The sequence below is a fragment of the Oryctolagus cuniculus genome, chromosome 1 (assembly GCF_051225735.1).
Source record: "Oryctolagus cuniculus isolate XC-2025 breed Fujian yellow rabbit chromosome 1, ASM5122573v1, whole genome shotgun sequence".
Classification (NCBI taxonomy): domain Eukaryota; kingdom Metazoa; phylum Chordata; class Mammalia; order Lagomorpha; family Leporidae; genus Oryctolagus; species Oryctolagus cuniculus.
The window spans coordinates 111,018,427-111,253,810 of NC_142867.1; the positions used below are offsets into that span (position 1 = coordinate 111,018,427).

Consider the following 235,384-nt stretch of genomic DNA (forward strand, 5'->3'; position numbering starts at 1 on the left):
CCCTTTGCAAGATTTTAGTTTCAGTCTAAGGGCAACGAGAATTGCTGAGCCGCTGAAGTTCAAGGGGGCAGGGAGAACAGACCTCGGGCTCACTCTGGGCATTCTAGATCTGAGACACCCGCGTGAATCCAGTAAGTACGAGCTGAAGTTCAAGGAGGGCAGTAAGTTCCTCACGGGAGAGACCCACAAGAGGCATGCAGGGGGCCCCCCCAGGAGGCTCGTGGAACAGAACAGTGTGACACGCTCAGCCTCTTGCCAGGCGATGACTCAGTTCCCTCATCTGTACCCCCTGGCCTGCAGGTGGTTATGAGGATTCAAATGTGCGGCCAGGCATACGGCCTGGCAGTCCTGGCGATCACAGCCCAGGTTAGGGTACCCGAGTTCAAGCCCTGGGGCTGACTCTCGGCTCCAGCTTCCTGCTAATGCACACCTGGAAGGCAGCAGGTAGTAGTTCAAGGATGCGGGTTCCTGCCTGGGTCTGGCCCAGTCCTGGGTGCTGGGTGGGCATTTCAGGAGTGGAACCAGTGGGGGAATATCTCTTCTCTTCTTTCTTTCTCTCTTTCTCTCTCTCTCTCATATATATATAAATAAGAGGGCTGAGTGTCAGTTACACACTTCGATTGGCGGCTGGCACACAGCAGGTGCTGTAGCAGCCATTGGCTCATAGTGTGACTGTGTTGGCCCAGGTGACAGACAGCAGCAGTGTTGAGTGATGGCGGTGAGCTCATCCCCACGGAGGGGCCGTGGAGTTCAAAGGTTTACTGAAGAAGCAAAGCCTGGGGAGAAGTGAGCAGGAGAGCCTGGGGAGAAGTGGGCAGGAGGTGAGTTGACTGGGGAGAGCGGGCAGCACAGGAAACAAAGACATCGCAGACCATGGCAGGGTTGGGTTTAAGCAGCTGCCGGGATGGCGGCTCCATGTATGGGACAGAACAGACCACGGGCTCACTCTGGGCATTCTAGATCTGAGACACCCGTGTGAATCCAGTAAGTACGAGCTGACCAGGGCAGAACCAAGGACATGAACTTGCTCCTCGCCTTCTGCAATGGAAACATCTAATGATTTGATTTGAATTAGATATGGAATAATAATATTTACAGTCATTCAAAGTCTAAGGAATTGATCCTGCAGATAGAACAAACACATGCAAAATTCCATTTGTACTATTGCTTGTGGAAGCTTTGTTTGCAATGGTATAGTTAATAAATTACCTAAATAGCATTTATAGGGGACTGGTTAAATATAATATAGCTATAAAATGGGATATTACACACCTGATCAAAGAAAAGGTCAACTTTATGTTGTCCTATTACAGCGTGACCCACAAGGTTATTGTTCCTTGAAGAAATCAGGTGCACAACAAAACTACAGCCGCCTGTACCTGTGTGCTCCAAGTCTGAGACAGGACCAGGGGCAGGCACTTGGCCTCGTGGCAAAGATGCCCCTGGCCCATGTCAGAGCTCCTAGCTTTGGCTCCTCATCCTGCCTCCAGCTTCCTGCTAACACAGAACCTTGGAGGCAGCAGGGATGGCTCAAGTAATCATACATGAGAGAATTGCATTGAACTTAAATGAACTTTAGCCTCATTCCAGGTCATTGTATCAGCAGATAGCAACTCTCTATCTCTTTCTCTCTGACTTTCAAATAAATGGTTTTTTTTTTAAAGAAAGAACAGGGGCCAGTGTTGTAGCATAGCAGGTAACACCACTGCCTGCAGTGCCGGTATCCATATGGGCACTGGTTCAAGTCCCGGCTGCTCCACTTCCAATCCAACTCCCTGCTAATGGCTTAGGAAAAACAGCAGAAAATGGCCCAAGTGTTTGGGCCCCTGGTGCCCATGTTGGGGTCCCATATGAAGCTCCTGGCTCTGACTTTGGCCTGGCCCAGCCCTGGCTGTTACAGCCACCTGGGGAGTGAACCAATGAATGGAAGATCTCTCCTCCTCTCTCACTGTAACTCTGACTTCCACAATAAATTATATTTTTTAAAAAAAAATCTATTACTATTGTATTCATGGGATATTTTGGGAAAAATACACAATTGCTAACAATTGCAGTGATGGCTGGTGCATAAGAGCTGATTAAAAATTTACTTTTTTGTCTGTGTTCTTTAGTGCCAAACCACATGCATCTATTATGATAGTTTAAGAATATAATTTTAAAAGAAAAAAATGTCGGCACTGTGCAATATGGGCATCAGTTTGAGTACTGGCTGCTCCTCTTCTGATCCAGCTCTCTGTTATGGCCTAGGACAGCAGTGGAAGTTGGCCCAAGTGCTTGAGCCCCTGCACCCACGTGGGAGACCCAGAAGAAGCTCCTGGCTCCTGGCTTCAGATCGGCGCAGCTCTGGTCGGTGTGGTCACTTGGGGAGTGAACCAGCAGATGGAGGACCTCTTTCTCTGTCTCTCCCTCTCTCTGTCTGTAATTCAACCTCTCAGATAAATAAGAGACTGGAGAGAGGATACCAGCTAGCTGGCTACGGAACTACCCCACGTAAGAAAGAAGGCGAGGACCAAGTCTAGGAGTGTGTCATGAGGACGGAGGGGCACAGCTGAATCCAAGGGGCATTTTTCAGACAAAATCCACGACTTGGATGAGTAACTGGATACGTGGGCGAGGACGAGATGGGGCGGCGCCCAGATTTGGGCTGAGAAAGAGTTCCTGCTCAGGATCACACGCCCCAGCTCTGCCACTCCCCCCAACCCCTCCTGGGAGGCTTGAACAAGAGAGATCCGTCGGCTGGAGCCGCGGAAGGGGGTGTCCGGGGCTGAGGGTGTACTCGGGTGAGCAGACAGCTCCAAGTCCCCTGCCCACCCCCACCCCCACCCCCACGCATGCCATCTCATGGACCCCTGGACCACTCCCCGTGCTCTCCCAGGGTAGCTGAAACTCACATGCTTTCCCACACCAATCCTGCACTTTAGAAGCAAGAATACCTAGTAGCATGCTCTTCCTTTCTTTCCTGCCAGCAAACAGCAGAAAGCCTTTATCACGGACAAAATATTTCCCACTTTTTCCTGTTTCCCATCCGAGGGTTGACTCTCCCTGCTCCGGAACAGCCTGGCCCAGAGCAGCTACAGGATGCTGCATTTGCATCCTGAAACGGTATTGGCTGAAGCCAGGGGCAAGGGGCGTGGGGTGCTTGGCAGCCTCTTCCAAAGGAGTTGGGGCTTTTATGAGGCTGTAAATCAGAAGGCAGCAGCTTGCTTACAAAGCAGTTTTTGCAGGAGCCGAGTCCTGGCTCTGGAAAGTTGAGGCGGCGGTGGCTTCAGACAACTGTGGGAGCTCTGCCTGTAATTTTTCCATAAAAAAAAATTTTTAAAAACAACCCTGCTCACATTCCACAAAGATGAGCCTTGCTTATTCTGAGGCCCAGTTGACCCTGCCAGAAAACTGTGAATTCATCCCTCCCCTGCTGGAGAGGCTAAGTCAGGCCCTCGACGGACTCCTCCACTTCTCAGGCAGCCTCACCAGCCCTCCCAGGCCCGGTGCAGATTGAAAACAGCTGAGCTCCGCCAAGCCCAAGCCCTGAGCTTGAGGCCGACAGTCCAGGCAGCTGCACAGTCTGTGCCCCCAGCTGTCTCTGCCAGGTGCAACCGCCCAGCAGACAGGTGGAGGAAGATCCAGTCCTGGCCTTCCCAGAGGCCTCTTTGCCCCCTCCCAGCCACAGCCCAGCCAGCCGGCCTGCAGCCCCTCAAGTTCCAAGCTTCGTCTGTGCTGGCCCCTCCAGCGTGTGCTCGCTCACTGCTCAGACCACGACTCCATTCGTCACAGCTGTGGTTTTCTGCATTCTGGTGCTCTGGACGTGGGTGGCCACCCCTCCCAGGGTCAGCTGGTCCCTATGGATCCTAACCAGTCCCGCCACCTGGGCATTCAGCGCTTGCACTCCAACCACCTCCCTCCTTGTGTCCTGGGGACGGCCCCTGGGCCAGGCCTGCTGAAATGATTCGAATTAACTACTCCAAGGCCTGCACTGCCTCCCTCAGAAACCTCAATAAAGGCCTACAGTTTTTGGGCCAGCACTGTGGCGTAGCAGGTAAAGCAGCTGCCTGCAGTGCTGGCATCCCATGTGGGCACTAGTTCAAGTCCTGGCTGCTCCACATCTGATCCAGCTCCCTGCTAATGGGCCTGGGAAGGCAGTAGAAGATGGCCCAAGTGCTTGGGTCCCTGCACCCACGTGGGAGTCCCAGATGAAGTTCCTGGCTCCTGGTCTCAGCCTGGCCCAGCTCTGGCCATTGCAGCCATTTGGGGAGTAAATAGAAGATCGATCTCTTTCTCTCTCTCTCTCTCTCTCTGCCTCTCCCTTTCAGTAACTCTGCCTTTCAAATAAATAAATAAATACATCTAAAAAGAAAAAAAAAGAAAGGAGGCCCACAGTTTCTCCCTTCCCCCGTGTCTCCTGACCCACCGATGCTTCCCAGCGGAGTCCCAGGTGTGGAAGCCCCCTCCTCTTGGGATCTGTGAGAACAACAAAATGTCTCTTTAATAGCATTTTGCCACTTAGGTTGGCCTTGCCAGAGCAAAAAAAAAAAAAATACATTTGTGATAAATAATAACCTGTTGTGACTATATATTATGGTTTATACTAATAATGTATAACAAATAATACCTAAATAGGGAGCGTTCAGCCCAGCATTGAGGACGCCATGGCCCTGGCTTCGGTTCCCAGCAGCAGTTCCTGGCTCCAGCTTCCTGCTGACACAGACCCTGGGGGGCAGCAGTGATGGCTCCAGCATCTGGGTTCCAACCGCCCACGGAGGAGACCTGGACCGAGTTGCTGGCTCCTGCCTCTTGGTTCCAGCCCCAGCTCCAGCCCAGCCCTGGCTGTTGAGGGCATTTAGGGAGTAAACCAGAGGATGAGAGCTCTCCCACTCTTGCTCTGTATTTCTGACCCTCAAAGAAATAAAAGATAATTTTCAGATGGTAATAAAATGACACTAAGTAATGCTGAAACAGTGGCCTCAGTCTTCAGCTCCCACCCCCTTGTGGCCAAATCCAAGGAATGCACTTCATTATTTTTATTTTTAGGGATGTATTTACTGGAAAGGCAGAGTAACGAGAGAGGGGGAGTCTGCCCCGTGACCACACGTGTGCACTAGGTGTGTGCTGGACTCCTGCCCTGTGCCCCTAGGTTGCTCTGCGTGTGCTCCCGCGTCTCCTCCCAATCCCACCTCCTTCTTGCCAACCCACCCTAACTGCAAGCCTCAACATCCTTCCCCTGGCTCTTCCACAGCCACCCCCCCAGCTGCACAGCAGCAAGTCTGAAGCCTCAACCTGATCAACCCAATCTTTCACGACCTGGCTCCCTCTTCCCCAGCAGCCTCTTGGCCCTCACTCCTCCCACTCCGAAAGCTGGGGTGCAGCTCCCCAGCCTTGGCTTCCGTGGCTCCCCTTCCAGAACACAGCCTAACCCTAACCCACCTTCCAACTCCCTCCTTTTTGCTTTATGGGCAGCACTTGCAACAGCTGATTGTTCTTGCGTTTGTCCAGAAAATTTGAGAATCAACCTTGTGCCAGGCCCTGGGGCCCCCAGAGACACAGCTGTGAATGGCAGTGCCATGAACCTAGCTTCAGGGAAGTGGTGGTCGCACCACCCTCCTCCCGCTCCTGGGCTGTGAACATACTGCAGAAGCAACAAGCCACTTGGGCAGAAGAGGCTCTGTGTGGCCCTCTGGCCACCCTATGCTGCCCCTGAGCCGTCTTTCCAAAGAACACAGCATGTCCCTGTTTCACCTCCCACCTGCAAACCCTTTGTGACTCTCCATTACCCAAATGCAAACAGACAAGGGCTTCCCTGACAGGCTCATCCGCACCCTCCGCATTCACCAACAACCCAAACTGGCTGCACTCCCAGCGCCACTCGGCTTTGTGCCGGTGCCTTTGCTCAGGCTGCCTCTTCACTTCAAATCCCCTTGCTCCTCCTGGCCTGGGTTCGTAGTCATCCATTCCTGGCAACAAGCCACCTCAACCAGCACTTCCGCGGCTCAGCCGTTTGCCCAGGGCCCAGTGGAGACACCCGCCTTGGCTCCACACGGGTTGGCTGGGCTCTCTCCCACCTCTGTGGTCAGCTGATGAGCAGGCAGGGAACTGGGTGATCCTGGAAGGGCTCTCTAAGTGTCTGGCGATCTGGTGGGGCCATCAGCTAGAGCACGTGAATTCAGGTGAGGCTAGCTCAGGCTGACACACAGGGCAGCTCTCCCCTGGCAGCATGTTCCCACTGGCCCAAACCATCTATAGCCACGTCTGTGGTCAGCATGGATGACGCACAACCCACCGGGGCCACAAACACAGCAACGCACCCCAGTCCACCCTCCACTCCCAAACGGGGATGATGCGCCCACCACTCGCCAAGCACCCCAAGTGTCATCCAATCATGACATCAGGCTCCAAGTCCGTGATCTCACAGTGTGCAGCAGGCCTGGATGCGGCCAAGGATCCTGATGTACAACTCCTCCTGATTCAGAGACCTGTGAACTAAGGCAACCAGACATCTGTGCCCACGCACCTCCGTGCCCAGAGGAGAAACAGGAGGCCGCCAGAAACCACTGGTACAAAGCAACTCTGAAGCCCAGCCAGGCAGAAGCCATCGGGACCCTACTCCCCAGGTGGGGCCCTTACCCCACCAGGGCGCAGTCTGTGCTCTTTGGTTTAGCCTCTGAGCTCTGGCTCTGCCCTCTGCTAGGTCCCCTTCTCCCATATGGGCTCCTTGCTAATGGACTGGGAAAAGCAGCAGAAGACGGCCCAAGTGTTTGGGCCCCTGCCACCCACATGGGCACCCGGATGAAGCTCCTGGCTCCTGGCTAAGGCCTGGCTCAGCCGTAGCCATTGTGGCCATCTGGGTAGTGAACCACTGGATGTAAGAGATCGCTGTCTCCCCCCACTCTAAACTCTCAAATACATAAATCTTTAAAAAAAAACAAAAAAGAAAAGAAACTGGGACACGAGGTTGTCGCTCCCCCTCTTCGTGGAGGAACGACACAGGACCCTGCGCTGTTCTTTTGTCTGCTCGGCCCTTCCCGGGTTTGCTGCTGGTTCTTCCCGGGTTGGCTACCGTCCCTTCCACCTCCGTGGAAGGGCGGTTCCCCCTAGCCACTTTCCCCACTTCCGCAGGAGAGTGGCACACCGCTGGCCGGCTCTCTCGGGGGCTGCACAGGTGTTCCTTCAGATAGATGTTCCCCCTAGATGTTCCTGGTGCATGTTGTCTCTCTCCTCCTTTATAGTCCTCTTCTGCCAATCCCAACTCTGCTACCCACACGCCGAGTACGCTGCTCTCCTCCAATCAGGAGCAGGTCCTGCAGCTTGTCAAGTTGGTGAGAGGCAGCTGGGTAGAAGCTATTTTCTCCTCTCCCAGCGCCATATTGTGGGAGAGCAGATGCATAGAATAAGTCTTAATTCCAGTAACTTAGTCTAGTCCGAGTTGCTCCCCACAGAGGTGTCTTTTCATTTTGAACTGTTTGAGTCTCATCCCAAACGGAGGCATTTGCCAATACAAGACCATGCAAAACCTTATGGGTTTTCTGTGAATATTACTGTGGTCCACTTCATTCACCAAAGCCACATACATAACTAATTTCAAGAAGACTTGGGGCCAGCGTTGTAACATAGCAGGTTAAGCTGCCACGTGCAGTGCCAGCATCCCCTACAGGCCCTGGATCAAGTCCCAGCTGTTCCACTTCCAATCCAGCTCTCTGCTAATGTGCCTGGGAGATCAGCAGAAGGTCCAAGTACTTGGGTCCCTGTGCCCATGTGAAGCTCCTGGCTCCTGGCTTCAGCCTGGCCCAGCCCTGGCTGTTGTGGCCACTGGGAAATGAACCAGCAGATGAAAGATCTTGCTTGCTCTCTCTCTCTCCCTCCCTCTCTCCCTCTCTGTAATTCTGCCTTTCAAATAAATATTTTAGAAGAAGGAGAATACTTTGGCCATGACACAATGCCCTTAATATTCATAGAAACCCTTTTTGTTTGGCTGAGAAAGGCTAATAGACACTCTTAACTCTTGCTGGGATAGGGGCCGGAGTTTAGTCTTCAGTCAACACACCACTTAAGACACCAGCATCTCGCAGCAGGGCACCTGGTTCTGACACCAAGTTCTGGCTCCTGCCTCCAGCTTCCTGCTCATACAGACCCTGGGAGGCAGTGGTGACAGCTCAAGTGGTTGGTTCCTGCTGCCCACATGGAAAACTTGGGTTGAGTCTCCCAGCCCCTGGCTTCAGTCTCTGCCAAGCTCAGCCTTGTGGGCATCTGGGGGTGAACCAGCAGCTGAGACAACACTTTCTTTCTTTCTCTCTCTCTCTCTCCTTAATAAATGTTTCCAGATTCTCTCTCTTTTTAAGATTTATTTCTTTATTTGAAAGGCAGAGTGACAGAGAGAGAGGGAGAATGACAGGGGGGACACCAATTGGTTCACTCCCCAAACAGCCATAACTGCCAGTTCTGGGCCAGGCTGAAGCCAGGAGTCAGGAACTCCATCCTTGTCTCCCACATGTGTGTCAGGGCCCCAAGCACTCGAGCCATCTTGCGCTGCCTTCCAGGCACATTGGCAGGGAGCTGGATTGGAAGCAGATCATCCAGGACTCGAACAGGCACTGCAACATACAACGTTAGCATTGAAAGTGCACCACATTCTCTTGGTTAATCAAAACCAACAAACAAAAAAACCTTCCTGGAGTCTTCGCAAGGTTCGGCAACCATACCCCTTTAATTTCATCTTCACCTGTAGGCCAGCTCTTACTGTAAGAACTTGCTGCCTGCCACCAAGACTGAAAGTGAGAACGACCTTTCTCTTCCAACCCAACAAACTGGCCAGGCCCTTGTTTAGCTCCTTTCTCTCCTATAGTACTTTACCACGACAGCTAAAAGCACCCAGTGTTACTGTCAGCATTCTGTCTCTAGATCCCGCTAACCAAATCCACAAACTCATTCGGCGCTGTCTTTGTGGGCTTCAAGTTGCTCAAACAGAATGCCAGGGCTGCGTCAGTCACAAAAAGAGGCTTATTTACCCCACAGTCTTGGAGGCTGCAACTCCAAGTCCAGGTGGTCCCGTTTGGGCAGCCTCTGTTGACCTTCTGTCCACAACGTGAGTGGCAGACGGTATCACATGATGGGAGCAGGTGCAATAGAGATTGCCCAGCAAGAGCTGGAAGCAAGAAAGAGCAAGCTGAGAAAGCCAGCTTGCCATCAGAACCCATTCGTGTGGTAACTAATCCAGTCCCACGAAACCCAACCCACTCTATTAATCCATTCATGAGGGTGCAGTCCCCATGGCCTAACTGCCTTCCACTAGGCCCCACTCTTAAAGGTCCCATCCCCTCTCAGTACTGGTTCGCTGGGGACCAAGCTGCCAGCACATGAACCTTGGAGGAACTATACCCATACCATAGCAGGTGCATTTCCTATCATCTAAGTTACCACAGGCAATGTTTTCCCACTTGTTCCACCAGTCCATAATACGAGTCACCCCTGTTCCAGTCGCCAGCAAGTTTCCTTACTTAAGACTGTTGGAGCCACGCACAGCAGCCTTGGGGCAGTCTGACTTCCTCACGCCGGCTCCAGAGACCACCTTCTGGCAAAGAAGGGAGGAGCTATTCGCCCTTCCAAGGCTACCTGCAGAGGTCTCAGCATCACTCCTGCCACACTTCCTTGGCTGAATCCATCACCAGACCACTGAGCTTTAAGGAGACAGGATGTAGACTGCACTTCCTGAAGAAGGAAGTCAATGAACTTGTGTCGCGGTTTTACAAGTGACACAGCAGGCTCGGCCAGTGGCTCGCTTCTTCCCGCCGTGGCGGCAGCGGGGATGACACGCACTTCCAAGGTGGCAGGTCCACTGAAGGTATGGAAGGAGATGATACACAGCCATGGGTCCCAGGGCACGTGACTCACTGGAGGCCAGCCATTAACAACATGCTACCCAGGGGCAACTGCCATGCCTGCTTATGGTCTCCATGCACACCTCACTCCTCCAAGAAGCCGTCTCAGGTCCCTTTCCTCTCTCCCCCACCGGAACAAGCCTCTGAGCGTAGAGGTTGTGTTCCGTTGGTCTTTGTATTCCTAGGTCCAGCTCTGGGTCTGGAATGGTGTTGGAGCCAACCACGCCTCTTCATTATCTGAGAAGTAACCACTCAGGAATCGAGCTTCAGAAATGACTGTTGAAGATTCAGTGATATCTCCAATGATTCTTTCTCCTCTCAACCTCTGCCCTGCGTTCTGAGAAGTAATCTTTACTGTGTATTTGTCACAGTCTCCAAGCAAACATGCCACTCTGCAGGGGAGCTGACCTCACTCAGGGATTTGGTCTCATCTGGAGATTGGGAGAGGCAGCAGATTAGAAGGCAGGGGCTCCGGGGCTTTCTAAATTCACTGATTAGTCATCTTTCCAAAGAAGTCAGAATTCACAGAACGTCACCAGCTTTCTTTTTGTCAAACACAGACACAAAGACATACATGCACACAAACCACCTACCACTACCATTTCAGAGAAGTGGAAAGATAAACCTTAGAATGGAAATATTAGAAGTACAGGTATAGGAGCCAGTGTTGTGGCATAGCAGGTTCAGCCACCACTTGCAACACTGACATCCCATACCACAGTGTCAGTTCAAGTGCCAGCAGCTCTGCTTCAGATCCAGCTCCCTACTAACGCACCTGAGAAGGCAGTGGAGGGTGGCCCGAGCCCTTGGGCCCCTGCCACTTATGTGGGAGATCCAGATGGAATTCCTGGCTCCTGGCTTCAGCCTGGCCGAGCAAGCATTTCAGGAGTTAAGCAGCAAAGAGCTCGTTCTCTCTCTCTCTCTCTCGCTCGCTCACTTACTTGCTCTTGCTTTTGCTCTGCCTTTCAAATAACCAAATAAATAACCCTCAAAAAAAGTGCAGGTGTTGTCTCAATGAGTCCAAGAGTAGGCCTCACTATTATGTGCTGCCTTGACATCTGATAGAAGTAAGCGGAGCTGCAAGTCCCCAGGCTGCCTCACGAGATCCCTGTGTGAGAGGACCAGCCACAGCTGCTACTCACTCCTGGGAGGCGGGCCTCAGTTCCTGCCAGCCCACAGATTTGTTCACCTAGCCCATCGCACCATCCCTGGGAAACAGTGGCACCTGCCTCCTACGGCTCCCAGTTGTCTGCATCCCAATTCATGGCATGTGGCACTTCCTTTTGGGCTCAAGTACCTGTGACCAAGAGACTGCTGCCAGTCTCACCTGTGCAGGGTTGGGTGCCCTGTGTCCAGCCAGCCCCATAACCCCAGGGGCCAGGAAGCTCTCCCTCCTCAACAGGTGCATCCCAACAAGGAGGCAACCTGACAGCTATGCCCTGAGGACCCCACACTATCCTGGCTCATCTTCTTTCACCGTGAACCAGCGAAGGTCTGAGGACCCACCCTGGGAGCCCTGGAGAGCCCTGTGCAAGGAGTCAGGAGACCCAAGATGCAGCCAATCCTGGCTGTGCTCCCAAGCATTTGTTAGTGATAGAACAAATCACCACCCTTCTTGGGCTTTGGGTCCCAGCTATAAAATGAAGCAGCATGGGGCCGGCGCTGTGGCACAGCAGGTTAAAGCCCTGGCCTGAAGCACCGGCATCCCATATGGGCGCCGGTTCTAGTCCCGGCTGCTCCACTTCCAATCCAGCTCTCTGCTATGGCCTGGGAAAGCAGTAGAGGATGGCCCAAGTCCTTGGGCCCCTGCACCTACATGGGAGACCTGGAGGAAGCTCCTGGCTCCTGGCTTCGGATTGGCACAGTTCCGGCCATTGCGGCCATCTGGGGAGTGAACCAGTGGATGGAAGACCTGTCTCTATCTCTCTCTGTAACTCTGCCTTTCAAATAAATAAATAAATAAATATTTTAAAAATATAATAATGCAGCAGCTCATGCCACCTCTGTGGTTCTATAAAGAAAATCTGATGAAATCAACAAACATAAAGAGTGAATGGCTGGCAGTGCCAGACCACCCTAAAGAACCATGGGTTTAGCCCCCACATGTCTCCAGCTGGGGCAACAGAGAATGATGGGAGAAGAGAGGTCTAGGGGACTGAAAAGGCCAGCCCCGGTCTGCCAGGAAACCCTGCCTCGGCTCCACTCCTTCCCACTCTCATCACTCCCATCCAGTCCATTAGTGAATGGGGCTTTTAAATCGCCTCCTGGTCACTGCCCTGTGTCCCACGCAAGGCCACAGGTCATCTCATCGGAGGCTTGAGTTTCGCCTTCCTGGAGACCTAGCCTTCATAGAAACACAACTGCTACAACCTCTAGCGTCCACACTCCCCTCCCCATCCTGAAGGCACAGTGCCTGGGGACTGAGAAAGTAGGCCAGGTCCTTGTAACCTAATGGAAACAGCACAGCTCAGTCTTCAGAAACACGGGGCCGCACAGTGAGAAATGAGGCATCCAGAGCCTTGGCAAGCTGTGGCCCCGGCACTGTCTGCACAAACAGGCTTCTAGGTAGTCCCATCTCCGGTCAACCATCTCTGGCCCCAGCTGTGCTCCATGGGGGGGGGGGGGGGGGGTAGGCCCAGCCCCAAAGCAAAGCAATCGTGTGTTCTGATAGGAAATTTCCCTGAGAACCTGACAGAGATTAAGCAGGAAGGAACACCCCGCCCCGGTGATGGAGGGAAGGCCACTGGCCTGGAATGCACAGGAAGCGGAACAGGAAGGAGACGGGGGTGGAGGGCAGCAGCCAGGGGCCCTGAACAGTTACCCTGGGAACAGTGAGCACCGGGTCTGCTCATCTACCAGGAGAGATGGTCTCACCAGGTCAGCGTGTTCTGTCACCCCCAGACCCCGGGCAGCCTGGACAAAGCACACAGCTCCAGGCCTCGATTAAGGCGGTCCTAGGTGGAAACGGGCATTGGCGAGTCTCACAAGTGGCCCAGGAGCGGCCATGGTTTGCCAACGTGCCTCACCTCTTTTGCCCTGACCATTCATCCACATACTGGGTCCAGCGAGGACGCTCCATCGCTCTGAGCACGGGAAGACCACCTGACCCCACTACAGACAGGGAAAGGGAAAGGGAACTCCCACCGCAAGCCCAGGGACGGCCTCCGGCACTGCCATCACAGTACAGAAACCGCACCCGAGGCGCACAGCGGACCTCCGGCCAAACAGGAGCGGGCCATGGCCGGGAGGGCGGGCCGGCACACAGGGGGTCCCAAGCAGCATTCACAGAGACCAAAGGACGCAAATCCACAAAAAAACTTTATTCAAAACAATGTATCACACCTGCAGGGTGAGGGCGTGGCACCGCCTGGCGACCATCAAGCTGACGGCATAGAAGGGCAGAGTGTGTGTGTATGTTTGTGTGCATGTGTGCCTGTCTTGTGTATGTGTGTGTTTGTGTATGCCTGTGTGTTTGTGTATGTATGTATGTGTGTGTTTGTGTATTGTGTGTATATGTGTTTGTGTGTATATGTGTTTGTGTATCTGTGTGTGTCTGTGCGTGTTTGTGTATGTGTGTGTATGTGTGTGGTTGTGTTTCTGTGTGTTTCTGTTTTTGTGTATGTGTGTGTGTCTGTGTGTGTGTATGTCTCCGTGTGTCTCTGTTTGTGTCTTGTGTGTTTGTGTCTTGTGTGTGTTTCTGTATTGAGTCTGTGTGTGTTTGTGTATTGTGTGTGTTTCTGTATTGAGTCTGTGTGTTTGTTTATGTGTGTATGTGTGTGTATATGTTTCTGTGTGTGTTTCTGTGTTCGTGCGTGTGTTTGTATATTATGTGTTTGTGTCTGTATTTGTGTATGTGTGTATGTGTCTGTGTTTCTGTGTGTGTTTGTATGTGTGTACTTGTGTGTATTGTGTGTATGTGTGTGTTTCTGTGTGTTCATGTATGTGTGTGTGTCTGTGTGTTTGTGTATGTATGTGTTTGTGTATGTGTGTGTGGTTGTATGTGTTTCTGTGTTTGTGTATGTGTGTGCTTGTGTATGCGTGTGGTTGTAGTTGTGTTGGTGTGTTTCTGTGTTTGTGTCTGTGTGTGTACATGTCTGTTTCTGTGTGTGTGTTTGTGTGTGGTTGTGTTTGTGTATGTGTGTGTGCTTGTGTATGTGTGTTTCTGTTTTGTGTGTGTGGTTGTGTTTGTGTGTGTGTGGTTGTGTTTGTGTGTGTTTCTGTGTGTTTGTGTATGTGTTTGTGAATTGTGTTTGTGTGTATGTGTGTGTTTCTATGTGTGTGTCTGTGTGTGTGGTTGTGTTTATGTGTGTCTGTGTGTTTCTGTGTTTGTGTATTGTTTGTGTATGTGTCTGTGTTTGTGTATTGTGTGTATGTGTGTTTGTGTATGTTTGCATCTGTGTGTGTTTCTGTGTTTGTGTATGTGTGTGCTTGTGTATGTGTGGTTGTAGTTGTGTTGGTGTGTTTCTGTGTTTGTGTCTGTGTATGTACGTGTCTGTTTCTGTGTGTGTGTTTATGTCTGTGTGTGGTTGTGTTTGTGTATGTGTGTGTGCTTGTGTATGTGTGTTTCTGTTTTGTGTGTGTGGTTGTGTTTGTGTGTTTCTGTGTGTGTCTGTGTGTTTCTGTGTTTGTGTATGTGTTTGTGAATTGTGTTTGTGTGTATGTGTGTGTTTCTATGTATGTGTCTGTGTGTGTGTGGTTGTGTGTGTCTGTGTGTTTCTGTGTTTGTGTATTGTTTGTGTATGTGTGTGTTTGTGTATTGTGTATGTGTGTTTATGTTTGCATCTGTGTGTGTGTGTGTGTCTGTGTGTGTCTGTGTGTATATATGTGTGTGGCTGCGGTTGTTTGTGTGTTTCTGTGTGTCTGTGTATGTCTGTGTGTTTGTGTCTGTGTGTATATGTGTGTACATGTGTTTCTGTGTTTGTGTATGTGTATGTCTGTGTTTGTGTGTATATATTTGTGTATGTGTATATGTGTGTGTATTTGTGTGTGTCTGTGTGTGTTTCTATGTGTGTGTGGTTGTGGTTTGGTTGTGTGTTTCTGTATGTCTGTGTGTGTTTGTGTATTGTGTGTGTATATGTGTGTTTATTTGTGTGTGGTTATATTTGTGTTTGTGTATGTGTGTGTCTGTTTCTGTTTGTGTGTATGTGTCTGTGTGTATATGTGTGTGTCTCTGTGTGTGTGTATTTGTGTGTATGTCTGTGTGTGTATGTGTATGTGGTTGTATCTGTATGTTTCTGTGTGTGTCTGCTTCTGTGTTTGTGTATGTGTCTGTATATGTGTGTGTATGTCTCTGTGTGTGTGTTTGTGTATTTGTGTGTATGTGTGTGGTTGTGTTTGTGTGTGTCTGTGTGTTTCTGTGTATGTGTGTGGTTGTGTTTGTGTGTGTTTCTGTGTGTGCATGTGTCTGTGTATGTGTCTGTGTGGTAGTGTTTGTGTGTTTCTGTGTATGTGTGTGTTTGTGTGTGTGTGTTTCTGTGTATTTGTGTGTGTGTTTGTGTGTGTATGTGTATGTTTGTATACTGTGTGTATGTGTGTGGTTGTATTTGTGTGCTTCTGTGTGTGTATGTGTGTATTTGTGTGTGTATGTTGTTTCTGTTTGTGTCTGTGTGTCTGTGTGTCTGTATCTCTGTGTATGTGTGTGTATGTGTCCGTGTGTGTGTCTTGTGTTTGTGTATGTGTCTGTATCTGTGTGTGTGTGTCTGTGTGTCTGTGTATCTCTGTGTGTGTCTATGTCTGTGTGTTTGTGTGTGTATGTATCTGTGTGTATCTCTGTGTGTATGTGTGTGTCTGTGTCTATGTGTCTGTGTCTGTGTGTCTGTGTATATGTGTGTGTCTGTGCCTGTGTATGTGTTTGTGTCTGTGTATCTCTGTATCTCTGTGTTTGTGTGTCTATGTGTTTGTGTGTATGTATCTGTGTGTATCTTTGTGTGTATGTGTGTCTGTGTATGTATCTGTGTATATGTCTGTGTATGTGTCTCTGTGTGTGTATGTGTGTGTGTCTGTGCCTCTGTGTGTGTGTCTGTGTATGTGTCTGTGTGTATCTCTGTGTGTGTGTGTCTGTGTGTGTATATATGTGTGGTTGTGGTTGTGTGTGTGTCTGTGTATCTCTGTGTCTATGTGTGTTTGTGTGAGTCTGTGTATATGTGTGTCTGTGTCTTATATGTGTGTGTGTGTATCTCTGTGTGTCAGTGTATGTCTCTGTGTGTCCATGTGTGTGTATGTGTATGTGTGTGTGTGGTTGTGTGTGTATATGTGTGTTTGTGTGTTTCTGTGTGTGTATGTGTCTCTGTGTATATGTGTGTCTGTGTGTATGTGTCTGTGTGTGTCGCTGTGTGTCTGTGTGTATGTGTCTGTGTCTCTGTGTACGTCTGTGTGTGTCTGTGTGTGCGCACGCAGGATCAGAAGCCGGCACTCAGCCTATCCCTCTCGGGTGCGTGGTCTCAGCGATCCCGTGTCCCGCAGGCAGCACAGGGGCGCGGCTCCTGCAGTCGGGTCTGCAGCCCCCACGCACCAGCCCCAGGGCAGCCTTTGCCAGTGGGGCACGGCCCAGCGGGTTGTGGGCTCCGAGGCCTCCGAGGTGCCGCCGGGCTTAGTCTTAGTGGACGGCGACAGTCCTGACCTTGCCTTTAGGCCAAACGGTGCTCACGAGAGCCACAAGCACCTGGGCGGGAGGCGCCAGCCTGGGAGCTAAGGCGTGGGGGTGCCCCGAGCAGAGAGCACCCACATCCCAGGGCAGCGAGGCCTACGGGAAAGGAGGAGGGGAGCGCAGCGCCTGTCCTGCTTGCAGAGGGCTGCACCAATACGGAAAACACCCCACCGCTGCCTTTGGAGAAAGACTGGAACATTCCAGCGCCGAAACCGGCAGCAGGAGGAGCCTCCATCCTGCCCTCCTGACCCTTGGGGCTTCCCACAGACTCGGGACGACTCGGTCAGAAGAAAGGGGAACAGCCTAAGGAGGGGCACTCGCTGGGGCCTCGGGGAGGCGGCCGCACCCCGATCCCGGGGTCCGTCCAGGCTGAGGTCCCCTGGAGCGGCCGCCCACCCACCACTCGCCCACACCAATAGGGGACCGCCTCCTCCACCCTTCCCCAGCCACCCCACCCCAGACTTCCCCGGACAGCCTCTGATTGGCTGCCCCCCAATCCTCTCCACCCACTTCTCCCCCACCCGCGGTGAAAACTGCGGGCGCCGCGAACGGTGCAGCAGCTGGAGGCGGCGGCACATCCGAGGCGGCTGCAGCAGCGCAGGACCGGAGCCCAGGTAGGAGCGGGAGCCAGCCAGGACGGGACCCTGGGCTCAGGGAGAGCTGCCAGGCGCCCCTGCAAGCCCCCGCGATCTGAGGCCTCAGGAGCCTCCCGAGGGCACCCCAAGGAGGAACGCTGCAGGGCCGGGGGAGGGACCTGTTTCCCAGGCAAGGGCGAGAGCGCGAGGTTCTGCGGGGACCCGGCTGCGCCGCACCCCGACTTCCATCCTCCGGCGGGGTCTGGGGGGCGGTTGTCCGGTGGAGCGCGAGGAGGGCTCCAAGGGCAGCCTTTGGTTCTCCCCCACACAGACGGCCCCACACCCGATGGCAAGGGGGGAGGGGAGCGCCATGCGGGCGGGAGGACGGAGGGTGGCCAGCTGCGGGAAGCCTCTACCCCGCGACCTGGCGGTGGCTGGGTGCGGGGCACTCGAGGAAAGGAAACCGCAGTGCCGCGGGCGGGGACTGGGTGGAAGGCGAGCAGACGGGGGAGGGGCAAACTCAAAAAGGTTGGTGGGGGAGGGGACCTCGGATGGAAAATTGGATAGGAAATCACGGGGCTCCCGCGCAGGGCCGGGGACGAGGGGAGCGCGGAGCTCCGCTGGCGCTGAACCGCGGGAACCCAGCGCGGAGGGAACGGGTGCAGAATGCGCCTCCCAACCGCGTCCCACCCTCCCCCTGCGCGCTCTTCATCCCCCTCCAGCCCTGGCCTCCTTTCTTTCCTTTCCAAATCTGGCCGCTGCTCCCCCTACCCTTCCGAGATGCCAGGCCTGCACCCCTCAAGACTAGCCCAGGGTCCTCGCATCAAACCGGTTGCTGATTCCCCTTGGTTCGCAGCAGCGCTTCCGCATAGTTTGGAGGACCCCGCCCAAGCGTTGAGCGCCAGGGACCCTGGACTTCGCGAGTGCCGCGCCCTGCGCCCGGGACCAGTACCTCCTGGACCGGCCCCGCGCGCACTCTCAGGCGCATGCTGCTGCTATGGCCTCTCCTGGGCGCACAGGCTAGGCTCTCAGCTCCGTGATGGCAATTCAGTCTGGGTTGCAAAAAAAGAAAAAAAAAAAAGGCGCGGCGGGGCAAGGTGGGGAAGGGGACTGGAAACTGCAGCCTGGCAATCCCAGAGAGCTGGGCATGGGGAGGCGAGGCGTCTTTAGCTCCTTTGCAATCAGAGGGCTCTGTCCCTTGTCCTCGTGCACGCTGGACAGCCCCCTCACTGAACGCCAAGTGCAGGCCTACCTGGGAGGGCCGCACCCATCCCTGACATCAGCTCCAGCCAGTGACATATTGGCGGATGCATCTGCTGAGCAGCCCTTCCCCCTGCGCCATTTTTCTTAGCCCCCAGGACAACGTGGACTTCTAGGCTCCAGAGCGCCTCATTCATTCCTTCAGTAAACATCTCCTGAGCATCTGTTATATTTCAGGAGCTGCTCTGGGCATTTGGAGGTTTTCTTCTGCAGGAGAAATAGAAAGTCCATGAAGGGGAAGTTCCGTGGCCATGGGCAGAGCTTTGGTTCTGAAAGACCCCGTTGCTCACCACTGTGGGCCGCTGAACTGTACGCTCACGAATGGCTAAGTGGGCAGATGTTGCATGCAGTCTACCAGAATTAAAATCTTTAAAAACTATCCAGCCCCTGTGCTCACTGGTCTCACAACCCCGCAGGCGGGGAGAATGTGAGAGAGAAAGCCAGGTACAGTCAGCCAGCTGGGAGGGAGCGCTCCCTGCTCAGACAGGGACACAGGGGTACACTTCACTGCAGAGCACGCTTCCCCGCTTCCCCGTGCCAGGGCCAGGGCCAGAAACAACTGGGGAGGAGAGGGCAGATGGACAGAAGCGCTTAGGCGTCCAGTGCGGCCGTTAGAGCATGCTCCCAATGAGCCCCCCTGAGCCTTCTCCCTGCTCATTCTTCCCACACGCAGATCCAGGGCGGAGCTCTTGGCACCATGAACCCCGCCATTGGCATCGCACTGCTGCTGACAGGTACCGGGCAAGGGGCCGGGCTGGCCTCCCCCTCTCAGCCTCAGAAAGCGGGGGACGGAGGGAGGGGGGCTTCGCACATCCCAGGTGGACTGATCAACCCAGCTGACCCGACCACCTGCCCGCCCCAGGAGGTTCAGGAAAGGCCGCTGGCTGAGCCCTGCCCATCCTAGTGAATTGGAACCTGCAAAAGGGAGCCAGGAGCCCAAGCTCTCCTGCCGTTGCCACTCGCTGCTGATGGGTCCCAAGGCTTCAGCAGACCGGGGAGGAAGGCTGGAGTCCACAGGGGGAGTTGGACTGGCCCCTGGGGACTCCCGGGGTCACACAGGATGCCTCTGCAGCCAGGCCCACCTCTGTCCATCGCGTGGGAGGGCGGGCCCCTGCCCCCAAGGCTCTCCCCCAATGGGGCGGGGACGCCGCTGGTGGCAGTCTTGCAGGTGTCCCGAGGGCAGAAGGTGACCAGCCTGACGGCCTGCCTGGTGGACCAGAGCCTGCGCCTGGACTGCCGGCATGAGAACACCACGAGCGTGCCCATCCAGCACGAGTTCAGCCTGACCCGCGAGAAGAAGAAGCACGTGCTGCATGGCACGTGGGGCGTGCCCGAGTACACGTACCGCGCCCGCACCAACTTCACCAGCAGGTACAACATCAAGGTCCTCTACCTGGCCAACTTCACCACCAAGGACGAGGGCACCTACACCTGCGAACTGCGCATCTCCGGCCAGCCAACCCAGAGCTCCCACCAGAACGTCTCTGTGCTCAGAGGTGAGGCGAGCCCCCGACAAGGCCAAGCGGGCAGGCGGCGCCCTTGGCTGGGCCTCGCCAGCTCTCAGCAGTTGCCGGGTCCCCTGGGGAGTCCTTGACCTCTGCGACTGGAGGGAGGGGCTGCCTCCCCAGTCCTCCCTGCCTGGGAAACTGAGACGACACAGGCCGTCTCTCGCCTGCAGTCTTGTGCTGCAGTTCAGCAGGGTCCTCCTAAGCCGCCACGTGTTCAGGGGCTCCCACCATGGCCAGGTTGGTCCTGGCTGCAGCTCAGACATGCCAGTGCCTGCCTCCCAGAGGGAGTCCTAGTCCCTTCCCTCACCACGTTCTCTCTCCACAGACAAGCTGGTCAAGTGCGAGGGCATCAACCTGCTGGCTCAGAACACCTCGTGGCTGCTGCTGCTGCTGCTCTCACTGTCCCTGCTCCAGGCCACGGATTTCATTTCCCTGTGACTGGTTGGGCCCGTGGAGGATCCAGGAAGCCTGGAGGCCCAGTGCAGAGATCCTGCTTCTCTGAGGCTGCTGACCCCCAACCCCAACCCCTCGCACAGCTGTGGGAGAAGCGGGGACCCCGCCCCTTATAAGGAACCCCAGTGCTGCATGCCATCTTCCATGCCCGCACTCCGCCTCTTCACCCTGTCCGCACGCTGCCAGAGGTCTCGTCGTCCTCTTTTTCCCAAAGCTGCTTCTGTCTGATTTGCTTAGGGCTTATCCTTGTGTCCTGCGGGTGTTTATGACAAGGGAAGCCAGGACGGGGAACTGAAAGCCAGGACGGGGAACTGATGAAAAGCGAGGGTGGGGGAGGGGCAGTGGATAGAGGGGGCCCACCAGGAGCAGAGAAGTCTGGGAGAGACCTGGATGAGGAGGGGAAGGGGCGAGCCTGGCCCAGCACAGCCCTGCTCTGGCCAAGGCACCACCTCAGCAGCCAGGAGAGCACTTCAAGACCCAGATGCAAGGGCACCGCCACGCATGTGTGGCCCGGCACGCATCTCCAGGAATGATCTCAGCTGGAAAAAAAATGACTGGCCCTTGCCACTCCACAAGTCCCCCAGGGACCTGGGGCCAGGGACTCCACTTGCCAAGATGCAGACTTGGCCAGAGGACGGGGTCCGAGGGTCCATCGTCACCCCTGCCCAAGGCGGCTAGAAGCGGGAGCCTGCGTCCCTCACTGCGTGGGCCAGCCCTGTCAGGGTGGCAGAGGACGGCAAGCCTCCTCCCTGGCTGCCCCAAGCTCCCAAGAACTTCCAGAACCCTGACCCGGAGCTGCCAAGTCAGGCAGGTGACATCCCAGAGCCTCAGGGAGTGTGACCCAAGTCTCCGGGAAATGTGGGGGAGGGGTCTGCCTTCCTTGCCCATCAGTGCCAGCCCTTGCTGCCCGGGACCTGAGCCTCTCAAGACAGCCCCCTGCCCTTTGCAGAGACCTGTGGGGGGCCTGAGGTGGGCCATGGAGTGAGACCCTCCCGGGGAGATGGTGGCTCCCCCAGCCCCCCACCCCTGCCCTGTGGTCCTGCCTGTCCTGTCCCGTGTGTAGTGCCATCACAGCTTGTGACATCTCACTGAGGAAGAAGAAAACTGCACAATAAAATCAAGTCTGTCCTCGGGCTCTTCTCTGCTTGGCTCCTCTGTGCTCACCCCAGGCTCACCTCCCACCTTAGCCAGGGCTCTCCACCCCCGTCCCCGCCCATGACAGCAGCACCAGCTCTCGGGACACACACAGGGCTGCACACTGTGCTTCTGTGCAGGATGACTCAAACCTGACATATCTGCCCCAGTCAGTGAGCGCTCCCTTCTGCTGACTCACCTGGCTGGGACAACACACTCACCTGCCCGCGTGGGGGCCGCACTGCACGGCCTTGGCTCCGGGGGCTCTGGAACGCGCACGCAGCTGTGCGTGGACAGGTGCGGAGGTGTGGGGCCGGTTTTTCTCAGCCCGGACTGTTCCACGCTGTGCTCCCGTGCTGAGCAGAGGGTGCCGGCAGGGGGCAGCCACGGATTCTTAAATGCAAGAGCAACAGCTTTCCAAGGAAGGCACTGGCGTGAGTAATGTCTCCAGGGGAGGAGAGAGGGGGCGCTGAGCCCCATCCCTGGCTCCCTCCCACAAAACCACTGTGTGAAAGGAGCATTAGCCCCCCCCCCAAGTCCCTCCCAAGGTAGGTACCCCCCCCCCACGTGCTTTCACCAAGGACTTGCAGGAGGCGGCACCTGCGCAGTTTCCTTCAAGGCCAAGATCTAAGTTCCTGCCAGGGGCTCCCATTCTTCTGGCCACCACCCAGTGCAGCCTCTGCTTTGCAGTGGCCCCCTCTGGTGACGATGCCCAAAGAAGGCCAGGGAAGCCCAGGAGGAAGGGAGCTGCAGGGAGCAGCTGGGGCGGGGGGCGGGGGGGGGCATTGAGACCCCGCCTCGCCTTGTGTGCCCTGTAATCAGAGCTGCAAGCGCCGTGCCAAGGAAAGGGATCTTGGCGAGAAGAGACTCTGTGATGGAACGGGGCTCAAGTGCCAGGAACGAGGGCCCCACCCTCGGGCAGCTGCTCAGGGGCAGGCATTTTTATTTTTTAAGGGAATACTATTTAATAATAATAAAAAGAATTTGCCACTGATACATGTTACAGCATGGATGAACTTCAATAATATTGTCCATGAGAGAAGTCAGACACACAGAAAAACACACAGTGCATGAATCCATTTACGTAAATGTCCAAGAAAGGCAAATCTGTAGAGGTAGGAATAAGATTAGTGGTTGTCCGGGGAGGGTGAGGACAGAAAGGGATTTTTTTAACTGTTTATCTGAAAGGCAGCAACAAAGACCTCCCATCCACTGCCTTATTCGCCCATATCCCTGCAATAGCTGGGGCTGGGCTAGGCCAAAGCCAGGAGTCAGAAGCCAGGAACTCACACAGGGACCCAACTACCTGAGCCATCAGGTGCTGCGTCCCAGGGTGCCCACTGGCAGGAGCTGGAATCGAGAACACAGCCGGGACTTGAACCCAGGTGCGTGGGTATGGGATGTCGCTCTTCCAAGTAGTGTCTTAAAGAGGCAGGCACTTGGGATGCCTACATCCCGTATCAGACAGAGTGCCTGGTTCCAGTCCCAGCCACTCCGCCTGTGATCCCGGTTCCCCCTCAGGGGACATTCTTAAAGGCAGCAGATGATGGCTCAGGTACACAGGTCCCTGCCCCCACGTGGGAGACTCCTAGCTTTGGCCTGGCCCACAAGCGTTTGGTGAGTGAACCAGCATATAGGAAACCTCTCTCTCCCTCTCTCTCTTTCTCTGCCTTTCAAATAAAATGAAAATAAGTAAATTTTTTCAAAGGTTGAAGCTCCGAGATCCTTCAGGAAGTTACTGGTGGAAGCTCGCTGTAGGGCTCCCGCTGAGGCCGGTGTGCACTCCGGGCACCTGCAGAAGCCACGCCCAGGTGCTGGGGTGGTGGCCTTGCCCTCTAGAGCCAAGCGCAGGACTGAGGCCCCGGGTAGGGAGGGGCAGCTGAGGGCCATGGCCATGGCTGCAGAAAGGCAGGAAAGGAGGGAGGGGAGCAGGCTCTCAGGCCTCCCGCGTGAGCCTGCTGACCAGGAAGGACCATGCAGGGCCAGGGCTGTCGCATGCTTTCAGCGGCACGCCCTGACGGCCATCAGCCCCACTCCAGTCTTGGGGAGGCTGGACATCTGTGGTGACTTGGGTATTTATGGGAGCCCGGGGCCAGCGCGGGCTCCTCTGCACACATGTGCCCCAGACTGCACCCCACCCACCTCCTGGGCCTCCTCACTGCTCTCCCAAGTCCGCCTTCAGCCATCTGTGCCCCTAACTTAGGGCACCAACTCCTTCCTCAGAAGGCCCTCCCTGTGCCCCATTTCTGGATCGCAGTGGTGGTGTCCACGCAGGAGGTCATGGCAGGGTCACCTAGGACCAGGGACACCTAGTGGCAGCAGGCAGAGGGCTCTCCAGGAGGGGGTATGGCACCTGCACTAACACGTGCCGGCCTCCTCACCTCCCCAGCGCCATGGCCCTCTCTTCCCTGAACCTGCAGCTCGTGTGCTGAGAAGGACACGTGTGTGAAAGAAGCCAAGCGGCCAGCGCCACGGCTCACTAGGCTAATCCTCCGCCTTGCGGCGCCGGCACACCGGGTTCTAGTCCCGGTCGGGGCGCCGGATTCTGTCCCGGTTGCCCCTCTTCCAGGCCAGCTCTCTGCTGTGGCCAGGGAGTGCAGTGGAGGATGGCCCAAGTGCTTGGGCCCTGCACCCAAGGGAGACCAGGAGAAGCACCTGGCTCCTGCCTTTGGATCAGTGCGGTGCACCGGCCGTGGTGGCCATTGGAGGGTGAACCAACAGCAAAAGAAGATCTTTCTCTCTGTCTCTCTCTCACTGTCCACTCTGCCTGTCAAAAAAAAAAAGAAAAAAGAAAAAAGAAAGAAGCCAAGCGTCATTCCCTCATCGTCCCATGAGCAAACCTGGGGCCTGAGTCCTGCAGAGTCCTGGCAAAGCGGGCTGGTCGACACCTCTGCCCGATCCAGGAGGGCTATGGGAAAGGGGGCAAGGCCTGCTCACTCCTTGGACACTTCCTGTTGGAACCGGCTGCTATTCTTGGAAGCCCAAATGACACAGAGGGCTGGGCACAGGCACCCTAGTCAACAGCACCAGTTAAGTGTCGGCCAACAGCCTCCACCAACTGCCAGTCATGGGAGGGAGCCATGTTGGATGTCCAAGGTCCCAGCACGGAGAGTGACCCTCAAGTGAGAGCTTTGCAGCGGGGCCCAGCCAAGCACAGACACATGAGACACGTGGTTCCTTGGAGGGGCTCGTTGTACAGCCGTGGGTAACGGGAACTGCGACTCCGACACAAGCAGCTCAGCGGAGCAGGCGTAAGGAACGCCAGATCGGAGTGAGCGAATGGGAAAGTGGAGATTTCAGCAAGTGTGGCTGCAGCTGGCATGGGAGCTTTTGGGCTCTTTTTTAAGATGCCAATACCTGGCTGGCATTGTGTCATAGCTGCCACCTGTTCAAGTCCTGGCTGCTGCACTTCTGATCCAGCTCCCTGATAATGTGCCTGCCTGGGAAAGCAGCGGAAAACAGTCTGAGTATTTGTACCCCTGCCACCTACGTGGGAGACCTGGATGAAGCTCCTAGCTCCTGGCTTCTGCCAGGCCCAGCCCACTCCAGGACATCACAGCCATTTGGGGAATGAACCAGTAGATGGGAGATCTCTATATATATATATAAACTTTAAAAAAAAAAAAAAAAAGATGTGGATGGCAATGAATCCTGGAGACAGGGAAAGACAAATGAAGAAGAGGGAGAAGCAGATGAAGCATAAGAATTACAGGAGGGCCAGTGCTGTGGTGTAGCAGGTAAAGTCACACTGCCTGCAGCTCTGGCATCCAATATGGGTACTGGTTCGAGTCCCAGCTGCTCCACTTCCAATCCAGCTGTCTGCTATGGCCTGGGAAAGCAGTGGAGGATGGCCCAAGTCCTTGGGCCCTGCACCCGCATGGAAGACTTGGAGGAGGCTCCTGGCTCCTGGCTTTGGATTGGTGCAACTCCAGCCGTTGCGGCCAATTGGGGGGTGAACCAGCAGATGGCAGACCTCTCTCTCTCTGCCTCTGCCTCTCTGTAACTCTTTCAAATAAATAAATCTTTTTTAAAAAATTGACTCTTAGTTCTATTTAAAAAAAAAAAAGTTGCAGGAAGGCGAGCAGGGAGGATGAGAGTTACGGAGCCAAGGTGGGTGTGAGCAGAGGTTGTGACCCCTGTGACCCCGGAGGCTCCAGGCTTCGCACAGCGGTGGCCTCTGTTTTCTAAAGGAAGCACAAGTGCAAGGGCAGGTCTGCAAAAGGGAAACCCCAGAGACAGATAAGGGAGCGAGAGTGACAGCCGGATTCCCGAGAGGCACACCCCGCCCCCGCTCGTCCCTGGAACTTGGGAGCAGGCTGGGCTCCGAGACTGCCCGGGCAGGCCAGATCTCATCACACAAGGTTTTAAAGGCAGAGAGCTCTCCCTGGGGAGCAGCAGAAGCGTGAGCACAGAGGGTGTGAAGCACAGGTGAATGGCTACAGAAAAGGCACACAGAGCCCCCAGGAGGGGGCAGGCCCCCGCGGGCAGCCAGCAAGGAGGCAGGGGCCTCACCCCCACAGCTGTGAGCACCACATTCTACCTACACCCTGAGCAAGCTTGGAAGAGGGTCACTGTCCTGAGCCTCCAGACAGGCGCCCAGCCCTGCCGACACCTGGACGGCCGGGTGAGACCCTGACCACAGAACCAGCTGGGCCCACCAGGAGTTGTGACTACACGCTGTGAGATAATAAATGGGTGTTGTTTAAAAAAATTTTTTTTTAATCTTTTTATTTAAAAGGCAGCATCACAGAGAGACAGAGACAGAGAGAGATCTTTCATCCATGTTTGTTCATTCCCCAAATGGCTGCAGCAGCTAGGGTTGGGCCAGGCTGAAGCCAGGTGCCTGGAGCTCCACCATGGTCTCCCACGTGGGTGCAGGGGCCCAAGCACTTGGGCCATCTTCCCCTGCTTTCCCAGATGCATTAGCAGGGAGCTGGACCTGAAGTGGAGCAGCCGGGACTCGAACCAGCGCTGGTACTGGAGGCTGGCATCACAGGCAGTGGCTTACCCTGCTGAGTGATGTTTTAAACCACTGATTTCCTGGACATTTGCTGTGCAGCAATCGAAAATTCATACATGGGCCAGCGCCATGGCTCACTAGGCTAATCCTCCGCCTGTAGCGCTGGTACCCCGGGTTCTAGTCCTGGCTGGGGCGCTGGATTCTGTCCTGGTTGCTCCTCTTCCAGTCCAGCTCTCTGCTGTGACCCGGGGAGGCAGTGGAGGATGGCCCAGGTCCCTGAGCCCTGCACTCATGTGGGCAACCAGGAGGAAGCACCTGGCTCCTGGCTTCGGATTGGCACAGCGCGCTGGCCATAGCAGCCATCTGGGGGGGGGGGGGTGAACCAACGGAAGGAAGACCTTTCTCTCTCTATCTCTCTCTCTCTGTCTAATTCTGCCTGTCAAAAAAAGAAAGAAAGAAAGAGAGAGAGAGAAAGAGAGAGAGAAAGGAAAGGAAAGGAAAGGAAAGGAAAGGAAAGGAAAGGAAAGGAAAGGAAAGGAAAGGAAAGGAAAGGAAAGGAAAGGAAAGGAAAGGAAAGGAAAGGAAAGGAAAGGAAAGGAAAAGAAAAGAAAGGAAAATTCATACAGTGGGGACTAATCGTAGTAGGGAAATTACAGCAACACCAGGTGGCGCAGTGTGTCCCTCTGGGGTCTGTGGTCATGAGCAGAAAGGGGGCTCAATGCATCCACCTCCCCATCACTCACCTGAGTGGGTGGATGAGGTGGCGTAGGCAGGGGGAGGAGGAGGGTCAGGGTCAGGTGTTTCCAGGCAAGAGCATTGGTGGGAAGGAGGGGCAGAGGAACCGGGCAAGTTGGCAAAGGAGAGAAAATAGCAACAGCAAGCTCAGGCAAGGACAAGGAGACGTGAGTAGGTGGGCAATGGCACACAGGGAGGAAGTGGCTGACGGCCTGAGGGCTGCCAAGGGGAGTCCACATGGCTGCTGGCTCACTGAGAATGAGGCAGAGAATACAGAGAAAGACAAGGGCCAGAGCTGGCTGTGAAGGGGCGCGAGCAAGCACCTGGAGCCAGCGGCCCGAGGAAGGGGCAGCAGCACAGTCAGACCAGGAGCAGGGCTTACAGAAGGGAGGGAGGAGGGAGGACAGCGTGTCCCCCGAGATGCATTCAAGCCCTGATCCCCACCGCCTGTCAGTGCGGCTGACGGGGAAACAGGGTCTCTGAGGGCACTGTGGCCGGCCTGCAGCACTGGTGGCCCATGCGGGAGCCCGTTGGAGTCCCGGCTGCTCCACTTCCCAGCCAGCTCCCTGCTAATGTGCCTGGGAAAGCAGCGGAGGATGGCCCAGGTCCTTGGGCCCCTGACCCACATGGGAGACTCGGAGGAAGCTCCTGGCTCCTGGCTTCAGCCTGGCCGTGGCCATTTGGGGAGTGAACCAGAGGATGGAAGATTCTCTCTCTCTCTCTCTCTCTCTCTCTCTCTCTCTCTCTCTTTCTGCAACTGCTTCAAATAAACAAATAAATAAATAGAGATGAGGTCACCCTGGGCTAGTGTCCTCGTGAACAAAGAGGCCTGGGGCTCGGGGACATGGTGGAGAGGAAGGCCTGTGGCTGTGACAAGCTGGAGAGGCAGGAGGGACCCTCCCTTGCCCTGCAGACCTCCGGGCGAGCGTGGCCCAGCCCACACCTTGACTTTGGGTCTCGGGAACTGTGGACACTAAATCTCTGTCATTTGGAGTCACCCGTGTGACTCGAGTGACAGTCAGTGTGACTGATTTGTCACAGCAGTCCTAGCAAACTAACCCCCTTGCCCACCCCGAGGTGAGGGGCAGCTGATGTACTCACCGCACAGAGCAGCAATCATTGTCGCCACCGTCACAGAGCACCTGGGCCATCTTCCGCTGCTTTCCCAGGCCATTAGCAGGGAGCTGGACCAGAAGAGGAGCAGCCGGGACTGGAACCGGCGTCCACATGGGATGCTGGCACTAGACAGCGGCTTAACCTGCTGTGCCGCAGCACCGGCCCCAGATCTGTGACTTTTGAAACTTTGGTAAGGAGAAGAAGGAGAACCATCACGTTCTTGTCCGTTACTCGAGGGGAGACTTCAGTCCCTCCCGTGGCTGGCGGATTCTGGGCTTTGAGAAAATCAGTACCAGGGCCCTTTCATGTCCTCTGCGTAAAACAAGTCTGCGTGCACCCTTGACTGGAGAGGAATGCGGAGTATGGGGGAATGGGAACTGTGCTTTAGGCTTCCTGCCTTTTGAAGGCAAAGGAGAGGCTGGACTGAAGGGGCTGGACTTTGCACTGTCCACACACTGACGCAGGCTGGAGAGCCCGGGGCGGAAGGGTCTTGGACTAGCTGTATGGGGCACTTCGCTCAAGGCGCTGGACAGCTCTGAAGGCTCAGCAGGTGGGCTAGGCTGGGAGGCTGCCTGTGAGGCTCTCTCCTGTTCTGCCTCCCCCTCCCCGGAGGACAGCCTCTCCGACTGAGCTGGATAGTTCCGCCTTCTTAGGGCGGGGCTTGCCCACCCTCCACCTCCATCCTGTCCTGCTCCTGCACACAGCAGCTCTGGGACCACGGCGACAGTGATTTCTGCTCTGTTCGGTGAGTACAGCAGCTGCCCCTCACCTCGGGGTTAGTTTGCTAGGACTGCTGTGACAAATCAGTCACACTGACTCTCACTCGAGTCACATGGGAGCCCCGGAAGAAGCTCCTGGCTCCTGGCTTTGGCCTGGCCCAGCCCCAGCCATTGTGGTCATTTGTGGAGTGAACCAGCAGCTGGAAGATCTCTCGATATCTCTGTCTTTCTCTCTCCTCTCTTTCTCTGTAACTCTTTCAAATACATGAATAAATCTATTAAATAAAAAAGTCACAGATCTAATCTGAAGCCAGTTTCCCCAAAGCTGGCTCGAAGGCCACAGTGGGGGCAGTGAAGACAAGGGCAACTGGACATCCTGGAACAATGAAGGCACCGGATGCCTGGATGAAGAATCTGACACCAAGGGAGCTGTCACAAACCGCATCCCCACAAAGCGCACTCCCACAGCTGTGGGGGATGTGGTTACTAGATATTAAGAGGTGGGACTTTTTTTTTTTTTTTTTTTTTTTAAGATTCACCTATTCGTTTGAAAAGCAGAGCTGGGCTGGCACTGTGGCGCTGCAGGTTAAGCTGCCTCTGCAGTACCGGCATCCCATAAGGGTGCAGCTTTGTGTCCCGGCTGCTCCACTTCTGGATCCAGCTCCCTGCTAATGCACCTGGGAAAGCAGCAGAGGATGGCCCAAGTGGGTCCCTGCACCCACATGAGAGATCCGGAAGAAGCTCTGGCTCCTGGTTTCAGCCTGGATCATCCCTGCTGCTGCAGCCAAGTGGGGAGTAAAACAGCACATAGAAGACCTCTGTCTCTGCCTGTGTGTGTGTGTGTGTGTGTGTCCCCACCTCCCTCTCTAATTTTGCCTTTAAAAAAAAAAAAAGAAAGAAAGAAAGAAAGAAAAGCAGAACTACAGAGAGAGAAAGAGAGAGGGAAGGATCTTCCATCTGCCTGTTCATTCTCCAGATGGCTGCAACAGCCAGGAGTGAGCCACACCAAACCCAGGAGCCAGGAAGTCCATCTGGATCTCCCACATGGGTGGCAGGGGCCAAAGCCCTTGAGTCATCTTCTGCTGCTTTCCCAAGTGCAATAGCAGGGAGCTGGATAGAAACTGGAACATCTGAGACTCCAGCTGGCCCCCACTGTGGGGCGCCAGTGTCGCAGGCGGGGATTAGCCTGCAATGACAATGCTGGGGCCAGGTGTGGGAACTGTAAGAGGTAACTGGGGCTCTGTTCTTCGAATGGATTAATCTATCCATGTGGTTAACATATAAGTGGGCTAGTGGGTTATCTTGAGTGTGGGTTTGCTATAAAAGCCACATTGGCTAGACTTTCAAGCCTTCCCTGTCTATCACTAGGTGACATATGATGTCCTGCTCTGCCCCAGGAGCCAAGTAGCAAGAAGGTCATCACCAGATGGGGTCCCCTGGCCTTGGAGAAGAACTGGGAGGCAAGAGAAACCCCTTTTCTTGGGGCTGGTGTTGTGGTGCAGTGAGTTAAACCCCACCTGCAACGCTGGCATCGAAGCACTAGTTCAAGTCCCAGATGCTGCACTTCTCATCCCGATCCCCGCTAAAGCTCCTGGGAATGCAACAGAAGATGGCCTGGGTACTTGGGCCCCTGCCACCCATGCAGGAGGGCCAGATGGGATTCCCAGCCATTGTGGCCATTTAGGTAGTGAACCAATGGATAGAAGATGTATATGTGTGTGTCTGTAAACTCTGCCTTTCAAATACATAAATTTTTTTAAATGAAGAATAAGGGCAAAACATAAATACCTTAAAAAGGATGAGGGCAGTCAGAGAAGCTAGAAACTGCCAAATTTCTGGCCAGGAATTGGGTGGATGGTGGTGCCATTCACAAGTATAGGGAATACAAGACAAGCAGGCAGACTGGGAGGAAAAAGGTGAGTTAAATGTTCGATGTGTTGGGGTTGAGATGCAGATGGAACGCCTAAGGAGGCAGCTGGTGTGTGAAAATACAGATGCTGTCACCATCAGGCCATGGATCATGTTCCGCTGCTTTCCCAGGCATGTTAGCAGGGAGCTGGATCAGAAGTGGAACAGCAGGGACTCAAACCCCACCCACATGGGATGTTGGTGCTGCAGGCCAGGATCTTAATCCACTGAAACCTGCTGTAAGCTTTTTAAGCATATTAACATGTTGAATCCTCAAGCCTAAGAGGTAGGTACTACTGCTATCACCATTTAAAATATATATATATCTATATATATTTATATATGAATGTGTCAGCTTTCCATTACCTTAACTAAAGCACCTGAGAGAAGCTACTCGGGAAGGAGGGTTTATTTTGGTTGATGGTTGGGGAGGTTCCCAGGCTAAGGTCAGGTGGCCCACTGATCCAGCTTCTGATGGAGGCTGGCACTGACAGAGCAAGTGTAAAGGGACAACCACACGGTGAGGCAGGAAGCACCCCTGGCTTGAACAACCAACCCTCACAAGAGAGCTACCTTCTGAGGGCACACCCCCAGTGACCCAACCACTTCCTGCCAGGCCCGCCTCTCAGAAGCCATGGTTAAATCAGGTCTCCACCTTAACCCGTCAACCATGAACAGAAGACCTAGAGTACCCACCCACAGCACGGGCCTTGGGAGGACAATAAAACTGTTACCCAAACCCTAGCAATGACGAAACCAATGTATCATTTCATGTCTCACAGCTAGAAAACCAGGCCAATCAGGAGTTATCCCATGGACTCCTCAGCCTGCACACGAACAGCCCCCTGCCACAGCTGCACTAGAAATGAAGAGGACCAAGGAGGGACTTCCAGGGCGGGGAGGTGAGGAAGAAAACTGGAGAAGCCACGTGTTGCAAGCCCCACGGTGGGGACAGAGTGGCAGGAGGGCCCGATGAGAACAATCAGGCTTTCAGAAAGCCAAGGAACTGACTCCGTATAAAGAGTGACTGTCAGATTTGGTGCCAGAAGACTCAGGAATGACCGCATCAGAAGTCCAAGAGGGGCCAGTGCTGTGGCACAGCAGGTTAAAACCCCCGGTCTGCAGCGCCAGCGTCCCATATGGGCGCCAGTTCAAGTCCCAGCTTCTCCTCTTCTGATCTAGCTCTCTGCTGTGGCCTGGAAAAACAGTAGAAGATGGCCCAAGTGCTTGGGCCCCTGCACCCACGTGGGAGACCCAGAAAAAGCTCCTGGCTCCTGTTTTTGGAGCAGCTCAGCTCCAGCCGTTGCTGCCATTTGGGGACTGAACCACAGATGGAAGATCTCTCTCTCTGTCTCTACCTCTCTCTATAACTTTTTCAAATAAATAAAATAAATCTTTAAAAAAAAAAAGAAGAAGAAGAAGAAGAAGTCCAAGAGAGAAGGCAAGTCGCGGGTGTCGCAGACTCACGGTGGGAAGCACGGTACATGCAGCCGTGCCAGGAAAACTGCACCAAGAGGAAGTGGAGCCCACTCCAGAGACTTCCACGCCTTGAAGAGAAGAATGTGGAACCTAGTAACATCAGTGGGAAAGTCAACAGGAAACTCAAGTTTTCAAGACACGAGGGTTCTCCCAAAAGTTCCTGGGAAATGAAAACAGAATTTAAGTTGATTCTGGTGCAAGAAAATTTTGAAACACATAGTACAAACGGGTCTATGAGGAATGCATATTAGGAAACAACTCCGCATGATTTTCAAATAACTTTCTGCAGCACCCCTGCACAGGACCCTGAACCCACGCTGGTGATTCCGCATGCAACGGGAGACGTGCTAAAGGCACACACTCAGGGTCCTGCTTTGCAGCCACACCGCGCCCCCGTGCACGGCACTTCTCAACATCACCCCAGACCAGCGGCTGCAGCATCGTCCAGGAAACTGGTCAGAAACCAAATTCTAGGCCCACACCCAGTGAATCAGAACCTGGGGGTGGGGGAGGGCTTTCCCAGGCTCTCTAAGTGACTCTCGCACCCAAGTTTGAGAACCACTGTTTAGCTATTTTCTCACCCCTCCTGGATCTTCAAATTTCCAGCACTTCCTCCCGCAACCTCCCTCTGCCTCGTAATCACTGAGAGGACAGAGGCCACCCAGAGAGAAAACTCTCCGCTTGCTTAGGCCACAGCGCCCATCTTCCCAAGTCTGCCCCTGGCTGCAGAGCTTTCCCTCTTTCTGCTCTGGGTGAGCCTCTCATGCCCCTAACAGAAGCTGGCCCCTCTGCTTTCTGCATCTGATCCCCTCTCTCTCTCCTACCCCGGGCCACACTCTGCCACTCTCCTCACTCCCTCCCACATCATCAGTTTTGGTCTCTAATGGCTCTTTCCAATCAGCACACAATATACTGCGATTTTTCTCACTTAAAATTTTTTTCTTGGGGACTGGTGCTGTGTAAATCCACCACCTGCAGTGCCGCCATCCCATACGGGCACCAGTTCTAGTCCTGGCTGCTCCACTTCCAATTCAGCTCTCTGCTGTGGCCTGGGAAAGCAGTGGAAGATGGCCCAAGTCCTTGGGCCCCTGCACCCACATGGAAGACCTGGAAGAAGTGCCCGACTCCTGGATTTAGAGTGGCTCAGCTCCAGTTGTTGCAGCCATTTGGGGAGTGAACCAGCAGATGGAAGATCTCTCTCTCTCTCTCTCTCTCTGTGTGTGTGTGTGTGTGTGTAATTCTGCCTTTCAAATAAATAAATATTTAAAAATTATTTCTCGGAACAGGCATTAAATCACAGTGGTCCAAGTTCTGCTTAGACTGCCTGCCTCCCCATATTGGAGTACCTGAGATTGAGTCTCAGTTCCACTTCTAATTCCTTGGTAGGAAGAAGGCTTCCTGCAATATGCACCCTGGGAGGATGCAGATGGGTAACTGGCTTCCTGCCGCCCACACAGGAGATCTGGATTGAGTTCCAGGCTCCGGGCTTCAACCTGACCCAGCCCGGGACTGGCCGGTGCTGACATTTTGGGATTGAGCCAGTGATGGAAGATCCATCTCTCTCTCTCCCCTCTCTGTTTTTGTGCCTTTCAAGTAAAATGAAAAGATAGTGATCTTTTTTTAAAAAAAGAATTTTTTTTTGACAGGCAGAGTGGACAGTGAGAGAGAGAGACAGAGAGAAAGGTCCTCCCTTGCCGTTGGTTCACCCTCCAATGGCCGCCGCGGCCGGCGCACCGCGCTGATCCGATGGCAGGAGCCAGGTGCTTCTCCTGGTCTCCCATGGGGTGCAGGGCCCAAGCACTTGGGCCATCCTCCACTGCACTCCCTGGCCACAGCAGAGAGCTGGCCTGGAAGAGGGGCAACTGGGACAGAATCCGGCGCCCCAACCAGGACCAGAACCCGGTGTGCCAGTGCCTCAAGGCGGAGGATTAGCCTAGTGAGCCGTGGTGCCGGCCAAAAAGAATTTTTAAAGAAGATTTTAAATTTGAAAGGCAGAGTTACAGAGAGAGAGGGAGAAAAAGAGAGAGAGAGAGAGAGAGAGAGATCTTCCATCTGCTGCTTCACTCCCCAAATGGCTGCAATGGCCAGGGATAGGCCAGGTTAAAGCCAGGAGCCAGGAGCTTCTTCCCGGATGCAGGGGCCCAGGTACTTGGGCCTTCTTCCACTGCTTTCCCAGGCTCATTAGCGTGGAGCTGGATCCGAAGTGGAGCAGCTGGGATGTGAACTGCAACCCCTATAGGATGCTGGTGCTGTAGGTAGTGGCTTAACCCCCTATGCCACAACACAGACCCCAAAAGAAATTCTTAAGTTTAAAAAAAAAAAATTGCTCTCCTCACTTCTTTTTTTAGCTCCCTCTCATTTCCTCTGCTCTTTTTTTTTTTAATATTTATTAATTGACTTATTTGAAAGCTAAACTCAGAGATCTTGTATCTGTTGGTTCACTCCCCAAATGGCCGCAACAGCCAGGTCTGCACCAGGTCTGCACCAGAAGCCAGAAACTAGGAACTCCATCCTGGTCTCCCATATGGGCAGCAAGGACCCAAGCACTTGGGCCATCATCCCCTGCCTAGCCAAGCGCATTAGCAGGGAGCGGGAATGAGAGCAGAGTGGGTGGGACTTGAGCTGGCGCACTGCTGTGGGATGGCAGCATCGTCAGCAGCAGTAAACCCCCACCGCACCACAATACCAGCCCCTCCTCTGCTTCTCTTGCAAGATTCCTCCAGAGCTCTCCGAACGAGTTCCTTTTCGCTTGGATTCATCCACAATCAGACTTTTATTACTGTTCTGAGAGGAGGAGCATGGTGGGGGCAAGAGGCGCGGAGTCACCACACAGACCCCGGGAGTCGGGTGAAAGCAGGCCAGAAGGGAGCAGCCCACAGACTCGTTTATTTTAGTTCCTACAGCTGCTTATATAGCCAAGGCAGCCAATCCAGTCAAGGAGCAGTTTATGCCCTAACCAATCACAGCCTGTTGCCAGGCAGTTTCCAAAGCCATCCAATCACAACCTGATGTCTGTCAGGCTCTGTTGTCGTGCGGTTTCCAAAACCATCCAATCACGGCCTGTTGCCAGGCAGTTTCTGTTGTAAGTGGCCATCTTGGCATGACCTTCTCACCTTCTCATTCCACCACATTCATGACCTTCTCATTCCACCACATTTACCCCTTTTCATTTATTTTTTGAGCAACAGGAGGCATAATTCTTGGCCATACCATTGTTGACCTCGTTTCCATGTGGTCTCTGTACGCAGCTGTGCCTGTCTTAGATTGTCCCCCAGGGGATCTTACCCATCATTGACTAACCAGCGCTCAAAACAGGAGACCACAGGAGTGCTTGCTCAGATGTGGGTAGGAATGAGGAACAGTGGTAATCAGGAATGGCATGACCACACACAGGCTGTTGGCCATTTGAGTGGCTGACCAGAGCTAGTGGGGTATAAAGCAGTAATGGATGTGGCTATGGGCAGTTTCTCGGGGTAGGATGATAGGGCAGGTGCGTCTGCTAACATGACAACACATTACCATCACCATTACTCCATCAAAAGAAAATCTGTCCTTGTCAGACTCACCACCAGCCTTCTAAGCCCACCTTCACAGTGTTGCTTCACCTACGGGCAGCACTGGGCATGGACCTCTGCCCCCTGCCTGCTGGGCTTCCTCCCCTTCGCTCCAGGACAGCACCGCCTCCCGGGGTGCTTTGCCCCCCGACGCTGGCCAGTCCTGAGTCTCTCCGATGGTTCCATTTCATTTCTACACAGCGCCATGGTTCAGTCTTTGCTCGTCGGATCTGCTCTTACTCCTTGGTCAGCTCTTCTAATCCCACGGTTTTGAATAATATCCATATGTTGATGACTCATCACATCCCAGACACACCAGACACCCAAACATTCAACTCTCTCACCACTGGGATGCCCAGTGAACGCCTCAGTTTATTATCCCTCCCCACCCCCATCAGACCTGATGCCCATCTCTCACCAGGCACTTGCAATGACCTCCCCAGTGCTCCCTGCTTCTACCCAGTCTCTCTTCAGGTCCTTTCTCCAAAGGGATTCTCAGACCCACACCCTCCTCTGCTCAAAATCTCCCAAGGTCATCGGCATGGCCTCAGGGAGCCCTGCAAGCTGTATCTCTTTAACTTCAGCTCCCGTTCTGCCTTATCGTCACTGACCTGCTCTTCCTCAAAAGGGGCCTGGAGTTCCCAGCTCAGAACTCTGGCACGCATGTCCCCGGCCTAGAACATTCTTTCCCGTCCGTATGTACAGGGTCCCTCCTCCTTGTCTCTCTGGAAGGCACCTTTGACCACACCCCTTACCTCCCTCCCTGCTTGATCTGCATCCTCCTCGGCTCCTAGTGCCACCCACCACGCCATATCCGGCACTCACCTGGCTGCTGTCCCTCTGCCGCTACCGCAGTACAAGTTCCTCCAGGCCAGGGGTGGGCCTGCTCTCTTCACTGCCACATCCCGGGTTCCTGGAAGTGTGCCTCGCACATTCCAAACCTAGCTGGAAAATGAATGATGAAATGAGGGCCTTGCAGAAACACAGAGGGCTGACATCCAGGGGGGATAGGCCTTGAAGAAGAGGAACATCTTCAGGGCCGGCGCTGTGGCGTAGCAGGTAAAGCTGCCGCCTGCAGTGCCGGCATCCCATGTGGGTGCCAGTCCTAGCTGTTCCACTTCCGATCCAGCTCTCTGCTAATGGTCTGGGAAAGCAGCAGAGGATGGTCCAAGTGCACCTGTATGGGAGACCCAGCTCCTGGCTCCTAGCTTTGGATTGGCCCAGCTCCAGCCATTGTGGCCATATGGGGAATGAACTAGCAGACAGAAGACCTCTCTCTCTCTCTCTCTGCCTCTGCCTCTCTGTAGCTCTGCCTTTCAAATACATACATACATACATAAAAAAGCATAGGTGCACATGGATACTTGTGTTTTTAAAAAATGGGGGGGGGGGGCATCTTCTTCACAGCTCCTGGCGCAGAGGGAAGAATGAATTCAGGTATGTTTGCAGGTAGAAACTTAGGTCTCCACATCCTGTTTGCACCTAGTTTCTCCAGGAAACAGAGGAGGAGGAGGGTTTGAGGGGTGTGCAGATGGGTGAAGTCACCTGCTATGGAGAAGGTACTCATTGTTGGTCCCAGTGAGGTTGAAAATCTGATCTTGCCCTGGCACCAGTCCACTTGGTCCTCACAAGCACGTGGAGAGGGGAGGCAGGTCAAAAGTGCAAGTGCTTGGGCCGGAGTTGTGGTGCAGCAGGTTAGGCCACAGCCTGCAAAGCTGGCATCCTGTACAGACACAGGTTCATGTCCCAGCTGCTCCACTTCCAATCCAGCTCCCTGCTAGTGGCCTGGGAAAAACAGCATTAGAGGGCCCAACTGCTTGGGCCCCTGCACCCAGGTGGGGGACCCAGAAGAAGCTCCTGGCCTCAGCCTGGCCCAGCCACAGCCGCTGTGACCATTTGGGGAGTGAGCCAGCAGATGGAAGATCTCTCTTGCCTCTCTCCGTAACTCTGACTTAAAAATAAAACAATTTTTAAAAAAATTCAAGTTCTTCGATGACGAAGGAGAATTCCTTCCATAGTCTCTGTTTATGCAATCGGGTAGTCATCAATACTCACCAATCCATGGAAGTAAACGGAGCAGGGAGCTCCTATAGGAGCAGGCCAAAGGAGTGGAGGCCTAGGCTGAGGACTTCCCCCAGCCCTGTGGAAAGGGGCAGTGACATTCAGCGGTTCCTAAAAACTGAAAGTGGATCCGCCCGGGGCTCAAGTTCCCAGGCTCCCTCCGCCCCCGGCCCCTCCGCTTTCCCAGTACCTTCCAGCTGCCCCGCCGCGTCGCGTCCACCCCACTTCTGTCCTTGCTCCACCCACTGCAAACTGGCGTGCTTTCCTTCCACGTGGTACTCTGTGTACGTCGGTTGCCCGGGAGACCCTGGCCGGGCGGGGAGGGGATGACGTCACAATAGAGACGAGCCAATCGCCGTGAGACGCGGGGCGTGGCTCTGCCAGCCTGGGTGCAATGAGGTGGCTGCCCGCTGGGTGGCGCCGATTTCCCGGGGAGGTCCTTCCAGGGCCCCCGGCGGAGGTGGGGGAGAGGCGGGCAGGAGCCGAGGCCAGGGAGCCCTCTGCGTCAGCTGCTGCTCACTGCACCGCGCCTGTACCAGCCGGGACTCACCCGCAGCTCCATGCTTGTGCCGGGTTCGACTCGTCCATCCTCCGAGAAGAGGCAGGTACGTGTCACCTGTCGGAGATCGGGAACAGGGGGTGCGGAGGTCAGTTGCCGGTTTCAGGTTCCGAAGGTGAGAGGTCAGCGTCAGCCTGGGCACCAGAAATGTAGGGCGAGGGCCAGCTGAGCGGGGGAGCTCCAGCGGCGGGCGCCCGCGTGCGAGGGGGGCTGCCAGCTGGCAGCCCGTGGTGCCAGGAAGAGCCATCTGTGTACGGATCGGTGTGTTCCGAGAAGCGCAGCTCCCGCGGGCCGGGGGCCTGAGCCTCACCGCCTGGACGCCGACGGCCCCCTCCCCACGCGTGCGCGCAGCTCGCCAAGCTCGCGACGGCTGTCTGTGGTCAGTTTGCCAGAAGCGGGGGAGGGGGGTGTTGGGGGAGGGTAGCAGTTACGCGGAATGGGAGAATTTCCACCAATCCCAAATCAGAAAGAGGCATCTTTGAAATCCTCACCAATCCCAACCCAGACGCCGGCACGCGGTGCTCCGGGGCACGCAACTTCTAGTCTGGAGCCCAGGGAAGCCAGCCCAGGACGACCCATTCTAGCTCCCCGCGGAGGAGTGGGCGCTCCACCTCCCAGGCCCGCTGCTTTCGGAGCGGGACCAAGATGGAGCTGGAGGCAAGGGCTGCTGCCCTCGCCTCGCGCGTCAGGGGCGCGAGAACAGCCCCGGGGAAGCGCGGCTGCCCCCTCCCCTTTGATGCCGCACACACGTGCCAGGCTGCAGTTGGAATGAGGACCGGAATGACAGCCCGGGCGCGGGCGGCCTGGGAAGTGCATCAGCAGGTCGAGGGCTGAGTCAGTAGCCCGTGCTGAGACGGGGCGGAGGCACAGCCTGGGGAACTCGCCGCGCTCTGGGACAGCCAGCGAGAAACTACCCGGGAGCAGACAGGTGCACCAAGAACTCTCCTCCTCCGTCCTGCGACCCTGTGCGGCCCGGCCCCGAGGCCCTGGAATCCTGAGCTCTGGAACAGGTAGAGTGGGAGCCCCCAGCAGGGTCAGGCACGGGGGGAAGGGTCCCAGATGGGCTGACTCCCCCCACTCCCCGTGTTGGAGAGGACATTTAGAAAGATGCTCTTCCCACTGATGGGCCAGGCACCTGTTCAGAGCCCTGTGGCACTCTGGTGTTGGAGAGGGTGCCCACGTCCCCTTCCCAGGAAGATTCGCGGGGTGAGGCGCTGCTCTAGTACAGCCGCTAAGCTACAGGAACCAAGGCAAGTGTTCGGTTTAACCGTCATGGGTTGGAGTCTTCTATAGGCCAGGAAATGTCACAAAGATTAATCCATGCTCACAACTGTGAGATGTACCCCTATTATTATTATTTTCTTTTATTATTATTCCTCCTGTATAAGCTAACAAGGAGCCCAGGCCCAGCGAGCACAGTGATTGCTCACTGTCTCAGATCCAGTGGGAAGGAGCTAGAATGCAAGCCCAGGCCGAGGCGTCCATGCTGAAAGCGTATGGAGCCGAAGCCTGGGTGCTGGCCACTGTGCCCCGAGACCCACTCCTTCTCCCAGTTAAAGGAGCTGGGCTGGCCCCGAGGCCTCTCCCCTCTTTGCCCCTGTGGTGGACAGATCCAGAGCCTCTGCCTTTGCCCCCACCCCTCTGCCCTCTTTCCTGTCCTGTTTCCTCCTGACACCCACTTCCCCACCCCTCCATCCCCCCTTCCACACGCGCCCCTCCCCAGAGGCCCAGCGGCTCTCTTAGGCTGGCACTGGCCAGGTGGGGCAGTGGCGGAGGGTGGGCCTGCTACTGTCCCTTTAATTCTCTCGGGGCTTGGAATCCAAGTGAGTTGCTGCCGTCTCAGGGAGGTCAGATAAGATACTATATATATCAGCCGGAACCCGAGCCCCGGATTACCCAGCCTCCTGGCTCGGGCTCTCCGCCTCCACTGGGTTCCCTGCCCTGCCCGGGAAGGAGAAGCCCCCAGGCTCCGCCAGCTCCCCCAGCACAGGTCAGTCGTGTGCCTCTGGTGATTGCGTTTCTGTCCTCCAGGCGTCCAGGGGTCTGGGGTAGCCTGTGGTTCGAGGCTGCCCACCCGGCCTGTGGGAGCCATGGGTGGGAGCTGAGGATTGAGGAAAGAGGGATCCCTGGAGGACAGAGTGGGAGATGGAGACGCTCCCTGGGGAGGGTCTGGGCAGATCACGCCTGAAGAGGGAATATATGGGCACCAGCGCTGCCTGCAGGTCCCGTTCTTTGCCACCTCTTGGAAGTAGAGGGATGCCCACCCCCTCCCAACCCCAAATCAAGACGCACCCTAGAAGGCAGTGCTCTGAGCCCTCCCACTTCTTCTCCACCAGTCAGGAGTCTCCCCCTAATCTCCAATCTCTATCACCCCTCCCCCATCCCTGAGCCCCTGCACAGCCCCCTAGAGACCAGAGGGACCCAGATTCCCCTGGATGGCCCCTTGCTGAGGCAGGGGCCCGGCGGTGCTAGCACAAGACAGACAGAGCTGCCACGAACAGGCAGGCGGGGAGGGGGCAGGTGGCCACCCCAGGGCAGGAGTGGAGCAGGCAGAGTTCCCGAACTGTGGGCCCCGCCCCCACCCTCTACCCACATCCTCCACTCCTGCCAGGGTTGACACTTGTGCCCTGACTTTAGCAGGCGGCCAGCGCAGCGAGGGGTACGGGTCAGAGAGTGTCAGCTAGGGGCCCCCTCTCACCTCCCCCCTGCCCTTCAGGGGTCAGCGCATTCTGATGCTGTTAGCAAGCAGCTTTGGGAAGCTCTGAGGTCACCCCTGCGGAGGTGACACTGACTGGGACTCCCCGCTCACCTGCCCTGGGCACCCGGGTAGCAGGAAGGCACCTTTCACCGTATGCCGGTGTGCTCTGAAACAGCTCAGGGCTCTCGGCCTAGGCAGTGGCAGGGCAGCCGCCGGGCTGTCACCCCAAGAGCCAAAGCAGATCTGTGCAAAGAGGGGCCATGAGGGTTGCTGGGATGTGGGGCGTCGGGGCTCCCCTGCCCTCCGGGCCAGGAGTGCCTGGGATTCTTGGGGAGTGAGTCCCTCCCCTAGCAGGGCAGGTTAGGGAGCCCTGCACGTGAACTACAGGAAATGACAGGGACTGATGCAAGGAGCCGGGGTTCGTTTTAACCCCTGACTCACCTTGCACGGGGACCTTGGGCAGCGGGTAGGAGGCTGCGGGCATGTTCCTAGCCAGGCCTGGGACGCAGAGCCCCGAGCTAGGGTAGACGCCTCCTGGACCATCTTGCGGCCCATCAGTGTCGCTCAGGGGCTCAGGTTGCGCCCAGCTTCGCTTTCACTCACCTGCAGTGGAAAATCCAGGGGGGCCACTCCTGCCAGAGGCTGCACCCCCGAGACTGTGGCTGGACCAAGAACAGCCAGGTGCTGGGGGGAGAGACGTCTTCCCCAGCCCCAGACCCACAGCTACCCAGGCCTGCCCCAGCCCAGGGAGAGTCCACGCGAAGGCTGAAGCAGGGGCCTGGCTCCAGGGTGGCCGTAGTGGACGGAGGGGACAGAGCACAGGCCCCAGCTGGGCTCAGGTGACTCTAGGAAATCTGACTCACTTCCAGGAACGCTGATTTCCCCGTCTGTGAAATGGGACTCCTTGGAGCTTAGGGGCCGCCTAGGGCTGCAGGGAGGATGCGGGTCAGCACACACGGAGTCCCCAGGCTCAGCGCCCCGTCAAGCCCCCGGAACCTCAGCAATAGTAGTACAGATGCCGAAAGTATATCTGAGAGTTTCAGCATCGACGCTTCATTTAGAATTTGAGCCGTGAAGAGATTTTTTTTTATTTCAATTTACTTTCAAGAACTCTTCCAATGATATTTGGTCCGCGTGCAGCATTTTGTCTAAACAAATCCCAGCTCAAGCCAGCAGTGGCTCAGGGAGCCCCAGGTCTGGGCGTGCTTAGCATGTGGGACACGCATTGCGGACTGGGTGGGTGTCGGTGTCGCTGGTGAAACCGGACGCTGCCTGTGAAGTCGGCAGCCGCTGGGTCCCTGGTCCTCAGGTGTGCAGCGCCCGCCAGGAAGCTGAGTGTCTCCATGCGCAGGGATGCTGCCCCACCTCCCAATGGGGGTCGGGGGGACCGAGCAAGGCAGCACTGGGGGCCACCTGATGGAGAAGGGGGGGGCGGGGCGCCTCTGTGAGGAGGGCCTGGAGGGGCAGCGTGGCAGGTGTTGGTCCCTGTTGCCCAAGGTGGCAAGGCAGCGGGCCCGTGAGGAGGCACCCGGAGCCGCATGCCTGTACTTGCCGGCTCTGGGTAAACAGTGAAAGGAACTGGGCAGCAGGGGCCCCACGCCGGGCAGGGAGGGGGATACGGGATGCCAGCCAATCGCCTTGCCTCCCACTGCCCCATGAAAGGGCCATTCAGTCCAGGCCGTTCCTGTGGCAACAGGGAGACTCGCGGCCATGTGAGCGGCCATCCTGTCCCTGCGTCCCGCAGCAGGCCCCTGCTCTCCCGCCCACGGCGCACTCTGCAGCCTCTGGGGTAGTGGCGCCAGGTAATGTCCAGGGGCGTTCCCCTCTCTTCCCTCTCCCCCACCCCCTCCCCGGCTGTCTTCTCACCTGGACAGTGCTGGGACCTCTCTCAAGAGGAAAACTGGGGACAGGGGGCGGTGCTTACACCCTGACAGGGACTGGAAGGCACTGTCAGAGCCCAGAGGCATGGCAGGGCTCCCAGGGCTGCTGGGTGGGGGGCGTCTGGCAGATGGATCGGGAGCTGTGGGAGCCCTCCTGGGATCCTGTGGGCTAGAAGGCGTGGCCCCGCCTCCTGTCCCCTGCACCTTGTTAGGCCCTAGCACTTGTGCGTCATCAGCAGGGCCAGGAGAGGCCTGGGGCTTGGGGCACTGCCAGCACAACACCAGTTCCCTGGGAGCCTTAGTGTGTGGGAGGAGCCATGAGCTCATACCCTGGTGGGGGAAGGGGCAGTGTCTGATTGGCTGCCCGCTGTCCCAGAGCCCAGCTCTGGAGGCCTGGAGTCTCTTTGACTTTGCATTATTGATGGAGTTCTCCAAAGTGAAACAGAGCAGGACAGGTCCCTGCCCCCACTCCGTGCCCGCGTGCGTCCCCCTCCCCTCCACACCGTGGTTTCTCTCTAGGTCAGCATGAGGTCGTCTCCCAGTTATCTTGGCGTGAAGGCTGTGCTGGAGGTGGGAGCACAGTGGACAAGGGGGTGTACCCGAAGACGGGTGGTGGGGGTGGGGAGGCGTTAGATGGACCAGGCCTTTCCGATGCCAGCCTAGAGAGGTGTGTGGCAAGGACAAGGGTCTCTGTTCTGCAGCCTGTATGGAAGCCGCCACCTGCTCATCTCACGCCCCTGCACCTATCCCAAGCCTTGCGTGTGGACTGGGTTTCTGCTAGGCTCTTGGTATTTGGGACTTGGCTCTCCCTCTCCCTCTGCCTGAATGGGCTGGGCAGCTGGCCTAGAGCACGCTGTGTGCTGCCCGAGCCAGTGTCAGCTCAACGGCTCGGGGTCTGCCCACTGCCCACTTCTCGCAGGCTGGGGGCTGCAGGGGAGGCCCGGTGCCCCGGGCCGAGGTCGGAGGCTGGCCAGCCCTGACATTATTATAATCTACAAAGGGAGGAGCCATGCTGCCTGGCGGGGCCCGGGCCAGAGGCAGAACCGGTCATTGTGACGTGCTTCCACGTGTTATTATCTCCTTTATCCCTCAGAGCAGCCATGTGAGGCAGGGACCATGCGGGGATGATTATACTCATTCACAGGTGAGGAAATTGGGGCTCCAGGAAGCTAAATGAACAGTGCAGCATCGCCCAGCCAGGCCGTCCCAGGGCAAGTCAAAATCAGCCCCTGAGCACTCTTACTCTGACCGTCCCGGATGGCTCTGCTGCTGCCCCCTCCCCAGGGAGCCCCGCAAGAGCCCCATGAGCCTGGAGGAAGGGGGCCTCATGCTACCTGTCCCTCTCTCCAGGGCACGTTTGGCCCTGCAGCTCCACAGGAGAGGAAGCCTGCCTGATTGGGTGGTGGGCCCTGGGGGTCCCCAGCCGAGCCTCCATCTGCTGGGGATGCTGAGGGCTGTGCAGAAGAGCTCCCTGGGCCGGATTCGGAAAGACCTGGATTCTAATTCTGACTCTGCCAGCTTGCGACCTTGGGCAAGTCAGCGTCATTTTTCCCACCTGTATAGCAGAGAGGTTAAAATGTACGGTCATTTAGCACTCGGCAACTTCTGTCTTCCTTCCAAGGACCCCCCCACCCCAGCTGCAAGGACAGTTCAGGGAGACTGGCAGTGCCACCTGCAGTGCAGGATTTGGGCCTCTAGGGGGTGCCTTTTGCACAAGTCAAGCCTGGGCAGGGGCAATCTGGGAGGCCACATGGCCCTGACTCCACTTGGAACAGAAGGCTAAGCTCTGTGAAGAGGGTGGGTTCTGACCACCTGGGTGTCCCCCACTGTGGGACCACAGGGCTCTGGACTGGGGTGTGGAGGCCGGGTTCCAGCCCCCTCGGCCTCCCCTGCCTGCCAGTCCTCCCTCGAGCCTCTTCTTCACCAAGGGTCTGCATGGCTGCTCTCCGGTCCTTGCCGCGGACAGTCTGACACTAAAAGGGTGCCTGCTTGCCACCTGAGTCAGAAAAGAGGGTGCCATCTCAGCTGGCGACATGTCCAGGGGGTCAGGGATGGGGTCTGGTCTGGAAGCCACACGTAGCTCAGAGGACTGTGGAGGTGGGCAGTCCCTGCGTGCCTGTCCGGGTCTTCGAGGGGGGCACGCGGAATAGCCAATATGCACTAAACCCGCTTCCCCGGGAGGCGTGTAAGAGCCAGCTGGTCTCTTGGGACGGCACAGGCGCATGGCAGGTGCGCGCCCATTCCCCGGGGGGCAGCTGGGAAGCCTCTTGTGTTGAGCTCTAAGGCTGCGGGCCCAGCAGGTGCCATGGGGAGCTGACCCCTGCTTCCCTTGTCTTTCAGCCCATGAGGCTCCCAGTCCCCACTGAGCGCCGCCCTGAAGGATGTCCCAGCTCTCCTCCACCCTGAAGCGCTACACAGAATCGACCCGCTACACAGATGCCCCTTACGGCAAACCGGGCTATGGCACCTACACCCCATCCTCCTATGGGGCCAACCTGGCCACCTCCTTCCTGGAGAAGGAAAAGCTCGGCTTCAAGCCGAGCCCCTCCACCAGCTTCCTCACCCGTCCTGGGATCTACGGCCCCTCCTCCATCCTGGATTTTGACAGGGGCCGCCCCCTGCTGAGACCCGACATCATTCGGGGTAGTAAGCGGGCAGAGAGCCAGAACCGGGGCACCGAGCGGCCTTTAGGCAGTGGGCTCAGCGGCGGCAGTGGATGCTCGTATGGAGTAACCAGCAGTTCCCTCAGCTACCTGCCCATGAATGCCTGTGACCAGGGGCTGACCCTGGCCCAGAAGAAGTCGAACAGCCAATCAGACCTGGCCCGGGATTTCTCCAGCCTCCGGACCTCAGACAGCTACCGGATCGACCCTGGGAACCTGGGCCGCAGCCCCATGCTGGCCCGCACGCGCAAGGAGCTCTGTGCCCTGCAGGGGCTCTACCAGGCAGCCAGCCGCCCCGAGTACCTGGTGGACTATCTGGAGAACTACGGTCGCAAGGGCAGCGCACCCCAGGTGCTCACCCAGGCCCCTCCCTCACGAGGCGTCCCCGAAGTCCTCAGTCCCACCTACCGACCCAGTGGCCGCTACACACTGTGGGAAAAGAGCAAGGGCCAGGCCCCGGGGTCCAGCCGCTCCAGCTCCCCAGGGCGAGACACCATGGTAAGTGCACCCTGGGGACCCAGGGACAGGTTGGGAGACAGCCAGCCAGTGGTGGAGAAGAGCTGGGTTGGGGGCAGGACTGCCATCCTGACTGGTGTGGATGGCAGTGGCGCCTGGTGGAGGCGAAGGCAGAGAAGTCATACTGGCACGCGTACTGCATCCGTGCTCAGCGCCAAGGGGAGGGCCTTTCCCAGCGTTCGCGGGCGGTCAGCAGTGCTCATGGAACTGTCAGCTGCCCCCATCTCTCTCTCTCTCCCCTCTCTCTCTCTCTCTCTCTCTCTCACACACACACACACACACACGCTGCCGTTCTCACCCTCTCCTTTTCCACCCAATTCCTGTTTCCTGCAGACGCTGCCCCATCCTGGGCTGAATGCTGGGGTCCCAAGACCACCAGTGCTCCTTGTGGCAAGAGGAGCTTCCCCGTCCTGGTTGCCTCCCTCCCCCTGCTCAGGCCCTGCATCTGAGTATAAGATATCAGGGGAAGCGGGAGTCTCCGCCCACCCACATTGGTGGGTTCAGGACCAGGGTGTCTGGACAGCAGTTCAGAGAAAATAGCAGAGAACGTTTTGTCTGGGGCCCGAGACAACCCAACCCCTCGGCTGGAGAGAGGGCAGTGGCTCTGCTGGGTAGGGACCAAAGGCTGGCCTGGCCTCTCGGACATCTGACCCCTCTCTTGGGTCACTGACCACATTCCACCCTCTGTGTTTGTGGTGTGCCCGTTGGGAGCATGCTCTCAGAGGGTGGGAGAGAAATCCTATGTGGAGATTCCTCACCATGTGCCTGGCACCGCAAGGGGCTTAGCTGGCCTCTGACTGCATGGGCGGATGGGTGGGTGGACAGGTGGACGTGTGGATGGACGAATGGAAGGACAGACAGCAAGCACAGGTGCAGGAGGATTGGGTGTTATGTCTCCTCCATTGCCCCTTCCCTAGTCCAGGGATATGAGGCTTGTTGGAAAGAACAGCTATGCCACCCCCAAGAAATACTGCCTGGAGGACTTAGCCGGGCAAATACAGCAAGGGTCCAGGACTAGGGTCGGGCGTTGGGTTACTGGCCGTGACTCTTGTCTTAATTAAAGGGCTGGAGAAGACACCTTTGATAACTACTTAGTGAGTCTTGGCCTGGCTAGGCCATCTGTGAAGTGCCATGAGACACGAAGCTGGTGCACCCCAGAGCAGTGAGACCCCGATGGGGCAGGGCTGGCTGCACTGAGAGCCAGCATAGAAAGGAGCTGGAGAACAGACGTGACCCACCTGGGCTGGTCTGGGAAGGAGCACGTTTTCTCACAGGGCTGTGTGCCGTGCTTGGGAGATGTTGTTCAGAATGGCTCTTGCGGGAGGAGCTGGGGTCCGGGAAGCTCCGTGGGGCTCCCTCCCTTTGCTCAGAGACCCAAAGCTGGGTCTGCAGCCTGCCTGCATCAGAATCACCTGCTGGGCTTGTGGGCTGGCCCAGGGCTCTGTTGGGATGGGGCTTGGGCACCTGCCCTTCGCACCAAATCCTCAGAGGACCTCTCTCTACAGGGCAGGGGGTGTCAGGCCCCTTCCCTAACAGGCGCATCCCAACCCTCCCTGGAATTTGCTGCACGGCCCCAGTTCCAGCACCAGGGTCGGGGAGCTGTGAGAGAGGACAGTGGCAGAGACTGGGGCAAACTCTGCACCCTAACGTGGCCTCTCCCATCCAGAAGCACCCACAGCACACACAGGCAGCTGGGAGTACCTGCAGGGGAACTGGCGTCTCATCCTGAGCTCAGGGGCCTGTGGGATAAGGCTTTATTTCCCCTTGTCCCTCCCGCCCTCACTTCCTGGAGCTCCCTGCACTTGCTGAGCCCTGAACAAATCCTGCCCGTGGGGCCTAGACCACTTCTGTCTGAACACCTGGTCCGGTTTCTTTTCAGAATCTCCCTTGGGGACCTTGCCTTCTCACTCACTCGTGTGCAAGGCTCAGCTGACTGGCAGGGGGAGCTCGGGTCCCTGAACTTCTGAATCTGTGATGGGAGCACTTACAGCTCCCGCTTCCGCAGTGACTGCAAGGGACGGGAAGGTGCTGGCTGTGCATGAGACTGCCTGGCACGTAGTAGGTGCTCAGGGAGCGTGAAGTCCTCCTCGCGCCTTCCAGGTGTTCTGGGAGGCAAGTGATGCAGGCGCCTCAGCCCTGGCCTGAGAGCATTTGCTTTTCATTTGGGAGAAACAAGTGCTTAAGCAATTCCAAGTCCGAGGCAGCCCTGGGTGTTCTCGGCAGAGGGAAAGCAAGAGGCCATCTGAGGTTGGGCTGGGCTGCTTGTGACTGAGGGGAGGGGCCCTTGGCCTCCCTTGACCCTGGACACCTATCAGCTCCACTGTATTTCCTCGTCTATAAAAGGCAACGATCCTGCCTGCCCCGTCCACCTCCTCGGGATGCCCAGGAGGCTCTGAAGCCAGGGCAACACGGGGAGGAGGACCCCAGGGGCCTGGGTGGCTGCCTCCAGTGGGCAGGGCCTCCCCGGGGGAGGGACAGAGGTGAGAAAGTACATGCGGTGGCCCAGGGGGCTCGGGGCAGCTGACCTGAACCATACTCAGCCTTCAGAAAGGGATGGAACTTGGACTATCAAACTCAGATGAGCGGTGGGGGTAACCCTTCCTGTGCCCATGTAAGCACGAACAAAACCCCAGCCCACGGGTGCCACTCAGCACCTGCCCTGAGGCTCCACCTTCCTCTGGAAATGCACACGGAGGAGCCAGAGGGGACAGCAGGTGCTGTTAAAAAAAAAAAAAGAGAGAGAGAGAGAGAGAGAAAGAAAAAAAAAGAAAAAAGAAAAGAAAAGAAAAGACCTTTTGCTACCCGCAGCAGGGATTCTCCAAGCCAGCACAGGTGGCTGGGCCTTGCCAAGCGCCAGGAGCTGAAGTACCCAATGCTATCACCTCCCCCTCCACCCCACCCCTCTTGTTCCCAGGCCTATGGAAGGACAAGCTGTTCCCACTGAACCCTGGCAGGGCTGGGCTTTAACCCCTACTATCCGTCCTAATCCTCCTCCACTCCGCCCCTCCAGCTGCTCCCTCACCAGCCCTGGCACCCCGCCCACTGGCCTCAACCCTGCCCTCGCCCCACCCTGCCCGGGCTACCCCCTCCTCTTCCCAAGAGGAGCCAGGGCTTGGCCCAGGGCCCTGGGAAGCAGAGTCAGTAGCCCGGGCACCTGCTCCTCGTACTTGGAGCCAGGGACAGCGGCTCCGAGGCTGGCCCAGCCCAGTCTTCCCATGCAGTGTCCTCCACACCCCTGGGCTCTGCTCCGGGACCTGGCTGCTTGGAGCAAAGGGTCTGGGCACTGAGTTACCTGGGTCCCGCTTGCCACTCGGGCTGCTGACTCATCTCCCGAAGCCCGGAGTTCCAGCTGTTCAGTGACAGGGAGATTATATAAGCCAAGGTCATGTGATTTTTCTCTCAGGTGGGACTTTGGACTTGAAGCTGCCTTGCAGTGAGCAAAGGTTGCTCCAAAGAGACCACAGTGAGGATGGCGCAGGCTGCCCTGTAGCTCCTGGGTGAGATGCCTGAGCTTCCTGTCTGGGCCCTTGCCTCTCACTCTGGCGACGGGGCCACACTGGACTGCACCCCTGCTGTCCCGTAGGGTCCAGCGGGACAGTCTGAGACCCTGGGGCCTAACCTCACCCAGTCCCACCCCGTGCTCCCTCAGCCACTCAGAGGGGCCTGAATCTGTGCTGACAGTACGAGATTCCTTACACCTGATTTCCCTAACCAGGACAGGCACCAGCTGCCAGTAAGGCACAGGCAGTGGGTCTGCGCATGACGATGATCAGCGAGATGCTGATGTGTCCATCCCTTGAAGGCCAGCTGCGGGCTGGGTCCTGGCTAGTGGCCTTGGCATTGCTTTCCATGGGCTTGATTTCTCAATCAGAACCAAGGCACCGAGCTCCCTGCCTCCTCCTCCACCCGCCCCCTCCAGGATGTGTCCATTAGTTAATATAGTGCCGGGGTGGGGCTCAGCAATGCAGAAGTTAATCCAAGCCTGGCAAAATGTTCCCTGCCCCTGGGGGAGCCGCTCCACTGACCATCGGCTTTAGCAGTGAACATCATGTTCAGAGCCCAGAGCGGTGCACGTGGCCCCTTGTCGCCTCTTACCTCAGTGCGGACGTAAAACTGGCACTCCGAACAGAGGCAGAGGCAGGAGAAGGACGTGTGTGGGCTTCTGGAATCCAGCTGGTTCAGGCCAGACTGCCCGGGGCTTGATAGAGTCTGAGTCACACAGAGAAGCACAGGTTCCCGCAGCCGGGGGGGGGGGGGTGGGGGGTGGATGCCCCCACCCCACCCCCTGCCCCGCTTCCCAGGACACACTCGACCTGAAAGCCCAGCCCCTACCTGGCATTCAGAGCCCCTGTCCGTTTCCGTCCTACAGCCAGTCAAGCCACCAGTCTGTCTGCTGGTGACGCCGATAGCAGCCAGGGCAGGGTCACCAAACCCTGGCCAAGCTGTTGTGATCCAAGGTCTGAGAACAACAGGCTTTCTGGGCACCTGTCCTTGCCGACCCAACCCTGGCTGTGATTTCCCAGGGTGCCTGCGCCTGCCAGCAAGGATTCAAGGTGAAGATCGTGACTTAACCCTACAGGGGAGGCAGGCCACGCCCGGGCTGTGGGAAAGAGCCCAGCTCTCTCTAGCTCAGTGTATTTGAGGCACAGAGCGTCACGGGCCCTGAGCCAGATTCAGATCCTGGAAGGCTATCCTTCCTACCCAGCCCACTTCAGGAAAGGGTGTCGAGGAGAAAGGATCTTGGAGGGCTGGGGCCCATTGAGAGAGGAGCCCCCATTCTTTGCTGGCTGTGTCCTACAGCAGCCACACCTGCATGACAGGGTGGGACCCTGCTGAATTCTTTCCCACCACCCCTGACTTCCCAAAGTGCTTTCCCCCTCTGGCTGTCTCCCCTCCCAGCAACGACCCCAACCCAACCCCTGAATCCCGTGAAAGGAGGGACAGCATACTGGCCGGATGCCAAGGTGCCCCAGGGTGCTCACATCCCTGGATCTAAGCCAAATGCCACAGTGGCAGAGCGCGCCTCTTAGACAGTGCCCCTGCCCACACACAGTGCGCTTGCTCAATGTGCAAACCCAGATTCACACCCCACACCCTGAGAGGCTAGGGGAGACTTCCAGGATTCCCAGCAGAGCCTAGTCTGGCTCTCCTTAGAGACAAGATCAACATCATTTATTAAGAGCCCATTAAGGGAACCCACAGCCCTGCCCTGGAGGAGGTTCCAGCATGCTGGCACGGCCCAGACAAGCCACGCGCAATCTAAGCCCATTTACAAAAGTCTTGGAGACACTCATACAGTGAAGATAAACATATTAAGATAAATGAATGCCGCACACACGGAATCCTAGCCGACTGAGGATACGCAGTGATGAGGTGTTTAGAGCTGGGTGGAGTTAATTAGGGAAGACAAGTCTTGAGCAGAACTTACAAATAATTGGCAGAGAACTGGATGGGCACCCCAGAATGTCCTGGTGGTTGTTTGGAGCATAGCTTGTGTGGTCCGACAGGTCTAGCCTCAAAGCCCCATGTTGCCATTTGTTAGTTTTGCAATGGTGGCAGGTCATTTGCTCTCCTTGGGTGTAAGGGCCTTCATCTATAAAATAGAGGTATAGTTACCACTTCATGGTGTTATGGAAATTAACTAGGTTAATATACACTCATCTTAGTCCAGAGCCCGACTCTTTTTTTTTTAAGATTTATTTTATTTATCTGAAAGGCAGAGTTACAGACAGAGGGAGGGCTAGAGACCTTGCATCTACTGGCTCACTCCCCAGATGGCCATAATGGCCAGGGCTGGGAGCTTCATCCAGGTCTCCCACGTGGGTGCAGGGGCACAAGCACTTGGGCCATCTTCTGCTGCTTTCCCAGGCACATTAGCAGGGAGCTGGATCGAAGTGGAGAAGCCAGGACTCAAACTGGCACCCATATGGGATGCTGGCACTGCAGGTGGCAGCTTAACCCATTACACACAATGCCTGACATTTAATGAGAACTGATCAGTGGCAGTTTTTAAAGCAGATGATAAGAGCTGATTAATGGTTGCTAGCAGGGGTCAGAGAGGCATGAGTGTGGGTGGGTGACAATGGAGGGAGCTCATGACAGGCGGCATGACTGACAGGCTACCTGGGGCTTCTGGGCTGGAGGCAAGAGTCAGCTGCTCTAGCTGTTCGAGAGGACTGGCGTGCTGGGACACAGCATGCCACAGACAGCAGAGAAGGAAGCTTAGAGAAAAAGGCTGTTGCAGCCTGTGCAGGCTCCAGGTCAGGTCAGAGACTGGGTGAGGACAGTGACCGTGGCACTCACGCCTCGCCCGGCCCAGCCTCGCTGATCACAGGCAGAATGCCCTGCCCCACAGCTCCTGCCTGCTGCCTCTTCCTTGCCACTGGCTGGCACACAGGGGCTGCCCGTCCTGCTCCCCTCTCCCTAGCACAGCTTGCCTAGGGTGCAGCCCATACCTGCGTCCGGGACCGATCCCCACGTGGCAGCGGGTGTGCATGCGGGGATGAGCGCAGCTAGGGGGAGCAGGAGCCCACAGATGAGTAACAGCACACACTGCTGCCTCTCTGAGTATTTTAAAATGCTAAAAATACTGGCTAAAAATAGCCAGCAAGCTCCAAACAAGATCATTTCTCTAGGCAGATTCCTGCGCCTCCCTGTTAGGTGGAGGGGCAGCGCAGCAGAAGTCAAAGCCTACGATCCTTGCTCTTCCGACCCAAGCACTGCTCGGGGTCCAAGGACAACACTCGCCCCACACCTGCCGAGCACCTGCTTCCCCACCATTGTGTGCCTCCCCCAGCCCCTCCCCAAAGCAAGGCGCATCTGCGGTTCTGTAAGAGATGTGGTTTTGTAATTGGTGACAAGAGGCCGGGCTGGGCTCTTTGCTGCAGCCAAAAGGGACGGTGACCTATTGTCCTGCTCCAAAAGGGCCAAACGAGGACCCGAGAGAGGAGAGGAGGGAGAGGTCAGCCCCCATGCCCTGGGAATCATGAGGATCTGAGCCCACCCTCAATGCCGGACAGGAGCGTGCGCCTACTCACAGGTTGCCCTGAAAACAGCACAGAGCTGGTTCTCAAAGCCCCTAGAAGTGAGTTCTCCTATGCGAGCTCGGTAGAAGCTCGTCCATTTGAGAAGGTGTCCTCTGCCGTCCCCTAAAGTGTGTGCCTCAAGTCCCAGCCCAGCCCCGAGCCTTGCGCCCCTCACCTTCGGTGCCCCCCACCTCCCCCGTCCTGCCTCCCGCAGGGGGCCGCTGCTTTTTGCCGAGGCCAGCTCGGGGGTCGCGGGGCTCTGGCAGGACCCGAGGCCCGCGCGGGGCGGAGCGGGGCGGAGCGGGGCGGGCCCAGCCGCCTCGCTGAGGTCCGCGTGCCGGCGCCGGGGGCGGGGCGGGGGCGGGGCTGAAGCTCCGGCCCCGCCCCCGGCGCTGACGTTGCGGGGCCCGAGGCGCCCGCGGGGGCCGCCAGTCGGCCGGAGCGCGAGAGCGGGTCCCGGGCGGTTGGCGGCGCGCGCCGGAGAGGTTGAGGCGGAGGAGCGCGCGGTCGGGCCCCGCCGTAACGGTTACCGCCGGGCGCTGCGGACGGTGTCCTGTGGCGGCCTCGCGGGCCTTGGCGTCCGGGCTGTGGCACTGCTCGGGGACTGCCCCGTGCCCCCGTCGCCAACGTCAGGCGTGGGGCCGAGCCCGCCGCCCGCCCCTCGCCCCCCAGCATGCGCACCTCGTACACGGTGACCCTGCCCGAGGAGCCCCCCGCCGCCCCCTTTCCCGCCCTCGCCAAGGAGTTGCGGCCGCGCTCCCCTCTCTCCCCGTCCCTGCTGCTCTCTACCTTCGTGGGGCTCCTGCTCAACAAAGCCAAGGTACGCGGGCCCTTTTCTGGGACCCCCACGCCGAGGGCCGGGGTCCCGCCTCTTCCCCGGGACTGCCCCCGCCCGCCACGCGCCCCGCGGCGGAGGCACGAATTCTTCCCAGCCCCCACCCCTCTTTCCCCGGGGTCTCCCAGCAGAGAATGCCCCCTCCCCAGGTGATCGCACGCTTCCTCGAAGGCCCCAGCCCCTGAGTCCCCCTCCCTCCTTCCCTCCCTCCCGGTGACCGGGGCACCAGGTGCCTCTTGACCTCGTAATTCCGGGCACCTATCGGGACAGGTGCAGCAAAGGGTAACCTTGACTAGGGCTCGGTGTGTGTGCGGGAAGGGGCAGCAGCTGGACTGTGGGCTGACTCCTCCAAGGCCAAGCCCCCCCCCCCAGGAAGGCTGGTCCGAAGGGGGCTGCCTCCCCTCCTCCGCCCCCACAGGGCTCTCTCCCAAGGGTCGGTGGCCGGGGTCCTTTGACCCTGTGAAGGGCAGAGTCGCCACTTGCCTTCTGGGTGGCTGAAGCGAGCAGTGGGTCCCTCAAATGGAGCAGCCACCCAGAGGAACGCTGGGCACTGCCCCCTTGGGAAAGGGAGAAGGGGCCCTGGCTTGACAGGTCTTATGTAACAGGCGCCAGCTCCCGTGCTGGCAGTGTGTGCCCTTCCCCGTGCAGGGCCACACCGGGCTCCTTGGCTGACGCTTACCATGCAGGTGAAGGAAGCAGGAAAGTTCCCGGCTGGGTCTCCACACAGACCTGCTGGCCCGGCATCCGGGCATATTGCCCCCACCCCCACCCCCACCTGAGCCTGCCAGGGGAGGGCTTTGCCGAGCCGAGGCTCCTGTGCAGGAAGGGCACTGCTGTCCTGGGGGTGGCACCTGCTCTCCAGAGCAGTGCTTGCTGAGTGAGTGCAAGGAAGCCGGTGCAAACTTTCCCAACTCTGTGCAGCCGCGTCCCTGGGGAGCCGCTGATGCCTGGCCACCCCAGGAGCCGGGCTGCCCAGGGGCTCCTGACCCACCCCTCCAGTTCTAGCCTGCCTCTCCCTTTCAGCCTGAGGTAGGGTTGTGTGCCCTGGAAGAAAGGTCGCTCTGGAGTGGGAAGCGCTGACTCTCCCTGCAGCCCCGGACTCCCTCTTCATGGCAGAAGAACGTGTGGCCAGGCCGGAGCTGGGCTGCTCTCCCCGCCACTCCCGCCCTGGCTCCCGTTATCCACCCACCTTCCGCACAGAGCCTGGGAAAGTGGCCAGTGGTTTTTATACAAAGGCACGACCAAAGAGAAAAAAAAAACTGAGGGTCCCACTCCGCCTAGGCCAGCAGGAGGGCTAGATCCTCAAGACTGGTAGCCATGGGTGACAGAATGTTCCTCGCGCCCCACACCATGTCGGGGCAGAGTCAGCAGTGCCCCTGTAGACAGATGACTGCCCGTCGGCTGCCCCGCCCCCGCTGGTCTCAGCCCAGGGCCTGCTTTGTGGACATGCACAGCCTATTGGGACGGACGCCACCTGAGACACAGTGGGTACAAACTAATAAAGCCTGCCAAAAATAGGTGCAAGACTGGGTACAGTGCTGGGGCAGCAGGGAGACTTCACAGCGGCTTTTGCTTGGGGGTTCGGCATGGGGTGGGGGTGCTTGATCAATTCTGCCCGAAAATGCTGGCAAGCTCCTTGTCCCCCTGCCGGAACACCAGGGTCTGGGTGCCAGGACTGTGAGGTTCCAATGTGTGGGGGGCCGTGCGCTGTGAGCCCCCAGCACGGCTCTGCAAGGATGCCTGTCCCCCACCTGTGAACCAGGTCTCTCTTCTGGGGGCATTGTCTTCCCTACCTGGTAGCGTTAGGCCTGAGAGCTGGCCAGGGGAGGGATCCTCTTGTGGGATCGGCAATGTAATTCTTGAGAAAAGCCCTCCTTCAGCCTCCACCGCCCCCCCCCCCCCGCCCCGCCCCGCCCCGCCCCGCCGACAATCTCATGGGCTGTCAGCACACGGCGTGAGTAATTTTAGCTGAGTTATTTCAGGCTCCTGTTCTGATCAGGGTTGAGCCGGCCCCACGCATGCCCTAGCCAGTGTTGCTCCGGAGTTGCCTGCTCCAGGTCCCCTCCCCGAAAGAGGGGGTGGCAGACCCAACTGCAGATTGTTTCTTTAACCCTTGGGGCCTGAAGGTGCTCTGATCCCTGGGAGGTCTGTCCCGGATTAGCCAGGGCCTCTTCCTGAGCAATGCTGGAAGTCCAGGACCTAGCACCTCCTCTCTCAGCAGCCTCCACAGTAGGGAGCAGAGAGAGCACCTCTGTCCCCAGGATTCCCAGCCCCTGGCCAGCCAGGATGTTGAAACCGGAGCCAGGCAGGGAGGAGTCTCCCAGCCTCTCACCAGCCCCTAGGAGCTGAGCTCAGCTGGGAGGGATTCCACCTATCTGTGGCAGGCAGGCACACTTAGTTTTTCCCAGCTGAGGTCAGGATGTTTTGTCATTGAACTTGCTGAAGCCCCCTCGAGGTGCCTGTGATGACAGTGGCTTCGTCTAGTGGACATCTAGGGACACAAATGGAGGTCACTTGAGATAGTGCCTGAATTTCGGAGTTGAAATTCCTCACAGCCAAGAGTCAAACAGATGCCTGGGTTAGGACTCCCCGGGCACCTGTTCTGCTCTGGGGTCGCCCAGCAGTAGAGGCTGGGAAGTGCTCCCGTGTGGTCCAAACAGCACAGCCCTGGGGGGTATTTTCACTGTCTGGACAGCATCACAGTCCCAGCCCTCTTCCCTCCTGAGTGAGACTCCTACCGTGGCCTGCTCATGGCTCCCCCAGCAGCAAGCTGCAGGCCCACCTCTGCATCAGCCTGACATACGCCATGTGGTCTTTGTTTACAGAATTCTAAGAGCGCCCAGGGTCTGGCTGGTCTCCGAAACCTTGGGAACACGGTGAGTGCTTCCCAGCCCACTTCTTTCCGGCCTCGTCCTGCCATCCTGATGGGGACGCCCTACCCAGAGTCCTCTCCTCACTCCAGCTGACTCCATGCCCCCTAGGCAGTCGGTGCCTGCCCTTTCCTGGCTGGTGTTTCCCAGAATTGCTGGGCGGAGCCTGGCCGGCCCCCAGCAGGAAGCACTGGTTAAAGGGAGTTGCCCTTGACTGTCAGCTTGCCATTCTGAATCCTTCTCAGGGACACATCCCTCGCACCCAGCACAGCCACGCCCTTCCGCACATCTCGGGTGCGTGACCGGGTTCAGCCCTGGAACTGAGGCTGTGAGAGGCTTCCGTTCTGGGTGGACGGCTCTGAGTCCCGGGGGCCGGGTGGGGGTCTCATCCCCGCGCTCAGCCTCTGGTCGGGCTCTTGCAGTGCTTCATGAACTCGATTCTTCAGTGCCTGAGCAACACCCGGGAGCTGAGAGATTATTGCCTGCAGCGGCTCTACATGCGGGACCTCAGCCACAGCAGCAATGCGCACACCGCCCTCATGGAAGGTGAGGACCCTGTGCCAGGGCCCCGCTTCCCGGCTGCTGGCTGCTGCCCCGCGAGCAGTGCCAGGGCCGAGTTTCGGGCATGCCTCTCCCTCCTGCCGTTCTCGGCCTGCTCCCTGTGGGGACCCTCGTTCCACAGTTTCTTACGGGAGGTCTCTCCCCTGTCCTCCACACCCCGTCTCTGCCTCTCCCTCCCATAGAGTTTGCAAAGCTAATCCAGACCATATGGACTTCGTCCCCCAATGACGTGGTGAGCCCCTCTGAGTTCAAGACCCAGATCCAGAGATACGCACCGCGCTTCGTCGGCTATAAGTAAGGCGTCCTCCCAGGGCGGGTGGCGGCACCCCGGGTTCCTGAGCCGCTGGCCTCGCTCACTGTCCTGCGCGGCTTCAGTCAGCAGGACGCCCAAGAGTTTCTGCGCTTCCTTCTGGATGGGCTGCACAACGAGGTGAACCGAGTCACGGCGAGGCCCAAGTCCAACCCGGAGAACCTCGACCACCTTCCGTAAGTAAGAGGAAGACGCTGTGGGTAGCGAAACTTTGGGAACTTGAGGATTTTCCCTATTTTTCGGGGGTAATGATTTGGGAAGAATCAGGCTCACTTACGAAAATGAAAGACCCAGATTGGTAGACCCTTAAACGCGACGTGGTGTCAGCTCTGACTCACGGCCTTTCCTCTCTGGTGCCCAGGGACGATGAGAAGGGGCGGCAGATGTGGAGGAAGTACCTGGAACGGGAAGACAGTCGGATTGGGGGTAAGTGTGCGCGTGGGAAGAGGACTTGCTCGCCCCAAGCTGCCCTGGGATGGGGTTCCCGGGGGACCCTTATGTGCCCAGTGTCGTTCAGGCTGGGGTAGGGGCTGTGGGAGAGAAGACGCCTCCCTGTGGCTCAGCCCCTCCTGGCCATCTCTCCCCCAGATCTCTTTGTTGGACAGCTGAAGAGCTCCCTGACCTGCACAGACTGTGGCTACTGTTCTACAGTCTTTGACCCCTTCTGGGACCTGTCCCTGCCCATCGCGAAGGTACGCACCCCCGCCGCCACCCCCGCGCCTGCGCCTGCACCTGCACCTGCAGCCACTGACCTCCAACCTGGCCTTTCTCCCCTAGCGAGGTTATCCCGAGGTGACGTTAATGGACTGCATGAGGCTCTTTACCAAAGAGGACGTGCTCGATGGCGAGGAGAAGCCGGTAGGTCCCCCTCGGCTGCAGCAGGAACACACCGCCCTGAGGCTGCTGCGGGAGGGTGCGGGTGCCAGCAGATTCAACCGAGGACCAACTGGATGCCACCTGGGTTTTTTTTTTTTTAAAGACTTGTTTATTTGACAGAAAGAGAGAGAAGAGGGAGAGACACATCTTCCATCAGCTGGTTCACTGCCCAAATGCCCACAGCAGCCAGGGCTGGGGCCAGGCCAAAGCTAGGAGCCAGGAACTCCTTCTGGGTCTCCCACATGGGTGGCAGGGACCCAGGTACTTGAGCCACCACCTCCTGCCTTCCCAGGCACATTGGTAGGGAGTTGGATGGGAAGTGGAGCAGCCAGAACGAGAACCCATGCTCCAATATGGGATGCTGGTCGCAGGCTGTGGCTTGACGCCCTGCGCCACAGTGCCAGCCCTGGGTTTGGGCTGTTGATTCCTCCCACAGGTTCCTTCCAGCGCGGTCTGTCTTGTCTTTCAGACATGCTGTCGCTGCCGGGCCAGAAAACGGTGTATAAAGAAGTTCTCCATCCAGAGGTTCCCAAAGATCTTGGTGCTCCGTATCCTTAGATGCATCAGGGTGGGGCTTGACCCTGGCGGGAGACGAGTGACTCCGGGCCAGTGCGCAGGGCGGAGAGCAGGGAGAAGCCAGGCCGTCTGCTCCCCGCAGAGGGGGCCGTTGCCCATTTCGCACCTGCTCTGCTTTCTGGGCCGCCCTCGCTTGGCTGTCTGCCCTTGACTCAAGGCAACACCAGATCTGAAGCGGTTCTCAGAATCCAGGATACGAACCAGCAAGCTCACAACATTTGTGAACTTCCCACTGAGAGACCTGGACTTGCGAGAATTTGCCTCAGAAAACACCAGTGAGTAACTCAGAGCACAGGAGGCCGGGAGGGGGCTGGGTGGGGCCGGGGAACGGCCCTGGGGCTTGACACCCTGCGTGTCCTCCTCAGACCACGCTGTTTACAACCTGTACGCTGTGTCCAATCACTCCGGAACCACCATGGGTGGCCATTACACCGCCTACTGCCGGAGTCCCACGACAGGCGAGTGGCACACTTTCAACGACTCCAGGTGAGAGCAGTCCCGTGTGGGCGGGGCTCCCAGCTCCGGCACCCACACCTCGCTTATCGGCTTGGCCTCCACTTTGAGTGGACCCAAAACTTCTGAGCCCAGAAGCTCTGGAGCAGCCCTGAGTCCGGTGCCTGGGAACAGGGGAGAGAGGCTGGAGGGGGCGCCTCGCACGCCCCCAGCCCCTCGGCTCTGGGCCTCCCCTGCCGGGCCCCTGACAGAGCCTTGCTCTCTCCACAGTGTCACAGCCATGTCCTCCAGCCAAGTGCGCACCAGCGACGCCTATCTGCTCTTCTACGAGTTGGCCAGTCCACCTTCCCGTATGTAGCAGCGGGGAGCTGCGTCCCTCTCCCTTCCCTGTGGCGGCCCACACCCTAAGTTTTTTTAAAAGACAAAAAAAAAACCAAAACAAAACAAAAACAAACAACAAAAAAACAAACTTGACAAATAAGAGAAAAAAACTACAATAAACTGCCGAGCAGGAGTCGACGCAGCCTGGCCGGGGTCTGGAGCAAGGAGCCAGGTGCTCCTGAGCCGTGGCCCGGCGGGGAAGATGGACTGGACACAGCGCTCCCTCGGCTTCTCTTGTTTGTATTTTTTAAGCTTGTGGTTTTTGTCCTGTGTGTGATAAGCAACGCCCTGTGTGGGGAGAAGATCGCCGGCCACCTGCTGCCCTCTCCAGCCCCCGCGCCTCTGAGAAGACAGCGCCCTCTGGAGCCCGCTGGGAGCATTGCTGCCTGGAACGGACAAGCCCGGCGCCCCTCTCGGCCCGGAACCTTGCGCACTGGTCCAGAGCAGAAAACACCCGTGAATGAGCCAAGAGCCCTCTTAACGCTGCTAACTCCAGGGGGACAGACGAGGAAACGTCTTTCAGAAAAGCAGTTTTTAGTTTTTTTAAAGTCCAGCTTTTTTTTTAATGACCCTAACTGATGTTTCAGCCTGGAGATGTCTCCTTCACACCTGCCCCACTGGGGTGCTGTACTGGCCCGCCTTTTTTTTTTTTTTTTTTTTTTTAATTCTTAAAGTACAACTTCTCTAATACTAGCCCCCGTGGTGCTAGGTTGGTGTTGGCCAGGCCCCAAGCATAGCCACGGTAGACTTGGGATCTAAACAAGTTTTGGTCATTGTTGTTGGTTTTTTTCTTTTTTCTCTCTTTTTTTTTTTAATGTTCTGGATGGAATGTAGTTGCCTCCAAGAATTGTGCCTTATAGCATTTGGGGACCAGGAGATGACCGCCCCTCCCTGAGAGCTCCCTCCTCCTCTTCATCCTCCCCAGCGCCACGCTTAGACCCGCCCGTGCAGAGGGGTCGTGCCCTCTGCCCCTGACGTTGCTGTGCATTGCGGGGTGACAAGGAGGAAGCGGGTGGAGGGAGGTTTCCTGTGATAGTGCATCAAGGTTTTCCTGCCCACACCCTCCGGCCCAGCCCGCGTCTACTCCCCAGCTCTTTGGAGGATAGCACAACCCCTGTCCCTTAAGCTGCTCTCGCCTTTTAATTTATTCTCAGTGATGTCCATGCCCCTCCCTCCCGCCTCCTGCACCCGCCCTTCTCAGAGCCTCCTAGACAGAGGCCCTATGGACGAGTTTCTCAGGGATGCCCATGCAGCCCCTCAGCTCCTCTGCCTGGGGGCTGGAGCCTGGCTGACTGGGATTCTTCCCCCGGGGGCTTGATGTTGCCCTGCAGTCCTGGGTGGAACTCTGTGCTGTCCCAGAGAACAAAGCGGTTCCGCACCGAGTGTAGAGGTCCGAGCGCCTGGCACAGGCCCGCTGCTGGGCCCAGCCTGTGTCCCTTGCTGCCGGGGGCATCCCAGGAGGAGGCACCTGAGAAAGACGCCCTGAGTTTAACTGGCCTGACCCTCTCCAGGGAAGACCTGGGAACCTGAGCCCGAGGGCTGGTGTACCTTGTTTACTATGTAAGCAAGAGCAGAATGTCTCTGTACAGTGGAACCTTGTACAGAATAAATGATAGCTTTGAGAAATAAGGTGAATATGACAGAAGCTTGATTCGGGAGGGGTTTAAACCCAGGAAGGGCTCCTGGCATATTAATGGCCACATATGAGGGCGGTTCAAAAAACCTGTGGGAAAATGGAACTACAAGAAGTTTAGGGACGGGCGCTTGGCCAGGAGGTTAAGGCCCGTTTAGGACACACGCCCCACATCTGAGTACCTGGGTCTGAGTGCCAGCTCAGCTCCTGATTGTGTTGCAGGACGATAAAGACGACCTCGTTTCTTGTCTTACGTCGAAGAATTTCTTTGTGGACAGGGACAGTGAGCAAAGCAGAATCTATTCAAAGAAATGAGCTGCAGCAGTCAGGAGAGGAACTCCAAGAGAGGAGTAGCCACTGCTGGTTCTTTTATACAGAGAGTGACTCTCTGATTGGCCCCTTTCTGATAAGTGAGTAGAGCTTTAGCCACTCAGAGGATGGGCACAATACAACCAATCCGGGAACAGAATGTGTGCTGATGGGACATGCCACATCAGTGCCAGGTGCTGAGTGTGTGCTGATGGGACGTGCCACATGAGTGCAGGGAGCTGACACAGCAGTAGCCTGTGGTGCACAGAAGTGTGTGGAGCTCAGGGCTGGTTTACAGCCTCCGTGAGATGCAGGCGGCAGTCAAGGCTCCTGGAGGGTAAATGACACGACCTGGGCTCCTGGGGTCCCTCTCAGGTACAGCTTCTTAGCAAGGCAGACCCTGGGACACAGTGGTAAAGGCTCCAGTGACTGGGCTCCTGGCCTGCCCTGGCAGGTGTGGACTGAGTTCTTAGCTCCCAGCGTCAGCCCTGGAAGTCGTGGGCATTGGGGGAGTGAGCCAGGGGAGACTTGTTTCTCTTCCTCTCTGCTTAAAAAAGGGGGTATCTGCATTTTTTAAAAGAAGTTTATTTTATTTAAAAACATTTGAAACTGACACAGTTTTCTTATTCACCTTGAATTTTTAAGTACCCTCCTATTTCATAGCTTCAAGCAGTTGTAAACCAAGTCCTAGAGAAAATGAACTCTACCCGCTTCTTAAACTTCTCAGTTCTCTAAGAAAGCTAAAATAGGACACAGTTTTCTTCAACTGGATTCCCCAACATCCAACTGTTTGCCACATTCGTTTATAGATACTTTATTTTGGAGGGGGGGCAGAACATTTAGGGGTGCAATGTGACATCACCACTTTTAAATACCCCAGCAGAGGGAGTGAGGACCTGAGTGAGGATGGGGTTCGCACACCTGGGAAAGTGATCGAGCACAGCACTTGGGCTGCTCTGCGGCCTCTCGGCTGGTGGGAGGCCTCTCACGGCTTGCTGTGAGCGTGAACAGGTCTCCAGCAGGGGTCAGAGGGCCGTCACCTGCCACCTGCCTGGCCTGTGGGAGGAGTGGCCGCCAGAGCAGAGCCGGGAGCCCAGCCGGCCCCTGAGAAGGGAAAGCTGTTTTCTGTAAACCGTGCAAACAGCTGCCTGCTTGTTCAAGGCTTTGCTCCCCGCAGTGCTTTTGTTTGTTTTTCCAAGACTCAAGATTTAATCCCTTTGGGACACTCAAGGACATTGTGTCTTTGGGATTTATCTCTTAATCCTTAGTACTGTTCAGCTTTTCCCTTGCTGCCGCTGATCCTAGAACTGGGGAAGCTGACGTCTCCCCTCGCTGACCCCAAGGGTGTTTACGTGGAGGGGCTGCCTGCCGGCCCTGCTGCTGACACTGAAAAACCCAGGCCTGGCTCGGCTGTCCTGGCTCGCACGGAGGCACCTGCCGTCACTGGAGGCCTATGGCAGGCCCACCGCAAGACAGGGACAGGAGTGGGGACATATTTCTGGGCAGTTCTCAACAGTGTCAAAGACGGTTTGAAGACAACAGAAACCCTGGAATGTCTCCCTGGGGAGCTTCTACAGCCCAGTGAAATAGATTTTTTTTTCTTTTAAAGATTTATGTATTTGAAAGGCAGAGTGATGGAGCAGGAGAGTCGGAGAGACAGCTCTTTTAGCCTCTGGGTCACTCCGCAGATGGCCAGAGCGGAGCCAAAGCTGAAGCCAGGAGCCTGGAACTCCAGCCAGGCCTCCTACATGTGGGGCCATCATCTGCTGTTTTCCCAGGCACATTAGCAGGGAAGCCGATGGGAAGCAGAACAGCCAGGACTCAAACTGGTGCTCTGATATGGGCGGCTGGAGTGGCAGGTGTGGTCTAACCTGCTGGGCACCACCCCTCCCCACCCCCAAGAGTAAGATCTTAAATGTTGATATTTTCCCCAAGCCGCAGGTGAGCAGGATCTCTTCAAAATGGCTTGCAGCGAAGTGGACTGAGCCCCAAAAGCATGCAGCTTGCTCTGCCTCTTGGTGGACTGGTTTTACACTGGTTGCAACAGATTAGCCATGGGCAAACCAAGGGCAGGGGCCTGACTCCAGCCCCCAACCCTGCTCCCAGCCCTCCCTGCAACCTGTGGCACTTTCTCATCCAGTTGGCAACAGGCCCCAAACAGCTGTGTCCCCATATTTCTTGGTCCAGCAAGCTCCTAGCAACTGGGATTTCTTCCCATCTGCAGGCCTCCCAGCAGGCCTCTCACTAGGGAAGGTGCTCTCCCTGCGGCTGCCCTTCTGTGACCTTGAACAAGAACCTCCCTCTTTGGGGCTTTAGTGCCTCCTCTGTGAATCAGGGAGACTGGGCTTGAGGAGCTGGAAGGGTCTCTGACTTAGCTCCCAGCCTAAGTCACTTTTTCTCTACTTATATGTCCAAGACCCCGATTAGGGGACTTAATGTGTCTGTGGCTGCCTGCTTGCAGCTTCGTGGAGTTCATTTAAGTAATCAGTGCTCGGAAAAGGCTTGTTTCTCTCCCTGAAGCTTTAGTCAGGGTCACGGAGGCCACCCGGTCCACGGCCCCGCTTAGGCAGTGAGGATGCCTGGGCAAGGCTCGCTCGGGCCAAGGGTGGAGCCAGGTACCTTCCCACCTGAGTGCTCTGCCTTCTGGGTCTACAGATTTCCCCACCCCGCGCCTACCAGGAACGGGGCTGCACAGCGCCACCCACCTCACTGAGCCGCGGCCTGTGAGGGGCCCACCTTCAACATGTGCACCAACAGGCACCTGCACAAGATGCAGGCCGCAGTGGGCAGCGACTGGCAACAATCAGCCGGGCTAATGACTCAACACCTCTGAGCCCCAGGGCCCTCATCTGTGACCTGAGCACCAAGGGCACTTGGAGTTGTGGGAGCAATGCTTTGGTGTAACAGGTAAAGCTGCCTCCTGCAGTGCCGGCATCCCATATGGACACCAGTTCAAGTCCCAGCTGCTCCACTTCCGATCCAGCTCTCTGCTGTGGCCTGGGAAAGAAGTGGAAGATGGCCTGAGTACTTGGGCCCCTGCACCCATGTGGGAGACCTGGAAGAAGCTCCTGGCTTCGGCTCAGCACAGCCAATTGCAGCCAATTCGGGAATGAACCAGTGGTTGGAAGACCTCTCTCTCTGCCTCTCCTCTCTCTGTGTAACTCTTTCAAATAAATTTTTAAAAATTTAATAAAAGAAAAACAGCTTGACATGTAAGAAGTGCCCCACAAATGTCCATTTCCCCATCTCCAGGATAATGTCATTGAAGCACTGAGTTGTTCTTTTTGTTTTTTAAAATATATTTATTTATTTCTAAGGCAGAATTACAGACAGGGAGAGGGGGAGAGAGAGAGAGAGATCTTTCATCTGCTGGTTCACTCCCCAGATGAGGGCAACAGGACTGGGCCAGGCCAACGCCAGGAGCTTCTCCCAGGTCTTCTGCATGGGTGCAGGGCTCCAAGCACTTGGGCCATCTTCTACTGCTTTCCCAGGCACATTAGCAGGGAGCTGGATTGGAAAAGGAGACGCTGGGACTTGAGCTGGCGCCCATGTGGGATGCTGGGGCTGCAGGCTGCTACAGGCCGCAGCTTAACACGCTTGCGCCACAGCACCAGCCCCACACTGAGATGCTTGTAGGGAGGGGGTGAGCCTCAGCAAGTCTTTAATGGCCCCACCTCAAGGCCTCCACCACCTTTCTCCCGAGTGGCACACTTGACCAAGGCCGAGGGATGCCAAGTTGCAAGAGCATTGCCCAAACTAAAGGGAACTAGTGAGGTAGGGCCCTGGAGGGGTACAACGCAAGGAGGCGTGCACCTTCCCGGTTTCCTCCTGGTTGGAGAGACCTGCCTTTTGGAGGCAGAGCTGAGTAGGCTGGGAGCAGCTGCAGGGCTGCAGGCCCCTGGAGACCAGGGAAGCTGCATGAGTGAGGAGAGGAGGAAGGGGTGCGTTGGAGGTTTGGTGGGATGCAGCGAGGAGGGCACCTAACACGCACCTTTCCTGCAGGCCCTGGGGGCAGGGACAAAGAAAGGCAGCCGGGATCAGAGCCAGAGCGTACAGGGAGGGGAGGATCTGGCAGGAGAGCTGGCCGGGGGATGGCTAGCGAGCTGCAGTCCTAGAATAGAACACACCGGTGACCTTGAGCCACTGGCGGGAGGGACACGGACAGCGCAGGCGAGCACGCGGTGATGGTGACAGTGATGGGTCAGCCGGGGTGCCACAGGGCTCCCTGCTCTCCAAAGTGCAAGCCGGCACCTGCAGGAGCCTCCAGGGCCAGGGAGCTCTTGAGCAGCAGTCAGACGAGCACATAATGTCCCTTTGCTTGTCAATGTTGTCCCTGTGATTGGCAGGGAACTCTTTGAGAAGAGCCCTGCTGCATCCAGGGGCCAGCCATGGGGGTGGGGCAAGAAGGCCAAGGTCCCCGGGCTGTGGGGAGGAAGCAGAGGAAGTTCAAGGGGTAGCAAGAAGCAGGAGGAGCACAGGGCTGGGGCTGCCAGGCTGTGAGCCCCGGCTCCACGCCCTGCCCCCCGCGTCTTCTGACCCGTGTCCTTGCCCCCAGACCCTCTTGCCCCCAACCCATTATACAGGTTTATAGCGAGGGTGTGAAAAATGCAAAGACTAGGAGAGAAAAGGACAAAGTGAGGGCGGGCACTGTGGCACAGTGGGTTAAGCTGCCGCTTGCAACACTGACATCCCATGTGGGTATGGGTGCTGGTTTGAGTCCACCAGCTGCTCTGCTTCTGATCTAGCTCCCTGCTAATGCTCCTGGGAAAACAGTGGAGGATGGCACAAGTGTTTCAAGCCCTGCTACCCAGGGAGACCTGGAGGAACCTCCTGGCTCCTGGCTCCTGGCTTTTGCCTAGCTCTGTTCTGGCTGTTGCAGCCATCTGGGGAGTGAAACAGCAAATGGAAGACCCCTTCCCCTTCTCTCTAACTCTGACTTTCAAATAAATAAATAAACCTTAAAAAAAAAAAAGTGGTGAGTTGTGGATAGCATGAGTCTAGCATCTACCCCCTCCCAGGAGCTCTGGCCTCTGCATCTTACAGAGCTTTGACCTTGGAAAAAGAACTTAACCTTAGCACCACCATTTATAAACGGCTATGCTGCCTCAAAGGTGATACAATGAAAGTCCATGTAGGACCTCTTGCCCAGGGCTCAAAACATAACCGACATTCTACAAATATCAGGCTGCCTCCCCACCCCCACCCTGCCCGACACAGCCTGAGCAGAGCTAATGCAAAACAGACTGGCAAACCCCCGCCTCCCTCCCTGAGGACAGCTGGGCCATGCCGGGATTGTCCACAAGACAGAGGCGTGGAGGGATGAGGCTGTCTGCAGAGTGGGGGCCCCTGGCGCCTCTCCTCACCCAGCCCTATTGAGAGGCGCGCCCCTCCTCCATCCTGGATCCTTCTGCGGGCTTGGGGCTCACAGGGATAGACAACCACACCAGCCTCTCTTCTTGTCCTGGTCATACAGCCCAAAGTGGCTGGTGCCATCATGCCCATGGCAGCAGGGAGAGGACGCATGGGCCTGGATGCAGCCGCACCTGCTTCCCTTCCTTTCTCAGTCAGCCCCATGTTCCATCTCCCTCCCAGCACCCTCAACTGCCACCTGGGCAGGTCGGAAGGGGCGGAGGAGCCCCCCTAGTCCCAGCCCCCTCCCCCAAGTGATGGGTTTCCACTGCCACTACCTGTGCCTTTAAGAACCGCGGCCTTGCGCCAGGGGCTCGACCTCGGCACCCTCAGCTGAGTTGGATTAAGGGACCGTTTGGTGCCTTTGCAAATTCCTTCTGGCCGCTGTGCCTCCCCGACTGGACACAGAGTAGCCAGTAGCCCCAAGCATTCTGCCAAGGGCAGCGGGGAGGCAAGGCAGCCCCGATAAGGGCTGTGTCAGGGACTCCAGACAGCCATGCGGAGCCCCGGGCCATGAAGGAGCACTCGGAGGAAGTCAGCCTGTGCGTGGAGGCCACAGAGCAGAGCAAGGTGAGGCCCGTGGAAGCCCTCTCCTCCCCAGCCCCGCGCCCCAGGGCCCCCGGCCCTCACTCCCAGACCCCCCTCTCACTTTCAGACTGAGTTCTGCAACCCTGCCTTCGAGCCTGAAGCGGAGCCGCCCTGCCCGGCGCCTGCCTTCCAGGGAGAGGCTCCCTGCAGCAGCCCAGCTCCCTGGCATGGTAACCATCCCATAGGGGGGACCCAAGGCCAGGACAGTGGGGGGGCCCGGGGCCCTCTAAGTGCTACCCTGGCTGCCACAGGCCAGCGCCCGCGAGGGCTACAGCCCGACTGCCGCTTCTCCTGGCTCTGTGTGCTCCTGCTCGCCGGCCTGCTGCTCCTGCTGCTCGGGCTGCTGGTGGCCATCATCCTGGCCCGTGAGTAGGGCCCGCTGGGGAGCAGCGGGCAGACTGAGACGCTGGGGGCCTCGCCACCTGCCCCCTGCACTCTCCCAGGGTGCAGTTGGGGGGCTCCTCTGAAAGCCACTCCTCCGCCCCCTGCCTTCAGAGCTGCAGGCTGCACCTCCACCTGGGGCCACCTACGGCCCCCTGCCTGCCCGGGGCCTCACTACCACTGCCACCGCCACCCCCAGCACCGTCCCCACCACCACCACAGCCTCTCCAGCGCCTGGGCTCCCTGGCCGGCCACAGCAGGCGGGCGTGAGTCCCACACCCCACCCCAGTGAGTACTAGAGCAGGTCTCCCAGGACGGGGGCTGACAGGGCAGCGGGGAGGGAGGCCAGGAAGAGGCACCTTGGGGAGCAAAGGCACCTCTCACCTCATGACCTCTGAACTCTAACCTCTATCTCTGCAGCCTGCGGGGGTCTCCTGCCTGGCCCAAGGGGCTTCTTCAGCAGCCCCAACTACCCGGACCCTTACCCACCCAATGCCCACTGCGTGTGGCACATCCAGGTGGCCACAGACCACACGATACAGCTCAAGATCGAAGCTCTGAGCATGGAGAGTGTGGCCTCCTGTCTCTTTGACCGCTTGGAAATCTCCCCAGAGCCTGAAGGCCCCCTCCTCAGGTGGTCCCTCTGCACCCTGTCCTGAACCACTCTCGGGGGCCCAGAGCAAGGGGGTTGCAAGGGAGAGGCTGGACTAGGGGGAAATGAAGAGCCTTGACCTCGGGGCCCAGCTTTGCCACCCCTCTGCTGTGCAACCTGGGGAGGGTCACTGCCCCTCTCTGGCTTCAGTTTCCTAATCTATGAAATGGGCCTCTTATCAATAATTCCCATGGAGAAATGCTACACGGCTGACTGACACACAGGGGCTGGGGCAGTCCGAGCACCCTGGGAAAGTGCAGGAAACTTTGTGCTGTGCTCAGCACCGGTTCAGGGGTTAAGGAAACAGGACGACAGGGCCCAGGCCTGCTCCGCTCTGGCAGGCTCTGAGCTCTGAGCCTGATCAGCTTTCTCGGCTTCTTGCAGGGTGTGTGGGAGGGTAGCGCCTCCCACACTCAACACCAATGCCAGCCGCCTCAGGGTGGCTTTCGTCTCCGACAGCAGTGTGGAAGGCTCTGGCTTCCAGGCCTGGTATCAGGCTGTGGTCCCCGGGCATGGTGAGTGTTTGGCCACTGTGTCCCCAGCTGCCTGGCAAGTGTCTGGCTTCCCTCCCCTCAGCCACTCCCAGCCCTGGAAAAAGGGGGTGGAGACTTTGGGGGTGGTTCCTGAATCCAGATGCCATCCCCAGGGAGCTGCGCCCACGATGAGTTCTCCTGTGACCAGCTCACCTGCCTGCTCCCCGACTCGGTATGCGATGGCTTTGCCAACTGTGCTGATGGCAGTGACGAAACCAACTGCAGCGCCAAGAGCTCGGGTACGGGCCCGCCAGGCGCAGGGCGGGTGCTGTCTCCAGGCATCTGATCCAGGCTCTGGCTGCGCTCCCCAGCACTGGCCGGGCCCCAAGCCGCAACGTTCCCATCGGCACACCCTGCCTGGCCATTCTCCCAGCCAGAGCTTGCTTCCCTGTGGGCAGGGCCAAGATGCTCTCTTGCCAGCCCCACAAGCTGTCTGCCTCTCCACAGGGTGCGGGGGGCACTTGACGGGGCTCCAGGGCGCTTTCTCTACTCCCAGCTACCTGCAGCAGTACCCACACCACCAGGTCAGTGCAGCCCGGCTGCAGGGGGGACCAGCAGTGCCGCACACGGGCAGGGGAAACACTGCTCTGTACTGCAGAAAGCCAGATGGGGAACATTCTTAAGTGCTTACTGTATACCCAGATGTTCCCACACTGCATTCACTCCTCTCTGAGCCCAAACAACTTAAAAGGCCCGTTGTACGTCCAGGGCCACAGAGGTGCAGGCGCACTGGGCAGTGGCTGCCCCGTGACTGGCTCCTCCCGCACTCTCCCCAGCTCTGCACCTGGCGCATCTCGGTGCCCGCCGGTCTTGGCATTGAGCTGCAGTTCCACAATTTCAGCCTGGAAGCGCAGGACGAGTGCAAGGTGGCCTACGTGGAGGTGTATGAGACCAGCAGCTCAGGGGCCCTCAGCCTCCTGGGCAGGTACAGGGTCGGGGAAGGAGCCAGACTCAGCCCTCCCCCTCCCCTCAGGCCTGGCCATTCCCCAGCTCCGCCCTCTGCCACTCCAAGCCAGTCTCTCCAGAGCCACCCTAAACAAATGCTTCTGCCTTCTGCACCTGCCGGGGGCCGGGTCGTGCCTGTCCCCAGGAGGCCCTTTCCCAAATCTCTTCCAGCTCCCCTCCAGCTCTTCCCAGCCTGTGGAGCCATTTACTCACACACGCACACGCACGCACACACACACACACACCGGCCTCAGTTTGCCACTTTGTCCACCAGCATTTCCTCCCTGGCGCTGAATTCTGGGAGTCAGCCACTGTGTCTCCCCTCACCTCTGGCCTGGCCCGGAGCACCCGGCTCATAGCGAGCCTGCGGGAGGCTGCAGCCAGGGGCCCATGGCTCTCCACCGCTTCGGGCAGGTTCTGCGGGACAGAGCCGCCCCCTCGCCTCCTGTCCTCGCACTGGGAGCTGGCTGTGTTCTTCAGGACAGACCACGGCGTCAGCGGCGGGGGCTTCTCAGCCACCTTCCAGGCCTTCAATGCCACAGACAGTAGGTGCCCCTGGACCCAGAGAGTGGACGGCACGGGGGGGGGGGGCAGCGGGGGGGGGGACAGGACAGGCACTGCCACGCCCCATGCCTACAGACCCCTGTGGGCGCCGAGAGTCCTCCTGCCGGGACGGAGAGTGTAAGGGGCTGCAGTGGGTGTGCGACATGTGGAGAGACTGCACAGGTGGCAGCGGTGACAACTGCAGCAGTCCCCTGGCCCCACCGCCAGGTGAGGCCCGGCCCCACCCGGGATCCCTACACGGGCTGGGTGCCCAGTCGCAGACACGCCCTGGCACCCGAGCTACCACCCACCCTACCTCCCTGATTCGGGCAGGGGCGAGCAGCCGCTGGGCCTCACCGTCCTGACTCGGGACTCTTGGCTGGTGGTGGCAGTGGTCCTTAGGGACATGGGGATCGGGGAGTCGAGAGTTGGGGCTTCGAGAACCCTGCACCTTGACACACGGAGTCCCTCTGCAGAGCTCAAAGGCGAAGGTGAGATGCTATGGGGAGCAGGGGCTTGCGTCCCTGCCTGTGCTTCCTGAGGTCACAGAGACGCCAGCTCAACGCCCAGGGCTGATGAGCGATGTTGGAGCAGACTCCCAGGGCTTCACGGGGACCCTCCACACAGGCAAAGCCCTCACCCTGTTACCTTCCTGGACTCCCGCAACCCCAGCGGCCCAGGCCGAACAGCCAGTGAGCAGCCCCTCCCTCCCGCAGAGCTGGCCTGTGAGCCCGTCCAGGTGGAGATGTGCGTGGGTCTGAGCTACAACACCACGGCCTTCCCTAACATCTGGGTGGGCATGGCCACCCAGCAGGAGGTGGTAGAAGTCCTCCGAGGCTACAAGGTGCCTTGGCCCAGAGATGGGGAGGGAGGCCACAGGGAGGGCAGGGAACCTGGGGACCAGCACTGAAGACGCCTCTCTGCCCTCTGCAGAGCCTAACCAGTCTACCCTGCTACCAGAGTTTCCGGCGGCTCCTCTGCGGGCTGCTGGTGCCCCGCTGCACCCCGCTGGGCAGCGTCCTGCCTCCCTGCCGCTCTGTCTGCCAGGAGGCGGAGCGCCAGTGCCAGTCTGGCCTGGCCCTCCTGGGTACCCCCTGGCCCTTCAACTGCAACAGGCTGCCTGAGGCAGCTGGCCTGGAAGCCTGCGCCCAGCCGTGACCCTGAAGCGGACCCCCTGCCCTCAGCCTGCCTGTCCTCCCTTGCCTAAGAGGCTGCCGGGCAGGGTGGGGGAGGCGGACCAGCCTGGGCTCTTCTCACCCTCTCTGGGCCTCCCAGCAGCAGCGGGGAATCCACAGCCCCCTCCCCCCTTCCCTGCCCCTGTCCTCATACAACCCACACCGCTTCCCTCCAGGGCCCTGACTGCCCTCTGCCTTCTCAAGTTCTCTGCCACCCACCTTCTGACTTTCCCACTCATTCGGCAATCACGTGGGTGCCCTGCTCTAACCCCGGGGGTCCGGATCTCTGCCCCAGCTCCTCCCCGCCCCCCTTCCGCTGCGACCCCCCGCAGCGCCCGCTCTCCCCTTCTTGGTCGCGGCGGCGCCACTGCGCTCTGCCCCCGGGAACGGGAGGCGCCCTGCGGGTTGCCTCTCCCGGGGCCCGGCTCAAGCCTCTCTCCCCCTCCCTTCTCCCCCAAACTTTGGCCGGCCGCCGGGCGACACCACGAGTTATTTCCCTGCTATTTCCCGGCCCGGAGCTCTTGGCCCCTGAACAACTGGTTTCCTCTCGGAGACTGGGAGGAGCAGAGCCGGGCCGGCGGCGAGCGGACCGGGACCAGCAACCCCGCGAGGGCAGCGGGCGCCTGGCCGCGGAGCAGCGCAGGGCCGGGAGCAGGCCCCCGAGGAGAGTCGCAGGAAGCCGTCGGCGGGAGAGCAGCGAAGGGTGAGCCCCGCTGAGGCGGGTGGGAGAGGGCCGGGCGGGCAGGCGGCCTCCCCTCCCCCCTCGCGGTGCTCCCCGGGTCCTCGGGGCTGGGGCGGGGTGGGGACCGACGGGGCCGTGCCGGGGCCGCGAGAGTGGGTGCCGACTCCAGTCCTGCCCGGCCCGCAGACTAGGACAGGACCCCGCCGTCGGGCTCCCGGTGCCGGCGCCATGAGGCTGCTCCTCGCCCTGCTGCTCCTGGGCCTGGCGGCCGGCTCGCCCCCGCTGGACGACAACAAGATCCCCAGCCTGTGCCCGGGGCACCCCGGCCTCCCAGGCACCCCGGGTCACCACGGCAGCCAGGGCCTGCCTGGGCGCGACGGCCGCGATGGCCGCGACGGCGCGCCCGGAGTTCCGGGCGAGAAAGGCGAGGGCGGGAGGCCGGGTAAGGAGACACCTTCGCGGCCGTCCATGGGGACGTCGGGGCCGGCGCGGCCGGGCGCTCGCCCTCCCGCGTCCTCCGGCCCCGCGCACCAGGGCGCGCTCCTCTCTCCCGACGTGGGTGGGGCGGAGGGTGGACGGAAGTGAGTCAGCCGGCGGGAGCCAGCACTCCGGGGACCCTCTGGGGCCACCTGTAGAAAGGTGCGGAGGATGGGCCAGAGAGGGGGCTTTTAGAGTCGCCCTTCCGGACCTCCGCTGCGGGCCGGCACGCCCACGCTCACCGCTGCCCTTACTCCCGCAGGACTGCCTGGGCCGCGTGGGGAGCCCGGGCCGCGGGGAGAGGCGGGGCCGGCCGGGCCTGCCGGGCCTGCGGGCGAGTGCTCGGTGCCCCCGCGCTCCGCCTTCAGCGCTAAGCGCTCCGAGAGCCGGGTGCCTCCGCCGGCCGACGCGCCCTTGCCCTTCGATCGCGTGCTGATCAACGAGCAGGGCCATTACGACGCCGCCACCGGCAAGTTCACCTGCCAGGTTCCGGGGGTCTACTACTTTGCCGTCCACGCCACCGTCTACCGGGCCAGCCTGCAGTTCGATCTGGTGAAGAATGGCGAATCCATTGCCTCCTTCTTCCAGTTTTTTGGGGGGTGGCCCAAGCCCGCCTCGCTCTCAGGGGGTGCTATGGTGAGACTGGAGCCCGAGGACCAGGTGTGGGTGCAGGTGGGTGTGGGCGATTACATCGGCATCTATGCCAGCATCAAGACAGACAGCACCTTCTCTGGATTTCTGGTGTACTCTGACTGGCACAGCTCCCCAGTCTTTGCTTAGTGCCCACTGGAAAGTGAGTCACGCTGACTCCCAGAGGACAACAGCCACGTCATCTGTCATCCGGGAGGGCTGGCCCCCCCGGAACGTTGTCACCGACTCGGGACTTGCTGTGGACAAGGAACGGGAACCGAGGCCGTGTGAGCTCACCGCAGGCAGCATGGGGCAGTGGCTGGATTTCTGCCCGAGACCACTAGATTGTGCCATGCACTGGCAAGTGTGGGTGGGTCCCCCAGTTGCTCGGACCCAGGACTCCAAGGGGGGAGTTCCCCGTCCTCTACTTCTCTGTGTTCTCCCCCCTCCCTCCTGCCCCCAGGCTGGCCCCTTCTTCAGAGCCCACTCAGTAAATCTACAAGAACCCCTATCAGCTTCAGCCTTCCTTGTTGGTGGTGGGGGGTGAGGGACCCTATTTCTGAAGGTCATTTGTGGTGGGGCTCAGACAGAAGGGAGGGTCCTTGGGGCGGGCTGTTGGCCTAGCGGTTAAAACACCAAGTGCCTGGGTTCAATACCCAGCTCCAGCTTCTGACCCAGGCTCCTGCACACAGGTTCAGGGCCATTCCAGGACCCTGGGAGGCACTGGTCATTGAGACTAAGTTCCACCTGCTGGCTTTGGCCTCATCCTGGCCCTGGCCTTTGAGGGCATTTGGGGAGTGAACCAGAGGATGGGCGCTCTCTGTATGTCTCTCTGCCTGTCAAATAACATTTAAATATAATTTTTTAAAGAAGGGGAAGTTTGAAAGTGGGCTGGAGCTAGGGGCAAGGGGCACAGGCAGCAGGCCCAGGTCGGGGAGCGGCTGCTCAGAGCTGCTGCCTTGGCTGTGCAGGCTGAGAACAAGAGCGCCTGATGGAGGAGGTGCCTCCTGGCCACGGCGCTGGCCACTTGGAGAAAGAGGCAGCTTTTTCTTACTCCCAGATGCCAAACGCACCAGGCAGGGCTGTCGTCAGCACACATGCCCTTCCCTGACCCAACAGAAAAGAGGCCGGGATCTTCAGTCGTGGCTGCTCTGGCTGCTCGCCTGGTCCCTAGATGACTGGGAAGCTCTTGGGCTGTCTCCAGCACTGCTGGTGTCTAGAAACAGGCCGTTTCTGAGATGACCGCCAGGGGGCACCCCAGCTCCGGAATGCAGCAACGACCCTGTAGCTGGAGCCCGACTCCCAGATTAGGGGGAGGAAGGGTGTTGAGGTCTGCCAAAGGAATTTCTGCTGGGGGTGGAGGGAAAGGGGGTCCTTTGCTCCTGGCTCAGGAAGTTTATCTCCTTTCATACAATGTTTATCCCCACATTAAACAAAGCCTGGAAGGAGCTGGGCCTCCCCTTGCTCAGCCCCCTCTCCAGGTTGGGGGAAGGGAGACAGCACCAAGCCTTTCCTTGGGACTCCAGATTCAAGGTGGATGTGGGGAGCTCTCCCTCACTGTGCTGGGCATCTCGGGGTGGGCAGAGTCACTAAGTCTGAGGCTCCCCCCTCTGCAACCCAGGGGGGGCAGGGGCTGGGGGGACCTCCCCTCCAATCCAGTTTCCCAGAGGGCTCAACCTCTCACCCCAAGAGAAGGTGGAGGGGCCTCTCAGCCTCCTCCCCTGCCCCCTCCCAGAAGGCGGGCCCAGGCGCTGTGCTTCCAGACCCCTAACATACAATTAAGGGGACAGCCTGCTCCCCACCAGGAGGTCTTGCGGCGCCAGACTCTGACAAGCACCAGCGCCTCCGGGGAGCAGAGGGTGGGTTGGATTCCACCCAGAGCTCCTGGGAAGCCCGGCACCAGAGGAAAAGCCGGGAAGGCTGACTCAAGGAGCGAGAGAGTTTGCATCCCTCTCCCTGGGCGCTGCACCCTGGCAACAATGGTGAAGACAGAGTGAACCCGGCAGCCTTTCTTCTCTCCTCCCCCCTCCCAGTTTAAGCCCACCCCCAGGACCCGCTGCTGTTCCCGTGCAGATGCACACAGAGGCTGTGAGAACTGTCAACAGAATTTTATTTATTGGAAACTGGGCCGGCGGGACCCCTCGGGGAGCTGCTTCTGAAGACAGCCGTCTCTGTGTTTGGACCCTAGTGAAATGTGTAGTCTGCCTTCCCCAGCACCGGGGAGGATCAGACAGAAGAGAAACGCCATCCTTCGACGTGACGTGGGGAGACGGGAACGAGGAGAAACCGGGTCAGCCCTCCCGAGGCTCCCTGTGAAGCCAGTGTGGTCCCAAAGCCAGGTGCAGGTGCACACACAGGCACCCACCTCCCAGGGTTAACTGATCCCAGCTTTCAGATTGGGTTGGGAAGGTGCCTCGCAAGATCACGGCAGGCAGAAGTGGCCCTAGGGGCACCTGAGAGGTGCTCCCCGCAAGCCTTACCCGGGCACAGGGGTTCTGGCTGCACACAGGTTCAGGACCATTCCAAGACCCCTGAGTTGCCAAAACACCCAAACGATACTGATGTGCTGTGGCCGCAGAAGCTGGGGGCAGAGTGGGGAGGAAACAGGGAAAGGATCTACACAACCCCAACAGGAACACCAGAAGCGGAGAGGGGCAGCCCCAGAGGCTGGGCCCTGAACGGGCTGTGGGCTCAGCAGCCCCAGGGCCCTTGCATAGTGACACACTCACCACCCTCGGCATCCAGGGCACCCACCCCCACCCAGAGTGTCCCATCTCCATGTCCGAGGTGTATGGCTTGGTGGGGATTCAGGCCAGGATCTGGAGAAGGGGTGCGAATGCTGGCCCAGCGCAGGCACCTGCGTGGAGCACAGAGGGGTGGGCAGGCAGGGTGGGGGTCTTCAGAGGTAGACATTGAGGGTCTGCAGGATGCCCCGGCGGCACAGCGGGCAGTTGCGGTGATAGACGGGGTGGCGCATCAGTATCTCGGTGCAGGCCTGGCACAGGCACAGGTGCCGGCAGGGCAGGAGCAGCACCGTCTTGCTCTGGTCCTGGCAGATGACGCACTTCTTCCGCTCCTCTTGCTCCTTCAGCAGCTTCCAGGGGTCTTGGCCGGCTGCAGGCTCCTCCTCGTTGAGCCTCTCCCGGCCCCAGGCAGGTGCCGCTCGGAGACTCCTGGCTTCCTCTTCGGCCTCCAATCTGAGCCCTGCTTCAGGGGGAGGATCCTGTGCCCGGGGCCGGGCTGACACCCTTCGAGGGGCCCCCTGGGGGGCTCCAGGGGCCCCTGCCCGGTTTGGCCAGCTCGCCAGCTGCAGGCTGCGACTCCAGACTCGGCGCCAGGCTTCTAAGCCCAGCGCCAGGCGAGACACCCGCACGACGTCCTCCCGGAGCCGGTGGTAGGATGGGCGGGCCTGGAGCTGGTTGAGAGCCCGGGTGGCCAGCCTGAGGGTGAGGTCTGGGTGCAACACGGTTACTGTCACTGCCAGCACGCAGGCCAGCACCGCCAGACCAGTGAGATTGACAAGCACGAAGCTGGCCAGGAGGCGGGCAGATGAGGCCAGCAGCTCCAGCGCTAGTTGACAGGGGGTCCACAGGAGGATGGCCATGGCCACGGCACTGCTGGAAATGTGGGCTAGGAAGGCGGCCACCACGTCTGTCACCCTCCACAGAGGGCCCATCACTGCGTCCCACAGGGCCAGCACCAGGGAGAAGAGATTCTGAGTGCCAATGAGGCAAATGTTGACCAGACTGTTGATCACATAGGCCACCAGGCTCATGGCAATGGCACAGATGTCACAGGCCTGGCGCAGCAGTGCATGACCATTGGAGAGCACGCTGAGCACGCCCCGGTGCAGTAACTCCCGGCTCCGCAGTGCCCCGTGTGAGGCCAGGTGTCCCAAGAGCTTCAGGCTCTCCAGGCCAGAACAGCAGCTGTAGAGCAGAGTACACAACGCCTGCAAGCCCCCAACGGTGAGCCGGACCAAGGCTTCGACCACAGCCAGCAGCGAAAGCAGGACTCCACGGCCCAAGTGCAGAAGGCTGGTCAGTACCGTGTGCGGCAGGTTGTAGATGAAGGCCAGGAGCCAGGCCAGGGTAGCCAGGAGGGAGGACACTAGCAGGAAGTTGAGGTCCAACACCAAGGTCAGCACGTCCAGTACCAGCCCCACCCCATTCACCACCAGGTACACGGCCTCCATGATGGGGCTCCGGAAGTTAGTCTGTCTCCTCGGTGGACGGCGCTGTCAAGGCTGTCAATATTGTTGGAGGCTCAGGGATCTGGAAGGAAGGTGAGCGGTCTCTGACCCAGGGGGTACCCAGAATATGACGGAGATGTGGGCTGCACTAAGTGCAGTCTCAGTAGAGGGAAGAGGGGCCAGGGGCCGGTCCAAGACGCCCGGTTACGAAGGCGGGCTGGCTGGGAGGGAAGAGACCAAGCATCTCTAAAGGGAAGGCGAGGCGGGCTGGAGGAGACACCCCAGCCTTGCAGGCCTAGTGTGGCGTACCACAGCCGGGCAGTGGGTCAGCGGAGGAGACCGGGAACGGATGGGATGGGATCGGGCCGGGCCGGGGCCGGGGCCGGGTGGGGGCGGCGCAGGCTGGGCGCAGGTCCAGCTACGCAGATGCCCCTGTCCCCGCCCGGCCCCTGTCCTCCCGTTCGCGGCGCTTTGCGCCCAAAGGGAAAGGGGGAGAGGGAGTCAGTCTCAGCAAACCCCAAACGCAGCCTCTACTCCGCTGGGCGCCGCCATCTTGTGTCCGAAGGGGTGGGGCAAAAGGCGTGACAAGGAGAGGGGCACGACGAATTCCGGCCAATCGGAGAGGGCCAGCCGGAAGGACGCCGAGCTGTCATTGGTCCGTTTGAACAGCGCCCAAACAGACGTATTTTCCAAAAGGAGGGGGTGGAGGCGTATTAAAATCTCCGCCCCCGTCGGCGTGGTGATTGGTCCGTTGACGGACAGCGTCGAACTGGGCCCGCCCTAGCCCCGTCACCTAAAAGAGCCGGACCTCGGACTTGGCTAAGAGCTAATTCGTGCTTCCTCTGGCCCGGAACCTGAGCTCGGCAGGCTGCGGTCGGAGCTGGCTGCCTGGGCGTCCCGCTCGGGCTCGCCGCCTGCTCCTCGTCGCTCCACACCTGCGACCTGTCACTCACGCCACTCCTGCAGCGCGCCGTTCACACAACAAACGTAAACACTGCCTGTTCTCCAGCCGCTCGCGAGGCGCACAGACTGTTCCGGAGGTTCCACACTGCTGTTCCAAACTGGCTTCTCCAGGTTTTTCCAGAACTCCCGCATGATCTCCTCGTCCTCAGGCGGGAGGCGGCTCAGCTCCCTAGCGGGCGCCCAGCACTGCGTGCGCTGCAACTGCAGCTGGGGGTCGGGCTCGGGGCTCCCTCGGAAGCTGGCCATTTCTTTAATACCCTGAACGTGTTGGAGACGCCGTCCCGAATACGAGTCTACGGAGACTCCCCTGCGGGTTCCGCGTCAGCCCTACGCTGCTTCTGCTGATTCTCCAGCTCAGCTCTGGCCCGGACTCCAGAGAGGGCCTGGCCTCCCCACCCCGCCTTGTGTCCTGAGTTCTCCGAGCACCGCGGAGGCACAGCTGAGGGGGCCGCAGCCCGGGCTGCACGGGGGCAGAGCAAGAACTGCAGTCGCTGAACGCCCGCCCGCTTTAGACCCCGACTCAGTGTCTCTGGCCCTCCCCCTCCTCCTCCTCCTCCCCTCCCCTCCCCTCTCCTCCCCTCCCCCTCCCTCTCCCCTTCTCTAGCTCCCCAATGTCTGTTACATCGTACTGCAGAATTGCTACCCCCAGTGTGAGCACAAAATGCTGATTTCTCCGAACAAAGGAAATTAGAATAAATACGAGTTTTGTCCACCATCTGGTCTGCTGATGTTTTCATTGTCCCCCTGTGCATCCTTTCCCCAATTTTTTTTTTTTCTTTTTGACAGGCAGAGTGGACAGTGAGAGAGAGAGAAAGGTCTTCCTTTTGCCATTGGTTCACCCTCCAATGGCCGCTGCAGCTGGTACACCTCGCTGATCCGAAGCCAGGAGCCAGGTGCTTCTCCTGGTCTCCCATGGGTGCAGGGCCCAAGCACTTGGGCCATCCTCCACTGCACTCCCGGGCCACAGCAGAGAGCTGGCCTGGAAGAGGGGCAACCGGGACAGAATCCGGCGCCCTGACTGGGACTAGAACCTGGTGTGCCGCGCCGCAAGGCGGAGGATTAACCTGGTGAGCCGCGGCACCCGCCCCCAATTTCTTTTTTTAATAAAACTAGTCATTTTTTATTTGAAAGGTAAAGAGAGAGCAAGATCTTCTATCTGCTGGCTCATGGGGAGCCTGGAACTCAATCCCAGTCTCCCCACCTGGTTGGCAAGGACCAGTACCTAAGCCATCCACTGCTGCCTCCCAGGGTGCACGTTAGCGGGAAGCCAGATTGGAAGCAGCGGCGTCAGGACTTGAACCAGGCACTCCACTGAAGAGTTAAAATTGTATATGTGTGGGTGTAAAAAGTTAAGCTTAAGCTTACAGGTTTAAACCTTCCTGGTGCAGCTGTGAAAATAAAACAGAGTGAAGTAGCACCTTGACAGTAGGGACTCCATTTTGGAGCACTTGAGACTGCATTCTGGGAAAGCAACCCCCCCACCGTGAGACTCTGGTCCGAAACTATGATCTCAAATAGTCGGACAATAGCAGTGCACTACATCACCCTTGGCAGAGCACAAAAACCCCCTAGCATGATTGCTCAAGCTTAAAAGTAGAAAGGTTGCACCTGGGTTACCTGGGCTAATAATAAAGATGTGATTTGTCTGTGTCTTGCATTAATGTCAAGTCCTAATTGCTAATTGTAATATTGTAACTGGTATTGTCAAGATTATGATAAATATTAATTTCACTTAGGTTTTAGGTTATGTTGACCCCAGTAACCATATACTCTCTTTTGATTTTATGTACTCTCTTTTGATTTTAGCAACTGTGTATAGCAACCGTGCATAGCAACCGTGTATTCCCCCCTTCCCGGTTTTGCGGTTTTTGCCTTTATAAACCTCGACCTTTGGTTATTCGGGGCTGCTCTGTTCATGTATGATCAGACAGCCCCAGCATGCTGGATAATCAATAAAGCTTCCCCTTGCTGTTTGCATAAGAGATGTCTCTTGGTGACGTTTTTCGGGCAGTCGACCCTAACACCACTACGGGATGCAGGCACGCCGGGCGGCAAATGCCCATGCCCCTGCCCCCAGTTGCACATCTTGGGGAACATGCGCTCCTTCCTTCCCAGACTCTGATCCCGCGAGCCTTACCCTCTCCTCAGGAGTCTGACTTGCCTGGCATGCTTGCTGCCACAGACAGCTTCCTACCCTGCCCCGGCTTCCGAGACATTGCCCTTCCCATCTCCTTCCTGTTCCCATCGTAGCCTCCTCTCCCTGTGCAAGTGGATCTCTAAATCTATCTTCAGCCTGAACCTGTCTTGCAAATTTCAGGTCGGGGCTGCTCCCCAGGCTCCTGGATGCCCCCTGGTGCTTCGCTGTGTCTGCACTGTGAGCAAAGAAGCAGCAGGTCTGCACACCAGGAAGCGTGCCAAGGCCGTCTCCGCGTGGGTGGGACCCTCTACGAGAGAATTTCCACCAGTTGGAGACCAAGACCTCCCCTTGGAGTGAGCTGGGATTTTGCAAGTCCATAGCCACACTTTTTCTCTTGGAGAGTCGAGAGAGAGAGAGAGAGAGAGAGAGAGAGAGAGAGAGAGAGAGAGCCCACCCACTGGTTCACTCCTCAGATGTTCACAGGTGAACAGGAGCTCAGTCCAGGTCTTCTGATTGCTTGAGCCATCACTGCTGCCTCCTGAGTTCACATTAGCAGGAAGCTGGAGCCAAGAGCTGGAGTGGGCACTGAGCCCAGGCACTTCCTCATGGGACACAGGCATCTTAACACCACTTTGAAAGAGCCACAGTCCTGGCCTCCCAGGACCCCTGGCTGGCAGCCCAGCTGGCCCTAACAGACAACTCCAACTGACTTCAGGGAGGGAGTTCAGACCACTTTCCCGGGGTGAGGCCCAGAGATTCGGAAGAAAATGGGCCGATCGTGAGACAACGGAATGCCCAGAGAAGTGATCCTACAGCGGATGAGGTAGGGGCAGGAAGTGGAGCCTGCTGGGAGCCTCCACCTGCCACACCTGCCACTGTGGTGCTAACTGCGGGGCTCTTGTGGGGCTTGGTGAGAGTCCAGCTAGGACAGGAGGGAGTTTTAGAGGAAAAGAGAGGTTGAGGATTAAGAGATTGGGCAAAACCAGGAACGAACGGCTAATTCAGGAGTCCTGCCTGGGGCTGCTGCGTGCACTGTCACCTTCCCTTTCGCCTGCCCACCAGGCATTCAGTAAAATCTGCATCACTGCCACGGTTTTTAGACTTAGATTTTTTTCTTTTCTTTCTTTCTTCTTTTTTTTTTTTTTTTTTTTTTTTAAGATTTATTCATTTATTTGAAAGGCAGAGTTACAGAGAGTGAGGGAAAGACACAAAGAGAGAGGGCTTCCATCTGCTGGTTCACTCCCCAGATGGCTGCAACAGCCAGGGCTGGGCCAGGCTGAAGCCAGGAGCCTGGAGCTTCTTCCAGGGCTCCCACATGCGTGCACGGGCCCAGCACTTGGCCCATCTTCTGCTGCTTTCCCAGCTGCATTAGTAGGGAGTGGAGCAGCTGGGACAGATCTGAGAGAGATAAAGATATCTCTCTCTGCCTCTCAAGTAGATAAGGATAAATAAACATTAAAAAAGAAGAAGAAGAAGAAGAGGAGGAGGAGCTGTGGCGTAGCAAGTAAAGCTGCCACCTGCAATGCTGGCATCCCATATGGGCGCCGGTTCGTGTCCTGGCCACTCCATTTGTGATCCAGCTCTCTGCTGTGGCCTGGGAAAGCAATAGAAGATGGCCTAAGTCCTTAGGTCCCTGTGCCCACATGCAAGACCTGGAGGAAGCTCCTGGCTCCTGGCTTTGGATCAGCACAGCTCTGGTGGTTGCAGCCAATTGGGGAGTGAACCAGTGGATGGAAGACCTCTCTCTCTGCCTCTCCTTCTCTCTCTCTGTAACTCTGACTTTCAAATAAATAAATAAATCTCTTTAAAAAAAAAAGAAGAAATCAATGTATTTACAGTAGTAGCTGAAGAACATTTTGCAATATTGATTCATATTTCTAAAAATCTGTAACTATGTAGGTCTAGATGCAGCTTGCATGCATATTTAACTGGTCTCAGCCCTGTTTTGACTTAAGGAAAGAATCGAGAGAAGAAACTACTTGCAGGCCTGTGTGAACCTGCGAGGCAGCAAGTTAAGCCCCCCGTGGTGGGGCACCAGCTCACATCTGATCTGGCTCCCTGCTAATGTGCCTGGCAAGTCACTGAAGATGGCCCAACTGCTTGGCCCCTGCCACCCATGTGGGAGACCCAGAGAAGTTCCTGGCTCCTCTCCCTCTCTCCTTCTCTGTCACTCTGCCTTTTGAATAAATAAATAAATCTAAAAAAGATCCTACTTATAATTTGATTTAAAAGATTGTCAAGGGCAAGTGTATGACAGTGACACCAGTGTGATTGGTAATATAAAGAGGAACGGGACAGAATTTTGGTCAAGAATTCAGAAGCACGTTTTGTGTCACATGCCCTCCATAACACACAGAACTTGGTAGGAGACATGGCCTGAGTGCATAGTGATGGCATCCTTTGCCAAAGTAAAAGGATTATATGTAATGTTCTGGATCTGGCCATAGAAGGAACATCTTAGAGAAACCTCTCTATCCCAGGGCCAGTGCTGTGGTGTGGTGGGGAAAGCTGCCACGCAGAAATGCCGGCATCCTACACTGGTGCTGGTTTGAGTCCCTGCTGCTCCACTTCCAGTCCAGCTCCCTGCTAATGTGCCTGGGAAAGCAGCAGATGGCCAAGTCTCTGGGCCCCTGTACCCACTCTGTACCCTGGAAGAAGTTCCTGGTTCCTAGCTTAGGATCGGTCCAGCTCCAGCCATTGCAGCCATTTAGGGAGTGAACCAGCAGATGGAAGAAATTTCTCTGTCTCTCTGTAATTCTGTCTTTCAAATAAATAAATAATCTTCAAAAAAAGAAAGAAAGAAAGAAAAGCCTGTATCACATGTGACTTCATAACCACTTTTGGCTTCATAAAGGGAATGCTGGCCACATGCAGTTGAATCAAATCGATTTACTTTAGACAAGAAGGAACCAGAAGAATAAGAAGAGTTCAGCCAAACAACAGATTTGCAAGTCATGGTCTCAACTAGAAAATAGAGCTATTCTGAATGTGTCCTGCCCACTGATACTTATTATTAGTACTATTGACGAGTTGAGTTTAAGTTTGGGTGTTTATGTCTGTAAATAAGTGATACACCAGTATTGACCAGTTGTTATTACCTGGAGTCCAAGGCTTACATTGTGGTTCACTGGGGATGCGTTGTCCAGTCCACGGTCTGGTCAAGTGCATAATGACATCCGTCTACCATTATAGAATCGTACAGGATCGTTCACTGCCCCAAAGCCTCGGCACTCTGCCTGCTCCTCCCCTCCTCACCCTAAACTCCTGGCAACCTCAGATCTTTTTACCATGTCTCTCCCAGAACGTCTTACGGTTGAAGTCACAGTATGCCACCTGATTCTCAGATTTCACATTGCGTTCTCTGGCAGAGCAATATGGATTCAAGTTCTCTCCATGTCATTGCTAGCCCATGACTTTTTCAGGGCTGAATAATCTCCCACTGTTTGGGTCTACCAGTTCACTCTCCATTCACCTGTTGGAAGACACCTTGGGTGTTCCCAAGTTTGTACAATTCTGAATAAAGCTGTTATGAACATTCTTGAGTATTTGTATAGACATAAGTTTTCAATTCATTTGTGTAAATACAAACGAGCAAGATGACTGCTTTATATGGATGATGAGGGGATGTTTGATTTTGTAAGAAGTCATCAAACTGTCTTCCGAAGCGGCTGCACCCATTCACATTCCCACCGGCAGTGAGTGAGACTTCCAGTTGGGCCACGTACTTATTAACCTTTGGTGGTCTCCATGGTTTGGCTCTGGTCATTCTAATAGGCATGGAGTGGTATCGCACTATTGACTTAATTTGAAGTTCCCTGAAGCCATGTGGTGTGGGCATTGTGATGTGTGACTGGTCACCATCCATATATCTTCTTTCCTAAGGTCTTTGGCCTATTCTTAAACTGGGTTTCTTGTTTTGTTATTATTGAGTTTGAAGCGCTCTTTGTGTGTTTTGGATAATAGTCCTTTACCAGAGGTGTGTTTGCTTTTCTGCCCTGCACACAGCTCAGAGCCCTGTCCCTTTAGGACAGCTCTAAGGCATTGGTCACTCAGGGGGTGGTCCTGATAACCATGTAACTTTCCAGAGGCACAGGAGTATGACGTGACCACCTGCTCAAGCAGAAGCCCCACAGCCCCAGTTCTGTGCCAGGAGAGTTCAGAGCAGCAAAAGAGCTGTGACCATCTTGGGGGAGCATGCCTGTAACCTCCCATCTAGAAATATGGTCATTCACTAAGCCCTGCCTCCCCTTCTCAGGAACTTGGAAGAGAAACTGACCAGGGGTGGAGGAAGGGCCACATGCCACAATTTCCTTGAGGTGGGGGCAGGGGGTCCTGTCTTCTTGAGGAGGCCTCCAGCCATCAATTCAGCTCCCCCAGGTTTGTGCGGGTGGCCATAGACGGTCAAGGTGCGAACATGGGGTTTGGAAGGATTGGGTGCTACCAAGGGCCCTACCGACCGGAACACCTCACAGAGAATTCCAGGCACATGGCCTGCCTGTATCCCCTATTGAAGCCGGGCTTCACACTGGGTGGGCCGGGAACAAAGCAGCATGGACATACTGCTCCCCTCCAGATACAGCTGTTGTGCTGAAGAGCAGGTGGATCCCATACCCCATGAGGTCAGGTGCATGGCCCTCAGGGGAATGGGGTCGTGTTCTCCCTTGACGACACAGGAGATGTTGGATAGGACACTGACAGCTCTGTTGCAACACCGAGCTCTGCTGTTGAAATAAATCAATAAATATTTTTCAAAAAGTGATAGGGAAGAAAGGCCCCTCCTTTGTGGGACTCTGTGTGTGCATGTGGTGGGGGGAAGGCTTCTCTCGAAGTGAGTCATCAGCCTCCCCAACTGTCATTTACTCCGCACTCCCCCACCCCCCGGCCCCCATTACTAGAATGGCTCAAGGGACAGGGACTGAGGAAACCAAGTGCCTGTGAGAGCTTGGGGAGAACCGGAGTGTGCGCCTTCTGGCCGCTGTGGGGTGCTGGGGGCCTCCTTTCCGGTTAGGCCTGTGTCCCGGCCCTGGGGGGGGGGTGCTGCCCTGAGCACGGGGACTGGGACAGAATCCTCACCTCAGCCTGTGCACAGCGCCCCCACAGGAAGACACCGGGATTGCCCGTCAGCAGTAGAAGGAAGAAGCAGGCTGGGTGGCACTCAGGGTGAGATCCTGTGTGGCCATTGGAAAGGATTTTGCACCACGCAGACACATGGGGGAACCCACCCCCAGTGCTGAGCCAAGGGAGAAGGCAGCCTCAACTTAGAAAATGTGAGCTGGAAAAGATACGCAGACACTGGGGGATCTCATGGGATCTGAGGGTGCCATGGTAAACCTGCATTAGAACTGGGATCCAGATCTCCAGGACAGGATCAGCCCCATTCATTCATTCCCCCTCTCTCTCTGCCCCGCCCCCAGCCCCTTCTCTCACCTCTCTGTCCCTTGGACTCCATCTCAGACACAGGCTGTCTTCCCAGGAGAGAGGGCTCCCACCATCCTGGCATTCACAGCCCCCACTGGAAGCCCTCCAGGAGAGAGAACTCTTCCTGGCACGGACGCCACCTGCATTATGAGCTCATCCAGCTCAGGCACTGTGACCAGGGGTTGCCACCCAGGGGCTGTGCCTGTGTCCCCTGCCCTTCCTGGCCACGGGTGAGGGTGGGGTTTCGTGTCTGGCTGCCCCGCTAAAGCGACATTGTGTAGACTCCCTCTGGTGATGAGTAACCTGGCTGTCACTGGTTCTGCACGTCTGCCCCATTAGCACATGGTCCCCAGCAGACTTTAGCAGGGCACGAGGGCTTCCAATAGTTCATAAAACACATTCAACACACGAGCAGATTATTTATCACCGCACCCAGTGACACCAAGTGTGACAAAAAGTCTGTGACACCTCTCTGAGGACGAGAAAACTCCTTTACTTGGCTAATATCAGATTGGGAGCAAGAAAGAAACCTTGGTTCTTGGGAGCTGGTGTATGGCACAGCGGGCTAAGTCACGGCTAATGATGCCTACATCCCATAGTTGAAGTGCCTGTTCAAGCCCTGGCTCTGAGCCAGCTCCCTGCTAACATACCTGAGAAACCAGCGGAAGATGGTCCAAACATGGGCACCTAGGCCGGCGCCGTGGCTCACTAGGCTAATCCTCCGCCTTGCGGCGCCGGCACACCGGGTTCTAGTCCCGGTCGGGGCGCCGGATTCTGTCCCTGTTGCCCCTCTTCCAGGCCAGCTCTCTGCTGTGGCCAGGGAGTGCAGTGGAGGATGGCCCAAGTCCTTGAGCCCTGAACCCCATGGGAGACCAGGATAAGTACCTGGCTCCTGCCATCGGATCAGCGCAGTGCGCCGGTCGCAGTGCGCCGGTCACAGTGTGCCAGCCGTGATGACCATTGGAGGGTGAATCAATGGCAAAGGAAGACCTTTCTCTCTGTCTCTCTCTCTCTCACTGTCCACTCTGCCTGTCAAAAAAATAAATAAATAAATAAATAAATAAATAAATAAATAAAAGTAAAAAATAAAAAAAAAAAATGGGCACCTGCCACCCCTGTGGGAGACCTGGGTAGAGTTCTAGGCTTTTTAATTAACTTTTTCAAATCTTATTTATTTGAAAGGCAGAGTTACAGAAATAGGGATAAAGACACAGAAGGACAGGGACACACAAAGAGAGAATGGTGAGGGAGAGGGAGAGAGAGAGAGAGAGAGAGAGAGAGAGAGAGAATCTTCCATCTGCAGATTCACATCCCAAATAGCTACAGTGGCTAAGGCTGTGCCAGCCTAAAGCCTGGAACAGGAGATTTTTGGGTCTACAGCATGGGAGAAGCGGCCTAAACATTTGGGTCATCTTCAGAAGCTTTCCCAGGCCCATCAGCAGGGAGCTGGATCGGGGGTGAAGCAGCTGAGACTCAAACCAGCACCCATATGGATGCCAGCACTGCACCACTGGCTTAACCCATTACACCACAGTGCCAGCCCCACAGGCTCCTGGCTTGAAACCAGCCCACCTTAGCCATTGTGGCCATATGGGGAGTGAGCAGAGGATAGAAGATCAAACTCTGTCCGTTGATCTCTCAAATAAATAAATCTTAAAGAAGCCTGGGCACCAGCACTGTGGCACAGCAGTAAAGCTGCCGCCTGTGACACTGGCATCCCATATTGGGAGGCTGCTTTGTGTCCCGGCTGCTCTGCTTCTGATCCAGCTCCCTGCTAATGTGCCTGGAAAGGCAGAGGAAGATGGTCCAATTAGCTGAGGCATTGCCACCTGCAGGGGAGACCTGGATGGAGTTTGGGTGCCTGTCTTCAGACAGGCCTAGTCCAGCCATGGTAGCCATTTGTGTGGGGTGTGGCAGGTGAACCATGGATGGACGATTGCTATCTCTCTTCTCTCTCTCTCTCTCTCTCTCTCTCTCTCTCTGCTTCTCTGTAAACTGCCTTTCAACTCAGTAAAAACAAACAAAAATGAACTAAAGAAAAGACAAAACTTTTAAGTGAGATAGGCTTTACCTAAGCTCTATGCAAAACAGTCCCCAAAGTCCTCATACTCTATTGTTTTTTTCAGCTTATTTAATAAAACTGTAGTGAGAATTCGTGGGGTGCTGTTTCTTTCCTCCCAGCCTTGAGGAGGTGACCAGCACTGCAGGAAATCACAGAGAAATCACACCGTGCAATGTCCCTGGGCAACCGGAGGAGGGGTCATCTCCCCAGGGAGGGTTCCTCTCCCAAGAGGGCTTGGGTAGTCGGTGCAGAGGGACCATCACGTGTTCCTGGGCCCACGGCTGTGCTGGGCCCTGGGGGCTCCTCAAGAACTGCAGGAGACACCGCTCCACCTGGGGGTTCCCGGGCTCATTTCCTACCTGAGAGGAGGTTGTGGCTTCCTCGGGAGAAACACTGGTCCTGAGGGCTCAGCACGAGGCTGTCCCAAGGAGACAGATCCGAGGCTGTGATGCGGCCAAGTCTCGTCGTTTCTGGGCTGTGCAGGTCCTGAGGAGTTGAAGCAGGGAGTCTCATTTCTTTTTTCTTTCTAAGTTGTATTCTATTTGTGTGAGCGTGAAGAGGGGAAAAGAGAGTGCTAGTGAGGGAGGGGGGAACTCCTCCCTGCTCTGCTACAGCCCACAAATGACCTCCAGGACTAGGCCAGGCTGAAGGCGGGAGCCAGGAGTTTTGGCTGTTGTTGTGACAGGAGCCCAGAACCCCAAGTGCCTGGCAGAGCCTCGAGTCCTCCCTACCAGGCGGAGGACAGTCTCGGAGGATGTAGCTTTCTCGGCTGCCACTGACTGGGCCTTCCCTGTTTGGACTGCACGGACCGCACTGCCTTCTGGGCTTCCGGGGTTTCTGCCGAGAAATCTGACCATGACTTAGGGGGAAAGGGTGACAAAGCCACCTTCCTCTCAGCTCTGGAGATGCGGACAGTGTACCTGGCCACGGTGTCTTGGGCAACAGAACACGTGTTGAGTTTACCGAGGCCAGAGAAGTTGTTCCATCACTCAGAGACCCATCACTCAGAGGGTAAAGGCAAAGGAGGGGATATACTAAGTGGAGACACTAGGAGGTCTTCAAAAGACACAAATTACTATCACCTTTTACACTAGACAAGACCAGACCACCCAAGCACCATACTTGTTTGAATTTCTCAAAAATGAAGTATCAATCCCTATCACCCATCAAAGGCAAAAGCTTTTAGGGTATCTTTTTAATTTAATTATAAAATTCCTGCGAAACCCCCCGTGAATTATCTGCAGCCGTGATTGGTCAATTTCTTGCTCTGACTTCATAATGCCTCACTGTTAGGAAAGTCGTATTATTACAGAGTCCCTGGCTGGGCTGGGATTGGTCCGTTTCTCGCTCTGACTTCATAAGGCGCCACTATGTGAGGTGAGCCCCCAAAAAGTATATATGGCCGCTGCGGGGCCTGGGTTTTCGTCCGCCTTACCCAGAGAGCACGCTTTTGTGATCTGTGTAACTAGGACCCATCTAACCAGCCTTTGCGCTCGTTGGTGTTGCTTGTGCGTTTTCTTGGTTGTTTGTTTCTGGGTCTGTTTGGTTTTTGCTTTTTCCCATTTTGTTTAGTTTGTTGTTTTCCTCCTCGTTGTTGTTTTGCCCATTTGGCCTTTTTTTTGCAGTTTTCTTTATTTTTGCTTCCCCCACTCTAGTCAGCTAGCACGCTCAGAAGTATCAGTGTTCGAGGATTTAGTGGCTTTTCCTCTTTGTTGTTTTCTCCTTTATTGAGGTAGTCTTGCGGCTTCGCCTCTAGAGCAGTGAGAGTAGCTGGTGCTGTGTCTTAGTCAGCTGGGCAGTCAGGCCCCCGTGGTCCCTTTGTGTTGTAGGCAGTGCAGTGAGGGTCGGTGATTAGCTAGCGTGTGTCGAGCGGGTTAGGGAGTCGAGAGAGCGTAGTTAGGTGACCGGCGGCATGGAAGGTACCTTGGACGTCCATCCTCCTCTGGACGGGTACCACTTCGTGGGCATGCTCGGCCAGGGCGGCTTCGGCCTGGTGAAGCTGGCCCGGCACCTGGCGTCGGGCAAGTACGTGGCCGTAAAGATCCTGCAAGACGCCTCTCCCAGCAGCCCGCTGTCTGCGCATGGGGAAGCAGCCATCCTGAGGAGCCTGCGGCACGACAACATCGTGCGGCTGCTGGAGGAGCGGCACACGAGGAAGCACCTGTTCCTGGTCATGGAGCTGGCGACCAGGGGCTCGCTCCAGCACTACGTGCTGTGGCAGGGCGGCCTGGCCGAGGACGAGGCCAGGGCCCTGTTTGGCCAGGCGCTGGCCGCCGTCAGCTACTGCCATGGCCAGCGCGTGGCGCACCGGGACCTCAAGCTGGGCAACCTGCTGCTGGATGAGCACATGACCATCAAGCTGGCGGACTTCGGGCTGAGCCTGCGGCTGGAGCGGGGCACGCTGGTAAGGGGCTTCTGGGGGACCCCCGAGTACTGTGCACCAGAGGTTTTCCTCGAGGAGGACTACGACGCTTTCAAGGCCGACGTGTGGAGTCTGGGGGTGGTGCTGTTTGCCATGCTGGAGGCCACACTGCCCTTCCCTGGCAAGGACACGGACAAGGTGCTGCAGGACCGGGTGCTGTGCGGCGTCTACGTGGTGCCACGTGGCATCAGCCCGGCCCTGCAGGAACTGCTGGCGTGGCTGCTCTCCGTCGACGCCTCGGGGAGGCCCAGTGCGGAGGATGCCAGGACCCACTGGTGGTTCAGCCCCGGCCGAGAAGCCGCCCAGGGGCACGAGGAGGATGCGGTCACCCTGCTGCAGCCCCTGGGCGTTCCCCAGGACCCAGAGGCCAGGGAGTACCTGGCGGGCCTCGGGCTGCTGCCAGGCACGGGGACCGAGGGGACACCAGGCCCTCAGCCCCAGGACCCTGCGTCCCTGCCCGAGTCCTCACAGAGCAGCAAGCGCCCCCCCATAGAGGACGACGGCTTGGCTCTGGTGTCCGTGTCCCCTGACAGCATGGCTGTTGGCTGCATTTCCTCCGCACAAAGCGACTCCTCCGAGGCCTCCAGTGAGTCTAGCCCTACCCCTGCCTCGGGGCCTCCAGGAGCTGAGCCCAAGGCCCCAAGGTGACCCCACTCTTGACTCTCTCCTACCAGGCCAACCACAGCAGGAGAGGAGCCCTGCTCCCAGCGCCGCCCCCGACTCCGCCGAGCCCTCCAGTGAGTCTTGCCCACTCCCCACATCCCCTGCCACTTTGGGGCCTCCAGGAGCTGAGCCCAAGGCCCCGAGGTGACCCCACTTTTGACTCTCCTACCAGGCCAGCCACAGCAGGAGAGGAGCCCTGCTCCCAGTGCAGCCCCCGACTCCGCCGAGCCCTCCAGTGAGTCTTCCCCTCTCCCTCCCAGCCCCAGCCTTCTCGGGTACTCTTTGGCTGAGCCCTAGGCCCCCTTGGTGACCCCTTCTTGACTCACCTACCAGGCCAGCCACAGCAGGAGAGGAGCCGTGCTCCCAGCGCAGCCCCCGAGCCAGCCTCCAAGGCGTCGCCCTCCAGCCCCAGTGCCAGGAACCGTGTGGACCTCGCAGAGCCAGAAGCCGCCGCAGCTGCCCGTGAGCCTGAGGGGGCTGGGACCGCAGCCACCGCTGCCACCGCTGCCACCGCTGACACCACAGCCAGCGCCCAGGGCAAGAGGCAGGGCCGGCGCGGGGTCGGCAGGAGGATCCTCCGGTTCCTGCTGAGGGCATGCTGCATCCTGCCGTCCCGAGGGAGCAGTTCTGGTCACTGCTGCCACAGAGTGGCCCCCAAGTAGCCTTGCTCCGCCCCTGTCACCAGGAGCAATGCGCAGGCTGAGCTGACTGAATGTTTTTCGTGAGCATTTGCAAATGCTTCTCATGAATAAACTTCACCTTTGTGCGTGGCTTTGGTCCCGTGTGCTGTTTGGGTCCCTGTGTGCACCGTGGGGAGGTGATGGAGGTATGGGCGGGTGGCTCTCACGGAAAGACCAAACTGGCCAGGCGCAGTGGTCGGCACGCAGTGGGTCTCGTGCGTTTAGGATTTCTGTTCATGAGCAGGGGAGGATCTCAGAGGCAGCCTGGACGCTGCTGGCTGTCATGGGCGTTCCCTGTGACAATGTGAGGAGAAATCCTCAGTATTTCTGGAGGCCACAGCCCGGTCAGCGCCCAGCGGGGCTCCCCTGCCTCCCAGCCACGTCCCACCCCACCCCTAGAGTGAGAGTGACAGTGTGTGCAGGGGCCTGGGGAGGCGGACTTGGAGGAGACTGCCAGGGCTCAGGGCCCTCTCAGGACAGAAGCCCGGGCCGCCCTGCCTGATGAGCAGTGGAGAAGGCCAGGGGAGGCGGCCTCTGCGAGGCTGGGAGCAGCTCTGCAGGCCCTGGCCCGGCCCGGCTCCAGAAGCCCCAGGCACCCCCCTCCCTGAGAGATCAACCCTGCCCCAAGCCACCCCCATCCCTGAAAGATCAATGCTGCCCCCATCCCTGAGAGATCAACGCTGCCCCAGGCCACCCCAACGTGGCTCTGTCACCTCAGCCCCCGACCAGGTCCACCGGGCTTCGGGCTTGGTCCTAATCCTCGAATCCAGTCATTAGCTAGCAGGTTTCAGCATACACACACATGCACAGACATAATGAATGGTACACATTCGCACACATGGACACACACATGATGCATGCATGCACACAGGCATAGACATGATGAGCGATACGCACAGACACATACACCAGATACACATGATGCACACGCACACACATACACATGATGCACACTCACACATGCACACAGGCACAGACATGATGAGCGATACGCACAGACACACACACACATACACAGACACACCTGATGCACACGCACACACATACACATGCACACGCACACAGGCACAGACATGATGCACGGTGTACACAGACACGCATACACACGTGCTCTGATCAGGGTGCCTGGCCCCCACTGGGCTGTGGTAAGGATCCCTGAGAACAGCAGGTCTGGCTGTGCTGTGTCTCTGTCCCTCTGCCCTGCAGCCCTGTGTCCCAGGGCTGCGAGCGTGGCTGAGGACTCCTCAGCGGCACTAACACTTGGGCCATCTTCTGCTGCGTTCCCAGCACGTGAGCAGGGAGCAGGATCAGAAGTGGAGCAGCAGGGCCCAAAGCTGCACCCATGTGGGATGCGGTGTCCCAGGCGGCAGCACTGACAGCTGTGTCACAACGCTGCCCCTCCAGAGACTTTAAGAAATCCCGCCGTGTGAGAGTCCCACGTGGGATGCTGGCGTTGTAATGGATGTCCTCGTCTTTGCCTGGCCTGACTGTTCAAAGATTCAAGGGCAGAAGAGTGCTTCCTTCAAGTAGAGCTCATGACGGTTCCAACAATGCCACAGAGGTGCGGGGCTTGGGGCAGGTGTGGGGACCGCTCTCGGGAAGCAGCATGCATGCGCCAGTGTCTGCGTTTCAGAGCCGGCAGCATTTCAACTCCAGCTTCCTGCAGGTGTGCGCTCTGGGAGCAGCAGGGGACGGCCCACGGCCTGGGTCCCTGACACCCACCTGCGAGACCCAGATGGAGCTCGCAGCTTCTGCCTTGGTGAAGCTGGCCTGTGGGCAGCCCAGGGAGGAACGAGCACTTGCAGAGCCCCAGAGGTGGCCCAGTGTCTGCAGCAAACACCGAACACGAGGGCTCCAAGTGCAGGCGGGGAAGGTCTGCCCGGGACAGGTGCGGGAAGGTCCCAGATGTCACAGCAGGAGCCGAGTCCTGTCCTGAAGCGGATAGTTCTTGAGCCTGGTCCATGGGACATTGTCGTTGTGCAGTGGGCCTTGGGGCAGGACACACACCTGCCAGCAGGACCTGCGGTTCCCACAGGACCTTCTGATGGTGGGACCCAGGTAACATTCAGGTCGCAAGGTCTTTTTTGCTTCTCCTCTCCTTCTGATCCTGCCTAACTTTAGAAACATAAAGCACAGGAAGTTTACACCAGACAGATAATAAAATTAATTCCCCGCAAGAGGTAGGCTAAAAGGAATGGAGGGGCAAGGGCAGGAGCAGCATCTCTCTCGAGTATAGGTTTTTATATAATTTTGAGTTTTAAAAGAATGCTAATGTCTTATACATCAAAATCCAATCAACAACAGAATAAGCCTCACTGTGTTCCCTGTGGAGCCACACAGAGAGGAGAGGGCTACAAGCTGACCACATCCGCTTGGCTGCTCCCCTCCGAAAGCAAAGAGCCCTTGAACTCTGGTGGTGGGGTTTGATTTCATGGGAGCACGGGTGCAGCCATTCTGAAACTGCGATTTTGTGTGCCTTATGGGACTGGATAAAACGGATACATCTGGTTGAGAGCCAGTTCTCTGGAAGAAGAGAGACGTAAACATGGAATGCGGGCGGGGGAGGGGTGGGACCCCGAGGAGCAGGGTCAGAGTGGGAAGTTACCAGAATGAACATGGACTGTCTTTCCCCCCTCATCCTGCACACTGACCAGTCCTGTAGCAGTGAGCACGCCTGGGGCGCACATGTGCATTCCCCACTCCACAGTTCCCATTGGAACTGGCCCAAAGGCAGCCACCTCTGGGTTAATTTCAGCATCAAAGGAAGTGGGGGGGGGCACTGTGGCGCAGTGGATTAAGCCACAGCCCAGGTCAGCCTGGTTGGATCGCCGGCTGCTCTGCAAGACCCACCCAGCTTCCAGCTAATACCGTCCATGTGCTTGGGGTCCTGTCACCCACGTAGGAGACCCGGATGGAGTTCCTGGCTCTTGCCTTTGGCTTGGAGCTGCTTTCCCAGGCACCATTAGCAGGGAGCTGGATCGGAAGCGGAGCAGCCAGGACTACAATTGCTCACCAACGTAGGATGCCAGCATCACTTAATCCGCTGTGCCGCGGCGCTGGCCCCAGGAGTTTTCTTCGCAATATTTCAGTGTTATAGAATTTTCAAAAAGTGAAACTTAAGAAATGGACCTAGGGGCTGGCGCTATGGCACAGTGAGTTAATGCCCTGGCCTGAAGCGCCGGCATCTCATATGGGCACCGGTTCTAGTCCCAGCTGCTTTTCTTCTGATCCAGCTCTCTGCTATGGCCTGGGAAAGCAGTGGAAGATGGCCCAAATACTTGGGCCCCTGCACCCACATGGGAGACCAGGAGGAAGCTCCTGGCTCCTGGCTTCAGATCAGCGCAGCTCGGGCCATTGCAGCCAATTGGGAAGTGAACCAGAAGAATGGAAGACCTCTCTCTGTGTGGCTCTGACTTTCAAATAAATAAATAAATAAATCTTTTTTAAAAATGGACCTATATATTGCTTTAAAAAGATAGTGAAATGAAAATATAAACAATAAAGATACTATAAAATTTTCTCTGGAATAAAATACTTGTGATATATATCCCCTTAGCAATATTTTAACATGACATATTGCATTTATAATTAATTTCTGAATGTAAGTATTGCTTTAAATAGATTAGTAACACTTTCAGCTGCTAGGACCTCCGCAGAGCAAAGTTTGTCCAAACTGAAGTTAATTTTTTTAAAGGTCTAAAAACAATAATTCCGGCCGGCGCCGTGGCTCACTAGGCTAATCCTCCACCTTGCGGCGCCGGCACACCGGGTTCTAGTCCCGGTCGGGGTGCTGGATTCTGTCCCGGTTGCCCCTCTTCCAGGCCAGCTCTCTGCTGTGGCCCGGGAGTGCAGTGGAGGATGGCCCAGGTGCTTGGGCCCTGCACCCCATGGGAGACCAGGAGAAGCACCTGGCTCCTGCCATCGGATCAGTGGGGTGCGCCGGCCGCGGCAGCCATTGGAGGGTGAACCAACAGCAAAGGAAGACCTTTCTCTCTGTCTCTCTCTCTCACTGTCCACTCTGCCTGTCAAAAAAAATAAATAAATAAAAATAAAAACAATAATTCCTCAAGAAAGGTCAATTAATTTGGCATTACTGTCAAAGAAACATGCCTTGTGAGAAATTTTCTATGATAATATAACCAAGGATTTTCCTGAAGTGAAGGAAAAAAATTAATTTTATGGAACAACTATGCAAGAATTTATGAATTTCTGTGACTTTATTACTCACTGAAGCATTCCTGGCCCACACAGTCAATAATATGTGCAATAACTAAGTTATTTATCTTGGATATTTTGTGATTTTGAAAGCTTTATGAGTTTTAATTGAAAGGCAGAATGACAGAGAGAAAGATCTTCCATCTGCTGGTTCACTCCCCAAATGGCCGCAACTGCCAGTTCTGGGCCAAGCTGAAGTCAACAGCCTGGAATTCCAACTGAGTCTCCTACGTGGGTACAGGGGCTCAAGCACTTGGGCCATCTTCTACTGCTTTCCCAGGCCACAGCAGAGAGCTGGGTCAGAAGTGGAGCAGCCGGGACTAGAACCGGTGCTCTAATGGGACTCCGGTGCCACAGGTGGAGGCTTAGCCCACTATGCCACAGCACTGGCCCCTAGCATGGGGCTCTTATGATCAAATGGATTGGTTGCTGGGGGTCAGAATAAAGCCAGGCCCTGCATGCAGGAGGCAGCCTCCCCAGGAGAGAGAGCATGTTTCCCAGGCTCTGCCACCCAAGGGAGAGGTGGGTCCTGGGAGAGAAAGGGGGCCTGGGGAAGCAAGCAGGCATTGTGGTGCTGCTGGCTGAGCTCCGGCTGAGCAAGCCCACGCCCCGTACAGGGCCAATCTCAGCCGCTCCACACTTCCTATCGGGTTTCCTGCTAATGGGGCCGGGAGGCAGCAGGTGATGGCTTTAGTACTTGGGTTCCTGCCATCCACATGGGAGGCCCCAGGGGAGCTCCTGGCTCAGCCAAGATGGCTGCTGAGGGCATCTGGAGAGTGAACCAGAGGATGGAAGATCTCATTCTCCTCTGTCACTTGTTCCCATGAAGAAAGAAACCTTTTAAAAGAGCAAGAAAGTAGGGCCTTCGGTCCTGTCCCTCTGCGGCCTGAACGCTAATGGACTTTAACTGCTGGTGCTTACTCCCTTGTTTAACACCATTCACACACACACCTGTTGCTGTCAGTAATTTACCATGGTTTACAAATCCTTGGTGATCTGGCCTCACCCCTCCCTAGTCCCGTTCCTCCCTTGCAGGATACGGGCAGCCAGCAGCCCTCGTCACCGGGCATGCCAGGTGGTCCTGCAGACCACACGCCCCACTCCCCATGCTGCTAGTTACCCACTACTCATGCCTTACAGTGAATCCAGGCAGCCACTCCTCCAGGAAGCCACCTCTGACTACCCCAGGCAGGTTAAGTAGCTGGAGGTCGTGCCCATTTGCACGTTGTATTATAATTGCTTGCTTGTCTGTGCCCCTTGGGAGTGCATCTTTCTCGAACACTTGGGCTGTATCTTAATGATCATCCGCTCTCGAGCTGCTGCCTTAGTTGTTACCTGATGACTGTGCTGTGTCCCAACCCACAATACACACAGGTAAGAGTCAGAGAAAAGGGAAGCCGCTACAGTGCCCAATCCCCTACCCTGTCCCAAGGGCACCTCTGCTGCAGTGCTGTCAGCACCCACCACGATGTGCGATCCTGAGTCTCCCTTCTGCAGCTCAGTCCTGCTGCTCAGTGCCCCTACCCAGTATCCCTCACATTCCCTAAGTCTGGGGAGCAATTCAAACCAGGTGCACCAGGGGGCGCTCTCAGGCCAAGAAGATATTTAGAAACCATTGTAAAAATAAATTCTAATTTCATCACATCATTTTGCCATTGCTCAAGAAGTTGCAGTAGCTCCCCATTGCCTATCCCCCTCTTTTCCTTTTTTTTTTTTTTTTTTTTTTTTTTTGAGATTCCTGCCCTATCTTAAGATCCAAGCTCTGGGGTCGGTGCTGTGGCGTAATGGGTAAAGCCGCTGCCTGCAGTGATGGCGTCCCATATGGGTACCAGTTTGAATCCTGGCTGCTCCCCTTCTGATCCAGCTCTCTGCTATGACCTGGGAAAGCAGTAGAAGATGGCCCAAGTCCTTGGGCCCCTGCACCCACGTGGGAGATCTGGAATAATTCCTGGCTCCTGGCTTTGGATTGTTGCAGCCATCTGAGGAGTGAACCGGTGGATGGAAGACCTCTCTCTCTCTCTCTCTCCCTGCCTCTGCCTCTCTGTGATTCTGCCTTTCAAATATATAAATAAATCTTTAAAAAAAAAAAAAGATCCGGCCGGCGCCACAGCTCAATAGGCTAATCCTCCACCTGTGGTGCCGGCACACCAGGTTCTAATCCCAGTCGGGGTGCCGGATTCTGTCCCGGTTGCTCCTCTTCCAGTCCAGCTCTCTGCTATGGCCCGGGAGTGCAGTGGAGGAAGGCCCAAGTGCTTGGGCCCTGCACCCGCATGGGAGACCAGGAGCAGCACCTGGCTCCAGGCTTTGGATCAGCATGGTGCACCGGCCGCAGTGCGCCGGCCGCAGTGCGCCAGCCGCAGCAGGCATTGGGGGGTGAACCAACGGAAAAGGAAGACCTTTCTCTCTCTCTCTCTCACTGTCCACTCTGCCAGTCCAAAAAAAAAAAAAAAAAAAAAAATCCAAGCTCTACCCTGACTACCTACGCCCACCTCATCTCCCCAAGTTCCCACATGCGTACATCCTCTACCTTGTTGAAGTTCTAGTTAGCCACAAAACACTGCTCACTGAGTACCAAATGGCTGCATAAAGGTGGTGCTGAGAAGTAGTGGTGTAGCTGGCACTCTCCTCAAGGCATTCCAAATGACAGTAGTGAGCTTGTTATGCAAATACAGCATTTAGAAAAATCACCCAGCCTCCAATGACCCCACCTCCTAGCCCAATAGCTGCCCTACAACTCTTCTTATACTGAAGTGCTGAGGGTGGGTGCTTGGCTTAGCAGGTAAGATGCTGCTTGGGACACCACATCGCAGAGGGCCTGGGTTCAGTCCCTGGCTCTGGCTCCTGACCCCAGCTTCATGCTAATACAGAATCCAGGAGCCAGCAGATCATGGCTCAGGTTGGGTCCCTGCCACTCATGGGGGAAACCTGGATTGGGTTCTAGGCTCCTGGATTCAGCCTGACCTGACTCGCCCTGGCTCTGGGGGCAGCTGGCAGGGGGACGAACCAGCAGCTGGGAGAGCTCTCAAATTACTTAGATAAATAAGAAATTCTTCGCACACCGCGGTGTGTGCCCCTTTCTTCAGCCCCATCCCTTTCTCCTCGCTGGGGCCACTTTCTCTGCCTGAATGACAGACCGTTCCCCCTCCTCCCCTCTCTAAACCAGATCTTCACTTCAGTCTGTATTTCCAGGACGTCCCCGGCTGGCACAAGCCCGAGGTCCACACTGGCACTCCCTTTTCTGAATCCCTCTTCCACTCCCCAGTCCTACTGCACAATTCAGACTTGTGATGCAGCTATTGTAACAACAGGTAGCAGGTGTTGGAGAAACTTGGTTCAGGGGCCAGCGTTGTGGTGCAGAGGGTTAAGCTACCGCCTATGCCTCTGGCACCCCATTCTCCCAGCTGATGCACCTGGGAAAGCAGCCTGGGAAAGTGGGCCCAGTGCTTGGGCCCCTGCCACCCACATGGGAGACACACGGATGGAGTGCCTGGCTCCTGGCTTCAGCCTGGCCAAGTCCTGGCCGTTGCAGCCATCTGGGGAGTGAACCAGTGGATGGAAGATCTCTCTTTCAAATAGATAAAATAATAATAATAATAAAAAACAGATAGTGGAGCTGGTTTGTGCAATGTTGTGGCAAATACCACACTGAAGTGTACATTGTTAAAGAAGTTACACAGACAGTCTTGTGCAGTTTTATCAGAATTTTTAATGTGTTTCTGTCACTCGCAGGCTGTATGACTTAAACACACGGAACTGTGTGCCTGTTCCTTCATTTTTGTTGTAGGATCCAAGTGAGGAGCAGGCAAGCCAGCGACCCCTCCGTGAGAGCCGAGAGACAGGTGCCAACAGGATCTGTGCGCGGCTTCCTCCCCTCCCGCCCCAAATCAGCCGCATGGGCAGCAGGGCCGCCAGTTCCTCCCTGGAGCTCCCAGCCTGGGCGTTTGAGACCAAAGTCTCAAGTGGGACAGGCCTGGGAGAGAGGGCGCCCCACTGTGTGACCCTATTAGGGGCATTCCCTACCAGCACGCAGCTCCCTGTGCCTCTTCTCGCCTCTTCTCCCAAGGCTGGGCTGCAGGCAGAGCACCAGCCGCCAGACCCCCGCGAGGGCTCCTGGGGCTTGCTCAGGCCGTGGCACTCCCAGGTTTCCAGCAGGCCTGTCCTCGGGGACGACTCAAACTTAATAACGTCAAACTTGACACAGCTCCCAGGGGACATTCCTTGCCCTGGGTGGGGGGGTATTGTGTGGGTATTTTGGGGAGCGGATGTGACCTTCCCAGAGGGGGAGAGAGGTAAACTCCCACACCCCTCCCCCACCCCATCCTCATCTTCAGGGAGGTGGGAGGGGCATTTAAGAGAACTGAGCCGGGAGACAGCAGTGGTCCCCAGAGGCAGCCGGGGGCCGGAGGGTCCGATTCTGGCCCTGGCCATCGGGAGGCAGCCCCATCCTCTCCCCACGGCTCCCTCCGCACCCCTGCGCCCGCCCGTGCAGAGGGGGTGACCGGAGAAACTGAATCACCACCAGCCGGCTGTGCTGGGAAAGGCCTCAAGACCGGATTCGGGGCTTCCGGAGAGCCCCAGGCCCCCGCCCCAGCCCGCCAGCCCGGCCGCCTGAGCATTTATGGTAATGTTTGGGTTGGTGCGCGGCCGGATGCCCCGCCTCCCCGGCCGGCCGGGGACAGGACCCCGGGGAGCAGGGCTCCCGGGCGCCCAGAGGCGCTTAGCGCCGGCGCCTTCCCGCTCCCGCTTGGCGAAGTCCCCGGGGGCGAGGTCTTGGGCGCTAAGGACTGAGGGCAGGCAGGTGGGCTGGACACTTAGAGGTCCCCTGAGGTTAGAGGGGCCAAAGGGGACATTCCCAGGTCTGAGCCATGGCTGGGCTGGGGACCCCTCCCACTGCTTCCCGTCCCTCTGGCTAGGGACCCCCAATCCGCAGGAGGAGCCCAGGCACTGCACATCCTCAGTCTCCTCTCCCCCCACCGCCGGGCAGGGAAGGGGCCGAGAGAGGAGAGGCCAGCAGCTCCCGAGGGAGTCGCCGGAATGCTGGGAGCCTGGGAACAGACTCTGCAGTCCCTGGGAAAGCAAGGCCCTGGGAATCCCACCAGCGGACCCCTACCCAGCATGGGCCTCCGGATGCCAGAGACCCCAGCTCTGCGGCGGGGGGCTTTGTGGTTGTGGAACCCCCCTGACCAAGCCCAAGCCTGGCCTGGCTCCACCCCGGAGTCCAGTGGGCCTGCTGTGACGACATCTCCCCTCCCCCTCGCGCCCCTGCCCGCTCCCAGGGACATAATCCCCACCATTGTGCCACCCGCCCCGCCACCCTCCCCCTCCCCCTCCCCTGGACCCCTACACAATGGGGCCTTTGCCGTCTCCAGGGTGGAGATGAACTCACGGCTTTTCCAAGTTTAAAAATAGCCCCTCCCATCTCCCCAGAAAGCCACCCTCCCGGCTCTCTGGTGTTGCAGGGGTGCACCTCAGTTCGGGCTGCCCCTCCTCCCTCCTGCCCTGGGTCAGGTGCGAAGGACATGGGTTGAGCAGGACTGCTTCCCCCCATTCAATCACCTCCCCGACGTCTTCCACCCAGCCCCCCAGTATCCGGTTTCCTGCCCCCCCCATCTTGTGTTTCCCCCCTTCCACACAACCTCCTCTCAACTCAGACCCCACTCTGGAAACTCCCTCCTACCTCCCCTCCCGTCAGCAGGCCCAGGCTGGATCCTGTCTTCTGGCAGGGCGGGTCCCCTGCTTCCGTAACTGCCAAGACTGCCGGTCACCCCGCCACCCCCATCTCCTCCTCATCGCAGCTGCAAGCAGGTCTTTATCAGCTTCCTTCCTCCGCCTGCCCACCACCCTTCTCACATCCTCCTGGTTAAGGCCCCTGGACGACACCACTGGGGACTGAGGACTCCAGGTCTTTGTACCCCAGCTCTGCTCCTTACAATGAATGGATGGCCCCGCCCACCAAGGATGTGGTAACCGAGGGGCCAGGACCACCCCCCACCCAGCCTCAGGGGCTCTGCCTGTGGTCAGGCCTGTATGAGACAGACCCCCAGACAGGGGCCTCTCAGTCAGGAGCCAGGTCTGCCCTCCTGGGGGGAAGTGAGGCAAAGCCTTAGAATGCTGCCCCCACCCCACGTCCCGCCTCCTCTGGCCTTGGCCTCCATCCTGGCTGCTTCCCACCCAGTCCAGGTGCTCTGAGCTCTGCGGGCAGGTGCCTCCTCCACCTCCCCCTGTGGCTGCCAAAGCCCCGTCCTCTGGCATCCTGGGAGCTGCCCCTTGCACCCTGCTCTCCTGCCCTCATACCCCAGCCTTCCTGTTCTGTGACTCTCTGAATCCTCTCCTAGGTCCTGACCTCTCGGGTTTGGAACCCCAAAGTGCCACCCCCTCCCTGACACCATCCCGAAGCCGTCTGTCTCCTGACCTCTCCCTGGGTGCCCAGAGAGCCCCTGGCCGCTGGCGTCCTTCAAGCACAGGTTCTGTGCTGCTTGCTGGGCCACAGGGCAAGGGATGTCACCCTCACTTCCCTTCCACTGCAGCGCTGGCTCCTCCACCCCCACCTGGCTTCACTCGGCTCCGCTCCCGGCGGAAGGAGAATTCAGAACTGACTGTCCTTGGTGGTTAGCTGGCTCTGTTTTCAGGCCGGAGAGAGGAGAATGATTAGTTAATGGTGTTAAGGGAAGGGAAGGGGGTGGGGCAGGGCAGAGCTGGATGCCCGCTGGGCCTGGCGGGGGCAGGCGGCATCCTCCAGCCAGTCCCCTCCTGTCCCTGCAGACAAACAGGCCCGTCTATTCCACTCTGCTCTGGGCCCTGGGCCAGAGTCCGAACGAACGTTCACTCTAGGAGGTGAGAAGCCAGGGGAATCCTTCTGCTCTCTCCAGGCCCCTGGGCTGGGGGGCTGGCCGGCCATGGCCTCCAGCTAGAGACTCGGGCACAGGGAGAAGAGGTCAGCGGGCTCGGAAAACGAGGCCAACGTAGTTTGCCAGTCATCCCTGCGTCATCAAAGCCACCCAGAGCATCGTCCAAGTCACCTGGCCAGGTCTGGTGTTTGCTCCTCCCTGGCGGACCTCCACCCCAAATCCATGCCCAACTGTGACACTCCCCACCCCTGGGGGAGGAGGAATCTCAGCAGATGCGGGTGCCTTTCCCGAGGCCTTGGGGCTGGGTCTCTGTCTAGAGGACCCCAAGTCGGATCTGGGAAGAAGGGCAGCTGTAAAGGTGCGCACACGGATGGGTGGCAGACTTGCCCCCACCCCAGATTCCTCCTCCGCAGACCCCGCCCCCCACAGAGCCACAGTCAGCAGGGTTGGGAGGGAGCTGGGGGGTGCAGCAGAGCTGCAAGGGGTCCTCAACCATAGCAACACCAACAGTGTCTCTGGAGCCCAGCTGGGGCCCCTGCACCCTGCAACTCCTTCTGTCCATTGAGGGGACAGGAGTCCGGGGGACAGGCAAGAGCAGAAAGAATTCTCAAGGCCTGGGGTTGGGAAAGTGTGATTCCGCCCGCTCATCATTCCTCTAGGCAGAGACCCACCTGCAGGGCTCGGGTGTAAAGGGACAACCGCGATGGTGCCATCTCCACGCCTCCACACCAATACCTCTGCGGGAAGGGTTCTTGCCCCCGAGCCGCCAGGATTTCGAGGCTGGGGCAGTGCCAGGCCGACAGCGTCGCGGTGGCGCAATCGCTCTGGGAGGAGGCCCCCATCGGCGACACCGGGAGCCTGGTCCTCTGCTCCTTCTCCAGGAGGTTCCCCAGGGCCACACGGCTGGGGGCTGAGCGGGGCTGAGCGGGGCCGTTGCACCCTGGGAAGACTCAGGGCATCCGGGTCAGCTTGAGGCTGCCGCCGCGGCCAAGTCCGCAGACACCTGTCACTGCCCCCTCAGCCTTCCGGGGCCCAGAGCCTGGGAGGCCGGCTCCGGCCTACCTCCGGCTGCGCTCCTGGGCTCAGCTCCCGGCTCGCGCGCCGGGGCCCGCCCCCTAGGGCTGCGGCGCGCGGGGCGGGGGCGGGGGGCTGCGCGGGGCGGGGCGGCCGGGCGCTCCGGGCCCCCTCCCCCGCCCCCCTGACGTCAGCCCCCGGCAGCCGCGCTCCTCACTTGGCTCTCGCCCTCCGGTCGGGAAGCATGGGGCTGCCAGGGCTCGTCTGCGTCTTCTTGCTCGCAGCCGCCTGCTGCTGTCGCCGCGTCGCGGGTGAGTGACTGCGCTGGGGGGCACGCACGCCCCGCAGGGTCCGGCCGGGGGTCTTCGGCGCAGCGTGCGGGGAAGCAACGCAGGCAGCGTGGCGGGCGCTGGAGCTGCGCGCCCCTCCCCGGTCGCCGACTCCGGGGCGCCTTGCGCGCGTGCAACTCTTGTTTGCAGCCAGTTTGCAGCCGCGATTCTGGAGTATCCCGGGAGCGGTTCTAGGAAGGCGGGGAGGAGGCTGCGGCCGGGAGCGAGAAGGGGTGGAGCAGAGCCCTCGGGGCGCTAGGGGAGCCTTCTTCCCAGGTGCCTGCCCTGGGGCCTCGCGGTTGGAGCCGTGGCTGGAGGCGCAGCTAGAGCGCATCCCCAAATCCTGCCTTCCGCGCCCGCCTGTTGCTGGAAAAGGCCTCTTTCTTAGCTGGAGGGGTGAGCCCACCCCTCCCCCTCCGGCCCGGGCATCGCGCCAGGCTGGAGGTGAGGGAGAGGCGGAGGGACGGCGCTCCTGCCGGAGCTGGGCGTTGGCAGGGGCTGGGGGCGGCGAGAGTCGCCTCGCGCCTCTCCGGGCACCGGGATTACAGGTGGCGGAGACAGGGGACGGAGGATTCCCAGGGTGGGAGCGCTCTCAGGTTTCTTTGGGGGAACGCGTTCAGGTGGAAAGAGCTACCCAAGCACCTCGGAGCTTCTCCTTGGAACCACGCAGCGGCTGGGCGCCCCCGGCCGGCCCTGCCCTTGCACGGCCGCAGCGCCGCCGCGGTGTGCCTGTTTCTTTTGGCTCCCTTTCCCCCAGCCCAGCCGCTGTCCAGCCGGGGAAGGGGACGGCCGGGCACTACTCACGTCGCTGGCATCGTGCCTCGTGCCAATCGCGTCCCTGGGGTGCCCCGGGCTTCCGCCGGGCTGACTTTATTTCTGGGGAAAAGGCGAAATCCGCCTCCCCAGCCAGCGGGTCCTGCCCGGACCTTCCCTGCTCCTCTGGTTCTGAGACTTCCACTGGGGGCTGAAGACCACTCCACCTGCCCTCCTGATCCGAGAGCCGGCCCAGGCCAAGGACCCAGGCACCCCAGGGTCCAGCCAGATGGTGTGGAGTGACATCACCGCCTCCCAGGGCTGGCAGCATCCTGGCACTGCTGACGTCACTCCTGCCCACTGCCTGGCCTTTGCCCTGACCCGTGGGGGACACCCTGACCCTCTAGAACCTGGGCCCACCCCCCAGCCTCGCAGTGGGGGGGGTCCCCAGAGTGTTTGGAATGTCCACAGGGATGCTGCCTGCCCGAGTGTGAGATGGGAGCCTGCAGTCAGAGATGGCCCCCTGGGTCTTGTTGGGGACTGAGGGAGGGGACTGGGGGGCAAAGGGCACAGTCATGACGTCTTCTAGGGGTGGGACACAAAGGGGCCTGTGTGCCCCAGCCTGGCACATGCCTTGCATTCCCGCACTCTGAGCTCACGTGGAGAGCGGGGGGCGGGGGGCCTGGAAGGACAGGGGCCTTCCTCTTGGCCCTGAGCCCGGTTGCCCCTCGCTGCCCCTCTGCCAGCCTCATCCTGGAGGGGCCCGGTGCTCAGTCCCTGCTTGGTGGAGGACCAGGGACCCCCGAGCCAGGAGAGTGCTGGCCTGTGCTGGGCAGGGAGGGGCTGTCAGGATTGGGAGGGACAAGACCCTCCTCTGACTCTCCGAGCGCGCGGGCAGGCAGAACAGCTGCAGTGAGCCTAGCGCGCAGAGGGGATGGAGGGCAGCTGGCGCTGACACAGCTGCTGGGGGTGCCCTGCTCCCTCCCCCCAGGTGTGCCTGGAGAGGCGGAGCAGCCTGCGCAGGAGCTGGTAGAGGTGGAGGTGGGCGGCACGGCGATCCTGAAGTGCGGCCCCGCCCACTCCCAGGACAACTTCAGCCATGCGGATTGGTTTTCCGTGAGTGCTTGGTGCTCGTGGAGGGGGGAGCTCTGCCCCCCAGGGAGGCCCAGGACCCTCACCTCTGGGCGTTCTCCTGTTAGGTCCACAAGGAGAAGCCGACACTCATCTTCCGCGTGCGCCACGGCCAGGGCCTGGGCGAGCCCGGCGAGTACCAGCAGCGGCTGCGCCTGCAGGGCCAAGGAGCCGCCCTGGTTCTGACTCACGTCACCCCCCACGATGAGCGCATCTTCCTGTGCCAGGGCAGGCGGCCTCATTCCCAGGAGCACCGCGTCCAGCTGCGCGTCTACAGTGAGTGGCCACGTTCCCGCCTTGCGCACGGTGCGGGCCGCAGGCAGCCGTGTCCACATCCCCTCACTTCTCTCCCCTCACAGAGGCTCCGGAGGAGCCCACCATCCAGGTCAACGCCCTGGGCATCTCTGTGGACAGTGAAGAGCCTGCGGAGGTGAGACCCGCCCAGCGGCCAGGTGGTCAGCAGGGCCTGGGGGCTCGGAGGGTCTCAGCCAGCAAGCCTCGCCCTGCGTCTTCCCTAGGTGGCCACCTGCGTGGGGAAGAACGGCTACCCCGCTCCCCAAGTCAGCTGGTACAAGAACAGGCGGCCCCTGCAGGAGGAGAAGAACCGTGAGTTCCTTCCTGCTCTGGGAAGCCGGGCTTGGGGTGCCACGGGAAATCCTCACACGTTTCCTTTTAGCTTTTGTGTACGAAGGATTTATTTATTTGAAAGGCAGAGTTACAGAGAGAGAGAGATCTTCCATCTGCTGGTTCACTTCCCAAATGGCCACAATGGCCGGGGCTGGCCCAGGGTGAAGCCAGGAACCAAGAGCCTCATCTGGGTCTCCCATGTGGATGCAGGGGCCCAAGGACTTGGGCCATCTTCTGCTGCTTTTCCAGGCGCATTAGCAGGGAGCTGGGTCAGAAGTGGAGCAGCTGGGACTTGAACCCATGCCCATATGGGATGCCAGCATCAAAGGGGGCAGTTTAACACACTATGCTATGCCATAACACTGGCCCCTTCTGTTAGCTTTTTACTTTCAAAAAAATAATTACACATGTGATGCTTAGAAGTGCTTTTTCAGGGCTAGTATTTGGAGCAGCAGCTTACGTTTCCAGTCAGGACATATGTCCTGTGTTGGCTACCCACGTCTGATCCAGCTTCCTGCTAGTAGGAGCCCTGGGAGGCAGCAGGTGGCGATGGCTCAAGGGCTTGAGTCCCTGCCATCTGTGTGTATGTGGGAGGGGTCCCAGGTTGAGTTCTGGGCTCCTGACTTCAGCCTGGTCCAGCACTGGCTGTTGTGGGCGTTTGAAGAGTGACCCAGCAGATGGAAGATTCTCTCTCCCTCTCCCTCTCCCTCTCCCTTTCCTTCTCCCTCTCCCTATCCCTCTCCCTCTCCCTCTCCCTCTCTCCCTCTCTCCCTCTCTCCCTCTCTCCCTCTCTCCCTCTCTCCCTCTCTCCCTCTCTCCCTCTCTCTCTCCTTCTTCTCTTCCCCCCCTCTATATATATACATATATGCGTATAGTAAATAAATAAATAAAATAAATATTGCGGGAAGACAGTTGTCTTCTGAAGAATTTAAGCTACACAGACCTAGAAGGAGATGTTCCTGCCTCGCCAGCCCACGGTGGGAGCAGCCGCCGCTGTTGGCTGCTGCCTGTTCTTTCAAGCCCATTTCTTATGTTGGCAAATGTGTCTGCGAGTACAAAGGCTCACGTTGTCCAGCCCGCTGCTCTTAGCCAGGGGTGATCTCGCTCCTCCCGCCGGGGATAGCCGGCAGTGCTGGTTGTTGCCAGGTAGAAGGGGTGGAGACTGGCATCGGGTAGGGGGAGCCCGGGCTGGGGCTAACACCCTGCAGTGCACAGGACGGCCCCCACCATGAAGATCCACCTGGGCCAGGCCGGCAGGAGCGCTGAGATCCAGAAGGCCTGACCTCTGTGGTGGTGTGTGGCTGCGTCGCTGCACGATGCTCTCGGCGGTGGGGACGCCGCGCCGGCTGGCCTCGCCTGCCGCGGAGGCTGTGCGTGTTGTCATTGCCACTGTAGGGGCAGCTCGAGGGCCTCACACTTGATTGCTGCAGCGTTATCCACACACCTCTGTGCTCGTGTACATTGTCCAGGGCAGGTCGCAGGCGCAAGTGCCGGATGGAGGGGTGGCCCTCTCCAGGGGCAGGGCTCCCGTTTCCCTGAGGGGACCGCTGGGGAGGGTGGTGGCTGCAGCTGAACCGTGCGCCCTCGTGCCTGTCCAGAGGTGCACATTCAGTCGTCGCAGACCGTGGAGTCCAGCGGTCTGTACACCCTGAAGAGTGTTCTGAAGGCGCGGCTGGTTAAGGAAGACAAGGACGCCCAGTTCTACTGTGAGCTCAGCTACCGGCTGCCCAGTGGGAACCACATGAAGGAATCCAGGGAGGTCACCGTCCCCGTGTTCTGTGAGTACTGGCCTGTGCCCCTAATCGCAGGGCTGGGCTCTCCCCATCCAGCCCGGGTTCCGCTCCTGGGCTGAGAGCCACCCTCTGCCCACGCAGACTCCGCAGAAAAGGTGTGGTTGGAGGTGGAGCCCGTGGGGGCGCTGAAGGAAGGGGACCGTGTGGAAATCAGGTGTTTGTCGGACGGCAACCCCCAGCCCCACTTCAGCATCAACAAGCAGGTGCGGAGGGCTCTGTGCAGGGTGCGGGCGGAGCTGCTGGCTGAGGCGCCCCGGGGGCAGCTGTGCCCACCTTTCCTCCCCCTCCCAGAACCCTGGCACCAGCGAGATGGAGGAGGAGGCCACCACAGACAATGGCATCCTGGTCTTGGAATCAGCCCAGAAGGAGCACAGCGGGCTCTACGAGTGTCAGGGGCTTGACTTGGAAACCATGATCTCGCTGTCCAGTGAACGCCACGAGCTACTGGTGAACTGTGAGGGGCCAGGGGCCAGGACGGGGGCCAGGTGGGGGGATCAGGGCCGGGGCAGCAGGGGACCAGCCCTGCCCTGCCCAGGCCGACCGCACCACTGTGTCCCCAGATGTGTCCGATGTGCGAGTGACTCCTGCAGCCCCCGAGAGCCAGGAGGGCAGCAGCCTCAGCCTGACCTGCGAGGCAGACAGCAGCCAGGCCCTGGAGTTCCAGTGGCTGAGAGAGAAGGTAGCTGGCGGCTATGCGGCCGGGGGTGGAGGGGCGGGGCGCCAATGGCTTGCTCCTTCCCAGCCCCTCTGACCTGTCTGTCACTCCAGACAGGCCAGGAGCTGGGAAGGGGGCCTAAGCTGCAGTTACCCAACCTGAGACGGGAGGCAGCGGGCGGCTACCGCTGCGTGGCATCGGTGCCCAGTGTCCCTGGCCTGAACCGCACACAGCTGGTCAACGTGGCTGTTTTTGGTGAGGCCCGCCGGGTGGGGACCAGGGCGCCCCGAGCCTACCTGCTGCCAGCTCTTTGAGGAGAAAAAGCCCCCCTGCTCCCTGGGAGCCCTGGTGGGGAGCGGGCAGCGGATCAGCCACAGCTGCAGCTCACCCTAGCCTGACCCGCAGGGCCCCCATGGATGGCATCAAAGGAGACGAAGGTGTGGGTGAAAGAGAACGCCGTGCTGAATGTGTCTTGTGAGGCCTCAGGCCACCCGCGGCCCACCATCTCCTGGAACGCCAACGGCATGGTGAGCCGGCCACTCTCTGCCCCGCCCCCACCACGTCCCCAGCCCCCCACCCCCATCCCCCCCGCCCCCTCAGCCCCGCCTTCCTTTCAGGCTAGCGAGCAGAGCCGAGATCCGCAGAGCGTCCTGAGCACGCTGACTGTCCTTGTGAGCCCGGAGCTGCTGGCCGCGGGCGCTGTCCAGTGCACGGCCTCCAACTCCCTGGGCAGGAACACCACCACCATCCTCCTGGAGCTGGGTGAGGGCCGCAGCCCTGCAGGGCCGGCAGGGGCTTTAACTCGTGCTTCCCTAACCCACCTCCCTCTGCCTCGCAGTCAGTTTAACCACCCTCACACCAGAGTCCAGCCCGACCACTGGCCTCAGCACCTCCACTGCCAGCCCTCATGCCAGAGCCAACGGCACCTCCACAGGTAAGCCGGGGCTGGCAGGACAGGGCTGTGCCAGGGCGTCCTTGCTGCCGATTCCACCCTCCCCGCCACCCCCCCCACCAGCCCCCGCACACGGGGAGCCCCAGGCTGGATGGGGCAGCAAGTGATGGCGCTGTCTTTGCCGGACAGAGAAAAAGCTGCCGGAGCCTGAGAGCCAGGGCGTGGTCATCGTGGCGGTGAGCGTGTGCATCCTGGTCCTGGCCGTGCTGGGCGCTGTCCTGTATTTCTTCTACAAGAAGGGCAAGCTGCCGTGTGGGCGGTCAGGCAAGCAGGAGATGTAAGCAACCCCCTGGCCGCCGCCCAGCTTGCTGCCCCCTCGGGCCCGCCCTCTGTCTGCCCCTTAGGAGCAGAGGTGGGGCCCTGGGGCAGCGTGGCCCCCGCTGTACTGCCCACTGCCCAGCTTCCATCCACACTGAACTTTCATGAGCTCTGCCCCGCCCTCTTCCCTTGCCCCCCCCAACCCTGGAGTTGCCAACCTCTCGCCTCCCTCCCTCCCCCCTCCCAGCACGCTGCCCCCGTCTCGTAAGGGCGAACTTGTAGTTGAAGTTAAGTCAGATAAGCTCCCCGAAGAGATGGGCCTCCTGCAGGGCAGCAGCGGTGACAAGAGGGCTCCAGGAGACCAGGTAGGAGGCAGGGCCCAGGACCAGTGCCTGCCACACCTTCAGGGACCAGGGCTAACAGTTCTCGCTCCCCGCACACTAACTCTCCCTGCCCTTCATCCCTCTTGGTGGGGAGTAGGTAGCAGGCCCAGGCAGGGGGCTGAGGGGCTCTGGGAGAGCAAAACCCGTTCCCTCAGCAGTTCTAGATCAGTGCAGTAGCCATGCAGTAGGAAACGTGGTGTCCGTCTCCCCAGGCAGGGTCACGCTGGGGCTGGCTGGCCCTCTCTGGCCTACCATACCCATCCCTCCCTGCTTCCCCCTGGGCTGCTGCACGGAGCTCATCAGCTTCTGCATCATCCCTCCTGAACTCGGCTTCTGCACCTGCACCTCCCCTTCCCCCTCCTTACTTCTCCTTCCCCGTTTTTAGGGAGAGAAATACATCGATCTGAGGCATTAGCCACCAAATCACCGTCGGCGCCCTTCCCGCCTGGACCGTTGCCAGCTCCCTGCTCACTCTCTCCAGAGGGACGGCGGAGAAGCCCCCTGCACCAGCTCACCTGCAGACCCCATTTCCGGGGCCGTGGGCCAGGACAGGACCGTGCTGAGAAGCCCTTCCTGGCCCTGGAGGCCCCCTTTAGGGAGCACCCGGCTACCATCTCTATTTGCCCAGTGAAGCTCACCTGTCCCAGCCATCAACGCCCACCTTATGCCGGCAGCCCCTCTCTGAACCGGTTTCTTGCTCCCATGCTGGATGCCCCAGCACTTCAGCTGGGCCGTTTAAGTGAGAGACCAGTTCTGGAGCCCACCCTGGCTGTGCGTTGGCCATACTGGCTCCGGAGAGGGCCCGAGCAGCACCCAGCAGCAGCTGCAGGATGGCTGCCACCTGCCTGCCTGCGTCTTGGGTGGCCTCAGGACACTTTTGCTTTGGGCAGAGCCCGGGGGGCTGGGTTCATTCCTGTAGCAAATCTAGGCATCGTTTCCAAGGCCTGAGGCCCTGTCTACATTTGGCTCCCAGTCCCTCCAGGGATCACGGAAGGCCAGGATGGGAGGTAGGGGACGAGCTGATGGGCCCAGGGCCGAAGGGGAGGGCCCGAGTGGGAGAATGGTGCTGAGGAGGAGCACCAAGGGCCTGGCTAGAGCTTTGGGGTGTGTGTGCGAGTGTGTGCGCACATGTGCGTATATGCATATATATATATATGGTTTTGTCAGGTTCTGTGTAAATTTGAAATTTCCTTTTTATATTATATATATATATATATGTGAGAAAAATAAAGCTTAATTATCCCAGAAACCTTCCAGTGTTTTTCCTTCATCACGGGGACCACAGGAAGCCAGGGGCCTCTGGACGTGCGACAGCTGCGGAGCGCCGCGGCCCTGCTCTGGGCGGCTGCAGGCCGGGAGCCAGGCCCCTCTCACGGGCTCCTGGCGCTCGGTGCCCTACATGGCAGTATCACCATCCCGCCCCCTGAATGGGCAAGAACTCAAGTCAGCTACAACAAAAGAAACTTTATTTAAAAATATCTTTTTTACAGACATGGGTGCTTGAAAAAGCTCTTCAGTTAACTGTGTATGGAAATGAAAAAAATTAATAAATAACATTAGTATAACAGACCTCTAAACATTAATACATTGGTAAAACAATGGACTTAAAATGAAAATGAATCATAAAGCTCTGCTATTCTCTGTAAGAATATTTACCTTCTGTTTTTCTTACTCTTTACAGGTGAGAATGATTAAATACTGCTAATATAAACTTTTTTATATTAATGACATTTTTAAAATAGTCCATGAAAATCTCATCTAAATGTGTTTTGTTTTCTGCTTAACACTGATATACAAATTGGGACTCTTCAGCCTGGAGAACATACTGAGCGCTCTCCAGCCCCACCCAGGCCAAGAATCTCAAAATCTGGAATGAGGAGGACCTTACAGAGAACTGTTCTATCTCCGGTTCTGTTAGCAGAGGCAGGGGACAAGCAAGGAGAGGCGGGAGAGGAGAAAACCCTGACACTCCCTCCACTCACACAGTGCTGAGGCCCGGCTCTGGGCTCTGGGGGGGGGGGGCCCTGCCGCCCCTCCTGGAGCAGCTGCCCCCCCCCACACACACACACACAGGCGCTGCTCAGCACACAGGTCAGAAGCCTCCCAGTGACGGGAGCGCCAGGTCTGTGGGACGGGCGGGGGTTGAGGCCGGTTCAGGATCCAGCAGAAAGACAGGACAAGAAGGAGCGAGCACTGTCCCTTTCGCAGCAGCCGGGCCGTGGCGGCCAGGAGGCCGGGAGCTGTGCAGGCAGAGCACTGGAGCTGGGGACTAAGCCTCTGACCACACCCGCCAGCTGCTCCCTCCCTGGGCACGGGGCTTCCTTCCTTCCTCAGCAGCGGGCAGGGGCGGGGGACCGCCAGCAGCCTGCCCCTGGGTGTGCCCCTCCAGTCACCGAGAGCGCCCCCTCCCGGCCCCGGCCCCTAGGGGCTGATGGCACTCAAGGTAGAGGCGTGCAGCCACGGCCATCTCCATATTAAGTCCTAAAATGCAGCCTGGGACACAGTGCTGCCTTAGAAAGGCACAAAACGTTTGGCTTTTTTTTTTTTTTTTTTTAGTGTGCTAAAAATTGTTTTGTTTTGAATAAAGGAAAAAGATATATAAGGTTAAAAATCCCCAGTCTCCACGGGCAGAAGGCAGATGGAGGAGGCACCTCACAGCTGCCAGGCCCGCCGCCACCCAGCTGGCAGCCAGGCTCTCCTCTGCCAGGCACAGCCACTGGTCTGGAGGCGCCGACTCCTGGGGGCCGTGGGAGGCAACACAGATGTGGCGACCCTCGCCCAGGCAGGCTCGGAAGGGGAGCGGGAGGCAGGAACCCACGCGGAGGCACCCAGTGCACCCCACTTCGGGGCCTGTGCGTGGAGGTGGTGCGAGACCCGGGGTAGGAGGCAGACCTGGGAGCCTGAAGGAGTGCAGAGCGACTTGGGGGTGGGGCACAGGCCCTGGTGAGAGAACTCTGCCCATCTATCCCATGGCCAAGTCGGTAGGAGATGTGAGCTTGGCCTGTGGCCGCGGCTTTGCACACACAGGCGTGGCCAGCCACATTCTTCTCCTGCGCCCCACACAGCTGTCCCGGGGGTCAACAGCTGGCCCTCCCTCCCACACGGGGCTTTCCATCCACCGCACTGGGCTTGCTCTCTCCACCCCAAACTTGTGCTACTTTCCAGAACCAAGCAGCGGGCTTCCCGGGCCCGGTGAAGGCACACGGCACTGCTGGGGCACGGCGGCCCCTGCATGTGGGTGCCTAAACCTGAACAGCACACTCCCGGCAGCCCGCGCCGCCCTCCCTGCCGAGCCCCAGTGTGCGTCTCTGGGTGATCGGGGTGCCTTTGGGTGTACCTTATAACTCTAGTGGTTTTAAAATGCTGGAAACAAGGCAGGAAGCAATGCCCTACAACTCCAGACAGGCTCGACGATGAGATAAATGAGATGAAATGGTTCAGGCCAGCAGAAGCATATTCTAAAAAACTCAAGAGAAAAGCGTTAAGCTTCAATATAGGACTAAGAGATCGATCAGACGTGGAAGACACAGGCAGCTTGTCGAAAGAGCCCTGGGTGCGAACTCTCCTCTAACCTGGGATTCATATTTAATTTCCATCCCGGTGGCCGGCGCCGCGGCTCACTAGGCTAATCCTCCGCCTTGTGGCACCGGCACACCGGGTTCTAGTCCCGGTCGGGGTGCCGATTCTGTCCCGGTTGCCCCTCTTCCAGGCCAGCTCTCTGCTGTGGCCCGGGAGTGCAGTGGAGGATGGCCCAAGTGCTTGGGCCCTGCACCCCATGGGAGACCAGGATAAGTACCTAGCTCCTGGCTTCGGATCAGCGTGGTGTGCCGGCCGCGGCGGCCATTGGAGGGTGAACCAACGGCTTAAAAGGAAGACCGTTCTCTCTGTCTCTCTCTCACTGTCCACTCTGCCTGTCAAAAAAAAAAAAAAAAATGTCCATCCCGGTAACTGGCCCAGCTACTCTACCTTCTTCCTGGCTGGCCCAGGCCTGCATTGCAGGGCTCCCTGCGCCAGGAGCCCACATGCACCGAGCGCAATGGAACAAGGATCTGCTCTCTAGCCAGCAAGAAGCGGAAGCCCTGAGGCTGTGTGGAGGCAGGACACCCAGCACGGGGCAGGACGCACTGCTTCTGAAGAGGCGGCAAAGAAACTGGATGTCAAGACTCAGAAAAGGAAGAAAAACAGGAAACAGCGGTGGTGACCAGGATTCAGTCAGTCTCCGCAGCCTAGGCACTCCCACTCTCACAAAAGCAGAACAGCAGCTGTACCACCACAGAAATCCTCCCAGGGAGCTGGTGGCTGTCCACCCATGCTGTGGCTGTCCTGTCCCCCACTGGCCAGGGACAGACACCTGGGGATCCCTCAAGCTGGAAGGTCACGTGGACTTAGGGTCTGGGGTGCCTGTCCGGGGGCTACACATGCCCCTAGTAAGCTGTGGCCCAGGGTAAAGGGCCAGGGGGCAACCTGGCACCGCTTGTCCTGGGCGCCGGGCAATAGCGTGCAACCTAATGATGACCCTCTCCTTTCTTTAGCTGGAGTGTTTCTGTGTCTGCTACCCAAAGGATCCCTAAGCAGGATGGTCAAAAATGCAGCCTCAACCTTCTTCCGCCGCCCGCCCTCCCCGGTGCACTAAGCTGCCGCGCGCACACTCTCCAAGGAAGACTCCAAGGTGGGCTGAGCTCCAAGCAGTGAGAGCAGCGCTTCCGGCCGAGTCCGCACACCTTAGGGCGACTGTCCAAAGCTTTACAGTCTGGCAGAATGATGAACGGCGCTGGCACTTAGCGCTGGGGTCGCGGACTCCCTACTCTGGGAGAACAGGCTGGCACGGTGAGAACTGACCAGCTCAACCTTCTTACTGTCTGGTCCTCGGAAAACAAACACCTGACTGAAGACCAGGACCTGCAGACCGCTGCCCACCCCTCCCCCACTCTGTCCGTCCCTTCAAGGACACAGGATCAGCTGCAAAGTCCGGTCATGGCTTGGGAAACAAATTCCCAAGAACACAGGAGGCAGTGACAGGTCCCAGAGGGGGCGTAGGGAAACCTTTCCAATGAGAGGGATTTGGGACACCATCAGCCCACCAAAAAAGACCCAGGAAGGCACTAGGTAGGAAAGGGAACTGCGGGCAGGTGCTTTGTTTAAACGGTTACTGTCCTGTGGTGCAATTTTAAGCCAGCATGCCCCTCAACCCACCACATGGCTTCCACCAGAAGACAAAGATGGGGGGGGGGCACAAGACTGACTCCAGGAGAACAGGGGCTGAAGGGGGTCTCAGACGGATGTTACCCAGGATAGCTCAGCCCAGGCAAAAGCTGTGCCTAAGACTACACACTATTTTAGGACCAAATGCAAGTGCTGGGCCGCCCAGGTGCAATCCCCTGTGGTGGCGGGCAAGAACACAGAGCTGGCATTTCCAGCACGCTGTGAAGAATGAACAAACCGTTACAGCCTGGTCGATGGTAAAGCGCTGTTCCTCAATGGGCAGAGGCCGCTCCAGAATCAGAAAGGCCGGCGGCGAGCCGGGACTTAAACCTGGAAGCCCGACTACCATGCTGCGAGCTAGGAGAAGACTGCATTAACCTACCACCCACCTCCTACAAAAGGACTCCATCTTGTGAGCGCTGCCTCGGGGGAACACAGTGCTGGCCCCTGGTTTGCAAGCAAGTGTATTACAGAACTTCGTTTCCAAGTTTGCTGCTCAGACCATAAACGGACTTTACCTTCCCATAGGGGAAACCAACATTATAAGTCGAAGAATGGCAATCCCCCACTCGAGAACACAGAGTCCACGGAACAGCTAAATGATACCAAGAGAGCCAGCCCCAGGTGGTGCGTCCTGGAGCCCAGGAGAAAGGGGACAGAAAAGGGCAGAATGCAGAGTGGGGCTGGGGGCGGCCACAGAAGAACAGGGCCCTGGCAGGGAGCGAGCAGCAAGAACAAACACTGACGGTGAACCGCCCAGTCTGTGACCTAACTGGTGGGAGCTGCGTGGCGGAGCCAGCAGGTTTCCCCACTTCCCAAAACCTTCAGTTTAGCGGAGGGAGGGAAGGGCAGCTGGCGGGTGGAGCACAGCCGGGCCACGGGGCTGTGGAAGAATCCAGGAAGACACAGGCCGAGCAGCAACAGGTGCAGGTGAAACAGAGGGATGAATCTGAGAAAGAGGAAGACTTTTTTTTCCCCACATTTTCAATTAGGAGGGTGCAAGGGACAAACATGGAAAAACTCAAAATAAAACCTAAATTCACAGCAGAGCCACAGAACTGATAACCACCAAATGGAGCATGAAGAATGGGCTACTGGTGCTGAGCCCAAGGAAAACGTCGCTCTGAGAACACCCTCGAAACAAGAGCCACGTGGACTCTCCGAGACTCGCCTCCACGGCGCAGGTGTGCCCTGGGAGCAGCCGAAGACCCCGGGACACGGGCCTGACCCTCGAACGGCTGCAGACACACCCCGCAGAGGGGCTCACGTGCAGCCCAGCACCGGGCCCTGTCTCAGGACTGGCTCAGGTGGCAACGGGGACCGGAAGGACACAGTGAGGCTGCTCCTAGGCTGCAGCACACGCACGGAATCTCAGCAGAGCGGGACACACTCAACAAGGCAGCAGTGATACGACCAGGCACTTTCTGTTCTTGATAAATCTTTAGATGGTGGGCAAAACCTACTCAGAAGGAAAAATTACAGTACAGCTGGACTGGAAGCCGGTGCTGTTTTCTGGCATGACTGGATTTCACCTTAACTCTGCCACCGCGGCAGCGTCTGGAAGCAGCTGGTGGTTGCCTTGGATGTGCTCTGACCCCGAGGTCCCCAGTGTGGCTGCGAGCAGGTGGCGGGGGGGCTGGAAGAGGTGGGGCTGAGGAACTGGGGCCACCCTCCCATAGCCTTGGTTGGTGCTTGGCAACAGGCTGTGAGCAGCGCACGCCTGGCTTGTCTCTGGTCTCTGGCTCCCTGTCGTCTCCCACACCAGGACACACTACTGACACTGGGATACCACCTGCCACGAGAGCCTTGCCAGTGCTGAGTCAACGGTGGTGCCACGCCCTGGAACCTCCAAAACTGTGAGCCCAGTACCCTCTTTTCTTTCTTTTAAAGATTTATTTATTTGAAAGGCAGAGTTACAGGGGTGGGGTGGGGGAATCCTCCATCTGCTGGCTCACTCCCCAAACGGCTTGCAACAGCCAGGGCTGGGCCAGGCCGAAGCCAGGAGCCAGGAGCTTCTTCCAGGTCCTCCACGTGGGTGCAGGGGCCAAGCACTTGGGCCATCTTCTACTGCTCTCCCAGGCCATAGCAGAGAGCTGGATGGGAAGTGGAGCAGCTGGGCCTTGAACCAGCGCCCACATGGGATGTGGGCATCAAAGGTGGCGACTTAACCCACTATACCACCGTGCTGGCCCCTCCTCTTTTCTTTCTAAATTACTCAGCCCAGATACTGTTAGGACAGAGACTAAGGGGCTAACCCCATACCCTCCCCACTATAGTAGTCCTTATTCGCTGCCACCTCCCCAGTTCCCACCCCCAGCCACACTTCAGGAGGCCCGGCTGGCACACCATGTTTCCTGCCATGTAGAGGAGACACTGGGTAACCATGGCAATTGGTACGAGGTCCTGTACCGCTGATCGGGAATCAAAGCGCCTGTGAGGCCAGAGGCAAAAACCCAAAGACAGGGCAGCAGCTGCACCAGGAGAAAAGTAGGGAAAGTGCCTGGTGCTGGAGCCGACAGCCTGAGAGACGGCTGCGCTCAGGAGGCACCTTGCAGATGGGATCTAGAGGCGAAGTGCGGCTGGGACCGCGAGGCAGGCAGACTTGTCACAGAGCAGACCAGCCGCCGGCGAGGAGCAGGTCACACGCTGCGAGGGGAGGCAGCAGAGCCCGCGGCCACAGGGTGGAGGAACGCGAGGGGCTGCTTGGCAGTGTCTACAGGGGCCGACTAGCGATCCTGCCACTGGACAGGGGTCTTCTTCAGGAAGCTGCAGTCACACAGCCAGCTTCGCCCTCACTGTCTCTCACTACAGTACTTTATTCCACCGAATGTCATCTGTTTACTGTGCGAAACACAGTGGTGGACAGGGCAGACGTCCACGGGCCTGCGGTGAAGAGAGGAGGTGACAGGTGACAGTCCCAGAGCCACAGGCGGGACCCCAACTCCTTAACGGGGACAACCCCACTTCTGAAATCTAATCTGGCTCACGGTCAGAGGAGACACACACTCAGATCAGAAGAAAAACTGAGCAGGTGAACCCTCACTGTCTACGCGTGCATCTGAACAGCATGCGATAAAGCTTCCGAGAAACTTCGTGGCGTCCGGGCCAGAAAGTCATCCTGGGGACAGCGTTCCCTTCCCACGAAGCGGAAACTCACGACCTACACCAGAACACGCGGCTGGCACCAAGGCAACAACTCCCACAGACTGTGTTCTGGGGAGGACATGGAATGTATCTGAAGGCCTCTATCTCCAATCAGTTATTATGCAATTAGGATAATTAAAACATCTTCCGTGAACAATGTTCCTACAGATAGCGCTTTGGAGTGACCAGTGTGAGCTGCTGGCATCAAACACGACTACCACGATACAGCAACAGTGCATCCCCCCACCAAACTATCGAACAAGCCACCGCCACCACACAGCATAACACAACACCCCATAAGCTGCCCGGCTTTGGTCAGGCTGGTCACAGCAAGCCCACTGCCAAGGACAGAACACCGAGGAAGGAGGAGCTGTCGGGAAAGGACAGAGGGAGGGTGTTCTACAAACAGAAGACGTTAGCTACTCACTTGACCATCTAAGCCAACAGGAGTGTTGAAGCTGCAACACACACTAGGGCTGGGCTGCATACCACAGGAGATAGGAGTCTTTAAAAGACTCCTCCCTACCTTGTGCTAATTCCTTTCTTGGGATTAACACACACAGCAGGTTAACCTCATCATCACAGGATACACACAGACCACAGACAACAGAGACAGACAGACGGACAGACACGAGGCTACATCCTTAACCCAGGAAAGTCGTAGGTCCTCAGTCAGGACTGACGGCACACACTTGGTCTGTTTTCTGGACTGCTCCCCAGGAAGGCTGCCACATAATGAAAATCCACTCTCGGCGCGGGGCTGAAGGACACCTGCCATGCGCTCTCAGGCCAATACAATGAAACACACTAGCTGCTCCGTTCTCATTCCACGGCGTTGAAATCTCGGAACCACGGACGTGATGCCCCACCAGGAGGGCAAGACCTCCTGGTGGAGCCTCCAAAGGAGCCTCTGCCCTCCCAGGTGCCCTCGAGAAGAGCACCCAGCTCACACGCCCACTGGAGTGCAGCGGGGAGCCATGTGCTAGGTGGCCACGTGGGCGGGAGAAGAGATGGACACGAACTCCCGGAGGATGTTTTTGGCCATGTCGATGTTGTTGTGGGCGATGAGCAAGGCTTTCTGAATGTCCTGGTAGGAGTACCCCTGGCTCAGGAGGCTCTCGATCTCACTGGAGAGCTGAGGCGAGGCGGCCGCGGCACTGGCGCCCTGCTGACAGCTGCCTGCTTTCCGCTCAGAGTTGATTCTCCGGGGGAACGGTTTAGGGGGGCGCTCAGGAACCTGGGAACCCTCAGTGAAGTCTAGAAGAACAGAAAAGACAATGTTTGCAAATCCTCAATTAATGGCCAAAGTAATACGATCAAGATATCATCGGGTACACAGGCACTCCAGTCACAAGGCTGGGTTTTCCAGGTTCAAGGGTTTTAGGACTGTCTCCTCCTTGTCATAGTAGGATCCCCCTTCTAAATATACCACACACCTGTCCCACTAAGTAACCGTTGCTGCCGTGGCCTGTAACATCCGTACCACACTTTACTCTTAGCAACAAGTTTTCACGCACGATTATCTAGCTTCTGTTATTTTTTAATTCTGAAGGGATCAGAGGAGAGACACTAAGCTGCCCCTTCCAGAACGGAGAAGAGAGCTGTGGCCATGAAAAGGCTGCGTGAGGGTCACCCTGCCCGGACAACTGGCTGCCCCGGATCTCTGTCACCAGCTGTCCTGGAGGCTGGCTTTAATTTCCCAAGGGACAACTCTGACTGCTGTCCTCCCAGGCGGCCACAGGTGCGAGCAGAGCAGCTCTCGACAGTCAAGGCCCAGTGGGAGCTGGCTCCAGGCCCACGCTGCGTGCATTCCAAACCACCAGCCTCCATTTCCAGTGGGAGGGGCCCAGGAGAAAAGGAGTGGACAAGGCAGACTCAGCAGAGCCGGAAATCCTGCTGACCCCATCACAAGGGCCTGTGGTTCAAGGAACAGCCTCATTTCTAAGTCTGGCAAAGTCCTGAGTCTGACTGCAGTGGCACTTCCCAGGAGGGGACCCAGGAGCCGCTTTCTTCCTGCTTAGACAGAACTTCCGCAGGTGGCCTTAGCCCCCCTGGGGAGGTCAGCTCTGTTTTGGCATAAACAGCGAGGCACACAGCAATCGGGAGGAGCCCAAGGCAGCCTGGAGACTCACTTGTTGTGGGGTCACCATCCAGAGACAACCAGCCAAGGGAGGAGCTGGCATTCGAGATGTCTGAGAGAGTGCGGCGGGCCAGCACTGCCGGCACAGGCGGCTTGGGGACATCGTACCCATCGTCCTCGTTTTCTGATTCCTCGGGGCCAGGGTTGGCCGGGGTTGCCGCCAAAGTCCCTTCACCTGGAAAAGAGCTTCTGGGTTACCTTCTTCAACTGACAGCACGCACCCTGTAACCTGTTTCAACAGAACGGCACCCACTCATTCACACACACACACCACCTTCTACTTCACTCAACAATTCCTGAAGGCCCGCTAGGGCCCGACCACGGTCATGTAAGGCCTTGTGGACAGAGATAAAAGAACTAAAATGCACACCAATCCTGTAAGGCTCTTTTTTCAACGTGTCAAGGGTTATTCCTGCCAAGGTTAACAGCCAGTGATGCCAAAGACTCAAGCATCCATGCAACACTTGTCTCTGCATTTCACCTCAGAAGATCGGCCAAAGGGCCTGTGTGTGCAGGCTTCTTGACCTTTCAACTTGGTAAGCGAGTTACCATGGGAATTGAGTGTTCACCGCCCACACATGAAAGAATGTCATCACTGCAATGGGAATCAGAGGGAGCGGCCAGCAGCACACGTCCAGGTCATACAACACAAAGGTCTTCGGGCCCTGGGAGGCCAGGAGAGCAGAAAGAGAATGAGCTGTGTGCACAGCAAAGAAGCAAGGGGTCTTTACCGGGCATGGATCACAGACATTTTGCCGAAGAAGATTATTAAAAAGAACTTTCTGCTTGGCTCCAGCTTTCTCATTAGCCAAATGCTCGTACTACAGGCTCATTCTTAAGGCACATCACTGAGTTTAAAGTGGCAGATGGGCTACTCACCCAGTGTGCTGCTCTCAGGGACGGATGGCACTTGGGACTGGATGTTATACATGGCTTCGTACGTGCAGCTATCGATCTGCTCGTCACCGTCACATGTCCTGAGTCAGAAGGCAAACAGCATTAAGGGTCTTTGGAAACAAACCTGTGTTACCTGCCAACTTAGCAAGACTCATCTGTGCCCCACCCGGCCCTGACTCCATCAAGGTCTCCTTCTGTGTTACATTGAGAACCGGCAGGAGGGGAACTCCTAACGAGAGCTGAAGATGTGTGCACTGCTGAGGTTACTGTGATGTGGGGGAAACCCAACTGGAACTGCTTACACTTAACAAAGACTTCAAACACTAGGCACTAGTGTTCTACAATTCCTTTTCTGCTTGATTTCTGGCTGGGTAGCACTATGTGTAGGTAGCAGGCCAAGCAGCTGAGGGATGTCAACTCAATTATCCAGATTAAGGAGTCTGGTCCAAAACAGGGTTACTGTGAACCTACCATGAACTCTGGGTCATCTCCAAAGGCCGTTTCGGCTCTGGCTTTTGAAGTCCCACAGGCCTCGAGGAAGGAGTCATATACTCTGCGTCCTCCTCACTCTCACCCTGTTCCCCAGGCGGCAGTTTGGGCACAGGAAGAGGTCTAGCAGGTGAAGAACAGAGGCAGGGAGGAGAAAGAACTAATACGTTAACAGAAAACTTTCAAGAATGAGATCAGTGGCTTCAAAACAGACACAACTCAAATTTATTACTGAATTTTTATTTACTTATTTATTTGAAAGAGAGAGAGAGACACACACACACAGAGTGCATTCCCACCCACTGGCTCACTCCCCAAATGCCTCCAACAGCTTGTGGGGGAGAGCGGGGACTACAGTAACTCTCCCAGATGGTGGTGGCAGGAACCCAACGACGAGCTGTTACCGCTGCCTCCCAGATTCTCCACTAACAGAAAGCTGGCCATCAGGAGCAGGAAGCTGCACTCAACCCAGGTACTGCAATATGAGATGCAGGCATCTTAACCAGCAGGCCAAATGCCTGCCCCACAGCTCCAATACGACAGTGCAAAACACAGGCCACCTAGAGAACTGCTGATCTACTACCAAAACCGGTCATTACTACAAAGCACACTAATTAAAAGTTCACTTTCAGGGCCAGTGCTGGGGCACGGCGGATTAAGCTGACAGCTGCAGTGCTGGAATCCCGTATGGGCACCAGTTTGGGTCCCAGTTGCTCTACTTCTTTTTCCCCTTCTTTTTTATTTTAGATTTATTCATTTATTTACTTGAACGGCAGAGCCAGGGAGAGACAGATGGAAAGGTCTCTGATCTGCTGGTTCATTCCCCCATGGCTGCAATGGCTGGAGCTGGGCCAGTACAGGAGCTTTATCTAGGTCTCCCACACAGGTGCAGGGGCCCAAGCACTTGGGTCATCCTCCACTGTCTTCCCAGGAACATTAGCAGGGAGCTGGATCAGAAGCAGAGCAGCCAGGACTTGGACCAGTGCCTGTATGGGATGCCAGCATCGCAGGTGGTGACTTCACCTGCTACACCACAGCGCCAGCCCCAGGCTTTACCTCTGATCCAGCTCTTTGACAATGTGCCTGGGAAAAGCAGTGGAAAATGGTCCAAGTTTGGGCCTCTGAACCCACGTGGAAGACCCAGATAACCTGGCCAGTTGGGGAGTAAACCAGCAGAAGGAAGATTCTCTCTGCCTCTACCTGTCACTCTGTAACTCTGCCTTTCAAGTAAATAAATCTTTTTTTTTTTTTTTAAATAATTCACTTTCAGCTGATCAAAAGTGTGCTTATCATGCTCACGAAGCATCACACCTGGGATGGGTACCTGGTATCACTTAGTCCCACTCCCCAGATAGGTGTCCTAGTCAAGGCCTGGTCCTGGAGCTAGTACCCCAATTTTTCTTTCACGAGGAAGCAAATAAGAGCAGGGAGCTTCCTGACAACATCTTGGCGATGTACGTGCAGCAAATTCCAATTCTAAAATCCACCCATGCTTGCAAATGATACACTGATCATCAAAAACTTTCTCCTATAACACCTTAGAGTATAAACACTTTTCTCCTTTATTTTATATGAGAAAAATCTGAAATAAAGGAAGATAAAGTGACTTGAGAGTTAGCATCCATTCTGGGACAAGTGCCAGTCTTCCGCTTTGGGGGATCTTGCTGTCACACCCAAAGCCCTCAGCCAGAAGCTTTGGGAACAAAGCTCTCCCTGCCCCCTGCCCCCTGAAGGGAGACAAAGACCCAGCTGCACGAGAAACACACACCTAGAACTGCTTCTTGGACTGTGAATTCACCGTGTCTCCTCCCTTCCCTTTTGCTCCTGGATGGAGTTCCTGGCTCCTGGCTTTGGCCTGGCTCAGAATCAGCTGTCGTGGGCATTTGGAGAGTGAACCAGTATATGGAAGCTCTCTCCCTCTCTGTCTCCAGGCCTTTCACATAAAGAAAAATGAATAAACACTATCTGAAAATAAATAAGGATAAAAAAATTGTAGAATCCATGTATATAAGGTCTTCAAAAAGTTGATGGGAAGCGGATGTTATGAGAAAGCATATTGTATGCATGACTTACACATTTTCCATTTTCCACGAACCTCTGAAATGCTCTCATACAAGCAGCATCCTTTTTGCATTTATTGGTCTCTCTGTACTTACTGGTGTTTAGTTTTCCTAACTATAAAACCAACAAATGCTTACTACAAAGTACTTTATGTCTATATTACTATTATCATTGAAAAATGAAAAAAGCATTAAAAAATGATTATTTGAAAGGCAGAGTGACAGAAAGATATAGGGGGAGACAGAGATAGAGAGAAAGAGATACCATCTGCTGGTTCACTCCCCAAATGCCTTCAAACAGCTCCCATGGGACCAGGCTGACGCCAGGAGCCCAGAACACTAACTGGGTCTCCAGGTGCACGGCAACAACCCCAGCACTTGAGCCATCACCTGCCGCCTCCCAGGTGTATTAGCAGGGAGCTGGATCAAGAGCAGAGACAAAACTTGACCCCAGGCCTCTGATATGGGATGTGAGCACCCTGGGTGGCAGCTTATCCAGCTGTACCACAATGCCACTCTTAATTCTATCTTTCGATGAAGTTTTTGAAGTAGCATAGAGAAAATCACATGAGAGCATTACAGTAAAAATACAGGCAACCAGGGAACCACCGGAAAAAAAAAAAAGTCCTATGAGCACCCAGAAAAAGAAACGTTACCCATAAAGGAACGACACGAAGGCCGAGAGCTACCTCCAGAAGATGATGTAGAATGATATTTTTAAAGAGCTAAAAGAAAATAACCACTTCGGGATACTGCACCCAATGAACACATATTTTTTAAAAATGGAAATGAAATAAAGACATTTGTATGTTCAGTCAAAACGAATCAGAATCCAGAGAGAAGATAACACACGCACACAGGCTCACGGAAGTGCTTCGGGCAGACAGAGTCCAGATGGCAAAGCAGGAAGAAATGAGCAGTCCCAGAGGATAAACTTGTGGGAAAAGTAAGCATGCAGGAAGACTTAAGAATGCTGATTTAAAGTGTACTCTACCCAGTCAAGGGCACATGCTGGGGTTTCTAGGACAACTGTTACAGAAGAGAAGGGGTCAGGGCACAGCAGGTTAAGCCAGCACCCCATTATCAGAGTGCTGGTTTGAGTCCCAGCCGCTCTGTTTCTGATCCAGCTCCCTCCTAGAGCCTTCCTCTGGGAAAGCAGCTGAAGATGACCCAAGTGCCTGGGCCCCTGCCACCCATGCGGGAGACTCAGAGGGAGGTGCTGACCCCTGCTTCAGCCTGGCCTGGTCCCAGCCATTGTAGCCACCTGGGGAGTGAACCAACAGATGGAGGATCTCTTTCTCTGCTTCTCCCTCTGTCACTCTGCCTTTCAAATAAATAAAAATAAATCTTAAAAAATCAGTAAATAAAAACTCAGCATTTAGCAGTCAGTGACTCTAAGTTTTTATGTACCCTAATTATACAGATGAGACACACACAACAGAAATGGACAGAACAAGTAAGGAGGAACCAATATACATTTAACGCCCTGCTCTGAGTGATGAGCAAACCTGCCCTCGCTGCCACGTGCGCGCGCACGACGCCAGCCCTGACGCACTCTCATGAAACCAGGGTGGCACACACTCCCAGATTCAGCAGCAGCTAGTCATCTGGAGTATGGCTTCTGATTGTGCAGCCAGAAAACACTAACAGAAGGGTAACCTTCAAAGGTTTAAAAATCAGGCAATCCATAAATAACTCACAAAATCACAAACGGAAAAATCATATATTTTGAACTGAATGATAATGAAAATATGATTTATCAAAATGCCTTGAATGCAGCCAAGTATCTGAGTATCTGTTAGGGCTGCCGAGAGCATTTGGGTGAGTATTTGTGGCCCCTCCATCTGCACCCACACCCGATCCATACACTGAAGCCCTCACCCCTAGTGTGGCTATATTTGGAGATAATAACTGTAGGAGGTAATCACAGCTGGTGGAGCCTGAATGGATCCAATTATTGTCCTTTTAAGAAGAGACCCCACGGGCAGGCATAGTGGCCTGGGACACCTGTACCCTGTTGCAGTGCAGGCTGGAATCCCGGCCACCCCTTCCAACCCAGCCCCGAGTGGACCGGTCCTGACTGCTGCAGGCATCTGGGGAGGAAACCGGAGATGGAAGATCTGTCTCTGCCTCTCTCTGTTGCCCCGCCTTTCAACTAGATGAAAATAAATAACTTTTTTTAAAGTAACACCCCAGAGAGCTTGCTCTGGTGCTTTCTCTCTGTCCATCCTCCCCCCTCCCTAGGTGCCACACTCCCAGCAAGGCCATGTAAGGACATGGTGAGATGGGAGGGCAGCTGTCTACCTGCCAGGAAGAGGGCTCTCATCAGAAACAGAAACAGACCCTGTGGGCATCCTGATCTGAGACTTCAGCCTCGGGAATTGTGAGAAATAAATCACCACCATTTAAACCACTCAGTCTATGGTATCTGTCACAGTCCACGGAGACCAATATACAGCATCCAACTTCTGACATCAGAAAACAGCAAACCAAATTAAAGTTGGAAAAAGAACAGAAAGCAGGCACCCAGTAGAATCACCACAGAGGGCTGGCAGTGTGGCACAGAGGGTTAGGCCACTGCTTGTCATGCCCACATCCCGTACTGGAGTGCTAGTTCCAGGCCCAACTCTGCTTCCAATCCAGCTTCCAGCTAATGTGCCTCGGAAGGCAGCTGAAAGTGATCCAAGTACCTGGGCTCCTACAGCCACATGGGAGACCTGAATGGAACTCCTGGCTCCTGGCTTTGGTCTGGCCCAGTTCCGGCTGCTGTGGGCATTCAGGGAGTGAACCAGTGGAGGGAAGTCCTCTCTCTCTTTTTCCCCTTCTCTCTCTGTCACTCTGCCTTTCAAATAATATTTTTAAAAATTATTTAAAAAGAAAACTAACACAACCAAAATTACTTCTTGGAAAAGATTAATAAAATGGACACGCTTCAACAAGGCAGATTTATGTACATGCACACAGAGAAGAGAAAAGAAGAAAATGATCCAAAACATAATATACAACTGTTGCTGCCTGGTACAGCTACAGACCAACTTTTATTTTCTTTTTCCACTTCTCTTGGTTTCCTCAATTTCCTGTAAGTGAGCCGCTGGAAAGCACAGCCCACGGTGTGCAACACAGCTTGCTTTAGTCACCGTACCTGGCAGCCAGAGAGTAGATGGCGTTGGCAGATGCAGACGGCTTGATTTTGGGGTGTTCACACTCTGGACCTGCCAGGGGGCTGCTGTTCACATTCTGGAGAGTAAAGCAAAGTGCTGAAAGAGAACCTCCTTACCGCAGCTAAGTATCTCCTCTTAATCTATTCAGTCAACAAGGACAACACACAGACACAGCCCTCTCTGTCAGTGCCCTGCCTAGGGCTCATCGCACTGACAAAGGCACGCTTTCTTTCCGGCTCTGAGGAACGTTCAAATATAAGGGTTAGGGAGACAGATCTAGAGTGAGTCAGGGGAACAGGTGTTTTTTTGTTTAGCTATCGATACAAACACCATTTCTAGTTTAAATAATCTACAACCAAACTCAAAATGGTCATTCTCCGTCGCTGCTACCACAGTCACAGCAGACTGCTACCACATGGATGCCAGCTACCCGCTCCCTTCCCGTCCCAGCAACCAAGTGCACACCATTCTCTCGTGCCACGGCTCTGCACGGCACGCTCCCACCCCGGCGTGGTCGGGTCACAGACTCCCACTTGCCGATTCCTCCATCAGCGGCGCTTCGCACATTCAGCCCGTCCCCAGGTAGCTGGGTTGAAAACCTCAGCAAGTATGGGTGCAACTTCCCGCCTTGGCCTCCACCCACTGCCTACTCCCCTCCCCAGTCTTCCTGCATCCGACTCATGCTCTCCAGGGCACTGCTCCGTCTGCCCGCTTCTACTTACCGACGGCAATGTACCCTCTGCTCCTTTAGTGCAGCTACACTAAACCCCTGGATGTTCCTTAAATGCACTCTGCCATCTGCTTCCCCTTCATTCTGGAACAATCTTTCCCAGGATCAGCACAGCCCACCCTCCCTCTGGCTCAGAAACGTAGGGGGGTCCTCCATGTGCCTTCCACCCCAGCTCCAGCTCTCCCTATACCTGAGCTGTTTTTCTCCTAACAGTCTTCTCTGTGAACAGACTACAGATCTTACTCACTCTACACTGTTTTCCTCCCACTAGAAAACAAATGTGAAGGCAAGATTTTTTGGTGAGTGCATACGTGAACCAACAGAAGACCAAACATTCCTCTCCCATCTCCCTAGTTCTAGAACCCCTATGTGCTTAGAGGAAAGACCACTGCCCTTCTCAGTCTCCTCTCTTCTTAACCATCCTGCACACACTACTACATTATCTCCCCCATTCATCATTTTGCTCATGTCACTTCACTAATTTAAAATCTGCCCACCCAACTAAATTCAAATGCTTTTGGGAAGGAGTATCCAAGGTCTTCCAATCTAGTATTACCACTGCCTCTGGTCCTGTCTAACCACAACATTTCTGCTCCACTCAAGTCGACCTACTCATCATGCCACAATACCCCTTACACCTCTCTGTTGGGGCTCCGATCCATTTTCCAAAGAAGACTTGAGTTTCGGACGCCACTCTCCATCAGGCCCTCACGGTGGCTCTGGCTGGAGGTCATGTCTCCTTTTCTAAACTGCGTGTTTTCTAGTGCCACAGCAACCACAGGAAGACACCCACAAGCTGGCCCCCACTCGCTCTACTCACACTCACGCTTTTGGAGGACGGGGATTATGCTCTAGGAGGAGTCTTCGGAAGGCTTAGGGAAAACGTGCGTTAGAAAAAACTACATGTGAATGCCTCAATTTTTTCTGCACCAAAAAAAGATTTTTTAGTTTCATTTTGCACAAACTTCCTGAAGTGCCCTCATGTTATCTCTGGATTCTATGCAAAACCTATCATATAAAACTCTGATCCCTAAGATATCACCCATAAATATTCAGTAACAGGCTAAATAATTTCAAACTTAAGACTCACCATGGAAATATCCAGACTGAATGTACTTCCAAGCCTGGGAACCTCTGCCCTGGGCTCCGTTTGTGAGGGCAAGGAAAATGGGAGTGAGTGCCGGTTGGTTAATTCTCTTCCTGTCCAGGGGTCACTGGGGCTTGGGGCAGCTACCGGTACTTTGGGGATTGGCCGGGGCAGCCATGAGTCCCCAAGGCGGCTAGAGGGGACAGGGGGCAGCTTGTCCCTGGACGGACAATCGCCTGGTGTACAGGGCAGGGGGCGTCTCTGAGGTCGGGTTTCTGCTCCAACAGAATAGGGCCGGTCTGGAGGCGGTGGTGGCGGAAGATCTCGCAGTGTGGGAGGTATTGGCAGCGGTTTGTCCTTGTGCAACGAGCCAGAGGCAGCCTGTGGAAGCACAACGGGAGGAAATCAATGAAGCCCACTAATGCACGGCGAGGACTCGGCAGACTGCAGAGATGGGTAATGCTTTACCTTCGAAGCAGTGCCAAGGCCAGAAGCACTTGGAGGAATAGACACTCGAGGATGCAAAAGGTCAAGTCGTGGTGGCACTGGGGGAAGGGAAGCTTGTGGGGCCATGGAGAACGGAGACGGAGGTCGCTCCACCTACAACAAATAAACTGTATAACCAGGTTGCTCTGGCTGGGGGAACTGGCATCAGTCAACTCCTGCCAAGGCTGCAGATGTGAACACGGACTGTGACTACCAATAGGCCAGACAGGCCTGGGTCACACAAACCCCTCGTTTTTTAAAAACTCAGAAACGTACAGATTCTAGCCCTTACTGCACTATTTTCTGTCACCATAAGAGGGCACTCTCAATCACAGAAATACCATGTAGGTGGCAAACTACAGGCAAATCCATCTGGAAACGGCAGTGCTGACAAAGTTCCCTCACTTACAGTTTTCAGCAGTATCACAGTTTTCTACTACTTTCTTTGGATGAAGAAAAAAAAATCTTTGCAGGATCAGAAACAGAACCTATATAAAAAGAATGGGACGGGCACCAGTCCCTGAACAAACCACGTGGGGAAATGTTCAGGGGGAAGAATAAGCAAGCAGAGACAGTAACTTTTCTGTGGCTTATTCTGATGAAAAGAAAAAGACAGAGATTTCTAAGAGAAAACGATCCACAATATCACCAACATCCATCCTGAGTACTCCCCAGACATAAATTATTTCAACTTGGTAACTAGAATGGGTTACTATTTTCTGTCAATTTATGTTCTAAAAAGTGAGGTGCCAACCTAGGAAAACAATGCACGTGCAGCTTTTTGCAGTGCCTGCCTGGACCAGGGCAAGGAACAGTGGTAAGCTGGCGGAAGGAAGGAAGCTGTCCAGAGGAGGGCTGGGACTTCTCTGGAATGCTATGTTGCACGTGCAGTTCCCTAACAGGAAGCCGCGCTGACGGGCAGCAGCAAACACGCATTATAGACACTACTGCAAGGCGACAGGAAAACCACGACCCCCTCCTGCGTCCTGTCAGTGCTGGCTGGCCAGCGGGAGAAAAGAAGGCCTTCATCACCAGCTACTAGCTTCCACTCGTGTGTAAGAAACACGGCGTCACGGCAGAGCACAAAGCAGTAAGAGTCAACACCAAGCAGCACACGCCAAGGACTAAGAGTCAGACGAGCAGTGAAGCTAACTCCCACTCAGCACAAACACCTCATCACTGACCCTCTCAACCGTCTCTTCTCACAAAATTCTCTTACCACAATCAGCTCTGCCATTCCTCAACAGTCGCTAACTCAAAACCCATCAGCCATTCCCAGGTTCTTATCCCATCAGACCTCTCTCTCGGGGCTGGCTTTTCCAGATCTCTCAGTCTGGCCTCCACCACCAATAGGATGTCCACAGTCCCCAACAGGTGCCACTGCTGCTCTGACCTCCCTGCGTTTGTTCAAGAAGGTTCTCTGCTCACCATCTGTCTCTGTCTCTCTCTTATGTGCAGAGGGTTAGCTAATCATATTGCTACTTCAAACTAAACATGGAGGTTACTCACCCCAAAATATGTAACTTGTACCCAGACCAAAACTGAAAAAGGCTCACTGTACTGCCTGACTATAAAAATATGAAAGCGCCAGCACTGTGGTGTAGTGGGTAAAGCCGCCACCTGCAACACCAGCATCCCAAATGGGCGCCAGTTCAAGTACCAGCTGCTCCACTTCCGATCCAGATTCCTGCTGTGGCCTGGAAAAGCAGCAGAAGATGGCCCAAGTGCTTGGACCCCTGCACCCAAGTAGGAGACCCAGAAGAAGCTCCAGGTTCCTGGCTTTGGTCCAGCCCAGATCCAGCTGTTGCAGCCATCTGGGGAGTGAACCGGCAGATGGAAGATTCTCATTTTCTCTCTCTCTCTGTCTCTTCCTTTCTCTGTGTAACTCCAACTTTCAGATAAATAAGTCTTTTAAAATATCATAAAAAAGGTCTTTAAATTTCAAATAAACACAAGTATAAATCATCATGACTTCTTTATCTTACTGCTTAGCTTCCCTAATATTCCAAGAGTTACCAGTAAACTTTTAACAACTGAAGACAGCATCTACCTAAGAACATAAAACTGCTTTAGTGGTCAAATGAACCTTTTAAATACTGACAAAGAACCTGCTATGAGGGGCCAAGACAAACAACTGTCAACTCCAAATACAAAGAACATATCGTGGCCAGTGCCGCGGCTCACTTGGCTAATCCTCCGCCTGCGGCGCCGGCACCCCAGGTTCTAGTCCCGGTTGCCCCTCTTCCAGGCCAGCTCTCTGCTGTGGCCCGGGAGTGCAGTGGAGGATGGCCCAAGTGCTTGGGCCCTGCACCCCATGGGAGACCAGGAGAAGCACCTGGCTCCTGGCTTCGAATTGGTGCAGCACACTGGCCGTGGCGACCATTTGGGGGGTGAACCAATGGAAAGGAAGACCTTTCACTCTGTCTCTCTCTCACTAATTCTGCCTGTCAATAAATAAATAAATACATAGTTTAAAAAAAAAAAACGTACTGTTCAAACAGGCCACATTTCCTCAACTACTCATTACTGATAAATCTAGGAACTTACAATGAGAATACTTTTTTTTAAAGATTTATTTTATTTATTTGAAAGAGTTACAGAGAGAGAGAGAGAGAGAGACAGAGAGAGAAGTCTTCCTTCTGTTGGTTCACTCCCCAGATGGCCACAACGGCTGGAGCTGCGCCGATCCAAAGCCAGGGCCAGGAGCCTCTTCTGGGTCTCCCATGTGAGTTCAGGGGCCCAAGAACTTGGGCCATCTTCCACTGCTATCCCAGGCCACAGTAGAGAGCTGGATCAGAAGTGGAGCAGCCGGGACTAGAACAGTGGCCCATATGGGATGCCAGTGCTTCAGGCCAGGGCGTTAACCCACTTTACCACAGCGCCAGCCCCACGATGAGAATACTTTTAATAAAATGTTCCAAGGTGCTAAGTTCTATGACAGATTCACAAGGCCCCAGAAACATCGGGCTGGGCCTAGCTTCTGCGTAGATGTGTGTGTAAAATGGGGATAGGGCTGCAGGGTACAGCCGGGCAAGGTTTCCTAGGAAACGAAGCTAAATTACACAGAAACCACCAAGAGAAAAAGGGGAGAGATTTTAAGTGGATTAGCCTGGCCAGACCACAAAACACAAAGTGGAAGAGTTTCAGGCAAAGTGCCTGGACCTGGAAAAGAGGGTGGATTGGACTGAAAAGCCGTCAATGTGTGTGAGGCAAAGGAGCGAGAGGTTCAGATCCATGGAGCAGCCCACGACTCGAGAAGCAGGAGCACCTGAGACAAGGCAACACGAACTGGATCCAGCCACTGAAGAGATAAAGCATTCTCTCAGGTGGGTCTCTCAGCACAGCAGTTCACACTTGGCACACCCGCATCTCATTATCAGAACGCTTAGGATCAAGTCCCGCCTCTGCTTCTGATCCAGCTCCCTTCTGATGCACTGGGGAGGCAGCATGATGGCCCAAGTACTTGGGTCCCTGCAACCCATGTGGGAAACCCAGACGGAGTTCCTGGCTCCTAGCTTCAGCCTGACCCAGCTACAGCTGTTGGGGGCTTTTGGGAAGTGAACCAGCAGATCAGAGATTCTCTAGTCATTCTCTTTCAAATAAATAAATAAAACTATAAACAATTTTTAACATGCTTACTGATCACCTATTATATGCTACCCAGTTAGATGCTGATATAAAGCAAAGTTTCTTTTGTATCAAGGAAATGCAGGCCAAGAATTGATAACATCCTAAACTAGAGAATCTGGTTTGCCCCACATTTAGCACAATCTTCAAGGACTGCCCGACTTCAAAGACTCATGGATCAATTCCCAGTTATCCCACCACGCGATATAACCTAACTTCCTCACATCCCGTCCCTGCCTTCCCTGGGGCCTTTCCTGGTCACGAAGCCTCTGCGTGGTACAGTACTTCCCACCAGTCTCCAAGCACTCAGATGCCATTTGTTTGATTGGTAGTGCCTTCTTTTTTTTTTTTTTAACTAATTTTCTAATGCTGAGACTCCATTAGAAAAAAAGAACAACATATCCTAATCACAGAGGTAAAATAAGGGCTAATTCTTTAACTGCGCCATTTTCTGCATGAAGCTCTATGAGCAGAAGCCCCATTCTGAGGTACACAGTAAGAATGTGGGCCTCACAGCTGGAATGCCTGGCCATAGACCCAGATTCAACTCACTCACTGTGTGATCTTCAGCACATTCCTTAACCTCTCTGTGCCTTGGTTTCTTCATCTGTTTTTTGTTTTTTGTTTTTTTGTTTTTGTTTTTTTTTTTTTTAAGATTTTTATTGTTTATTTATTTGAAAGTCAGAGTTAGAGAGAAAGGTAGAGCCAGAGGGGGGGAGGGTCTTCCACCCGCTGGTTCACTCCTCAGATGAATTCAATGGCCAGAGCTGAGCTGATCCGAAGCCAGGAGCTTCTTCTGGGTCTCCCACACAGGTACAAGGGCCCAAGCACTTGGGCCATCTTCTACTGCTTTCCCAGGCCATAGCAGAGAGCTGGATCGGAAGCAGAGCAGCTGGGACTCAAACCAGCAGGTCATGGCTTTAACCCACTACGCCACAGCACCGGCCCCTTCTTCATCTGTTAATATGAAGATAATAATGGTATCGACTCAAAGCCTTATTGTAAGGACTATGAATTAAAGTAAGTGCATTGTGGCGCTGATGCTGTGTCACACAAGCATTGCTTGTGATGCTGGCATCCCCTATCAGAACACCACACTTCAAGTCCTGGCTGCTCTGTTTCTGATCCAGCTCCCTGCTAATGTGTCTGAGGAAGCAGTGAAAGACAACTCAAATCCCCGGGTCCCTGCCACCTATGTGGGAGACCTGGATGGAGTTCTGGGCTCTTGGCCTTGACCTGGCCCAGCTCTGGCTGTTGAAAGATTTGGGGAGTGAGGCACTGCTCCAGGGCCGCCGTCCGAGAGCCACCATGCCGATGTTCGATGTTCCTCGTGAACACCAACGTGCCCCGCGCCTCCGTGCCAGACGGGCTCCTCTCGGAGCTCACCCAGCAGCTGGCGCAGGCCACGGGCAAGCCGGCCCAGTACATCGCGGTGCACGTGGTCCCGGACCAGATCATGGCGTTCGGCGGCTCGAGCGATCGGCAAGATCGGCGGCGCGCAGAACCGCACCTACAGCAAGCTGCTGTGCGGCCTGCTGTCCGAGCGCCTGCGCGTCAGCCCCGACAGGATCTACATCAACTACTTCGCCTGAGCCCTGCTCGGGCCCCCGCCCGGCCCCGCCGCCCCTGCCCGCGCCCCGCTCTGCCCCTCTGCGCCCCCGCCCTCCTGCGCGGTTGAGACGCCAAAAAAAAAAAAAAAAAAAAAATTGGGGGAGTGAACCAGCAAATGGAAGCACTCTTTCTCTCTTTCCCTCTCCCTCACCATCACTCTGCCTTTCAAATTAAAAAAAAATGATTTTTGAAAAGCCAGCTATTATTGCCCTTTTACTTGGATATCATCAAGAGTCTATGGCTTTAGAACACAACTCAGACAGGATTTTGCCAGTCTCTTAAATTGCAGTCTTACCTTGGCACCAGCCAATTCCTTCATCATGAAGAGGGAATCATCAGCTCGTTCATCGTCATCGTCGTCATAGTTCGGGGAGGGAGCTCCTTCTGCTCCTTGCCTCAACAGGCTGCCACTTCCTCTAGGGTCAAACGGATCCACCACAATGGGCTCAGTACCTTTAATCTCACATCTGCAGAAAGGGCAGCCCTGACCTTCGGATTCCTGCAAAGGAAGCAGACCCTGGTAACAAATCCACCCGGAAGCACTTAGGATACCTGTCCATTCGGAAATACGTTTTCAGAAGTAAAATAGAAATTAAACATTTAAACTTACCTACAGACCAGGCTCTTTGCATCTGAAAAGGGTATGTAACATGCAATTCTTGGGAGAGATTACATGACTGAGAAAATGCATGGGTGGAGCCATACCTGCCAGGAGGTCAGACAGGATGTGCACATGAGGTGCCCACAGGGCTCGATCTTCACGTCCTTGTCGTTCTCGGCACAGATTTTGCACAGCTGGAACGTGGAGCCCATCTCACAGTATAATTCGTATTGTTCCTTTGATTAAAAGGGATTAAGAGTTATCTGTTGAATGAATGACTGCAATTACAAACGCTAACAGGAAAGGCGAAGACAGTTATGCCTTTCCATGAAACAGAAAGCATCTAGTTCAGTTCTACTTTGAGCTAAACCACACACACAAATCTACTAATCCTGTCATCCGTTTCAAATGACAGTCTTCTCTTCCATTAATTCGATGATACTGTTGTTCTCTAACTTCTATACAAAGGCTTCATGGCTATACTGTAGAACACGAATTACCTGGGTCACCTTGATGTGGTCCTGGGGAGTTGGTTCACATAAGCCTGTTAAGTCAGGGTTTTGATTTCGTCCATCAGGAAATAAATAGCTGTAAAAAGAGTAACCAACCCTGGAGGTTTACTGAAGCCAATTTATTAATACTTGCAAATTGAGACAAATGATATCTAGGAATCTCCCATTTTAAAAGGGCAACTTTATGTAAGTGTGAAGAAAAATCTTATTAATATAGAAAAAAAAAAAAAAAAAAAACAGAACAGTTCCAGGAAGACGTTCTCCCATTCTCCAAACACGGATACTCCCTTGCCAGGGCACAATGCAAGAGGCTCTGTCTTTTGATCAAGGGGCTGGCAAGATGCCTCTATAAAGGGCTGGATCCAGGAGGGAATGGTTTGGGCCCTCATATCTGTAGGTTGCTATCACAGTCTTCTTTGGTTGTTGGTTTTTAAACACTTTAAAAAGAAACAATTATCTTGGCTTGAGGGTTCCATCAAAACAGTTGGGCCATAGTTTACTGATTCCTTTTAATCAATGAATGGCCACAAGATCTGAAATATTTTTATAAGAGATTTAGTTATTCAAAAGGCAGTGTGACAGAGAAAAGGGGAAGAGACACAGTCCACCGACTGGTTCACTCCCCATATGCCTGCAACAATCAGGGCTGCGCTGGGCCAAAATCAGGAGCCTGGAAGTCCATCTGGGTCTCCCAAGTGGGTGGCAGTGGACCAAGCACTTGGGCCATTTTCCGCTGCCTTCCTAGGCACATTAGCAGGGAGCTGGATTGGAACAGAGCAGCCGAGACTCAAGTGGCACTTTGATGTAGAATGCCAGTTTCACACACAGTGCTTTAATTTGCTGTGCCACATCACTGGCCCCATGATATAAATTTGTAATTTACTTTTATTTATTTATTTATTTGAAAGGAGGAGTTACAGAAAGGCAGAGGCAGAGAGAGAGAGAGACGAAGTCTCTCATCCACTGGCTCACTCCCCAAATGGCCACAACAGCCAGAGCTGAGCCAATCTGAAGCCAAGAGTCAGGAGCTTCTCTAGGTCTCCCACACGAGTGCAGGGGTCCAGGGACTTGGGCCATCTTCTACCACTTTTCCAGGCTATAGCAGAGAGCTGTATCAGAATTGGAGCAGCCAGGACTCAAACTGGTGCCCACACGGGATGTCAGCACTGCAGGTAGTGGCTTTACCTGTTAAGCCACAATGCACAATGCTGGCCCCAGTAATTTACTCTCTTTTTTTTAAAGACTTATTTTTATTTATTTGAAAGACAGAGTTACAGAGAGAGGTACAGACAGAGAGAGAGGTCTTCCATCCACTGCCCCACTCCCCAGATGGCCACAACGGCCAGAGGAGTGCCTATCCAAAGCCAGGAGCCACAAGCTTGCTCCGGATCTCCCACATGGGTGCAGGGGCCCAAGAACCCAGGCCATCCTCCACTGCTTTCCCAGGCCATAGCAGAGAGCTGGATCAAAAGAGAAGCAGCCAGGACTTGAACCGGCGCCCGTATGGGATGCCGGTGCTTCGGACCAGGGCTTTAACCCACTGCGTCACAGTGCCGGCCCCCGTAATTTACTTTTGATCAAAGACCCAAAATGTCTTTGCTTACTAGTGTAATGCACTGAGAATATCAATTTAAATGTAACACAAGAAGCAAATTAAGACAGAGATCACCTATCAGGGAGCTTCCAGCTTGAAACTGCTGACAATTGAGGGAAACTTCTTTCAGTTCCCATGCTACTGCAGAAGGTGACCCAGGGTGGGAAAGCGGGCTTTCCCAAAACACAGGCTAATCTTCTCATACCTGGTCAACTGTTGGCATTCCTAGTCCTTACCAGCCAATAACCAATCTGAATTCCTAACGACAAGCAATTCGTGAATGAGGAAGCACTCAGTCAAAAATATTAGCATAGTTTACAAAATCTGAAAGCCTGAAAAAATGCTGCTTAACCGAAATGAAGTCAGGGTAGAGGCCTCCGTGGCCTATGGCCACAACGAGCATCTCGTCGCTCTCAGGTGGCTAAACAACTGCTCGAACTTCCTGCTGACTGGTCCATTTCCATCTCATGATTTATTGATGTCTGTATTGATTTGAAAGGCAGAGTGACACAGAGGGAGAGACAGACAGAGATCTTCCACATCATGATTCACTCCTCAAATGCCTGCAACAGCTGCAGCTGGGCCAGACCAAAGCCAGGAGCCAGGAACTGCACCTCTCCCACATGGGTGACAGAGACCCCAAATACTTGGGCCATCATTTGCTGCCTCCCAGGTGCAATAGCAGGAAGCTGGATCGGAAGCGGAGGCAGGACTCAATCCCACGCACTTTGTTATGGGATGCAGGCATCCCAAGAGCTGGCTTAGCACATCCATATGTGTGCCCTGTGGTATATTTTTAAATCTAATATAAACTTGAATATAAGTTAATATTTGGAAAAGGAGAAACAACATTTACTCATGACAATAAATGAAGCAACAGAGAAAAGCAATTTCATTCACAAAATTCCTATCCAAAAAACCAAAAGTCCTATAAAAGCCTGAAGGTCAAATCAGTATGATTTATTAATATGTTCCCTCAATCTTAATCTGTAAAGAAAACCTGGAATGAAGTCAGTAATGTGAAGTTTTTATAAAAGATTTATTTATTTATTTGAAAGGCAGAGTTACAGAGAGACAGACCAAGATCTACCATCTGTTGGTTCACTCCCAGATGGCTGCATTGGCCAGCACGGGGCCAGGCCGAAGCCAGGAACCAGGAGCTTTTCCCGGGTCTCCTACATGGATGCAGGGCCCCAAGGACTGGGCCCATCTTCTGCTGCTTTTCCCAGGCCATTCGCAGGGAACTGGATCAGAAGTGCACAACCAGGTCTTGAACTGGCGCCCATATGGGATGCCAGTGTCTCAGGTGCCGGCCCCATGATGACATCTGATGGTCCCTAAGTTCCCGGCTGAGAAGCAGCAGTAGTAGATACTCACAAGCCTTCCCTGAAGCCATCGATCAGTGCTTGGAAGAGAGGTTTGTTGTGAGGGATTGTCTGGAGGATGTTCCCGTCGGCAGTGACATATCCGATAGCCCACTGACCCAGACGAGTGCAGCTCAGCCGGAAGATGTAACTGCAAACAGACACCAGAGAAGTTCATAGACACGCTGCCATGAGGGCAGAGGCGACAGAGGCAAAAATCAAAAGGACCATCGAGAACAACTTCTTCAATGACTCCAGATCAGAAGAAAAAGGGCCCATAAACTCAATTAGTAAGTGGCTGGAATGCATTTATCAAATCATAGGATCTGAGTCAGTTAATTCTTCTAATAAACAGACACCGATCCTACTGTAGCATCTCAGCCGCTGGAGATGAACAAAAGACTCCGTTCCTTCTTCTCCAGCAGAAGTCACGAGAGAACAGAACGCACAAGAAGAAAGCACTGCACCTCACGGCACTGACCTGCCCGGTTTGTGAGTGAATTTCTGGAGCCGTGCCTTCACTTCATCATAGGTCAGGAAAGCCATGTAGCCAGGATGCGTCACAGCAAGGCTGTTCCAGTTCCTGAGCAAGGAGGACCAGGGCTAGAAACAAGAGGGACATCACAGACAGGTGGGCTCAGACACACAGCCAGCTTCAGGGCAACAAGGCGCAGAAAAACCCCTCAGGCCTCTGCCCAGAGCGCTGACTGACTGTCACAGTGCTCCACTACAGGGCTTCTCCGGCAGCAGACAGACCAAAACTCTGAGAAGCTAGGAAGAAGGGAATATACGCTTACAGGAAAACACAACTACACAAAATGAAGTCTGAGAAACTGTAACGCAGCCCTAACCCAGCAGCAGTGAGGTTAAACAAACAAAAACAGAACAGGACAGAGTCCCAGATCAACACTTGGGTAAGTTGGCCTGTACATACTGGAGACACCATTATTTTTGCAGGAAGAACTAAGTTCATTCTGAAGTACTGATAAAACTCAATATCAATAGTTAAGATTTTTTTTTAATTTTTATTTATTTTTTTATTTTTTTGACAGACAGAATGGACAGTGAGAGAGAGACAGACAGAAAGGTCTTCCTTTTGCCATTGGTTCACCCTCCAATGGCCGCCACAGCCAGCGCGCTGCGGCCGGTGCATCATGCAGATCCGATGGCAGGAGCCAGGTACTTCTCCTGGTCTCCCATGGGGTGCAGGGCCCAAGCACTTGGGCCATCCTCCACTGCACTCCCTGGCCACAGCAGAGAGCTGGCCTGGAAGAGGGGCAACCGGGACAAAATCCGGCGCCCCGACCGGGACTAGAACCCGGTGTGCCGGCGCCGCAAGGTGGAGGATTAGCCTGTTGAGCCACGGCGCCGGCCAATAGTTAAGAATTTTAATATTTGAAGTTAACATAGGTAAATGTCCAATAACAGAAAATGGTGAAATATACCTTTTTTCTTAGCTACTCATAATCATTAAAATAATGCAAAAGAATATTCAATAAGAAGAAGATGTGTAGGGAAGAAAGCAGATTATATGTAGCTACTATGTATTTATATCTATATATATATTTATATATATATGTATACACACACTAGAGTAGTTTTAGTCTTTTCTTTTTTTGCTTATGGTTTCTAAAATAAATTAAAACGCTTTTATCAATAGACACAATTCCAAATACTATGTTTTTAAAAAAATACTTTCTTTTCAGAAAAGTTGCAGTAACCCGTTGAAGTCAACTTTTTAGCACCCTACCTGAAAGAGTCGCGTAAAGATGTCAAACTCAAACACTGAAATGTAATCATTGCAGGTCAGGTCAATGGTAGATTTGAGAGCCATGGCCTCCAGTCCGGAGCTGATGGGATGCACTTCATGGAGAGCCTGTCGAAAGCTCTTCCAGGGGACGATGGTCCTGGGGTCGGGGTGGGAGAGAAGGCACACGTGAGCCAGCAGTCATTGCTCACTGCACCGTCAATGCCCACTGCAGCTGTCCTACAGAAGCTCAGGTGCACTCTGCATCAGGAACAGGACGAAAGGACTAAGGGGTATATTTCTTAACTTCCCAATTAATAAACTAACAACCAAGAAGTCTTCTTCTACTGCTTTTTGGCAGTTTGACACAAACTAATCCCCTTTCTTACCTTTCTGCAGACATTTTTTTTTTTTAGAAAAGTATAGAAAGAGAGATGAGATTATCCTTTTCATACAATGAATACACTCTGTGGCCATATTTTTACTGTCTAAAAATTGCATCTACCCTGACTGTAAAAGCCCATACAGCATCCTGTGTTCTTTAAGGAACCCACACTATCAGAACAGACAGAAGGAAAAGGCTCAAGGTACTGGACAGAGTTCTGAGAGAAAGGAAGAAGAGATTATTTAACATAAGAGTGATTAGCCCCAGATAACACCAGCAAGAGATACCAGATTTCTGTTTATGATCTTTAAAATGAAACAGATATAGTCTCGTTGCCTTTGGAAAGTTTATCTATTCACCTATCTTTAAACATAGCAAATAAAGTCTTTTCCAATATAGTTATTAAATTTAAAAAATAAATTTAAGCCTGTTCACACTCCTTTTGGTTTTGAAAATTCTTAGTTTATATTTTATGTATAAAACATGATTATGTATAAAACAGGATTTTTTAGAGATCAGCATTGTGGCACAGCAGGTTAAGCCTCTACTTGCAATGCCAGCATCCCATATCGGAGTGCTGGTTCAAGTCCCAGCTGCTCTACTTCCAATCCAGCTTCCTGCTAGTGTGCCTGGGAAGGCAACAGAAGATGGTCCAAGTACTTGGGACTTTTGCCACCCATATGGGAGACCCAGATGGAATTCCAGGCTCCTGGCTTCAGCCTGGCCCAGCCCCAGGAGTGAACCAGCAGATGGAAGGTCTCTCTCTCTCTAACTCTTCCTTTCTCTCTGTAACTCTGCTTTTCAAACAAATAAAGAAATAGTTAAAAAAAAAAAAAAAAAAAGCCAGAGCCTTGATTGATGATAAAAAGGGGAAGATGCCAAGTTCCCTTGCCACCTGGGAACAGAGAGCGATGAGGATCGCAGTCCACAGCACCAGCACTGGCCACATGGCGGGGCTGCTGGAACTCTCCTATACTGCCTCCAGGACTAAAAACTGCTACAGCCACTGTGAAAAGCAATTAGGCAGTACCTATTTTGTTAACAATATTTATTTTTATTCATTTGAAAGGCAGAGTGAGAGAACGAGTGAGAAAAAGAGAGCTCTATCTGCTGGTTCACTCCCCAAAGAGCCACCACAGCCAGGGCTGGGCCAGGCTGACGCCCCGAGGCAGCAACTCCATTCAGGTCTCCCACGAGGGCAGTAGGCAGCTAAGTACTTGCACCTTCTACTGCCTTCCTAGGTGCATCAGCAGGGAGCTGGATTGAAAGCCAAACAACTTGGACTTGAACCAGTGCTCTGATGGGAGACATCCATGTCACAACGCAGCTCAATCTGCTGCTGCCACACTGCTGGCACCACGTGGTGCTCAAGATGTGAAATACCACAACTTAACAATTCCACCCCAGCGATGCTAACTGAGGGAAACTCCTGCACATGAAGACACTGAGATATTGTTAACTGTGGCCTTATCTGTGAGAGCAAATGATCTGAAATGCCAATGTCCATTAACAGACAGGATGGGGGGAGGCAGGAGAAAGGGTAGAGTATTCAAAAAGCATGGACTCCATCCAAATTTGTAATTTTTTTTCCTTAAATAAATGATTAGGGCCAAAAATGTTAGTCTGAGGGCTGGCGCTGTGGTGCAGCGGGTTAAAACCCTAGCCTGAGGCCGGCGCCGCGGCTCACTAGGCTAATCCTCCGCATGCGGCGCCGGCACACCGGGTTCTAGTCCCGGTCGGGGCGCCGGATTCTGTCCCGGTTGCCCCTCTTCCAGGCCAGCTCTCTGCTGTGGCCAGGGAGTGCAGCGGAGGATGGCCCAAGTGCTTGGGCCCTGCACCCCATGGGAGACCAGGACAAGTACCTGGCTCCTGCCATCGGATCAGCGCGGTGCGCTGGCCGCAGCGCGCGGGCCGCGGCGGCCATTGGAGGGTGACCCAACGGCAAAGGAAGACCTTTCTCTCTGTCTCTCTCTCTCACTGTCCACTCTGCCTATCAAAAAAAAAAAAAAAAAAAAAAACCAAAAACAAAAACAAAAAAAACCTAGCCTGAAGCGCCGGCATCCCATATGGGCGCCAGTTCTAGTCCCAGCTGCTCCTCTTCCCATCTGACTCTCTACTATCGCCTGGGATAGCAGTGGAAGGTGGCCCAAGTCCTTAGGCCCTTACACCTGTGTGGAGACCCTGAAGAAGCTCCTGGCTCCGGATTGGCAGAGCTCTGGCCGTTGTGGCCATCTGGGGAGTGAACCAGCGGATGGAAGACCTCTCTCCCTCTCTCTCTGTCTCTACCTCTCTCTATAACTCTTTCAGATGAATAAAATAAATCTTTTAAAAAAACGTTAGTCTTTACCAAAACTAGGAAGTGGATACACACACTCATTATTTTTCTCAAAGTTGTCACACGTTTTAAGTATTCCATTAATAAAACAATAAACACAAAAAACTTACTTTTACACAAATTCCTTATTTTGAGACTTACTTTTCCCCAAAAGCTTTTCTCCAGAATTCAGCAGCGTCTGCTTTCGTGATCCGAAACGTGTCTCCTTGGAAGAGTCCACTTGGAAAGATGCCTTTCAGCTCTGCCAGCATGTGGCTGAAGATCAGGGACAGCTTGGTGAGGTTTCGCCTACAAATCGGCACAAGTGCCATCATTAGAATAACACGCAGAGTTCTTTTTATTGTCGAGACAGTGAATTCACCATACAAGACGTCTAGTTAACGGGAACACCAACATTCGTTTAGAAAGCATCCACTCCTGTACACTTTCTGGCCAGTGTTACTCAGAGATCCACAGAACTGGGGAGGAAGAGGGAAAGGAGCGCTCCGCGCTGCAGGTGTGTCTGCTCTGCTCTGGCTGTGCACGAAACCCACCCGCAGGGCGCTGCACACACCAGGCCCTCCTCGCCCCTCCACCCAAACAGAGGTAAATTTAACAATCAGGTCTTATTTTAAAGCTCTGAATCTTAAATTGATAAGGCCTAACTAATAACCCTGAAAATACACTAACACGAACACACTTTACAATTTGAAGAAGACAAATACAAGAACTCAACAAACACCTAAGTGTAAGACCTTGTGCACTGCTATAACCACTAAACCACAAGGGAAAGGAAATGTTACAAGAGCAAAATATATTATTTCCTGCTTTGCATAAACTATTTCAGATTTTAAAAAGTATATTTATCATCACCTCACCCAGATTAAAGGTAAATAAAAATCCTCAATATAAACCTAACAAATGTTTTCACTAAATCAGACCTTGAAGAGATACACTTTTACCAACACTCTTCTTTCTTTATACAAACTACAAATTTCTAAATAAGTGCATGTACTACCACTGTTTTCAACAATTAGGTAACTGTTTTTAAATTTAATAACCTCTGTTAAATGGATGTGATTATAAACATGCCACACAGTATACCATGTAACAAATTAGATGATGTCTCTACTTTTGGCTGTGTTCTTTAGTAAGCCCTTGCTGTCTTTAACACTAGTGCCACACAGAACAGGCTACGGACACTTTACATCCTGTTCTACAGCAAACCCACTATGGGCTACGCAACCTTATTTTTGCTTGCCATGATAATCTGTATTTGTTTTTTAGAAGTATATTGTTGTCATACTAATGGGCTACAAAATTTCAATCAAGTCATAATCACCTACTGATTGACTAAAAATCTGGCTAAATATAGATTTTTCTTTTTCTGTGCCCTACAGGAGGGTCAGCATCATTGAGTGCCACCTTTGCTCTCCCCTGGTAAAATGCAGCCACATCAGCCAAGTCTCTTTAGCCTTGATCCTTTTGTAAAATGCTATGAAAACCTTTCTGGCCATCTTTTCAACAAATCAGCTTCAGGTTTTCACTATTTGTCGCCTCTATATCACTTATAGCAAGCAATTCCCCTTCTAGTTTGCTGTTAGATTTTTGAAGCCAGCTACAAAAGTGGTAAAATTAACATTCTTTGAAAATAGTCTAAAATAATTCACTGACCAAATAGCTCAAGGGTACAAAAAATATAAGCACTGATGCAATCCCTAACCCCATTAGGGTTATGCACTTAGAGATCTTTCTATTACTGCTGGTTAGGGCTTCTGCCATCTACCAAGGAGGAAACAAAAATAGCCAAGATCAAGAATACATCACAAACGGAATATGAAGTCGACAACCTGAGAAAAAACATGCAAAGTACAAATTATTCTCAACCAATTTACTGGACTGTACAGTACATCAGTGGGCTGGGTCTCAGATATCCTGCTGGGGGACCCATGACCCCTTTAAGAATACCCAATAATTTAGAGCCTACTGCAGGTAAAGAACTGCACTAAGGCTAGCAGTGGGGCCGGTGCTGCTCTACTTCCAATCCAGCTCCCCGCTATGGCCTGGGAAAGCAGTGGAAGACAGCCAAGTGCTTGGGCCCTGTACTGGCGTGGGAGACCCAGAGAAAGCTCCTGGCTCTGCATCAGCCCAGCTCCAGCCATTGTGGCCATTTGGAGAGTGAACCAAAGGATGGAAGATGTCGCTCCCCCTCTTCGTGGAGGAACGACACAGGACCCTGCGCTGTTCTTTCGTCTGCTCGGCCCTCCCCGGGTTTGCTGCTGGTTCTTCCCGGGTTGGCTACTATCCCTTCCACCTCCGTGGAAGGGCAGTTCCCCCTGGCCGCATTCCCCACTTCCGCAGGGGAGCGGCACACCGCCGGCCGGCTTTCTTCGGGGGCTGCACGGGTTCCCTTAGATGTTCCCCATAGATGTTCCTGGTGCATGCCGTCTCTCTCCTCCTTTATAGTCCTCCTCCGCCAATCCCAACTCGGCTGCCCACACGCCGAGTACGCTGCTCTCCTCCAATCAGGAGCAAGTCCTACAGTTAATTGGTTGAACTGGAGGCAGCTGTGCGGAAGCTGTTTACTTCTCTCCCAGCGCCATATTGTGGGAGAGCAGATGCATAGAATAAGTCTTAATTCCAGTAACAGTCTAGTCCGAGCTGCTCCCCACAGATCCCCCTTTCTTTTTATTTTTGGCGTTGATACGCGCCTGTCTTCGGTGTCCCGCGGCACACACTCTGCTCTACTTGCTAGAGTTGCCACAGGCTCTTACAAGTCCTATCAATCAGGAAAACCGAATCCGGGTCCTCTCTTCGCCATTGTGAGGAGGTTTTTAGGCGCTGATGCGTGCCTGTGTTCGGTGCCCTGCAGCGCATGCTCTGCTCTGCTAGAACTGCCTGCAGGTGTTTACAAAACCTATCAGGCAAACCGAATCCGAGCCTTCTCATTGCCTTATTGTGGGGGAGACTTATTAGTGTTGGTTCGTGCCTATCTTCGGTGACCTGCAGCTCATACTCTGGTCGAGCTTTGCTGGCGCTTACCGCCTTAAATCAGGCAGACCGAATCCAAGCCTCCTAATTGTTGCATTGTGGGGAAGCTTTACTGATGTTAATTCGTGCCTGTCTTCGGTGACCTGCGGCGCATAAGCTGCTAGCTGCCCGCAGGTGCTCATCGCCTCACTTGATTAGGCAGACCGAATCCAAGCCTTCTAATTGGCATGTTGAGGGGAGGCCTTATTTCTCTCTATTTCTCTATCTCCGGGCATTCCTATTTCTCCCATTTTACTTCTATCTTCCAGCATTCCTATTTCTCTCACTTTACTTCTAAAACTTCTGTTTCTCTTATCCCTGCAGCTTCCTGGCACCTCGCCCCGCCGGCGGGTTCCCGGCTCTGCGCCGCTTCAGCCCGCGCGCCTCTCTCATCTGTGCAGCTTCCCGGCTTTGCGCGGCTCGGCTTCGCGCGCTCCGCGGTCTCCACGCTTAACCCTTTCGCGTCTGAACCACGGCCTACGCCAGCCCCGTTCCCTATCTATTCACGCCCCGTGCTCTCTCTGCACGCGGCGGCTTCCGCGAGTAACACAGCGTAGCTTGCGTCTCCACCACTAGCATTCAATCTAAGTTCCCCGGGCTAGCCTGGCGAATTCAACCCAGCGTACGTCTCCGCCCCACGGTTTGGCTTCCCGTCCTTTGCTCCCCGGGCTAATCAGACGGATCCCAATCTGGCTTACGTCTCAGCTTCTGGTTTCAACTTTTCGCCCCCTATTCCCGGGCTAACTTGAGAACCCCAAAGTGGCTTCCGTTTCCGCCTCGGCCTGCCCCCCGCGGCTTCAATTTCCCTAACATTTTTCTCTACCCGGTATGTTTCCCTAAGTTTTCTTCCAACAATATTCCTCCCTCGTTTCTCCTGGCCTCTCCCCACAGTCCGCGTCTGAGTCTGTTTGTTCTAGCTTTCACTTTCGCTTTTGACCTTAGAGATTTCTCCCAGCTTCCCCCCGTAGTCCGTATCCGAGTCTATGCCTAGGCTTTCAATAGCTTCTTCCGGCACCCTTTTCGTCCGGCTTTTCCCTAGGCTGTTTGCTAGTCTCTCTCTCCGATATTTTTCCCAATTCTTCCCGTTTCTTCCCGTTTCTTCCCTCCTAAGTTTGCTATCCGTCCTAGGTTTCCTATCCGAGTCACGGCACCATTATGTCGCTCCCCCTCTTCGTGGAGGAACGACACAGGACCCTGCGCTGTTCTTTCGTCTGCTCGGCCCTCCCCGGGTTTGCTGCTGGTTCCTCCCGGGTTGGCTACTATCCCTTCCACCTCCGTGGAAGGGCAGTTCCCCCTGGCCGCATTCCCCACTTCCGCAGGGGAGCGGCACACCGCCGGCCGGCTTTCTTCGGGGGCTGCACGGGTTCCCTTAGATGTTCCCCATAGATGTTCCTGGTGCATGCCGTCTCTCTCCTCCTTTATAGTCCTCCTCCGCCAATCCCAACTCGGCTGCCCACACGCCGAGTACGCTGCTCTCCTCCAATCAGGAGCAAGTCCTACAGTTAATTGGTTGAACTGGAGGCAGCTGTGCGGAAGCTGTTTACTTCTCTCCCAGCGCCATATTGTGGGAGAGCAGATGCATAGAATAAGTCTTAATTCCAGTAACAGTCTAGTCCGAGCTGCTCCCCACAGGAAGACCTCTCTCTCTCTCTCTCAATCTCTCACTCTCTGCCCCTGCCTCTCTGTAACTCTGCCTTTCAAGTAAATAAATCTTTAAAAGAAAAAAAAAAAAGAAAGAAAGAAAGAAAAGCTTAGTCATTAAGTGTTGCAGTTAAAACAAAGCTGGGAGTATTCCGACATCCCACATCAGAGTGCGTGGGTTCAAGTCCCAGCACTGCTCCTGACTCCAGCTTCCTGCTGACGTGCACCCTGGGATGCAACAGGTGATGTCTAAGCACCCCGGGTCCTGCCACCCACATGGAAAACCTGGATTGAGTTTACAGCTCCTGGCTTTGGCCTGGCCCAACCCTGCTGTTGTAGGCATTTGGGGAGTGAACAACAGGGCAGGAGATTGGTCTACCTTTCTTTCAAATAAAAATCAATAAATAATTTTTAAAAGAAAGAATGCTATTAAACAATACAGGAGGGTAACATATAAAACAAATAGTTTACAAAACAGCTATTTCTGAAGAACACAGCTTTGAATTTTATTTCTATCTGAAAATACCTTTCCTTGGTTTTTCCAATATTTTAAAATCGTGATTCATTCTCCCATTTGAGAAGCAAAGAGAGGAGAGAAAAAGAGAACTCCTGTTTGCTGACCTTCCCCCAAGTACGCAGGAGCTGAGAACTCCATCCAAGTCTCCCACGTGGGTGGCAGGGATCCAGCAACTTGACCATCACCTGCTGCCTCTCAGGGTGTGCACCAGCAGGAAGCTGGAGTTGGGAGTGAAGCTAGAACTTGACCCCAGACGCTGATGTGGGATGCGGGTGTTTTCACCACTGCAACAAACTCACTCTCCTACTTGTCTGGTTCTTCTAGCTCTTCCTCCCATCCTCTTATGAGGTATTTCCCAAGAATTTGTTCCCTACTACTTTCCATCCCTTTTTCACCTACTCTCTTAGAATTTCAGGGCTTCCAAAACTATTTTGCAAATAATTTCCAAATTTCAGACCTCGGTAACTTTCCGACAACTGCCTACCACATTTCCCCACTTGCATGCGAGCACCCCAAAGCAATGCATTCAGAATTAAACTAATCTTTTTCTCAAATGTGCTCATTCTTCATGTTCTCTGGTTCTCTTTAATATTTTATTCATTTGAGAGGTAGAGTTACAGACAGTGAGAGGGAGAGACAGAGAGAAAGGTCTTCCTTCTGTTGGTTCACTCCTCAAATGGCCGCAACAGCCAGAGCTGCACTGACCCAAAGCCATGAGCCAGGAGCTTCTGGGTTTCCCATGCAGGTAAGGGACCCAAGCACTTGAACCATATTCTACTGCTTTCCCAGGCCATAACAGAGAGCTGGATTGAAAGAGGGGCATCCAGGACTAGAACCGGCACCCATATGGGCTGCCAGCGCCACAGGCGGAGGATTAACCTACTGTGCCACGGCACCGGCCCCAAGTTCTCTGATTCTATATTCAATGACAAGCCCTCAGGTTCAGAACCTTGAGTCATCTTGGCTCCTCCCATTTCTTTTGATTTTCATTAACTGACTAATTTGTGAATTTGCTGACAATGTACCGTCAAATCTACCTTTGAACTTTATTAACTATTCTAACACAAATTCTTGCTACTCACTTGCTTACTCCATAACTTAAACTCAAGTCTTAAGTTCTTTCCCTACGTAGGCACAAACTTATGACATTTAACTGCCTTGGAGGGGAAATTGTCAATACCCACGCTGCTAATGGGATAATCTAATCTATACTTGACGTGGATTTTAAGACTTTCCGCTGACCTGGTTCTAACCTACTTTCCAACTAATGTCATAGTTCTTCACTAGTATGTTCTAGCCAAACTGCATACTTCACCTTTTCTTATATCTACCACCCTTTCTGCATTGCCATCTCTCACCCTTTGCTTAAAAGTAGGTGATTTCTAGTTTTAAATAAGACCCAACTGAAATCCCATTTCTTTTTCTTCTTTTAAAGATTTTATTTATTTATTTGAGAGAGGGAGAGACAGAGAGAAAGGTCTTCCATCGCTGGCTCACTCCCCAAATGGCCATCAAGGCTGGAGCCAGGAGCCAGGAGCTTCTTCTGCATCCCCCAAGTGGGTGCAGGGACCCAAGTACATGGGCCATCCTCTACTGCTTTCCCAGGCCATAGCAGAGTTAGATAGGAAGAAGGGAAGTTGGGGAATAAACTGGTTCCCATATGGGATACTGGCACTGCAGGCAGAGGCTTAGCCCACTACGCCACAGCACTGGCCCCTGAAATGCCATTTCTTAAGAAGCCAGCTATACAGAATAAAACTCTGAACTACTGGGCAAACATTTGATACAGGGATTAAGATACTGTTTAGAACACACACCTCCCATATTGGAGAGCCTGAGTTTGAGTCCCACCTTCACTTCCACTCCAGTTTCCTGCTAATGTATACCCTAGGGGGCAGCAGGTGATGGCTCAAGTACCTACTACCCACATGGAAGACCTGGATTGAGTTCAGGGATCCTGGCTTAGGCCTGGCCCAGCAGATACCTGGCTGTTGCAGGTATTTAGGGAGTGAACCAGAGAATGGAAGAGCTCTGTCAGTCTCTTTTTCCCTTTCAAAATAAAACAAATGACAACAAGAAGCCTTCCAAACTATCCCAGCATTTTTCCAGCAGTTCTTATGTCCTCCAAACCCATCTTGTCATGTATTTATTTGTGTACACAAGGGCTGAATCCATTTCTGATTTGTATTTACATCCATCCAGGTATCTGGCACAATTTCTACCCTCCAGAAAAGACAACTGATGCCTACTACATATGCTAGCCACTGGAAACAAAGACAGCAATGAATAAAACAAAACTCCTAAGGCAGAATATGGGAGGAGAGCCATGTGGGTTGCTGTTCAGGGAGGGTGGTCTTAGAGTTCTCTTCTCCTCTCTCTTTGTAACTCTTTCAAATAAATAAATAAATCTTAAAAAAAAAAAAAAAAGTGAGCAATCTCCTGCCACAACAGTCAGGAAGGGGACTCCAAGGGAGGAGCTCCCAAAGAGACTTGCCAGGGCTGGCTCTTTTATACACAAAATGGCTCTCTCTGGCCCCTTTCTGAAAATTGGATCCAGATTTAACCAATCAGGGCAGGAGCAGAATAACAACCAATCAGGAGACCAGAATAAACCAACCAGAGAGGGTAGGGATAACAACCAGAAGGTAGGAACAACCAACCAGGGAACTGCAAGTATATGCTAATGAGACATGCTACATGAACCAATCAGGAAACTGACATTAGAGTAGCCTGTTTTGCACCAAAGTATGCAGAGTTCTCAACCAAGTCCATTCAACATCTGAAGATCACATTGTTTTCCGGTCTCCCCCTCCCTGAGGGCTCCTGGAGAGTTAGATCATGTGCTTTTTCTTTGCTGGTTCTCTTTCCTATCCAGAGGTCCCTGGAGCCATGTCAGTATTTTTTGCTCTTTCAATGACTTTCTGCTGAAAATCTACTAAGTGTCTAGTACTGCGCTTGGTAAGAGATAAAATATACATACCAAAATACTCACTCACTAGCAGACAGCTTTTTTAATGTGCAAAGTAAGGCACAAAAAGGAGAAAGTTATTGAACCACAAAGATGTAATGGCACCAGGTATCTAAGAGCAGTTCAAAGTGCTGACTGAAATAGTTACTGAAAATCAATTTAAGACATTTTCCTACTCAAGCGGTATCCCTGCCCCCCTGCCAAAAAGCCAGCTTACATTTCTTAAAACCACCAGAGAGGTGCACTGTAAGCACCACACTTCTTAAAAGGAAATAACAAATCTATAAAAAGTCCCTGGGTCAGAGCATTTTGCAACTGACCTGAGTCGAAACTCTGTTCAATAACATTTGAAGGCCTCAGGCTTATGGCTCCCTGTCTCCAGTGTATGGTGCAGAACACAGTCAGCAGATCTGTCTGAACATGGAAACAGGCCCAGGCATGCTGGGCACCTGCACTCCCTACAAGGTAAGCAACACTGTAACTCACAGAGCAAGTTCTAACAATTCTCCGACACCCACAAGGAAAGCCAAGTGCTCAGTTCTGTGTAGAGGCCCTGAACACAGCGCCTTTCCTTTGCTAAGCAGGACAGGCTTTCTGTTAACATGGTGTCGGAAGAGGGGCCGTTCTGTACCACGTTCAATTCCAACCACCGACGCCTGCAGACCTGCGGCTTCCACTCCAGAGCAGCCGTCCTCTCTCAGCTTCCCCATAACCAAACGCTGGCTCTCTATGCAATGCTAACAAACCTTCTTAAAGGTCAGGATTAGCGACAGTTCTCTTCCCCTTACCTCAGGTCTTCCTCCAAAACTCAATATACCTTTGCAGCTCAAGTCCAAAGCAACTTACACGTTTTTTTGTGTATAATTTTAGCTAACAAGGAATAAAGATTTATATGTCACCAAAACACACACACACACACAAAATTAAGTGAGCACTTACAGGTCCTGTTCTAGCTTCAAAAGTAGAAATATAAACACACCTTGATGGGAATTAGATCACCATTTCAAGACAAAAAACAAGTTGAAAAGTAGCTTTCATATGAACAGTGAGATAAACAGAAAATCCCTGGGGCTGGCGCTGTGGCGCAGCAGGTTGACGCCCTGTCCTGCAGTGCCAGCATCCCATGTGGGTGCCGGTTCTAGTCCTGGCTGTTCCTCTTCCAATCCAGCTCTTTGCTATGGCCTGGGAAAGCAGTGGAAGATGGCCCAAGTTGTTGGGCCCCTACACCCACGTGGGAGACCGGAAGAAGCTCCTGGTTCCTGACTTTGGATCGGCGCAGCTCCAATTGCAGCCAATTGGGGAGTGAACCATCGGATAGAAGACCTCTCTCTCTCTCTCTCTCTCTCACTTTCTGCCTCTCCTCTCTGTGTAACTCTTCCAAATAAATAAATAAATCTTTAAAAAAAAATCAGAAAATCCTAGAAATGATTTTGACCACTACAATACACTTCTGCAATTAGTCCCACATAGAACACTGGAAAAGCTGTCTTGCAACTCTTGGTCATAAAATACTTAGCGGAGAAAGACGAAATGGAAAAACAGCATATAGTATGAAGAGATAAACTCTTCTATTAAAATGCATTTATTAAGGTTTAAGACATATACTGAGAATAGTATCAATTTTTTTTTTTTGCTTGTTTGAATGAAAATGTTCCATTCCTTAGAAGTACCTTAACAGTTTCAAAAAGAGCAAGACTTGAGAAACAAATATTAAGAGACTGAGGTCCTCCAGAAAAAGTATGATGACTTACAAAACAATGAGTCCAGGGGCCAGCGCTGTGGCATAGCAGGTAAAGCCACTGCCTGCAGTGCTGGCATCCCATATGGGTACCAGTTCAGGTCCTGGCTGCTCCACTTCTGATCCAGCTCTCTGCTATGGCCTGGGAAAGCAGTAGAAAATAGCCCAAGTCCTTGGGCCCCTGTACCCATGTTGGAGACCTGGAAGAATCTCCTGGCTCCTGGCTTTGGATCTGCGTAGTCCCAGCCGTTGTGGCCAATTGGGGAGTGAACCAGTGGATGGATGACCTCTCTCTCTCTCTCTGCCTCTCCTTCTCTCTCTGCGTAACTCTTTCAAATGAATAAATAATGTTTAAAAAAAATGAGTCCAATGTAGTCATAGAGATATTCTGGTTTTAGGGTTGCATTTTTTGAAACTCCATTTTGATAGAGAGACATTCCCAGGGCCGGCACCACGGTACACCAGGTAAAGCTGTTTGTAGTGCCGGCATCCAGAAAGGGCACTGGTTCAAGTCCTGTCTGCTCCATTTCCAATCCAGCTCCCTGCTAATGTGCCTGGAAAAAGCAGTCAAAGACAGCCCAACTGCTTGGGCCCCTGCACCAACGTAGGAGGCCTGGATGAAGCTCCTAGCTTCTGGCTTCAGCCTGGCCCAGCCCTGATCTTTGCGGCCATTTGGGAGTTAACCAGCAGATGGAAGACCTCCTCTCTCTCACTCTCTCTGTTTCACTGCAACTCTTTCAAATAGATAAATCTTTTTAAAAAATTTCCAACTGACAAGCACAGTATGTTTCTACGAAGGAGTATCTGAAAATATTTATGATAACAGTTAAGGCCAGAGATCTAAAATGAATTTTTTTTTTCTTTTTTAAAGATTTATTTTATTCACTTGAAAGACAGAGTTACAGAGAGAGTTAGACACACAGAGAAAGGTCTTCCATCCATTGGTTCACTCCCCAGATGGCCACAACGGCTGGAGCTGTGCCAATCCAAAGCCAGGAGCCAGGAGCTTCTTCCGGTCTCCCACGCGGGTGTAGGGGCCCAACAACTTGGGCTATCTTCCACTGCTTTCCCAGGACATAGCAAAGAGCTGGATTGGAAGAGGAACAGCCAGGACTAGAACTGGCACCCATATGGGATGCTGGCACTGCAGGACAGGGCGTCAACCTGCTGTGCCACAGAACCGGCCCCCTAAAATGAATTTCAATAATGACTGACCATTAACTTCCTGTTTTGGGGCAGTCACTAAACCGCCAGCAGAAGTGATACGGGAAAGCTGGACCCAATGACTGCCAGTGCTCATCCATTCACATAAATGTAATAAATGTTGGGCTTTATGTTATACTAGTGACTTAAAAAGCGAAAGAAACCTGAACTTCAGCAGTTTTAATTCCATATGGGGAATGAAAAGACACAAGAGATAAAATGCTAGTGCTTCCCCTTATACAACTGAGGACTAGAAATTATGTCCATAAACAGTGATTTTTAAAAGTGTACCTTCCGGGGCAGGAGTGTGGTACAATGGGTTAAACTGCAGCTTAAGATGCCTACATCCATGGGGCCGGCACCATGACGCAGTAGGTTAATCCTCTGCCTGCGGCACCGGCATCCCATAGGGAAGCCAGTTCTAGTCGTGGCTGCTCCTCTTCCAATCCAGCACTCTGCTATGGCCTGGGAAAGCTGTAGAAGATGGCCCAAGTGCTTGGGCCTCTGCACCAGTGTGGGAGACCTGGAAGAGACTCTTGGCTCCTGGCTTAGGATCGGCGCAGCTCTGGCCATTGTGGCCACTTGGGGAGTGAACCAACGGAAGGAAGACCTTTCTCTGTCTCTCCTCTCACTGTCTGTAACTCTACCTTTCAAATAAATAAATAAAATCTTTCTAGGCCGGCGCCACAGCTCAACAGGCTAATCCTCCACCTGTGGCGCCGGCACCCCAGGTTCTAGTCCCGGTCGGGGCGCTGGATTCTGCCCCGGTTGCCCCTCTTCCAGGCCAGCTCTCTGCTGTGGCCCAGGAGTACAGTGGAGGATGGCCCAAGTGCTTGGGCCCTGCACCCGCATGGGAGACCAGGAGAAGCACCTGGCTCCTGGCTTCAGATCAGCAAGGTGCGCCGGCCGCAGCATGCCAGCCACAGCAGCCATAGGGGGGTGAACCAACGGAAAAGGAAGACCTTTCTCTCTGTCTCTCTCTCTCACTGTCCATTCTGCCTCTCAAAAAGAAAAAAAGGAAAAAAAAAAAACTTTCTTTAAAAAAAAAACAAACCACGATGCGTACATCCCATATCAGAGTGCTGGGATCCAGTCCCACCTCCACTTCCGATCCAGCCTCCTGTAAATGTACACCCTGAGAGGCAGCAGCTGACAACTCACACACTTGAGCCCCCACTGCCCACGTGGGAGACCAGGACTGTTTCCAGTTACTGGCTCGGGCCTGGTCCAGCCCTGGCTTTGGCTATCTGGGACATGAAGCAGTGGATGAAAGATCTCTTTGTCAGTCTCTTCCTCTCTGTTGCTCTGCCATTTGAACAAAATAAACCAATAAATCTTAAAAAAAAAAAAAAAAAATAAGGAAGGGCATCCAAATTGGAAAAGAAGAAATCAAAATTGTCACTGTGGTTCATTCCGCAGATGGTCACAATGGCCGGAACTGTGCTGATCTGAAGCCAGAAGCCAGGAACTTCTTCCGGGTTCCCACATGGGTGCAGGGGCCCAAGGACTTGGGCCATCTTCCACTGCTTTCCCAGGCCATAGCAGAGAGCTGGAAGTGGAGCAGCCAAGACTCAAACTGGTGCCTGTATGGGATGCCAGCACTGCATCCCATCCACACTACACCAGGTGCTGGCCCTGGCATAATCTTATATAAAGAAAAACACAAATAATTCCACTAAAAAGCTAGTTGAATAAACCCATTCAGCGAAGTTGCAAGACACAAAGTAAATGTGCAAAAAATGTTACAGACCAATAACAAATTATCTAAAAAAAATCCCATGTTCACCAACTACAAAAAAAAAAAATACATAAACAAATGTAACCAAAAAGGTGAAAAACCTCTATGATAAAAACTATAAACACCAATTACAGAAATTGAGGAAGGCATGAAGAAACAGAAAGACACACAGTGCCCACAGATTTGAAGAATCAATATCATTAAAATTTCCAGATTACCCAAATCAATTTACAGATTTAATGCAATCCCTGCCAAAATACCAATAACATTTTTCTTTTCTTTCTTTTTTTTTTTTTTTTTGTTTTGTTTTGTTTTGTTTTTTGACAGGCAGAGTGGACAGTGAGAGAGAGAGACAGAGAGAAAGCTCTTCCTTTTGCTGTTGGTTCACCCTCCAATGGCTGCCGCGGCCGGCGCACTGCACTGATCCGATGGCAGGAGCCAGGTGCTTCTCCTGGTCTCCCATGGAGTCCAGGGCCCAAGCACTTGGGCCATCCTCCACTGTACTCCTGGGCCACAGCAGAGAGCTGGCCTGGAAGAGGGGCAACCGGGACAGAATCCGGCGCCCCGACCGGGACTAGAACCCGGTGTGCCAGCACTGCAAGGCGGAGGATTAGCCTACTGAGCCACGGCGCCGGCTCCAATAACATTTTTCACAGAACTATGTCACTACTAGAATGTGTTTGGAATCACAAAAGACCAGCAGCCAAAATAACCTTGAGCATGATGAAGAAATTAGGGAGTATTACATTAACCAACTTTAAAAGCATACTACAGGAGCTGGTGCTGTGGCGCGGCGGGTCAAACCCCAGCCTAGAGCACTGGCATCCCATATGGGTGCTGGTTCGAGTCCCAGCTGCTCCACTTTCGATCCAGCTCCCTGATAATATACCTGTAAAAGCAACAGAAAAGGGCCCAAGTCCTTGGGCCACTGCACCCACATGAGAGACCCAGAAGAAGCGTCTGGCTCTTGGCTTCAGATTGGCTCAGCTTCAGCTGTTGCGAACATTTGTGGAGTGAACCAGTGGATGGAAGACCTCTCTCTCTCTCTGTCTCTATGTCTCTCTCTCTCTCTCTCTGTAACTCTTTGTGACCATTTGGAGAGTGTACCAGCAGATGGAAGATCTCTCTCTCTCTCTCTTTCAAATAAAAATGAATCTGCAAAAAAAATATATTACAATGCTACAGTAATTAAAACGGCATGGCAACAGTATAAAAACAATCCACAGATCAATGCAACAGAATACAGATCCTAGAAGTAAATCCATGTACTACAGCCAACTGGTCTTTGACAAAGGCGCTAAGGACATGAATTAGAAAAAAGACAGTCTTTTCAGCAAGTGGTGCTGGGCAAAGTGGATATCCACATGCAGAGATGAAATGTATAAAAATCAATTCAAAATGGATTAAAGACTAAAATGTAGGGCCGGCACCCACATGGGAGACCTGGAAGAAGCTTCTGGCTCCTGGCTTCAGATCTGCATAGCTGTGGCCATTGCAGCCATTTGGGGAGTGAACCACCAGATGGAAGACATCTCTCTCTCTTTCTCTCTCTCTCTCTCTTTCTCTCTCTTTCTCCCTCTCTCTCTCTGCCTCTGCCTCTCTAACTGTCTTTCAAATAAATAATCTTAAAAAAAAAAAAAAGACTGAAATGTAAGACTTGGAAAACTACTAGAAAGAAACAGGGGAATGCTTCTAGGATACTAGAATGAGCAAGGATCTTTTGGATCAGACCCCAAAAACATACAACACAAAATAAAACAGACCAATGAGTTTTCATCAAGCTAAACCTTCTGCACAGCAAAGGAAAGATAACAAAATGAAGATACAATCTCCAGGATAGAGAACATATTAGCAATCTATACATTTAACAAGAGGTTAATTGACTCTGTCTCTAACCTCTGTTTCAATAAGTAAAATAAAATAAATCTTTTCTTTTAAAAAAAGAGGTTAATCATCATACTATATAAGGAACTCAACAACCCAACAGCAAACATCCCCAAATAATCCAATTAAAATGGGCCGTAGGTTGGGGCTGGTGCGGTGGCGTAGCAAAGCCATGGCCTGCAGTGCTGGCATCCCATATGAGCACCGGTTCGAGCTCTGGCTGCTCTACTTCCAATCCAGCTCTCTACTGTGGCCTGGGAAAGCAGTAGAAGATGGCCCAAGTCCTTGGGCCTCTGCACCCGCTCCTGGCTCCTGGTTTCAGATCGGTGTAGCTCTCTCTGCCTCTGCCTCTCCTCTCTCTGTGTAACTGTGACTTTCAAATAAATAAATCTTTAAAAAAAGGGGGGGAGCAGTAGGTCTAAACAGACATTTCACAAAGGAAGACACACAAATGGCCAATGGGTACTTGAAAAAAATGCTTGCTAACCATCAGGGAAATGTAAATCAACCACAGTAAGCTATCATCTTACTCCAACTAGACTGGTCATTATCATAAAGACAAATGATAACAAAGCTGGCAAGGACATGGAGGGAAGGCAATCCTAGTACTGCAGAGAATGCAAATTAGTGCAGTCACTGTGGAACAGAGAAGGGAGGTGCCTCAAAAACTAAATACAGGGCCAGCACTGCCTGATGCAGGTTAAGCTGCTGGCCTGGCCCAGCTCCCACCACTGCAGCCATTTGGGGAGTAACCAGTGGATGGAAGACCTCTCTCTCTCGACTCTGCCTTTCAAATAAATAAATAAATAATTTTCAAAAACCACTAAATACAGAACTACCACATGATCCAGCAATCTCACTCCTGGGTAAATATCCAAGGGAAATGAAATCACTCTGCCCAAGAGACACCTGCAACCCCATGTTTACTGCTGGTGAGTGGATAAAGAAAGTGTGATATATACACACAATGGAACACTATTTGGCCTAAGAGGAAGAAATATTGTCTTTGCCAACAACATGGATGGAACCAGCCATCACTACAATAGGTGAGGTAAGCCAAGCACAGAAAGACAAGTCCCACACGATCGCACTCATTTGTGAAGTCTAAAAGCCAAGGGGATCTCACAGCCGTGAGCAGCACAGTGCGGTGACCAGAGTCCAGGGAGGCAACACAGGTAGGCGGCATAGGCACCACGTCGTCGTGACACAGGAGTGAGAGGTTCTGGGGTTCTATTGCACAGTCTGGGAAGTACAGGTAGTATTAATGTACTGTACATTTCTCTATAAAAAATGCAACTAGAAGATCACCACAAAAAAATGTCTGAGGAGATGGGTGTATTTACCTTAACTGGACATTATACAATGTTTATCTGTACTGAAATACCACAAGGTATCCCATAGTATGCACAAGTCTTACACATTTGTTTAAAAAGTTTTTTTTTTTATAATCTGTGGACCTACTGATTCTGTCTTTCCCAATGGGAAAATGACCTGATACTCTTAATACAGTGATTAGCAAAGAAGGTGCAAAACGTCATGCTAAGTACCATGTTGGGGTTGTGAAATATTCCCCAAATAAGCTCACGCGATGACCTGCTCTTTGCCACTTCAGTCATAGCATGGGCTGAAGACCCAAACAGATGAAGATATATTCCTCACACTTCTGAAAGGTGAAGTGACAAATGCTTCCAAGTGTTTTATTTACAGGTATCATTTTAGTAACCACTGCTGCTTTCCCATTCGTTAAACTCCAAAAACCCTACATACAAATCCTAGCGCCATCCCAAGAACGCTGAGTGAGAACTCGCTGAGATGACATTTATAACTCAACAGCAGCATCCTCTGCGCACAGCAATAAGCTTTAAAAATAGATACAACGGAACTTCTTTCAACAAAGCTGCACAGGAAGTGAGTGAAGTACTGTTTAACTCTTATCTACTTCAGCTGTTTAAAAAAAAAAAAGCAAAATGAAAACCAACACCAACAAAAGTTGTTCTCTCCTAACACAGTATATCTAAAAATATCAATGACCCTTTTTACTCACACAGACTCGGGGTATCTGACACTACAGTAACGGTGTTGCTTGTGAGGCCCCTCGTAACGCGGTCAGACTGCACGCCTCATCCAGAGCATTTGGACCCAACTGTTTCACAGACTTGGAAAGCTCTAAGGGACACTAACCTAGTGGAAAAGCAGCCAACACGCCCTCATACTGCTATCAAACCTACCCCAAACACAGACTCAGTCTCCTTACTCCCCATCTGGGAATCTCCAATGACTTCCCGATAACCATCAAAAAAGTTCCAACTGCTCAGCTCATTCATCAAAGCACACCATGGTCCCATTCACCTTTCTAGCAATGTGACTCAAACACTGTCCTTCCCGGGCATCACAGCAACACATGCTTCTCTCCGGCTCTTCAAGGGCTCACCCTGCATCAGATACTTTGCTAAGCTAAATATATAACTCATTTAATTCTCATGCTGATGCTTTGAATTAGAAATTACTAATCCTGTTTTCACAAACGAGAAACAAAGACTGAGTGCCGTTATATAACCTTCCCCGGGCTCACAGTGCTAGTAGATGCCGCGCAGCAAGTCTGACTCGAGAGCCAGGGCCCCGGCAAGTACTCGACCACCATCCGCTGCCTCCTAGGATGCACAACAGGAAGCTGGATCAGCAGCACAGGAACTGGGACTCACACAAGGTGAACCAGGCCTCAGCCAGGCTCTCTGATGTGGAATGCATCAAGTGGCCACCCTCCTCCTTCCTCTGGCTGAATGATATTCCACTGTGTGACTATGCCACATTTCTGTGTTCATCAACTCCTGGAGAGTTGTTTTCACTTTTTTGCTAGTGTGAACGACGCTGTTACGAACACTTGTGTAGAACTGTTTCTGTGGATATACATTTTCAGTTCTCTAGGATATGTATCAAGGAGAATTACTGCATCGCATGGTAATCCCAAGTTTCATATTTTGAGGAACTTCCAAATTTTTCCAAGGCTGTCTCATTAGTTTCCATCCCCACTAGCTATGCGTGAGGGTTCCAATGTTTCAACATCCTTGCTCATCTGTCTTTTGTATTAAGTCATCCTAGTGGATATGACATGAGATCTCACTGTAAGTTTGATTTGCATTTCCCTAGTTATTAATTTTCAATATCTCTTCAGGTGTTATTAGCCATTTATATATCTCCTTGGAGAAATGTCTGTTCAAATCCAGTTTTCAATAACGCTGTTTTGAGTTCTTTATATATTTTGGATACAACTTCCTAATCAGATAAATAAATTGCAAATATCTTCTCACATTCTGTGGGTTTTCTTTTCATTTTGATAGTGTCCTTTGAAGCACAAAGGTTTTTAATTTTGATGAAATCCAACTTATCTATATTTTCATCATTCGGTTTTACTTCCCTTCCCAAAGTATGGTAATTTTTTAGTCTCTTGGAGAGATCATAGATCATCTACTAAAAGCTAACTTTTAGAAATACACTTATTAAAAAAAAAAAAACCAACCCAGATTTATCTTATTTCAGTTGTTTAGTACCCTCAATTAGACAGCATTCTGAATAGTAGCCAGTTGGCCAAGTGTAGTAGCTAACTACTTTAGCTGCATTTTTACTAAAATAAAACTAATTCAACATCTTTAAAAAAAAAAAAAAAAGCCAGGGCTCCGGGATGATACACATTTCCTTTCCAACAGTTACATCCACCTCCATTTAATGTCTCCTGCACCCCTCAGAGCATCCTGCTCCTGTTTTATCACAGGCTCTGTCATGTTCTGCTCCCCTGGCTGGATGGCAACCCTCAAGGGCGGGGGCAGGAAGGAGTCTTACAACCTTACCCCCTGCAGCCATTAGTGTAACAGGCATTCAACACATTTGTAGATTCGAATTGGAAAGTATTACTTGTTTTTTTTTTTTTCAACTAAACCATTACTTCTGGAATAATTACAGATTTACAGAAGTACAGAGCTCCCACACCCCTCATCCAGTTTCTGTTTCCCCTAACACCACCATCTCATCTTGTACTACTATACTACTTAGTCCAAACCAAGAAACCAGCATTGGGACAACACAGTTAACTGGACGCTTTTCTGCAGCCGTCCTTCTCCATCCCAGGACCCAGGCCTTCCATCACCTGCCGGCAGCACGCCTCCTTCGACTGCTCTGCTAGCTGACAGTGTCAGTCTGTCCTTGTTTTTCAGGACACTGACAGCTCTGAGGAGCACCGGCCAGGGACCCTGCACGGCGGGCCTCGGCGTGCCTGTCCTGTGTTCGCATACTGTGACCAGGACGAGGAGAGAGGTGACGCGTCCTCGCCATCGCTTCGTTTCAGAGGACCTGCAGGGTACTGCAGAGTACCTGAGGCTGTGTGCCTGCCTGCCACGCTCCTCCACTGTAAAATCGTTACTGGAAAAGATGACTTTGTCAGATACAGTCCTTCTTTCCTGACTCATTTTTTAAATGGTTAATCTGATATATTCTTACAAGGCACACAGTACTGAGGCACAATTTGTAAGCCTGGTACCTTGGTTTTTAGTGTGGTATGGAAAAAACAAAAATAGCCGCAAAATTACTGTGATCACGTGGCAACTGCTCACTGGCTACACTACCTTATGGTACCACGATGCTTCCTAAAGAGCACACTATAATCAGCTTTCTGTACATTTCAAGACAACTTCTGATCTTAATCCAAGTGTTGAAGGACAACTGGGAATATGGTTAAGTGCACTGAAGCATTTATCCACGGCTAAAAGCATACTACCCCTGAGTACTGGTCACTACTCCTCTCTGCTAATTCCTTAAAAAGAGGCACAAATCCAGCAGCAGCACATTTCTCACATTCTCCACAAAGTCTCCACAATTTCTCACATTCACCCCCAACAAATGACAAACACCCCCAACTGTAAAAGGTTCACACCAGGAACTTAAAATGCACACACACACACACACACACACAAAACAGATACAGAGAGCCAAAACACATCGCGCTGAGCAGGACCAGCTCTCACTGAATCTCTAATCAAATATGTAGAAAGGCTGTCTAGTGACCATCAATTATTCAATTCCAGAGCACACACAACACACCAGACGGCAATTTCCATTTAAACATATGGTTTCCCTGAACAAATACGGAATAGCTACTACTGCTGCTAAGCTTTGCTGATCTCAAAAACCAGGGCAGAGACATGGAATCATTTCTGCTGGAATCTAAGGATGGGGGGCGGGTGTGTGTGTGTGTGTGTGTGTGTGAAACTAGACATTCTGTCACTGCCATTTCTTCAACATATTTCCACTAAAGGAAACCTTCCTCGAGTTCTAGATTCTGTGTCCCGGCACAAGTCTGGTGCTAGTGTTTTCACTAGTGAGTACTTCGTAGAACTTCATCACACTTAACACACTTTTATAAAGAAACCTTAAACCACAGTGCTAAACTGTACAGCAAAGAAACAGCCTGCCCTGGCTCTCAGGTTGTGGCTATCAAGCAGACTTGCACAGCCAGGCAGAGCATGAGGAGTGCTGGTGTGAAGTAAAAACCAAGGGCCGCACGAGAGCACAGGTGGGAAAACTGCTCATTAAAACCAGGATGACTGAAGAGGCCTCCTGGAGCTGGAAGAACAGGTATGATCTCAGCGCACAGCATGAAGGAGAAGGGCTGCTGGCCGAGGGGCTGGCCACAGGAAAGGCTCTGTCTTCCACGTCGGCGACGTGCACGCGGACTGGGAGAGCTGTAACATAGGGTCGTGTGGCAAATGATTAAACCGAAAACAACAGACAGCAGGTTCAGTCACCCCTTGCGACACCAGCATCCTGTACTAGTGCTCCATTTCCAATCCAGCTCCCTGCTAATGCACCTGGAAGAGCAGCAGCTGAGACACAGATACACTGATATGCGCACGTGTGCACAAGCAGGAACACTGTGACAGTATTACGGAAGAATTTTGATGAAACAGACCTGTAATTACTCTTTATCTTCTACAAAGTGTTCACAAATATAGGAATAAGTAACTCATTTTGACTAATTCCATAATGAAAGACCATAAAAATCACATGCTAGCTTCACTTACTAATACTGATGAAAAACATCCTAAATGATTAGTAGAATCCAGTGTAGTAAATATTATCTATATTTAATATACATACATAATTTGTAATTATAAACTAGCATTTGTCCAAGCATGGTTAACTTTACAAATTTAGTAACATAATTGATTGCAATTGCAACAGAACACAGGAAAACTCCAACTCCGATCATCTCACAGTGCCAGTAACTTTTATCTCCATCTTCGCCAGTCAACACCTTAGTCCAAACCCTCCCCTCTTGACCTGGATTACTGAAGCTGACTGGCTGGTCTTCTTTCTGGGCTGCCTGGCAGTGAGTCAACCAGGACGGGGGGCTCCTCCCTACCTCTGGCAGGAGGAGCTTCTCTCACACACTTCCCCAAGGGCCTGCACTGTCTAGGCACCAGGCAAGCAGCTCTCAGCAACTCCCGGAAACCCAAACCCACCCTTTTTGCCTCACTTACCACACTCAACCTAACGAAAACAGTGCAAGGGTAGGAGAGAACAGCCAGAGTCCCTTCCTGGAACCCAGACTCTTGCTGTAGTCACCCGTGTTCCAGTCTAAGCACCCCTCCTCACAGACACCACGAGAATGAGGGAACGGTCCATTTGCTCATCCTATTACCCATTAATTCTAGTCCAGATGACGTCACTGATGTTCACCTAGGGTCTACAGAAAACACATTCTCAAAAACACTTGCTGAATGAGAACTGACAAAGAAAATTCAACAGCTTACACCTGCTTTAAATTTTATAAATTTTATAGTAAAACATACTGCTAAAATTTACAAACTGGTAAGTGATTAAAAATCACTTTTTTTTTTTTTTTTTTTGGACAGGCAGAGTGGACAGTGAGAGAGAGAGAGAGACAGAGAGAAAGGTCTTCCTTTACCGTTGGTTCACTCTCCAATGGCCGCTGCAGCCAGCGCACTGCGCTGATCCAAAGCCAGGACCCAGGTGCTTTTCCTGGTCCCCCATGCAGGTGCAGGGCCCAAGCACTTGGGCCATCCTCCACTGCACTCCCAGGCCACAGCACAGAGCTGGACTGGAAGAGGGGCAACCGTGACAGAATCCGGCGCCCTGACTGGGACTAGAACCCAGTGTGCCGGCGCCGCAGGTGGAGGATTAGCCTATTGAGCCGTGGCGCTGGCCTAAAAAATCACTTTTAAGTACTTTAAATAATTCAGTGGACTTGAGTTATTTAACACTTCTCCTTTCCACAGTTATTCATCAATCAGTATACAAAGGCACTTTTAAAATTCACAGAAGGGACTGGCACTGTGGTGCATCAGGCTAAGCTACTGCTTGTGACATCGACACGTGCCAGTTCCAGTCCTGGTTGCTCAGCTGCTGATCCAGCTTCCTGCTACTGCGCCTGAGGTGGCAGCAAAAGATGGCCTAAGCACTTGGGTCCCTTCCATCCATGTGGGAGATGGGGACAGAGTTCCTGGCTCCTGGCTTCAGCCTGGCCCAGTCTTGGCTGTTGCAGGTATTTGGGGAGAGCTCTCTCTCCTCTCCCCCTGCCTTTCAAACAAGTAAAACTTAAAGAAATAGAAGTAAAGATAAGTATCTTTTTAAATGTCACATAGATAGTAAACAGCAAAGGACTTACATCTTGGCAATCCAGCTGCAGTCTGTGCCCTTAAACTTGTAACTCTCATGACCTTTGCCTCACTGCTCAATAGTATACATTTAATGAATATATAAGTAAAAACTACTGAGAAACTGTGCTATCAAGCAGAACTGTACTCGCTCAGGATCTGTAAGGAAGCCTTCCTAATCTACAAAACTCTGACACAGTGATACAAGAAATAAAACCGGAGCCACTGTTGTGCGCAGTGGGTTAAGTTGCCACCTGTAACACCAGCATCCCACATCAGAGCACTGCTGCGAGTCCTAAGCTGCTCTGCTTCCAACCTAGCTCCGTGTTAAGGTGCCTGCGAGGGGCTGACGCGGGTGAAAGCCCTGGCTTGCAGCGCCGGCATCCCACGTGGGCACTGGTCTGAGTCCCCGCTCTCTGCCTGGGAAAGCAGGAGAAGATGGCCCAAGTCCTTGGGTCCCTGCACCCACATGGGAGACCTGGAAGAAACTCCTGGCTCCTGGCTTCAGATAGGCTCAGCTCCAGCCATTGTGGCCATTTGGGGAGTAAACCAGGGGATGGAAGACCTCTTTCCCTCTTTCTCTCTCTCTCTCTCTCTGCCTCTGTAACTGCCTTTCAAATAAATAAAATAATTTTTTCAAAAATCTAAAAAAAAAAAAAAAGTGCCTGGGAAAGCAGCAGGGGATGGCCCAAGTGCTTACAGCCCTAACTATCCACATGGGAGAGAGGGATGGAGTTCCAGACTGCTGGTTTCAGCCTGGCCCAGCCTTCGGCCTTTGAGGTCATTTGCAAAGTGAACCAGTAGATGGAAAATGTCTGTCCGTCAGTCTGTCACTTTACCTTTCAACTAAGTAGACAGATCTTTAAAAATAAATAAATAAAATACAAACAGATGAGATACAGCCATACTAAAGAGATATAGCCCTAAAGAGATCTATTCAAAGGTCCATATTAAGGGAAAACTTTACACACTGTTATCAGAAGCTACAGTGGAGGATTTTCTTTCCTCTGTGGCTTTTTAATCATGCTCATTGAAGTCACAATAGGAGAACAGGGAAAAAGGGATCACTATTATTTGCTTCAAATTTACAGAGAAAATAAAATATTCAACTAATTATTTTAAATGTAATCTGAGAAAAATACCATCAAACATATTAAGAAACACTAAATCTGAGCACTCAAAGCGTGCATCCCAACCATCTAGAGGTATTCTGCAGGCTAAGTGGGAAGAGTATTTTGCATGTAAAAGGAACAGGGGGAGGGTTTAAAGGGGGAAAGAGAAATGCTAAGCACAGTTTTACTTCATTGCTTTAACAAATTTAACATACTGGATTGAAACTTTCTGAACAAAATGTACTATTTCAAGTTCAACACATAGGAAATGAAAGTTAAAAAAATAAATAAAAGAAGCTTCCAGGCCTGAAGTCCGCGACACCGCTGAGCACTGCCACAGCACTAGGTGACCTGCAGCCGGCACTGGCTGGCTCTGCATACGACTGCCTGGCAAGGAGGACACGCTGCTGGCCAACTTTTGAGCTTGTTCTTTAAGATGTGCTCATTTAAATGCAACTGTAGGCTTCACAAGCATTATGGTTTTAGACCCAAGACTTTGCTGGAACTGTTGGAGCTAAGAGATTAGAAAGAGCTTCCGCACACTCCGCTTCACAGTCACTGCCTACTTCTCTATAATGCTCCGGTTTCCCAAGTTGTCACCGATTCTTCGGTGGCAGGCACAGGAGGAGATCGATCTCCGCTCCCTCACTGCATCACCAAGCCTGTTCCTATCAGAAATACTCTGGGTGAACTTCATGTTATGTGAAGATATAACCCTGTGGGAAATCACACTACTGAATACTTTCGTGTCCCAAAGACAGGCCTATTCAAATGTGCTTTACCTTCTAGAGGTTATGGTGTTTGGTATGTTGTTAGATTCTTGAAGGTTCATTTCTGTATTATGGAATAAAATATACAGTCACCAATCCTTTACATTCAAACAAAGGAAACAGAGTTGGTAATAAACATTTTGTAGCTAAGTTCAAAGCATAAAAAAGCTCTGGCACTTACTAGTTAAGTTTCCTCATCTATAAAGTGAAAAACAGCCTTTAGAGAAAGGCAAAGGTCAGGGCAGGTGTTGTGGAAAGCAGGTTGGCCACCTGACTAGGGAGGCCCACAGCCCATGCAGGAGTGCCCAGCCCATACAGAAGTGCCTGTTGGAGTTCTGGCTCCTCTGCCTGGGAAAGCAGTAGAAGATGGCCTAAGTCCTTGGGTCCCTGCACCCACGTGGGAGACCTGGAAGAAGCGCCTGGCTCCTGGCCTCAGATCGGCGCAGCTCCGGCCATTGCAGCTATCTGGGGAGTAAACCAACAGAAGGAAGACCTTTCTCTCTGTCTCTCTCACTGTCTGTAACTCTATCTGTCAAACAAATAAATAAAATCTTAAAATCTTAAAAAAAAAAAAAAAAACCATGTATTGGGCTTATTCCTTAAAAAATTAAATGTTATTGAAAATATTTTTAAGTTTCTCAGATTTAACAGAAAATACAAATGTCTATAGATGTAACACATATACAAAAACTTGTTGAGGTCAATGATTTTTAAAATGTAAAGAAGTTCAGAGCCCCTGCTGTGGCATAGCGGGTAAAATTGCCGCCTGCAGTGCCCGCATCCCATATGGGCACCAGTTTGAGTGCTGGCTGCTCCACTTCCGATCCAGCTCTCTGCTATGGCCTGAGAAAGCAGTAGAAGATGGCTCAAGTCCTTGGGTCCCTGCACCTGCATGGGAGACCTGGAAGAAGCTCCTGGCTCCTGGCTTTGAATCAGCTCAGCTCCGGCTGTTGCAGCCTATCTGGGGAGTGAACCTGTGGATGGAAGACCTCTCTCTCTCTCTCTCTCTCTCTCTGCTTCTGCCTCTCTTTAATTCTGCCTTTCAAATAAATAAATAAATCTTTAAAAAAAAATGTAAAGGAGTTCTGAAGCCAGAAAGATTGAGAAAAATGTGTTAATCAACAAAGTACCAGACAGGCAGGTAGCTATTTGCTCCTAAAAAATAAACAGGGATGGGGGAGGGGGAAGGGAGGGTTGTGGGCCTCTGGCATAGTAGCTAAGATGCCTACATCTCCTACCACAGAGTACCTGGATTCGTCCTGGCTTTGCTTCTGACTGCACATTACTGCTAATGCAGACCCTGGAAGGTAATGGCTCAAGCAGTTGGGTCCCTGCCACCTACGTGGAGATATGGAATGAGTTTCCTGCTCCCAGTTTCAGCCTGGCCCAGCCCCAGCTGTCCCAAACATTTAGGGAGTGAAGCAGTGGACAGGAACTGTCTCTCTAATAAAAAATAAATAAACACGTGAGTATTTACCCTAGTGGTTAAGATGCCTGCAAGCCCATATCCCAAACGCTGGGGGTCTGTGATGCTGGGCTCCAGCTCGTGACACTAGCTAACTGCTGATGCAGACGCCGGGAGACAGGAGGCTCAAGTAACTGGGTTCCTGGCACCCACAGAGGAGACTCAGACTGATTCCTGCCTCCTGCCTCCCGGCTCTAGCCCCAGCCATTGTATTAGGGCAGTAAACTAGTAGATGGGAGCTCTGTTTCTGTCTCTCCAATATCTAAACTAAATAAATAAATCAACCCCATATCAGATCTTGTAGGAAAACATCTCAGGTTTTACGAATTACTTCACAGTAATTTATGATACGCTGCTCTATAAGCACTATCATCTCATGCTTGCACTCAATGTAAAAAACTACTTGTGACTTTTCACCTTCATAAACCTCACTGTTTTGGACCCAGCTTCCTAGCCTCTCAAACAGGCACTGTCTCTGGCTAGGTTCAAAGAATTTAGCTGAATATAACAATCATGTTACTACAATAAATAGGAAGCGTCTTAGGACTATCCTTAAGAATCCATGCTGTTACCTAAGTATTACATTTCTTTCTTCTTTTAAAAAGAAACTGATCAGGAACGGTGCTGTGGTATAGCAGGTAAAAGCCACTGCCTGTGGTGCAGACATTTCATATGGGTGCCAGTTCGATTTCCGGCTTCTCTACTTGTGATCCACCTCCCTGGCAATGTGCCTAGGAAAACAGAAGAGAATGATCCACGGGGCTGGCGCTGTGGCACAGCAGGTTAAAGCCCTGGCCTGAAGCGCCAGCATCCCGGGATATATGGGCACGGGTTCAAGTCCCAGCTGCTCCACTTCCGATCCAGCTCTCTGCTGTAGCCTGGGAAAACCATGGGAGATGACCCAAGTCCTTGGGCCCCTGCATTCACATGGGAGACCCGGAAGAAGCTCCTGGCTCCTGGGTTCGGATCGGCGCAGCTCCAGCCATTGCGGCTATCTGGGGAGTGAACCAGTGCATGAAGACCTCTCTCTCTGTCTCTACCTCTCTCTATGTAACTCTGTTACAGATAAATAAATAAAATAAATAGAAATAAATCTTAAAAAGAAGAAGAGAATGACCCAAATGCTTGGACCCCTGCACCAATGTGGAGACCCAGAAGATGTTCCTGGCTCCTAGCTGAGGCCTGGCCCAGTGCTGGCTGTTGCGGCCATTTGGGGAGTAAACCAGTGGATGGAAGATCTCTCTTTCTGTCTATCCCCTTCTCTCTATAATTCTGCCTTTCAAATAAAATAAATCTTAAAAAAAAAAGAAAGTTATCAATTATATATTTATTATAGAAAATTTAGAAAACATAAACAGAAAATTAAAACTACCAGTTGAACACCCCAATCTGAAAAGCCAAAACCCAAAATGCTCCAAAATCAGAACACTTAATTGGCAAAGTCTACGTAGACATCCAAAATCTAAAACACTCCGAAATCTGAAACACCTCTGGTCGCAAGCACTTCAGGTAAAGGGGTCTCAACCTGTCTGTACCTCTAACTCCAATACCAACAGATAACTACTACTGGTATTTAGTATTGTTCCTTCTGTTTTTCACAAAAAGTGGATCTTAATAGCAATATATACAATTCTGTATCTTATCTACTTACCGCATGTACTGTCTCGACACCTAAGTAGCATCTCGCAGCTTCTGTTATTTCTGTACTACAACAGGACTGATGCTGAACAGTTTAGGCTGTTTCTAGTCTTTGCTTACAACAGATAATATCTTGATGAATGGCTCTGTAGCTGTATTTTAACCCAAGTCCCTGAGCAATTTTTTTTAATTATAAAGATTTGCTTATTTACTTGAAAGGCAAAGTTACACAGAGAGAGGGAGAAACATAGAGAAAGAGACCTTACATCTGCTGTTTCACTCCCCAAATGACTGCAATGGCCAGGGCTGGGCCAGGCTGAAGCCAGGAGTGAGGAGCTTCTTCTGGGTCTCCCGCGCAACTGGCAGGGGCCCAAACTGCTTTCCCAGGTCATTTGCAGGGAGCTGGATCAAAAGTGGAGCAGCTGGAACAAGAGTGGGTATCCCTGTGGGATGCCAGCATCACAGGTGGCAGCTTAACCTGCTATACCACAAAGCCACCTCAATCACTTATTTCTGATAAATCTTTTAAAATAGACCTATACTAATCCTCCACCTTGCAGCGCCAGCACACCGGGTTCTAGTCCCAGTCAGGGCACCGGATTCTGTCCCGGTTGCCCCTCTTCCAGGCCAGCTCTCTGCTATGGCCCGGGAGTGCAGTGGAGGATGGCCCAAGTGCTTGGGCCCTGCACCTGCATGGGAGACCAGGAGAAGCACCTGGCTGCTGCCATCGGATCAGCACAATGCGCCGGCCATGGCGGCCATTGGAGCGTGAACCAACAGCAAAAGGAAGACCTTTCTCTCTGTCTCTCTCTCTCACTCTCCACACTGCCTGTAAAAAAAAAAAAAAAAAAAAAGGACTTACAGCTCAAACCTCCAGATCTTTTCATATAAACCACATCCTGAAAAGGTTAAACCAATCTCACTCCTACCACACAGGTATGGGAGTGCACATTTCCTTGCATCACTAATTATAAATAGTTTTTTTTTTTAAGATTTATTTAATTTTTTTTTTATTTTTTTTATTTTTTATTTATTTTTTTTTGACAGGCAGAGTGGACAGTGAGAGAGAGAGACAGAGAGAAAGGTCTTCCTTTGCCGTTGGTTCACCCTCCAATGGCCGCCGCGGCCGGCGCGCTGCGGCCGGCGCACCGCGCTGATCCGATGGCAGGAGCCAGGAGCCAGGTGCTTTTCCTGGTCTCCCATGGGGTGCAGGGCCCAAGCACCTGGGCCATCCTCCACTGCACTCCCTGGCCACAGCAGAGGGCTGGCCTGGAAGAGGGGCAACCGGGACAGAATCCAGCGCCCCGACCGGGACTAGAACCCGGTGTGCTGGCGCCGCTAGGCGGAGGATTAGCCTAGTGAGCCGCGGCGCCGGCCCAGATTTATTTAATTTTTTGAAAGAGTTACTGAGAGGGGTAGAGCCAGAGAGAGAGGTCTTCCATTCCGCTGGTTCACTCCCCTAATGACAGCAACGGCCAGAGCTGAGCTGATCTGAAGCCAGGAGCCAGGAGCTTCTTCTGGGTCTCCCACACAGGTGCAGGGGCCCAAGGATTTGGGCCATCTTCCACTGTTTTCCCAGGCCATAGCAGAGAGCTGGATGGAAGTGGAGCAGCCGGGATATGAACCAGCACCCATATGGGATGCTGGTGCTGCAGGCTGGGGCTTAAACCCGCTGTGCCACAGCACCAGTCCCTATAAACAGGTTTTCCATTTTTGCCACTTCTGCAAGCTAAAGTAAAATTAGCTTATTCGTAGTCAACTGGATTGTTCTTTCATTATTCATACTGGCCTTTTGTACTTACTTCCTGTGATTATGCATGTCCTTAGCTATTTTTTCTATTTAAAGAGGGTTTTGGTTTTTTCCCAGTACATCTTTACTTTTGACACATCATAATTACACATATTTGTATTTATAGGACACAGTGTACCATTTCAATATATGTACACATTGTGTAATGATCACATCAGGGGAACTAGCATGCCTATCACTTCAGACACTTATCATTTGTGTTAAAAAAAATCTTTTTTTTAAAGATTTATTTATTTATTTGCAAGTCAGATTACACAGAGGACGGAGAGGCGGGAGGGGGTGCTTCCACCCGCTGGTTCACTCCCCAGTTGGCCACAAAGGCCAGAACTGTGCTGATCCAAAGACCGGAGCCAGGAGCTCCTTCCTGGTCTCCTACACAGGTGCAGGGACCCAAGGACTAGGGCCATCTTCTACTGCTTTCCCAGGCCAGAGCAGAGAGCTGGATCAGAAGTGGAACAGCTGGGATACTAACCAGCGCCCATATGGCATGCCGGCACTTCAGGCAGGGGCTTTAACCCACTGCACCACAGTGTCAGCCCCGAAATTTTTTTCTCTTAAAAAATATTCTAGGGGCTGGCGCTGTGGCATAGCGGGTAAAGCAAGCCAGATGGGTGTTGGTTGGAGTCCCATCTGTTCTCTCTCTACCTCTTTCTCTCTGACTCTATCTTTCAAATAAAAAAAATGAATCTTTTAAAAAATATATTTTATGCTGGCTTTTTTGCTTGTTTGTTGTTTTTTTGGTTTTTGGTGTTTTTTAAAAAAGGTTTATTTATTTATTTGAAAGGCAGAGTTACAGAGAGGCAGAGAAAGAAAAAGAAGTCTTCCATCTGCTGGTTCACTCCTCAAATGGCTGCAATAGCCAGAGCGGGGCTGATCTGAAGACAGGAGCCAGGAGCTTCTTCCTGGTCTCCCAACCAGGTGCAGGGACCAGAAAATGCAGACCCACAGAACAGGAGTAGAGTTCTGCACACCGCATGCCTCTAAGAGCTAAGAACTCTCAGAACTCAACAACCAAAAGATAAGCAGCCCAATCAGAAAATGCACAAAGGGTTTAAAACAGGCATTTCTCCAAGGAAAATACACAATCCCCCAATAGGCAGAGAGAAAGATGTTTACGTCACCATACATTAGAGGCATGCATTTCCAAAGCTCAAGATACGACTAGTCCATACCCAGTGATTGGCTACAATCGAAAGTACGGTAAGTGCTGGCGAGCAATCAGAACCGTGACACGGGCGATTCTGGGGGAAAGTCTAAAGGTGCAGCCACTGGGAGACAGCTTGGTGGTTCCTTAAAACACTAAAGCAGAACTACCCTGACTTAGCAACTCCTTAAAACATCAAAGCAGAACTACCCTGACGTAGCAATTCCGCTCCTAGGGATATACACCCAAGAGAAGTAAAAACACACAGCTACACAGAAAGTTGGACACAAATGTAAGCAAAAAGTCCAAATTCCATAAACAAAGTGTGATAAACCCATATGTTGGAAATACCATTTAGGTATAAAAAGGAATGAGGTGCTGGCTGGCGCCGCGGCTCACTAGGCTAATCCTCCACCTGCGGCGCCGGCACACCAGGTTCTAGTCCCAGTCGGGGTACTAGATTCTGTCCCGGTTGCCCCTCTTCCAGGCCAGCTCTCTGCTATGGCCAGGGAGTGCAGTGGAGGATGACCCAAGTGCTTGGGCCCTGCACCCGCATGGGAGACCAGGAGAAACACCTGGCTCCTGCCTTCGGATCAGCGCAGTGCGCCAGCCGCAGCGGCCATTGGAGGGTGAACCAACTGTAAAAAGGAAGACCTTCCTGTCTGTCTACTCTGCCTGTCAAAAAAAAAAAGAAAGAAAGAAAAAAAAAGGAGTTGCTAACACATGCCCTAACAGGGATGAACCAAGAAAACATACTAAGAAAAAAACAGACACAAAAGGTCACGTGGTATACAATTCCACTCAAATGAAACATCCATAAAAGGCAAATCAAAAGTAGGTATCCATGCCTTCCAAGGGCAGGAGGAAGGCAGACAAGGGCACGGGGACACACTGCTCAAGGACCTGGGGTTGATTTCGGGGCTGATGAACATGCTCTAGAATTACACAGTGGTGAGCTGCATGACTATGAATATACTAGAAACCAAGGACATACCTTATTTTTTTCTCATGAATTCTTAAAACATTTATTGTTTTCATCTATTTGAAAGACACAGCATTGGAAGAGTGGGGTAGTTCTTTCATCTGCTGGTTCACTCCCCAAATGCTCACAACAGCTAGGGCTGGGCCAGGCCAAAGCCAGGAGCCAGGAACTCCTTCTGGGTCTCCACCTGGGTGGCAGGGGCCCATCTGCAGCCTCCCCAGGATGTATTAGCGGGAAGCCAGATCAGAAACCTGGGACTCTAACTGGGCTCTGATAAGGTACATAGGTGTCCTAAACAGCAGTTTAACCCATTACACCAAAACACTACCAAGGGTATACTTTAAGAGAGTACATTTAGAATATGTCAATTGTATCTCAATTTTGAAAAACAATATGAAGAAAAAGTCTCTAAGCAACCAAAAATACAGATCACAAAGACCATACATTTAAGCCTACATATTTTCTCTTACAAAAACCACCCCAATTTTCACCTGAAATCTTGTTTCTTCTTCATTCCATATACTGTATATAGGCCTGGTTGTACAAATGCAAAGTCCATAGAGGATTAAAAACCTCATGTTAGGGTTGAGACTGATGCTGTGGCATAGCAGGTAAAACTACCTCCTGCAGTGCCGGAATCCTATATGGGTGTCAGTTTGAGTCCCAGCCGCTCCATTTCTTATCCAGCTCTCTGCTATGGCCTGGGAAGGCAGTGGAAGATGGCCCAAGTGCTTGGGCCCTTGCACCAGTGTGGGAGACCTGGACAAAGCTCCTGGCTCCTGGCTCCTGGCTCCTGGCTCCTGGCTTCAGCACAGCCCAGCTCCATTCAGCCATTGTGGCCATTTGGGGAGTGAACCAGCAGATGAAAGACCTACTTTTCTCTCTCTCTCTCTCTCTCTGCCTCTGAAAACTCCGCCTTTCAAATAAATAAATAAATCTTTAACAAAAAATGTCATGTTAGGGGGAACAAAACTGATACAGAAAGGCACACTGAAAGGGGTTTAAAAAGAATCAATGTCCACACCCCACATCAGAGGGCTGGTTCCAATCCAGGCTACTCTGCTTCAAAGTTGGCTTCCTAATACACCCAGCAGGGCAGCAAATGATGGCTCAAGCGCTTAGGTCCCCAACACCCATGTGGGGAGACCTGATGGAGTTCCAGGCTCCAGGCTTTAGCCTGGTCCAGCTCCAGCTGTTGCAGGTATTTGGGGAGTGAACCAGCAGATGAAAGACACCTCTCTTTCTCTCTCTCCCTCTCTTTCTGTCACTCTGCCTTTCTAAGTAAATCTTAAACAAAAAAGGGACGAAAGAACTTGCAAACATAGTATGGTAATTTTGTAAGGGAAAATTATATACCTAAATAATATTTTGTATTATTATTTAGCAATACATGACACTTAATATTTTATATACTGTATGCTTGCATTTAATACAGGCAAATGCAGGGCCCAGCACTGTAAAGCTGGCGCCTGCAGTGCCGGCATCCCATATGGGCACCGGTTTGAATCCCGGCTGCTCCACTCCCGATCCAGCTCTCTGCTATGGCCTGAGAAAGCAGTAGAAGATGGCCCAAATCCTTGGGCCCCTGCACCCACATGGGAGACCCGGAAGAAGCTCCTGGCTCCAGATTGGCACAGCTCAGGCCATTGCAGCCAATTGGGGAGTGAACCAGTGGATGGAAGACCTCTCTCTCTCTCTCTGCCTCTCCTCTCTCTGTGTAACTCCTTCAAATAAATAAATAAATTTTTAAAAACATACAGGCAAATGTATAAAAATATACATTTAATAAGGGTATACCTTGTGAAGTCCTGACAGTATCAATGATATACCTCATACAATACAGTAATAAAAATGATTAAGACAGCAAGAACTAATCCACATATCACCTTCTGCACCAATTACTATCCTAAACAAAACATTTAGTTACTCATTTAAAAACTCCCGTGCTTGGCACTGTGGCGTAGCAGGTTAAGCATTCACCTGCAGTGCCGGCATCCCATATGGGCGCCGCTTCATATCCAGGCTGCTCCTCTTCTGATCCAGCTCTCTACTTACAGCCTGGGAAAGCAATAGAAGATGGCCCAAGTACGTGGGCTCCTGCACCTGCATGGGAGAACCGAAAGAAGTTCCTGGTTCCTGGCTTCAGATCAGCTCAGCTTTGGCCCACTGCGGCCATTTGGGGAGTGAACCAACAGATAGAAGACCTTTCTCTCTCTCTCTCCTCTCTCTGTAATTTCCTCTCAAATAAATATTTAAAAAAAAAAAAACAAACCCTCCTAACAATCTTAAAATGAAACTACTAGTATTATTTCAGTGGTGAAATTAACATTCAAACTTGGGGGTAGGTGTTTGGCCTCACAGTGAGGATTGCCCACCTCCCACACTAAACCACCATGTTTGATTCTTGGCTGTAGCTCCCCATTGCAGCTTCCTTTCTTTTTTTAAAAAAAGGAAAAGTATTTATTTATTTCAAAGAGTTACAGAGAGGCAGAGAAAGAGAAAAAGAGAAAAGAGATAGGTCTTCCATCCATTGGTTCACTCCCCAAATGGCCGCAGCGGCCAGAGCTGGGCAGATCCAAAGTCAGGAACCTGGAGCTTCTTCCAAGTCTCCCATATGGGTGCAGGGACCCAAGCACTTGGGCCATTTTCCACTGCTTTCGCAGGCCACAGAAGAGAGGTGAATGGAACCGGACCAGCCGGGACTTGAACAGTGCCCACATGGGATGACGGCACTGCAGGTGGTGGCTTTACCAGCTAGGCCACAGCGCCAGCCCCTCGGCTTCCTTCTAATGCAGACCCTGGGAGGCAGCAGTGGTGACTCTAGCAGTTGGGTTCCTGCCACCCAGATGGGAGTCCTGACAGAGTTCTCGTGTCCTGGCTTCAGCTGTGGTCCAGCCCCAGCCTTCTGGGGAATGAACCAGTAGATGGCAACCCTCTTCCTAATAAAGTAATGAATTAATTTTTAAAAATTGTTCAAACTTGGCAGTTGATTTAGAACCTATGTTTAACCAATACACTATATTGTCTCTCTGTGATGAACTACCAGTCCACAAAAAAAAAAATTTTTTTTAATTTTAATTAACAATTTTTAGCATGATCTCAGAGGACAAGAAAAGATACAGTTTTTTATTTCAGTATAAAAATACTTTTCAGCCAGTGCTGTGGCACAGCAGGTTAAGCTGCTGCATGAGATGCTGGCATCCCATATGCGCACTGGTTTGAGTCCTAACTGCTCCTTTTTCAATACAGCTTCCTGCTAATACACCTGGGAAAGCAGTGGAAAATTGCCCAAGTACTTGGGCCCCTGCCACCTATGTGGGAGACCCGGATGGAGTTCAGGTTCTTGGCTTTAGCCTAATTCAGTCCCGGCCATTGTGAATGGAAGATCTTTCTCTATTACTCTGCCTTTAAAATATATAAATCTTAAAAAAAAAAAAAATGTTCCTAAAGAACCTGTTCTCTGTTCTCATCTATAGGAGAAAGTGTAGAGGTCAAAGAGCAGCCATTTATAATCTGACTCCAACCTGTATTTCCAGCTTATCTACCTCCTGCAGGTCGACGCCAAACCAAACTTCTCCTGGTCCTAAGACACAGAGCTGACATTTTCAGGCTGTTGCATTAAAGGCCTCCTCTGACTTCTCAGAAAATTCCTACCTCTCCTTTCCAACACGGTTCCTATAATAACACTTCCTGTCAGTCTCTGACACTGTGCGTGTTCTCACAGCACGTCGCACACACCTCTATTAAGGTACCTGCTATCTTACCCACCCCATCTGAATGCTGAACTCCCTTTTTCCATGTCCTAAAATTACACAGTACCCAATCCATAGCAGATGGGAAATAATTTTTTTTAATTTTTGGTAATTAGGGCCAGCATTTATCTCATATGGGTGCCAGTTCTAGTCCTGACTGTACCACTTCCAGGCTAATGTGCCTGGGAAGGCAGTGGAGGGTGGTCCAGGTGTTTGGGTTCCTACACCCACAAGGGAGAGCTGGAAGGAGCTCCTGGCTCCTGGCTTTGGCCTGACCCCGCCCCCACCATTGTGACCATTTGGGGAGTGAACCAGCAGATGAAAGACCTCTTTCTCTATATCTCCCTCTCTCTTTCTGTAACTCTGCCTTTGAAAGAGATAAAATGTGTTGCTGTGGATTTGTTCTGAGAGGAGAAGTGTGGTGGGGGCAAGAGGCGCGGAGTCACCACACAGACCCCGGGAGTCGGGTGAAAGCAGGCCAGAGGCAATCAGCCCACAGACTTGTTTATTTCAGTTGATACAGCAGCTTAAATAGCCAAGGCAGCCAATCTGGTCAAGAGGTGGTTTATGCCCTAACCAATCACAGCCTGTTGCCAGGCAGGCTCCGTTACCAGGTGGGTTTTGAAGCCATTCCTGAGTAACTGACACTCGCTTGCCAGCGGCCATCCTGGCATGGCCTTCTCATTCCACATTTCCCTCTTTTCGTTTATTTTTGAACAACAGGAGGCATGATTCTTGGCCATACCATTGTTGACCCTGTTTCCATGTGGTCTCTGTATGCGGCTGTGCCTGTCTTAGGTTGTCCCCCAGGGGCTCTTACCTGTCATTGACTAACCAGCGCTCAAAACAGGAGACCACAGGAGTGCTTGCTCAGATGGGGGTAGGAATGAGGAACAATGGTTATCAGGAATGCAGTGACCGCACACAGGCTGTGGGCCATTTGAGTGGCTGATCAGAGCTAGTGGGGTATAAAGCAGTAGCGGATGTGGCTATGGTCAGTTTCTCAGGGTAGGATGATAGGGCAGGCGCATCCGCTAACAAGGCGGACTCTCAGTCTTGCTCAGCTGGTTCTGGTTGGCTGTCAGTTGCAGGCTTGATGTTTCTAGCTGGTACACAAATGGGCTGTCCTGCATTCTCTGGAAAGACACAAGCGTATCCTCGGCCCTTGGTTAGCAGAGGGTATGGTCATCCCTTCCATTCTCCTGTCAGGGGGTCCTTCCACCTAACCACAGGGGCTGAGGTCTGGGATGGAAAGGATCCCCAGTAAAAGGGATCTTTAAAGTAAATAAATAAATAGTTTTTGTAATCAATGAATTAAGATTTTTTTTAAAACTCAGCAATACAAAAATGACTAGTTAGCTAAAAGGTCTATACAGTCAAGAGGTTTTTAAAAATTATTTACTTATTTATTTTATAATTATTTATTTAATTTCATTTTATTTGAAAGGTAAAGACACACACAGAGACCTTCCATCTGCTAGTTCACATCCTAAGTGCGCACAGTGCCAGGGATGGCCAGGCTGAAGCCCGAAGCTGGAATTCAATCTGGGTCTCCTACATGGATGGCAGGGTCCCAAGGACTCAAGGCATCATTTGCTGCCTCCCTGGGTATGCATTAGCAGAAAGCTGGATTGGAAGTAGAGTAGCTCGGACTCGAACCAAGCAATCCAAAACGAGATGCAGATACCCCCAATTAACAACTCAACCACTTTACCACACACCTGTCCCACAAGGTTTTATTTTAACAAAAGCCATGAGGTTTCATTTAAAAAAATTTATTTTATTTATTTGAAAGGTAGGGTTACAGAAAGAGAGGGAGAGAGTGAGAGGTCTTCCATCTGCTGGTTCACTTGCCAAATGGCTGCAAAGGCTAAAGCTGAGCCAATCCGAAGCCAGGAGCCAGGAGCTTCTTCCAGGTCTCCCATGTCATTGCAGGGGCCCAAACACATTGGCCATCCTCCACTGCCTTCCCAGGCCACCAGTAAAGAGCCAGATTGGAAGTGAAGCTGCCAGGACTCTAACCAGCACCCATATGGGATGCTGGCATCGCAGGTGGTGGCTTTACACACTATGCCACAATGCCGGCCTGAGTTTAATATTTGAAAGGGATGAAGTTCATTTTCTTAGACATCAGAAGTTACAAAAGTTTCTGCAGTTTGAATTTAATCACTACAAATCTTTTTAAGACATATTCTGGACTAAAACTGACCAATGTGTTGCAGTGAAGATAATACAAATGATGGCATGGGTAAATTTTAAGTGCGAAACTAGGGTTGCCAGAATTTAAGTCAATAAAGCCAAAGGAGGAGTGGACTACACGGACACCACTTAGGTTACTCCAAGAGTCCTATACATACAGGAACCTGATCACTTCAGAAATCACTTCCCCTCAAAGTCACGCCTCAAAACCAATTTAATCACTAAACAACCTCTAACAGAATTTGTTTTATTTCTTGTTCTAAATGAGTTAATATTTATTTCCAACTGGACAAAAACAAACCCAAGTATATCCACACAGTTAAACTTCTTATTTCTCTCCCTGTGACTTACAACTAAGCTAAAAACATGTAATAGTGATAGGGATTCCAAGGGTGCTAGGAAAGGAAAGACAGACATACAAGAAAAAATACATGATGGAACTCTTCAGGAGCCCTGAGGGAGAGCCAGGAGATGAGAGAGCGGAAAGGGGATTACAGGGATGACAACTTACACAATGAAACTTCAGATGTTGTTGAGTCTGCTGAGCAGATCTGACTGAGCACTCTGCACTCTCCTGTGCAAAACAGGCTACGCCAATATCAGTTCCCTGACTGGTCTGCACAGCATGCCTCATTAGCATACATTTTCAGTCCAGATTCGTTCATGCAGCATGCCCCATTAGCATACAGTTTCAGCTCCAATTGGTTTAGATAGCATGCCTCATTGGCAAACATTTTCAGCTCCTGATTGGGTCTTGTCCCTGCCTCCTGATTGGTTGGTATTCTGTTCCTCTCCTAATTTGTTAAATCTGCACTCACTTCTCAGAAAGGGACCAATCAGAGAGAGCCACTTTGTGTATAAAAGAGCCAGAACTTGCCAGCTTCCTTGGCAACTCCTTCCTTGGAGTCCTCCTCCTGATGGCTGCAGCAGATTTCTCACTTTCAATAAATCTCACTTTGCTCACTGTCCCTGTCCTTGATTCAGTGTGAGACAAGAACTGAGGTCACCTCATCATCCAGCAGTAGTGACTGTCATTTTTAGTATCTAATCAGTACAACAGAATACATAGTGGTCCCTCAAATATGCACTGAACAAACTCCTCTGCCTCTACTTAGTCTATGTAAAAAGCTACTTTTACCTATAAACAAGATATTTTATTTCAATTTTACCTATAAACAAAACAATTTATTTCTTTAAAAAAAAGTTATCTAAACCACTGGCTTTTTCCTCCCATTACCTCATACTTAAATTTACCTAACATGCTACAACTTCTGGCAAGAGCGGACCTCTCACTACTTCCCCCCAACCTTCTTCCATATGCTCACCTCCCCACAAACTTTCACGATCCTGAGGATCTCCAAACGACCCACTGCCTCCAACCTGTCTTCATGGCTGTCATTCACTGATATTTTAGAGGTGAACAAATCTACCATAGGATGGTCCGAATTCCTCCACAGCAACCGTCATACAAAACACACCTTCAATTCAAACATCAACTTTCCATTCCTGTTAACGCAAAATTAAAATCAACTACTTCTTTGTGTTACCCATTCAGGCAGTCACAGACCTGTATTAATATTTGTGTAGTATTTCTCCATTACCTAGGTTGAGAATTCTCCTCATACATTCTTTCCTTCCCCTCCTTGAAGAGGCTTATGGTCTGCTTAGTTTTCTTCATCAAATTTTCCATGAATACCCTAAAATACTCATTTTCTCCAAGTGTCTCCATCTTCCCCTCATATCTTGACAAGACAGTCCGGAGATGCTGGTAGGTGTCTGGCAGCAGGTCTAAGATATAGGGTGGGCTGTTCTTTAGCGCCAGCTTTGGGTTCTGACACAACCGCACCACCTGCAACAAATGGAAAAGACGGGCTATTACTTGGAGGACCTGAAGAACAATTTCCCTTTTTAAAAGTTAAGAAATATGTGCTCCTTGGCAAAAACATGAAAAATGCATGAAGATATAAGAATGATCCATAACCCCACTGCCCAGAGGCAATCACCATACATTTTCAGTGGTCCCCTTAGAAGAAGTGATTCTTAAAATCCTGTAAGAGAAAAACAGTGTAGACAACACACAACACATTAAACAACTACAGGGAAAGCAACCACTTAAATGCCTAAAAAATGCTAGCTGAAATAAAACAAGTCACTTGTTTTTGTTTTTTTTTTTTTAATCTTATTAGAAAGGCAGGGAGATAGAGATCTTCCATCTCCCTAAATGCCCACAACAGGGCTGGGCTAGGCCAAAGCCAGGAGCTAGGAACTCAATCCACGTCTTCCCTGTGAGTGGTGGGAATCAAAGTAATTGAGCCATCCCCTGCTGGTTGCCAAGGTGTACAATAGCAGGAAACTGGGGCACAGAGCCAGGACGCAAACCCAGGCACTCCGATGTGCAATGTGGTTAAACACTGCACCAAATGCCTGCCCTGCTAATTACTTTTAAATACATGGCTCAGAGCCGGCGTTGTTGGCCTAATAGATGAAGCTGCCGCCTGCAAAGCCGGCATCCCATACGGCTACGAGTTTGCGTTCTGCCTGCTCCACTTGTAATTCAGCTCCCTGCTAATGCACCTGGAAAAGTAGCGAAAGAAAAGCCCAAAAAAGCATTTCAGGCATGGAAAGCCAAGACACTGTGGCAAAAAATAGCCTACCTGAAAGATCTCTGTGAGTGAGATCCCAGTGGAAAGAAGAGGCTATCAAAGAAGGAGGTACCTTTCTCTGAAGGGAGGAGAGAACTTTCACTTTGCATATGGCCCTGTCTAAATACTGAAAGAGTTTGTGGACTCAAGAGGCTTCCATAGCCTTGGCAGCTCATGACAAGAGCCTCGGGTGATCGCTGACGTCATAAATAAGGGTGTCAATTGTTAAACCACCAACAGGAGTCACTGCACCTGCTCCCCATGTAGGATCTCTGTCCTCAATGAGTTGTACTATGATAATTAACTGTAAAATGTGTTGTACTATGCGAATTAATGGTGAAACTAGTCTTCAAACAGTACTTTATACTTTCTATGTGTGGGTACAAACTGTAGAAATACAGAGTAGGTCTTCTGTACATAAAGATAATTAAAAATGAATCTTAATGAAGACTGGGATGGGAAAGGAAGTAGAAGGTGGGATGAGAGTGGGATTGGGAGGGTGGGAATAGGGGTAAGAACCGCTATATTCCTAAAACTGTACCTATAAAATTTGTATTTATTAAATAAAAGCTTTCTAAAAAAAAAAAAAAGAAGAAGAAGAAGAGGAAGAAGAAGGAGCGGAGAAGGAAGGGAGGGGAGGGGAAGGGAGGAGCGAAAGATGGCCCAAGTAGTTGGGACCTTGCCACCTACAAAGGGAGAACGGAAGAAGCTCCTGGCTCCTGGCTGTTGCAGCCATCTGGGAAATGAACCAGTGGGTGAAAGATACCTACCTACCTCTCTCTCTCTCGTCACTCTACTTTTAAAATAAGATAAACCTTTAAAAACAAAATACAGGCCGGCGCCGCGGCTCACTAGGCTAATCCTCCGCCTAGCGGCGCCGGCACACCGGGTTCTAGTCCCGGTCGGGGCGCCGGATTCTGTCCCGGTTGCCCCTCTTCCAGGCCAGCTCTCTGCTGTGGCCAGGGAGTACAGTGGAGGATGGCCCAGGTGCTTGGGCCCTGCACCCCATGGGAGACCAGGAAAAGCACCTGGCTCCTGGCTCCTGGCTCCTGCCATCGGATCAGCGCGGTGCGCCGGCCGCAGTGCGCCGGCCATGGCGGCCATTGGAGGGTGAACCAACAGCAAAGGAAGACCTTTCTCTCTGTCTCTCTCTCTCACTGTCCACTCTGCCTGTCAAAAAAAAAAAAAAAAAATACAGGGCTGACTCCATAATAAAGAAAATTCCCGGGAGCAGAAATAAAGGACATAGTCGTCCTAGGAGATAAGTCTCTGCAATCTAGGGGCTTGAGCTCAAACAACCACTATGTGACAGGGGCAGGGAGGCCCTGGACCCAGCAGCAAAGCATGGTGTTAAGCTGAGACCCCCACTGAATCCCACAGAAATGCGGGACTCTGAATTTTCCATCTTTTACTTTTAAGTTTTCTGAGTTCTTATGTTTGAAGCAGGTCTCTTTTAAACAACACAAAGCTAGGTCTTAAAAACCCAATAAAGGGGGCCAGGGCTGTGGCGTAGCAGGTAAAGCCATTGCCTGCATTGCCAGCATCCCATATGGGCACTGATTCGAGACCTGGCTGCTCCACTTCCAGTCCAGCTCTCTGCTATGGCCTGGGACAACAGCGAAAGATTGCTCAAGTCCTTGGCCCCCTGCACCCACATGGGAGACCTAGAAGAAGCTCCTGGCTCCTGGCTTCAGATCAGTACAGCTCCAGCCATTGCGGTCACTTGGGGAGTGAACCAGCAGATGTAAGACCTCTCTCTCTCTCTCTCTCTCTTTATGCCTCTCCTTCTGTGTAACTCTGACTTTCAAATAAATAAAAATAAATCTTAAAAAAAATAAAAACCAATAAACAGTCTGGCTCTGTGGCACAGTACATTAATCCTCCGCCTGAGGCACTGGTATACCATATGGGCACCGGTTTTGTCCCGGCTGCTCCTCTTCTGATCCAGCTCTCTGCTATGGCTGTGGAAGGCAGCAGAAGATGGCCCAAGTATTTGGGCCCCTGCACCCATGTGGGAGACCCGGAAGAAGCTCCTGGCTCCCGGCTTCTGATGGGCACAGCTCCGGCTGTGGTGGCCATTTGGGGAGTAAACCAGCGGATGGATGACCTTTCTCTCTGTCTCTTCCTCTCACTGTCTGTAACTCTACCACTCAAATACACAAATAAAATCTTTAAATAAAAAAAAAAAATCTTTGTTTTCTAACTGGTGAGTTTAGTCCATTTTATATTTGCTATAATGACCAATAAATTTTACTCTAATATCTTGCTTGTGATTTCTATTTACATAGATTTGTCTGTGGCTGGAAAAGAGAAACTATTAAGTCCAGAAATAGATGTGTGTGTATTTATGTGTGTGTGTGTGCGTGTGTGTGTGTATACAGATCCTTGTCTTATGACAAAGGAATGGTATTTCCCAAAAATGGTAGTGGTATACTTGGGTAGGGTACAGGAAAAAAAGAAAATTAGATTGGGAATTTGGTGTAGTGGCTGGAATGCCACTTGGGACACCCAAAATCCCTTATATCCCCAGGTTCAAATCCCAGCTTTGTTCCCTATTCCAGCTTCCTGCTAACATGACCTAGGGAGGCAACAGGTGCTGATGTAGTTGGGTACCTGCCACCCACATGGGAGACCTGAACTGAATCCCTGGTTCCAACCCCAGCCCAGCCCTGACCACGGAGAACATTTGGTGGAGAGTGAGCCAGCAGATGAGAGCTCTGTGTCTGTCTCAAACAAAAAAATAAAATAGTAGATAGGGAAAGCTTCCTGTAGGTAATATTTAGGCTGAGAGCTGAAATTACAGGAAAGAGACAGCTGTACAGACAGAGGAAACCTCCGCTCCGACAGTGCATGGGAACAGGTTTGGATCTGTCTGGGGAACAGGAAGGCCAGTAAGACTGAAGTGCAGTGAGCAAGGGAGAGGGAACGACCAAGATGTGTGGAACAGGCGGGCAGTCACCAAGGAGACATTCTTACCATATCATCTTATCATAGGTTTTTAAGTTTTCAATTAAAGTTAAAAATTCAAAAAAGGAAGTAATCTTTTAACATTTTGACAAAATTACATCAGCCCTATCCAAATGTCTGACTTCAGTCACTGACTAGAGTAAATTTTTTAACCTCTTAGCCTCAGTTCTTTTATCTGTAAAAGCATAGATAATATCTACCTCATAGTAAAATGTTTCTGAAAGGCCTGCACAGTTTCCAAATCAGCAGGCACCCAACAAATGTTAGCTCAGCCTCCATTTCCGTAGTGACCAGGCTTATCTGCAGGGCGGGCAGGAGTTATCTTCTGAAGACAGAATGTAGACCTCCATCACCCTCTGATGACTCCTAGGAGCTGATAACATTATCCCTACCATCCTGGCCACGCCCCAGCCACCTTCCCAGCCCTGCACCGTGTCCAGTAACCAAGGAATGGAGAACAGGCAGCAACAGTAACACAGGTACTGACTAGGTGAGCAACAAAGGGCCAAAGCTTCAGTATCTCATCTACCCCTCCAAAGGCCCAAACCCAAGACAACTCCCTGTAAAAACATTTACCCTTAAATGAACGGCTACACACAACATATATACCCCTGACTTAAAGCTAAATGTATTAACACCACAGAGTTGAGGTAAACAGCACTATCTGCCCACCACCTCTGGGGAAAAGGTATAGTTCCCTTCAACAACTACAAAACTAATCTAGAACTGCTTTGACCTTACCTACATGCACAACCTATAGTATGTAATCACTAAGTGTTACTCATGACAATGGGCTGGAAAAAAAAATCAACCCTCATAACATACCACAAAACACTTGACTAAATTTGCATTTTGGAACCAGTGTCATGTGCCTTCCACAAGTGTTATTCATTTTCCTTCCTTGGAAGGTGACCTTGTGAAGAGCACTTGTAGATGAACCGTCTGCTTTTCTCGAGATCTTTTAGAGATGGATCATCAGAGAGCCAGAGAAGCCAGCCCTGCACTCACAGCGCTGCATCTCTAACTACGGAACACTGACACAGGCCACAGAGAAAACAAAGACGTAAGCCTGCTCTTCTGATATTAATGTCCTTCAGAAGGAAAGGAAAGTGCCTAAATATTTATAACCTCTAAACAAAGTTCCCAAAAGGCTCTGTGTGAATAATTCAAGTCAATAGTTAACATCAAAAGCCAAAACAACCTGCCTTTCTGACTTAGTGAATTTTCAACTGGCAGTCACAAATGTGCACTTCTGAATGATAAAGCATTGTCCCGATTCGCTGTCCTCCATTTGGCCAACTTTACTCGGCTTTCCAAGTCTTGCAGAGCAAAAATGGCTGCCTTTTGTTTATTTCCGCCTGTACATTCACAGCAGCACTCAGAACAATGTCAAAAAGAAACATGCTTAGCTCTGGAAACCAACAGAATCCTTGCACAGCCGCCACACACTCCATTCATAGCTTTCTCACTGGCCCAACTCCTCCCCTGGCTTCTGCCAAGGTTCAATGATCAACAGAAAAAAATCTGGAAAGCGTTATGATTCCCAAGAAGAGAAGTAACTCTACACTTAAAAACTGCCTAATTTTTTTTAAATTGGAAAGTTACAGATAAGCCAGTCCTGTTCCGAATACAGAATCTTTACTGACACCATGTAATTTACAACTCTAATTCTGCAGAAAACTGTATGCATGACTATGAATGCCTAGGTATTTTTATCTTAGACCCCTAACTTAGCCTCAAAAGCATTTTTCATTTCTAAATTTAAAAATGAGTAAGTTCTGTGCTACAAAAACAAGTATTCAATACGTACATAAAACATGTAAAATTTTATTACAGTTTAAAAGAATCAACAGTGTTTGAGAAAACAGGTGACCCACTGAAAAGACCCCAGAGCAGGTCAGCCTGGTGACTGACATCAACCACCCAGGCAACCTCGGGCGACTTACCCACCTCTCTGAGTCTCATTTCTGCCCGTAAATGAAAGAGACCAAGCTATTTCTAAAGTCTTCGAAGGCTTCTGAATTCACAAACTCTGTCATCTCAGGAACTTCAAGAGGTCTGACAAGAGCTCATAACTTTTACAAAAACAAGTCAGAAACCTGTACTTTTTTAAAGAAATGTATCATTGCCTGATAATGGCCCCAAGAAAAAAGTCATTTGCTTCTAATTATTATTCTCCATTATTACCAAAATTCTGTATAGGCTTCTGAATTCTAATTACCCCATAACATTTCTCAAATACCATCAACACTTATTAAAACATCATGTGAGGCCAGCATAGTGGGTTAACCTCTGTACCTTGTGACACCAGGAGCCCATATGGGTGCTAGTTCATGTCCTGGCTGCTCCATTTCCAATCCAGCTTTCCCTGCTAATGGCCTGGGAAAGCAGCAAACGAAGGTTCAAAAGTGTGGGCTCCTGTACCCACATCGGAGACCCAGATGCAGCTCTTGGCTCCTGGCTTTGGCCTGGCCCAGCCCTGACTGTTATGGCCACCTGGGGAGTGACCTAGCAGATAGAAGATATCTCTCTCTCTCTCTCTCTCTCTCTCTCTCTCTCTCAGTATCTCTCTCTCTGTAACTCTTACTTTCAAATAAATAAAGAGATCTTAAAAAAAAAAAAAAAAAAAAAAAGGCAGGAGCCAGTGCTGTGGCACAGAAAGTCAGAGACCGGCGCTGTGGCATAGTAGGCTAAGCTTCTGCCTACGGTGCCAGCATCCCATATGGGCATCAGTTCAAGTCCCAGCTGCTCCTCTCCCAATCCAGCTCTCTGCTAACAGCCTGGAGAGCAGAAGATGGCCCCCAAGTACTTGGGTCCCTGCACCCCCATGGGAGATCCAGAAGCTCCTGGCTCCTGGCTTTGGATCAGCCCACCTCCAGCTGTTGAGGCCATTTGGGGAGTGAACCAGTGGACAGAAGACCTTTCTGTCTCTCCTTCTCTGTAACTCTACCTCTCAAATAAATAAATCTTAAAAAAAAAAATGCCACTCAACAATTCACACTAATCTTATTACTTTCATCTTACTGCGTCAGGTGAAGGAAAAATCCATACATTCAATACAGTGTGTGAAGTTAAATAACTGACATGTTCTGACAGCTTAACCATTTTTATACATGGACTCTATTTTTAAAAAAAGATTAGTTTACTTGAAAGAGCAACAGAGAGAGAGGTAAAGGCAGAGAGCAAGATATCTTCCATCTGCTGGTTATTCCCCAAATGGCTAGAAAAGCCAGGCATGGGCCAGGCCAAAGCCAGGAGCCAGGAGCGTCATCCAGGTCTCCCACATGGGTGGCAGGAGCCCAAATACTTGAGCCATCTTCTGCTGCCCCCCCAGGTACATTAGCAGAAAGCTGGATTGGAAGGGAAGTGAGGAGCTGGGACTTGACCCAGTTAACCAATATGAGATGCCTATGCTGCAAGTGGCAACTCAACCCACTGTGTCACAACACAAGCCCCTAAGGAAAAAGTAAATTTTTTTCCACAGATATAAGTGCAACAGCAAACCAAACACTCACATAAGCTAGAGAGTAAATGATTCTAAGCACCATATTTGGATGCCACACACCAATTAAGAGCCAACCGTGGACTAGCATATTGCATCACAGAGGTCCGGCTTAGTTGACAGTCCTTCCTCCCATGCGCAGTCCCCTTTCTTGTCTCCTCAGGTATTAAGTCACAGTTTGCTTCATATTCCCCTGAAGATGCCCACAGCCACGGGCTACCTTCAGTTGCTTCCCAAAGACTACAAGTGTGAGCACTGGGTCTTCAACTTCCCAGCATAGGGCATGACTGTGACATTTTCACCTAAGATAACTGAGAATCAGTCACCACATTTAAATCAAACTAAACAAGGACTGCCAGCGAAAGCAGATTTTGGGAGGGCAATGGGGCAGTACATGTATATTTTTAAAATCATTGGGATCACACTCTCACCACACCGCCATCCAACATGGGATCCTTGGCAGAGGTTGGACTGGAGAGGCTGCCTGATCCAGTCTCCAAAACTATGAGCTAAATAAACCTCTTTTCTTTGTAAAAGGAAAGGGGAAAAAACATGTAAAAGGAAATGGGGGAAAATGATGTATGATTCCTTTTTTAAGATTTATTTATTTAAGCCGGTGCCGCGGCTCACTAGGCTAATCCTCTGCCTTGCGGCGCCGGCACACTGGGTTCTAGTCCCGGTCGGGGCGCCGGATTCTGTCCCGGTTGCCCCTCTTCCAGGCCAGCTCTCTGCTGTGGCCAGGGAGTGCAGTGGAGGATGGCCCAAGTCCTTGGGCCCTGCCCCCCATGGGAGACCAGGAGAAGCACCTGGCTCCTGCCATCGGATCAGCGTAGTGCGCCGGCTGCAGCGCACCAGCCGCAGCATGCCGGCCGCGGCGGCCATTGGAGGGTGAACCAGCAGCAAAGGAAGACCTTTCTCTCTGTCTCTCTCTCTCACTGTCCATTCTGCCTGTCAAAAAAAAAAATAAAATAAAAGATTTATTTATTTGAGAGGCAGAGTTACAGAAAGCCAGAGAAAGAGAGCCAGATGGGCCGGCGCTGTGGCTCACTTGGTTAATCCTCCACCTGAGGGGCCGGCATCCCGTATGGGCGCCGAGTTCTAGTCCCGGTTGCTCCTCTTTCAGTCCAGCTCTCTGCTGTGGCCTGGGAGGTCGGTGGAGGATGGCCCAAGTGCTTGGACTCCTGCACCCACATGGGAGACCAGGGAAGCACCTGGCTCCTGGCTTTGGATTGGCCCAGCGCTGGCCGTGGCAGCCATTTGGGGAGTAAACCAATGGAAGGAAGACCTTTCTCTCTCTCTCTCTCTCCCTCTGTCTATAACTCTACCTGTCAAATAAATTTAAAAATGAATAAAATAAATAAGAAATAGAGAGCCAGAGAAAGGTCTTCCATCCACTGTTTCACTCCTCAAATGGCTGCTACGGCCAGGGCTGGGCCAATCTGAAGCCAGGAGCCAGGAGCTTTTTCTGGGTCTCCCACATGCGTACAGGAGCACAAGCACTTGGGCCATCCTCCACTGCCTTCCCAGGCCATCAGCAGGGAGTGCAGCGGCCAAGTCTCCAGCCAGCCCCCATTTGGGATGCTGGCTGTGCAAGCGGAGGCTTAACCTACAACGCCACAGCACTAGTCCCAGATGTATGATTCCTATACCCAGCAATTTCATTTCTAGGAGTTTATCCTAAAGAAATATTTGCAAATGGTCTGACCAGTAGTACTGTACCATCACTTCCTTTTTTTTTTTAAGATTTATTTATTTATTTGAAAGAGTTACACAGAGAGAGAAGGAGAGGCAAAGGGAGAGAAGTCTTCCATCCACTGGTTCACTCCCCAGTTGGCCACAATGGCCTGAGCTGCGCCGGTCCGAAGCCAGGAACCAGGAGCTTCTTCCCGGTCTCCCCTGTGGGTGCAGGGGCCCAAGGACTCGGGCCATCTTCTACTACTTTCCTAGGCCATAGCAGAGAGCTGGATTGGAAGAGGAGCAGCCGGGACTCGAACCAGCACCCATATGGATGCCAACACTGCGGGCAGCAGCTTTACCCTCTACACCACAGTGCCGGCCCCTGTACCATCACATCTAATATTAAAATTCAGAAACAGGGATGGTGGGCATTGTGGTGCAGATTAAGCTGCCGGTGGGATGGCTACATCTCAAAACAGGGTGCTTGAGTTCAAGCCCTGCCTCCACTTTCCTATCCAGCTTCCTACTAATGCTCATCCTACGAGCAAGTACTTGGGTCCCTGTCACCCACATGGAAAACCCAAGAGTTCCTAGTTCCTGGCTTCAGCCATGCCCAGCCCTGACTGTTGTAGGCATTTGGGAAGTGAGCCAGCAGATGAAAGATTCCTCTCTCTCGCTCTCTCTCTCTCACACACACACACAAACACACACACACTCTCTTTCTCTGTTGCTTTGTCTTTCAAAAAAATGAACTTCAATTTTTATAAGTAACCTAGATAGTATCACTATGAACTTATTAAATAAACATATATGTGTGTGTCCCTATCATAAAATTCTATACAGTTAACTTTTAATATTTTAAGGGGGACCTATACAAATATATAGTATTAACATGGAAAATCTCTATAATGTGGCAAAGCTTTAAGCAGAAAAATTACCAAACTATTTTTGTTTGAAAATTCTACTTCTGCTTTAAAACATATATTTTAGGTATGTATTATTTTCATGATTTAAGAACATAATAATTGAAATCTTAACATAAATAAGATCTCCGACCACCATCCCTAAGGAAAAATGATCTGTCAAGCTGATTTATTTGTCTAAAATAAGAGCCACTGTGGTACATGGTACAGAGCCTTTCTGTATCAAGCGCAGTCCCTGGACCAGTCCTAGGAGCTGGTCAGGAATGCAGATTCTCAGGCCCCACCCCAGACCTAGAATCTCCATGTCAATAGATCCCCAGGTGATCTGAATTCACATTAAAGTCCAAGAAGCATGAGTATGTAAGAAATCACTCGACACAGTCAAGTCTCACATGAAAAAGGAAAGGTATGAGCTAGGTGACTTGGAAAGGTTACTTAAGTTCTGTGAAGCTCAGCTGCATTCTCATAAAACACATTATTTTGAGATTTCTGATGTATCAGCAGATGTGAAATTGTAAACTGCTTTGGGCTGGTGCTGCGGCACAGCAGGTTAATCCTCTGCCTGCAATGCCTGCATCCCATGAGCGCTTCCAATCCAGCTCCCTGCTAATGTGCCTGGGAAGCAGCAGAGGCTGGTTCAAGTACATGGGCCCCTGCCACCCATGAAGGAAACGCGGACAGAGTTCCAGCCTTGTGGCTTCAGCCTGTTCTGGTCCTGGAGTGCTGTAGCCATCTGGGGAGTGAACCAGCAGAGGGAAGATGTCTCTCCCTCTCTCTGTAACTCTGGCCTTTCAAATAAATACATAAATCCTCAAAAAACCTGTAAAGTGCTCTATTATATCAGGAATTATTAGTGCTTAGTTTTCTTTTTTAAAAAAATTATTTATCTATTTGAGAGGCAGAGTTACAGACTGAGAAGGGTCTTCCATCCGTGGTTCACTCTCCAAATGGATGCAACATCTGGAGCTGGGTCAATCCAAAGCCAGGATCTGGGAGCTTCTTCTGAGTCTCCCACATGGGTGCAGGGGCCCAAGCACTTGGGCCATCCTATGTTGTTTTCCCAGGCCATCAGCAAGGAACTGGATCAGAGGTAGAGCAGCCAGGACTCAAACTGGTGCCTATATAGGATAACGGCACCACAGGCAGAGGCTTAGCCTACTACCCCACAACAATGGCCCCAGTTGTCAGTCTTAAGTGATGAAATGCTTAAAAGTCAGCTACTTGCTGAAGTTAATAAATCATTCTCAAGGGCAATGCTGTCTGTCCAGCCTTCTTAGAGCCACTTAGGAAGAGGGAAAGGCTGGAGGGGACAGACTCCAAACTACAGACTGGGGACACCTCTGAGAATGACAGGTGTTTGGGGTATGACAGTAAAAATGAACTTTCACATTTTGTCCTGGATAGATTATGATTCATAAATTGCGTTTTTGTTTTTCTCAAAGGATGCTGAAGTTCCATACTGCTAGTTCAAAAAGAGTCTAAAAAGAAGGAGGCAGGAACTAGGCTCCCAGCCCACCCAACAAAGCACCTCTGAGCTGGCATCATTTTGAAGTCTTCCTCCACGGCAGATGCAAGCAGTGAGTGGTGGCCGTGAGAAGGTGCCCAGGTGCTAGGCGCAGCTCGCCATCCATTCCCAAAGCTGTAGACGAGGCAACCAGTCCTGCTGATGTCTTCTGAGACTCCCAGGAACATCGACTGGGACGACACCACATCTCCATGCCTGGATCCCCAGGGTGTGTGCACCAAAGCCCTCCCGGGCATCCCTCTCCCCTCCTGGGAGAAGCTGCTGCAGGAAGGAACACTGTGGGGAGAGCTGAAGCTGGCTTCCAGAACTCCTGGCTGACTACTCCCACCTATTTCCTTCCAGCACAAAATGTGCTAATCATGAAAACATTTCACAATGGCTTGCTTATTATATCCCCCTCTAACAAACCTATCATAGATCAGAATTAACTTCACTGGAAAATGTGACTGAAATTTAGGTTCAGCTTTCAAACTAATACTTAGTTCCAGTTTTCTTTTAATGTGTTAGGGTTAATTATTAAGTTAGGAAAATGATGTTTCACAGTATAAATAGTGTATGTTTGAACATAACACAACTCTGCTGAAGGGGAATCTCAGGGAGCAATATGACCATGATTTATCAGATTTATTATATGTACACTGTTAGCTAAAAACATACTAAAAACAGGCTTTACAGGGCCAGCACTGTGGCATAGTAGGCTAAGTCTCCACCTGCAGCACCAGCATCCTATATGGGCACTGGTTTGTTTTCCATCTGCTTCTCTTCCAATCCAGCTTTCTGCTATGGCCTGGAAAAACAGCAGAAGGTTTCCCATGTGCTTGGGCCCTGGTTGTGGGAGACCTGGAAGAAGCTCCTGGCTCTTGGCTTCAGATCGGCCCAAATCCAGATATTGCAGCCATCTGGGGAGTGAACCAGCGGATGGAAAACCTTCCTGTCTACACCTCTCTCTGTAATTCTACCTCTCAAATTAAAAAAAAAAAAATGTTTTAGGGGTGAGCATTTGGCACAGCGGTTACTATGATGCTTGGAATGCCAGCGTCCTTCATCAGCAAGTCTGGGTTCAAGTCCCAGGTTCCCTCCTGCTTCCAGCTTCCTATAAATGTACGGGCTGCAAGGGAGCAGCTGACAGCTCTGGTAGTTCAGACCTGAATAGGGGAGACCCAGACTCACATCCTGGCTCTGGCTGGTGCAGGCATTTAGGAGTGAACCAGGAGATGGGAAATTTCACTTGTCTCTGTATCTGTGTGGTATATGTCTCTCTGCTTTTCAATTAAATAATAATATAAAAATTCCTCGGGGCCAGCACTGTGGCACAGCGGGTTAAAGCCCTGGCCTGAAGCACCAGCATCCCATATGGGCACTGGTTCTAGTCCCGAATGCTCCACTTCCAATCCAGCTGTCTGCTATGGCCTGGGAAAGCAGTAGAGGATGGCCCAAGTCCTTGGGCTCCAGTACCCATGTGGGAGACCCAGAAGAAGCTCCTGGCTTCAGATCAGTGCAGCTCCGGCCGTTGTGGCCATCTGGAGAGTGAACCAATGGATGGAAGACCTCTCTGTCTCTACCTCTCTCTGTAACTCTGACTTTCAAATAAATAAAATAAATCTTTAAAAAAAAGGAGTAGATATGGATATCAATTATGTCCCCTCCCCCCTTAGAAAAAAAAAAAAAAACTCTTATAGTAAGAGTCACCAGAAACTTCAGCCAAAGTCAGAAAACAAACACAGCCTAATTCTATTTTATTTTATTTTTTAAAGATTTGTTTATTCATTTGAAAGGCAGAGTTATAGAGAGGGAGAGGCAGAGGCAGAGGCAGAAAGAGAGAGAGAGAGAAAGTATTCCATCCACTGGTCATTCTCCAAATGGCCACAAAGGCTGGAGCTGGACCACTCCAAAGCCAGGAGCTGGGAGCTTTTTGTGGGTCTCCCATGTAGGTGCAGAGCCCAAGGACTTGGGCCATCTTCTACTGCTCTCCCAGGTGCATTAGCAGGGAGCTGGATCAGAAGTGGAGCCATCAGGACTCGAACCAGTGCCCATATGGAATGCCAGAACTGTAAGCAGTGGCTTTATCCGCTACACCACAGCACCAGCCCCTCTATTTTATTTTATATACCTTTTAAACTTTTCACTAGTCACATGAAATAATCAACTGATTCATGTTTCACAATGAGGAATTTTACATCTCTTAAGGGAATTCTTAATAGGCATGAAAACAACACAAATTATGTTTTACTATGACTGTACCCTGCCTTCATAAAGTAAAACCACTTTTGGTAAATGTTGCTTGAATTCAACACACACACACATTAAAAAAAAGATTTCCCACCAGATTCCCCTAACCAATGAAGACTGTGTTAAGCTCTAGTCGGGGGACGGACAGATGCGTCAATAAGCTGAAATTTCAAAGTGTTAAATGCCACCATGGACAACATCAACTAAATATACGGGGAAAACAGTCTGCACACGCCTCTGTGCTCACCATGCAAGTAACCAGCTCACAGTACCTGAAGAAACACTAACCTTTAACTTACAAGTAGACAAACAGTGGTTCACTGAACGCTAAACGTCACCTTCCCAGCACCCCGGAGAATGCCTATTTCGCTGCAAAGAACAGGAGGAGTGCTGCTATGTTCCTGCAAAGGTCACTTAACACAGTCGAGTGTCGCTTAACGACCGAGACCCATTCCAAGAAATGCACGGTTGTGTGGACACCACAGAGCGTGCTCGGACAAGTGTATGTAGTATTGGCCAACTGACCCACATGGCCTCTTGTTGCAATCAAAGAACTTGATAAGCACAGGACTGTGGAGGCGACGCTGGCAAGACACTGCTTAGCACTTTACAGAAAACCATTGACAAGCAGGAGCACGCACTAAAAGAAGGATTACAAAGTCTAGCATAGGGCCAGCGCCGAGGCGTCGCTGCAGGTGATAAAGCTGCCACCTGAAACACCAGCATCCCGTATAGAGTGAACCAGCAGATGGAAGATCTCTGTCTCTCTCTCTCTCTGTGTGTAACTCTGCTTTTCAAATAAGTGAACTAAATCTCTTTTTTTAGATTTATTTTTTTATTTATTTGAAAAGCAGAATTACAGAGAGGAGGAGAGAGAGCAATATCTTCCATCTGCTGGTTCACTCCCCAAATGGCCACAATGGCCAGAGTTAGGCCAGGCCAAAGCCAGGAGCCAGGAGCTGCATCCAGGTCTCCCATGTGGATGGCAGGGGCCCAAGCAATTGGGCCATCTTCTGCTGCTTTCCCAGGCACATTAGCAGAGAGCTGGATCAGAGAAGTGGAGCAGCCAAGACTCATATCTGCACCCATATAGAATGTCCAAGCCTTACAGGTGGCAGCTTTACCTGCTAAGCTACAAGGCTGGCCCCAAAACTTACACTTTAAAGAAAAGAATTTTTGGAGCCAGCACTGTGGTGTAGCGGGTAAAGCTGCCACCTGCAGTGCTGGCATCCCATATGGGTACTAGTTCAAGTACCAGATGCTCCACTTCCAATCCAGCTATTATGGCCTGGGAAAGCAGTAGAAGATGGCCCAAATCTTTGGGCCCCTGCACCCACTTGGGAGACCCAGAAGAAGCTCCTGGCTCCTGGTTTCAGATAGGCTCAGCTCCAGCCATTCCGGCCATTTGGGGAGTGAACCAGCAGATGGAAAACATCTCTCTCTCTCTCTCTCTCTCTCTCTCTCTCTGCCTCTGCCTCTCTGTAACTCTTTCAAATAAATAAATAAATCTGTAAAAAAAATTTTTTTCTAATATAGTGTATCTCATAAAAACCATCAACCCCTTAATGTTTTAAGGATGCAAACTAATTTAAAGTAACAACATTGGGATGGGAGCGGCAGGTTAAGCTGCCACTTGGAACGCTTACACTGCATGTCAGAGTGCCTGGGGTCAAATGCTGCTTCTGCATCGCACACAGCTTCCTGCTAATGCACTTCCCGCTAATGCACATCCTATGGGTCTTTGCCATGCCACCCATGTGAAGACCTGGATGGAGTTCCTGGCTCCTGGCTTCGGCTGGGCCCAGCTCTGCCTGCTGCAGGCATTTGGGGAGGGAACCGGCAGATGAAAGATGTAAGGAAACAGCTTAAGTTCCTGGCTTCAGCCTGGCCCAGCCCAGACAGCTGCAGCCATTTTTGGGGTGAATCAGCTTATAGAAGATCGATCTCTCTCCCATTCTTGTAACTCTGACTTTCAAATAAATAAATCTTTAAAAAAGAAAGAAAGCTAGATGGAAGATATCTCCCTGCCCCACCCCGCCAAGCGTCTGCCTTCAAATACATAAAAATTAAGTAGGGGCCCTCGTGGTGGCACAGTGGGTTAAACCACTATGTGCGATGTTGACATATATGAGAGTGCCAGTCTGTGTGCTTGCTGCTCCACTTCGATCTGTGTTCCTACTAACGCGCCTGGGAAAGCAGCAGATAATGACCTCACCTCCCATATAGGAGACCCAGATGGCGTTTCTGCCTCCTAGCTTTAGATTGGTCTAGCTCTGGCTGTTTTGGCCATTTGGGGAATGAACCAGCAGGTGAAAGCTTGTGTGTGCTCTCTCTTTCTCTCTCTCTCTCTCTCTCTCTCTCTCTCTCTCTCTATCTCTATCTCTATCTCTCCCCCCCATCACTCTGCCTTTCAAATAAATAAATGAATCTTAAAAAAACAAAAAAGCAAATAAACTTAAAAAAAAAAAAAAAAAAAACCTCAGACTATCTAGAGGGTCTGAGTTGGTCTGTCTTTAGAAACAAATAAATAAGAAGGAATAGAATAAAAACAAAGGAGCAAGGCCGGCACCGCAGCTCACTAGGCTAATCCTCCACCTTGCAGCGCCGGCACACCGGGTTCTAGTCCCAGTCGGGGCGCCGGATTCTGTCCCAGTTGCCCCTCTTCCAGGCCAGCTCTCTGCTGTGCCCCGGGAGTGCAGTGGAGGATGGCCCAAGTGCTTGGGCCCTGCACCCCATGGGAGACCAGGACAAGTACCTGGCTCCTGCCATCGGATCAGCGCAGTGCGCGGGCCGCAGCGCACCATTGGAGGGTGAACCAACGGCAAAGGAAGACCTTTCTCTCTCTCTCACTATCCACTCTGCCTGTCAAAAAAAAAAAAAAAAAAAAAGGAGCAGGTATTTGGTCTGGTGGTTAAAATGCCCACATCCCATATCAGGCAGAGAACCTGAGTTTAATACTCAGCTCCTGGCTCCAGCGTCCTGCTCTGCAGATCTTAGGGGCAGCAGTGATGGCTCAGAGACTGGGTTCCGGCCGCTCATAAGGGACACCTGGACTGAGTTGTTCCTGGCTCTGGCTCTGGCCCTGGCTCAGCCCCAGCCATTTGCAGACATTTGGGGAGTGAACCAGTGGTTGGAAGTAAACAATCTCTCTCATTGCTCCACTCCCCAAATAAAATAAATATTTAAAAATAAAGACATAGTACAAATCTAAAGGGGTAGGCAAATTTACTTACACCAGCAAGCTAAGAATAGCTCTTACATTTTTTTTAGAGTTGTAACAACAAAGAATATGGGGGCGGGGGGGAAAACTATGGTGTACCAGGTAAAGCCTCCACATGCAGTGCCAGTATCCCATATGGGCGCCAGTTCGAGTCTCGGCTGCTTCACTTCCGATCCAGCTCTCTGTTATGCCCTGGGAAGGCAGTGGAAGATGGCCAAGTGCTTGGGCCCTTGACTCCTGGCTTTGGATCAGCACAGCTCCAGCCATAGCAGCCATCTAGGGAGTGAACCAGTGGGTGGAAGACCTCTCTCTGCCTCTGTCTCTCTGTAATTCTGCCTTTCAAATAAATAATTTAAAAAAATAGTTATAAAAAAGAGTAAAAGAGATGGTGCAATCTAAAATTACAGAAGTGTTCAGAAAATCCGGAGAGCAGCATGAACCTATCAGACTAACACATCAGGAAGTACCAGGTTTTCACATCAGAAAACCTAACACGTGACATGGGACACAGACAAAACTAAAATCATCGTTTGAGACTGGGGCCAGCACTGTGGCACAGAGGGTTAAACCACCACCTGCAGCGTGGGCATCCCATGGGCACTGGCTGGAGTCCCAGCTGCTCCACTTCTGATCCCGCTCCCTGCTAAGGTGCCTGAGAAGTACCCGAGCCTCTGCCACTCATGTGGGAGACCTAGATGGAGTTCCAAGCTCCTGGCTCTGGCCTGGCCTAGCCCCAGCCGTTATGGTCAGTTATAGGGGTGGACTAGCAGATAAAGGATCTCTCTGTCTCTTGCTCACTCTTTCTGTAACTCTACCTTTCAAATACATAAATCTTTTTTTTTAATTTTTTATTTTATTTATTTATTTTTTAACAGGCAGAGTTAGACAAAGAAAGAGAGATAGAGAGAAAGGTCTTCCTTCTGGCCGGCGCCACAGCTCAACAGGCTAATCCTCCGCCTACGGCGCCGGCATCCCAGGTTCTAGTCCCCATCAGGGCGCCAGATTCTGTCCCAGTTGCTCCTCTTCCAGTCCAGCTCTCTGCTGTGGCCCAGGAGTGCAGCAGAGGATGGCCCAAGTGCTTGGGCCCTGCACCTGCAAGGGAGACCAGGAGAGGTGCCTGGCTCCTGGCTTCGGATCAGCGCGCTGCGCCGGCCACAGCCGCCATTGGGGGGTGAACCAACGGAAAAGGAAGACCTTTCTCTCTGTCTCTCTCTCTCTCACTGTCCACTCTGCCTCTCAAAAAAAAAAAAAAAAAAAAAAAAAAGAAAGAAAAAAGAAAGGTCTTCCTTCCATTGGTTCATCCCCCAAATGGCCGCTACGGCCGGCGCGCCCCACTGATCCTAAGCCAGGAGCCAGGTGCTTCTCCCATGCAGGTGCAGGGGCCCAAGCACTTGGGCCATCCTCCACTGCACTCCCGGGCCACAGCAGAGAGCTGGACTGGAAGAGGGGCAACAAAGAGGAGCAACCGGGACAGAATCCGGCGCCCTGTCTGGGACTAGAACCCGGGGTGCCAGTGCCGCAGGCGGAGGATTAGCCTAGTGAGCCGCGGTGCTGGTCCAAATACATAAATCTTAAAAAGAAAACAAAACGTATCTCTCCCTACACTAAAAAGAAAAAGTTAGAACCCCTTCTAAAACTATCAAAACCTTTTTTTTTTTTTTTTTTTTTTTGACAGGCAGAGTGGACAGTGAGAGAGAGACAGAGAGAAAGGTCTTCCTTTTGCCGTTGGTTCACCCTCCAATGGCCGCTGCGGCTGGCGCACTGCACCGATCTGAAGCCCGGAGCCAGGTGCTTCTCCTGGTCTCCCACGGGGTGCAGGGCCCAAGTACTTGGGCCATCCTCCACTGCACTCCTGGGCCACAGCAGAGAGCCGGCCTGGAAGAGGGGCAACCGGGACAGAATCCGGTGCCCCGACCGGGACTAGAACCCGGTGTGCCGGCGCTGCAAGGCGGAGGATTAGCCTATTGAGCCGCGGTGCCGGCCAAAACTATCAAAACCTAAAAAGTAGTTTTGCCTCAAAACTTTGAGTCTTTATCCTTTCCAAATAATTAAACATTCTGCGGGAATCAAAATGCATCACCTTTAAAGAGATGAGAGAGTAACTTAGGGGAGAATTTTATTTGAACTATCTTCTCTGTAATACATCCTTTATTTACAGAAACACACAAGTTTAATTTAAAAAAATGTATTACTTTTAAGGAGAAGGCACGAATCAATAAAATTCTGATCTACCGCACCACCATCTTCTGTGAGAAACTACTTAAAAATGCTCATTTTTTCTACACCACAAGAATCTTTTGAGTGCTTAATGGTCAATCTGTAAAACGCAAACCTTCAAACTGCAGATTCTGAATAGATTCGACACACTTTTTAAAAGATGTCAGCACACCCAACCTTCTGTCATGGTTTTATGACAAGTTCTAATAATGAAATCACTATTACACCACTGATAGTCAACATAGAAACACTTGTTACATTACACAGAATCCTCTGGCCTGGGAGATACCAGCCCTGAAGAAGTGGCTCTGAAACCACTGGTATGCACTACGGGACTCAGTAAGCATTTATATAGCACATTTACATCTGCCAAGGGCTTCATAACCTTTTTATTAGCTGTTTCCAGTCCAAAACAACCTATGAAGAACTTTACAGAAGAGGAACCTAGGCCCAGAGAGGAACCAAAGAAAACGAAGCGCACCCCAGAGGAACTAACACCATGCCAGCTCCCTCCAGACGCCGGCCCTCTGCAGCACGCACCCTGCCAAAGTAAGTTACCCCGGCGCACGACCGAGAGCGAAGCCCTGCGCGGACGCCCGCACGCCTCCCAGCGCCAGCACCCACGCCGGCTTGCGTTCTCAGGCACCTCGATAAGGAAGTCAAAGTCTCACGACACACTGGCAGCGGCTAAATATCAAGGGGTTCCGTTTGCTTCTGTTTTTTCCAAAAAAAAAAAAAAAAAAAAAAAAAAAAATGAAGCGGATAAGCAAAGCGGTTCAAACGCCAGGCGTCCAAGTCAGGTCCTGCAGGCCCGCCACCGACAGCAGCGGCCCGCGGACGGCCCCGCCGGACCCCGCGCCCGGCGGAGGGGGCTTCTCCCCTCAGTCGTGGTGAAATCCGCGAGTCCCGGAGGCTGACAGACACCTGAGCCGGGCCCACTGGAAGATCCCGTTTCTCCCACCTCGGCGCTAACATCTGAATGAGAACACACCGCACCCCGCTTCCCCAGGCCATCGCGCAGCACCGCACCCCGACTCCTCAGGCCACTCATCCCACACTTCCGCGCCCCCTCCCGCCCGTCTCCCGGGGCCCGCTCCGTGACCCACATCCCCGCACCCCCGCGGCACTTCCGCCCCGGGGGCTCGCGGCTCCACCGTCCACGCAGCCCCCGCCCCGGCTTTGTCTCCCGGCCCCCGGCCCGCGGCCCCACGGCGCCCCGGCCTCGCCCGGCCGGCCCCTCCCCCCGCTTCCTCCGTCCGCCCTCGCCGCCCGCGGCCCCTCCGCCCACGCCCACCCCGCGCCGCGGTCCGCCGCGGGCCTTCACCTTGTCCATGAGCTTCCAGCACTTCTCCACCATCTTCTTGTCCACGGCGCCCGGCGGATGGGGGCTGAGGTGGTGGTGGTGGTGGTGGTGCGGCTGGAAGGCGTCTTTCATGAGCCCGATCAGGCCGCCCGAGCCCGAGCCCCCGGAGCCGCCGCCGCCCCCGGCCCCAGAGCTCTTTTTCACGTTGCCGGCCATGGCTCGGGGACGCTCCCGGGCCCAGCCGGCTCCGCTCGGCTGCGAGCGAGGGAGAGAAGGAGGGCGTGAAGGAGGGGCCTCTCCCGGCCGCCGCCGCCGCCGCCGGCTCTCCGGGCCGAGGGAGGAGCGGCCGCCGGGAGGGGAGTGGGCGGCGCCGGGAGAGCGCGGGGCGCGCCCCTTCCGAGAGCGCGAGCCCGAGAGCGGGTGCGCGCCGGCGGCCGAGCAGCGAGCTCGCGGAAGCGGGCGGCCGCTCAGGGCCCGGCAGCGACCCCGCGCACGAGCCGCCGGCGTGCCCGCAGCGCCGGGAAAACCGCGGCCAAGTTTCCGCGGCCGGCGCCCCCCGCCCCCGCGCCACCGACTCTACCCCCGGGGGGCGGGCCGGGGCGGGGCCAGCCGAGCCTTGGCGCCTGCGCCCTCTGCTGGACAAGCGGGGAACGGCGGCCGGGAGGGAGGGAGGGAGGGACAGCGCGGAGTCTGCGCACTAGGCCAGGGGCCGAGCCCTCGGTGCCCAGGATGGGCTGGAGGTGGTGGGCGCTCCGGCCGTGGGTCCCCGGCGTGTCTGAATTAGGGCAGGTGACCACGGAAAATCTCTTCACATGAGGCCTTCTCCCTACGCCTGCACGATGAGGAAGTTGGGCCTAGAGTTATTGGCTTCTTCAGATGGTGGGAAAATGGTGGGGGTGGTTTCCCCACCCACTGGTATTTAAGAATCTTCACTAAGAAGCGACTGGGGTGCGGGCGCTGTGGCGGCTGCATCCCACATGGGCCCCAGTTCAAGTCCTGGTTGCTCCACTTCCGATCCAGCTCCCTGCTAATGCTCCTGGGAGAGCAGCGGCAGATGGCTCAGGTGCCACCCACGTGGGAGACCTGGATGAAGCTTCTGGCTCTCTCCAGCTCTACCTTTCAAATAAGTGAATAAAACTTTTAAAAAGGAAAACGACGAGGAACACGCGCGCTGCGGGCTGCTGGATGCCGTCCCTAGGCCCCAGAGAGGCTTGCGACACTCAGGCCCTCTGACCTCGTGCAAGCAGAGTTCCCTTTTTCGGTTCTCGCCCCCTCTGCTCCGCAGAGACTGGTTCCCTTTCTGGGACTCGCTCCCGGCTCGGCACCGCACCGCAGGTCCGGCGGGCCCGCCCCCAAAGCTGCGAGCCCGCGGCAGCGCGGGGGACAGAAGGCAGCTCCAGGCACTTCCACTTCTCTAAAAGTTCCGCTGGGAGAACTTCGAAAATAGGAACTTCCCTTCCAGAGGGGCCCCGCGCCCCGCCCCGACTCGCTGCGCCCGGCCTCGGCTCTGGGCGCTGGCCGGCGCACGTGTGTCTCGGGCTCGGCTCTGCCCGGCTCCGCCCTTCCGCGAAGCCCTTGACAGCCGACCCGGCCTCAAGTAGTTGTCATGGGCTCTGCAGGAGAGGACAGCGTCTTAGAACTCAAGGGCCTCGCAGCCGGACGTCCTACTCTTGCTAAGCAATCGCTTTTATCTAAGATTGACTTTGGAGTCAGCGTCACTTCCTATTAATCAGTAGAATGCCCTTTGATCAGTTCGCACCTGGAAACAGAAGCATCCACCGAGGGATTCCCCGTTATCTCCAGAATAAAACTCCCGTGGGGGTCTAACTGCAGAGTGAGCCCCTTCTACTTCTATACGATTCCCTGATCCGTATGTCCCTCAATGGGGCACTCACTGCACCACAATTCTTTCTCCCCACCACTACGCAGAGCAGCCTGCCCGAAGTGTGCACCTAAAATCCAAGCCACTCTTCAAGCTCCACTTGGAATACTGTCCTGGCCACACATTCCAGCTGCAAGCAACCCTGCCCTCTCTGATTTGCATACCCACTCATGTCTTACACCCATTGCGCCTTAACATGTGCAGTGCCGGCTGGCCTTTGGATCTTCTGCAGTACCTAGCGCAGTGCACATGCAGGAGCCTGTTTTTCAGAGTCGGACGATGTTCAGCTAAGACAGGGACCTGTGGAGCGGGTGTGTGCTTGTCCAGGTGTGCACTACACATTTGGCATATAGTGAGCTCCAGTGAGCTCTGCATGGCCTGGAGATGGATCACGTTCATTTTGCTTCCAATGCAGCACATCATGTTTCTTCTAACCTATGTATGGCTGGTCTGTCTTACTTGAATCAAAGAGAAAGAGTGGGCTTTGGCTCCACTGTACCTCTTCAGAATGCCCCATGGGTAGGCTCCGTTCAGGACAGAGTCCTACAACAGTGAGCTTTCCAAAGATGGGGTTCATGCGAAAACAGCAACCTTCTTCTCCCAACTTTTATTTGGCTTTTTTTCAAAAATGTCCCAGAGGGGCCCGGCGTTGTGGCGTAGCAGGTTAAGCCACCACCCGCAGTGCCCAGTTCTAGTCCTGGCTGCTCCACTTCTGATCCAGATCCCTGCAAATGTGTCTGGGTTGTGGTAGAGGCTTGGGCCCCTGCCACCCACGTGGGAGATCCAGAAGCTCCTGGCTCCTGGCTTCCGAACAGCCCAGCCCCGGCTGTTGTGGCCATTTGGGGAATGAGCCCAATGGGTGGGAGACCTTTCTCTCTGTCTCTCCTTCTCTCTTTCTATAACTCTGCCTTGCAAATAAAAAACAAAAAATGTCCTAGAGCTGGTGTTGAATTGTTGATCACGGCGTTATTCCCACTCTGGGTTTTGTTAGAGCTGGTTCATCTGGTGCCACTTCACCCCAAACCACATCCTCCTTCTGCACCTGAACGTCAGTTAACTGAACGAACTTGGAAAGGAAATGCCCCTCTGACACGACATGGTGCTTGTATCCCATAATCCTTAGCCTCGGGATAATTTCCTTCACCAGCTAAAGGAGACACACACCGTTCCATGGGAAAAGTCCCCACAGGAGGGGCACAGGAACCCACACTGAATTTCAAGGCAGAGGGAGGTGGTTCTGGAGGGAGGATAAATGGAAAACACGTTTCAAGATTAGAAGAAGCCGGCAGCACTGTGGCACAGTGAGCTAAGTTGCCAGCATGCCACTCCTGAGTGCTAAGAGTCCAGGCTGCTCAGCTTCTATCCAGCTTCCTGCTAACGCGCCTCAGAAATCAGTGGAAGGAGGGCCAAGTGCTGGGGTCCATGCACTCACATGGCAGACCTGGATACAGTTCCTGGCTCCCGGCTGTAGCCCGGCCCAGCTCCAACCACTGCGGCCATTTGGGAAGTGAACCAAGGGATAAATATTTTTCTTTCTCCTTCCGACACACTGCCTTTTAAAAAATGATTTATTTATTTACTTTCAAAATCAGAGTTACAGAGAGATCTTCCATCTACTATTTTACTCTCTAGACAACTGAAGCCAGGAGCTTCTTCTGGGTCTCCCACCTGGGTGGCAGGGGTCCAAACACCTGGGCTATCTTCAGCTGCTTTTCCCAGGCCATTAGCAGGCAGCTGGATTGGAAGTGGAGAAGCCAGGACATAAACCGGTGCCCCCATAGGATATTGGCACCGCAGGGGGAGGCTTTACCCACTATGCCATAACACCAGCCCCCCACCCACCCACCCAGTGCCTTTCAAATAAATAAAAATAAAACTTTAAAAAAGTTTTGGGCCGGTGCCATGGCTCACTTGGCTAATCCTCTGCCTGTGGCGCCAGCATCCCATATGGGTGCAGGTTCTAGTCCCGGTTGCTCCTCTTTCAATCCAGCTCTCTGCTGTGGCCCGGGAGGGCAGTGGAGGATGGCCCAAGTGCTTGGGCTCCTGCACCCGCATGGGAGACCAGGAGAAGCACCTGGCTCCTGGCTTTGGATCAGTGATGCGCCGGCCATGGTGGCCATTTGAGGGGTGAACCAACAGAGGGAAGACCTTTCTCTCTCTCTCTCTCTCTCTGTCTATAACTCTACCTGTCAAAAAAAGAGTTTTTAGATTTATTTATTTATTTATTTGAAAGATAGAGTGCTGCTGTGGCCTGGGAAAGTCCTTGGGTCCCTGCACACGTGTGGGAGACCCAGAAGAAGCTCCTGGCTCCTGGCTTCAGATGGGCACAGCTCTGGCCATTGCAGCCATCTGGGGAATGAACCAGTGGATGGAAGATGGCTCTCTCTCTCTTCATCTGCCTCTGTCTCTCTGTAACTCTGCCTTTGAAATAAATAAATCTTAAATAAATAAATAAGCTAGAAGAAAGAATAAAACTATTAAAAAACACAATAATGATTTCAAAGGATTATATACTTTTTTAAAGATTTATTTTTATTTATTTGAAAGACAGAGTTACAGAGAGAGGTAGAGACAGAGAGAGAGTGATGGTTCACTCCCCAGATGGTCTCAGTGGCCAGAGCTGCACCAATCCGAAGCCAGGTTCCAGGAGCTTATTCCAGGTCTCCCACATGGGTGCAGGAGCCCAAGGACTTGGGCCATCTTCTACTTTCCCAGGCCATAGCAGAGAGCTGGATTGGAAGCGGAGCAGCCAGGACTTGAACCAGCGTCCATATGGGATGCCGGCACTGCAGGCAGGCAGCGGCTTTACCGACTACACCACAACACTGGCCCCCTGACAGTCCCTATTCCTCAGACTCATTTTTCCCAACCACTGTGACTCTAGCGAGATGCTAGGAAGTACCTCAAAAAGGGACTCAGTCCCACACTGCCCAGAGATAATCCAAAATAAAAAACCTTGTGCAGATACTGTGGCATAGAAGGTTAAGCCACTGCCTGCATGGCGGGCATCCCATATCAGAGTGCTGGTTTGAGTCCCAGCTGCAGATACTGTGGCGTAGAAGGTTAAGCCACTGCCTGCATGGCGGGCATCCCATATCAGAGTGCTGGTTTGAGTCCCAGCTGCTCCACTTCTAATCCAGATTCCTGCTACTGCGCCTGGGAAGCAGCAGCTGATGGCCCAAGCATTTGGGCCCCTGTCACCCATGTGGGAGACCTGGATGGAGTCTTGGGCTCCTGGCTTCGGCCTGGCTCAGACATGGCTGTGGTTGGCATTTAGGGAGAAAACCAGATGGACGATCTCTGTCTCTCTCTGTATCTGTCGTTCTGCCTTTCAAATAAATGAAATAAATCTATATAAAAAAAAATTTTAGCAGACTTGGGAATACAAGCGAGTCCACTAGAGGGAGCCCCAACCAACTCTATGGTACAGGGAGCCCCTCAAGGTAGTTTCTGAAAATCAACCACCTAAAGGCAATAGATTCAGTGGGTGCAATAAGACAGTCATGTAAATACCCAGTCAAGACCCAGGACCTTCAGAATTTACCAACTCAGTGATGTAAAAGGCAGGAAGCAGGCTAAACCAAGTTAAATAGCTTCCACCTCCAGAGAGGGGACCTATGCTGCAGTTTTGGTCCCTAACCAGTGTCCATCCCGCCAAGCCAATACCCCAGAGTCTACGGGTCCTCACTCCTCTGTGTCTCATTTTTCTGGAAGTCTGCCCCAGCACCTGCTCCTGCACCCTGCAGAATGCCTTGCCGAAGGGACGCTTCCGGTTTCAGCACAAGGTCATCTTGCAATAGGATCTCAGGATGTGGATAGTCCAAGACGGCTGCCATCACGCTTTTCCTCCACATCCGCACAACAGTGTTGTCTCAGCCGTGCAAATCTGTCATTTCTGAGTCTCCAAATGACAGCACCTACGTGGAAGTGAATCACAGCTAGTTTGCTCCAAAGCCCTTTCTTTTCAAACTATGCTTAGGATTTGTGGATGAAAGGAGAACTACCTTTCCCAGACCTTGGTCTTTTAGGCATTGTGAGTTGATCTGGCCTATTGCACCTTCTCATGAACTCCATGTTGCTCAGTTGCCTGGGCAACATGCAACCTCCAGAAACCCAACCTTCCAGTTCTCAGTCCAGCCCCCTGAGGAAAATGTGCTGCCTTGGATTGGCTCCCAGGACGCAGGCTCCTCCTCAGGCTCCTAGCTTATTGGGCCTTCTCTCTGTCTCTCCCCACGAGTGGCTCACTCTACAGGGAGACCCAACACAGGCAAGAGAGGGTCTGACAAGTGGTGGAGGTGAGGTAAGGATGAAGGCAAGAGGGAGGGGACAGCTATGGGAATGTATCTTCGCCAAGAGAGCTGAGAGTAACAGCTTTCTGTATGCAGTGTCTTCCCCACTGACCCCAGCCCCGCCTGAGGCTCCAAGGAGACCGGCAACTGAAGCTTCTGGAAAGTAAAGGTTTGTGGGAAATGTAATTAAAAGACAAGCTTATTTTGGTGCAAAAAATTCTTCCAAGTATATTTGAGGGATGTTCAAAAAGCTCATAGAACATGTGTATTGTGAAAAAAAACTGTGGGCCGGTGCCGCGGCTCACTAGGCTAATCCTCCGCCTGCGGCGCCGGCACACCGGGTTCTAGTCCTGGTCGGGGCGCCGGATTCTGTCCCGGTTGCCCCTCTTCCAGGCCAGCTCTCTGCTGTGGCCAGGGAGTGCAGTGGAGGATGGCCCAAGTGCTTGGGCCCTGCACCCCATGGGAGACCAGGATAAGTACCTGGCTCCTGGCTTCGGATCAGCGCGCAGGCTGCAACAACCATTGGGGGGTGAACCAACGGCAAAGGAAGACCTTTCTCTCTGTCTCTCTCTCTCACTGCCCACTCTGCCTGTCAAAAAAAGAAAAAAAAAAAAGAAAAGAAAAAAGAAAAAAAAAGAAAGAAACTGTGAATGGATTTAACTGTATTTTCTATTAACTTTTTTGTTCTTTTGTTGTTGTTGTTGTTCTCATTTCTCCCTTAATTGTAACTATGTTGAGAGTCAGAGAGAGACCGACAGAAAGACAGACAGAGGCCCCATCTGCTGGTTCACTCCCCCAATTCCCCTAATGGCTGGGACTGGACCTGGCCAAAGCTGGGAGCTGGGAACTCAGTCCAGTTCTCCCAAGGGGGTGGCAAGAATCCACCTGCTTGAATCACCCTGCTACCTCCCCGAGTCTCTGCAGCAGGAAGCAGAAGTCAGGCGCTGCAGCCAGGAGTGCAGCAGGCACTCTGATATGGACTGTGGACGTCTTGACCACTAGACCGAATGCCCAGTCTGTATCCCACGAACTTTCTAAAGTACCATTCGAGTGCCAGTTCAAGTCCTGACTGCTCCACTTCTGATCCAGTTCCCTGTTAATGTGCCTGGAAGGCGGCAGAGAATGGGCAAGTCCTGGGGCCCCGGCACCCACGTGGGAGATCAGGGGTCCAGACTCCTTACTTCTGCCTGGCCCAACCCTGGCCACTGGGGCCATTTAGGGACTAAATCAGCAGATGGAAGATCTCTCCTTCCACCCCCTGCCCCAACTCTGGCTTTCAACTAAATAAATATTTTTTTGAAATAAATAAATCTTTAAAAAAGAAAGACTTGTGTCTTTAAAACAAGAGAAAGGGGCAGACTTGGAAAGCAGACTTCTGACCCTCCCAAGACTCCTGGTTCAGGATCCCCTTGTCCAGATTTGAAAGCAAGGTCCCCTCCCTCCATCAGGACAGCAAGGAAATGCCACCCAAGACCAAACAGAAAGGCAGGAAAGCCGGCATGCAGAAGAAGAAAAAGAACCCAGGGCCGGGTGAGTCGTCATGGGTGGGGGTGGGTGCCCCTGTTTCTCTGGGTTCTGAAACAGAGACCAAGCAGAGGCCCGCAGCACAGTCCTCGCTGTCCAGATTCCACGGAGCTGAGGAATGGGGGAATGGTCACCCACGCCCTCCCTCGAGACCGCCCAGCTCTGTGCCTCCCCACTGGTCACCCATATGTTGAATGCCTCATCTGTGCTGGGCAGGGAGCACACGGTGCATGCTGAATGGACTCTGCCCGCAGGGAGCCCTCAGAGCTGGCTCAGGACGGAGTCCAGGGCCGGGGGCGGGGGCCATGTAAGCTAAGGCTCTGTCATTTGCCAGGACAGATGTGGAGGCTGAGTCCAAGCACAGACAGCTGGTGCTGGAGACGGAGCTGCTCCGAGACCGGCTGGGTAAGGAGGGTGCGCGATCTGGGACCACAGAAGCAGAGCAGTGGGGGCGCTGCTGTGTCCTGGCAGGACTGGACGTTTGGAGCCACGGTGGAGGCTACGCCAAACCCTAACCATCCCCTAGTGGAACAGGACAGGGAAGGCTGATGAGGGACGCTATTATTTACAGCCAGAACATGGAGGGAGGTTTTACTCCTTAGCAATGAAAAGCTCATGAGATCCTAGGAAAATAAAATGACCCAACAACCTAGAGAGACAGAAAGGGGCGGGCATTGTGGTGACATGGGTTCAGTCACCACCTGCGACACCAGCATCCCACTGGCTGCTCCACTGCCAGTCCAACTCCTGCTAATGTTTCTGGGAAAGCAGCCGGTAATGGTGCAAGTACTGGGGCCCAGCCCCAGCCATAGCAGCCATTTGGGGAGTGATCAGTGGATGGACAATCTTTCTCTCTCTGTCTCTGTCTCTCTCTCTCTCTGCCACAGTGCCTTTCAAATAAATAAAATAAATACTTAAAAAGAAAAAAACCAGAAAGAGAAAGAGAAAGAATAAGAGGTGGGGTGCCCTGCCCCCAGGTGTCTTTTGTTTTTAAGATTTATTTATTTATTTGAAAGTCAGAGTTACATAGAGAGAGAAGGAGAGAGAGAGAGAGAGAGAGAGGTCTTCCATCCACTGGTTCACTCCCCCAGTTGGCTACAATGGCTGGAGCTGCACTGATCCGAAGCCAGGAGCCAGGAGCTTCTTCCAGGCCTCCCAGGCAGGTGCAGGGGCCCAAGGCATTGGGCCATCTTCCACTGCTTTCCCAGGCCATAGCAGAGAGCTGGATCAGAAGTGGAGCAGCCAGGACCTGACTGGTGCCCATATGGGATGCCAGCACTGCAGGCAGTGGCTTTACTCACTATACCACAGCACCTGTCCCAGCTACCACCGGATTTCTAGAGACAGGAAGAGCCCATCCAGCCCTCTGGGGCTGATTCAGTGGCCCTCAGCGGGCTCTGAGCAGGGCTCCGGGACCGCTCACAGCTCTACAGAGGGAAGGGGCGCGTCGAGCCAAGGCTTCTGAAGAAAGGCTGAAGCAGAGGTTGCAAGAGTTGGAGGCTGAACTGGAAGAGGCCCGCAGCGAGGGGAAGGCCGTATATGCAGGTGCGTGGTCGGTTCAGCAGCTGGGCAGGACACAAGGGCCTGGGAGAAGACAAGAGGGCCTTCTGACTGCCGGGCCCAGTCTCAGCCTTCCCTGCGTAGCACAAAGCAGGCAACTCCTGGTGGATGCAAGGAGGCCTCTGGGCTCGCAGGCAGGGACCTTCCAGGGTGCCTGGGGCCAGTGTCAGTGCCAGCTGCACTGGGGGACACAGGACGCAGTCCCAGCCACTGTTTCATTCACTCAGCAGCAGTGAGCAGGCAGATGGGCTGGGGCCCTGATCCTAAGCCGGAGTGGGGAGGCGGCCTGGTGTCCTTCCCTTTCCCCAGGTGTCCAGGGTCTCCCAGCATCCCAGGATCACAGGAACTGAGCAGTTCCTTGGGCTCCTGTCTCCTGGACCACACAGTTCCTTCCCGCCCCCGACTCCTTGCCTTTCTCCATCCCTCCTCCATCCCTGGCCGTCCACCGTCCTCCCTCCAGAGATGAGTCGCCGGTGCAGGGCCCTGCAGGAGCAGATGGAGAGACGCAGCAAGCAGCTGGAGGAGGAAGTGAGGGGTCTCCGCAAGCAGCTGGGTAGGTGCCCCGCCCTGCCCTGGGCCTTTCCTCTCCAAGGGAGGCTGACAAGATCCAGGTTCAGTGCGGGGGCAAACTTAGGTCTTCTCCTAGAAGGCTGCCATCTGTCCATCGTCTTCCCCTCCCCCAACCTTGGCTCCCGCAGTGAGGATCAGGCAGAGGTGAGGACAGCATGCAGCTCACTAGGCTAATCCTCCGCCTGGGGCGCTGGCACCCCGGGTTCTAGTCCCGGTTGCACCTTTTCCAGTCCAGCTCCCTGCTGCGGCCCAGGAAGGCAGTGGAGGATGGCCCAGGTCCTTGGGCTATGCACCCACATGGGAGACCAGGAGGAAGTACCCTGCTCCTGGCTTCGGATCCGCGCAGCGCACAGGCCGTAGCAGCCTTTTCGGGGGTGAACCAACGGGAGGAAGACCTTTCTCTCTGTCTCTCTCTCTCTGTCACTGTCTAACTCTGCCTGTCAAAAAATAACAATAAAAATAAAAATAAAAAAAGACCCTTTAGGGCAAAGTAAGGAAGAGGCACACCTCGCCCTATCCCCCCTTGCCTGGAATCTCCAGACCCAGCTGTCACCTCACTCCCTGCCACTGCCACGTCTCTCCAGGGCATATCAGAGCACATCAAAATACTCATGGAAAAATGGAATTACAGGATAAGCTTAGGTGCAAGAAACATTGAAAATCTATGCATTTTTTAAAAGATTTATTTATTTATTTGAAAGGCAGAGTTACAGAGAGAGAAAGAGAAACAGAGACACAGAGATCTTCCATCTGCTGGTTCACTCCCCAAATGGCTGCAATGGCCTGTGCTGGGCCAGGCCAAAACCAGGAGCCTAGAATTTCATCTGGTCTCCCACATGGGTGGCAGGGGCCCAAGTATACGGGCCATCTTCCAAAACCTTCCCAGACACATTAGCAGGAAGTTGGACCAAAGGTGGAAGAACCAGGACTTGAGCCAATGCTCCCATGTGGGATGTGGGTATTACAAGTGGTGCCTTAATCCACAGCACCATAATGCTGGCCATTATTTCCAGTCATATTTCCTTCTAACTTTCTGAAATATTCTTCATCTCCCTTCTCAGGTTAGCTAATTTTTACAATGAAACTAAGGGAAAATGTTAGGCTTCTTAACTTCTATATCTCTAAGGCCTACCACCTGGTAGATCCTTTTTCCTAAATAAGTGGATAAACTCTCTATATAAGCAAAAATATAAAAGCCAGGAAGCCTTTGCTTCTCTTCCCTCTTGCTTCTTGGCCCAGTCCTGGCTGTTGCAGCCATTGGGGAAGTGAACCAGAGGATGGAAGACCTCTTTCTCTTTCTCTTTCTCGTTCTCTCTTTCTCTTTCTCTTTCTCTTTCTCTTTCTCTTTCTCTTTCTCTCTTTCTCTTTCTCTTTCTCTCTTTCTCTTTCTCTTTCTCTCTTTCTCTTTCTCTTTCTCTTTCTCTTTCTCTTTCTCTTTCTCTCTTCTCTTCTCTCTCTTCTCTTCCTTCTCTCTCTCTCTCAATATAAAAAATTATTTATTTGAAAGACAGAAAGGAGAGTTCTTCCATCCACTGGTTCACTTCCCAAATGGCTACAACAGCCAGGACTGGGACTGGCTGAAGCCAGGAGCCAGGAACTCCATCCAAGTTTTCCAAGGGCCCAAGCACCTGGGCCATCTTCTTCTGCCTTCCCAGGTGCGTTAGCGGGGAGCTGGATCAGAAGTGGGACAGCTGGGACTCAAACTGGCACCCTGGTGTGGGACGCCAGTGTCACAGTGGTGGCTTAACCCACCACACCACAACTCTGGCCCCTCATTTGCCCTTTAAGATGAAGAAACTGGGGTAGGTGTTTGGTGTAGCAATTAAGATGCTGACTGGGTGGCCCACATGTCATTTTGAAGCTCCAAGGTTTGAGTCACAGCTCCACTCCTGCTACTGTGCACCCCAGGAGGCAGCAGCTGATGGCTCAAGTAGTTGGATTCCTGCCACTCACGTCAGACACATGGATTAAGTTCCTGACTTCAGTTGCAAGCATTTGGGGAGTGAACCAGCAGAGAGGAGCCATGGTGTGTGTGTGTGTGTGTGTGTGTGTGCAAGTGCCCACAGATGCCTCTCAAATAAAGAAGAAACTGGGGTTTAGGGAGACATGCATGAGCTTACACGAACAGTGACAACCAGACTTAGCCCCCAGCTCCTCTCCAAGCTCACTACTCATAAACCTCAATGGACCTTCAGCTCTTTGCAGGGACTATGAGGAGGTCGCTGACCTGGGCGGAGTCTGAAATGAACACACTCAGAGCCTCCTTTTCAGGTGCCTTTGGAGACTGTGCAAGCACCAAATTCACCGTCCTGTCCTCTCCCATCCTCTGCTCTGCTCCCCAGAGACTTGCCAGAGGGAGGCTGCGGCTGTACAGGGGGAGGCAGCGCGGGCCCTCGGAGAGCGGGACCACACCTTGGCTCAGCTTCGGGCCCACGTGGCCAGCATGGAAGCCAAGTACGAGGACATCTTACACGTGAGCACCCCGCCACCTCCACGAGCCCCACAGGGTGATGACTGCCAACCCGGGGGGAAGAGAAGAAAGGGACTCCAAGGGACCCCTGCTCTGTCCCTAGCACAGGCAGAGGGAGTTCCACGGTGCCCACTCCCTTAGACCAGGAAGAATGCTGGCAGGGAGAGCTCACAAGGCAGCCGCCCTCTCTTCCTGGGGACTGGGAGCTTGGTATCCGCAGGGCAGCCTGGACCGGCTCCTGGCCAAGCTGAGGGCCACCCAGCCCCAGTGGGACGAGGCCGCACTGCGACTCCACGCCAGACACAAGGAGCAGCTGCGCCAGCTTGGACTCAACCCCCTGGATCTTTGAAGCTGCCAGCCTCTGGGCTCTGGGACCCTCTGAGACCCCAGAAATAAAACATCCTGAAGGAGAACTCAGCTGAACCGTGGGCTGTGGCCTTTTGTCATAGAGGAGTGGCTTCCGTGGGGACACCTCTGTTCTGAGCATCCCGTCCCTTGATCCACAAGGCTGAGTGATGAGAGAGAAAACCGGCAAAGTCCCACCCCTTCTCCTACAGAAACTGGAGCCCAGCCCCCGAGCCTGGGACCTCCAGCTCCCTTTAAACCACTGCCCCATATCTCCACCAACAAAAACACAGGCAGTCCGATTTATGGGGAAAGGCCATTTAAATAACAGACACACAGCGTCCAGGGGCCAGCCCCCCCAGCCCGAAGGTGCCCACTCAGGGAGGGGGTTGCTGGGTCTCCCAATTCTTGGACCCAGAGAGTCCCAGAGTGGCACCTAGGTCAAGTCCCAGAGGGCTTCCAGCCCAGCCAGCCCCACAGCACCCCCTTCTCAGGCAAAACTTAGTCCTCGGGGTGCAGCCATCTACAGCCACCGAGGGACATCCCCCGGCACCTGAGGCCCCCGAGGCCTCTGCCCCAGCCCTTCTGCTGACAGCTGGGCCATGGCAAGGGAGGGGGCTCCCGGGCAGTGCTGCGGTGGGTGGTGTCCAAGTCCTCCAGCCCCAGCTTCCGGCTGAGTGATAGCATCCTTGCCACCACCTCGGGCTGGCTGTGAAGAGAGGCCCTGGGAGATCTCACCAAGCTGAGGCGCTCTACAGCACATCCGAGGGGAGAGCCCAGTCCTGCTTGGAGACAATGGCGGAAGGTTGTCCCTGGACCCTGAGTGTCCCTTCGCCCTGCCCCCACTGCCCCCGAATGTGCAGGAGTGGCATTGTTCCGTGGATTCTCCGCACCCCCGACCCCCATGACTTGAAGTCCCACCCTGCAGCCGTCCCGCTCTGGCCTTCGCTGGCGCTCGCAGTCCCACCCGTCTCTTCTTGCTCACCTCTCCAGACCCGGGGGGAGTCCAGGCCTCCGAGCCCCACTGAGACCTGGCCGCCAGCTTCAGGCAGAGGGGTGGCTCCGCCTCCGCCAGCTGCTGAAGCCTTTGCGGGGTGCCATCTCCACCCACGGAGACCCCGTTCACCTCCAGAACCATGTCTCCCCTTTGCAGCCCTGCGCGGGCAGCGGAGCTTCCTGGAGTCACCTGACGGCACAGAACAAGGAAAGGCCATGGGGGAGTCTGCCGGGTGCCGGTGCTCTATGGCTCTAGGAGGGAGGGAGATGGGCACTGATCAGGAGGAAATGCTGGGAAGGGGGCTGTGCTATGCCGTCTACAGCAATGGCATCACACATGGGCACTGGTTTGAGTCCTGGTTGCTCCACTTCCAATTCAGCTCCCTGCTAATACACCTGGGAAAGCAGCGGAAGATGGCCCAAGTCCTTGGGGCCCTGCACCCATGTGGGAGACCTGGAAGAAGTTTCTGGCTCCTGGCTTCAGACTGACCCAGCCCTGGCCATTGTGGCCTTTGGAGAGTAAATCAGCAGGTGGAAGATTCTCTCTCTCTCTCTCTCTCTCTCTCTCTGCTTCTCCTTCTCTGTACCTCTGCCTTTCAGATAAATAAATAAATCTTTTTTAAAAAATGCTGCAAAGGACCCAAGCTCCAGGGGGCATCAGTCACCTGGGAGATAAAGAGAAAAGGCCCACTGGCCACATAACTGAGTCGGAAGCCATAGCCACCGCCAGGCCCAGGGTACAGGAGGCACCGGCAGGAGCCAGGAGGGAGTGGAGGCTCGGCGGCATCTTCAAGGCACGCATCCTCGGACTCAACCAGAGCAGCCACGTGGGTGTCCTGGGTGGCGGCGATGGCCTCTGTGTGCTCCAAGAAGAGGAGTGGGGAGAGGCGCACCTGGAGGGCCAGAGCGAGCGCACCTGTGGCACCTGCGCCTCGCTCCTGGCTTCCCCCTCCCTAGCCCTGGCCCTCAGCACGCACCATTCTGAAGAAGCGGTCAGCCTCAGGGTCGACGACGACGAGAGAGACACAAGCGCCCTGTGCCCGGATCCTGGACACTGTCTCCTCGTGGCCCAGCCCCTCCACGCTCTCCCCAGCCACAGCCACCAGCCGGTCCCCAGCCTGCATCCCGGCCTTCTCGGCAGGCAGTCCTGGGTCCACCTCCCACAGGAACTGCCCTAGGGCAGAGACATCCTCACTGCTCCCCCCACTCACACTCAGTTCTACCCCAAGCCACCACAGGCATGCACACGGGGGGCGGGGAATACACACTTGTGGGGCCGCCCCAGGTTCACCTGCCCTCCCCACCCCCAGGACTTCCACTCACCAAGGCGACCATCAAGGCCCCTCTCCTCCCGGAGCAGGAACCCGAAGCCCTGAGGCCCTTTCTCCAGCTGCAGACATCGGGGCCTGGTAGGCAGTGCCCAGCCCTCTGCCAGGGGGGCAGCCAGGGGCATTCCCAGCTGGCGACACTGCTCCTCCACCTCTGGCCCTGCCACCAGCAGGGTCACTTGCTCTCCACTCTGCCAAAGCTGTAGGGACCCAGCAGGGCATCAGTATCTACTTCCTGGGTAGGGAGTGGAGAGGTGGGCACCTCCTCCCAGCATACCTCCCCAGGCACGAGGGGGAGGGAAGGATGGTGACCAGGTAGGAGGTCCCATCAGGAGATTCCGTGCATGGGGGAGGAGTCTGCTTAAGGCAAGGGGCAGTGGCAGCCATACCTTCCTGCTGAGTTGGCTGTGAGTGAACTTCTCCACACTGATCCCGTCCACTTCCAGCAGCCGGGCCCCAGGGGGCACCCCTGCACGCTCAGCCGCTCCTCCAGCACACAGCACCAGCCAGAAAGGGCCCCGATGGCCTGGGAGCAGAGCGGGAAAACTAGCAAGTTGCAGCCTGCCACCCCCACCTCCACCACAACTGCCCCGCCCAGCCCAGCCTCTAAGCTCACCGTGGGTGACACTGAAGCCAAAGCCACCCTCATCTTTCACTACGTGGCACAGCCGTGGTCGGACCTGGGGGCCCAGGGCAGGACAGAGGTGGGCGTCGTCCCCATGCTGAGCTCGGGCCACATCATGCACGTGTCGAGCCACAACCGTCAGCAGCACCCGAGGGCCGCTGGCCCGGATGCAGCGCACCACCTAGTGGAGGGCATGGGAGGAAGTGTGGGCTGCCCCCGGGAACCTGGGTGTTCACCATGGGAACCAGCTCTCTAGAGGCCTCCACACAACCCCTCTGACCCTGATGCTCCTAAACCCCAGGCTGTGGCTGTGGGGCCCAGGAGGTGCCAGCCCAGCCTCACCTTTGCATAGTCTTCATGTTCCACGACGTCATTGTTCACCGCCAGAATCCGGTCCCCTTCCTGGAGACCCTGGCGCTGGGCAGAGCTGCCTGGGTCCACCCTGCACACCACATGCCCAGCCCTGCCCGCCTCCTGCTGCAGGTGGAAGCCAAAACTCCCGCCCTCCTCTCTGCTCAGCAGGCAGAAGCGAGGCCGTTCCAGGCTCCAGGGATCTGGAAGGGGAGGGAATGGGGGGGGCAGGAGGAAAGGGGGAGAGGAGGAGGCGTGGCCCAAGTATAGGTGCACCGCGTGCCTGGCAGCCCCGCCTCCTGATGGGGCACGAGGTGGGCTCCCACCCGGTTAGGGGACGTGCAGGGGAAACCCTGGCCCACTCCGGCCTCCACCCAGTTACTGCCAACCACGGCTATCACCGTGACAGTGAGTGGTTACCAAGGAGATGAGAGGCTGTGAGGAGCTGTGATGGCTCCGGGAAAGGGGGGCGGTTGCCAGGGGGAGGGGATTACCAGAGGGGTCTCGGTCTTCAGCCAGGGAGAGGACAGGATTATCAATGCCCAGCTTTGGATTAAACTTAAACTTCCTGCAAGGAGGCAGGGGGAGGAGGTAGGAGGAGCTGGCGCTGCACGCAGGTTCCAGGCCGTACTCAGGTGCTAACGGCAACACAACAGCGTCCTGCCTTCGCTGCCTTCCCCACCTTGCCCCCGCCCTGGTGGCACTTACAGGGCTGCTGTGTCCTGAAGATCTGCGGGGCGAGGAAGTGGGTGAGGAGAGGCGTATTCCCACCCCACCCCCCAGACGTCCCTTCTGTGGTCAGGAACTGAAAGGAAGTAGGGGAAGCCCCAAACTCAGGACTCACCCCTCCATTTCAATACGGAAGGGTTTTCCTTCTCCCTGATGTCATACCCACAAGGGCATTGTGGCTCCGCCTCCCCACCCACCGCCCCCCCAAATCCTGGGAACATAAATCTGAGCATATCAGTACAGGGTGTGGGCCAGGAAGACAGCTGTGTCAGCGCCTTTCTTTTCTCCTAACTTCTCTTTGCCCCAGGGCTTCAAGTCCCAACATCAAGGGTGCCCGGGTCCCAAAACCTCAGCCTCCGTCTCTGCCCCCAGACTGCCCCCAAGTCCCCCTCCGGAGGATTCCTCACGGCCGCGTACCTGCAGCTGCCTTCATGGTTGGACCAGTCGCCCAGTGCTCAGAGCAGGGACAAGGTCCATTTCAACCAGCTGACCCTCCCACTCACCCCCTCCCAGGTCCCGCCTCCTTGAAGACGCTGCCTGGGAAGCAGTGGGGTAATGGTTAACGGGGAGGAAGAGTCTTATCCCCTGGGGAAGTGTGCGTGCCCTTCCTGCTGCTGTTTCTGGGCCCTAGCTGTCTTCGGAGCCCTGCAGCGGTCCGGGAGCCTCTCTGGGAAAGACAGGCAGGTTGCTGGTCACTGGCATTCAGCAGAGGGTAAGTATGAAAAGAGTGATGGGCCGGAGCCTGCAACACTGCCAACTCATGTGGATGGTGGTTCAAGTCCCGGCTGTTCCACTTCTGATCCAACTCCCTGCTAATGCACCTTGGAAAGCAGCAGAAGGTGGTCTAAGTACTTGGGCCTCTACACTCAAGCGGGAGACCCAGAAGAAGCTCCTGGCTTCAGCCTGGCCAGCCCTGGCTGTTGCGGTCATTTGGGATTGATCCACCAAATGGAACAGCTCTGTATTTCTCTGTCAGTAACTCTGCCTCTCAAAGAAGTAAATAATCTTAAAAAAAAAAAAAAAAAAAAAAAAAAAAAAAAAAAAAAGGCACAATAGTGTAGCCAATCCCGATCCTAATATCTTGTTCATGGGGCCCTCCAGTCCCCTCTGCCTCTGGTCCCAGTGCCCAGGAACCACTTGCAACACAAAGTAGCCCCAGTAGTTTAACCAGAATGACCCAGAACAGTGCCCTTTCTCAGAAGCCCCAGCCAAGGAAGAGAAGGCACGGGAAGTGGAAGACACACGGCTTTTTACTAGCAGCGAGCTGGCTACACCTGCCCTGGGCAACATCAGTACCATGAGGGCGGAGGGGGAGCACCAGTGTGTGAGCACCAACAGTGTCCACAGAGGGGCAAGAGGCAGGCCCAGGCCCTCCCAACACCCCGGGCATGGCCAATGTAAGAAGTATGGCCCAATCAGAGGCTCCCTGAGAGGAGGGAGAGAGACAAGCTTTGGTGGCAGTGCCACGGGGCAATCAAGCCACCCTAAAGGGAGAGGAGGCATGTGCAGCTCCAAGCCAAGCCATCAAGACTTGGGGGCACTGACTGGGCAGCTCCCAGGAGGGCAGCTGGCCTAGCTCTGCCCATTCCTTTGCCTCCAGCCTTGAAGGGCTCCTTCTAGAAGGGGTGGTCCAAGCCAGGAGGCCACAGAGGGAAGGGGTTCGGGGCCAGTGGTCACAAGCTGGGGTGCCTGCTGGCACTGGCGCTCAGCTTCCGGGGGCTCCCAGCTGCTCCACAAGGGCTCTGACCTCGCCCTGCACCCGCAGCAGCTGGGCCTTGCGCCAAGGATTGAGGGTGGCCCCGCGGCTGTCTTCTAGATCCCGCAGCAGCAGCTCGAGGTGGCGCCGGACCCGGGCCCGATCCCAGCTGTTGAGGTTCCGCTGGACTTCGCTGAGGATCACGGACCAGTACTCAGACACTGCCGTCCCCTCTGTCAGAGAAGCCACCACCCGGGCGCCGCCTCCAGCAGCAGCCCCCAGGTCCCGCAGGACCTGGCGGCCCTCGGAGCTCAGCTCGTTGAAGTAGAGGCTAGCAGGAGAGAGAGGAGTGGGTGCTATTCAGCGGGGCTCCGAATCGGAGGGCCTCAGGGCAATGGGCACCACAACCCCCATCCCGCCTGCGGAATGCAGCAGGCCATGGTGTGCAGTGAGCCAGACGGGTGGGTGCTCACCACCATGGGAGGCAGGGAATAGCGTGGGAATTCAGAGGGACCAGGGATGGGGAAACAGTAGCAGGGAATCAGGGCAGGGGCAGGACCAGTCCCAAAGCAGGTGGGTCGGCTAACAAGCGACAATCAGGAGCCGGAGGAGAGGACAGGCACCAGGCCCAGGGCCGCTCCCTGGACAGAAAAAGCCCAGTGGAGAAAGGGAAGGAGGATTCAGCGTGTGGGGACGATGGGACCAGGGACAGGACTCACTGTAGCAGCTCCAGGGACGGGTGCTCCCGGGCAGCCTTGGCCAGGGCCAGGGCCGCGGTGTCGCCAGCGCCATTGTAGGCCACGTTCAGCTCCTGCAGCTGCTGGTTTCTATCCAGCTGGGCAGCCAGCAGCTCCAGGCCCTCATCTCCAAGGCCGGTGTGCAGCAGGGACAGGTGTGTCAGCGAAGTGTTTCCCGCCAGCCCCTCCATGAGCAGGGCGACACCTGCAGCTGTCAGCGGGTTGTTGGACAGCCTATGGCCACAAACAACCCAATGTTAGGAGGACCCGTGGCGGACGGCCTGGGTTGAGCACCAGGACTTGGCCGGAGGAGCCACGGCATGGGGCAGAGGAGCTGGGACATAGAAATGCAGGCCCAGGAGAAGGAGGTGGAGAGACAGGGGGTGCAGAGGAGGGAGAATGTGGAAGAAACTGACCACTCCCTTCCTCCTCTTCTTCCTCTCCCCTTCCTCATCATTACTATTTCCCTTCTGCTTTGTTTTTTTGTTTGTTTGTTTGTTTTTGTTGTTTTTTTTAAAAAGGCAGAGAGAGAGAGAGAGAGAGAGAGGTATCCTATCTGCTGATTCAGTCCCCAAATCCGCACAACAGTTAGGACTGAGTCAGGCCAAAGTAGGGAGCCAGAAACTCATCATCTGCTGCCTCCCAGGAGCCAGAGCCAGGAACAAAACCCACCCACTGGGTTGGGGCCGGTGCTGTGCCACAGTGGGTTAAAGCCCTGGCCTGCAGCACCATATGGGCACTGGTTCGAATCCCAGCTGCTCCACTTCTGATCCAGCTCCCTGCTAATGTTCCTGAGAAAGCAGCAGAAGATGGCCCAAGTGCTTGGGCTCCTTTGCCCCCTCCCCAGCCCCTGTCCTCTCTCCCTCTGGCTCCCCTTCCTTCTCTCCCTTCTTCCTTTCTCCCTCCTCATCTGCCTCCCCTTACTTCAACCAGAAACTAGAACCCAGGTGTTTGGGTTCCTAGGACATCAGCCAACACCCGGAGCATCTCCCGAGAGCCGGCATCTGGGTCAGCCGGGGGAGGCTACGGGGAAAATCCTGGGAGGGGGCAGTGGCCCTGTTACCAGGCAAGCGGCCTAGGTGGGACTCACCCTCTCCCCTGCCCGCCCGAGGCTGGCTTTAGCCATGTGAGAGACTTCTCAGCACCTGTTACTGGTGGCATCCCCTGCACTGCTGCTTATAACGGACTAGGAGTTGGCAGCAAGGCAGAGCTGAGTCCCAGCCCCTGTACGATACAGTGGGCCTGTGACAGGCGCATGGTGAGGCAGGGAGCTCACCCTTGTCCTTAGCTGGCCATCATGGTGGCCAAAGCCTCCCGCCGGCACTCACCGCAGCGTGCTGATTTGGCACTGTTCGTCCAGCAGCAGGTCTCGGAGGTCCCTGCAGGCGTCGGGGCCCAGGCTGTTGAGTTGCAGGCTGGAGTGGCAGGTGGCAGGGGGAGGTGAGAGGCCGAGGACACAGTTCAGCAAGGAGCCTGCCCATCTACCACGCCCTCTCCTCACCAGCCTGCCTTGCAGTCCACACCTGTCCCACCTCCCACTGCCGCTCCCCCCACCTCTACCCACGCCAGACCTTTGAGAGGTGGGACCTGCTTCACGGGGCTGAGGTCCCCTCAGAGGGGATTAATGCCGGTCTCCGAGAGTGGGCTGTCATAAAGCAGGACCACCCCGTGCGTGTGGCCTCCTCCACACACAGCTGTCCCCTCTTCTGCTCCTCTGTCATGCGGTGATGCGGCCACAGGGACCCTTACCAGAGGCCAAACCAAGGGGCCCACCTGTTCCCAGACTCCTGCCTCTAACACTGGGAGCTCAGTGAGCCTTTTTCCTTTAGAAAGTACCCAGGCTAAGGTATTTTGCTCTAGCAACAGCAGAGGGGCCAACACACACCTGCTGGTTCTTTCTCAGTGCCTTTGGTTCCCCAGCACCCTCCCTTGCCACCCCTTCACCTCCAACCCTCTCCCCTCTCCACGCCCATGCACGGAACGGGTCCTCACCCCAGCTTCCGGGCACGCAGCAAGACGGGCCTGAGTGTGCGCAGCCCGGCAGGGTCCAGCTGGCAGGAGGCCAAGTTCACCTCGTCCAGGGCATGCCTCCCGCTGCCCAGCACAGCCGCCACCACCGTGCACTTGAGGGGTGTCATGCGCACCCCGGCCAGGTGGAGCTGGCGCAGGGAGCTGAGCACCTCCGCGGAGAAGCGCTGGTTCTGGAACTCGTAGTGGAAGAACAGGTGGTCAAGGAGCTCCGAGGGGGGCAGCGGCTGCCGGCCCAGCTTGTCCAGCTTCTTCTTGATGGCCTGAGTGTTCTCCAGGGCGTCCATGTTCTTGATGGGACAGCCGAGCTGAGCCAGCACGAGCCGGTTGTGCGCAGAGAGCAGCCCCCCCATGAACATGGGGAAGAGCTCAAAGACTTCATCCTCGGGGGGCTCGTCCGGGTGGCGCCGGGGGCCCTCCACGCCCAGGATGCTGGCGCCCATCTGGTCCAGAACGTCATCGTTGTGGTAGTCCTCCTCCCGAAACATCTCCAGCACCATGGCCTGGGCTACTGCCTCCCGGCTCTTCCCCACCACGCGGCCGAACACTCGCGGGGCCACCTGCAGAGGGAGCAGAACGGGGGACCCTGCAGCCTCCCGTGCAGGGGCTCAGCTTAAGGTCCAGACACGGCCCCCCCTGCCCCACCTCCCTGACAATGCACCGCTCAAGCTGTGTGATCTTATCACTCCCAGGGGAGAAACTTCTTTCTTTTTCCTAAACACCGCACACATGTTCAAGCCCGGGGGCGGTGGGACGGTCTCTGCAGAGATGGTGTGCGCAGCGTGAGCCTAGGCAGGCGCCATCAGAGCCACCACGACCTGCGCAGCACCTGTACGAGCCGGCGCCTGCCAGCCGCTGTGCCCTCTGCACAAGCCACTCACTATGCTCCTGTCCTCTTCTCCCTCAAAGCTCCAAGGTGCTGCCCCACGTTCTTCTCCTGGCTCATCCCACAGGGATCAGACAACATGCACCTGCCGAGACCTTATGATGCCCACAAGCCAGGCGCCCCCTTCACTTCCACAGCACGGGGCGGGGGGAGGGGGGGTGCTTTCTCCCCAGGCAGTCACATCGCCGTTCCTGCATCCAGGCCATGAGATCAGAAAGCACAGACAGCCATGGCTGGGCTCGCTGCTTCTTCCCCAGAATCCAGCACACTGCCCGGCACACAGCGGGCACTCGGATGTTCAGCGAGGCAGTGGACGCTGGGGCAGCCCTGGGATATCTCCTCCCGCCTTTGCCACCGTGCCTTCTGGCAGAGAACGGCGCACCTCCTCTCATGTCTGGGCTTTTTATACCTGTCCTGTGTGAGGTTCCTGCCAGGGGTGGGGGGGATGGTGTCCCTCCCGCCCCCAACACTAAGCTGGTTACAAGACCAGAGAGTGTCACGCTGAGAACAGTGCTCTGAGGGGCCCACCGTTGGCCACGGCCTCTCACGGCAACCCAGTCATCGCACCCCCAGAGGGAGTGTCCGCCCCAGGAGCTGGGATGCCACCTGAGGCATGGTGGGAGAAGGCCTGGCCAGCTGAGCCTCTTTCATTGTTTGACAAACAATTAAATTGCACGTCCTGTGTGCCAGGCCCTGGGGAGCAATCCATTTCATCCTCACCTTAGTCCAATGCCAAAGCTCTATTTTATTCCCATTTAACAGACAAGGAACCTGAGGCACAGAAAGGTCAGGTACCCTGTCCAAGGTCGCATGATTTTTTTTTTTTTTTTTTTGACAGGCAGAGTGGACAGTGAGAGAGAGAGAGACAGAGAGAAAGGTCTTCCTTTGCCGTTGGTTCACCCTCCAATGGCCACCGCGGCCGGCGCGCTGTGGCCAGCGCACCGCGCTGATCCGATGGCAGGAGCCAGGAGCCAGGTGCTTTTCCTGGTCTCCCATGGGGTGCAGGGCCCAAGCACCTGGGCCATCCTCCACTGCACTCCCTGGCCACAACAGAGAGCTGGCCTGGAAGAGGAGCAACCGGGACAGAATCCGGCACCCCGACCGGGACTAGAACCCGGTGTGCCGGCGCCGCTAGGCGGAGGATTAGCCTAGTGAGCCGCGGCGCCGGCCAAGGTCGCATGATTAATGAGTGGCACAGCCTGCATCTGAACCCGAGTAGCTGGGCTACTTAGCCTCCGTTCACAACCCTATACCTTGGTGCCTATAGAAAAGGGAAACTTGGAATTCTGCCCGCACAGACCAGGGTTCTGCCTCCTCAGGACCAGCTCCCAGGCAAGAGCAGGCTCACCTGGCAAGACACCGCTGCCAACATCGGTCCAGTTTGGTGGAGAGAGCCCAGGATTCAGAATCCTACACCCTGGGATCCTAGCCTGACTATTCCACTTACTACCTGCATGACCTAGAACAGTTCCTCTGCCTTTTTTTTTTTTTTTTTAAGAGTTACAGAGAGAGGTAGAGATAGAGAGAGAGGTCTTCCATCCACTGGTTCACTCCCCAATTGGCAGCTGGAGCTGTGCCAATCCAAAGCCAGGAGCCAGGAGCCTCTTCCGGGTCTCCCATGCAGGTGCAGGGGCCCAAGCACTTGGGTCATCTTCCACTGCTTTCTCAGGCCATAGCAGAGAGCTGGATCAGAAGAGGAACAGCTGGGACTAGAACCAGCACTAGATGCCAGTGCTTCAGGCCAGGGCGTTAACCCGCTGCGCCACAGCACCAGCCCCATACCTCCGCCTTTCTAAGTCTCTGTCGCCTCATCTATAAAGGGCATCATAACAGCATCTCATGCCCAGGGCTGCTTTGAGAAACAAAAGGATGGGCTCTGATGAAGCACCTGGAAGACATCAGCAGACAGGACTCCTCCGTCCCCAAGGAGCTGCCACATCCACCCAGCTCCCCGCCCAGTCCCCACGCCTGTAATTTGGTTTCTGGAGCGGCTCTTCGTCCAGGATGGACTGTCCTAAGCCAATTCCAGTGCCATCATCCATCGTCCCTGGGTAAATTAATCAAATGACCTCTGCTTTATAAGCCTGTCCCTGGTGATATCATCAGGATGAGTCATCACGCGCAGTCTAATCGCCTGTGTAGGGACAGATACAATCGAGTTTCTGGACCTGTGGAGCAGACGACAGGCCCTGGACCGTGGTGACCCCTGCTCCCAGCCACAAAGACTGGACGGAGAGACGCACAAAGGACACCGTGCTTAGGGATCTGCCTGATTGTCACTAAGGTGCCTGTGCCCTCAGCTCCCCTCCTAGCCTCCAAAGCTTCTCCAGCCTTGTGGTTTCTCTCTCCCCATTCCTTATGCCCCATTCCTGCTAAAAGCCAAACGGCCCAGGGGCCGGCACTATGGCATAGTAGGCTAAGCCAACACCTTCAGTGCCAGCAGTTCGAGTCCCGGCTGCTCCACTTCCAATCCAGCTCTCTGCTGTGGCCTGGGAAAGCAGAGAAGATGGCCCAAGTCCTTGGGCACCTGCACCCACGTGGGAGACCTGGAGGAAGCTCCTGGCTCCTGGCTTCAGATCAGCGCAGCTCTGGCCGTTGTGGCCATTTAGGGAGTAAAGCCACAGATGGAAGACCTTACTCTCTGCCCCTCCCTCTCTCTGTACCTGTCAAATAAATAAATAAAATCTTAAAAAAAAAAAAAAAAAAAAAAACAGCCAAATGGCCCAGAGCTGAAACCAGAGCCAAGGGGAAGATTCACCTCCAGAAAGAGCTGTTTGCTTCTGGTAGGGGGCAGGTGGGCAGCAGCCCGGGGTCCTGGGGAGGGAAGGGGCCGGGGCGGGGCGGGGGGAACCCCGGGGCTAGGGACTACCTTGAGCAAGTTGAAGAGCACGGGCAGAATCCGCAGCGGCAGCAGCTTGGTCACAATGCCCAGCACCAGGCTGACGTCCTCCCCGACACGGCCCACGAGCTCGGCCACTTCCTTGCCCACCCGCTGCAGGGTGGTCTTGCGCAGCCCCAGCACGATGTAGAGGGCGGCCAGGTATTCTTGCATGGCGGGCACAGTGAACACGAACGAGCCCAGGTGCCCCGGCTCCACACACGGGGCCAGGAAGAACCTCAGGGCATCCCGGCGGAAGACGTGGAGCAGCTGGAACTCCTCTTCCGTCCTGATGCCGGCTTCCAGGCAGCCCCGGACGTCCTCCTCCGAGAAGTAGGTCTTGCGAGAGGACACGCCCTCGTAGGCCAGCTTGCCCATGGTTCGCGCTGCATAGGCCATCAGGGACAGATTGGAGGGGTCGGTGCTGTCCAGCGTCTCCCCACTGAAGTTGAGGCGCAAGAAGCTGGTGTAGATGCTGGTGAGGGTCTGGCCGGGAGGCGTAGGCGCATGCAGGAAGTGTAAGGTGGCACAGACGAGCCAGCAATAGGAGGGCAGGAAGCAGGCGGCGGCGATCTGGTGGTGGCCCTCCAGGTTCCGCGAGAGCATCTGCACCAGGTTGTCGCGCTGAGCGGGCGTGGCTGAGACACCGGCTCCCCCCGCGCCGTGCCCACAGTCCGGCTGGTTGAGGCGGAGCTGGAAGTAGAGCTTCTGCAGGTTGGTATCAGAGAAGCCGCAGATCTCTCCGTAGCGGCCCACGTACTTGCTGGGGATGCGGCCGACGGCAGAGGGCCGTGTGGTCACCAGGATGCTCGCCTGGGAAGGACACGACTGAGGGCTAAGAAAGACCCTACCGTCCTGACTGCCTCCATCCCCCCCCCCCCCCCCCGCCCAAAGACAGTCTCCCAGGATGAGGAGGCGGATGACGACACTCATAACTAACACTTGCTGAGCCCCGGCTCTGATCTGCAGTATCTCATTTCATCAGGACAACTCAAGGAGAAAAGGGAACCGTAGCCTGGAGGGGACAGGATCACTTGGGGCCACAGCTGGGAAGTGAACAGGTCAGGATTTGAACTAACACAAGGCCCAACTCTCTACCCATCAAACATGCAGGCCCAGGACCCCAACCCCCTCCCCCATGGCGAGTGCAAGGGCAGCAGGGGTGGGGCAGGGGCCGCCCACCTCGGGGAGCATGTATTTGCGTAGCAGGTTGACGATGACAGCAGCCGGTGCCCCCGGCTCCTGGGGGTCACTACAAAGCCCTGTGCCCGCCAGCCGGAAGTCGAGGTTGAGCCGCTCCAGGCCATGGAGCACAAACAGCAGGCGAGACCCGGCTGCAGCCATCAGGGGCAGAATCTCCTTCAGGGGCGCGTAGCGCTGGGCCACCAGTTGGCACAAGGAGGCTGGGGCAGGGCCCAGGGACGACAGGTCCTCACAGGAGAAGGGGATGAGCAGCTCGAAGGCTGGCAGCCGCCCGTAACACCAATCCAGAACCATCTTGCGCACCAGCGTGCTCTTGCCTGTGCCCACCGTGCCATAGAGCACCACAGTCTGTACCCGGCGCCCGCAGGCATCTGGCTCAAAGAGCTGAGACAGGGCGAGCGGCGGGGGCCCCGGTAGCAGCGGCTGCTGCTCCACGGCCAGCTCGGCAGGTGGACGCAGGAGCTCATCGGGGGTGCTCTCACGGATCACAGGGTCAACGTGAACTGTGTCCAGCGCAAAGGTTGGCCCAAACTGACGTTCCTCCCTGGGCAGCCGGCTGAACCACTCAGCCAGGTTCCGGCGGTGCCGCTGGATGGCCTCTGAGAGGGGAGGCCAGGAACACAGGTCAGGAAAAAGGGCCTGGAGATGCCAGAGCGCAGCATGGGCGGCGTGTGGGTAGCGTCGGACAGGCTGGAGCCCAGGGCAGGCTGGAGCCCAGGAAAGACAGCCTGTCCAGAAAGCTTGGGGTCCCCATGGCAGGAAGCGGGCAGCCACTGGGTGCACAATGCTGAGCCTGGGCTGGCTGGCTGGCTTTGTGACTATCTGTGTGTGGTTTCCACCTGGCTTCTGGGCCCCAGCTTGTTGAAGAGAGGACAGTGTGTGTCTCTAGGGGCTCTGTACCTACCGGGTGTGCCTGGCCTGGGTGTTGAAGGAAGGCTGCCCAGACAGATGGAAGACAAAGTGCAGAGAGGGAGGGACACAGGCGGGCGATGGCAGTGGACCCTCTATGTCTCCCTCATCCCACTTCTCCTTCCAGGCCCCTTCCTCCCCATTCCCCTGACCCCCAGGAACCCAGCCAGTCCCTTTACCAGCTGCTGAGACGCTCCTGAACAGCTGTCCGTGCCTCCCTGGTGGGGGAGCACTGTCAGCTGAGCTCCCACGGTGGCGTGCAAAGGCCCTGGGGAGTGAGGAGCGAGGACAAGGTAAGGTGTGAACAGCTCAGCCCCTGCATGGGCTCTGATTTGCAGCTTCCTGAGGTGCAGGCCTGCCACTGGACAGCCTAGGCAAGGCCTGGTCTGACTCTCGGAGCCGTCCCAGACCCTGAGGCCTTGCCCCTAGCCCATCAGCCCACTGCTGCCTGCCTGGAACTCAGGCCGGCCGCTGCCAGACTGCCCACTTCCCACAGGTGTCCCCCCACCCCGACCACTGGGACATAGACTCCAACTTCCTCTCTGGCTGGGAGCTACTGTGTATCCTCCCCACCCCTCCCTGAGGGGATCAAGTTAGTGTCAAGGCCTGACCCTTCCCAGCATCCTCTGCTGTGACCAGAAGCATCCTAAGGTATGAGAACCAGGCCTCACCTAGGGGGCGCAAGGGGGTGCTCCCCTTTAAGGGGCCAGCTCCGGCGGACCAGGGAGGAGGTACAATCGCCTACAAAGAGAAGGAAGAAATGACATCTCCAGATCTCAGCCACATTTCCCCAAGTCCACAACTCCCGCCTCCATTATCTGCTCTCCCAGCAGCACGCACCACCCTTTGTAGCAGCAGTTGTGCAACTTCATGCCCCATTACATGATCACTTGGTTAGCAGGCTTCCCTTCCCCTCCATGAGAGCAAGGATCACATCCAGTTTTGTTCATAACGATAGATCTAGAACTTAACACAGGGTGTGGCACATGGAGGACACGTAGGAAACATTTGTTAAATGTGAAAGGAGGTCGGACACATGTTCCTGGACTGATACAGATGCAAGATACCCTCCAAGATCACCTCGTCCAGCTGCTCTTATTTTAGAATGAAAAAAGGAAGTTGAGCTGTGCCCAAGGTCACCAGTAAGACGCACGGGGCCCAGACTCATGCACCTGGCGTCTAGATCCTTGCTCTCTTGGAAGGGAAAAGCCAACAGGAGAGGCAGAAACAGAAATCACTATTTCCTGCTCACCTGGGGGTGGTGGTGATCTTCCCAGACCAGAGCCCCAGTAGGCCCTGGGCAAATGGCGGCCCCATCTCATTCTGGGAGAGAAGCCAGACGGCCTTAGTGCCACCCTCTATCCTGCTCTCTGCAAGAAGAATAGTGAGACTGGATGATCACCACTGCCCACCCCAGCCCCACGCCAGGAGTCCCTAGGAGAGGGCCCGCTCCTCCCGGACACCAGCACCGCCCAGCCCTGGCCTGGCCTACCCCCCCCCCCCCCCCCGCCGCCAGCTCGTCCCGTGCTCTCTCGCCACCTCTCGCTGCTTCCCCCTAAGGCTTCACAAATGTGTTCTCCTGAGCTCCAGCCTCCTAAATGCTTTATTCAGCTGCCCCCCACCCCCACCCCGGCTGCCAGCGAGCTCCTGTGTTCCTTTCCAGTGGCTCTTCTGCAGCCTAGATTTCCTAGGTTTAATTATGCACTCCCCTCTGCCTTTGCCCCTAGCTATCAAGTCCTCTAGGTCCAGTTTTAATGGCCGTCTCATTTTATCTTCGCTGTGACTTTCATGTAAGCTGCCTTTGAGGCTGGCATAAATAATAAATACGCGACTGAGCGCCCTTCCCAGCCGACACCTCCTTATGGGTAGGCTGCCAGTGCCTCCCACCAACCCTGCAACAATGAACTCTTCGCTCCCCCTCCCCTTTAGTCACTTGGCTGCAAATCCTCCCAGCCACAGGATTTACGGTAGACCCTGTTCTGTCCCTTCAAGCAATGGAAAGAACCCTACAAATCCCCTTCCCACACACTGCTCTGGCCTCTGCATGTCATCCCAGACTTCACTCAGCCAACCTCAGGACATGGAGGGGAGGGACAGGTGCCCACCTCCCGCTCCAGGCTCTCTGCTTCAGGCTCAGTGCAACCCAGCACCAATCGCCTTCCTAATTTTTAATTTATTTTTATTTTTACTGTATTTGAAAAGCAGAGATACAAAGACAGAGACCCTCCCTCCAGTGGTTCACACCCCAAATGCCCACAACAGCCAGGGCTGGACAAGCCCGAAGCCGGGAGCACGGAACACATTCCATGTCTCCCAATTGGGTGGCATGGGCCCAAGTGCCGGAGCCGTTACTTGCCACCTCCCAGACTGCACACCAGCAGGAAGCTGGGACTCCAAAGTGCATCCAAGACCCTGGACCCAGGCACTCCTAGGAGGGATGCAGGAGTCCCAGGCAGGGGCTTAACCCTTGTGCCCAATGCCAGTGCCATAGGCACTTCTCCAAACCCCAGGTTACCAACAGCCCAAACTCCTAACCCACACAGGCAATTTTCCTGAGTTTGCTTCCCATGGGCACCTCAGTCCCCAGGCTCCAGGGGTACTTGCTCTCGCCTTCTCTGTCAGAATCCTACCCAATCTTCTAGGATCCTTCGCTCCTGAGCCCTCTGAGCTCCTGCTAGGGGAGGTTACATACAGGGCGAGTTGGCTGCACCGGGCCACACCTGCCTGCGCTGTGCCAAGCAGGGCAGGAGTCCCAGAGGCTGGGGAAGGGTTAAGAGAAGACCCCGAGGGAGCTGGGGCAGCTCAGGAAATAACCCAGATCCAGGGCCACAGTCAAGATGATCACCCCAGTAAGAAAAGCCGGCGCACAGCAGGGAACCTACTGGGCCGGCCAGTGGGTCCCAAACAGCTCTCCTCGTTTCCACTGGTCTCGGGCACCAAGGTGGGGAAGCTGCCAGAATGCCCACCACTCAGCGGCCCAGCCCGGTCCTCCTGGTCGCGAGGCGCCGGACCAGCGCCGCTTCCCCGCCCAGCCCCCGCCCGGCGCGGCCAGGCCTTTACCGCGCCCCGGGCGGCCGGCGTCTCCCGCGGCCTCCCGGAGTCCCCGGCTCGCTGGGAGCGGCGCTTCCCGGCCGCTCGGCCCGCCTGCACGGAGCCCGCCCCGGCAGCGGGTGCGGGAAGGGACGAGCCAAGGCGCTCTACCGGGAAAAGGAGGAGACCAGAGCCGGCCGGGTGCCCCGGAGCAGGCGCGGGGCGGGCACTGGCCCCCGACCCGCCCCTTACGTGGGCGCAGCCCTGGGTCCCCGCCGGCCCTGCCGCTCGTACTGCCCCCTGCAGGTCCCCAAGCGCCACTCACACCCCGTGACCTCACTGAGCACCTCCGGGTTTGCTGGGCGACAGATGCCCATGGTACAGAGGGACGCTGAAGCCCTGGAGGGCGCCACGACCTGAGCCGCTGCCCCACGCAGGAAGCGGACGGCCTCACAGCCCGCCCTCTCTCCGGAGGCACCGGGCGCTCCCCAGGGCGCCCTCCCCTCTGTCACTCTTCACCCGCTCCCCCAGCCTACCTCTAGACGGAGACCGGGTCCTCTCTTATGGGCCTGGTCCTCTTCAGACCCCCGCCCTCCGTGTGTGGCCGGAAGGCCGGGGGCTTGAGTAAGGCTCCCATCCCAACCTGCCCTTCCTGTCTAAGGCTCAGTCACCACCCAGCCTGGGGGCTTCCGGGTCCCACCCTTATCACTGTGCTTGCACACAAGGAACACCCAGGGCTCACCTGACCTGGCCGAGGAGGAGCCACCCACCACCCCCAGCCAGGGTGCACCTCCACACCAAACCTCGGTGTGCCCAGTGCACGGAACAGGTGCAAGGGCTTTGTGAACCCTGCCCTCCATCTGGATGAGAAACAACCTTGATGTTTCATTGAGACGTTTGCTCATTCATTGAAAGCGAGGTATCAGGCTAGGCCTGAGCACCCTCCCAGGCCCAGCCCAGACCTAGGCAGCGGACTGGCAACCAGAGCAGGCATGCAGAGACCCGACCGCAGCGGCTCCCTTCCGGCGGGACCAACCACCGCATTTACACAGGATGCGCCGGAACTGGTTGGTAAAGCAAGACCGGAAGAGGAAGCTTCCAGCGGCAT

The 235,384-nt window shown here is 54.0% G+C and overlaps 10 protein-coding genes, 2 long non-coding RNA genes and 1 pseudogene across 35 annotated transcripts; 7 read left to right on the forward strand and 6 right to left on the reverse strand.

The window, feature by feature from the left end:
- Positions 1 to 17,067: 17,067 nt before the first annotated feature.
- On the forward strand, positions 17,068 to 21,436 carry THY1 (Thy-1 cell surface antigen). Its single transcript, XM_051835981.3, has 4 exons — positions 17,068 to 17,123; positions 19,018 to 19,078; positions 19,505 to 19,840; positions 20,178 to 21,436. Exons 2-4 carry the CDS (start codon positions 19,042 to 19,044, stop codon positions 20,288 to 20,290), a joined length of 486 nt encoding a protein of 161 aa, XP_051691941.3. The 5' UTR covers positions 17,068 to 17,123; positions 19,018 to 19,041; the 3' UTR covers positions 20,291 to 21,436.
- Positions 21,437 to 27,011: 5,575 nt separating this feature from the next.
- Positions 27,012 to 39,146, reverse strand: LOC103345631 (uncharacterized). 2 transcript variants are annotated; one of them, XR_016220810.1, is made up of 5 exons: positions 38,522 to 38,660; positions 38,162 to 38,278; positions 36,736 to 36,855; positions 32,345 to 32,516; positions 27,012 to 28,435 (listed from the first exon to the last, which is right to left on the reverse strand). It is a non-coding gene; the product is annotated as an uncharacterized LOC103345631 (long non-coding RNA). The 2 variants fall into 2 exon arrangements; XR_016220811.1 differs by lacking the exon at positions 27,012 to 28,435 and adding an exon at positions 39,022 to 39,146 and having other exon boundaries at positions 29,854 to 32,516; positions 38,522 to 38,587.
- USP2 (ubiquitin specific peptidase 2) lies at positions 38,336 to 61,803 on the forward strand. 7 transcript variants are annotated; one of them, XM_008250516.5, is made up of 13 exons: positions 38,336 to 38,576; positions 45,449 to 46,269; positions 56,973 to 57,023; positions 57,440 to 57,563; positions 57,761 to 57,872; positions 57,954 to 58,064; positions 58,250 to 58,314; positions 58,477 to 58,580; positions 58,666 to 58,746; positions 59,234 to 59,312; positions 59,508 to 59,615; positions 59,706 to 59,826; positions 60,064 to 61,803. In XM_008250516.5, exons 2-13 carry the CDS (start codon positions 45,490 to 45,492, stop codon positions 60,149 to 60,151), a joined length of 1,824 nt encoding a protein of 607 aa, XP_008248738.3. In that variant the 5' UTR covers positions 38,336 to 38,576; positions 45,449 to 45,489; the 3' UTR covers positions 60,152 to 61,803. The 7 variants fall into 7 exon arrangements, with proteins under 7 accessions (XP_008248738.3, XP_089169333.1, XP_089169324.1 ...); XM_089313198.1 differs by lacking the exon at positions 38,336 to 38,576 and adding an exon at positions 38,679 to 38,909; XM_008250518.5 differs by lacking the exon at positions 38,336 to 38,576 and adding an exon at positions 38,785 to 39,540.
- LOC108175841 (uncharacterized) lies at positions 42,292 to 53,660 on the reverse strand. 5 transcript variants are annotated; one of them, XR_016220813.1, is made up of 4 exons: positions 50,620 to 53,660; positions 50,383 to 50,496; positions 49,580 to 49,636; positions 42,292 to 42,641 (listed from the first exon to the last, which is right to left on the reverse strand). It is a non-coding gene; the product is annotated as an uncharacterized LOC108175841 (long non-coding RNA). The 5 variants fall into 5 exon arrangements; XR_016220820.1 differs by having other exon boundaries at positions 51,716 to 53,588; XR_016220814.1 differs by lacking the exon at positions 49,580 to 49,636 and having other exon boundaries at positions 50,620 to 53,589.
- A 5,279-nt stretch (positions 61,804 to 67,082) lies between the features above and the next one.
- MFRP (membrane frizzled-related protein) lies at positions 67,083 to 72,706 on the forward strand. Its single transcript, XM_002722716.6, has 13 exons — positions 67,083 to 68,095; positions 68,181 to 68,283; positions 68,365 to 68,478; positions 68,609 to 68,782; positions 68,915 to 69,128; positions 69,531 to 69,661; positions 69,793 to 69,918; positions 70,127 to 70,203; positions 70,456 to 70,604; positions 71,039 to 71,169; positions 71,264 to 71,395; positions 71,884 to 72,011; positions 72,101 to 72,706. The coding sequence occupies exons 1-13, from the start codon at positions 68,039 to 68,041 to the stop codon at positions 72,323 to 72,325; spliced, it is 1,761 nt and encodes a 586-aa protein (XP_002722762.3). The 5' UTR covers positions 67,083 to 68,038; the 3' UTR covers positions 72,326 to 72,706.
- Positions 72,707 to 72,890: 184 nt separating this feature from the next.
- Positions 72,891 to 74,642, forward strand: C1QTNF5 (C1q and TNF related 5). The gene is made up of 3 exons (XM_002722715.6): positions 72,891 to 73,045; positions 73,211 to 73,466; positions 73,764 to 74,642. Exons 2-3 carry the CDS (start codon positions 73,253 to 73,255, stop codon positions 74,279 to 74,281), a joined length of 732 nt encoding a protein of 243 aa, XP_002722761.1. The 5' UTR covers positions 72,891 to 73,045; positions 73,211 to 73,252; the 3' UTR covers positions 74,282 to 74,642.
- Positions 74,643 to 76,224: 1,582 nt separating this feature from the next.
- RNF26 (ring finger protein 26) lies at positions 76,225 to 78,931 on the reverse strand. Its single transcript, XM_002722714.6, has one exon. It carries the CDS (start codon positions 78,324 to 78,326, stop codon positions 77,031 to 77,033), a length of 1,296 nt encoding a protein of 431 aa, XP_002722760.2. The 5' UTR covers positions 78,327 to 78,931; the 3' UTR covers positions 76,225 to 77,030.
- A 25,869-nt stretch (positions 78,932 to 104,800) lies between these two features.
- Positions 104,801 to 112,875, forward strand: MCAM (melanoma cell adhesion molecule). 3 transcript variants are annotated; one of them, XM_051837712.3, is made up of 16 exons: positions 104,801 to 105,056; positions 106,819 to 106,943; positions 107,027 to 107,234; positions 107,318 to 107,388; positions 107,477 to 107,564; positions 109,184 to 109,363; positions 109,460 to 109,581; positions 109,670 to 109,832; positions 109,939 to 110,057; positions 110,147 to 110,288; positions 110,439 to 110,560; positions 110,651 to 110,795; positions 110,872 to 110,967; positions 111,115 to 111,262; positions 111,491 to 111,608; positions 112,012 to 112,875. In XM_051837712.3, exons 1-16 carry the CDS (start codon positions 104,990 to 104,992, stop codon positions 112,039 to 112,041), a joined length of 1,944 nt encoding a protein of 647 aa, XP_051693672.1. In that variant the 5' UTR covers positions 104,801 to 104,989; the 3' UTR covers positions 112,042 to 112,875. The 3 variants fall into 3 exon arrangements, with proteins under 3 accessions (XP_051693672.1, XP_051693673.1, XP_089190296.1); XM_051837713.3 differs by lacking the exon at positions 111,491 to 111,608 and having other exon boundaries at positions 104,902 to 105,056; XM_089334170.1 differs by lacking the exon at positions 110,872 to 110,967 and having other exon boundaries at positions 104,902 to 105,056.
- Positions 112,876 to 118,701: 5,826 nt separating this feature from the next.
- On the reverse strand, positions 118,702 to 204,592 carry CBL (Cbl proto-oncogene). Of its 2 annotated transcripts, XM_051837710.3 has the most exons (16): positions 204,262 to 204,592; positions 183,637 to 183,884; positions 144,940 to 145,086; positions 142,082 to 142,238; positions 140,813 to 140,934; positions 140,345 to 140,482; positions 137,362 to 137,449; positions 136,966 to 137,097; positions 136,556 to 136,759; positions 131,005 to 131,136; positions 130,540 to 130,917; positions 128,701 to 128,795; positions 123,481 to 123,621; positions 122,992 to 123,089; positions 122,105 to 122,287; positions 118,702 to 121,229 (listed from the first exon to the last, which is right to left on the reverse strand). In XM_051837710.3, the coding sequence occupies exons 1-16, from the start codon at positions 204,454 to 204,456 to the stop codon at positions 120,955 to 120,957; spliced, it is 2,733 nt and encodes a 910-aa protein (XP_051693670.1). In that variant the 5' UTR covers positions 204,457 to 204,592; the 3' UTR covers positions 118,702 to 120,954. The 2 variants fall into 2 exon arrangements, with proteins under 2 accessions (XP_051693670.1, XP_089190283.1); XM_089334157.1 differs by lacking the exons at positions 183,637 to 183,884; positions 204,262 to 204,592 and adding an exon at positions 183,603 to 183,625.
- LOC138847650 (macrophage migration inhibitory factor pseudogene) lies at positions 135,255 to 136,241 on the forward strand (annotated as a pseudogene). Its single transcript, XR_016227411.1, has one exon. The product of XR_016227411.1 is annotated as a macrophage migration inhibitory factor pseudogene (transcript).
- A 5,747-nt stretch (positions 204,593 to 210,339) lies between the features above and the next one.
- Positions 210,340 to 217,058, forward strand: DRC12 (dynein regulatory complex subunit 12 homolog). Of its 3 annotated transcripts, none has more exons than XM_089313257.1 (8): positions 210,340 to 210,422; positions 210,508 to 210,580; positions 211,860 to 211,941; positions 212,275 to 212,340; positions 213,361 to 213,480; positions 213,956 to 214,048; positions 216,408 to 216,538; positions 216,761 to 217,058. In XM_089313257.1, the coding sequence occupies exons 3-8, from the start codon at positions 211,872 to 211,874 to the stop codon at positions 216,929 to 216,931; spliced, it is 651 nt and encodes a 216-aa protein (XP_089169383.1). In that variant the 5' UTR covers positions 210,340 to 210,422; positions 210,508 to 210,580; positions 211,860 to 211,871; the 3' UTR covers positions 216,932 to 217,058. The 3 variants fall into 3 exon arrangements, with proteins under 3 accessions (XP_089169383.1, XP_089169394.1, XP_008248729.3); XM_089313268.1 differs by having other exon boundaries at positions 210,341 to 210,422; positions 216,408 to 216,519; positions 216,756 to 216,917; XM_008250507.5 differs by having other exon boundaries at positions 210,342 to 210,422; positions 216,756 to 216,980.
- A 124-nt stretch (positions 217,059 to 217,182) lies between these two features.
- On the reverse strand, positions 217,183 to 221,898 carry NHERF4 (NHERF family PDZ scaffold protein 4). Of its 3 annotated transcripts, none has more exons than XM_051837709.3 (11): positions 221,327 to 221,897; positions 220,889 to 220,910; positions 220,675 to 220,748; positions 220,172 to 220,383; positions 219,821 to 220,010; positions 219,594 to 219,730; positions 219,200 to 219,404; positions 218,854 to 219,050; positions 218,542 to 218,769; positions 217,866 to 218,066; positions 217,183 to 217,589 (listed from the first exon to the last, which is right to left on the reverse strand). In XM_051837709.3, exons 1-11 carry the CDS (start codon positions 221,340 to 221,342, stop codon positions 217,404 to 217,406), a joined length of 1,668 nt encoding a protein of 555 aa, XP_051693669.3. In that variant the 5' UTR covers positions 221,343 to 221,897; the 3' UTR covers positions 217,183 to 217,403. The 3 variants fall into 3 exon arrangements, with proteins under 3 accessions (XP_051693669.3, XP_008248728.3, XP_089169371.1); XM_008250506.5 differs by having other exon boundaries at positions 217,183 to 217,662; XM_089313245.1 differs by lacking the exons at positions 217,183 to 217,589; positions 217,866 to 218,066 and having other exon boundaries at positions 218,629 to 218,769; positions 218,854 to 219,045; positions 221,327 to 221,898.
- A 243-nt stretch (positions 221,899 to 222,141) lies between these two features.
- On the reverse strand, positions 222,142 to 235,132 carry NLRX1 (NLR family member X1). 5 transcript variants are annotated; one of them, XM_089313284.1, is made up of 10 exons: positions 235,019 to 235,132; positions 232,499 to 232,616; positions 231,918 to 231,987; positions 231,426 to 231,514; positions 230,317 to 230,936; positions 229,126 to 229,947; positions 225,335 to 225,930; positions 224,671 to 224,757; positions 223,325 to 223,576; positions 222,142 to 222,936 (listed from the first exon to the last, which is right to left on the reverse strand). In XM_089313284.1, the coding sequence occupies exons 2-10, from the start codon at positions 232,566 to 232,568 to the stop codon at positions 222,615 to 222,617; spliced, it is 2,928 nt and encodes a 975-aa protein (XP_089169410.1). In that variant the 5' UTR covers positions 232,569 to 232,616; positions 235,019 to 235,132; the 3' UTR covers positions 222,142 to 222,614. The 5 variants fall into 5 exon arrangements, with proteins under 5 accessions (XP_089169410.1, XP_051693667.3, XP_051693665.3 ...); XM_051837707.3 differs by lacking the exon at positions 235,019 to 235,132 and adding an exon at positions 234,813 to 234,950; XM_051837705.3 differs by lacking the exon at positions 235,019 to 235,132 and adding an exon at positions 234,129 to 234,506.
- Positions 235,133 to 235,384: the final 252 nt, after the last annotated feature.

Coding starts and splice junctions, on each gene's coding strand:
- THY1 (XM_051835981.3), top strand. CDS start 19,042: ATGAACCCCGCCATTGGCATCGCACTGCTGCTGACAG. Junction 19,079..19,504: donor CATCGCACTGCTGCTGACAG/GTACCGGGCAAG, acceptor CGCTGGTGGCAG/TCTTGCAGGTGTCCCGAGGG. Junction 19,841..20,177: donor GAACGTCTCTGTGCTCAGAG/GTGAGGCGAGCC, acceptor CTCTCTCCACAG/ACAAGCTGGTCAAGTGCGAG.
- USP2 (XM_008250516.5), top strand. CDS start 45,490: ATGTCCCAGCTCTCCTCCACCCTGAAGCGCTACACAGAATCGACCCGC. Junction 58,315..58,476: donor GGAAGACAGTCGGATTGGGG/GTAAGTGTGCGC, acceptor TCTCTCCCCCAG/ATCTCTTTGTTGGACAGCTG. Junction 59,616..59,705: donor ATTTGCCTCAGAAAACACCA/GTGAGTAACTCA, acceptor TGTCCTCCTCAG/ACCACGCTGTTTACAACCTG.
- MFRP (XM_002722716.6), top strand. CDS start 68,039: ATGAAGGAGCACTCGGAGGAAGTCAGCCTGTGCGTGGAGGCCACAGAG. Junction 70,605..71,038: donor GCCCTCAGCCTCCTGGGCAG/GTACAGGGTCGG, acceptor CGCTTCGGGCAG/GTTCTGCGGGACAGAGCCGC. Junction 72,012..72,100: donor AAGTCCTCCGAGGCTACAAG/GTGCCTTGGCCC, acceptor TGCCCTCTGCAG/AGCCTAACCAGTCTACCCTG.
- C1QTNF5 (XM_002722715.6), top strand. CDS start 73,253: ATGAGGCTGCTCCTCGCCCTGCTGCTCCTGGGCCTGGCGGCCGGCTCG. Junction 73,467..73,763: donor AGGCGAGGGCGGGAGGCCGG/GTAAGGAGACAC, acceptor TTACTCCCGCAG/GACTGCCTGGGCCGCGTGGG.
- RNF26 (XM_002722714.6), bottom strand. CDS start 78,326: ATGGAGGCCGTGTACCTGGTGGTGAATGGGGTGGGGCTGGTACTGGAC.
- MCAM (XM_051837712.3), top strand. CDS start 104,990: ATGGGGCTGCCAGGGCTCGTCTGCGTCTTCTTGCTCGCAGCCGCCTGC. Junction 105,057..106,818: donor CTGCTGTCGCCGCGTCGCGG/GTGAGTGACTGC, acceptor CCCTCCCCCCAG/GTGTGCCTGGAGAGGCGGAG. Junction 110,058..110,146: donor TCCAGTGGCTGAGAGAGAAG/GTAGCTGGCGGC, acceptor CTGTCACTCCAG/ACAGGCCAGGAGCTGGGAAG.
- CBL (XM_051837710.3), bottom strand. CDS start 204,456: ATGGCCGGCAACGTGAAAAAGAGCTCTGGGGCCGGGGGCGGCGGCGGC. Junction 142,239..144,939: donor AGAAAAGCTTTTGGGGAAAA/GTAAGTCTCAAA, acceptor CCCCGACCCCAG/GACCATCGTCCCCTGGAAGA. Junction 136,760..136,965: donor CCTGTCTGACCTCCTGGCAG/GTATGGCTCCAC, acceptor CTTCCTTTGCAG/GAATCCGAAGGTCAGGGCTG.
- DRC12 (XM_089313257.1), top strand. CDS start 211,872: ATGCCACCCAAGACCAAACAGAAAGGCAGGAAAGCCGGCATGCAGAAG. Junction 212,341..213,360: donor GCTGCTCCGAGACCGGCTGG/GTAAGGAGGGTG, acceptor GACCGCTCACAG/CTCTACAGAGGGAAGGGGCG. Junction 216,539..216,760: donor AGTACGAGGACATCTTACAC/GTGAGCACCCCG, acceptor TCCGCAGGGCAG/CCTGGACCGGCTCCTGGCCA.
- NHERF4 (XM_051837709.3), bottom strand. Junction 220,749..220,888: donor CTTCAGGACACAGCAGCCCT/GTAAGTGCCACC, acceptor GCCTCCTTGCAG/GAAGTTTAAGTTTAATCCAA. Junction 218,770..218,853: donor CTGACCGCTTCTTCAGAATG/GTGCGTGCTGAG, acceptor CTGGCCCTCCAG/GTGCGCCTCTCCCCACTCCT.
- NLRX1 (XM_089313284.1), bottom strand. CDS start 232,568: ATGAGATGGGGCCGCCATTTGCCCAGGGCCTACTGGGGCTCTGGTCTG. Junction 225,931..229,125: donor TGCTCTTCAACTTGCTCAAG/GTAGTCCCTAGC, acceptor CTCCCTCTGCAG/GTGGCCCCGCGAGTGTTCGG. Junction 222,937..223,324: donor CCGTCCCTGGAGCTGCTACA/GTGAGTCCTGTC, acceptor CTCTCCTGCTAG/CCTCTACTTCAACGAGCTGA.